The sequence below is a fragment of the Haemorhous mexicanus genome, chromosome 3 (assembly GCF_027477595.1).
Source record: "Haemorhous mexicanus isolate bHaeMex1 chromosome 3, bHaeMex1.pri, whole genome shotgun sequence".
NCBI lineage: Eukaryota > Metazoa > Chordata > Aves > Passeriformes > Fringillidae > Haemorhous > Haemorhous mexicanus.
Genome location: NC_082343.1, coordinates 94295775 through 94583505, shown reverse-complemented (window position 1 = coordinate 94583505; position 287731 = coordinate 94295775). Strand labels below are relative to the sequence as shown.

The 287731-nt window shown below is 39.9% G+C and overlaps 5 protein-coding genes across 12 annotated transcripts; 4 read left to right on the top strand and 1 right to left on the bottom strand.

The window, feature by feature from the left end:
* Positions 1-16611: 16611 nt before the first annotated feature.
* KLHL31 (kelch like family member 31) lies at positions 16612-30925 on the bottom strand. The gene is made up of 3 exons (XM_059842732.1): positions 30746-30925; positions 27123-28326; positions 16612-25377 (listed from the first exon to the last, which is right to left on the bottom strand). Exons 2-3 carry the CDS (start codon positions 28292-28294, stop codon positions 24645-24647), a joined length of 1905 nt encoding a protein of 634 aa, XP_059698715.1. The 5' UTR covers positions 28295-28326; positions 30746-30925; the 3' UTR covers positions 16612-24644.
* A 4627-nt stretch (positions 30926-35552) lies between these two features.
* LOC132325420 (elongin-A-like) lies at positions 35553-52433 on the top strand. Its single transcript, XM_059842731.1, has 11 exons — positions 35553-35633; positions 42201-42257; positions 43926-44038; positions 45102-45804; positions 47178-47277; positions 48073-48246; positions 48788-48885; positions 49630-49810; positions 50117-50240; positions 51953-52071; positions 52211-52433. The coding sequence occupies exons 1-11, from the start codon at positions 35553-35555 to the stop codon at positions 52267-52269; spliced, it is 1809 nt and encodes a 602-aa protein (XP_059698714.1). The 3' UTR covers positions 52270-52433.
* Positions 52434-78657: 26224 nt separating this feature from the next.
* On the top strand, positions 78658-147446 carry LRRC1 (leucine rich repeat containing 1). The gene is made up of 14 exons (XM_059842729.1): positions 78658-78882; positions 94141-94258; positions 107836-107914; positions 111079-111168; positions 124964-125020; positions 126646-126709; positions 127461-127535; positions 129265-129409; positions 132095-132213; positions 133199-133282; positions 141518-141633; positions 142571-142743; positions 144279-144415; positions 146225-147446. Exons 1-14 carry the CDS (start codon positions 78724-78726, stop codon positions 146381-146383), a joined length of 1575 nt encoding a protein of 524 aa, XP_059698712.1. The 5' UTR covers positions 78658-78723; the 3' UTR covers positions 146384-147446.
* Positions 147447-147601: 155 nt separating this feature from the next.
* On the top strand, positions 147602-175248 carry LOC132325419 (protein scribble homolog). Its single transcript, XM_059842730.1, has 6 exons — positions 147602-155822; positions 157986-158228; positions 158772-158861; positions 159542-159619; positions 161359-161454; positions 174495-175248. Exons 1-6 carry the CDS (start codon positions 155601-155603, stop codon positions 174645-174647), a joined length of 882 nt encoding a protein of 293 aa, XP_059698713.1. The 5' UTR covers positions 147602-155600; the 3' UTR covers positions 174648-175248.
* Positions 175249-181672: 6424 nt separating this feature from the next.
* Positions 181673-284451, top strand: MLIP (muscular LMNA interacting protein). 8 transcript variants are annotated; one of them, XM_059842721.1, is made up of 14 exons: positions 181673-181816; positions 222824-222982; positions 224961-225329; positions 231247-232875; positions 238334-238402; positions 247594-247659; positions 247742-247825; positions 247921-247980; positions 249662-249706; positions 252187-252231; positions 258035-258160; positions 274433-274486; positions 281979-282013; positions 284127-284451. In XM_059842721.1, exons 1-13 carry the CDS (start codon positions 181754-181756, stop codon positions 282003-282005), a joined length of 2796 nt encoding a protein of 931 aa, XP_059698704.1. In that variant the 5' UTR covers positions 181673-181753; the 3' UTR covers positions 282006-282013; positions 284127-284451. The 8 variants fall into 8 exon arrangements, with proteins under 8 accessions (XP_059698704.1, XP_059698703.1, XP_059698705.1 ...); XM_059842720.1 differs by having other exon boundaries at positions 238331-238402; XM_059842727.1 differs by lacking the exon at positions 181673-181816 and adding an exon at positions 212804-213002 and having other exon boundaries at positions 238331-238402.
* Positions 284452-287731: the final 3280 nt, after the last annotated feature.

Here is a 287731-nt window from a genome sequence, read left to right as displayed (position 1 = left end):
TCTCTGAACATATAGGCAGTAGTTTGGATGGTGTTACTGGTTTACTCTGTACCCATATCCCCAGCCCCAAGGCTTAACTACTTTTTCTGAATGGTTCAAAGGAAATAGTTGAAGGGAAAGGCTGATGTACCCTTAATTAGTAGGTTGATCGGAGGAGAGTATGTGACTTGCAACTTGCACAGCAAGGAGCTGTTTGACACGTTGCTGTCATTCTCCACAGAGGATAACTCACTTTTTGTTTTGTATAGCTGCAAAGCTATTCAAATCAGCTGCCACTAAATCTAAATAGAGTGGCTTGGCTCTTTGAGAATATACCTGCTGGGAGAGATGAAAGATATGTAGACTTATAGGTGAGGCCACTCCTACAGAATCCTTTCTTTTACTGTCTGTCATTAAAAGTAATAAGTAACAAGGAGACGTCTTGTGATGAGGCTGTTATTAGAAGGAAGAAAGAAAGATTTGTTTTACTTCATGAATCATCTGCAAAAACTTTTAAAGCAGCTTTGTTCAAGGTAATTTTTGAGCTGGCATTGCTGTATATTGGGTTATTCTCTGAGTAAAATGAAAAGTCTTCAAATGAAACAATTGTCTTACAAAGTTTTCAAATGTTATGTTTGGTAGAAAAAATATTTTTTTTTTAACCAAATATTTTTATGCTTCCAGATCTATAATTTATGATATGCACTTGTGTCCAGTACTTACTGATTTAGGTGAACAGCAGATGCAATAACTACTTCCTTTTGAGTGAGGAGAGTGAGGAGGCCTCCAGACATTTCCTGAGGCACTGAAGAGACCTGTGCTCAGTCAATTATTTCTTGAGGCAGAAAGTCTTGCTGACTAGCAACTTGGATTAAATGATCTGTCTGGGGAGAGAAGGAAGTCAGGACACTGAAAAGATTCAAGTGAAGGATCTTCTGATGTATCTTCCAGTTAAAGTCTTCCTGCTCTGCATTGAGGAATATGACTAATGGGGACTTCTTCTGGTCAAACTAATAATGCTTATTCCTCTCCAAGCCAACTTCTCGATTAGTGTGTGAGAGACGCTGGTGTGGCTTGTCAGTATTGCTTAAAAATTTCTTTTTCTTGCTGTTGCCTGATGTAGAAATGACTGTAGTAGCATTAAGTGAGTCTAAGTGGTGTATTTCTAGGATGTTTTCTGGTGAATTTTTATTGACAACCATTGGTTTTGAGGGTTGGAGTTTTTTACTTCAGTAAGGATGAATTGTGCATTTCATTCTATAAAGTTTCATGCATTTATGTAAAAAGTGAATATAATCACATTGTTTCACCACTTTGGTCTTTATTAGCATGTCCTTTTTGCAAGTAACTTGAATTTCTCATTTCTGAGTAGCCCACATATTCTTTTGCTGTGGACAGGACATGATTATGGTGCCTTGACTGACTTGGGCATACCTAATCATGCCATGAATGCTGCTGGCAGTAATAGCAGTTGTAGTGTGTGAACTACTCTGCATGCACATTGCTGAGCTGCTCCCTCTCAGAGTGGTCTAGCATGGTGACTGATGCCCATAGCATCTTGTTCACCTTTTTGTCCTGCCACTACCAGTTCCTTTGGAAGTGCACTCTCCTACCAATTCAGCTGTCACTGTGTCCAAATCTGTCCTAAAGAGGCTCTTTGATGACATGCACAAGATTCAAAGCATTCCAAAGAAAGCAAGAACTTCCAAATTGCTTTCTAGTTTATCTTCTTTCCAGCATCTTCTAAGATGGAGACCCTTTATTATAGGATTATCTTTATATTCTTTTCCATAGGCTGACCTGAGGGGGTTTTTTTCTTAGTAGATACCTGTGTAATATAAAATAAAAGAAGGCCAGGTGCTTGATAGCAAAGCTGAAGGCTACTTCTCATCCTCTCTGCATGTCGAGTTGTTGTCTTTAATGCATCACTTCATTCACTGTGAGTATCAGAAACAGTGAAATTCTTCTTCAGACATATGAAAAACAGTGGCTGAGTGCAAAGTCCTTCCAAAGACTCTGTTGATAATTAAGCTTTACAAAAGCCTGAATTGAGAGTGTGCATCTTAACAAAGCAACTGAGCTCCTTGGTTACTTGAATTCCCACCACAGGCAGGAGTGTAGGTGTGTGCACTTTTTTTGCACACATGTATCCTCTTGAAGGACAACACACCTAAAAGTCCTAATTCCATCATCAACATCTCCACAAACCCACAAGTATTGGTTAAATGTGGGTTGGAGCATTCAAAAGTTATTTGAAAAGCAGAATAAATAAATAATATTTTTCTCTTTAGCAACCATCTCATCTTTCTTGCCACTTTCAAGCTGTAGCATATTTTTTACATAAAGTTTAGCAGCTAAGAATAAAGCACTGATCCTTAGGGAAAAAAATAGTAGAATTCCTAAGATGCATTAGTAGCAGCTTTTATATCTTTTTTAATATCAGTTTTCAGTTTCCAGTTTTTTTACAGTCTGGGAAATAAAAGCAGAGCCAGTGAGCTGCACTGCCAGGTAAGAGTTGGAACCCAAACCATGCTTCCCATTACCAAATTCCCCAAGGCTCCATTGTTCTAGTATTTGAGAGTCATAGAAAATAACTGCCTGGTTTCTCTCCTATGCCTGTAAATCATTATAGGCCTCACATTTCTATCCCCTCCTAATTCTGCCAGTAACAGCAGTACAGCCTCCATGTGGTAACCCAGTTGTTCACATCCATAACTTCTTTAATCTTTGTCCAAATTCCCATTTCTGCCAAGAATGCATTAGGCAGCAAGATAAGACTCAGGAAAATGTAACCCTTGCCCCAGATAACCTGTCATGAACTGTAATGTTTTATCACAAGAACTGTACTTTGCACAGTTGTGTAAAAGAGCAATCATCTGCCTGCCAAACCTGCAGCTCTCCCACGCTCCAAGCACTAACATCAGCATTGCCAGGTTTTGCCTGTGGGATTACTGCTGCCAGCTGGTTCTTTCCAAAGCCATGGCTGTTGGGTAGCAGCACTAAGGCAGCATTGTTGGGTTTGTGCCCTGCATGGATCCATGCTTGGTACAGAGAGGCAGGGGAGGCTGTAAGGTTCCCTCAGTGCAGGCTGTCGGGGGCATACAGCAGCAGAGCAAGAAGGAAGAACAGCAGATACAGCTGAAAGATTCCATGCTTAAAATAATTCAGTCTAACACTGGGTATAACCTCCCTTTTAGTTTACATACATGGGCAGGTTTGGGTCATATGGATCACCCCCTGAGAAACCTTTGTTCTTCTCAAATTTCTCATGACTCCAGTGTGCTTTAATCTTCTTTTTCATAAGAGCTATGTAATTCTATGGCACTCCACCAAGGAAAAGGCTTTAACTATATCATGAAAGAGTTGTTCAAAATCCCAAGTAGAAACCTGTGTATTACTACATGTAACAGAAGAATGAATTTATTAATAAGCCTAAACATGTTCCAGGCATCTCAAGTGAAAAATGCTGTTAGCTAGCTCAGCAAATACTAGTGAGGCTGAACTGCCAATTTGCAAATAAACTGGCTATATCAAGAAAGATGACATTGGCCTTCCATTTAATAGTTGAGGTATTTGAATAATTTTACATTCCATTTTTATCTTTCTTTGGTCGCTTGTATTTCTGGATAAATCTTCAGGTAATGAGAAATGGGTGGAATATAAGCTGAATAGGTCTGCTTTTTCCCAGTGAGAAACTGAGTTATGTGAGGGAACAGCTCCCAGCTGCTGTCTCCCTGCTGCTTCCACGCGGTGCATAAACACCACTATTGGAAGTAGCTGTAGATCATGGGCTGCAGGGTCTTTGGTGGTCTTACCACACTTGTTTCTCAGCCTTTGTTGCTTAAAGATGCAGTCCTAAATGACCCAGGAGGATGTTGAGAGGTAAGGGATAGATTCTAAGAGACAAAGATGCTACAACTAAACAGGCATGTGCAGCTCTCAAGGGCTAGCTAAGTGCTTTGGAAACACCTCAGTAGATACTACTCGACATTTTAGTCTTGTAAACATATTGAAAAGGTAGCTTTCTCTTGGAGTTCTTTTTGTTCACCTTACAATATTATTGCTCAATCCTTTGAGCCAGGCTATATAATTACTGTCAGGTTGCAGATGGCTATTAGGAGAAGCCTGCAGGACACATAACAAGGAATTAAAGTCTCTGCAGCAAAGCTGCAGAGGTAAAGTTACACGTTTGGGCTTGAGATTTTCTAACAACTCATTTCCACTTAAAGAGGTTCTGTGCCCTTCTCCCTGTCCTCCTTCTGCCCTGACCTACCTCCCCTTACATGCACTGGCTTGTGTTTTCTGACCCTGCACCAAGCCAATTCTAATTACTGGAATTGGGAAGAATATTAAACTGGAAAAAAGGTGAATAATTTGTGACAGCATATGGAGTTGACTCAAAGCAAGAATGTACTGATGAGCACAGAGCTAATGCAAAGAATGTGACTGGATCTGGGTCTAGGGAAAAGAAGAGGAAAAAAACTAAATAAGAGTTTTATGGCAATGGAAATGTGGTTAATGTTCTTTGTGGTAAAGTGCCACTACTCCTGAATAACAAATGGCCAAATTCTATTCATGCACAGTCCAGCATCATCCTTGATATATATGTTAGCCTTGTCATTATGGTTTTGCCTTTCCCAGCATGGGTCTCGATGGATAAAGGTGGGACCGCAGTGTGGCAGATCAGTGAGACACCAGCAACAAGGCTTTGCGCTGATGGAGGGTGGTCAATAGTAGTGGATATTTTGTAAGCTTGCCCCTCAGCTCTCTCCAGGTAATAATGTATCTTGCCAGCTCCATGGGAGGAAGGTAGGCTTTCTTTCTCTTTTTTTTCATCATTTTTTAGCTGTTGTTTTTTTTTCCCCTACCATGAATTCTGGAAACAGATCAGCTTTCCATCTTCCTCTCAAAAATCTTTAGAAAAGCAAGACAGCAAATAAGTAAATGGCAATGAAACGTACTGCCCATATGAAAGATTTGGCATAATTCAGTTGGAGGAAAAGGAGGAAAGTTAATGGTTGGCAGCAACTAGTAATCACTCCAGCATTTCAAAGTTTTTTCCAGATTAACTGAAGACATTTTCTGTTTTTGTTGAAGTGAAAGACAATATTTCCATTGGCCGCAGTTGGGGCAGTTTTAATCTCTTAAGTTTTGAACCATCCTGTTTTTCAATCTAAAATAATGAAGTACAATATTTTTTCAAAACTGGGTCAGTCATCTGAGGTGTGGATCATCATTCATTTTGATACTTATCTGATTATATCCTCATTCTTCTACTGAGGTTAGTTTAAAAGAAAAGGCACCTCCCAAGCTATCCTCCCTTGAAATGTTACCTGAGGCTTTCTTGTTCACTTATTAAGCTCTGTGGGAAGTACAGCTTCAGCCCTATTATAAACAAAACACAGCAAGAATCTGTCTTCCTCACGCAACATGTCTTGGGGTGAACATAGCAGTGACTCACTGTTGCCTCTGGCACCCTGCTTTGGCTGGGCAGGTGCAGTGGCAGGAACGTGGGAGCATCAGTTGCATGGCAATTCATGCGCGAGGGCAATTCATTCCAAAACATGGGCAGCCATGCATGCTGGGGAACAAGGCAGTTGCCTGGACATAAACTGCAGAGGGTGGCCAGGACATCCACCCAGAGCTGAAGACACAACACAGGACTTACTGGACCTCCATGCCCTCTGCTTTGTGGCTGGAGGCTCGATGCAGTATGCCAGGCACTCAAGAGGGCATCTACATGTGAAAACCTGCATCTTTCTTGAAAGAAACACACACTAAAGCTGGTGTGAAAAAGTCATGGGTGAAAGAGCTAACCCAAAGAGAGAAGGTACTTGCTGGTTTTCCTTAACCTCTTCTCCTCTGAAACCTTTAAATGGATTATGGTTTCCACTTCTTTTTTAACAAATGGGCTATTTGTGCTGTTTTCTTCCTTTGGTATAGCATATTGGACCTCTTGGCAGCCTGAAAGTCAAGGTTCCCATGTTGCAGTTGCCACTGCCTTACAGGCAGCTCTCAGCCCCGTGCTTCTGGTTGCACAAATTCATCCCTCATGTTTTGTCTCCTGGAAAACTGGAGGAATGGTCCACCTTCAAGTGGACAGATAAACCAAAACTCAAGGAAAATTATGTCCTTCAGGTGGACAGATTTCCTTTGAAGAAAGGAGTTCTTTTCTTCTTTGTCTGTCCATGTAGGCATTGGATACAGTGGTTTGTCCTGGCATAGATCAGAGGGAATTTCAAGCTTTCAGCTTTGTATTTCCCTATGATACCTTCAGGTATTCTTTGTAGTCTGTACTGTGCAAGCACATCCAACAGTCAGTTAGTCAGTTTGAGGACACTGGTGTTACTGTGCCCAGTGAGAGTAAAAAATGTGTATTTTCTAGGGTTGAGCTGAAATATGCTGCTCTCTGAAACGTCAGCTTTTAGGGTTGAGTGGAGAACTTTCAGTGAGGGTAAGAGTACTGCCACAGTAAGTGCAGCTGTACATGGCTGTTTTGCACAGCCGGGAGACACAAGACATGAAAACTAGGTTTTCACAGCTTGCTCAGTCTGCATTTTTTAGTTAACCATTTTGGATTACTGAGTCATAGAACTCGGCTGCAGTTGACTTGAACTTTGAGATTAATTACATAAAATATTACATTTTTAATTTCCCATTCAGAGCTGTACTGGGAGTCAGTTCAGTAAACAAAGAGGGTGTAGAAGATAAGTGCTAATAAAAATCCTGCCTAGAATCTCATTAAAAACTCTCATCTGTTCCTGTGTACTGAATGAAGTAGGGATCTCTTGAAAGAAGCACGATACAGTTGTCTAATTAAAAAAGTGTATCATCATATGTACACAAGAGGATGCGACATTAAAGGCAAGCTTAATTCTGGCATTTCATGATATTAAAGGTATTGACTTTGCAATAACAATTTTCTTTCACTGCAGGGCCATTTTTGCTTGGGTAGTGTGTGTGAATAACCTCATAGTTTCACAAAATTGGGAAGGTGACAATGGAGGCCTCCTATGAATACACCACCCCTCCCATACATAGTTTGCTTTCTGAGCACAGAGGCATTTGTGAGGAGTGTCTCAAAGGAAAGGCTTGGCTGTGGCGTATGGGGGCCTCTGGCCATGGTTGTATACATGGTTGAATACACCACTCATGTTGTCATTTATGTCATTTAACTCAGCAAGTTAGGATGCGTTTGATTCATAACATGTCTTCTGCCCTTTGAACTGCACTCAGAGACAGGCTGCTCCTCCCAGGGAGTCTGTGCCAAAAGGATGCTAAGACGGCTGTATTCCCATTGCCTTTGACACATTATATGCTGATAAATGAACTTGCTTATTCCCAACTCCAGAAGAACCTGACATGAACTGAGCACAGAACTTTCTGGTATTTGCTTTTCATAATTTCTTTGTGATAAGTGTGTATCTTGTGCTGATCCATTGGATCTGTGTGCTGATCCTTGCCTTGGAGCCTTCACAAGAGCATAAGGCTGGCCCAGCAGAGCAGCTGCAGCGTTACTGTGTGGGGATGGCACATCTGTCAGTCCCTGCTTGGTTCATAAACCTCCACAGACTGGAGGAGCAGGGCCCCCTCAGCACTTCCAACCCATATTTGTTGTGTCCTTGGAATTTGAGGAGTTTCTCATATTGTGCAACCCTCACCTTTCCAAGTGGGAAATTCTTCAGCAAATTCATAGTTACCAAAGAGTTTCCCAAGGGACCAGTTGTAGTCTTGTCAGCCTAGGAAAAAGCATGTTTCCCACCTGGTCATGTTCTCAACAGTGACTGAACTCCTCCATAAAGAAGGTGTATTTTATGTCTTTTCTTGTTCTCAGTAATGGCAACTATTTTTGTCAACATTTTCTAATGATGGGCACTCTTAGTGGTACCAAGAGTGAAAATTTTCAGCTGTATGGAAGTCTTGCAAAGTCAAATGAAGAACTTCAGGGGAGAACCACTGGACACTTTTTGCTGTAAACACTGATGCTGCATTTGTATATGGTACCAATCAAAAACCACTAAATTATAAATTTCTGTCTTGATTTCATCATTCCTTAAGAAATAGAACATGATTTTGACAACTGTAAAATAAAGACAATAGCTGCTACTCAGTTGCATATTGTACTCATGAAGGAAGCAAGTTTCTGCATCTCAGATTTCTGCATTTGTTAAGCTGTCCCACTTGCACACCAACTTCTTCAAGACCTGCAAAGCTGCTCGGTAGCAGAATCCAAAACAGAATTAAACCTGAGAGAGGAATCAGAAGATAGAAACTGTCCTAGTTGATGGGCAAATATTTGATTGACTGCACTAAGGACATGGTTTATTTTAAATATTCTCATCCTTTTGAAATACTAAGAGATCTAAAAGTAGATACTGCAACTTTGAAATGGAACATTGCTATTTTTGGGGATGGTACCAAAAGTAAATGTAATTGCAAAAAATAAACAGAAATATTTAGTTGCTTTTCAGCAAACATTGACCAAATAAAGGAGCTCCCCTGGATCAAGCTGTAAGTTAATTAGTGACCCATCACTAGAGTCTTTGCTTCTGAAAGTTTAACACCACTATTTTATAACAAACTCAAAAGATGCTGAATTTTAGAAAATACTGACCACATTCCCTGCTCCCTCTGTCAACCTGAACAATTCCATCTGAGCTAAAAAAATGTTTAGCTGTTCTCACGCTCCCCTAAAATCTCTGCTCTCTGCTTAGATCTTAGGCTGCTTGGAGTTTAAAACAATTAAAATTGGTTCATGTGTTTTTGTATTGTTGTTTGGCCATACTATGGTTATATATAATCAATATGGAGTGTTTTCTATGGTAAGTTACATCAATATGTGGCAGCAGTGCTGTGAAAATCAGGTTTCCAATTCCTTGGTAGTCAGGAATTTCTGACCCAATATGATGCTATTTGAAATTATCTAAAAAGATCAAATATTCTGTAAGAAAATAAATGAACAAATCATTTTTATCAATTCATATTGGTTTTCTGTTGATGTGTCACCAAATGAAGCCAGAAAGATAAGGAATTCTTTTTTTTTTTCAGAGAAAATGAATCCATTTCTTATCTTTGGAAAAATTTCCTTGAGTGATGTCATGTTATTTCTCTGAGCTAATAAAAAGACCAGTGACTCAGCATCTATAACTTAAAATTCAATCTCAGGTGAAAAGTTTGAACAGCATGCCAATATTTCATCCTAATGTTAATGTATTATCTTCAGGAGAGACCAAAGGGAGCCTTCTGGAATGCAAAGATGAATACATTTAGCCATAATTATTTTTAAGTCCTCTGCTTGTTTTCCAGGTGGCACCTGTTATTCCTAAATTACTTTAATTCCTCATTTGAATTGACAAATCAAATTTGCCATCAACTCTGCCACTTCCCAAACTGGTAGGAAACATACTAAAACAGAAAAAAGAATAATTACGGCAAGAAGTATTTTCTCTTCTGTCTGGTGAGTTGGTTTATTTTCATCTTCTGCACTGTCAACTATTTCCAAAACGTTCCAGTGGAAAATGCAGATGTAAACAGAATTATGGGACTCTATAGAGCACAGCTTGCACAGTTTCAGGAGAAAAAGTAGTTTCAGGAATTAAACACAGGTGACTTTTTTTAAAATTGCACTTCAAAGTTGTGGGGAGAAGGGGATGCACAGAGATAGGAGGCAGCCTCAGAGTATTTGTGGGGAGGTCAATGTGCAGCAGCAATGTTTTCCATGAGTTCACCAGCACAGGGCCAGGCTGATTCAGGAGCCCTCTTGGAGCAAGAGCACCTTGTCTGGGTCTCTATTGCCTGTGTCACTGAGTAGCATCACGTGTCATGGTCTGATACAGCTCAAACCTACCAGCTCTTTTTTGCAGAGTGAAGAACAAGAGTTTGTCAAGTTGCTTAGTCACTACTAAATTGAAACATAATTAAAATAATAACACAAAAAGCTCTATACTGTTTCCTGAGGGTTGCCATGAGGCTCCCATGCAATGCAGGCAGCTGATTGCTTTGTTTAGCTTTTCACAGACCTGGTGACTTGCCTGAAGCAAACGCTTTCAGAACCTCCTCTCCTGGCACTTCCAGTTTGCATTCCAGTTCTAACAACAGCTGCTCTTTGAGGGCTGTATGACTTGGGAGGCCCCATTGCAGAAGAAGCTATGCCCTATACATTCTTGGAGAGAAGGCTGAAAAGGATTGCTGTGCTAGGACTGAGAAGTTGGTTCAGTAATGGGAATTGTATTTTTAAGCTAATATTTGCCAGAATTGATACTAAAAGATACAGCGTTACCTCCCTCCTGCTCATTCCTACCCTCTCCCTTGAGTTTGCACAAGGTTGGTCTGAACAGCAGAGGAATTAATCCAGTTGAAGTCTCAGCCAATGGGAACAAAACCACAGCTGTAATCTGGCTCAGGATTGTAATGTGGTTTTCCATCCAGCCACACGGACATGTGTGCCACGTGACAGAAGGCAGAGCTCGAGGGAAGGGAGAGAACTATCTCTCAGGGAATGAGGGAGGAGGATGCAGGGTGGTCTCTGGGAGCTTGTGCTTTCTCACAGGGTGAGGTTACATGGGATGGCTGAGCCTGGGTGTGGCTGTTAACCTGGGGACAGTGACACCAACCTCCAGCAGAGCCCTGTGAGCATTTGTGAAATTTTTCTGATCCTTACTTCCCTGTGCTGGGATGGTGCACACATGAGCACCAAGCCCCATGCCACAGCATGCCACAAGCAGGATGGAAGTGCCGGAGCAGCATGAACAGGAACCCTCAGACAGTATTTCCTCAGCCACAAAAATTGCAGAGATGGGCATGTGGCAACCTAGAATGACTATGCAAAATGGTGTGTCAGATATGCTGGGAGGTGCCCCAAGCCCAGCTGTCCTAGAATTTCACCCACAAGGTAAGTCATGAGCATTTATTGTACAACTGTGTGTTCAGGATGGCTTTTCACAATGAAGTTGCATAAAATTGACTTTGTGCGTTGAGAAACCAAGTCAGAGTTGTGGAGCACCTCTGCATCTACACACTAGCCCATAGTAGGGATTTTTCAGGCTAGCTCCAGGGTTGGGCTGTCCTAAAACGAGGGCATTGCAAGAAAAAGTTTCAAGGTCCTTTACTAGTAAATTGTTGTTTTTTCTGTTTTGCAATACAGGACAACTAAATATTCTGATCTTGTTGAAATCAATATATCTCTTTCATCTTCTTTCTTTCATCACCTTAGTTCTTTATCTCTGACTAGAAAAATATACATTAATTCCTGGAAAAGCTTACAAAAACCAAAAAGGTAAGTGAACTAATTTCATCTTTGTGGAAGAGGGCAGCTTGTTGGTACTTGCTGTCAATGTGCATTGATTTTATCTGGTGGGAAGATGGTGGTGACACCAGCATTGAGATGCCTTGCTCTAACAACTCACACATATACAGGGGCTGTTGAGCAGATGGAGAGAGCTCAAAAAAGTGGTAGAAAATGTAGCATCTTCCTCTGTGAAAAGATGCACAAATATATTTTTGTTTTCTCACTCTTCCCATTGGGAAGATTTTTTGATTTTTCAGCCTAGATGAAGGAAGACTCAGCAATCAGAGTGTCCGTCCATCTGTCCCGCTCTAAAAGCTTTGAAACCAACCATGACTCTTTAACATCATGAAGTGACACAGAGCTCAAAAGAATTACAGTAGGATTCATTTCACCTAAGTTTAGACCTGAGTACTACCAATGTCCTCATCTGAGATAATCCCTTTGGTTGCCCTTACAGTTAGTGGAGACCAGCTGGTGTGCTTAACCATGATTCAAATGACCTGATTTAGATGTCTGTTTTGGGATAGGATGAATCATGGACTAAGAGTGCTTTTCTCTTTTTTCTGCTTTGTTACGATGACCATCTGAGATGAAGAATAATGGGATTTTCTACAAGACTTCTGAAGACTGTCTCTAAATAAGAAAGGAAATTTAATGAGGCAAAGCTGAAGTGTGTGCTCACCAGCAGTGGTTGTGCCACTCACCGTGGGTATCAGGCTGCGAGACAGAACATGTCCCTTGTCAGGTCTTCAACTAGATGGTATTTAGAGGTCATGAGAAGAACTATGCTGAAGAAGTACAGCTTCTTAAAGAGCTTTAGGAGAGGTTATTGTGTTGGGTGGGTAAGAAAATAAAACATGAGTTCAAAATAAACCAGGCTTCACCAGGTTTACTGTTTGCGGAATTAAATGATTATTCCCAGGAACTCACCACAACTCTGTGTGCTGTGACTGCTCAGATAAAACAACTTCTAAAATAACCCTTTCAGTATTTAGAGGTCAAGCCCTACCTCTGATCAGCTTATGATGCAATTTAGTAATTTTCCATTTCCAAACTGATCATTTTCAAACACGTGCTTTTGATGCTTTTTCCAAGAAGCACTTTCTCTTCTATGAAAAAGTAATTGTAAACACCTCATAGCCACCTAATTATTGTCTCTGAAAGTCCTCAGGCCTGCTAAACTCTTGATCATGGTTGCTATACTGAAACTGCTGCCTCAGATTGATTGTTTCTGTTTCCTATAACTTTCTACCTCATGGCTCCCAGTCCGAGTGCTTCTGTTCAGACCTTTTCTTTGTTGAGCACAATGAAAGTCCTAGTCAACACATCTGCCTGTGTCTATATAATTTATGGTAATGCAAGCAAATAAATGTGAATATATTAGTGTACTAGTTCTGTCCTGAATGTGTGAATGTTAGTGGTGTTCCTTCTGTACTGAAGGGTCTGGAAGTTGTTACAACAATGTCTCTAAAACACGGTGAGACCTGTAAAGTTGCCTGGTTAAGCTGGACTCTCAACTGTTTGTGGAAGGAGATTGAGAAGCAGGATTGAGCTGTACCTGCAGAAGGGGCAGCCATGGACAACAACAAAAGGAGGAAACAAAACTGAAGAATTGCCACATCATTTGCTGATCCCTGTGATACCATTGAATGAAAAGAGTCACTTTAATAATCTTGGTAGCAATTTGTGCTTTATCACCATGACTCAGCCATTTGTAAAGCAGGGTGTCATTCAAGACTGGCCTCAGTGAAAAGGCAGTTGTTCCCACAAGCATATTCTTGTCTTAGGATCACTTGTTAATGCATATTTATTTAGTCATTTACTTTCTGGGAACAATTCCATTCCTGTTCACTTTTTCATTATCAGCAAAAACTCGTTACTCTGTTTTTCAGAAGGCACAAATGAGACAGCAAGTGAGCTAGTTGATTGCTTAAAGCCATGGAGTAGGTCAGTGAGTCATCAGCAGAGCAGTTTGAATGTCAGGCAGGTTTTTTTTTGTGTTTCATTCCAGCAAAAACAAAAGAATGCAGGCTGGGAGAAAAATTCAAAACAAATGAACTGCAACGATCACTCCCACGCTGATCTTGACCAGAATTTGGTCCAGAATCCAATGCTGCACGATGATCAGTGAATGCCAGATCCTCATCTCAACCTCAAAAGCTTTGTTCTTCATAAAACTGGCAAGGTTGCTGTCTGTTGTCCACAATACCTCTGTTTGGATATCCTCATCTTCCTCATGGGACAGTGGAAGGAAGCACGGCCCATGTGACATCCTTGTTGCCATCCTCTTGCAGAGGGAGCAGAGACCTTCTGGTCATGATATAAATGAACAACTTGTCCCTCAGCATTTTCCAGTCTGACTGCTTCCATACATGTCCTTGGTTATTAATACTGACCATTCCTTTGAACTCATTTTACTGTTTTTTTCTGATGTTCTTGAACACATTAATTCCCATGTCACCCATACCTTCCCATAAATACAACTTTTGTCCCCATATGCTGAAGGAGGGCCCCAAGGCTGCCTTCCAGGGATTTTCTGGCAAAACACAAGTAAGCCAGAGTTAGAAAAATTTGAATTCAGTCTCTAGAGCTACCTGTGTGCACATGTATTTGTTCTGCACCAGCCTGTTAAGGCTTGAGAATCTGAACTGTTGATGGACATGTTTCAGGTGAGTGAAACAAAGCATGAGAGCTTCTAAAATTAAAAGACACAATAGCCTCAAAATGAAACTTCTAGCCAACAAAATTTTCAAGGGCAGAGAAAATATCAAGATGGAAGCTCTTAAATTAACATGCCTACATGTAGGTAAAGATATCAACATGCTAGCTGTCTATATTTTGACTGTGGAGATCAATGGATCAGTGGAAACCAGTGGTTTAATTCATTTGCCTAAATGTTAGTGCCTTTGGACGAATTTAAGAAGTCTGAGATACGCCTGGCACTTAAAACATAAGGGAAACCCATATCTTTTTGGGATGCCTGGATGCCAGACAGGACACCCAGCTAGCACACAGGCAGTGCTGGACATTTATGTGTGAATCTTGTCTCTAGCCAATACCGTCAGTAAAGCCTAAGGAGCAACTTGGGTTATCCTACAGCAGGATTTGTGGGTGACCAAATAAATCACTTTATGTGCTTGCATTGGCTGACAGTGTACCTTTGACTGTACTGCCTGTAACTGAAGGTTTAATATCTTGTGCATATATAGATGTCTAAATTTATGCTTCCTGACCTCGGGTTGTCCTCAGTGTTTCAAAGGACGAGTGGCAGATATGAAAGCATTCAGCTTACACAGCACTTAATACCTGCAACTCCTCAGCTTCATGACTTGCATGACTGATCTGGCCTTTTTTAGTGGTCTGCCCTTCCAAAGAGATATGATCCTATGGGAATTCTTTGAACACTTCTCATATGAACAGATCCCACTCCTGGGTAGTGACCCAAACTGACATATACTCCTGCTCTACTTTTGCTGTATGAAGCAGTCTCTTTGCTGTGATTCCCTGCAACAATTTCCATCCAGGAGACAGGTGTATCTTTTGTTTCAAAGGATTTTGTGAGAAGAATTCAAGCTGCTGGTAACACCTTAGGGTGTTATTACTCACATTAAGAGAGCTCTGCATTGAGTTTCAACATGTGATTTATGATCTTCACTTTCATTTTTTCAGCTTTGTTAAGATTCCTTTGCAGTCTCAGTGCTGTGCAGTTCACCTGGCCTGCCACATCTGTTCCTTCTTCACAAGAGCTGATCTGTTATTTCTGAGATCGTGGCCAAGGTGTCCTTTTGCCAGAACTTGTTTGACACCAGCAATGAAGCAAAGGGACCCTGAAATGTCACTGAGAGCCATTTTGGTGGCTTCAGTGCATTTGCTGCTGTTCCACTGAGTGTGATCTAATGGAAAGCAAAGTATTCTTATTATAGCAAACTGTAATTCACTGGCTGAACTCTCAAGTGTATGCAGTGACCAGCATAACAGCTTTAGAGCAGCAGCTGGGCCAGGAATCTGTTGGCTGCACCATTCTCCCAGCAACATAGGAAATAACTGTTTTTCCCATCTGTTAAATGTCAGTAATTTAAAAAATGTGTTCATACTGCACTGGGATGAAAGCAAAATATGTTCTTGCAAGAACTTGTCCAGCTTTTCGCAGACTGGCTTGGGAAGCTGAAAAAAAAATGTATTCCATACCCTACAAGGGTGGTAAGTATTAAGTTATGTATTCAAACTGGAACAGCTCTGACAGAGGAGACTGAAGAACTTTCAGATAGGTTGATGATGAGATCATGTATCTGTAACACACAAACCAAGTCCCTGGTGTGAGCCAAAACCATGAAAGATGTATGTCCTCCCCAGTCAAGATTATGTCCTTTTCCCTGTGAAAGCAGGCATGATACTCTCTTGCAGTGACCACAAATTCATTCTGAATCCAATAAACATTTCCCCGATGCTAATGCTGTCAAACCTTATGCCCCGTTGTGCACTTTGATTTTAGCAAATGGGAATTTTTTCACCTCATCCTTGTTGAATTGCACTCTGCTTTTTTAGGATCACGGCACCAGCCTGCTGGGATCGTCCAGAGGTAGGAATCTTTACTCCCAGGATGTTTACGGACAATAGATGGACATGAAAGAAGGGCCAGTGGGCAGACCACAGCTAAAATACACATTTTTACATGACGCAGTAACTCTTGACTTGAATGTTCTTCCCCTCTTTCTCCCGCGTTCCCGGAGCCGCCAGCAGTGCTGGCTGAAGTAAGCACTCGCTGGCTTTCCCTCCGCCTTCCCCCGGTCCTGCCGCCAGCTTCCCCGTGGGACACCCTTGTCCCCGCGGCCGCAGCACGGCCGCTGGGAGCCCGCGCCGGCAGGGACGCGTCCGCTCCGGCTCTGCCGCAGGGCCCGTCCCCAGCTGTCCCCGCTGGGAGCCCGCGGGGAGCCCGGCGCCATCCCCGGCCTCTGGTGCCCTCCAGTGTCTCCTTCCCGGAACAATTCAGGAGAGATCCCCTGCAGAGTGATGATCCTTCGGGATGCGTGAGCATCAGCTGCCGAATTGAGGATTGAAACTAAATTAACTGGGCAAGCCTTGTGCCCTTGACTAAAGGCAAGAAATAGAAGCGCCCAGCTGACGTTAAGCCAGGCTGAGAAAGACAAGCTTTGCCACGTTCAGTAAAGCAACATGGTGTTCCTGGTTATCTGAGTAACAATTTGGAGAGTGGCTTTATCAAAGATATTCCCTGCATAACCATTTGCACCGTAGTTAAAATGCGTCATTACCCAACACAGAAGGAGAAATTTATGATTTGTTCTGTGGCTGCTTTCATTGAAAAGAACACAAGTTGCAGACTGAAAGATCTTTAATCTGAATTTATTATCTTCCTTTAGAGAAGTAACTTCAATAAATTTACTGTTTGACTCAGGATAATCCCATACACAAATAACACAAAACAAAAGCAGTCTCTTTGATTTGGCTGTTTCTAATTAAATTCAGCAGAATTCTGACCCAACTCAGCTATTCTCACATCACTATAGAATCAGAGGGCCACAGGATGGGTCAGGTTGAAAGGGACCACAGAGGGTCATCTGGTCCAGCATCCTGCCTAAGCAGGCTCATCCTAGACTACCTGGCACATGATTGTGTCCAGATGATTTTTGAGTGAGGGATAATCAAGAATGCAGTGGCTTTCTCTGGGCAACCTGTTCCAGTACGCAGTCACCTGCACAGTTAAGTTCTTCCTCATATTCAGGTGGGATTTCTTGTGCTACTTAAGAATTTTACTTATAAAATACATGGTGTCCTTCAAATGAAAAAAGAATACGGTGCCATAGGATTGTGTAGCATTTATCTTATAAGCATTCCATGAAAACAAGCAGCATACCAATATATAGGCCTCTACATACTGGGTTTAAGTTGCTATAATGGATAATATAAATCTATGCAAGACCTAGTGCTAAATTATGGATAATTTACAGAAAACCAGCTTTTGCTAAGTAAATGTTTCACTCATATTATTTAATGTTTTTGAAGGGAAAAGATGACATAATAAGCGCTAAAATATGAGTACAATACAGAAAAATAAGTTTTCTCAAGGCCTTAAGTAACAAGGCAAATAGAAGAAATAAAGGATCCAGATAGTTTCTACTTTAATCCATGTTTACTTTAGCAATGCTGGCAAATAATGCATTTGTCAAGACTTGCTTAAAATATTTTTGCTTTTATATCATAGTCTAATTTAGTCTAATTCTAGCAGTTTTTATGATACAGACTCATGGCTTGACTCTTCAAAACCATCCTTGAATTTTGAACCAAAATCATCCCTTTTGTTTCCTCAAAATCCTCATCATTTTCCAAGGCAGCTAGGACTAGTGGACGTATCAGCATACACACAGGTCAGCCATTCACTCTGGACTGCAGTGTGGAGAGCAGAGGGGCAAATAAATCCCCTTCTCCAGGCTTGACTTAGTGGCCATAGCTGGATACCCAGTGCCATTTGAAATGCTCTGCAGCACCTGGGGCATCTGCACAAGGGATATTTAAACAACTGGGTCCTGCCTTGATGTGCAGGTAAGCACACCCACAGGCATGCAGTGGCTTTCCAGGCGCCCTAAGGAGCCCAGCCAGCAGGCTCACCTAGCAGCCTTGGCTCTCCCAGCTGTGAGCAACCTGGTTAGAAGAGGAAAATTGCTGTACAGAAAAATTTGTTGGTTGAAAATCATGAGCGAGAAAGGTCTGGCAGCCTGGGATTGTGAGGCTGAGGAGAAAAGTGCAGCCAAGGATCTAGAAACCAGAGACATCCCAAAGTACCAGGAATAAGTGCAAACCCAAGAGACTGTAATGACAATTTACTGTCTGAGAAAATGGAAAAAAACATAGAGATATAAAATTGATGTAAAAAAATCAGAAAACAGAATCATCTATTGTCTGTTATAGGTGAAAAATGGAAATTAACATCATGTATTAGATTCTCAAAGCAGAATCTCCTACACACACTTAATGTCTCTCTGTTATAAAACAGACTAAAGTTGTCTCCCTCTGAGAACTCCCAGCTGAATCCCATGTGAACTGTCCATTCTCTTGGACTCAGTGGGAATGCTGGCTGACTCCACACTCTGTATCAGGGATCTGTTTAGAAGGGAAACTCTGTCTGTTGAGTTACTGCTTGGGTCTTTCTTCCACTCTTTTGGGGATGGTTGGGTGTCCCCTCCAGGATCAGTTTGTTGCTCCCTTTTGGGCTGGTTTGGCTTCTTCTTAAGTCTGGCTAATTTGCTGAATATAAATATTATATATATTAAGCATATTTGCTGTTATATTATTGTTGATCATTTTGTTTCAGTGGCAAGCTCCAGTAATTATAGTAGTACACACCTCCTTGGCTGTTGCTGTCACTGGCTGTGCTACCATGCTGTTTGATGCTAGTGTTGATTGACACCATACTATTGACTGATATTATTGATTGCTGATAATAATTGTAATAGCTTGACATTGATAATCATTCATATTCATTCATATTCATTCATATTCATTCATACTCATTCATATTCACTCTATTAATCTTCATATTGGCTGTAATAACTATTGGTATACTTGCTAGCAGTGATCTTTGTGGTCATCTGTAACAAAGTAGAAAATTTTAGAGGATAAAGCCTCTGTGTCCTTTAGTATTATGGAATCTTAGGAACCCACAGTCATGACCTCTGCACAGCCACAGGCCAGGTAACCCTTCAGGTTGTGACCTAGAGAATCACACTTTGAACCAAGTCCTTGGTGTTACAACACAGGGAACAATTCTTGACATCTCAAACCCTCTCATCTGTGGCACAACTTAACTGCTCTTCAGAATTTGGACAATTTTTTTTTCCTTGAAATTTAGATGTTTTTATTTTTGGTACTGTTAGCCAGACAATCCAAATGAAAACCTATTCAGTTGCTAGTCAGACATCTGATTTATCATCACTTCTTTTTAGGCATTTTGATTACAACAAAAGACTGTGAAGTTAATTGTAAAAAAGCAAGTTGTTGTCTTTGTTATAAAATGGAAAAAATAAAAGTGGCTCCAGTGTCACATTGTGCAGCTTATTGTGAAGGTGGTTTGATAGCCTGGGTGTAACAAACATTCCAGTTGGCTGATATGAAAGCAAGGATCAGCCCAGGGCTCAGAAAACAAAGCATATTTCAACTGCAACCAGGCATTTGTCAGAAAGGCAGTCTCGCAGTTTCCAACCTATTTTACAATAATTTGTTTGTGCCATGTGTCAACAGTTTTATTTAAAGCACACAATGAAAAATACCAACATGCTGTTTTCCTCTTAATGACAACTTGCTGCACTACAAATTTTAGTTTTTAAGTAGTAACATTCTCACATTACACTTACAGATTTTTTTCTGTTGTATTATGTTCCCTTGTGTTATCATAGTCCATCTTTAAAGTCTACACTTAGAAAACCCTTCTGTAGAAGCAATCTAACAGTTATAAGCCAGGAAAATGCTTTATACAAATAAGTTATATTTTTAACTTTTCTTGTCAATAAAGGAACTGATAAGACTGCAATTAGAGTAACAACATCTTCCTTTCACAGTGTATCTAAATGTGTGTGTTCCCATTCTTACCAACAGAAATTGCCTATTCCTCATAAGTTTATTAATTGCCTATATTGTTATTGAAAATTTTAATTGAGACAAGTATGTCTTTTGCATGGCAAAACTTATCTGGTATTGACCAAATCTCTCACACCAGCTGCGTAGAATTGCATGCATTTTCCTTTATTCTTCAGGGAACTTCTGGGAACAGAGCTCTGTGCAAGGTTACACTTGCAAACAAGCACCAGCCACTCATTTCTTGACAAGGTTGTGGGTTTGATCCCCATACAGGCCATTCACTCAAAAGTTGGACTCTGTGATCCTTATGGGTCCCTTCCAACTCAGAATATTCTGTGATATTTCACCTTTTTTTATCCAGCAGGCATTTCAGAATGTTTCCTTTTCTTTATTGTGGCCACCAGCAATGAGATTTTTATAGATTCACAGTTGAGCTTTTATGTACTGTTCACATCCTTGAGGACTGGGAACAAAATCTTAGTTTCCTTATGGCTCTAAGTGGCTCCCTTTTGGATTTTCCATGGACTGAGCACCTCTCATCCTGTGTGTTGCACACAAAAACATTTGGAGTATATGTAGGATTTTCATTGAGCAGCCATTCCAAGGAAATATTATCCTTACAGGGTGATTGAGTCTCAAAAAATGGCATGTGCTGGTACGGTAAGTGAATGGTGATGTTGAGGATCAATCTAACATCCTCATGTTGGCTTTAATTAGACATTGATGTTTGCCTGCTCATGGATTTAGTTCTTTTATTTTTCCAAATATAAATCCTCGAGAGTAACTTCTTTAGCAGAGGTCCCACTGAATGCAAGAAGGTATGCATGCTGATACAACTATTTGTGTGACTGCTGGGTTTGCAACTAGAATTACCAAGCCCAGCTGCTAAGGAAAAACTGCTCCTAAACCCAGTATGATTTAGTAAGAGTTAGAGCTGTGAGATAAACTACTCTAGGTTTCAGGATAATATAAATGTTCTTACTCAGTCATTTCATTCATTGCATCCTTTTTTCCTGCAAGAACTGCCATTTAAAATTCTCAACACAAAGCACTTTTTAATACCTCTTTGAGCTTGGTTGATGCTAATTTTGCCTGCTTCCCTCTTTGAAGGATTCAAGTTTACTGGACTCTTGACTGATCCACAGGCTATCTTGCAGGTTAACTTCAAGAAGAGATTAAATGATTGTGATCTCACCTTGATTAAGAACTAAACACAACATCTTCCTTTCAGACACAACTTTCCAACAGTAAGTTCCTCCCTCACAATCTCTAACACACTCTCCCATACAACTAAACAGTCAGGAATAAACAAGAAAACAAACCCTTGCAAACTGCTTCTCTCACAGACTGAAGAAAGGCTCTTTTTCAGATCTGAATTTGAAGCACAGCTATTTGAAGTATAAAATGCATGGGCGTTTTATACAGAATTTTGAGGATAACAGCTTACATTAATTTGTTTCATTTGGGTTTTCTTTTCTTACTACTAATATAGCATTAAAGAAGATCCCTGTAGTGCTTTAACTGTCTGCATTTCATACAGTTGGAAGTCCTCTGCTCTACTTAATATTACCACATAAGGTACTTCCTTGCACTTTATAACTTCTTTTTGGTGTACGCACTATTTCAAGTTCAATTGAGATGTCATTATTAAACATGTAGAGATCGAATATATGGTACCAGACAATGAAAGAACACCATCCCATAAAACAGAATATACAAGTAATTTTCACAGTTCTAACAAAAGAAGGTCATACATAAAATGTCACAAATAGCTCAGTACATAGCATGATTCAACACAATATTAAGTCCAGCTAATAGTGTCACATATTAAGGGCCAAATCCTGGCTCAATGTGCAGTTGAAGCCTAAACAGATGTTTAGAGAAAATAATGTAAAGCCAACCTGTAGTGTTATATTGGTAACAACACAGTTTGTTAATCTACCTAAGATATTTGGCCTGAAGTATGTACCTAATTTGTGCTACAGAAGGAACACATGGCCAGTGGTATTTGGCTCCTGTCCTAAGACATGTCTTCAGGGATCTGTCATGGCCAAGGGCACTGGAGGCAGAGCGGCAGTCTTCCTTCTGGGTATGACACTTTCATCTACTGTTCTGCCAGAATTTGGCCAAGAGTTCAAAATCCTGTACATCTTATTCAGCAGTCCACTGAAGTCAATGGAACCTTTTTTGTGAGTAAGATGAAAAGGATTTGGCCCCCAAAATTTTTAACCCTTTAAGTAGTAAGAGAGAAGTTTCATTGCACTTAGCCCATCATTCATAAATAATTTACTACTCAAAAACAAGATGGTTGTTGATGTACATGAAGTGCTAGCTCATAAACAGGAAAGCATGCAGCCATGTCTGACTATTCATGGCATTTTGGAACTGAATTCTTAAAGGGAAAAAGAGACACTTGCATATGGCAATTCCATCCAATATCTGTTTGAATCCATAATAGTTGTTTTTTAAATTCATAAATACAACCTCATGGATATGTTATAAATACAAAGTAACTACACCATGAATACAGTTATAATTGAATTCATACAGGTGTCTTCATTGGACTGGATGGATTAAAAAAATGACAAAAAATATTGGAATAGATGGTTATTTCTAAAGAACTTCCTAAATGCATTCATATGGAACATGTGGTTATGACTTGGGAAAAGAGAAATATTTTCTCTCTTTCAGTAAAAGCTTTTGGTGTCTGGAATGGGCAAGAACAGAATTTTCATACTTAAAGTAAGAGTACTCTGTTACACTGTTCCACATTTGCTATTATTTGAATTACATAGAGTAGAGAACAACTACATGCCAATTAAATGAGTCAAAATTATATGACAGTGCCACTCTGACCACAAGTCATTGCTGGCAGTATATTCTAATAATATGCAGCACTCAAAAATATAATATGAAACTTAAGATTGTGTAGTCAGGATGCAAAAATGAAATTAGAAGTGGAAAACTGGACCGAGTACCATGGAGATAAATCCCAACCGACAGAGTGAATGACTTCATCTCTAATACCATGTCACGCTCATGCTGATCCTCAATAGGCAGCTTTAACAAAGCTACAAAGAGCTTGGGTTCTGAAAATGCTTGTCTCTACAACATCTGCACTGACAGACAATTTTATAGTGTTCCCTTTTTACAAATGAGATAAAAATTTGTCTGCCTTATAAGCGTTGCTAAGAGCATGGCTTCTCATTGGCACTGAAGCCTGGAGGTGTCAATGATAATCTGAGGAAACTGAATGTGAAGCCTCCGTGAGTAGGTTAAGGTGAGTGCCCTTCTGGTTACAATAAATCATTTTAATTCCTTGTATTCCCTCTTTCCTCCCCAAAAGAAGGATGTAGACATTTCATGCTGATGTAGACATTTTGTGCTGACAGCAGTCCTTTGATATCAAATCTTCACAGGACACGATGGGCTGCATATCTCTTTGGCTATGGGAATAGGATTAGGTTTCATGCTTAATTCCCTCACCTCATGCTGAAATCAGGAAGAAAGTTCTTGGAGGCAAACTAAGTTGAGTGAAGACTCCAGGGAAAACTTCAACACAAAGAGCGTTAGTCTAGCCTTTGGAATAATATGAATGAAATGACCATAAACAGGGCTCTAATGAAGGCCTCAGAAGGAGATGCATTATGGTATGCCCAGGAGAAGGTTACTTTGGGTGTTGTGCCTACATTTAGCAAGAAAGGTGTTAAGGTATCTCTTTATTTCTACTAAGGGAGTTTTCCCTGGATTTCTTGTTTTCCACACAAATTCTAAAGGGCTGATCCTCAAGTCTTTATTCCATCTTTGTCCCTCATTCCACTGGTTATTTGCTGTAGTAATATAAGGGAGTTTGCTCTGTGCATCTTCCCCATGTTCAGATGCCATTAGCCCTTGGTGTCTCCTGGCATGAACTCAGCTTCCAGGTTTTTCCACCTGGAATGAGAGAGGTGTCTCCCTGGCATGAGGAGGAGGATGAGGTGATGCTGCCTGGTGTACACAGAGGTCAGGAGAGCCATCTGGCACCCAAAGTGGTCTCTTGGGGCTGGCCCATAGTGCTTATGGGAGCTAAAGTATTTTGTGGATTCAGATCTTGAAAGCCATGTCACAGCATTTGATACAGGAATTAAAGGGTTTCATGGCAGAAGATGAGGAACTCTTTCTACCTTCTGAAGGAGAAAATGCTTTGAGAAGTTTGTGTGAATACCACTGCGCCAAAAAGAAAGGTATGCACATGCTATGTGTGGTATTTTTGGTTTGCCTTTTTTTCCCTTCTGTTTGTGAAAATAGAAAATGCTTAGAAAAAAACAAAGCTGATCAATGCTATGATGACATGGCACATTTCTGATATATACTGAGATTTATTACTAGTCATATTTGACTTTCATTTTGGATTCTGAAAGTGTTTAAAAATTAGTATTAAAAAGCCTCATAACAATCTTCTGAAGCAAGTTTACCTCAATTTTACAGGTAAGGAAACCATGGCATAAAGAAATTAAATGATTTGCCATAGACAGTATAGTAAGTCAGTGGCAAAGTCAGGAAGAGAATGAAATTCTCTGGTTATGGGTTAACTCTCTTTTCCTGCTAAGAAAATTGATCTTATCCCTAATGTGCTGTTTCATGCCACCTGTACTAAAGTTCATGAAAACTGGCCAGTTTGCACTGTTATAAAGCACATTTGCAAAGCCAATGATTTTTTTTCTATATAAGCACAAAAAATTCTACTTAAAGGGTTAATTATATTGCCGTGCTGGTAAACATTTTTACTTAGTGTTGGTTAAACCTCTCTTTAGATACTGACTGGGACGGAAGAGACTGAGCTGGCCCTGGACTCCCTCGTCTTGGTGTTGGGCATGGATATAGTACAACAAGATACGCCCACAGTGGCCTCAGGCAGCTCATCTTCCTCTGTCCATTCATTGAGATCTGGGTTATAGCACTGAATGCATTTCTTGTACTTTTTCTCTATTTCATTCCAGCCACCCACTAAGTAAATTTTCCCGTTGAGGGTGGAGGCGCCAGCCGTGCTAACTCCGGTTTGAAGTGGCGCCACGTAATTCCACTGGCCCGTGTACGGGCTGTAACGCTCCACAGGGAGAACATCGACCCTTTCTGCTCGCCCCCCCAGCTGAGACCCACCCATGACGTAGACCCTCTCCAGAAGGGACACTGCGCAGTGCCAGCCCCTCGGGGTGCTGAGGCTGGCCTTGTCCTGCCAGCTATCTTTGCTGGGGTCGTACATGCACACCGAGCGAGAGTAAGCGTTATTGATGTAACCTCCCGTGACCAGGATCTGGCCATCCACCACCGCACTGGCATGGCAGCACCGGGGCACCTCCAGCGGGGCCTTCATCTGCCACTGATTAGTTGCAGGCACGTAGCACTCGACAGAGGAGAGGCAGCCCTCGGAGTTGCGGCCTCCCACTGCGAAGAGGAGGCCATTGAACACGTTCAGGCTGAAGTGGGTGCGCCGCTGATTCATGCTCGCCAAGTGAATCCAGCTATTGAAACGAGGGTCATATCTGAAAGGATTCAAAAAAGAAGGTAGCAGCCTTACTTACTGCTCTGCTAAATTATACAGGACTCTTATGCCACTGCTGCAAGAGCAAAGTTGCTAGAATTTTAGTTAGTTATTTAGCCTATTAAAGGTTAGCGTAATGAAACTGGTATTCCTGATTAAATTTCAAAATATATTTAGCTTTTGATTGGAGAAAAAATATTTTTGCATAATTCAAACCTGGTATTATTTTAAAGAAGGAAATCTGATTCTTCTGTAATTTGATTTTGCACAATAATCTCATTAGAATACCGGGAAGAGATAATTTCAAGATACAATAGAAATTTTAGAAGTTCTTTTGCAATTTACACCCACAGCAAAAATGTCTAAATTTACTCAGAGTGTTTTTAAAAACTTTTGGTTGTGATTTATACTTGTATCCTCTTAGTGCTTTCTAAATGGTGAGTATGCTTTCCTCGTGAGTCCCATGGAGTAAGTTTTATGTAGAAAGAGCATCTGTGCTTTCTAACACCATTGCTGTCTGAAATAACATTCTTTGTCCTTGACATTTAAATGACCAACTTTGAAATAGGAAATGGCAAATTATGACTCCTGAAGATGCTACGTGAGGTACATTAGTGGACCCACACACTTCTGTTGCATGCTAAGCAGACCAGAGAACCACATGAGAAAAAGACTATGAGAAAGTAAATACTAATTATCATTCAGCATTCAGCATTGTCATCTGCAAGTCCACAGACATACTGATGTGACTTGACATGCTCAAGGTTAAGGGCACAACGAGGATTCCCCCACCTCCTCCCTGCAACCAAGGTCTACACTGAGGACACAACTCCTTGTGACAATGTGAGGCATAGCTTAAGGGCAGAAGGTCAAGAGAGCAGATATTTTTCTGACAAAGTAGATTACACAATAAAATTGATTTAGAGAATGTTCCTCATTCATTAACTTTGTGTACTGGTTGGTGTCCTCAGGAGAAGCAGATTGTTCCTTCTGGGAGCAGAAAAGGAAGCACTGGTAGGACTGTGGCTGTGTAATGCCATGGCATGTCCATAGTCTGTTAGTAGATAAAAGGCAAATAAAAGTTTTCCCACCCCCAGCCTTTGCTTCAAGCTACTGTGCACTGCCAGCCTTTAGGCTGAACTATTTAAAAACTACTACTGCCCATGTGACATTGCATGTTAGTGTATGCACTCTTCTGACCTTGCTACCACCAGTGCAGTCTTGGAGGACTAGAGATAGGAACTGCAAAATTTTAGAAGCAAGGTATTATTCGGGGTACACTATAAAAGACAATCTTCAAGCAATGGTACCATTGTTTTAAAACTCCTGATTATAATAATAATAATTTAAAAAAAGAGGATATGAAGTTCAATACAAAAGCTGTTGAAAATATGATGAATGGTGAATAGAAAGTGAAAGCTATAATATCTAAAAGGTGTTTTTCCAAATTTTCTGTGAGGCATCAAAAGCTTTCGAAAATTTGAGAAATCTTCTTAGATCACCCCATGACTTTCTATATATTTCCTTCACTTTTCAGAGTGCATGTGTAGCCATGGTGAAATTTTTTGCATAACTTCAGTTGTGTATTTCTGTTCATTCAAAGTTTAATATAGAATAGCATCTATATCTCCCCTACATTGTCCCCTTTCTCTTCATCCAAGTGGTTCATGTTCAAGCCATCTTAGTCTATCTACCTGCCTTCTGTGGAATAGATACCTACATCCCTTTTAAAGAAATAGCAGTTACCTGCAGAAATTGCTGACTGCATGCTTGGCTTGGTTCCTGGCATCATTCTGATCTTCCCCACCAGCCACATAGAGGAATCCATCCATCACTGTGACACACTGATTAAAACTTTTAGCAGGCATTTCACTCAACTTCTTCCATCCGTTTTCAGGATCTCTGTATAAGATGTCTCTGCTAAGAGACTTTTCTGTTAAAGCAGGGCGTCCCCCAACAGTAACTAAGACTCTGAAACCTCCACGGATCCTTGTTCTTCTGGACTGAAGTGTATTCTGGTGATAGGGAAGCAAGTGATAGTTCATGGCATCCACTAGGAGCTTATGGCAGTCTGCATCTTGCATCATTCTTGGCACAGTTTGAACATAATTGACAAGGTCTTGGGCTGAGATGGTACCAAAACGGATGTTACTTAAGAGGCTGGCAGCAAACTTTACTCTTTTTTGGTCAAATTCCAGCCATTTTATTGCAATCTGGAATGCAACAATTTCAGAAGGCAACTGTAAGTCATCATCTGCAAGAAGTTCATTAATCTGATCAAAAGTAAGTTTTAGGAACTGATCAGTTTCTGAAAATTCAATGAAGTTGTCTTTAATAAATTTGTGCGCTGCTTCCTTGGTTGTTTTTAGTCCGTATGTTTCTGCAATATTGGCAATATACATACAGTTCTCAACACTGATTTCTTGCACTAGAAAATCACAGCACATCTTTGTAAGGGTGTGAATCTGTAGATAAATTGCTGTGGAAATAATACTACCTATTGTGTAAAGTGAGAGAGTAAGTTTTCCAGTGTAAGCATAGGTGATAACAGTAGCTAGACCCACTGGGGACACATCATTGAGGTCCACTCTTTGAGTGGATGGATCTTTCTTTAAGATGTTGTGAAAGTATTCACTGCTTGAAGCCATCACTACCTTATGAACACTGAATGATTTGGTTTTGGTGCTGATAGTCAAGTCACAAAGGAAATTTTCTTGTCTCATTTTGCTTAGACCTTCCAAGAGGTTTGGACAGTATGATGGGTCGGAAACCTCAGATGAGATGCAGCTGAAACCATTTCCTCCTTCCAAGAGTCCATTCAAGCCATTTAGTTTACTGAGGGGGCCATCTTCCACAATGATAGTTGTTTCGTTGATATCTGCTTTGTTCTTTTTCACATTCTTCTTCTTAGGGGCCATGACTGCAATGAAATATTACAGCCAAGCACTTGCTAAAAATAAAATTAAACACCACAGTTGTGAAATTTAATAGCTAAGTGATTATGCAACAAATCTAACCCTTGTCAATATGTATAATGCCACAAAACCAAAGACACAGGATTATCTGTCTTCGTAAGTTCTGGGCTGCAGCATGGCTGCTTATTAATAACAATCGATAGTCCAATAGTGAAGAACATACCTACAAGTAATTCAGTAATTCCTTTTTGTTTTAAATAACAAGATCATAAATTAACCTATTATCACCACATTCAGAGAGTTAAATTCTCTAAATGGGTTTGCCAGAGTTTGCCATTAGAGAATGGCAAATCCATTCTCTAAATGGGTTTGCCAAATTCTACACTCTGGCAAACCCATTTAGAGAGTTTAACATTATATAATGAAGTTATATATTTATTTAGAATTTAACTTTATATAACAAATTTATATATTTATTTAAATCAGACAGGTTCTAGACCTGAATTCATTAGCCTGAAGCATAGGAAAGATATGGGCCCCCAACTTTGTTCATCCTTACTCCAGAGCTACAGACTTACAGGTGAGTTCAGAACTTGAGCAGGAAATATTAAGACTGGGAAAAATTCTCAAAAAAACAAAAGCCAGATGAGACATAAAGAGAAAGAGGATTTTAATATGATGTCCTATTGATTTTAGATTTAGGTCCTGCTCGAAACTGCTTCCAGGTTTTTTTAACTTTTGGTTTTGTAGACTGATAGCGTTCTATTTCCTGTGTCATATGTGCAAATATTTTCTGCTCATAGCATACTTTGATCACTTTTCAGTATCAGTAATTTGAAATCTATAATCCCACTTTTAGGATTTTGTGGAGATTTAGGGAGAAGATGTCTAACTTCTATTTGAAAAAATGTCACAAAAACTCTATCAGGATGTGTTATTTTAAACAAGTTCTGCATATGGGAAGGTAAGAATCAGTCCCACAGTTATGTTAGAACACATATTTAAATTATATATTTCAGCTCTAGGCAAGCTCTCAATGAAATAAAGAGCCACTTTTTTGTCAGATGTGATGTGAGACAAAGGAGTTACTTTGAACAAATATATGTATGTGCAAATATACTTGAAGGAAAGCACTGATCTTCAATAACACAATTTAAACAGAATTGTGGAGATCATTCAAATAGATTCAAACATAGCATTTATCTCCAGTATATCCACTGGTTTTAAAACAATTTACACATGCTAATTTTCTTTGTGATCCTTGCAGTCATAAAAACTCGAACGTGAAAAAATGTTAATTAATGATAAACCAAATTACTGGTTTATTGAAGATAATTAAATCAAAAAACTTCAGTAACATTTCAATCTAGAATCTCAGCACATCATTTCTTCCTTAAGCACAGAGCATGTAACGAAATGGTAATTTAATTATAGAAAGGAATGGTTGCTGCCTGTGAGCACCAGCAGTTTTTTGCTGCTGCTGCTGGGTGACGGCCATGTGCAGAGCAGGCGAGGGAGAGGGCCATGTGTGCCCAGAGTGTCAGTGTCAGCCTGTGCTGACGTGAGCTGTGATCCCTGATATGCCAGTGTGCCAGTGCTGGGGTCAGCTGCTGCCCGGCTCCCCCGCTCTGGCTGCATTCCAGGGCTGCATCTGTTGAGACCTATCAGAGTCACCTCCCAGAATAGCAACCTCCCAGCAGCTTGCCATTTTAAGACAGGTTCAGTTGAAGGTATAGCTTGTGTTTTAGTATACTTGGCTGTTTAACACAACTTTCGCTGCAAAAATTCCATGATGTTGCAAGTGTCGCATATATTTGTTGGCATTAAAAAGAAGCAAAACAAAACTCTTGGATAAGTTTGTATGTTACACACATAGTTATAGCTTTGCAGATTAATAGTCACAATTTTAAAATTGGCAAGGGCATATTCTTTCGGCAGCCTTATCTGTTGTTCTAAGTATTTTTAGAGACTTCTAACTTAAAATTTTTAATACATGTAGCACTTAATGTTTACATGTTTATTTTGCTACATGTTTATTGCCTCTTTGCAGAGCTCATTTAAATACAACATTTTAAGCTCTCCGTTCAAAAATGTTCACTATCCAAAGTTTTTTCCTGAGAAATGCTTTTTCATCAGCAGAAATTTCACAAGCTAGCATAGTGTATAAGCTAGTGTAAGTGATGGGACATACAAACCTACTGAAACAAATCAAACAATCCTATAATAAAACCAAGTTACTGAACTTTGAAAACCCTGAGCGATTTGGTTTTCTATGATTGTTTGCTTTCATGTACTTTATTTTAGCTTAAGTACCAGTCATGCCAGAGGACACTTGGGATCTCAAAACAATGCATTATACCAACCAGCCTCCCCCCTGCTTTAAAATGCCACCCTCTAAAAACTATCAAAGTGAGGAGTTAAAACTATCAAAGTGAGAAGTTAAAAACTTCTTACCCTCCTCAGAAAGATCTGTCCCAGAATTGTCCGTGAAAATGCCTCTTCCGTGGAAAATGCAAACACAGAAAGAGAGGAATTGTGGGGAAAAAAGAGTGAGAAAGATCAGAGGCCACTTAAGTCCCAGCTCACTTCTTTCCAGTGAGGCACTTTGCTGTCACAGTGAGCAAGAGAGACCGGAGCCTGTGCTCGGGTGCTCTTTAAAATGACCCCTCCTCTCCATGCCTTGCTCCCTGCCTCTGCCCAGCCACAGGAGCTCAGCTTCCCTGGGCTGCCTGGCCACTGGAAATCAGGAGGACAAGCCTGGATTCTGCAAATGCACAGGTACACGGGAGGAAAGGGAGGGGAAGGTGAAGATAACTACAGCAGGTAATAACTGCCTCAGGTAAAAATAGGGTGAACCACTGGGTTTTCCAGCTCCCAGCTGGGAGCCTGGGTAAAAGCCCTATGATTAGGGAAGGGCACAGGTTTAGACTGGACATAAGGAAGACACTGTATGATGAGGGTGGTGAGGCACTGGAACGGGATGTGCAGAGAAGCTGTGGATGCCCCATTTCTGGAGAAGTGTTCAAGGCCAGGTTGGACAAAACTTTAGTCTAGCAGAAGATGTCCCATGGCGGGGCGGTTGGAACTACATGGTCTTTGAAGGTCCCATCAAAACCCATTCTACGATTATTATTATTCTATGACTTAAAATAACCCACAGAAAACACCATGGAAATTCTGGCACTTTACACTTTCTTAGATTTTCCATGCTTAAATCCAGGCAGAGGAAAGGAGACCAGCTGATGGGGATTCAGTCATGTTCTGTTTTGTGGAGTTAGGTCACTGCTTCCATGAAGACCTGCCTCAGCTTTCAAAGATTATGTCTCACATCCTGATATATTTTCAGAGATGTGAACTTTGATCTTCTGTCTCTCATGCGTGTATCCTGACTTGAGGCTTATACCATACACTGGTATAATTTATCTCCACATCCTTTCCAGGCAACCTCAGGAATAATATAAAGCCAAACCTCCACATCCCAGGAGAATTTCATCCCATGGGAGAGATAAAAAGAGTGCACGTGTCTGCATGGGAGGGGAAGAGTACTGGGGGAAGTGGAAGTCTGAGAATAGGAGGATTTTCTGTTGGCTGTGCTTTGTATAATGCTTAATCATACAGATTTATATGGCTGCCTTCAGGCTCAGATGGGCTTTTACAAACAGCGCTGCAAAGTAACATTTGTCATTTTGAACAAAAGGGCATCACTGTGTGGGTGGAGCTACATCACAAGGTAAGAATGAAAAAACAGAATACGAAATTAGAGTCAGTCAAATGTGTGAAATGAGAGTGGATAGGAGGGACATAAGGCTCAGCCCTCCTAACAGCAACAAGGTAACCAGTTTTCCTTTTGAAAAATAGGGCCACAGCTACAAACAACTAAGGACAAAGCCTCATTTTCATAGAATTGTGGAATATCAGGTTGGAAGGAATACCAAGGATTACCTGGTTCCAACATTCTTGACAAAAGCATTGTCTTGACCACATGGCCCAGAACCATCTTACAAATCTTACAAGTGTCCAACCATGGGGAATCCAGCACTTAGTTCCCCCGGGAGATCATATTCGCATTGTGAAAATTTTTCCTCTTGTGTCAAATCATAATCTCCTCAGGAGTAATTTTTAGCCATCCCCCTTCACCTTTTCCCTGTGATTTCCTGTAAAAAGGGAGTCTCCATCCACTATGTTGTTGTGGTTTGACACAAGCACCCACTCATCCTCCCCGGCTATGGCTGGGCAGAGGAGACAAAAATAACGAAGGTTTCATGAGTGAGATAAGGACTGGGAGAAATATTTCAAGGGCAAACCACGCTCAAATTAAGTTGCAAAGTGAATTTATTACTAACAAAATCAGAGAAGGATAATGAGAAGTAAAATAAGCCCTTAAAACACTCTTCCCACCCCAGCCCCTCCCTCCTTCCCACTGACAGTGTAGGAAGACAGGGTGTGGGGGTTTTGGTCAGTTCATCACCCGAGGTTTTCTTCTGCTGCTCAGGGAAAGGAGTCCTTCCCCTGTGAGGCTGTGGCTTCACATGGGAGACAGTTCTCCATGAACTTCTCTGCCATGGTTCCCTTCTCATTAGCAGCAGTCCTCCCAAAACTGCTGCAATGTGAGTCCCTCCCATAGGCACACAGCCCTCCAAAAACTGCTGTGGCACGGGTCACTCTTCCACAGGGTGCAGTCCTCCAAGGACAGGCTGCTCCAGCCTGGAAGCAAGGGCTCTCCCTCTCCATTTGGCTCTCCCACTGGATCACAGCCTCCTCCAGGCATCCACCCACTCCAGCACAGGCACCTCCCCCACAGGCTGTGGGTGGATCTCTGCATCCCCAGTGGATCCCCACGGGCTGTGGGTGGATTTTCAAAAGCACTAATCTCAATGTATTGGGTAATCACACCAGTAATGCCTTTAGGAATGGTGAAATTCCTTATGCAGACAGGAGGTAACTGTGAAAGCATACTGAATATCAGTGGGAACTACAGTCTTTTTAAAAAAGATGGAAAAGAAATGTGGGGGGGTTTAAGCTGCTGAATTAATGTAAAAACAACATTGTTAGGAACAAATGCACAGGGCTTGGAGAGGTAGCTCCAAGTTACCATGTTCAGCAAAGCACCCAGCCCCAGTGGGTCACTCAGACCTCCCTGGACTTGATCATTTCCTCCTACTTCCTTGCCTAGTTTTGCCAGTCAAGCCTCATTGATCCATCCCCTGAAATTCTACCAGGCTCTTCTACTGAGCTCAAACAAAGTCTATTCCTCTATCTGGTTTCAATCTTTCCTTGAAAACTCACTAAGAACTGGAAGTAGGGCATAGGGAGGTCCTTAAAGGTCAGAAGAGAGTTTGCAAGGCTTCAGCAGAGCTGACGGTACAATACACCCCTTGAGCATGTAGTGTCAGAGCAATTTTTGGAGCAATATTTGTGTGTATGTCAAGCCCACTTCTTCCTAAGACGAGTCATGCATCAATGCTAAACAAACAAATCCTTGTAATAATCAGCACTGGCTGCAGTTTTGAAGGACTGAGTAAAGTTGGAATTCTTTCTTCTTGACAGTTCTGATAAGCAATACCAAAAATGCTTCAGTTAGGTCTGGGCTAAAAATATTTTTCTTGTTCTATTTAGATTTCAAATATTGTCTTCACTGTCCTGAAATCATTATTTTTCAAAATAACTGGGCAGCAAGAAGATCTTCCTCATCCCAGGGAATCCAGTAGTTTGATAATTAAGCTTTCAAACAACACAGGGGAATTCCATACAATTCGTATGACAATCTGACCCTCAACTTCCCTACACAATAACGACTTTAATCATAATGCTGGTGTGGGCTGAATTTTTCTGAAGATTTCTTCTGTGTAAATATCACTTTGTACAAATAATGTCATACTATTTGGGCCAGGAAACTTAAGTGTGACTAGTTGTGAATGGCCTATTTTAAGGTAGGGTAGATCAAGTCTCTATATTCTGTGAAGATGAGTTAATTATTTCTGTAAAATAAAAAAATGAATATGGTAACTGGAGAGAAAAATAAATCCAGGTCTGCATCAGGGACCTGGATTTATTTTTTCCATTTCCAACCAGAGTGCTCTACGTACTGTAATGCCCTATCAGTTATTTTAGTTTCTCTACTGATGTATTTGCTATAAAGTGTGCCAAGCTGTAATAAGATCTATTTTGCAAGAACAGCAATCCTAACGTGCAATTACCAGACTTCTACCTTCTTAAAATTCTGTTGCAGTTGAGACTGGATGCACTTTTTTTTAACACTTCCCTCAAACGCCACTTTAAGGAGTGAAAGGTGTTCCGTGTACCTGCTTTCATTACGTCTGTAGTAACTACACGGGAAATCTGCAAACACACATTTTTTTAGGAGGGACTCCTTCATCTTGGGATTCTTACAAGCACATGCTCAGCCCCGGCAAGCTGCATGGCAGAGATCCCACTTCAGATGCACAGTTCAGGCAGAGCAAAGACTGATTCCTTGTCGCAGGGTTTCTAGGTAATCCATGGGAGAGCCCTGCTCAAAGTTGCGGGGCCCAGAAGTGCTCAGGCCGGAAAAAAAGAAAAAAAAAAAAGAAGAAGAAAAAAATAGCAGGACCTAATGAAAAGGATATCCCCTTCAGCCCCAGTCAGGACAGCCGTGGGCTGCCTGCGGGAGCCAGTCGCGGCTTCACGGCTCGGCCTCGCTAGCCCAACACAAGGCACCGTTCCACAGGGCAGCCTCGCTGCCACGCACAGTCACCAGGGATGCCACGGGCCTCGGGACTGCTGCAGGTAACAGGGCAGATGTGCACCAGCAAGTGACACTCTCCGTGTCCCACCTGCCGCACGCAGCACAGGACCCGCCCGGGGCTGCTCCCGAGGCTGGCACGGGCCCGCCCCGGCAGGGACACAGCGCTGGCCGTTCCCTGGGCAGGCCGCTCCCGGACCCTCTGCACGGGCTGGCCCCAGCTACGCTGTGCTTGCTCACTCCCGCACTGTGCGTTCAAACGGAGCCCGGCGGGGCAGGGGAAAGCACACAGTCCGCGCTGTTACTGGGCAGCGAACAACCAGCCCGGCCGGGATGAACGGCCAATGGCGGAGCGGGCGCAGCTACAAGAACGCCGGGCGGCGACACAGGAGCCCCGGCGGCGGTGCCGAGGCCGAGGCCGAGGCGGAGGAAGGGCGGAGCGGCGGCGGTGCCATGGAGGAGAAGGGGCGGGGTGGCGGCGGCGCCATGGAGGAGAAGGGGCGGGGTGGCGGCGGCGGTCGTGGTGGTGGTGGTGGTGCCATGGCGGAGAAGGGGCGGAGCGCCGCGCGGAGGCTGCTGGGGCTGCAGGAGCGGCTGCGCTGTGCGCGCCGGCCCGAAGAGGTACTCGGTCCGGGGGCCGAGCACGCCAGCAGCTGGGTTGTTATTTCTGTGTTCATCAGAGCTTTTCTGTGCGAAATAAGTGGTTCCGCTTGGTTTTAGCGGGACACACGAAAGAGGAGCGGGACCTGTCACGCCCTGCTTTGTTGTTCTTCCTGGTCCAAGGAGGACTAAGCTGTTCTTCTGAAACAACCCTTGTAGGGTGGCCGGGCTGCTCAGTGGCTGCGGGGCGTAACTAAGGGACGCCTGAAGCGAGCCGAGATGAGTGGGGAGCGCGGTCAGAGCCGGTGCTGAGGCTGCACCGGGCTTTGGAGGGACAGGGGGACCAAGGCGCCCAGGGGACACCGCCAGGCTGTGGGGCAGAGGGGACACCCCCAAGCTGTGGGGCAGAGGGCACAATGGGGCTGAGAGGGCACCCGCAGGCTGTGGGGCAGAAGGGACAAAGGCACGCCCTGCTCTCTGAGCAGCAGCCGGCACTCCCAAGGGAAGTGGAAGCAAAGTAGTGTGTGCCAAATTGGCCTCAACGTTTTATGAAATAATAAATTATATTTGACTGAAGAAGATGTATTCGAAACAGTGATGTGGTTTCTGCTTGGTTTTTTTTTTTTTTAATTCCTTTTTTTTGGAGGGTCACGTTTGCTTTGGAGGGTCACGTTTGGATGCTTTTATCTTTATGGGCTTCAAAGGCATTAGAACTTGATAGAAGTTTGTGGTTGGAGGCAAAGGGCAGCAATAAAAATGGCATAGTATTTGGTAGTTGATGAGAATCTTAGCTATTAATCATGTCCAACAGTGTGTTTTCAAATTATGTGTGTATGCATGTAGAAGAAATACTGGTTTTCATAGCCAATAATGGCTTATGTTCTTGGATGTCTGTGATGTAGACAATATCTGTCTAAAATGCAAATATCTGTGCAGGTGCTCCTTCAGAAGTTTTTATTTGCAGTTCGATGAACCTAGAATCTCTTCCTATGCTACAGGAACAATCAGCTATTACAGTGTCTGAATTTGTTCTTGGGATTAGTGTTGTTACGCTGTTTGAACAAGAGGTAGCAAAGGAAAAGAAAAGAAACAATTCTAGAGGTAATAAGTTTTTAAGTAATCCCAAACTAGTAAGTTTCAAAGCATTCTACTAATGTGAAGAATGAGAACAACTCTGGCAAATTTGGATTCATTAAGGGAGGAGATAGAGTGTTTTTATGTGGCATAGCTGTGAGTAGGAGCTGCATAAAATAGAACTTACGGTGGTGCTGCAGCACTTCTGTCCCTGGTAAAACTGTCTAGTGAAATAGAAGTATTTATGGGTAACACAGCCTGAGGAGTGGCAGGGAAAGTGAGAAACTGATAGCTGTAAGTTGGCAGTCATGAAAGGTACTCCTAAAAGAAGTTGAATCTAATAAGAGAAAGTTTGTGGTTATCTCTAAAGGCCAAAAGGAGAGTTCTAGAAATCTGTGAAAAGAATTGCAAATCAATATTACAGATGTGTATGTAGGCAAGTGTTGATGTCAAATACTTCTGTTACTGAGAGTAATATTTGTCTTTGGACTTTTTAATATTGCTGAAAAGTTTTTGATAACCATGAGAACATCAATTGTCCATTTCAAAAGCTTCTTGATGTGTGAGGTTTGATAGCTACCCACTGAGTTTTCAGAGAATTGACAAAGGAAAGAGCAGTTACTGAATGATGCTTATGGTTCTAGGGTAGGGACGGGAAAAAAGTACTGTGCTAGTGTTAAAGGTCAGTGGAATGGTCTTCATTGGCATTGATCACAGAGGAATGATTCATGATGTTAAGGTGTACCTGATGTAGAATTGAAGGGTGGTGCCATGATCTATACCACTCCATAAGATGTTACATAGGTACCTTCTGCCAAATCTATCTCAAACTGTATTTGGCTGACACTAATTGTTGTGAATTAATGTAGGCAAGCTTCCAGGCATTTGACTTGCTTCTGTATGATGCTGATTAGAGCAGCAGTGGCATGGGCCTCATATAATACATGGAATTGATTTCAGTTGCACTTGCCAAAAATAAGTGCCAGACCCTCATAAGGAAACAATGTTGGGTTGTGGGTTTGTGATGGTTTTTTGGGGAGTAGGAGAATGATTATGCATCTCTTTGTGACATGATGTCACTGAAACTTCCTTAATTTAGAAGACAGCAAACATTGTAGGGAAATTTTACACATACTGAAGTAATTTGGATGAAATGAAGTGAGCCTCTTCTAGAAACTAAATTTGATCACGTGGTAGGCTACATTCATTTGAGCAACACATGTTTTACCATGGCTCAGTGGAAAGTCACAGCTAGGAGCTATGAATATAGGTCATTCAGCATAGGAGACTGTATTTTGGAAAGCATTGACTCAGAAAATGATTTGGAGCTCTGATGTGTTACCAGTTGAGCATGAAATTGCAGTAGAGTGCAGTGGCTCATGGAGTAAATGCTATCTTTGGGTAGCTTAGCAGTGTTATGTTATTATTGCTATATAGCATTAGAGGGACAATTACAGGAATATTATGTCCTGTTCTGAGGACTGTTTTTAAAAACAACACTGGCCTAGCTGGAAAGATAATAAGATAGCCTGAGAATGGCAGTAGCTTTGGCTAGCATAACTTAATGAAACTAAAGAGCCAAGGTGAAGTGTGTGATTAGTATTTGCATTTATTTCTGTGTTGTGTAAGATGATTGGAAGAAAGCTCCTTTAGTGTAATTAACAGATCATTAGATTTGGTAGCTGAAAACAAAACTAGGCAATTGCTTCAGGTGAACATCTGTGCTTGTTTTTTTTTTTTTTATTTTTGAGGGGGTGTGGTTTTTTTGTTTTTTTTTTTTTTTTTTTTTTTTTTTTTGTTAGCTGAGGGCATTGGGATTATCTGCTTTTGACAGAGTTGGGTTTTTCTTAGGTGTTTTCCTCAAAGTCTTGGTGCTCTTTTGAATCAGTTGTCTAGCTCAGCCAGAAGTTATTGGCGTGATGGAATTTCACAGGCTTTGTTATAGAGGAGAATAAGCTAAAGAATCACAGGGATCTCTTTGAAAGGGAAATACAGCTATTGAGTGAAAGGGAGAAAACAGGAGTTACTGTAGAGAAATGGTGTCAGTCCCATGAGGACAGATGGTCAGGGAACCTGTTAATGGGTTCCATCCTTCCTGAGGTTCTAGGCTCAGAGAGGAAAATAAGAGGAGGCTGTACAGTGCTATGTCAAGGATGATGGAGCAACGCTGGTGTAGTGGGAAATGACCAAACCCAGTGTACCTGGCAGCTGTTGTTACCACTTTGCTTTCAGTTTTGGCTCGGGAAAATTTTGTTTGCTTACATGCTTCTTTCCAATGGCATATTACCATTGATCTCTGCTTTCCAAATTCCAGCCTGCTTTCCCTCCTTCCCTGCATCTTTGCTTGCTTTTGTTCCTACTGTCATCTTTGCTTTTGTCTCACACAACTATATAGGTGCCAGCTCTCAGTTTGTCCATAAGGCTTTGCCTGTTTATATTGCATGACAATTTAGGTCTTGGTTTTTCTTGGAATGTATTTTATGGGAAAAAAAAACCTGTCCTGTAGGGTTTTGATTGTTTACTGATAAATCAGTATTTAGAAATTGTGTAGACTAGTCCAGGAATTGTATATGAAGATAAATTTTCTCCAAATTTTTTCTATAAGTTTTCAGTCTCTTTTAAAGTTGAAAGAGTTTTCCCACAAGAATATAGCTGATAGTGGTATGTGAGGTAAAATAGTCTGAAAACCCATGAAGGGTTACATATGTACTGTGTGTATATGGAAGAAATTGCTAGATTCAGTCCAGTGAGATAAGAGCCAGATAGGCCACAAATGCTATGGTGAAAGAAATGGTTGGAGAAGAATCCCTCAGTAGTCAGTCTTTATTTTGTTTTTGAAGACCTGCTCAGAGCAGACTTCATCATTTTGCCTTATTTTATGCAATAATTATAATGGTATACTATATATAGGTATCATGACAACAAAGTTGGTGTTTCTAGCAAGCTCTGGCTTTGGTGACAGACTTTGCTGTATCTTGTGGTTCACAGTATTTCTTTCTCCAAAGCCCAATAGATACTGAAGCTTGGTATTTTTGCTTTGTCTTTGGTAGAGAAATCAGAGATCTCTAGCAAATAGGATAAACACAAAGTTTCTCTGCTGCTACAGATGCTTGCCGCAAATTATATTTGCTTATTTTCTCGTTGTGTCTGTCAGTAAGTTTGGTTCTAAATCCCAGGAACTTGGAGATGTGTGATTCCCACTGCAGGCTGGATGCAGCAATTTACTTTGTCCAGGTACAGAACAGAGTCTTGTACTAGTCCTGTATGTGCAGAGCTGCTGATTGCCCTGCAGCCTGAGCTGTTCCCTGCTTCTAAGTGGTTGGTGTCACTTCTAAAAACCTTATCAGTGTGTCTGATCTTTTTTTTTCTATTTTTTAAAATGAAACAGTGTTATTTATCTTAATTTCCCAAATGTGATACACATTTCAAGTAACCAAAATGAGCAATGTGGTCTGTAGTTTAGAAGACTTTGCAAGTTTTGTTTTTCATTAAAATGTGTTGACTGCTTTTGAACATGCTTGTCATCTAGGTACTTTTGTAATTTAGCCTGTTGGTTTGAAGTTGTATGAATAGTAATTGCCTGCTTCCTGAATTTTTTCTTCTGAAATAAACTTGGCTTTATGAGTTAACTTAGTCCAAAATCCATCAAGAGAAACTATTCAAAACCCCTATTCTCTGTATCTTGATGGAAACATCCCTTAGTATTCTTCCACAAATAGGTTTGTCTCTGGCAAAATAAATGGGATTTATTCCCAGTGGTTGAGTTGCTTGATTATCTAGACATGTTAAATATCACAATATAATGTGTCAGCAGTGGATTACTTCCTTTTTCATTGCAAAATAAATTTAATCAGTGAGGATATAAATTCTTTTAATTAAATGAATGTGAACTAACTTGACACTGATCATCTCAAGCATTAGAAACTATGTTTACATTGTGAGCAATTAGTTTTTCTTGCAGATAAGATAAGGAGAACATTGTACGGCTTTTGTGTTGGTTCTGAAATTTTGGTGAGAAAGCTTTTTTTTAATGAATTAATTCTTTTTTAGGTGTCCTGCCATTTTGTAGCTAGCTGAAATTTTTGGGAGAGATTTGATTTGTTACCTCTGGTCCTAGCTGTATGTTTCCCCTTGTCTCACATTTTCCCTGGCTGTGAAGCATTTCTGCTGTGCTTGTCTAGACTCAGAAGCCCTGTTTCAGGGTGGATGATTTACAGAAGAGCTGCATGCCAGGCATGTAGCTAGAGCCCACTGAACACAATGAAGATCAGTGTCAAGTGTGGGGTTTCACTTCTCTAGTGCATTATAGGAGCAATGAGACTTAGAGCAACAGTAGAGCAATATATCCCTGGAGCGCAACTTGTAAATAGTTTCTTTGAGCTTGCTACTCATTTTTAGTACCTCTTCCACTTCCTGCAATGCCTTTTCAGAAACAGTATCTAATATAATAAATGACAGTTCATCGGTTATTTAAATTAATATAGCTGCTCTTGTTGTCAGAAGATTCTGGGTAGTGTGTTTTGTGTTCCTGCTATTACCCTGAGAAGTGTCAATGAACTGAAACACTTGACTAGTATTTCAGGCTTTTTGAAAGCCCTCTGAAATGCTGCTATTTCAGTTGTACATTAATTCTGTCATCTCTGTAACATAGCTTCATGTGTATGGTTGGCAGCGTTTTAGTGGCAACACTAAATTGGGGAATGCCATTCTTAAGCAATGACAGAAAGATAAGACAAATTTGCTGTGTATGGTTAGCTGCAAGACTCTGTGATGCTATATGCCACCCATTGCCAAATAAATTGGGTTATACTGCTGTTGAAATTTATACTCTGTTTATAAATGTGACTTCTTTGTTATTAAAACACTTCTCATAAAAAGATGAGCCTTTTGTATGTGAAAAAAATCTTTCCTGCTTTTGTGGAAGTGTTGAGTTTGGTAACAGGTGTAAGCTTTGATAGTGCAAAAGAAAACATTTGTTCTAGCTTGAGCTTGTGTTGTTAAAATTCAAATTGCAGTTATGTTTTCAAAACCTTGTTTTGTGCAGTCTGGGCTTGCACCAGCTCTGTTGTCCTTTCTTGGCCTGAATTAATGGAATAGTGCTACTGACTGTGAGGCTTGCTGATTTTTGCTTGGTGGCTTTGCATAATGCAACTTTTGTACTGGCTCTGTGGCAAATGAAGGCTACTGCTACAGGATGAGTAGGCATATATATGTAGCCTCTACTACTGGGTTACTGAGATTTACTGTAATCTCTGTAGCAGTAAATTTAATCTATTTACTGGATTTTCTGTTACTGAAATTGAGGGGTAGGCAGGACTGTACTGGTTCACAGCACTGACTGCAAACACAGCTCTGATGTGCAGTAAAGGAGTGCTTGCGTTTTCCAGGGGTTACTGGATGTTCCTTTTAACACTACTGTGTATATTTGGATTAAATATGTAAATGAGGATGAGAAGAACAGAATAAGATTTCCAAGTATTTGTTTAAAACAATAAATCTGATGTTTCCTTCCAGATTATAGAAACACTTAAGGTACTACAAGGTTTGGATTTATCACTGGATATTTTAGTGGTAAGTGATCAGTAATAATACATTAAACTCTTCTACAGTGAATTACAATGTAAATGTCAAGAGTGTGCATTTGTAGAAGTGGTGAACATGTTGCATTTTATAATTTTAAATTTATATCCTATTTGGTTAGAATAATTTCCCAAAAGCTGGTCATCCAGCTTGATAAATGCATATTATGTCAACAGTGATAGAACTGAGCATATAGAGGGCACTTTTTGCCAATCAGGTTGGCTTCTTTTCAGTGTAAAACTGCCTTCAGTCAATGCTTAAAGGAAATATGGGTGGACCATTCTTTAAGTCAGTTGTCTAACTCTTCCATCTTTCATTAGCAGCTCAAAGGTAGTTTCTTGCATTTAAAGAGGAGGAATCCCCAATAATGATTCCTGTGACTTCTGTCCTCATCCAAGCTGCCTCCTATCAAGTTCTATATTAGATATTCTCACACTGGTCTGTGAAGCTTCTAGCTATTATCAGCAATGTGTCTGTGTTTTGAAAAAAAGAAAATGTGGGTTTTGTGAGAATTTTTTGCAGAGTAAGAGGAAAAATATAGTTGCCAAGATATTTGAATGGCCTGTTCAGGTAAAGGCATTTGTCTGCCTAGACACAGGCAGACTTATACTGAAATGAAGCAACATTTATTTTGTTTTCTAATAAAAATACATAATCTTGTATTGCAATTAGTTGTTTAAAATGACAAAGAGTTTCTGCAGATGATTCATGTTCCCAGAATTTTTGCATGCTTTATAATGGGACAGGTTTTGATGGAAGCCTTCAAGTCAAATAGAGGAAAGTGATGTCTTACAGCAGAGGGCTCCACCTATTTTTAATGCATTTGAAGAACATAAATAGCTTTATGAAGTAGTCCCCCCAGATTTCTTCCATCTGTTTGCAATAACTGACTTACCAAATCAGGTTGCTCAAATTATATACAAGCTAAATATACTTGAAGTGAATTTGAGGAAGCCCTTTTTGGAGGCTGAGCTGTTTATGTGGGAGTAACGTGTATAGCTCTGACTTCACAGGAGTATAGTTGTTAGCAAGAGCATTCACAGGTTGCAGTGAACCTACTGAATTCCATATGTGTGCATCCTAAAAGTCAGGGTTTGTGAATCAGAGATGCTGCTGATAATACATTAGTAAAATCAACTGTGATTCTACAAGCACTCAAAGTCTGCAAGATATTTTTGCTTAAACAAAACATACTCGAATGAGACTTGAAGATACAATGGTATTGTGAAAATAACTCTGCTGGTCTGACCCCTCAACCCTGTACTACTGGTTGAGATGTATTGTATTACACCATGCCCAACATATATGCTCTCTAATAGGCTCAAATGTACTTCATAAGCCTAAAGGAAATTTGAATTTATGCATTTTGTGGGCTTAAGCATTTGAGAGAAGTGAAATTCCTGAAATATGTACATTTAGTGGAGAAAAATTACTTATCTCAGTTTTATGAATTGAGTCTGCATTTTGTTCTCCATATTTGGTTATAAATAACTACTTCCTTCAATTCTGTTTGCAGTATAAAGAGGGCATTTATTCTTTGGCTGCCATAGGGCTGCTTTGAATACTAGGCTAATTCTGTTTGTAGCAGTTTTAGGGGGGGGGTTATTTGGGAGGAGAGTTGTGATTTATTCTGCCCATTTTTTGCACTATCTTCAACAGGAAACTGGCATAGACAAAACAGTTAAAAGTTTTAGGGAGCATGCCACTGCTGGGAATGTAGCTAAGAGTCTGTTAAAACAGTGGAAAAAGCTTATTTCTCCAGAAAGTAAAAGGTAGGTGTGAACTTTTTTCTTTAAAGTTAATTATGCTGTAGTGTAATTTTAAAATACAGATTGGAAACTTAGGAAGGTGTTTGGAATGACACAAGTGCATTGAATTGGAACGTGAATTGAATGCAAGAAATGAGAATGCAGTTGTAAAATGAGGAAAACAATCAAACCATTATTGGTCAACTAGCCAGTTGGCATGCTGACTTCAGCTGCTTTTTGTAACTGGCACAAGTTCTTAGGTCCCAGCTGGTGCAAACAGGATTAAACCATGATGGGCACTGCTCTGCACTTGAGGAAATTGGGAAAATTGCTTTCTTCTCAGAGGTGGTGGTTAAATGAGGCAGCTTTCCAGTGATGTGGTTGTATCAAGGTTTTTCTTGTAATGTTCTTGTGGACTGAGAGGGCCTTCTAACACTGGAGGAGGCACAGTGAAGAGATGCAGTTTCTTCTGAGACTGAAGCAGCCTCCACTGCCATGGCCAGGCCTGCTCTGCTTTAGGTGTTTCATTGAGTTCCAACAGTTCCAAACAGTTGAGCTGAGAAAGCCAAGGGAATAGTTTGACTAAACAGTGCATTTTAAAACTGAAGTTGTTCAAACAATGGGAAAGTAAAATACCAGAACCTGTGATAAGCATATCATAAAGGCTGACCTGTTAATCTGCATCACCTGCAGAGCACGTTGTAAATTTTTCTGGTTCCTAGTTGTTTCAAGCACCATGTCTTTGTTATAAAGCATGCAGGGAAGCTTTGTGAAGAGTGGTATCCAGCATGTTATAAGCAGATAGTACTGCCAGGTTTGTTTTCCTGCTCAGGGTTACGTCCCTTCTTCTCACTTGTTTTGCCATCAATTCTTGTTTCAATATTTAGCAGTGCTGGACCCAAGAGCTCTGTGATTCTGTACAGATAATGGAAGAGTAAGAATACAGTGCAGACCTAAGTTCTGGGGTTTGTGAAACTACGACACATGGTGTGATTTTATGCTCTTAGTTTTACTAATATCAGAAAACCAGATTGTTTAAGAATTTAGCATCAGCTAAAGAATGGGGTGTAATTTTTTATTTTTGCAGTGATCACAGGGGAAGAAAAAATAATGGAAAAGAAAAACATGAGATTAAATCTTCTGTTTCCAAGGAGATTAAGCCTTCAGAGAAGCCTGAAACATCTGTACCGGCCTTTACAAGTTCCAGCAGTGCTCCCATTACTACAAAGCTGAATAAGGAGTATATTTGTAGTGAAAAGACCCATCAAAGTACAAATTCTGAGTCTCCAAAAGAATGTGATAATAAAGTACGTAGCAGCAGTGGTTCTAAGCATGCTTCCCAGGGTACCAATTCTCAGGCTAAAGAAAGTGAGTTCAAAGAGAGCACCTCCACAGAAAGCAAGAAAATTTCCAAAAAGCAGAATTCCTCTGCAGCCAATGAAGGCTTATTGTCCCTGAAAGAAAAACCTAGTAAGGATGCTTCCAAACAGAGAAATCCTAAACGTGTGAAGAAACCAAAACAAAATCTTGTCATGAAAGACCAAGTCAAATCATCTAGTGATGAGGAATTTGAACCCCCTACTATGTCTTTTGAATCTTATCTTACTTATGATGAGGCTACCAACAGAAGAAAGAGAAAAGCTTGTTCTACAGGTGCACGGCCAAAAAAGTGCAGTGAAGAGAAGAACAGCTCATTACTACAAAAGACTTCAAAACTTTCTCAGGCAAAAGAGGGAGTTGAAGATGTAAAAAAATGTGAGAGTGATCAATCAGAAACTCCCAGTAAAAAGGTAAATCACTACAGGGTTTAGATAACAGCAGATAAACAGCAGACAAACAAGTGCTTTGGACTTTCAATTTCACTGAAATTTATCTGTGTTTATTTATGGAACAGATTGCATGACTCTGATGTATCAGCTACATTGCAATTGCCAATAATTACAATAATTCAGGGAAAAGAAATACAGTTTTTAATTTAATTACTTGTACTTTTAGCATTGTTTCCAATATTACTATAGTGTTTGATCCTTACCAATGAATCTGCATGTGACTTGCAAAATGCAAAGGCAGTTACCTTTGGAAAGACATCCACCTTTTTTCTTTCTTGACCATCCTGGTGTGTGGCTGCTGCAGCTCTTTGTGTGTAGAACAGTCCTTTTGTCAGATGCTGTGGTTCTTTAATAGTGAATGTTGACATTTGCAGTGGAACTGAACATTCTTTAAATGCATTATTGCTTATAAAACTAGATTATACATATAATAATCTGAGCTGTCCTAGTCTCTTGAAATGCAAAAACTGAAGTAGCTCCTCTAAGAAAGTGTGTATGCAAAAATATGTATTAATTAGACCTTTCAAATGAAGACCTTTTGTGCACTGAAAATTAGTTCTCTTCAGATTTGTATCTTCACTGTGATGTGAAAGCTTTAGGCTTTTTTTATTATGGAAGATCTGCAATCTGAATGTGGCATCTTCTGTCCCAGATGGGGAAATATTAATATAGAGGCTTATGTATGATACTCTAAATAAACTGTTTGAGGAAAAACCTCAGATATTCAAGCAGTTGTGAAAAGTTAAATGAAGTGCAGGGAATGCAAGTTTTGGGCTGTAAGTGCCTGACTTGAAATTGGAGGACACCTGAGACCCAATGTAGAGGTTGCAGCTGATCCATTTGTAGGGACCCATACTTAACAGGCTGCTGCATCTTTAAATCCCTTTTTAAGGAGTTAGCTGTGAATGTTTTAGGCTGAATGGCTTACTGAGTCTAGGAGACTTGACAGGACTAGGTATAAAGCTGTTTTTTGTCTTTTAGAATTATGCTTTTGTCATCTTGCAGTTTTGCCTCATTCACTGCATGCCTCAATAGAGATTTAGCTGAAAGCCAGTTAGCTCTACATATCTACTCTGTTCTTTAATCTTTCTATGTGCTAATTGCAGTTGTCCCAGTAAGTTCCTTTTGTGATATAGTCTTGCTGAGTGGAGTATGAAAGGATATGCTGCAAAGTAAACCTGTGAGTAAATGGTAGTGTAGAAAAGCAAGAATTGTAGTTATCCTAGTTAATTTTGGGATTTGCATAAAGGTTTGGGGGTTTATTGTAGCTTGTTTTAAGCCTGGTTAACCCCAAATTTATAATATTGAAGCAATCTTTCCTTAACTGTGCACAGGCCAAAGTGGCATCCCTCCAAGAGCTTCTTAATACTCCACTACCTAAAACTCTGCCAGGCATCTCAGAATCCTCTCCCCCCTATGCTGCAGACTTTACAGGTAAGTAATATAGAAGGCTGATAAATGTGAAATAGTGCAGGTGTTTACAGCTCTGCATAGAAATGTTTTATTCCCTTTTCCAATAAGCTGTATTTGCTCATCAGTCCATGGCAAAGAAGGGCCTCACTTCCTCACCTGTAGAAATCACGTTGAAGCTGAAGGGAATTATAAGGCCTTCCTTCTTATTGCTTGCTGAGGAAGGTTGCCACAGACTTAGAGAAGGTGTAAACTAAGTGGCTGTTCTTCAGGCTCCATTTATCTTTACTCATGTCTGTGCCTTAGTGCAGGCAAAGCCTTGGCAGAAATTATCTTAGGTAAAACAAATATATGAGGCACTAGGTCTAGCTTTGGCATAGGAACCACTAGTATCATTATAGGTAGGTGACATAAAGTACCGGTGGTTCCCTAGCAGCTTGTCTCACGTGGTTTCCTACCACTGGGGTCTTGAAACATTGCTGCCATTGCAGCTTCTGGCTTCTCTAAGATAACTCAGGAGAATTAGCAAAGTTCTGTGGATGGGTAACAGAGCAATTGAGATGTGATACAGCTCACGTAGACTGGAGATAAATAATGCAAGACTGGTTTGAGTTGGTGCAGCTCACTTGCAGCATATATCTTGGAGTTAGATGGTGGTGACTGAGCTGCTGCAATTTACAATACATGCAAGGGTCCTGCTCTAATGCAGTAACTTTGTATTAAGAAAATACTTTGTATATGTAAGTAAAAGTAATTTATATTTATCTCAGAGCTGAACATTTAAAGCCTTGTGAAACCTGCCTGATGTTTTGCTTGCAGTGTCCGCAGTACCTGTTGTAGAGGCGCCCCAGCAAGTCAATGAGATAGTTCAATTCACAGGACAGAGACTGAACTCCAAAATGCAGGTTTACTCTGGCTCCAAGGCAGTCTGCCTTTGGAAGATGCTTACACTGTATGAGCAGTGTGTCCGCATGCTTCACAACAATATTGAGTGTGAGTATTTCAGGGGATTTGTAGCACTTGTGACTATTAGCGTATGAGATTTTTTTCTCCATGCCAACCACTGGCCTACTAAAATATATTGTCCCTCCCTACAAATGGTGACTTGGAGCAGGTTGAAAAGTGCTTGCAGAAATGGATTGACTGTACTAAAACGTACCTTTTGTTTTGAAAGCTTGCAATTTTTAAAAGTCCAAGTTTACTTAAAATTATGTCCCATAAATGATAAACTAAAAATTCTGCCCCTCCACCCCCATGTTTGTTGTGATCAAGGCATTCTTCATTGCATAGGCAGAGTAGGAAATTATGCATATCCGTAAAGATGGGGCAATTACTATTCAAAGATGCTTAATCCATCCTCAAGTATAACTGCTAGTCAGTATGGAACTGCTGATTTGTAAATATTTTCATAGCCTGGCATAGGATGTTGTGTTAGAGCTTGCTAAAATTAACTTGTGTTTTTGTTTTTAAACTGAGTGGTGTTACTCATTGAGTAAAATAAGTGATATACTGAAAGTACTGTCTTCTTTTGTAGTGCTACAAGAAGCAGGAGGTGTGCCCTTTGAAATTCTTGAGCCTGTGCTAACACGTTGCACACCAGAGCAGTTGTTTCGAGTAGAGAAATGTAATCTGGTAAATTCTGCCTTGTTAAATTTGGGAAATCACAGAGTTCCATAACTCCATGGGCTGCACTGGTTTTCTATCTTGCATACTAATTTCTTTGAACTCAGCTGTCATTATTAAGTCCCCCTTTCTCAAGTTTAAAGCATTCAGGAGAATTACTGCTGATGACTAAGTGAAAGACAGTGTGTATACAAGAGTATTTCTGTTTCTGGTAGTAAGAAAGAAAAAAGATGACCATAGTATTTACCATTGAAATAGCTGGGAAAGTCAGAACCAGCTGTATTCCAGTTCCAAAATACTAAGCCTGCAAAACATATCAGTCAGGAAATAGCTGCTGTGAGATTGCATGTATGTGGTAGATTTCTTACCTGCACTTTCAGGACTTGAGCTCCATGATGCACTTGGACATTGATGTTCTGAGTGTGCAGGCCTTTGTAGGGCAAATTAGCCTTTCCTCTGTGTGCTTCAGTTTGAGAGCTGGAGTGAGCCTGTGCTGCAGACACAAGTCTGGCCTGTAAGCGTGGCTCACTGACTCCAGCTCTGCTGCTTGAAGCTGTGTGATTTCCAGGCTGCAGTCAGTGTCCCTGCTTGGTATTGCCACATTGAGGGTGCCTGTGTCAGCACCTGTGGTGGGATTTGCTCTGCACCTTCTTCCACCAAAGGTTTGGGTTGTGTCTGTAGGCTCAGAGAATAGGTACTCTTGAAAATGTTATTTATAAATCTCTGATTTAAGATGTCTGTGTTTTAAATTAGATGTTTATAAACGAGACTGACCACTTGTGGAAGAAACACTGCCAAAGAGACTTTAAAAATGAGAGCCTTCTGGAATATGAGTCTTGGCGTGAAATGTACTGGAGACTGTTTAATCAGAGAGAAGAAAAACTGAAAATCCTTACAAAAAATATTCTTTCAGCTCAGTCTGAGAAACCAAAAGGTAAAATCTCTGGTTAGGTCTTCCACTTACAAAACCCAATCTCTGCTGCTGTTCTTGACAATATGTTTGGTTTAGTGATTTCTTAGCATTAAGTACTAATGCTGTACTTCCAGGAGAAATCATCAAGAACAAACACTGTTACTCTTAAATTAAAATTTGCTTAAAAATAAACAGATGCATTAATACAATATGGTGGTGTATCCTGACCTTACTGGTTGGACTAAAGATTCTAAGCAGTAATGCAAAGAATTTTGGATATCAAGGATGTGAAAAGTCATGTATCCTTGCTCCTTGCTTTTATATTAGGCAGGCAAGTAAAAATGGCTTATGTGACTGGGGCAGCAAAACCACCCAGGAACGTTTGCCGACAGCAAGAAATCCATGGGGCAGCAGGACCTGTCATCCAGCTTCATCCCACAGCCAAGTGCAAGTAAGTGCTATGTACTATGCTTTTGAGTTTGTGTCTTACAGTTCAAAATTGTGCTTGTAAAATAAAGTTCTAAATAACTCTATTTACTTTCTTTTTTTAAGTGTCTAGTAGCTAGAAACAAACTTGCCTTTTAAGTCTTGTGTACTCCTTGGCCACGCGTGCATTGTCATTGCACATTTCTCTCAAGTGCCAGTGAATTCACCCTCCCAGCTGGAGTGTAAGTGGATGCTGTTTCTTTTCTCTAAATTGCACTAAAGCTGCTTGGCATTCTAGGGCAATTCCGTTGTTGATGTTTTGGGACTATTAACCTGCCTAGTAGCCTCACATGTTCTCCTGCTTTGATCAAATCCCAGTCAGCTGCCTGGTGTGATACAGCTGACCAGAATGAACCTCAGGAACTTTTAATACTTTTTTTTTCCCCTGTGAATTTCAGAAGCTGAGCCAAACAGACTTGCTGCTCAAGGTAGTTGTAGATATGGGTTAGGAAAGGCAGCCTGGATGTAAGAATTTTCTTAAACTCAGCTTTTATACCAGATGAATTTTCATAAATGTGCTTTCATCTGGTGAGATTTGCAAGGTTCTTTCCATATTGTTGCTATTTCCATTGAAAAGGTAGTCCTTCACCAAGTCAGTAGCTTAAGGCACTTTGAGTTGCACTTTTGCTTTCAGCTGCTCTGTGGGAGGTTGATTCTGTATTGTGACAGACCTGCCTTTCCAGTTTAGGTGCTTCCAGTACAGTAGCATACAAGTACATATGTCCTTTATGCTCCAGTAATCTCTGGACCAGTAGCTGAATGATGTAGACCAAGCCTTGCATGATTTTTTTTCTCAGACATGAAGGAAGCTGTAAGAGAGTCATTGGCTTGCCTTCTTGAGAACCAAAGGGTTTGTTTAGGCACAATGAGTTTAACTTTGCTACTTTGACCTATTGGTTTTTTAAGCTTCAGAATTTGTATGGCTGAAATTCTCACTTGAGAAGCTGGTCTTGCAGGAGCTAAAAAATCCTGCTAAGGATTTATGTGCAGACATGCAGATCCTTAGAAGGCTGCTCTTCTCACTCAGTGTGCAGTGGTACTGAGTGCTGGCAGAATCCTCAGTGACTGGCTCTGGGGAGTACAGGGCTGGTCACGCTTGGTGACATTGTGCCGGCACTTAAATGCTGTGTTGGGTTAGCGGTCTTTAGCAGGAGGCACCAGCTCTATATATGTATCTGCCTCAGTCCTTGTCTTGCTGATTGAGAATTCCAACATGATGTTTAGTTAGTTATTGTGCCTTTTGCTAGTCAGTTACAGAGGTTTTGTTTTTAAACATTTGCCCTCATTTTCTGTCAATGAGTTAGTTAGCAGTTCAGCTGTGTTCAAAGAGGAAAATAAACACAAGGTGAAAACTATAGAGCACAGGGCATTATGAATCACAGTGGTGTTGCTGGCCATTTTGATTTGTCACAAACTCTGATTATTTAGTTTTGAAGACTAATAGGAGACATAAAATCATATAAATGTAATATTTGTTCAACAGTTAAAATGGAAAAGATGGTCATCTGCAATCCCTTCTAACCTGAATTATCCTATGACTTTGAAATGTATAAAGTCTCTTAAATGTATCCAGTCAGGCTGTTGGTTTTGATTTTTTTTTTTTTTCCAAAATGAGCCAGAGCAAATAGTAGCTTGGTATTAAATGCTAACTTATTTCTTACTTATTTGTTTTAAAAGAACAGGGATTCCAGAAATGAGAGACAGAAAGAACACATTATCAAATCTGATACTTGCTGGCAACAGTAGAACTTCTAGCTCAGGTGTCATGATTCAAGGTGGAAAGAAGCCCACCAAAAGTGAGTGGCATTTCCTAAGATGATCAATTTAATTGTTTTTAACCTTCTGCCTAATATATGCTTAATATTATACTAATACCATTTTAAGTTGCTCATAGCTGTAATCCTAACTGGTCTCCTTGTTTTGTTGTTATTGAAGAAATAGCACCAATCATGAAGAAAACATTGAAAGTGCTGCGGAGTAGAGTTGGACAATAATAAAATGAGGCTGTGTATTTGAAGCTGATTTGATGTTACTGTATGTATATTATGCTACAGTGAATGAAAGTAATATCCATGTAAGTACTGTTCAACTTGCTTTAGTTAAAATAGTTCTGAAAAATTGCATGGATGAATAATTAGCAATAAATACTGAAACCTCAGAGTCCTTTCAATCTGCTGCATTCTAACTTGAATTGAAATAAGGTGAGTACACACTAATGACAAATCAGTTTATAGGAGCCTTTATAGGTGATGTGTTTATGAGTTGAAGCTGGTGAAGGGTCTGGGGCACAAGTTTTTGTAAGAATGGCTGAGGGAATGAGGGTGGTTTAGTGTGGAGGAAAGGAGGCTGAGGGGGAAGACCTTATTGTTCTCTACAGGTACCTTAAAGGAGGTTGTACACGGGTGGGGGTTGATCTCTCCTCCCAAGTTACAGGACAAGAGAAAATGGCCTCAAGTTGCACCAGTGAAGGTTTAGATTGGATATTAGAAAAAATTTCACTGAAAGGATTGTCATCATTGGAACAGGCTGCCCAGGGAAGTGGCTGTGTTGTCGTTCCTAGAGATATTTAAAAGATGTGTAAATGTGGCATTTGAGGATCAGAGTGCTGGATTAGCAGTTGTACATTTATAATCTTTAAGGTCTTTTCCAACCCAAACAATTCTGTGATTCTATGATTGTATGTAAGTGTGGAGATGAAAGAAGACATGGACTGTACTCTGATCTGCTGCTCTCAGTCTGTCATGAAGAGGCCTAGCTTACAACCTCACAGCCAGTTGTCTTAAAGTGAAGAAGCTATTTGGTCTTGCCTAGCTGTCCTTTGAAGAGTTAGGGACTGCTGCAATTTGGGGTTGGTCTATGAATGGGTTTTGTTTTAGAAATGAAATATGTCTTTGTAGTTTTTTTTTCTAAACCAGTTCATTTGCCTGAATTGGAAGCCTGACTTTGCCTTGAAGGCATGCCTTAGAAATAGAGGAGCTCTATCAATTGCACTCAGTAGTTGCAAGTAGGCCTTATTTCTTCCTTTGTATTTCCATAGAATTTGGCATTTTAGAACTCCTCATGAAGCACAGGGTAAGGTTGTCATGAAACCTTTGAGTTGATGTCTCTTACTCAAAGCACGTTATGTGTGAATATTCTCGTTCTCTATGTTAGGTACTAAAGGTAGATTACAAAAATACTGCTTCTAAAAATGGCTTTTACAGCCATTAACTTAGTCACCCATACATAACAGCTTGTACCAATGCCCTGTTTATACAGGGGCTTGAAGTCAGAAGGTATGCTGTTGTGTTGTGGTTTTTTTCTCCATGCATTACAGTTGCAGAAAAAAGAATGGAAGTTGAAAACCTGCTTGCTGAACTGGAAATGCTGGGGGAAGCTTTTGCTGTTTCTGGAATCAAAACAAGCATTAACTAGTAGGAGAGGTAATCAGCATCTGTCATACATACCTGAACAGTTCATCCCAGAAACATTCTTTACAAGACTTAATCTGGCTGAATGACCAATATACCACTTTTTCTTGCTAATCAGTTGGTGGCAGAAGCTAAATTCAGTCGAAGGTTTTTATCAAGTGTGGTGTCCTTTTGGGTAGGAAAAGACAAAGTCATTGTTTTGGCTCTGGCATTTGAGAACACAGCTGTAACCATCCAGAACAGATATAGATGATGGGAATATCCACTTTGGAGTCTGAAGGATAAATAGTTGTTTTAACTAAGAGACTTACATTGTTGATTGGCAATAACCTTTTCTGTCCTTGACAATGGTAGCAGAGTTATGTGGAGGGCAAATTTTACTTCAAGATTAGGTGACTTTAATTTTCTCATCTCACTTTCTCTCACTTCAAAGGCGTCTAGATATAGCTCTGGTAAGAGATGTGCAGAGGGTACTCGTGGGATCAGATTGTCATCCTGACAATTTCTAATTTAGAAAATACAGTAGACAAGCAAATCTCTTTACTGTAAATTAGTTGGTGCTACACACACTTTAGGATAGGATTTTTCTTTTGCTTGTGCTGTGGTCTGTTCCTGTGGACTAATGCCTACCTGTGGCTGCAGTATGCTGGCATGCTCTGGGAATGCATCTTTGTGAGGAATCTTCTTTTTGTGGTTTGGCACTGCTTGATGATACAATACAAATCAATCATGGAGGTAAATTCAAAGCCCACTTCAAAGGTATACCCATTTAATCTGAACCAGAACTAATGTAGATGCTTCTGCAGTCTCCTGCTTTTCATCCCTATAGAGTTTCTCCAGTGTAGAGCAATTATTGCTGGATATGTGCTTCTGGCACCTGACATACCTAACAGTACACATGGTATTGGAGTATATTGGCCTGAGGCAGACGACTTTCCTTCTGGTGGATAGGTGAAAGATGTTTGGTTGGTTTTGTTGCATATTCCCCAGGCTGGCTGCCACCTCTCATCAGAGGAGACCTTCTTGGAAAAGGGATTATTTTCACAGAATGACTGAATGTTACAAGTGCACAATAGAGTTCTCTTCCCTAAAAACACATTGCAGCTCCTAGTCCTCCTGCAGTATCTCTGGAGCCTTTTATCCCAGCAGCATAATGTTTTTCCAGGTGATGAGAAACTTCCATATCAATTTCTGGAAAATTAAATAAGTAAGGGAGAAAAATATGGGCACAAAAGGAAAGCCCTGCTGTGGTGGAAAGGACCACAAATGCGTAATGTTTCTTTTCTTCTTGAGCTTTTTTCTTCCTTCAAGCACAGAAACCACTTTCCACTTCCCGACAGTGTTTGCTTCATAGTGTTCAGGAACGTTTTCCAGCCTCTTGGTGGTTGGGCCCACGAAGAAAGCTTGGCCTGACTGCTGTACCACTTAAAAAAGGAGGATGCGTGATGTTGCCATCTAAACAGTTCCTGTGGTGGAAGGAAAACAGTTCTGAGGTGAAGTGTTCGATCTCGTGAGACCCTGCTCAGAAGGCATGTGAATTCCAGGAGCTGAGCTCTTCTTGGGGACCTTGTAGGCATTTAAATGTTAGCTTAAGTCCTGGGCTAAGGCCAGAACGGGGTATAGGGTTTGGCATGATCCTTCTGGAAGAATTTGTAGACATCACTGTAGTGCCCCATGCATGCTGTTGTCAATTGTTGCTGTTCAGGGATCAGTATCTGAGCTGCTGCTAAAGCAAGGCACAGCTGGGATCCCTGTGAGCAGGGAGGTTGTTACAGCTCTGAGCATGATGCCGTTGGCTGTGTGGTACCTGGGGATGTCTGAGGATTTCTGGTAGTCATAGGAGATGACCTCAGCAGAGGGAAAAGAAATCCCTTCGCACAATGCAGATCTCAGACTTGCCATCTGAAAGCTTAGAAAAATGTCTGTGCCAAGGTTTAGTGTGGTGAAAAATCTTGTTGCACTGATGGATAAGAAGACCATCCTCTATATACTGCTGTTGGGGAAAAGAACCAACCAAACAAAACACCACTTGACAAAACCCCAAATCACCCAGTGAGAGTTGCTTTGTTCTTTTATTTTTTTTCCTTTCCCTGCCCTACCTGTAAAGACAGGAGAGGTTTTTGAGTGGGTGATTGAAGGCCTTGGTTAGACAGCTTACTGTCTTCCTTTTCAGCCACTCCTACCATTGAACAGAGGTAAAATTTATCAAGGTTGTTTTTCTGCAGTTGTAACTAGTTACTGCCAGTGGAGGAACAAGTCTCTCCTGGGTCACCACAGTGGCAGAAATTATCTTGGGTTTGTTTATTTATAGGAAAAATGTATTGTGAATTTTTTCTTTTTTTTTACTTTCTCACTAAATACCATATGAGCAATTCTTGCTCTAGCCCTCAAAATATTTCCTTTCCAATCTGCTGAATCAGTTGGAGGGGAAAAAGAATGGTGTTGGGTTCTTCTGGTCAATCATATTTGATCCAGTGTAGGGGCCGGGTTCAGCGTTTCTTGGTGTGATCATTTGTCTTGGGTTTTCAGCAGTCTGTTTTGGGTACGATTGTTCAGCAGTGAAACCTTCCAGGAAAGTGATGGAATCACTCTGAGTTGTGCTGCTTGACATGAGAATGGGAACAGGTTGTTCTTCTTCCTGCTTAATGGAAGTGATGTGCAATGTATCTGCCTCCTCTCTTACAAATTCTGGTAAACATTTTTTAATGTGCTTTATTCAGTTTGCTGTTTTGCACACGTGAGTTGCATCCTTACACAGCTATCCCCTCTTCTCCCTCTCTAAACTTTTTTCCCAGAGCTGAATTATGTTTTTTTCTGTGGTACAGAATTCTTTGTACAAAATTCCTTTGATTACATGTCTTGGCTTGTTTTTAAAACTTCAACCCTAATTGTTAGCAAGAAAGGGGCTCTGTGACTACACACATTATAGAGGCAGAATTGCAGGCTTTTCAAAAGATAAATATAATTTGTAGACAGTTTGGATCTAAAAGAACAAAAAAGCAGATGAAAAACAAGTATTCCCAGATGTCTAAAGGAATGTACTAATCCCAGAAGACTTGAGGAGATTGTTTCCACAGATGGACATACCAAATCCAACTCTCTGATGGCCTGGAGATGAAACATCCTGGAATATGAGGTCTAACAGTCCTGTACCTACCCTACCCAACTTCCTCACCAGTGTGCCCTAGACAAAAATTATACTAGAAATGGAGCTTGGACGTGCTAGGTTTTCTAGAAGAAAATACATTACGAGATTGTCATAGTTTTTCAGAAATGAAACATCAAAACCTCAGAAAATTGCCAACTATTTAAAGGCATAGAAATCTAGTTTCAGAATCCAAGTGTTTCTCCTAATTTCTGATGATAGAACTAATTCAGGTTAGAATAGTGTGGGAGGTTGCCGTTTTGTTATTTTCCCCCTCTCAAATTGCAAAACTTTAAAATTCCTGCTTCAAATGTGAAACTACAAAGTCATGAATGTAATCTTTGTAGCTTAAGGCCTAAATGGTGTGCTTGCTGTGGGAAGTGCTAGAGGAAGCTTTCAGCAGCATATGTTATGTGAACTCTGTTTACGGAGAAGTTCCCTCTTTTTATCCCTGGTGACAGACCTAAAAATGGCACTTGCTGAGGGACAGGGCTGAACAACTCCGGAAAATCTTCTGTAGCTGTCCTCCTACAGAGCTGTAAATAGGTATCCCAGCAGTAGATGAAGCTTTTTACATCTCTAGGCCCTATCCCTTTGTGTTTATGGAATTGCTGAGGCTGCAGAAAGAGATGCTGCTTCAGAAGCAGAAAACTTTACTGCTCAGGAAGAGATAAAGAGGAGCAAACTACTGCTAGCCTCTGGAAGCAGGAAGGAGTCTAACCTGCAAGATGGGAAAAAAACTGCTGAGACAAGATTGGGAAGCAATATTCCCTCTTTTCAAGTTGCTGACCTCTCTGAGGGGCAAACATTGAAGCACTCTTCCTTACGCTGTCTAGCTCTGTGAATTACATGAGTTTCTTTCACCAGACAAGGCGCTTTTGCTGCTTACTGCTCTTCACAATGCTCAGGGTTCTCAGCTTTTCTCTCCCACGGATGTGCTGTGGCCGGCTCTCTGCAAAACTCATTTTCCCACAGTTACCTGTGTTGGTGTGCTTTTTAATGCTTTTCAGACCTTTCAGTCTGAAAGTTAGATAATTAGTCTGTCTCAAATTTTAGATAACCACTAAAGTGGTGTATTAAAATGTGACATTAGTATCATGCTTGAGCTTTGCTGACAGCTGAGTTCTGGGCTTAGGTATTTACAAAAGCATGGAGAGGATGAAATGTTTTAAAGAAGTCCAAAAGGCTTATGCACAAAGCAGCTTCTCCAGGTTTCCAGAAAGCCTGAGACTTGAGTCTGCTTCTGCAGCTGAGGGATGGAAGATCATAGGCCCTGATGAGAGGTAGCAATCTCCTCTATAGGTAAGGAGAAAAATAGTCCATGTGGCTCTGAAAAGGCATAATTTATATACTGGGCACCTCATTATAACAAGGTCTCTGTGCCACAAGGTTTTGTTGTGACCGGATGTTGATAACCAGCTGATGAATTAGCTGGCATCATTTCAAATTCCTTTCTTCAGTAAGGTGCAATTTCCATCACTTTTCCTTGTTAAACATCATATAGATGGTGATTGCCCAGCTAATTTGTCTTTCTTTGCCTTCAAGGGTGTCAACAGCTGCCCTCAATTTAGTGTCTTGTGCAAACTTGCTCAGTATCCCTTCCTGTCCTGCATCCAAGTCATTTATGAAGATGTGGAACATCTTAGGCACAGGGCCTAAGATGGAGCCCTGTGGAACCCCACCAGTGACAGATCACCAGTCTGGTGTCACCCCTGTCAGTGTCAGGCACCCTTTGTGCCTGTTGCTCACCCATCACATGATGTGTTTATTCAGCAGAAGGATCCTGTGAGAGACAGCATCAAAAGCTTTGTTGAAATCCAAGATTACATCAAGTGGCTTCCCTTGATCAACTAGGTGGCTACTTTGTTGTAAAAGGAAATTAGGTTTGACCAGTAGGACTTTCCCTTTATGAAGCCATGTTGGCTGTGAGCGATGTCTGTGTCATCCTTCAGGTGTTTTTCAATAACTTTCAGAACAATATTCTGCATAATTTTGCCAGTTATAGAAGAGACACTGACAGCCTGCTTTTCCTGTGGTTTCCAAGTTCATCCTTCTTGCACTTCTTGAAAATTGGGCCAACATTTGCCAGCTTCCAGCCAGCTGGGGCCTCTCCAGATTCCCAAGACCATTCAAAAGTCATTGAGAAAGATTTTGTGATGATGTCAGCCAGCTCTTTAAATATCCTTGGATGAGTTGTGTCAGGTCCCATAGATTTATAGGGATCCAGGTGGAACAGCAGATCCCATGTATGTTCAGGGTTGACTGGGATCATAAAAGGTTTTAGTGGTCTTAAGAAGTTAAAGGTTTTAGTGGTCTTAAGAAGTTAAAATTTAACATTCTCGGCAAGGTATGGGTCCCTAAGAAGGGAAATGTCTGTGGTCTGTATTGAATGCCTTTTCCAGAAGTTTGCTGATCTGGAGAGCTGTAGTAGGCTGTACCTGTGTTTGCTCTGCTGTTGGTACAGCAACATGCTCTTCATTACTCAGGGCTTGAGTTTCTTTGGCTTGCCTAGTGAGAGAAGCGTAGGAAAGAGTTTCCTCAAGAAAACCTTAGAGTTTGATTTACTATGAAGTTATTTAATCATTCAGTGTTATCAAAACTTTCAACACTCAGTGTATCTTGTTTCTCTGTAATTTGTATCAAGATCTTTGTGGAAGAACTCATGCATAATGTATGAAGTGTTTTTCTAGATTGTTTAAATAAGACTGAGCTATATTTTGCATATAAGTCAGTGTTAAGCATTGAAAACATGGTATAATTTTCTCAAAATTATGGCACAGCACAGAATTTTTCTGAAGATTTAAGGGGAAAACTGAGGATGTAACAGACCATGTTTTTAGTGCTGCCGTGACTAACAGCAGCTGTTTACATTCTTAGTTCTTGGTAGTTAAAACACACTGACATCTTTGAGCTGGTCAGTGAGAAGCCAGTCATTCTTTTTCACCAGTATTTTTCTCATTGCTCTGCAACAGGAAGCTTTATCTCTTATCCCTTGTTTATAATAATCTGCTGAATTATTTTGAGAATGCTTTTCTTCTAGGATTGAATTGATGTAATTCTCAAAAAAAGACAATTTCGTATGGCACTACTGTTTCCCTTGGAGTGAAGACACTTTTACTTGGGTGCTGACTGTCTTCCTGGATGCCCATCTGTTATTTCCTGCTTTCTCTGTCAATATGCTGATGCTGGGGAAGTCAGGGCTCTTACCTGTGGGGAGAGAACAAAGAGCTGCCTTTTCCTTATTATGCTTATTAAACCTAAGTTTAAAGGTTATTCAGTCTTTTTAAGGTAGTTATTAGGTAACAGAATGTGGTAAGAATTTTGACAGCAGAAGGCTAACAGTGTCACCACAAGACCGCAGTCCTGAGGGCAGTAAAGATTTGGGTGGGTGCTATGCATCCCATCACCTGTGCCCTTCTTGGAGCATGGCTCGTGTTCCTACTTGTCCATCCTTCATGGTGGCTGCTTCAAGGCCCAGGAAGGATTGTTACAGAGGGTTTCAAGTGCTGCAAAGAAGCTCTGAGAACCAGGTCCCTGTTTCCTCCTGAAGCTGGGTACAGTTGGACTCTGTAACTCCTCTGGGCAATTATGGAAATTTTTGTTTGGGTCATTTCTGCCTTAACAGCCTCTTTCCGAGAATGTTGATGTGCAGCTTAGAGGGTTTATTTCCTCAAGACAGATGCCAAGCCACAAGCATGGAAAATCTGAAAGATCTGAGAAGCCTCTGAGAGGTCAAGAATAATATCAAATTTTTTCAGTCTGTCATCCAAAATGCTAGTGTAGCACTGTGCCTTGACAGCTCTCCCAGTAACATTGAGTAAGGCGAGTTTTGGTTCTACCTCTTTTTTTACCCAAAGCCTGCTGTGTCCTTACCTGCCCTCCCATTCCCAACCCCCTGTGTTCACCCAGATCCTGCTGTCTTTGTGCCTTCTATTTTTATCACAACCCTTCCTCCTCTAGCTCCTGATTGCCATATAGCAATGCTGCACAAAGAAATGTCTCTGTGAGAAGCCCTAGGGTGTACTCTGCCTTCTCCTGTGTTGCACATGCATGCTTTTCTCTTCTTGTTTTTAGGTATGTCATCACAGTTTAGTTCCAACATCAAAACCATTCTCTGTTCCTCATTACAGTTAATTCCATAAATGTATTTCCAGTGGCATTTTTTATTTTTTGTAACACTCCAACAGGAAATTAAAGCTTCCTAGTTTCAGAGATGCAGCTGTTCATTGCTAATGTATCCCAAAATAATCCTAAAAATGAGGATGTGTTTGCTGTCTTCAAGTGTTTGTTCATACTTTTCAGTCTGCTAAATTTGTTTTCTTTGCACTTTGACTTGCTGATTTGTTGTTAAGTGTGAAATAGGTGCTTGTGTTCCTGAAAGCAGGTGCTTCAAATTCAGCTTTAGAAAGTAATTTCCTGTGCTTAAAAATGGGACTTTACTAAAATATGGTGCTTTCTCTTTGCCCAAAACCTGCCTTGCTCTCAGGTATTGCTTGTCTGCAGCTCTGCTTACAGTAGCCTCAGATAATGAGTGGGCTGTGCCTATTTGGAAGTGAGTAGATAAATTTGCTGTCCTCTGCTCACCTAACCCTGGCTCCCATGCCTTTTGGCAGGTTTAAAAAAAGGCTGGTTTTTTTTTCTTGTTTTCACAGAGGAAGAGCATTGTGCTATTTTATCTGAAACAGGATACTTCAAAGCAGTAGTAACTATGTTGGTCTCCATACAAGGCCACCTATTGCCCTGGTGGCCTCATCGTAGCAGTCTACAAAGACCAGAGAGCAATGTCTGTGGATGCATTTTTTTGCAATTTAATCAGGTGTTACTTGTCCCTGTTAAATAAGAGGAAGACTTGCTAAAGGGAAGACTTCCTCAAATATCTTGCAAAAGCACCATCATTTTCCATCTGGGCTATGTAAAATAAATCCTCTTGTCACACCAGCCCCTGCGGTCCGGCCCGGTGACTGGCAGCATGGCTGTGGCAGGCAGCAAACCTCCAGGTTTCATTCAGGAGGAGCCAGCAATTCACTTGAGTGTGCTGCTAATGGCCTGCCCCTTCCCACTACAGAAAATTAAGCACAAAAGGTTGATGGAGAGTGACATTAGTTTCAAGATATGCCATAACATATCTTTGTACAGACTATGAAGCTCATTGCTTCTCTTCATGGGGAGCTTCATTGGCCCTTTATACTCATCCTCTTTTTACCTGCTCTAAACTGGGCAGGTTGTTAGGTCATCTAAAAATCTCTTGTTTGCATGAGATAAAGCTTACATCAAAATGGGTGTTTCAGAAAGTTAGAGAAACCCAGTGCTGCCAGGACATAGAGGTGGTAATACTTACTTTAGGGGAGTGTTAATAGGAGTCATCCACTGAAGTCCTCCAGACATGGAGAGTAAATCTGAGTGGAGATGTTGACTTCAAACACTGCAGTGGATGGGTGGGGGAGGGCATGCAGATTGAACTTGGGAAAACTAATTTTCCACTGCGTGGATAATCCCTTCAGAATCTTTTTTTTTGAGCATTAGGGCAAGATCCTATCTCTTTATTAATGCCTCTGCGGAATGGCATTAATGGCACAATGTCTGTGTTGGAGTGGAATGGGTGTCAGCAGATGAGTAGCTGTGCAAAGGCTGTTTCCATAACTGGTCAGCAGGTGATAGCTGTGAAGCTGAGCCATTTAAATGTGTGCTAATATGCAGTACTGGTGATTTATTCTAGAAAATTATGCTGGAACTTGAGAAACACAGGAATGGCAATATGTAGTCAAACAGATGAATTGCAATATTCACAGTCCATTAAGTCCAATAAAAAAATTCACTATCATTAAAGTGGAAAAGCAAAGGTCTGTGATATACATCTGTTATTTTTCAATATGTTAAGTGTAACTGGCATCCATTAGGACTTCAGAATTGTAAGCTAATCTGGTGAATGGATGGGTCTCTTCAAACTGAATGTATGGATGAATCTCTTCAAAACACAGTATATGTTGCCTCACTATTTTCAAACCTCAGCAGGAGATACCCAGGAATTCTCTTATATTTTCTGGGTTCTTTTACTGACAATTGGGTTAGATCCAGATCACTGGCTCAGGCTGATACGGACAAAATGATGATGTTGTAGCATCCAGTTTGTATTAAAGGAGAATAGGGATTTATTTATTTATATTTTTACTCTATAGAGGATGAGCCATATGTGCTATGTAACTTTCTGAATGTTTTTAGCTGAAAAGAGCAGCTTTCATACTATATGAAGTGGAAGGGGGAGGGAGTATTTAGTCACTTCCACAGACATCTAAGGTTGATTTTTATATCAATAATGGCTCTATAAACTTTGTACTATTGAAAAAATCAAAATATGCATTTGCTGTTGTTTTTTTACTTACTGTACTTACACATTTCCTTCCTGAAGTAGAAAGGATGAAAAAATTTTTGCCTCTCAGAGGAAAACAGGCACATTAAAAGCAAATTAGACACATGAGCGGGAAGTAATGTGGTTGTTTTGTCATTTCAGCCTGCTACAGTGAGGTTTCTGTCTGATGGGCTAGTGAAAGGAATGCAAGGATGAGTTGCTTGTCACCGTGTAATCTGTCAATATAAAATTTGTCAACATATAATCTAAAGCAGCCTCTGGAGAAATAAGTACATGCTTTGTGGTTGCATTCATAATGAATTCAATGAAATGCAGATGCCTTGTGTAAAGCCCAGATAATCTACCCATAAAACTATGCTAATTGAAAAGATCTTTCTAATTTCAGGATGAAGTTCTTGTGAGCTAGCAGGGCTCTGTATAAAAAACATGTGTCAGTGCTGTTGAAGGAAGAAAAGCACCTTCCAGTATTGGTATTTACTTCTTTTGCCAGTTTCAGCACAGGTTGCAACACCTCCTAAAATTCCAAGCCACTTTTTCCCCACCTGTCCCTGCCTGCTGTCTGTAATTTAGGTGCGCCTCATGAGCTCCTCTGTGAAGTTTATGTAATTAAAATAATCTTTGTGGAGGAACAAAGAGCAATTCAGTGTGACTGGGAACCTTGACTTTGCTTAGTGCCCTGGTTTCCTCAACACAATGTAAAATCAAGTAGCTGAGTATGACACTAATGGTCCAGAAAATAAATGAGATACTAGAGACACAGAACACTAAGAGTAATGGGGAGAAAAATAACCTGAATTTCTCACTCATGCTCTTTGCTTCCACATGGCAAAGTGTGAAAGACAGCAGAAGCTTATGTGTGAAAGACAGCAGGCATGGCCACCCCAAATACCATCTATCATACAGGAACTTTTTAAACAGGGTCCAGAAATCCATGGTGGGATCTCATTCTATTCTTCATAAGCCCCAAGCCAGAGAAGAAAAATATGTTACAATTCTAAAGAGTCAGTCTGTGAACACTACAGCTCTCCTTCAAAGAAAGTAAATTCCTGGTACTTCCCAGCACACTTTTTGCTCACCATTTTATTTTTATGAGCTCTAAATATAGTTCCCAAATGAAAAAGCTGTAAAATTTTCAAGTCTAATATAGAACAATGTGAACTGATCAAAACTGGCATTGATATAGCCTCTCTCTCCTCTTGCTGAATGTTCCTGGCACCTTCTTTGCACCAAGCTGAGTGTTTTTCTGACTAAGCTGTGAGCCAAATTGGTAAAAATAGACTCCCAAACTGCTGACCAAACATTTCCCCTCCTTTCTTCAATCAGATCTAATGCTCATGTACTATATGCTGTGTTGATTCAGCATTCAAAACCAATGAAATAAAAAATTGGTCTGTTTCTTTGTATTTCTCATACTGGTTTGGTTTCCCACAAGGATCATCAAGCTTGCTCTTACCCCGCAGCTGTGACCAATTCACAGGAGAGCTTGAGGAAGGGGAGGCAATGGAGAAGAACTTTTTTGCTGTTGTTAGTAGAAGCCTAACTAGAGAGGTTTAGGCTGAAGAGTGGTTCAGGATAGTCAAAATTGACCTGAAGCCCTCTGAGAAATGGTCCAGCCTGTGCTTAGCTGCAAGAGCACTGGCAAAGTGTTGAGAGAGAGTTGTCTTGCTGGGGAGTTTCAAGGCTAAGCCCTCTCTTTTGCTGATCACAAGGGCACTGGGTTCAGTTTCTGCCATAGTGGTATAAGCCTAGAGCAACTCACTGTCTAAGTGGTTTAAGCTTAGACTGAAAGTGTGGCCTTAGAGTCTAAAAATGTGCAACTGATGAAAAGTATATTGAATTGGTACTTGTCCCATGGAATTGGGAGCTGAAGCAGTTGGGAGAGCAGGTTCAGCTGCTAGTGGTGGCTGGATTGGATTCCAGTTGAATCAGTTTGCATGAACTGTCTATAATGTGCCTGCATGAGCATTAGTGCTGCCTGGCACAGGAGAGAGAGGAGAGGAGGACAAGCCTGTAGTTTCATAGGCTTAAATTGCAATGACATTTTGTGCTGGAGTGAGCTAAGCAGCAGGTTACATCTGTCCAGGTGGGGAGACTTAATCAGTGAAACTACAATCAGCCTAGACCAGAAAAAAACAGTGGGAGCAGAAAGTGGAGACTGCACCATGCACTCCATGTTGAAATGGATTGATGGAGGATGGGAGGAAGTCTAGGGTGCTCTTTTCCTCTCTGTTTTTAAGCACTTGGCTTTGCTGGTTCAGAGGTATGAATTGTATGAAGCATTGCCTGAAAAATCTTCAAGAGCTTACTCTGGGGCATGTAGATACAGTCCAGAATGACATTTGTTCAAATCAGCTTCTGAGGAAGGTAAGGTAAGGGTTTTTCTTCTTGCTGGCCTTACCCAGCTCATCCTGGAAACTCAGCACAGTTTTGCAATTCTGAGCTGCAGCATTCAATTCCAAACGGAATTGTGCCTAATGTTGGGTGAGATGTTTCTTATAGCAGACAGAGATGTTATACATGTTATACAGGCCATTCCCCAGGGGAGTTCATGGCCTGCAAATGTGGAAAAGCTCTAGTAGCCCATTTTCTTTAGATGTTACTTTATTTTTTTCATATTTTCATTCTACTTCTCCTATGTTCTATACAAGGCACAATATTCTCATCCTAGAATTTGAGTCATGTGTTACTGCACTTTCATGGCAGGAAAGCATGAATTTGATCTATTATTATTTTAGTTCTTCTCCTACACTGTGTATTTAGAATTTAGATTAATTACTGCAGTTGGTCTTTAAATATTATTGTAATGCAGGAACTAGGTGTAAATATTCAAATTGGTACTTCTAAGGCTAAATTACTAAAACCATGGTGTACAACACTTGCTGTACAGATTGGTTCCAAAGGGACTTGCTAGGTGCTGAGGGTTTCTAAAACTCACAGCCATGTTTACTCTCTGTTGCTAAATAAGAGACCTAGAGATAAAACTAGAAACATGATGGGATTTGGAAACTTGCATTTTATTAAATTGTTTTTACATTTTTTTTAAAGTAAATATTAGTATGAGCCTATGATGACAGGGAAGCAGAGAAAGAAAGGTGAAACAATCTATTCTAGGTATTGCTGAGTTATTGGAGCTTGCCTCAGTTTTTCACAAGCATGAGCCCTGTAATTAAATAGAATTCACTCCAGCACAGAGGATTTCTGTGAAAGCCTTTGCTCCTCACAAACCTACTTCAGCTCTCTGTGAAGGCAGAGATTTGGCAGAACTGGTGAAGTTCTACCCCAGACAAAAATCCTTGATGAAAATCCCAGTTATGCCATTCAGCCACTGGATGTCCTCATTTTCAAAGGTCTGCAAAGGTTGATCAGCTGGAAAGCCTCGTGTTGTTGACAGTTTGCAGAGCATTGCATAAAAATATTCTGTGTTTATTGGGTGTTGCTAAACTCCAAGCTTACCACCCATGTAGCAATGGAATCAGTTTCACTTACCAAGATAATTGAACTACTAGTACTGGATACAGAACATGTATTCTTAAATCTCTTTTTCTTTTCTTTTTTTGTTATTTTGTTGTTTTTGAGGGGCTTTTTAATGACTTTTCAGTAATTTATGTAACACTTTGCTTTGCAGGACTTGCGTTCCTAAAAACTGAGAAGTACACTACATTTCTTCCTTTTTCCAGTGCTACCTTTGCTGGAATTTACTGCAGTTTTTACTGTGGCTTTGGACAACAGCTTTGTTTTTTAAAGTTCTTATGAATTCTCTAGGGCACATCCCTCTGCATGCAGGAGTCCTGATTGTCTGATCCCACAAAGACTTTGCAAGGGTTAGGTAATCACATTGTGCGTGTAGCTACACCTGCCCAGAGAGCTTAACTTTGCTTCCTCTCAGAATCATAGAATTGTTTGGATTTGAAACAGCCTCAAAGATCATCTAGTTCCAATGCCCCTGCCATAGACAGGGACACCTTTCACTCAACCACGTTGCTCAGAGCCCCATCCAACCTGGCCTGCTTTCTCCTGCAGCTCATGAGCCATCACCACCCACCTTTCCTTGGCTGCAGGCTCCCCTGCCTGCACCATCACAGAAGGCATTTCTCAGCCCAAGCTTCCCCTGCAGCTAAAGCTCTCATCCAGCCTCCTCATTCTTGCAGCTCTAATGGCATAATCCTCATTGCCAAACATTCCTTCCTTCTGATTATGATTTTACATTGCATGTCAGACACCCTCCAACAACTTATAAAAATCTGAGCTGGCAGAAGGATTGACAATGGCCTGTCTGTAGTGCATGTGGGCTTCATGTTTGTTCATGAAATATGGAAAATGCATTCATGAAAATCTGTATTGCTGATGTTTTTCAGTTTGAAATTTCAAGGAAAAAAGGTCTACTTCTCTTAGCTTTCTGCCTTTTATTTCTTTAATTAAAGCTGCTCTTAAACCACATTCTACCAAGGCAGCAGCTTGTACTTGCTAAATATTTGTTTGAAATTGTGAAAGCAGGTTTTACTGTGAGTGGAAGACAAACTCGTAAAAAAAAAGGCTTCTTTCCTTCATTAGCGAAACTCACCTTCTGGTATTAATGGATACACTTACACTAGATACCTCCCCTTCATGTACCAGTTTTGTTCTTACCAGGCTGATGCCTAAGGCACATCTCCAGCAGGAGTCAGCCTCTGTAGCTGCTGAAGTCTCCTAAGATGACTGATGCCAGGTATGCATTTATTTATCTCCTCACTCAGTAGTTCAGCACTGGGTGAGTGCTTAAGAAAAAGAGATGACCGTGTTATGTTTCCACACACTGCTCTGCAGGACTGGTAGATGCTCATGGAAAGTTGCTCACCCCCTTTGTGTTCTTTCATGCAGACTGTGGAAAGGGAGTCATGCCCAGAGCTGCTCAAGTGGGCAGAAACCTGGGGTGCTCCTGATAAGATTCTCAGTCCTGGAATTTGCTTCAGCTAAGTAATGGTGGTGATTTCTGGACTCTGGAACAAGAGTTCATGAATTTCTTTCAAAATTCATGTGAAAGATTCGGAAGATGGAAGACAGAGAAAAAACCACCATGGGCAGATCTGGATGACACAATTCTAGTCACAATTCTGTTACCTTAATCCCAAGTATGTGCTTATGTTTCCATAATGGGGAGAAGAGCCAAGGGTGGTAGGAGCAGATGGCTCTGCAGACACAGTGAGGAGCAAAGAGCAGCTTCTGAAGAAGACGGGTGTTGCAGGACTTCTCTCATCCCAGAACTGCCAGCAGCTGAGGAGACAGGAAATGGTTGACTGGAAATGAGCTCTCCACTCTTGGAGACGAACTTGGCTGTGGGAGTGAATCAGAAGTCATTTCCCTGCCCTAGAAACTGTGATAGTGCTCTGAAATTTGCTCACCTTAGGCTAAATGATTGTCTCTCAGAAAACACAGCTTCTAAACTGCTTAGGAACTGGTGACAGCCTGCAGACTACTTAGCCTTCTCCCTCTAGGTGAGGACTTACTGATCCCTTTCTGTCATTCTGAAGGGCATTGTGGGCCATGCAAGCAGTGGTGGCAAAAACAAGTGAAGAAGAAATAGGATTGGAGTCCAGCATCTATGTACTGAGGTGGGACACTTCCACTTTTGCCTCTGTTACTCATGGTCATTCTTGGAGAGCTGAAGCCTGCTGGTATTTTGCAGGGATCTACCTACTCTTTCCTCTTGTGGCTTTTGAAGAACTCTTTGGAAAATGTTGGGTGCTGCTTTTCTGGATTGTAAAACTGGAGATTTAACTTGGAGTGATGAAAAGAGATTAAAGGTTTTGAAAGCAGCAAACCCTAGATTTATATTAAACCCAGAGGATTTTGCTTCCTCAGTACAAAAGCCCTGATGCAGCTCAAAATCAATAATTGATCTATTTCCATTTACAGATACATCTGCATTCATTCAGGCTAGGAAAACTTATTCCTGGGTGCAAATTTTCCTTTTAAGCAGCTTGTACTCAGGCTGCCTACATATGTATCTGTTCATCAAGTGGGCAACACTTAGTCCCTTCTAGAAATGAGCCAGGGACATTTTTTTCTACAGGAAGCCAAGAGTAGGACTAACAAGACAGATGGAAGCTGCTGAACTGGTACACAGCTTGTTAGGGAAGTGCAGAGCCCTTTAAAGCTGAGGCTGCAGCCAGGATTTACCTCTTGAGAAATGGCAGCAATCCCCAAAGTAAGTAGTTTGCATGGGCTACAAATCTGCTTCAAAATAAGCAGCATGGATGCAGCCAGTGAGGCTGAACTCCAAATAAACCCTTTTTATTTCAGCTATAATATGGGGTGATGCTGAGCACAAACATATTGTGACTCTCCCTGTTTGGTGCTCTGTATCCCAGATTGCTGACTGTGCAGCCACACCGAGCTGTGGGTCACACATCTATAGCCCTTACATAGATAAAAATTCCTGCTATGTTAACAACAGATCTGTGAGGAATTTTGGTTTTGCTTCAGGTGGTTAATGAACCAGTGTTTTGCTACAGCTGGATGCTTAATGCAGCACCTGCACAGCCTGAGCAGCACGACACAGTCCATGGAGGATTTGTGGGATTTTTAGCTGCTAAATACTAGGCTTGTTACATGCATGTGCTGCTGGGCCTTTGTGAACTGATTTTTATTTTTATTTTTTTTTCTCAAAGGAATCTTGGACAAGTTTCATGATTGTGGCACCAAAAGCCCCATTGGTGGCAGGAGGCTGAGCCTGCTGCTTTCTTGTAAAAAGGCTCTTTTTTTGTCCAAAGCAAATGGTCACAGCAGCAAAACCACTGTGCATCTTTGCAAGATACACATAGTGTATTGTCTGCTAAGTGTATTCTTAAAACCAGATGATAATTTCAGCTGAAACTTTCTTAAAATACCTGAATCTGAGCCAGACATGTAAGGCAGAAGACATTGTCCTGCCAGTTGGAGTCTGGGGAGGTTGCAAGCAAGTAGAAACTAGATCTTACAGAGGGAAGTACTGGGCTAGCTATAGATGGAGATTATAATCTCTTTGCATTGCTCCTGATGACAGAAGGACAAAAGGTGCCCTTCTGCTTCCTAGGGAGGTTTCCAGATTAAAGAAAGGGCCTTTGTTTTTGATGAGGGGGATTTTGGCTGAGGAAAGTTAGCAGGGAAGCCAAGATAGGAAACCTGCAGCAGCTTGGCATTGTGTGTGAGGTAGAAGCTGCCCATTTGGTGCTAAGTGTATCTCCAGGAGCTAGAACGGGCAAGATGCTTTTGGTTTTGGCTTTATTTATAGCTGTTGTGTACTCTCAACTTCTCTCTTTTCAGCTTGCAGCCCTGAGTTCAATTAAAAATACGGCATAAAGCTTCCCACCTTCCAAAAAATAAATGATGTGATCTCATGGTGGTCCTGTAGGAGATGCACAGGGTTGAAGTGGGAGATTGAAAAGAATCAAGGAAAAACTGCATCACACAGCTATATCTGTATAAGGCCCAATATCTTTATCTGAGGATCAGATTCCTGCTGAGATTTTGCTTGAGGGGAGCTTGTCCTTCCTGCTGGGAAGAGGCACAGGGTGAGCCACAATCTTTCCCACACCATGGCTGTGTTGGGAAAGTTGGAGGAAAAGTGACATAGGGGAAAGGGGGCCCTGGGTGGGCTCTGTTTCTTTGGGGTAGCCCACGTCCCAGCAGCACTTCTGCCTGGAGACAACCCCATCTGTACAGCTCCTAAACCTGAAAGCACTGATGTATCTGGACAGCCTCAACCAAGGAATCCCATGGCAGGGAGTGGGAGATGAGAAGTCAAGTCCCTGCCACAAGCAAAGAGCTTGGCGCCATGCATGGCAAAGTGGTATGGACAGCTAGGCTGCAAAATTACAGCCAAAATTACAAGCTGCTGCTTGCCAACTGTGTGGCTGGAAGGAGCTGCCAGAGCAGACTGGGTTTCCTTCTCACCCCTGTCTGGCCTCCTGTCAGCCTACGCCTCTGCACACTGCCTGGACAAACTAAAAACTGGAAATAGAAATACAGAATTAAAAACTTGAATAAAATGTCCAGGCTCAGGGTCTGTGTTTCTGTGATGGCTGGAAAACTAGTGGGCATTTCACAATTAAAACTGAGCAGTATCCACAGTGGGCGGAGGTTCTTCCATGCCAGAATTCCCACAATGGGCAAGACAGGATGGATATTGCACCTCTGGTGTCAGCTGGAAGAAGCCTATTTCGTGAAGCACCAGGCCCTTTTCTGGTCCACATGTTTTCACATTTGCAGTCATCTCAGATCTTCTCACAATCAAATTAACTTCAATATTTTCTTCCAACAGAAAACAGTCTTAACTGAGCACATGGTACCTTGGAAAACCTCTTCTCCCATAAAATCACCAAGGATAGGTAGAGTAGCTCTGTGTGATGGGACCTACAGTGATCATCTAGCTGAGCTTCTGGGCTGGTGGAAGTTCCTTGCAGTTAGGAGTTTGCTGAAGGGTCACACTCCAGCCCACTTTGCTTTCCCTTTACTCCTTCTGTTTGCCTGCAGAGCTTTGGAGGTGTGTGCATGGACTTCCTAGTTCACCACTGTATCTCTGCTTGCCAAGTGTTTACTTGACCTAAATTCTTTTGAAAACCATCATTTGTGACAACTTAGCTCAGGCTTTACAGAACTGGGTAGCTGATTAATAAGTACTGTGAACTGGACTCACAAGCTCTGACATTTTATTAACAGTACAAGCAGGTTTTTTTTTTAATTTTATTTTTTTTTTAATGCTACTGATTTCTTGAAATATATTTTTTCTCTAACTGTAAGATTGAGCTGTTGTATATATGTCCTAAATTGTTAGTTTACCTTTCAGTCCTCAGCATAACATCTCTTCAGGAAGGGATTTAATTCTGAAGACAGTTTGGATTCTTTCTGAGTAGCTACATTGTAGCAGGTAACTCACTGGATTCAGATGTCTGCTTTTAATGCCAGTTGTTATTGTGACATGATTAAAGGCAGAAAAATATTTTACCTGGTGCAGTGGCTTACTATAATTTTTCCTTTTGGTATTCCAAATAATTACTGTTATATTTTATTTTCCTTGGTCTAATTCCTTAAATAAGCAACATTCACAGTTCAGTTCCTCTTTCTCTAAGGAGAAATATCAGAAATTTCTTCATTCATTTTCCTGAAGATCAGTAACACTTTTATAACATGGTATTTTATAATTTAATTTTTAAAAAAATCTTCTGTGGTAAAATTCATTGAAGTACAGCTTTCCAATTAACATGCATTTATATGAGCTAATATAGGAAATTAGTGAAGGATAGACTTAATGTTAAACTTGCATTTCTGAATGCTAAATGTGGAATTGTGTGTGTGCAATTGTTGATAATACCCCATTTAACTATTGTAAGGGCATTGAATTCCATTCCAGCTGAGAGGAAGAAAATAAGAAACCACATATAAAAAACATTACGAGCCAGTCAAAATACTCTTCATTGCTATAAAATTTACATTAGCTGTGGTACTAGCTGCTTCTTCCTACTTTCCATAAAACATGCTCCAGGTCCATCAGTGAGTCCATGAAATGATGGGCTGTAAGAGTGCTGCTGATACGGGTTCTTGACATGCCAAGTGGTGTTCCTTGTCACCACCCTTGCACTGGTGGGAACCACCAGCTCAGCTTCCCCAAGAGAGATGTGACCCCCTGACCCTTGCAATGCTGAAAGCCCACGGGAAGCCAGGGGTGGGGAAAGGAAAAAGCCCATCCCGGCTGCCAGACTGTCTTTTTTCCTTATTTGCATAAACATATTATTTGTTCTCCTGGCCAAAGAAGATGAGGGGTGTCAGCCCTTGAAAGTTGGTGTGAAATACGAAACTACTGGATACAATGCAACCACGTATGACTGGCCACTCCTTACAAACGAAACTGAAGCAAGAAGGATTAAATCAAAGTAATACCTCATGTGATTACAGCTCATTGTGTTCAAATAAAAGCTGACGTTAACATGAGGGATTTGTTTGGCAGTGGGGGTGGAGAGGATAGGAGATGCTACAACTTCTGCTCACAGTGATTGCTATTTATAACACTGTAAAACCACAGTGAATGTGTTAAATGCGCTGCCACGAGCGCGTGCCACTTCAGCTTGGTATTATGGGTATAATAATTTATTGTGGCTCTTAGCTGTGCCTTTGTACTAGTAATGCATTATGTGATCCTCTATCAGTTATTCTAGGCATACAAAAACCTTGTAGATGTGGTGGTACCTGTGATGATTAAACTATAATTTGTAACTGTAGCTGTGTAATCGGTATGGGAACGCTTTACAGTCACATCTACCTGCTGATTTTACTGCCCTCATCTAAACAATTTACATAGAAACGAAGAACAAATGAGACCAGAGTCCTCAGCCAGCAAAACTGAGCAAAGCGAAGTATGTCAGTGCTAATTACCTCCAGCACCCTGCTGGGGCTGCCTCTCAGCAGCTCTGCAGGCTGTGGTACAGTGGATTCGGTAGTATTCCTGTTTAATTTGCTCAGAGATGCTGGGGAACTAATCTTCCAGCAGAAATCCAGTGCTAGTTAAATTATTTTTCCCCAAAACTAGTCCTGTTAGCTGTAGTACTTGGGTCTTTCTGTCTTCATATTCTTCTTGTTTTGCCCTGGATTCTCTGTGCCATGTAACCGTATCTCTTCATAGCAAGGCTTAGAAATCTGGGGAAGGAAGAAGTCCTGAATGCAGAAAGAGACTTCAGGAACTTGGTCTGCTTTGTTTTAATTTTATCTGTGTGGGGGTTTTGTTTGGTTTTAGGTTTTTTTTCCATTTTTTTAGTTATTCATTGTAATTTTCCTAGTGCTAAGTGGATTTTGAGCTATGAACTTTATGAATTACTTAAACTATGCTGATGCAAAATCTATTTCTATCCATTCTTTATGTTTTCTTTATATCCTACTATGTACATTACTATTAAATTCTGATTATTCTGAGTATTACTGCTTTCCTTGTAGCAGCGCTAGCCTCCTCTGCACTCACTCAAGCCTATGGATATCCTTGCTCTAGGCCTTTTTATAAGAATCTCAACTTGAAACTTGGCGTTCTTTGCTTGAATTGCCTTTTGACAAGCCACAAAGCAATTCTGTCTGAGCTGTGCTGAGGAGGGAGAGCTACAGCATGACCTTGCTCTTGCTTCTTTCAAACCATAACTTCCAGGAACACTCCTGAGATCAGTCCAGCCTTATCTGTATTTCACATTTCATTGTCTGAGTTCTTTGTAAGTCACAGAAACCTAATTTTTTGTTTGGGATCACAAGCGATGATGGTATCTAGTAAGAGAAATTGAGATTTTCAGCACTGAAGCTCTTGGCTAAATGCCCAGACCAGGCTGGAGTGACTCTTTATTTGATGGACTTAGGACATTAATTTTTTTGGTCATGACCAGTCTCCCAGGTTTCAACTATGAAGTGAGTGTGTGTATAACTGGTACCCCTGGTGTCATTCTCAACAGAGAGCCCTGGAAGCACCGAACTGTTCAGCAGGGTGATCTCTTGCACTCAACACAGCTCTGCTGGCAATGCCATGCAGGAGAGTTTGCTCACCTCCTGCTGTGTATGTCCTGCAAATACCCGGCTACAACCTTTGTTAATGAGCACCTTAACACCATTTAACAGGGGCAGCAGGGACTGTCACAAACCCTGGTGTGGGCTGCCCGATCACAGTGCGAATAGCAGGAAGATATGTGACCTGTGATCTCACAGTGAGAGCAGACTGAATCTGTTCCCCTCTGAATCAGAGCTGGTGGAAGTCTGACCTTGTCTGCACAAGACTGAAGAAAGTGGTCGGCCGAGAAAGAAGCACAAAGCTGCTCCCCACACTCACTCCTCCTGCAGAAGAGGTAGTGGCTCTACCTCTCTTATCAAATGGCAGATGGAACCAGGTAATCCTCCTGCAGGACTGCGAGACCAGCACACCTTAATTCCTTCTGCATGTGAGCCACACCTTTGCTTGCTGGGGAAATGTGCAATGCAGCAGGACTGCTTCTATCAGAGAGGGCAACACTGCTCTGACCCCTGGGGGCACAGTGCCCCAAGTAATAAGGTTGTCAGGTATGTGTTAGTATGAATCCTGGCAACTTGCTGTCCTCCTTTCTCACAACTTGCATGCCTGGCTATAGCTTCTAGTTACTGCATTGTATCACAATTCTCTTTTCTCACACATTTTTTAAGACCTCTGCCACCAAAACTTGTCCCAATATGAGATGTCTTCATTTAGGGAAGGCTTTTTTTTTGCTGCTATTTTTTAAGTGTAGAAGAACCACAGATACCAGTAACTTATTACACTGACCAAAGCTGAACAAATTTGCTTGCTTGGGAGGTTGCTTTCTGCAGTGAGAGTACTATTTTCTCAAGAATGGCACTGGTTTGCCTTTTGACCTCAGTGCCTTTATCCACACCATAGCTTCAGGCTATACCTTCACCTCTGCAGTGGGCCAGGGGCTCTAGCTCTGATTTAATGTCCTAAGCTTCCAAGGATTTTATCAAAATCCTATGACAGTAGCTGTCCACCTTAGAGAAGGGAAAGATCTTTATCCTTGTATTGAGTGTCAGCTGGTGAAGGCAGATCTCATAAATAAGTATTAAGCTTTCTTGCCATCACTCTGTCCCCTGGACTCCCTGAGACTCATGAGAAGCGTGCAAATAGTTTGACTCATTTTTCATTAAAGTACACAGACTCACCCGATTGTCAGTCACCCTCCTGTTACTGCCTAGACTTGTCACAGCAAAGCCTAGTCATGAGACACATGACAGCATCTGCAGAAGTGACATCTCATGTCAGATTTTGTGTCCATGTCATGGAAGAAAGGTTTAAGCTGTTTACAAGCATCTGAGACAATCAGTGTAGTGCTGGGATCTGAAGTCCTCTTTGTCTGGAAGGCATGCTGGGCATTTCTCCCAAATGGCACAGAGGATGGTGGGACAGAGAGCAGCATAAGATGGTGAGAGAACCTTTCCACTGAGGCCACTGCTAGAGCTCTTGCCTGTTGTTAGATTCAGCTGTGGAACAATGTGGATGCTTCCAGACAAGCAGAAGATGGACACAAGGTCCTGAGGTGCCACTGACCAGTCTGTTTTTTAGAGCTGGAGTTCAGGAGGCTATGTGTTCATCCTTCTGTTTGGCAATTAAGCAAGTCACGTTGTTCTCCAGTTTCAAATACTTTGGTTTATCCCATCCCCATGATGTAGTCTTTGTAGTATTCCGTGTCCTAGGTAAACTGGGGGTAGTCAGCAGTAGCCCTCCCTTGTTCATGTGCCCTGCTGCATGGCTCCTCTGTAGTCTCACTTCTTCAGAGGGTTCCCTAGGAACAGAGGCACTAAGGTCACAGCAAATCTGCTGTTGGTCACAGAGGCTTGTGAACAGTTCGAGCCTTGTATCTGCCTCAATATTTGTTCATTTGATCTCTGCTGAGCCTCCACGTTCCCTGCATCTGGTTCAATACCTTCAGTGTCAAATCTTGGGTTGGAGCTGCCATGAGAAGATTGATTTTCTGAACCTAGCTCCTCTGCCTGGCATCAGGGAGGACCAGCAGCTGCAAGAAGTGCATCTGAAGTGCCTGGCTGGCCCTGGCTGGAACCCACTAATTGTGACAGAGATGGTTCTCCTCATCTCCACCTCTGAAATCTGGGCAGCTTCCTGCATCCCTGTCTTTGCCAAGCTCTGCCAGCACACAACAGGTTGGTTTGATTTTCTCCTGTCGAAGTTATCTAACCTCCTGCTGCGGGGCTGGGAAGGCTTGGGAGTGCTGGTGCGTGCCTGCCCTGTTTCTGACCACATGTGAACACATTTATGAATGCTCTTTTGAAATTACTGAATATATTGATGGAAGGAAGAAACTATTGGTACTGACAGATCTTTTAAAAATATATTTATAAGAAAAAGTTAACATTTTTAAAGTTTCTTGTTTGGTAGGTCTGCAAAGAGTAACAGCATGCAAGTACCTAAAATGTTGTTTTTAAAACCAAAAAATAGGCAGATCACTCCAATTCCCACAGAAATTTAACAAGTGCAGCTTGTAAGATTCATCAGCTGGTTTAAGAAGAACCCAACAATAAATACATTGCAACTTTGTAAGATTAAGTATTGTTGGTACCATGCAGGGATTGAAGAACAGAGACAAGTACAATGAACTCCACCTCTCCCATATTCCTATATCTGCACCCAATTATAATTATGCAAGAAATTAGCAATATTTCAAGAACAGCGCTGATGTTAACTGCCTGTTTTCCAAAGTATTTTGTATTGCTGTGTAGATTACAAAATTGCTATTATGCAACCAGAAAGACGAGATCTTTTAAGGCTGTTTTGCCATCAGAACTCAGGAGCACATCGCCCCACTCACAAGGGTGTGGAGTGGGAATGCCGGAGCCCAGAGCCGGTGGACACGGGCAGAGGACTGCCGGAGTATTTGTCTTTGTTAACCCTTGTGACCTAACGATTGCCCCTTTCAAAGTGGATTAAACCCCCCCATATTTCAGAAGCCTTGAGGATAGAATATATTTCTCTCTTTTCTTTTCTTTAAACTTTTTTTTAAACTTTTTTTTTTAATGTTAGACCAATGCAATTTGAGAGGGAAAATATTATTCACGGCCATGTACCTATAGTGCGTTCCATGCATTTTACTGCGTTACTTTCCAGACAGTGTTCTAACAATTGAAAAGAAACTGTGAGCGTGGTCTGCGCACACTCCCGCTCGGTGTTCCCGGGCGCTTCAGGTAGGGATCGGCATGTCCCAGAGTCGGTAAAATGAGCGTCCCAAACCGCTCCCCGGCACTCCCGGTGATTGCGGACGCCACCGCTCCGACAGCAGCTGCCGCCCGCCGCGCTGGGCGCTGGCCGAGCCCGCCCGGGGCGGCTGCGGGCCCGGCCGCTGCTGGGGGAGCCGCGCCCCGCCAGTCCCCCGGGCGGAGGGGTGCGGTGCGAACCCCGCAGCCCGGGCAGCACGCTACGCTTCCAGCTGGGGGAAGCTCCTTGCCGGCGCCGCTTTTTTTTCCCCTTGGCAGAAAGTTGTACGGCCGCCCGCCCCCGGCAGCCCGGGGCGAGGCGGCGCCGGGGCGGGAGCGGGGAGCTGTGAGAGCGGCGGGCCGGGTCCGGGCCCGGGCCCGGGCCCGGGGCGGGGCAGGGCGGCAGGGCCCGGCCCCGCTGATGTCAGCCGGGACGGGGGAGGAGAGGAGGGGGAGCGGGAGCGGCCGCCCGTGTTCCGGGTCAGGCGCGGGAATGCGCGGCGACGGCCGGCAGCGCTGCGCTCGGGGCCCCGCGATGCCCCTGCGGAGAGGACAGCGGCCCGCCGAGAGGCACTAGGGGGACGCCCCCGGTTCCGCCCCGCTCCGGCTCCCGCCCATTGTTCTCCCGGGGCCGCCGCGCTCGCCCGGGGCTGCTTCCCGCCGGTGGCGGCGGCGCGCTGGATGCGGCTTGCGGCCGCTGGCTCGCCGGGACCCGCGCTGCGCGGCGGCGGAGCGGGCAGCAGCTCCCGCGGCCGGCGGCGAGGAGGGGGCGGCGGTGAGCGGCGGCGCCCGCCCCGCGGCCCCCGGCGGCGGGGCGATGTTCCACTGCATCCCCCTGTGGCGGTGCAACCGCCATGTGGAGTCCATCGACAAGCGGCACTGCTCGCTGGCCGCCGTGCCCGAGGAAATCTACCGCTACAGCCGCAGCCTGGAGGAGCTCCTGCTGGACGCCAACCAGCTCCGCGAGCTGCCCAAGGTGAGCGGGAATGGCAGCGGGGGCCAGGTGAGCTGAGCTGCCCCGGCAGGTGCCGGCCGCACTCCCCGGTCCAGCGCCCGCACCGAGGTGGCGGTGAGGGGCTCCTGGGGCCGTGGGTCTGTGGTAGCAGCCCCTTGCAGTTGTCGGAAGAGCCGGAGTTTCAGGTTAGCGTTTCCCCGGAGTTTCATGGGAAATGAGCTTTCAGGAGCAAAACCTGGAGATCCGCATCCTGGGGCAGGACAGGTCCTGTTGGAGGGCAGGGGGGTTGGTGCCGGAGTCGCAGGACATGAGTGTATATTGTGATTAACATGCACGTCATCGGAATTACGAGACCTTGGAGGGTATTCAGCCCTCCCCTTTTTTCCCCTTTCGGAAGATACTATCTGCTCCGTACATGGGAAAACCAAAACCCTCCAGCAGATAACCGCGTTCCCGTTTCTGCCTTCTACTCCTGGAAACTTCACTGTGCAAAACACGAGAGACGAATAAGCCTTTCCTGTGTCTCAGTCTAAGTCCCGCGCAGTTGTCAGTGTTTTGCTTCTCACTTGAAACATGTACTCCGAGTTTTATGCATACTGTATTTTTGGTATTATTGTCAAAGGTGAATTCACTTTAAATTCAACATGGTTTTGAGACCTTGAAGTATTACCTACCAGTGTGCCTCTCCAGGTGGCACTTGCAGATTTTGCCAAAGGACTCCATGCGAGTGATTCCAGCCAGGCACTGCGGCTCCACAGATGCAGAGGGGCTGGGAGGCATGCTCCTCTTCTGACTTGAGGACCCACGGACTTTTTCCCCCGTGTTTGTTCTTTAAACTTTGGACAACTCAGAAGCCTTTGTGAGTTGTGGTTGGTAGAGTTTGACACGGGAAGTGTTACCTGGAAGCTACATCTTAAAGCTATGTGGACTCTTACTAACTTGGAATCCTGAAGAAGAAGCTGAACTCATTAGCCAGAAAATTTTTCAAAAGCACCTTTGTTTGCACCTGAATCAAAGTTGCTCTGTTCATACCCAGACTTAAACAGCCTTACTTTTTCCTTTTTGAAATTCAGTGCACTCACATACACTCTCTTTTTTCCACTCTACATAGTGTAAAGAGTAATCGGGGTGGCTAGGTTTTCCTTCAGACAGTAGTAAAAATACTCAGTTGGACTGATGTGTTAAATTTGGCTTTTTCTTTTGAAAAACCTGGGCGCAAGTTTGCATCTTGTTGTGACTGAACTCTTTATCCTTCTGAAGTAGGGCAAAACTGGTTTGCATAGCCTGTGTGTGGGTGCTATTTTTACTTCCAGCAGTTTTTGCTGGCTTTGTGCACAGACCAAACTTAGGAGTCCCTTTGTAATAGACCTTTCTTATTAGTGTTGGCTTTCAGGCTTGTACACATCATGTTACAGGGGTATTTAATGTGTGTGACTAAAATCCCATTGACACCAATGGCTCTCAGATTTAAAAAAAAAGTAAAAAATTCACCACTGACTTGTTGCTGTGTACAAATGTAAAGGATGCTGTCTGTTCATGGTGTTATATGGTATTAGTTTCTGTAAATAGAATGTAGCTATTTACTGTTTCTCTTCTATTCCTTGAACCATAATATATGAAACAGCCTTTTTTTGCCCTGTGATGCTTAGAGACCACTTTTTTCCCATTAGTTGCATGTGACTAAGCTTTACATCCCATACCTGTAAGAAATAGCTGTGAGGGGGTTAAAAAACTCCAAAAATCAGCCTAGGCTCCTTGGCATTGTGGTGGAATCAAGCAGAAGTTGAAGTTGGAAAGAAAGTTCTTTTTGTCTTTTTTTTTTTTTTTTTTTTTTTTTTATGTGCATGGATCGTGTTACAGGAGTGCCTAAATATACTGTAGGAATATGTTTGTGGGTTTTTAGCTGGACTGGGAGGAATCTGAAGAAATAGAACCACATGAACATACTTGTATCTGTCCTAAGTACTTTGTGCCTTGTCAGCAGTGCAGGGAGGCATTTTTATTGGGGCTTCCTGCACAAACCTATGAACTTTCCTTGTCAGTTTTTTATTAATGATTTCTGATAAATGGAATAGAGCGCCATCACCTCATTTAAGTGTTGACTCTGCAGAATATTGAGGTACAAAAACAGAGCTGCAGTCCTGAATATGAAACTAATGTATTGAAGGTGAAACTGATGGGAAGAGCCCTGTTCAACTTTTCTACCAGCAGATACTTCTGAAAGTTCTCCTCTAGGAATCTGGTTGAGGAGACTCATGGGAGATCTCTCAGTGGAAGGTAGCTACAGCATACATTGCTCATTGCTGTTACATTTAAAGGGTAGTGTCAATGCAAAGGACAGATTCAGAATTGGTAATCAGTGCAAAAAGCTGGGGTAGACCATACCTCTGGTAGAGGAAGAATGGGGGAAATCATCAGAGTGTGTAATTAACAAACTGTTGGGTCAGCATAGATAAAAGTGGTTGTTACATCCTTAATTTAGTGTAATTAATTATATTACCTTCATTAAGTTTCTTCTCTATGCACATAAAGGCAGTAATACAAAATCAAGCTAGATTTGGGCTGAGCTGAGGCCTAAACAAGTCAGGAGAATTATGTAATTCTCAGTGGCTGGTTAGTTAGGTGTTTTTCAGTGCTTGTTGAAGTCCTAAGTTCACAGTGATCTGTGCCAGTTCCTGGTGAATCACCTGTGGGCTGTGCTGATGCCATAATATAATCCTTCAACGCTGATAAGGTGTTTGTGTTGCTGAGATGGCTGTGATGCTCCTTAGGAAATTGCTGCTGTAAAGCCTCACTTGGCACAGTGAAGAAGAATCGCCCTGTAAACTCTATCACTTGCAGCAGAAGTTGCCATGGATGGAGGAGGAAACCCCAGCTCTGCTGCTCAGCTCTTCATTGTGCACACAGGTAGTTCAGACTCATTTCCCCAGTGTGGGCAGCTATGGTCTTTTAAAGCAGGCAGGAGGTCTTGTAAAGCTTCTCTGAAATCGAGTAGATATTGGTGAGTTCTTTTACCAACTTTGCCATGGCTACCAGACAGACAGTGATGATGGCTTTATTTCTAGACATGCACTTTCCATCCACTTGTATTTTTTTTTCATCCCTTCAAATGTAAAGCTTTCTGAGGGAGATAAATATCAGCAAGTGGAATGATGAAATATGTGGACCTGCTGCATTTCTCTCAAGCTGATGAGGCAATTTGTGTTGGATGCACACGCTTTTCCCCTCCCCTCCCGGTTCTCTCTGCCCCCATTTCTATCAAGTAGAAATAAAAGGTGTTCTTTGGTTGGTTTGATCCAATACACCAGTAAAAGAATATACTCTAATACATCCTAAAATCTCCATTTTGAGAAACAGAAGCAGTCCTAGGCTTTGTTTAATTTGTAGTCCTTCCTAGCATACTTAAAACCTCTCATATTCTAGAATAAGCTAGTAGAATGTGGTGTGTGTTAGGGTGTTAATGAAAAAACCCAAAAGAAGAAACACACATAAAAATCCTATCAAAATAGGAAGAAAACTTAGAGAATTGCTGTAGCATCTTGAAGGAAAATGACAAGCAGGACTCAGCACTATTGCTGAATTGTTATGAGAGTCATGTGAAATATCCTCAGGAGAAGCAAGGAGTACTTGAATCATGTTGAGGGAATTACTTTGCTAGTTTTACTTCTGTTCTGTAAGCTGACCAAAGTGCATGGTAGAATTCTTCACCTTTTTCTGAGGGGAGAGGGTATGAAGGGTTCATCAGGAAAGCACCTGAAAAGAAATGTCTGAGAAGCAGAGAGAGGTGCCCCTGTTATTTCTACTCTTTCCACCTGTTTGCTTCCTTGTGCATTAACATGTGGACCAGAAAAAGAACTGTTTCTCTGATCCCCTATTCCCTACAAATACTTTTTTTTTTACCAAGTTGTATCTGTCAGCATTTTAAGAATATAAGGTAATAATTTTTGTTTGTAGAGTAACTTAATGGTTTTTTATATAATTTTGCTGCTGCACATTTGGTTTCCCATGTCAGTAAGTGAATCTTTGTCGAGGTTTCCTTAGCTGCTCTGCTGGATCCCTGGGCCTCTTCTTCACTCCATTCCCCAGTTACATGATGCAGAACTTGTTCTTATGTTGACAGCGACCTTTTTCTGTCTTTACCCCTGATGTCTCAGACTCCTCACCCTGCATGTTCATACTTTCCCATCCTCCCCCATCCTTCATGTTCCAGGATCTTTCTTATTTCCTCCAACCTAAAGAGCTCTGTCTGCCGTCTGTTGCTGATGCTTTGCTTCCTCTCCTGTCCATTCTGTGCTGGGTTCTTGACTGCCCTTGCAAACATCCCTTTCCTTTTTACTCTGCTCTTTCCCCTTCCTTTCTGCTGCCTCCCAGGTTCCCTCGTCTGCTCTTGCCCTTCTTGCAGGATAAGCCAGCCTGGTGGGATGTGCTGGAGGAGCAAGCTGTATACTATTAAGCTGCTGGTGGTTTTCCACAATAATGAAGTCTCTCTGAAGCCTTTCTCAGCAGATGTGGCTGTTTTCCCACAGAACAGCAATTTCTAGCTGTCAGCATGCTTCTTGCCACTTCTGTTTTACAAGACAAATTAAAGAGCTGCACCCTTTGGTCTGAAAAGGATGGGCTATGTATTGAGCTGGTGGTAAAGTGTAGCTCTTAACTTGCTTAAATAATTCCTTCTCCTATGTTGGATCCCATGTGCCTTCTGTTGATTATTTTGTGTATCTGATTTTATTGGGAGAAAAAAAAAGTGGTTGCCAGTGTGCATAGAGTGACTTAAAAATGTAGGTTTTGTGTTTTTTTTCTAAACCCATAGCATTTTTATTTTCCTTGGGAGTGAAAACTTGAGGAATTTTTCAACTCATGCTGTAATGTGCAGTATATAATTTGCTGCATGTCAAAAACTATTCTTCACTGAAGAGTAGGCTTTCTGGCAAATTGCTTTGATGGAAGAAAATAACACATTCTGCATGATGCGTTTCAATAGCTTTTCTAATGAAAAGCATCAGATAAAAGTAAAATGCTTTCAATTCTATAGATCAGTCTGTAGTTGATGAAATGGTGTTTTCTACTCCCGTACATTAGAATTTAAGGGCAAATACATCCCGTCAGTTTAATTTCTCTGTGATTCAAATTTGCAGTACAAAACTGAATCCCAGCATATTTCTTTCTCCAGTGATAGAAAAAAAAATAATCTTAGTAAATCACAGCATTCTTTGCATTGGTGGGTGGTGGAAAGAGCTTATAACACTTGTTTTGCTGCTGTTTTGTCTTGCTGCTGCTCAGTTCTTTAACTCAAAGAATAAAGACCACTTTCCCATGATACTTCTAGCACATGTTGTTTATGGAAAAACTCCAGTGGCAAAAACAATTTCAGAATTTTTTCTATGCACTTAGTTTAGCCTAAGAGTCTGAGGAAGTTTTTTTTTTCCTTTGGGGAATGATTTTTATGTAGCGTTTGTAAACCTAATGTAGTGCAGCACTGAATCATTTTGCATCTCTGAGCTTACAAATTATATCTGTCATCTGTAATTTTTTTTCTTGGTGTTATATACCAAAGCTTCTCTGTAGAGTTACTAGATAGATGTGAGACCCTTTTCCCAAGAGACCTGTTTAAACCCTGGCCTCTTCTTGTGCCCCAGTTTCTTTGTGAGACATGCTGCTGGTCTGCTGCTGCTTGGCATTCAGCACTGTTGGTATCTCTGTTATTTGTGGTATTGAAAGCCAGGGTGCTGTTATCTTAACAAATCATGTGAAAACTCCTTAAGAAATAGTCCCACTGTTCTTCCCATACCATACCTTTGTCTCAGGAAAAAGCCTCTTCTGGACTGAGTTTCACTGTTCTGTCATTGTTTCTATCATTATGCAACCATAAGCCTGAAAGGCACTTGTTTGGTCAGTGGCCAGTAATCTGTGGAAAGACATGATTATCGTACTATACCTCTCTTTAAATTTGTGTTTATGGCTGCTTAAGTTGTACATATGTAGGAACTTGATTTGCTTTTATTGAATGCATAGATCTCCTTGGGTTTGGAGAGGTGTGGTGGGATGTCTCACGTGGCTGGAGTGCTGCAGTGGACAAACACAGGCTCTTTAAGGACAGGTCAGGATGGCAAGGATGGGGGGTTGCCCTTTGGATGAGAGAATAGCAGGGATCTGTGAAGTTTTTCTTTGGCATGGATGATGGGCCAGCTGAGAGCAGGTTGGGATTAGTGGATGACATTGGTTTGGGTGTCTGCTGTAGACTGCTTGATGAGGATGAAGTAGTAGATAATGGTTTCTTCATGTAACTGGAAGAAGTCTCATGTTTACAAGCTCAGGTGAGGTTTCATACATGGGTTTTGAATGACATGACAGCTGGAAGGACACCACATAAGCAATCCAGGAGTTTTCTGAAGTGCTTTGATGGCTTCCAAACACAGCTGCTCAAGGATTTAATGGACAGAGGTGATCTGTTGGACCTCATACTTAAAAGCAAGAAAAAGCAGGTTGAGATGTGAAGATCAGGGTTGCAGTAGCTGTACTGACCTTGGTCACCTTGGCTGTAGTGCCCATGAGGTGGTGGAGTTCTGGGTTCTGAGGGGAATGAACAGGACAATAAACAGCATCTTGAGAAAACAAACTGGTATGTTCAGGATTCTCCTTGGAAGAGGCTGGTAAAAAAGATGTTTATGCTGCCATTCAGCAGGACAGGGAGAGGCTGGAGAAACGGACAGAGAGGAATCTCATGAAGTTCAGTGAAGAGAAATACAGCTGCACTTGGAGAGAAATAATCCAGTTCTTCAGTACAGGCTGAGGGCCGACCATCTGGAAAACAGTTTTCCAGTAAAAGGCCATGGGTGACCTGGTGGACAAGTTGTCTGTCAGGCAGCAATGCTACTTCATGACAGAGCCAACAATATCCTGGGTTGTGCAACACAAAGCATTGTCAGCAGGTGATCCTTGTTCTCTAGCTAGCACTGGGGAAACAGATCTGGAGTGCTTTGTCTAGTGCTGGGTATCCCAAAAGAAGAGACATAGACATACTGAACATACACTGTAGGGGTCACAAAGACTGTTAAGGGCTTGGAGCATCCCTCAGGAGACAGGGCTAAAGGAGCCAGAATAGTTAAGCCTTGAGAAGAAAAAGGCTGATGGTTGTATATAAATATGTGTTGATCAGCATGAAACCTTGCTTGGGGTGCTCCGTGACCTTACAAGAGGCAGTGGGCAAAGGCTGAAACACAGGGAACTCTGAAATATGAAAATACTTTTTTGCTATGAGGATGGTCAAACACTGGCATGGATTGTCCAGAGAGGTTGTGCAGTCTCTATTCATGAAGGTGCTGTAAACCTGACTGAACATGGTCCTAGGTGACCTTCTCTAGGTGATCCGTGCTTTGAGCAGGGAGTGCACTAGGTGATTTCTAGAGCCCCTTCCAACCTCACCTGTTTTATGATTCTCTAGAGAGCATATCAAAGATTTTGCCTGTCCTTAACTTGGGTGTTTTTAATGATAGAATTGTTGTGGTTTTCAAGATTTATTCACCCTCAAGTGTTTACTTGTTTTACTTTCTGCATTGATAATGTCATGGTGTTTTTGCACATCTTGCTGTAAATCCTTAAAGAAATACCACTGTGTGATTTGAACAAGCATGTATTTAGAGTTAGTATCAGAGAGAGAACTGTGCCACTGGGTGAAGCTGAGGCAGACTGTACACACAGAGTAAAAGTAGTTTTATTGAAAGTTTGAGATTTTTTTCAGTATGACAAATGCTATTTAAAATACTTGCTAAGAGCACTGGTATCTGGAGACTATGTTACCTTTTGTAACCTGTTATGATTTTTGTCAATTAGTACTATCATTCAGTATATATGCTTGAATTATTAAAATCCATAATAGTTTGTAGAGAAGCAACATTGGATCCTTATATTAACATACTTCTAAACATATAGCTCTGTGTTGAAGGCTACAGAGAAGCTTATTACCAGTTAAGTATGTCTAGGTTTGCTCCTCCTAGTTTCCAAATTTTTCTGTTTTATTGCTTTGGACTTGAAGAAATACTTTACCTTCGGACATCAAATGAAAGACCACAGTCTGATGGAAGCAGAGGAAGAACTTTCTCTGCTGTTTCCTAAACAAAGGAAAGTCATTGTCTTCCCTGTTAGTGTCCCTGTGATTGTTCAGAAGATTTTTGAAGTGTGCTTGGTTTGAAATATTTTCTAATGGCAGTTTTGAAATATTTTCTAATGGCAGTTTTTTGTAGTAACAGCTCAGCTCTACTGATTTTTGACCTGAGTTGAAAGTAATTAGGTACTTTAAATACATTTCAATACCTTTAAATACATTTCAATACCTTTAACTTTGTTTTTGTACTGTTGTAGTAAACTGGTAGCATTCCCTTCTCTTTGTGATGTACATAGGTGAGACAAGGTTTGTGGGCAGAGATTATACATCTGTACCTCTAAAATAAATTTTATGATTACACATAGAGTTATTTTTCTAATTATATCAGTTGGTCAAAAATAAAGACATTACCTCCTGCCAACAGTCTTGTATACTGGAAAAATACATGCTAGAACTTCATTAGAGAGATTAATGTGGGCTTTGGTTGTTTTTTTTTCCTCCAAATGGCAAATGCATTTAACTGCAATGAATCTGTATTTCATTGTTGTAGATGTTTTCTGGCCTCTCTTAAAGGCAGAGGTAGTTCCTTTCACCACTGTGCTCTAACAAACAGTTCTAGGATGGAGTGCTTTTTAACCTTTGTTGCTTCTGCTTAATTGACATAAAAGAGAAAGTAAATCCCTGTCTGCCAGGAACAGTGGGAGACAACCTGGTCAATGCATTGCTTGGTAGGGCAGCATTTTGATTCAGTGCTAGAGTGTATTGGTTTTTGAGAGTGGATTGTCCCCTATTGGTCTTTTAAAAGGAATGGTAACAACTGAGAGTAGGACCTGCAATTGGTCCATCATTGTCAGTGGTTTAGGAAATGGCAGATGCTTTGAAAATAGGGTGTCAGAAGTGTAGCAGATTGATGCTGAATACCAGCTTCAGTGAGGCATTGGTACCATTTTTGCTCTGTCTTCCGTAAGCCTTCCCCTGCAGCCTGGCTGATCTTTTGGGCTTTCATTTCAAGTACCCATTGGAGGGAGAGACAGCAGTTGCAGCATCTGGTTCTCTTTAGGATGTGTGCCCATGAACTGTACTGTTTCATTAATATTTTTATCCTTGTTGTGAAATCTAGTTATTTTATTAATGTTTTGTATGGACTCCTGCTTAAATTTCTACCTCCATGATGTCTTTTATTAATATTCATGATTACAAAGTTGGTAGTAGAATGTTGCAAGACCAAAGGATAGCTTGAATATATTCTGCATACAGGGTTGGGTGTGTGAAGCAGTCTTTCATCATGCCAAGTATATATAACAGTTCTAGCTTTGGTCATGGCATATGTGAAGACAGAAATAGAGACCTCAGCTGCATGGAGTGGTTGTCCATTTGCCAGCCTGCCGCAGAACAGGCAGGCAAGGTCTGTGTCCTGCTGTCCATCACCAGCTGCTGCTGCATCTCTTCCTGGCTCCAGAGGAAGTCCATCAGCTGCTTCTTTGATGCAGTCATCAATTGCGTGATGACCCTGCTTGCTGCACTGTGAGTTCTTCCCTGCCCTCAGAAATTGTTTCAGTATCTCAGGGAGTATTTTATTTGAAAATTAAAAGGGTGTTATGCCCAGAGGATCACATGGGATCCATATTTGTGAAGCCCTGTTGCCTTTTTCAGCTGTCCTTGCTCTCAGGTGAAAGCAGACAGAGTGACTTGAGGAGTCCTGATGTTGCTAGCAGGCTTTGTGGGAGATGCTGAACTAATGATACCCATGCTAGGCTTTACTGGAGTCTGCTGAGATCTCTTTTCACACTTTATGAATCCATAGTAAGATTCTGCTTCCTCAGCATTTTATTGTGCAGCTAGTTTGGATGTGCTTCTGCAGGAAAGATGTCTGTTTTCTATGCTCTTGCTGGTTTCTCTTGGCGCTCCCACCCGTGCTACTAGCAGAAGTCTCTGGGTTGGATTTTAAGACAGGATGTACAGGACTGCATCCTAGAAAGAGTTTTTTTGCTCACAAGTTAGTTGTGGATTTTGACTGAGGGTGATATCTTGAGGCTGGAGTGGAGTGCAGGGTGCATTGCAGCTTGCCGAGAACTCCAGACTGGGATGTCCACAGGCTGACTGGAGTAGAAGTAATAACTGAAATCCCACCAGTTATTGGAATCCCACCAGTTGGTGGAGATAGGGCACTGAGTGTCCTATCTCCTTGGAATCCTTAGTACTGAGTGACCCCTGTTGATAGTTTGTCAAAGGCCTTTCTGTTGATGCCTTGGACAGGAGTGGAGTGGAGAGGAATGAGGAAAAGCTCACCCTTCCCTCTTTGCCTTTGCCTTTAGGCTGATGGGGAATATGTGTGTATGCTTGTGCCAGAGCCTGGTTATTGAACCCATTCCGAGGAAGCTGAATGCTCGGATTCAGTGGTGCTGCTTCACTACAGGATTTAATCCTTGCTTTCCTCATGGTGTCCTGACCAGCAAGGACAGGATGCTTTTAATTACTATGTGTTCACCCAAAGTGGGTTGGGCTTCTGTTGTATTGCACTAAATAGCATGATGCTCTTACAGGCTTCCTCCGCTGTCACTGAAGCCAAGCAACAGAATGGTAACTGCTAGGGGCCAGGAGCAAGGGGCTAAGGGACCTTTTTGGGCAGCAGCTATGTTGCAAGGTTATTTCATGGATCTGATGCCTTGTCTCTTGTTCACTGCTTTGCTTACCAAAATTACCTCTGCTGCTTGTGTTTGCCTGAAGAAAGACCTCAGAAAAAGATCTTTCTGAAGCAGTATAAAAAGTGTGGGGAAGGATTGGCTGTAATTTCTCTTATCCAATGACCAGAGGAGGACATATAGCTGGAGATTGGAAGTAAACAAATGAAATGGTGTCCCCATTGATTTTTGTTTACAATGTAGGAGAAGAAAATGGAGCCTGAAGTAAGATTTAAAACAAGAATGCATTTAGGAATTAAACTGTGTTTAAATTACTATGTACCACTTCTTAATTCTAAAGCACAGATAGCCTTTAGTTGGTCATTTTTAAGTTTGGAAAATGGGTGAAATAAATACAGATGTACTTAAGAAACAGAACCTAATAACAGACTCTGTCTTATATCTTACTTAATTCATTTTAATATAATAATGTAATTGCCTGAAGAAGCCTTAAAAGCTGAGGCAGCATGTGTATGTGGGAAATCCATACTGGCATCTGAGGGAAATTTGACATAAGAGCAAATGCTTACAAATTCCTAATCTTGTCAGGAACAGATTAAGTGCTTGCAAAAAATAAGTCCTGAAGCAAAAAACCATCAGACCCTCATCCTATATGGTGTGTATGTGTAACTGTGAAGCAAGTCAATTTGCAATTTTCTTTCTCCTTTACATCTCATTCTAATTTCTACTGCTTATGCTAGCCAATTGTGAGAATTAGGCAGTGGATTCTGCCTATAGAGAATTTTTAATTCTCTCTGCTGCTAGTTGTGGTTGCAATAGCTAGTAGTAGCCTTTTTATGGAAATGTTTTGCTTAACAGAGTAAAACTTTAGTTATGCTACCTGTACCAGATGGGTTTGGAGTGTGACATGTCTCTAGCAGTGCAAAGGCTCTAGCAGCTCAGATGATGCTGAAATGTTGCTCTTCCCCTTAAACAGCATTAACTGCAAATATGTCTTTGTTCCCTCCTATGTGTTTTACTTCAACTGTTCATTGTTTTCATGTATTTCCATTATTTTTTTTTTTTATTCCCATCAGCTAAGGTGCTGAATTTTCAGGGAAAATTCTCAGGCGTGAGTATTTTTTATTTTGTGAGAGAACCATTGAAAGTAACCCAGAGATATGTTGTCATGGCCACTTGCACAGAAGGAAATATCCTACTAGTTTAGGTTAATTTTCTTAACTTATTTTTTTCTAGAATTGAGTGTCAGTTGTAGTGGTATTCTTAAAAAAAAAGGTATAAAAAATGAGGGCTGTTGGATCACACTGTCTGTTTATACTTTTCAGTGAGTCATGCACTTATCTGTTACTTTTTTTTTTCTTCTGTTGGCTGACATCGACCCAATTTTGTCAGAATGAAGTTTTTTTTAAAATATGTGTCTCGTGAGAGAGTCTTGGTTAGTTTTCCAGTGAGAGAAGGGATCTGTTCAAGATGTATATTCTTAGAAAATCCATATAATAGAAACCTCTATAAATTCTTTGATAACAGGAAAAGCTTCAGTTGAGTGTTAGAAACTGGTACTAAATAGCAAGTTGTAGGCTACTTCAGTGCTTATGCTCATGGCATTATTTTTCTCATCGAGGCACTATTAATTAGGCTGGTTAAACTAAACAGCATTACAAGTGTTGCCAAGATACTCATAGAGGCATTGGGTCTGCAATCAAAACCAGCTATTAGAGCGTGCTGGATGGATATGCTGCTCTGGCCAACAGCCCCATTGCACTTTGGATCATGTTAGAGCTTATCAAATAGAGGCAGAACTGTGTTAGAAACATCAAATTAGGAACATGTTTCTTGTTGGCATATATTTGAAAAATCTCAGCTATTTATACAAATATATATCTATACATATATACATATATATATATACATATATATACATATATATATATGTTTATGTTTGTTGAACTTTATTGAGTAAGCTTTTAGTTCTCTTTGTTCCCTGTTTTCCCTTCGTTCTCTTTGTTGCTTTTTTGAAAGGCAAAACATATATGGGCAAAAGGAGTTGTTTGCCTCTCCAGCAGTGCTTTAGAGCACTAATGATGTGTCTTAGAGAAAGGAAGAACACTTAACAAAATGGGAGTAGGATGCACTAAACATGCACGAGTGATTGAGTCCTGGAGTTTAAAGGAAAAAAACCAAAACAAACCAGAAGTTCAAAGAAATGCCATTCGTGTAACTGCAGTTTGATTTTATCTAGGAAATGGTGCCATTCATTAAAAATTGTTATGCAGATGGAAAATAAACCTTCCAGTTAATTTTCTTTTGAGTGGTAGTCAGCTGAAGAAACAGGAATGTCTTTAAATACTGTGTAATATTGCAGAGCACATTTAATTAATATTAACTGCATTGACACGTGGTAGTGGGAGCGCCCTCAAACCTTCCTGAGGATATCCAGCTCTTTGGATGACTGCTCTGTCTTTTAACCATGTTCCTGCAGTTTTTGCTCACTTGTCATTGAGTATCTGTCTGGGACAACTGTTGCTCAGATAAGATTTGTAGGAGAACATCAATATTTATAACTTTCATATAGTTTAGCAGCTACACACTGCTTTGAGGAACACATTTTGGCAAGTATTTACTTTTGAGTGTTGGGCAGATTGGGATCTCACTCTGTGGAGTGTTCTCCTGCTGTGTTTTCACAAAAGTGTCTTTAAGTGCTTTTCTAAGCTTCTGATGGATTCTTGGTTTAGTCATATTAATAAATATTTAGAGAAAAGGCTACATTTGTTTTAAGGTAAGAGTGGTAATGATATGAAAATGCAGTTATGGATCTTTTGAGGACAGTAAAGGATTAGAAAGCATCTGTAGCTATTATAATTGGAATATAAGAAATAGAAATATGGAATTGCAGAGAATTTTACCTTCCTCTTAAAACTTCAGCTATGTTATAAAACCCTTTTAATATGGGGTAAGGTGGAGGAGTGCCATTCTGACTCAAAAATGCCTTTGAAATTCCACATTCAAGTCTGGTGTATCTTTACTGTCGAGTGTTTATAAACTTTTTAAAGCTTTATCCTTCTTATCCCCTGAAAGGAACCCATGTTTTTGAGGGAAAACACATTTGTTTCAGATGTGGTTTATTTTTCTGTGACACAGTGTATACTGAAAGATTGATGCGGAAGTGCAAAACTTTGCACTTAACCTCATTTATAATCTTGACCACTCAAAATAAGATTGAAAACCTGTATTGTAATACAGACTGATGAAACTGCTTTTGCCTTGTGTCCTAGTCAGATGCCTTACTGCCCCTTTTAGTGTCAATCTAAGTCATATCTGAGTGACTTTTAGAGTACATACTCCATCACCTAAATAAAATAAAAACTCAGGAAGAGGTGTTAATTTCCTAGAAGAGATTGCAGATGATTAAATGTAAGTGGGTATCCCAAATTTACAATATCTTCCAGTTAGCCTAAGGTGGCAAAACCATGGGGGTGCAGGCATGCACACATGCTGAGTGGGTGAGATGCACGTGTTTGACTGCTGGGTCAAACTCCCTGTGCACTCCAGGGGCACAAAACTCACTCAGAATTGGAGGAGTCTATTCAGTTTTGATCAAGATGATTTGAGTGTAGTCATTTCATTCTGCACTAATCCTCACCCCTTGCAGTCACTCTCCTTGAAAGGCCTGCCTGGAAGAAAGGAAAGTTGCAATAAGAGCTCCACAACTTTCTTAACAATGCCTACATCTCAATATGTTTTAAATGATACTTTTTCAGGCACCAGCTGCTCCCAATGCCTGGGGCTGACCTGACTTTCAGCTTGGCCTGTTTGATTGTTTTTTTGTCCTAGGGGCTGCCAGACCCCCTGAGCCCATAGCTGGGGTCAGGGAATGTTTGCACGCTGCACTGTGTGCCGTGTTCTCATGTGGATGGAGCTGGGCTGGCTTTTCCTCAAGCAAGGAAGACCTGAAATGCTGCCCAACTTTCATTAGTCCTTCTGAAACTGGGCCGTAGAACAGAGGGTGTTTGAGGCTGGAAAGAAAGCCTGCATGGGGGAGGCTGGTTCTGTAACCTAGTTGGTTTTGGTGTTCACTGCTGAAGAAGACCTTGTCAGCCCCTCTTCATCACTTTTCTGGATCTTGTTCTTTAGCAGTCTCCCTCTGCATTAACTTCCTAATGAGCCCTGGTGTGTAATTAGGATGCTTTTAATTACTCTGCTTGGTAGCCTTGCCCCATTAATGACTTAAAGCAGGCACTCTGGATTTTGCTAGTGTCTGTCTGCAATGATCTTTAACAGCAAGCTTTGGGGATTATTTTTTTTTTACATACATTTTCATTTTAGGTAAAATGCAGGTTATAGTTTGTCTGCATGTGAAAATGTGAACAAGATGTTTGTTCTGGTACAGGTGTGAAGGAGATCTGCATAACTCATGCCATGCAATAGCTTTAATTAGCTCACATTTTAGAAGTGATTCCAGTTATTCCTCATCATTTATCATGCCTATATGTGAGTTATGTGAATATTTTCTGAAATGTAATTTTTTCTTTCTTTCAGCCTTTCTTCCAGCTTGTGAAGTTACGGAAGCTTGGACTTAGTGATAATGAAATTCAACGGCTCCCTCCAGAAATAGCAAATTTCATGCAGCTGGTGGAACTTGATTTGTCTCGAAATGGTAAGCTCCAAGGTTAATTTGTTTGATTCTATACTGTCCTATGACATGGTCTAGAAAGCTGTGTGTAGGTTTTTCTGTCTCAGAAGTTGCTATCTATGTCCTACAGAACACTTTCTTGTCTAATTCGTGGATTTACCTCTAGTTCTAGAGGGAAAGAGGGAAAGAGCAGAAGGGAGCTCTGTGGTATAAATACAGTAATATTGTGGTATAAATACAGTAATGAAATAGTGCTTGACTGTAGTACTGTGCTTCTTAGAGCCTGCTTTATTTTCCGATTTAAAAAATGCTTCATGTGGTAGTTTCATATGTGTGTCTCTCACAATGTTGACTTCTTTTCCCAAGCTCTCTGAAATGCCTGACATTTAGAGATGGAAAAAAACAGAAAAAAAGAAAAAAAAAGTTGAGAAAAAGTGCTTTCTGTCTTAAAAAAAGAACTGCCTGTGGGTTAGAAGTCCAGTTCTTTATCTATGCTTTGCTCTTTACCTGGGATTAGCAAGAGGCAGAGTGCTGGTATTTCTAGTTGTGCTTTTGGAAGAAAAATCAGTCTGTTTGTCAACTGCAAAGTTAAATTCTGAAAAGAATGCTGGGAGAAACTACCTTCTAAAATGTGTTGTTGGAAACAACATGGGTTTATTGTTTGCTTGCAATGCTTGCTGTGTATATTGGCCTGCATTGTGATGGAGTGAAAACATCTTTTTTTTCCTGTGGCCTGGTGAACTTACTGGTTCTACAAGAAGTTCAGGGGCTGGTGGGTCACCTTTAAGCAGTCTTTTGACCCAGTGATCTAAAAACAGTGAATCTGTGTTACCAAATTAGAGCAACCATCAGCTATTTTTGCTTCCTTACATGCAGAGGATGTTCACAAAATGCTCTCTCAGCTGTGATGGAAGGGGTGGGAGCGATCAAGGTTGTGTAACCTTGTAAATAAATGAGGGTTGTAATTCTTGAATATTTAAGAAAATGAGGAGTGTAACAGGGAGTCTTTTTTTTCCTTGATGGCTTAACTTCACATCAACTCTTTGTGACTGAAGAATATTGTTGGTACTTCACCTTTCTATAGCATATTTCCTTTATTTGTTTGGTGCTTTAAATTCTGTCTTTATCTGATAATATAATTGATGAAGCGTGATGAGTCTCCAGGCAATTGCTGAAAAATTTCTGTGAACCGTATAATTTTATGCACATTTGGAAAACCTTTTAAGAGAAGAAAACTGGAAAAAAACCCAGAGACTGAAAAGACATATTAGTTAAAACATTTTAGAAATACGTGAACATTAGTTGATGTGGTATTTGGCTACTGAATTTGGCTGAGTTGGGTGCTGTCAGTGACAGACCTCATATGAAAGGAAACCCTCTGTTGGCTTAGTAATTCTCTTTGCAAATGAATAACTAGTTGGAAAAGAGCTGGTGGATCAGAGCCATGTGAACTCGTGTCAGCCTGGCCTGGAAGTTGGCTTGAGAACTCAGCTGTAACAAGAGCAGATGGTGTGAATGTTTATGGCTGGCTAGATGTGTGTGTCATTAGAAGTTACTGCACAGGGAAGTATTTTTTCCAGTAATGGATTGAACTAATGCAGGTGGCAGGGAGCAGTTCCTTTCCTATATCCAAGGTTCAGTGTTAATTACCCATTTTATTGCCTTGCTTTCTTTTCTCTGTGGTTCATTGCAGAAGGTGACTGATACCATTTCCCTCTGCTTAATTATGTCACAGTTACTGCATGACTTGACTCTTCAAATTAAAAATGCGCCGTGCAATGTGGTGCAGGGGGGCCGTGGTGGAAAATAACTAGTCTTACTTTCCACTGTTTGGCCATTTTTATGATTGTCTCAGGGTTCTCCAAATCAAAAGGCATAACACACCATCTGGGATGCTGCAGGGGGAATTCTCACAAAAGGTTTTTGAGATTTACAGTACTTTAATTTATTAGCTTTGTATTTTGAATCCACCTCTCAGTATGTCTCATTCTAAACCTGCCACAGGTTTGTCCTGTTCAGTTTTTTGCACTCCAAAAGGTTGTTTTCTGACTGCCCAAAATTACTTAGAAAAAAAAAAATAGAAATTCTTCATATCCCTTTCAGGCAGAGAAAAACAGCCCTGCTTTTCAAAATGCAGTATGCTGCATGAATAGCCAAGTGTGATGGTTTGGGACATCTGAGCTTGGGAAATAAGAGATCATTGTTCCGTGTTTTTTGTTGTTCTAGTTGTCTGGTTTGGTGCACTAATTGCCTTCAGTTCTGGCCATTCTGTTTCCTCAAGAGCTTAAAAATGGAGATATAAAATAATTTAATGTTCTCTGCATGGGAATAGCTTTTTCTATTTTAACTTCTCATCACAGAATGAGGAAGGGGTTTTGAATAAACCGGGTACTTCCATTTCTGCCATAATGAAACGGTAACATGTCTTTCTTTCTCCTACTTAATAACCCTTTGGCCAACATATGGTCTTTGAAGCCATCTGAGATGGTGGGTGTGTCTTGGTGGACTTGGGGGCTCTTCTGAGCTGCAGTGGCCAGCTGTGCTTGGAGGTGCTGAATCTAGAGGAGTGATCAGTCTCTGCTGATTTCTGGAGGTAGCTCTGTATACCTGTGTCATACAGCATTGTGTGCCATGTAAGTAGCCTTGCTTTGTAGACACTTGGGAAGGGTCCATAGGGAAACTCTGAAATGTATCTCTTTTAAATTCTCAGGTGTTCTAAAATGCCCCAGACATGCTAGTATATATGTTAAAAATGGGCTACAATAATAAATTCTTTAAGCAGTTTCTTGGTTAATGAGTGAATCTAGAACTACAAAAATCCTTCAAAGAAATAAAACTAAAAAGTCTTGAGCAGATGTAAATATGATGCTCCTTGTGTATGTGAGAGAAGTCTGGGTAAGGTAAGGATAGCCTCAGTTGTGCAGAAGGAAAAGGATTTGGGAAGGCTGGCAGCCATATATTCTTAAACTTTTCCTGGAGTATTTGCATGTTGATGCTATTTCTCATGCCCTGCAAGGCCCATGTGTTCATGCAGATTTTCCTAGGAAGCATCCCTACTGTTTTCTAGTCTGGCTGAGGCTGTTATTTGTGCTAAGGTTGAAAGGATGAATCAAGGACTGGAATATAAGAGGGCAGAGAAGCTGTGCTAAGAAAACAGCATAGTGATGGTGAGCACTTTAAAGGTTATTTGGCAATCCAGTTTATTTCTGCTTCTTGGTATCAAGTTGTTCAAAAAGCTCATGTACTCATTCTAAGGCTAAAGAAAACAGACTCAGTAGTGATTTCAAATGTACATGCCTGAGCTTTTGACTTGCTGGCAAAGCGTGTCTGAAACTCAGGAGTGTTCCCTGAAGAATCTTCTGAGACAGATACTCACCTGCTGTATGTCTGAAGCTGCTGCTGGTTCCCTCAGACTCACCAGGGTTGATTAAATCTTTCCCTGGATTCTCATACCACAGGTGAATTTTGTGAAGATACTGCGTCACTGAAGCATTCTTGCTTGATGACCCTAAAGTTTGGGAAGGGCTCAGGGGCTTTGCATTGACGTCCAGTGCAGGTCTCTGCTCTGTATGAGGGAGGGGGAGATTCTGCTCTAAGCACAGTCAGAAGTGCCTGTGTGCTACTTTTTTTCCCCATAGCACTCGAACATTTCTCTCGGGTAAGTCCTGAAAGACCCTGTGTTTTATAAAGTGCAGTCTGCAAAGATAGGAAGATGTGCTCGAATGTCTGCAGATCTTTCCTGGTGCCTCGACTGGCACTTCTTTTAGCTTCCCTTTCTTCCAAAGGCATGCTCCGTGTTTCAGATCCCTGTGAGCTGTAGCAGGTTGCTACCTTTGCTTCTCATCCCCCAGAGATTGCCTTCAGTGACTCCATCCCCCCTTTTCTTCTTGCACAACCCCTGGAGGCCAAATTCTTAAAGCTTAGGGCCCTGCTATCCCAGGTTCATTAAAATGTTAATGGCTTTTCTTGTTCCGTAGCTTCTTCTAGACAGGAGGGGCAATGCATACAGTTTCTGTAGTTAATTTAATGCATGCTGATATTCAGGATTATGTATACTATGCATATATGCTGTGTTCTGGAAGAGGTGGTGCAATCCTTTTTAGTATCCCTCTTCTCCAAGAAGAGAAGTATTGTTTGCCTTTGACAAATACTAAATCCTCCTCGCTCCACTGATGTGTTTTTTTCACAATACTGCATGTTCCTTAAAATGCCCTGAAGGTGTTAATTTAACTGTTGTATTCTTATTTGAAAGAAATTTCTATCCTGTACACGCTTTTCTTAACAGGTGTGCTGTGGAAGCCAGGTTTTTTGTTTCTAATGTCATAGACCTTTCACAGCCATTGACAGATTGTCAGCAGCTTGTTTCATTCAGCTCTTTCAGCATAAGAAGAGAATCACTGGGAGCTAGGATAGTAGGAATTAGGCACTGGAGTGGCTTTCCTACTCTTCCCAGAACCGTCCTGCTGTCCATCCCTTTCTCTGATGCAAGCTGACCCCGGTGCTTTTGTAGGAGAGGAGCTTCTTGCACTGCAGTGTCTTCCTGTGAGTTGCTGTCTGTTTGTGATCAAAGCATGGCAGGCTTTTCTGCTGCTCCTCTTGCTTCCATTGAAAGTGTATACCATGGGCTTGGTCGTGCTAGCCCATAGCATTGGTAGCTGCTCTGTGCTGGCAGTTCTGCACTGACTGTCTGTAGTGACTTTGCAGCTGGCAGCAGGTAAGGGGACTTAGTGTGATCTTCTGTGGAAGTGGTCTGTAACCTTGCAGTTTGGTGTTATGTCCAAGCCCCAAGACTCAAAACTGTGGAAAAGATGCAAGTGTGAGTGCAGTGGGAGAATGAAATTGTTTTTTACCTTATTGGTAGATAGATTATTCCTGTTCTGTTTGCTGATTCAGCTCTCAGTGGAGCTGAGATCCATTACTTTGTGAACTGAGGAGTGATGGGTTTTGCTGTGGCACCTACTGAGGAAATCTGTGTGTGGGCACATCTTGTTAAGCTATATTTGGCTCTGCATGATGCTTGATATCAGACTCTCAACATGGTTCTTTACTATGATAACCAATAAGAATAATCCTGTTTGTTTAATGTGTGCAGTTCATGTTTTACACCTACCATAGAGATGAATTCTGGCTACATGGTGCATTAGTTGCTACCCATTTGTGTAGTTTCTGGTTAAACTGAGCTTATGACTGTATTGATAGCGTGCTTGTTCTGGACACAAGTCTTGTGACATGAGAATTTTCTAATTTCAAAACTTTTTCAGACTTTTTCTGATGGAGGAAAGGCTTGAACACTTGTTTTGGTTCAGCCTGGGCTGGTGATCCAGCTATTTTACAGTGAAGAGATAAGCTAAGTAGGGAGAAGCACTTTCGAGTCTTCTGATCTTGTCCTACAGCCTCACATGGACTCTGCTCCCTTGCCTGGCAGCTGCTGCTGTTGCTTTGTGCCCTTGCCTGGAGTCTGGCTGTCCACCTCTGCTGCATTTCCACAGCATCTGAGCAGAAACTTCCTCTGTGAAGTCCTATTCTTCTTAGCCTGCCACCAGCTGCCTTAAAATGAATGTGCTAATACAGGTCTGGTGGCGAATAGCAAAATCTAGGATGCTAAGAAATAGATGGGAATTGATGCTTTCTTGCTCAGTGGACAAGGAAAAAAACCCTAAGCCAGCAACCCGTGCTGGAAGGCAGTATAGTTGACATATGCATCTATTTTGTTAACATATGCAACTCCTGGATGTTGCTTGTTTGCCTTCTGAAATGATTTGTGTCCAAGTGAGTGCTTACAGACAAACAAGATTTGCTCTCCTACTCCTGCATGGACATGTCTTATCTGATGCAAGAAAGCATCCTGTGAATGCAGTTGCTGCAACCCTGGTGTGTACACCTGAAAGTGATGGAACACCCCACCAGAGACTGTTGTGTTTTGTATGGTGGTAGAGTAACTTAAGTGTCAGTCTGCAAATAGGAACTGAATAGTAACTGCATATAGTTGGAATAGTAACTGGTTTTTGGTTTTGTGGGGATTTTGGGGATTTTTTTTTTTTTTGTGCTGATGAAAGCAAGGCAGTCTTGGAGATAAGAGAATTCTTTGCTCTTTTAGATGGTTGCTTGCTAACAGTTGCATGTTTGAGTTTTGATGTTGGGGTTTTTTTGACATATCTAGTTTCTTGTGATGTACCTTTTCTTTGTATTATCTCCTGTTTATCTCTTGAGTTTAGTTTAAAATTTGTGCTTTAAAACATCATCACTTTAATATCTTACACATGAGGTTTAGGGATCGATGTAGAAAGGAGCATATTAGGGAAGAAAGAAACACCTACTGCAAATTTCTTTTGGACTCTGGAGCTCTGCAGAGTGCCTCAGACGTGTAGAAATTCTTACTTACTTTGAAGAAATGATGTAAAAGTGAATCTGATTTATGAATCTGTGTTACTAAAATTAATTTGATGTCAGTAGGTTGGAGGAAGAGGAGAGCTTTATATGCAGCAGGAGAAGTAAGGTGAGGAGAGAAATTACTGGACCATGTCCTTGCACAGGGCTTCTCATCAAGGAGAGGGAAGAAGCAGCAAGTGATGGTTGTGATTGAGAAAGAGATGATAAATGAAATCTCATGATAGAGTAATTTAATTAGAGAAGTCTAGAAGATGTTATTTTTAAATGGATTACAGAAAAGTGGATTTTTCCATCATGGCATGTTCTGCCAGATTTAACTGTTCTTTCTGATGAGACTTTGCTAATGCACTTATGTGTGCATTTAGCAATAGTGCTTTCATACAAAGTCAAAGGAAAGCTGTGGAGAGGAGCAGGCCAAGTTGAAGCAGAAACCTTAGGCCTGTCTCAATTGTCAGCTGGAGTGTTAAACATCAGACAGTGCATATAGGAGAGATGTAAAATAAAGACTTCATTTTCTCGATAATCTGGATTGGAGAGCATAAAAAGGCAATCTGCAGACAGAAGTTGTTAGTTCTGGTATTCACAGATTTCCTTGCGTTTCAGTTTCTATTTTATTGAGAATGTAAGATGACATGACAATGAAGTTAATGAAGAATTAGTCTGGAATAAATCAGGAGTTTGCTGTTAAAACACTTAAAACCTTTTCTCTCATCCACAGGTTTGTAGGTAGAATACTAGTTTTCACATTTTTTACTTTTATTTCTCAGACTAAAAGTATTTAATTCCTGTTATCCTTGAGGTCCAAGGTGGAAATTCTTATAAAAATATCTCCATTAACTGTTCTGATTAACTCTTGACTGGCATGTATAAGTGAAAAGGTAGAATACATAAATTTGTTGTCAAACATGGACACTTCCACTCAGTTCACCTGGAACTATTGTTTCCTTGTGATCTGGTCTTACAGCTCTTCCCTCTCTCTCCCCCCTTCTTTTTTCCTCCTGTTTCAAATTTATAGCTCCTGATCTCTGTTCCTGCTGCTTGCTGCAGCTGAGAAGGATAGTCTGTTGAGTTACAGCATGCTGTCTGTTCAAAACCCCAGCTTGTTCTTATGTCCCTGCACAGTTTTCTTTCAAGTAACATGTCTAACATAAATGTATGCATGAAATGCTGTTTTGTGAGGACTTTGTCCCTGGTGCTTCTGGTGTTTTAAAAAGGGATATTTCCAGAAGCAGTGAGGAGGAGAAATGAGACATGTCTCTTCAGTTTCTTGTTAATTATTCAGTAAGGAATTTACTTGAGCAAATGCAACCTGAACCTGTTGGTGAATTTTCCTTAAAGCTTTAAAGACAGGTCTTGAAAGAGCTTTATCTCTTGTGTGTTATATATTCTCAGCTTCAGAGCCTGAAGAAGAAAATGTTACAACCTGTTAAAGAACCACTTAATCTCAATAGACCTTGCAAGAGCCACATGACTCCTGTCACATTGTGCCCCAAAACTTGTAGCACTTCGTTGAAAGATGTTGATTTCTTCTGACTTCAGGGCTAGTAGCAGAGCCTTCTGGTTTTAAAAAAAGGGAAACCTGTCTGATCAATGTCAGTGTCATGATCTCAGTATGGAAATGGAAGGAGAGGATGAGTAACCTTCCTCCATCCCTTCCCTCTGCAGGATCAGATGCTTGGAAGCTGCATTTGGCTGCTTTTGGAAGGGTGGAGAGGTGTGGTGGGGACATTTGTGTCACAGCAGCCTGCTCAGCTGGGCTTTCCAGCTGGAGTGCCCTTCAAAAAGACAAACAAATGCTTGCAGCACAAATTCCCACTTGAAAGGTATTTGACAAAGTGGGCAGTTTCCTTCCGTGTTTAGTAGAGGGAGGAGAGGTGGAGAGCAGGACTGGAAAACTGAGCTTTTCCAAGAGCAGGCTTCTCAGGGATCCCTCTGAGAAGGTGGGTGGCACAGAGGAGCCCCCCTGGAAGTGACAAGAGAACCTTCAGCTCCTAAATCAGGCTCCTTTGAATTGAGTAGTGTGGCACTTATTGCTTCAATGGACCTTTGGTGTGTGTGGGTGTATGTGTAAATACCATAGTTGATAATGTATATTATATATGGGAAAAGAGGGGGATGGGAAATAATCTGTGTATTGAATTGGATGGATGAGCCCTGGTTTGCTGCTGGTTCTCTTTCCTGAGGGATAATAGTGCATGGATTCATGTCTTTGAGTCTATAATGGGCTTCCTTGGGTGTAAACTAATCAGCTGTTAAATCGCATTTATGAATTACTAGTAGTTGCTAAGCAGTTAAAGGTGTTTTGTCTTATGTAGAAGTGTCTATATACCTCTTGGTGGACTTTCCACTACCACCAGGTAAATCAGGTCTGTTCAGCTCATTCTGGCTGGGGTGTATGCAGTGTGCCAGCTCCAGTGCTCCTAACACACGGTGCTCTGTGTTGCCTTTATAGCTGGAAAATATGACTGCATCCAGTAATTGCTCCCTGAAGGACTCTTGAGCGTGGTAAACTCTCCCTGAGGAATGTGGTGCATCTCTCATATCTGAGAATTCAGCAAAGTTCTTCAAAAATACTTTTTTTACTTTTAGTCTTTTACTTGAGAGTCACTGTTTGAGTAGCTCTGGTCTGGCAGCCCTGTCGCAGCCTAGAACTTTCCTGGCCATTGCTGTTGTGATATTGATTAGGTGTTGGAAATTATGTTCAGTATTGCAGGATGTATAAAGGATGCTGTCTGTACTGTAGACTTTGTGTAGATGGAATATTATCAGTTCTTGAAATTTAATATAGAATGCTGGAAAAAAGTGCCATACAAAAATTTTATCAGTTTAAAAATAACCCTCCCAGCCATTAGAGGAAGAAATGTGGGGGAATGTGGATTGAGTGATGTAACTGTTATAAAAATCTTAAAAAAAAAAAAAGGGATGGGGGGATGGGGGAGGAGGAAAGGATTATCATCAGTCAGAAGGATTTTTAGAAGTAATTTCCTTATCTAGGCAGTACAGAATTCCCTAGTGTCAAACTTACTTCTAAAGTTACTTGTACAGGGCTTGCTAAATTGTTAGCAAAATCTTGTGCAAACTGTAACAACAAACATATAAACATCTGAAGAGGTCTTTTGAATGGAGGAGGGGACACATGCCCTCTTGTAGATATGACTGCTGAGCTTGATTTTGATCCACTGCTGCTGCCACAACTTCATTTCTGCTGTCAGTGTATCTGTACTGTCACACGTCACAGGGCTTATGTTTGGTTTATGGCTTTATTATTAGCAGTGCTGCACAATCTGCATGCCAGAACATCTGGGGCATCATGTAAATGCAAAGCATTCATCAGAGTGTAGCATTAGAAGAATCCTAGATATTTAAGTAGGATTTGAGCTGGTTATCCAGCGGTGGCAAGAAAAGTATTCAACCTTACTGTTGCTGATATTGGCAGGTATGTACATGTTAACGTCTGTAACAAAGTCTGTAACTCCACACTAATGGTGAAAGATTCTTAATCCATAAAGTGACACAAGGACTTCTTTATATATTTTAATATCCTCTGTTGCATTCCAGTTGATTATGTCACTGGTTTTATTATGTACTTTTATCTTCTTTGCTACAATGATCACTCAATTTTTTTGTCATATAGTAAAATGTGCCTCTTCTTTTCTCTTCTGAATTCATTTATTCAATGCAGTGTTACACTAGTCTTCACACATAGTGATACAGTATCTTAACTTGTGTTTTGCTTGAGAAATCTTTTTAAGACACTTGGCAATGAAAATGAGTTACATTTCAACCTTTTTGAATTCAGTAAATGCATAATGATCCTCGCTTCAGAGAGCTGCGCTGAATTTTTGTCCATCCTTTTGTCCAGAAAGGCAGAGGAGAGAAACGAATAGTGAAAAAGAATCAAATGAGGAGGAGGAAAATGCCCTTTACAAAATCAGAGAGTGGGTAATATTGGAAAGGATCACAGTGGGCCATCGATCCAACCTCCCTGCTCAAGCAAGATTGTCCTAGACCACATTGCACAGGATTGTGTCCAGTTCATTCTTGAATATCTCCAGGGAGAGTGCTCCACAACCTCTCTGAGCAACCTGTTTCAGTGCTTGGTCACCTGCACAGTAAAAATCTTTTTCCTTGTAGTCAGGTGGAACTTCCTGTGCATCAGTTTTCATCTGTTGCCTTTTGTCCTATTGCTTGACAGCACCAAGAAGAGCCTGGAAACCTCCTCTTGCCACCCTCCCTTCACAAACTGATAGACATTGATAAGTTCCCCTCTCAGTTGTCTCTTCTTGAGGTGAACAGGCCCAGCTCCTTCAGCCTTTCTTTGTAAGAGAGGTGCTCCTATCCCTTAATCGTCTTTTGGAGCTGTTTCAGGAGCTCCCTGTGTCACACTGGGGAGCCCAGAATGCGACACAGCTCTCCAGGTGTGGACTCACAGCTCAGTGAGTTCTCTGTGCACCTGTCTCTGTCCTCTGTCCCTTATTCAGTCCGCACCTACTGAGTTTGACTACAAGGTTATTGTGGAAGATAGTGTCAAAAGCCTTGCTAAAGTCCAGAGAGACAATATCCATTGGTCTCCCCTCATCCATCCAGATAGTTGTTTCATTATGGAGGGCAATAAATTTAATCAGGTGTGAATCCATGCTGACTATTCCTGCTCACCTTCTTGTCATCCATTTGGAGGGGTTGAGGTGAAACTGGCAGGCCAGCAGTTGCTTGGATCCTCCTTCTTGCTTTTTTTATAGACTGGGCTGACATTTGCTTTTGTCCAGTCCTCAGACACTTCTCTTCATCCCCATGACCTTTCAGAGATGATCATGAGTGGCCTGGCCGTGGTGTCCACCAGCTCCCTCAGCATGCATGAGCATGCACCAACAGGGCTCTTGGACTTGTGGAAGTTGAGTCTGCCTAGGTGTTCTCTAACCCCATGCCTCTTGTCCATGGAAGAGTCTTCCTTCCAACATCACTTTACCCACATCTCCTGGGTCAGAGATTATGTGAGAGAAACCCACAAAAAAGAAATTTCTCTTGTTTTTGCTGTGTCTGTTTGCATTTTTTATTGAAAAATTTTGCTCATGTAGTGACTTCATAGTCTGGGAAAGCACATTCTATTTCCAGAACAGATTCAATAATTTTCAAATGCATCCAAATTATAAGCAGTGCCTATACTGTGTTATTACAAATGGTATCTCATATTTATATTAGAATAATTTTTTCCTTAGCTTGGATGATTGTTGGCTTTTACAGATAGTATCCAAGACTGTTATAACAGGAAAAGCATGTCAAAATAGTTTTGGTAAGAAGGCATATTTTTTGTGTTTTGTAGTCCATCATACAGAAGTACAAAAGAAACTATTTGCAGAATGGCAGTGAAACTATATTTTGGTGGAGGAAATCAGTAGTGTGATTAGTTTTAGAAACTTCTGCATTGAGGATTTATCTTCTGCTTTATATGTTGCATTTTTATGTGTATCTATTTTTTTCCCCAAACAAATTAGGATAGTTATTTTTAGTTCAGCTTTACTTTTTGTCATTTGCTTGTTGGTTTGTTTTTAATCAGTGTGTATGATTGTCATGCTAAAACTTGGATCTCTGTGTGAAAGGGTTGTGTGTGTACATAAATGCATTGTAAAGTTTGTGGATGCTGGCTTGGTTGCAAAGAAATAAATAATTCTCCATCCTCAGAAGCTTTGAAATAGAGATGTCCCTTACAGAACATTTCCAGCTACTTCCCAGGGAAGAATAGCATGAAGACTAGATAGTGGATGACATTTTTTACTTGCTGTTGGTTAGCCAAGTTCAGTGTCCGTATTTGTTGTTGCTGTAATGCAAGATAAAAGTTCCAGTGTCTATTTGACTAGATTTAGATGAGATTTTTGAAGAAACTAACTGCTGTGAGGGTAATGAGGGACTGGAACAGGTTGCCCAGAGAGGCTGTGGATGTCCCATTACTGGAAGTCTTCAAGGCCAGGTTTGATGGGGTTTGAGCAGCTGGGTCTAGTGGAAGCTGTTCCTGCCCATGGCAGGGGGGTGGGACTAGGTGATGCTTTCCTACTCAGACCTTTCTGTGATTTTGTTCTGAGTTGGGAAGAATTCAAACTAGATGCTTTTGGTGAGATTACCTGGCAAGAGATGAACCTGGTGAGCAGGTTCTTTCTTCTTTTCTACACTTCTTTCTCCATCACATCTCTTTTGGGGAGAAAATCTGAACAAAATACGTAGGTAGTCAATTCTGAGTTAGTCAGCTAGGTAGGAAAAGAACTAATTTCCATTTTTTTTTTTCAATGTATTTAGATCAGGCATGGCTGGTGAGGTCAGTGGAAATAGCCAAAAACTTTGAAACAGAAGTCCAACCTTTACTTAAAATTTTACTTTTTTAAAACTAATTTCAAAATCAATCATAAAGATTAATTTTGACATTCGAGGAAACAAAAATATTTGTTTAATTTTTGCTGGATCTCAGTAACTGTAAACAGGTACTTAATCAGAAGACTCACAGCCTGTTTGTGGATATTCAGTTTGCTGTGAGAGTGCCAGAAGACAATTTTATTTCTAAGATGTACTTGACTTGAGTAGATATATGTGCTGTATTGAAGTTCCTTGAAAAAAATCCACCTGTTTTCTTCTACAAATATCTCTGCTTAGTTTCTGGCAATCTGAAATGGTGTAGTTATGGTAGCACTTATTTGTGACTTGTTGGTGTAAGTATAATTTTCAGATTACTTGGCTTTGGTGTAAAGGAGGATGTTTCTGCTCCATGAGTGTAAGTTACTCATGGAGAGAATTGCACATTCTCTTCCTCTTTCCACTGTTTTCCTTTCCCGTGTTCCTTCTTCCACTAGAGAATGTGGGCATGTATTGATCAATTCACCAGAGGCTCAGATTATGACTGGTTCTTTAGGGTAGCCCTAGCATATTGGTTGTCTGATTCTTTTGATGGGCAGAGTCTGATAAAGACCAGTCCAAGGACAGGTCTGAGTAGCAGGAAGATGAACATGGAGCAGGAGCATGGGGAAAATGGGGTGTGAAAAAGCACAAAATGGGTCTGCGTCTGTAGTTCTGTACTTGGACAGGGAGCAGTCTTGCATGTTGAAATGTCTTGAAAGATAGCAAGATAACACCTTGCAGTAGTGAGTTACTTACTGACATTAAGCAATAATTTCAATGCAGATGCAGTACAGTTGCTGACAATTTTTTCCTTTTTTTTTTTTCTGCAGATATTCCTGAAATACCGGAAAGCATCTCATTCTGCAGAGCACTGCAGGTAGCAGATTTCAGTGGCAATCCACTGACTAGGTAACTTCACCTGCTTCTTAGTATATGACATACCAGAAACATATTATTTCTGTAACAAGTTTGATTTTACATAATCCCTTAGAAATTGTGACCTAGAGTGTTTGCCTCTTGCAGGGACTGTAGCAAAAGTTCAGATTTAAAAAGTGATGTGCATCTTTCTGTGGGTGGGGATGAAATTTGTTAGACAACCGGAAAAATCTGACTTGGTAAATCTGATTGTCTATAAAATGATTTTCATTCCTTTTCTAAAGTGCGTAAGAAAACCATGTTCATATGTGGGAAAGATAGAGCAATGGTTAGAGCCCATGAATTGGCACAAACCCAGGTGCCTGACGATTTGGAATAGACTTTAGATCAGCTGCTGCAGATAATGGCTTTTACTAATGATTAAAGCTTGGACTAGCATTTCATCACCCTCCTGTCAATTGGGACACAGTGACATGCAGTAACATGAGGCAGAAATGCGCTGTGTTTGTCAGTGGCTGCTGAGTCTGCTGCCAGCCTCTGTTCTGAGCAGCTGAGGTTTGGAGGTTATGCACGCTTCTAGTATGGAAGAGGAGTTTTGTTTACATTTCTCTGTTCAATTTGCTAAAGAATTTGGAATTTATCTAGTAAAAATAGGAACTGGCAGGGTGGAACTGGCAAAGAAGAGGTGATTTGCCAGTTAAAGCCTTGGAATACTATTTGGAGAACTATTTCTTGAAGCAGCCGTTGCCACAGAGCTCCTTTGTGATGCTGAGCAAGTCACGTAAGCCAGAGTGTTCACAGTGGGTGCTCACTGACCTGCTTTGCTTTGTACTGAGATGGCCAGATACTTGCAGGGTTGGCTGCCTGGCTGGACTGCTGCAGTGCTAACAAACAGGAGTCTGTAAGAGCTTAAGCTGCTCTGGTGGTTTTGCAAGATTGCTTCTCCCACGTGTACAGCTCAGATTCTTCAGAAGTGTGCTTTGAATATTGCCCATAGTGCCTCCTAAGTTCTCTGAAAGTCACATCACTGAGCATTAAAGAGACACTTGTGATCTTAATCCCCGTGGCTCTGTAGCCTATTTATATAGTGAGGGTAATAATACCACAAAAATCCAGCAAAGCAAACTGAGGCTGAACTGATGTTTAGATACACAAGTGGTGAGGGTCACTGAGCAGCTTTTTTCCAGGCATCAGTTGCAGTGTATAAAGCTCAGATCGGTGTCCCGTGGTATTGAAATCAAAAGTGTCAGTAATAGTGTTCTAGTTACCCTTCTTCATTCATTCTGTGTGCTCAGTAAGGCCTGAGGCCTGAGTAATGTGTTTCCTTAAACAATACATGTAATGCACAGCTACATCTTTGTGGAATTCACAAAAAAGTTTTTCAGTGATGTTGAAATAGATCTCATAGCTCCCTGTTGATAATTTAATGGAATTCTAAAAATTCTTGATAAAGTGGCTCCGAAGCATGTGCATGTCCTGGAAAACATCACTCCAAGCAGTCCAAGTTAAAAAGCACAGATTCCAGGAACTGTTTACATATGGTTGCCAGGTATTTCTGTGATGAGATCCAGAATTTCAGTTTTACCTATGTAAGAGCATGTTCGTTTTTGCACTGATTTGCCCAGTCAAAGTGGGAAAGTCAAATAGTTATTTTTGTGTAATATTCTAGAACATTTTTTTAGCCATTGATTCTTGTCCTTATTTCCTCTAAGCTTAAGAGCCAGTTGGAGATCTTTGCAGTCAATGTCCTACCTCTAACAGTATGCTGCCTCGTTGTCAAACTTAAATTACTGATGAAACTGAGCATTAAAGATGGCAGACCATTTTTCCAGCTGTTTTCAGATTATTTCAGGTTTATATATTATTTATATCAGTAAGAAGCAGATGCATTTATTTATATTTATGCATATGTATAGATTTATTTTAGATATGAAGTCCACGGCCTGCTGTAGAGAGAATAGAATAGTTCTAGTTGGAAAGGACCTACAGTAATTATTGAGTCCAACTACCTGTTAACATCAGGGTGAGCAAAAGACAATCAAACTATTTAACTCCAGTCTTAAACCTCTTAAGAGTCTAAATGGTAATGACTGGTCCCAGTGGAGCTTTTGAAGCTCCATTTTGATGATATTGAGCATCTTCTGTTAATAAGGTCCAGAATATGAAGCAGTGCAGTACAGAACTGATCACATGAAAACTCCCTTTCACCCCACACTGTAATTTGCCTTTTTCCTTCTCCCCATCCCCCCTGTGCAGAGTTGCATTTGTTTGTTAATGTGTCTCCATTTGACGAGTTGCCTGCAGGTCATACCATGTGCCTTGAGCTGGGTGATGGGGAGAGCAGGAACCAAACCAAATGCTACAGCTTGATCTTAGGTTGCATGCTCTGGGGGTTGAGCAGAAGTTGAGTGGCTGGGCCAGAGGCTTCTGCTTCTTTACCTAATTGCCCCCCTTAGCTCATCCTGTCTCTTGTGCAACTGCAAACTGAGCTTCTTGGTATGGCCAGCGAGCAGCAAGTGGCACAGGAGCCCCTCAGTGTGAGGGAATGGAGAGCCATGCCTTGCAGAAGGCCAGCTGGGTGATGGACCTAAAGGTTTTGGGAACTTTGGAAGTATTCTGCATGTGACTGCATTTTATAGTATAAGAAGGGGGCGTTAACATGCTGTTGTGCTGTGAACCAGTAAATGTGAAATGCTGTAACAGCAGAACATTGTCTTCATAGTGAACAGCATGTTTCTTCAAAAAAGCAGCAATTGAAGAGCAGCCCAGCAGCTAATACAAAATGGCAATGCTGTAAGTGTGTATGTTTCTGGAGCCAGAATAAGAATAAAATTTAATCACTTTACCATTTGTTTATACAGGAAAATTACAGTAAAAAAGTTTGTGTTTTTTTTTTTTAATGTGTTTGATTTTATTTTTCAATTTTGTTAAAATGCTAAAAATGTTTTCAAGCCCTATAGCATTTTGAAATTGTAAATTGGATGCAGGGAAGAGAGTGGTATGTCACCTGTTCTTTGACAGAGAATAAACTTTAAAGTCCCTAAATCATGGGTAATTTTAATGATCCTTGGAATTTTCCTGAGAGTCATGCTAGAATCTGGGCTTTGCTCCCTCTGTGTGTATTTGCTAAATAAAGTCTTACTCCCATGAAAGAGAGTACTTTTGGAAGTCCTTTATTTGAATTAATATCTCCACAGGTTGCCTGAAAGCTTTCCTGAATTGCAGAATCTGACGTGTCTTTCAGTAAATGACATCTCTCTGCAAGCACTACCTGAAAACATTGGGAAGTAAGTTCTTTGCACTTTATTACTTCTTAATTTTTTTTTCTTTATTGTTGCACTTCTTGTATAAATGACTCACATAATTGTGTTTAATACACCTATAAAATTATTTACAGGTCTACCTTTATTTTTTCTCTTCTTTCAAGTTGGAGGGATCTGTTTAAAAAAACCCTAAAAAATGGCATTTTCACTTGACATCAGCTGGTTAATGCAGAACTTGTAGTGTGTATGTGTACAGTTCAACTCTGTTCTTTAGGATTTAAAATAAATTGGAATTTTAGGTGCAAAATTAATTCGGTGTTTTGTCATGCTGATCTGACCTTTTGCTTTCCTAAGCAGACCATTGATCCATTATTGTGAACATGTCAGATGGCTTGCAGCTTAGCTCAAAACAGGCAATTGCTGGCACAAGAACAGATGGGTAAAAGCTGGCTGTGATCAGGATGGAAATTTAGAAGCTTCCTAACTAGCAATGGGAGCAGTCTGGTTTTGAAAAAAACTTCAGTGGGAGCTGTGGAGATGAAAACTCATAGAACAGCTTTTAAGATGAAATTTTATATGTTTTTAAGATGTTTGTTCACTTTGGAAGGTAGATCAGCATTGCAAGGAGAGACTTTCACAGTGGATACATGTGGAAAGTGAAGTGAGCAGTGTTTACATGCCTCCTTTTGACTGAAATAAGCATCCACACTGGCAGATGGGAAATTTCTTTCCCCTTAGTGGAAGAAGGGTGTCTCTTCCAATTTGAGGGAGTAGTCGTAGTTCCATGTCTCCTCACTTAAACATATGAGAATGATTGATTGTGCTGATTCAGCTCAAAGGCTCATCTAGCCCAGCTTCCTTCTGCCGTGTCCCTAAGTAGATGCCTGGTGAGATCAATGTGTGTGTGTGTGTGATGACTCTTTTTTCCATCCCCTGACTGTTTCTGGTTCAGAGGATTTCCTGAGCTTTGGATTTTGGTTTGTCTAATTGATAGTCCATAATGAATCTGTTTTGTGTACTTGTCCAGTTTCTCCTTGAGCATATGTAGACATCTTTAGTATTCTCTCCGGCACACAACTATTACCCATTTTACTGGTTTGGTGTTAGTTCAGTAAAATCCAGATGTTTCTAAAGAGAGGAGTCCTGCAGAAAGGATCTTAATCATAAGAGCTCCTGCAATGTAGTCAAGTTCAGACTGGCATTACTTTAGCCACTTCCCATGGGTATGAAAGCTCTCAACTGGCAGCACACCAGCTGCAACAGAAGTGGAAAATCTCTTTTGAAACCTCCCGCAAGCACTAACAGGTACAGATAGTGTGTGCCCAGTGACTAGGGCAGAGTCTTGCCTAAAAATTGCATGGGCCATGTTGTGATATTCATACTGTGATATATTGTGGTATTCTTCCTTCACTGTAAAAGTTCACATAATTTTTCATGCAGCTTTTTCAGCACTGGCAGCTAAGAAAAGGCCTGTTCAGGTTTTGCTTTTACTGAAAATCAAGGCAAAAAAATTGGGATCCTGCCTGATTCTGAAAATAAATAGAAGAAAACATGACAAGCACAATTCCCAAAAGCATGCTGTGGACTGCTGCTTTGCAGACAGTAGCTGCAGGAAGGCTGTTGGCTTCCCTGAGAGCCCCCTGGCTATGGTGGCTCTGGCTTCTTGGTTGTTCTGCCTCTCACTTGGTAGTATGGCTGGTGATAGTCTCTCTTTTGGAGCAAATGACTGGAACCAGTCATTTTTGTGATGTTGATATGTGGAACTGTGCAAGAAAGGTGAAAATTTGCCTCATACTGATCCTAAGCAGTTTCAGTATGAGTTCTCACAGAACAGAGCAGTGCAACCCATCCTCTTTTAAAATCAGTATCTGATCCTTGATATTGAAACTAAAAATATGGCATCCTCACTTGTGCCAGGAAGAGCCACAAACTGGTCCTGGTGGTCTTGGTGAATTCTTATGGAGGGATAGGCTTTATTGAAGTCTGACAGGTCTACTTGGATCTGGGAAGTGTTCCCACATTAGCTGTTTAGAATATGAATATTGTATTTTTACAAAACCACTTTAATCTCATTAGTAGAAACTTTTATTATCAGGTTTATTTTTTAAAAAGCAGAAACAGATGTGTGGGGCTCTTGTTTTTGCCTTATCAGGTATTCAAAATAGGTGGGAATATGTTGGGAAGTCAACAGGAAGCTTGGGCTGAAAATGCATGGTTTTGAACTCAGGAGAATGATAATTTTGCATGAGGGAAACTCATGGGATGTCCACCCAAAATGTAACTGTTCCTGAAGTCTGTTGAGCAATGTGCAACAGAGAGATCCTATCTTGATTCCAGCTTGAAATTATTGGGAGGTCTTGTAGTGAGCTGGAACTGCAACCTGAAGTCGTTATGGATCACTTCTGGGAGTGAATTTTACTGACTTTTTAGCATTAGATCTATAAGTAAGAAATTTTCTTTTTCAGTCTGGCTACCAACACGTGCAACTGTCCTATTTTAGTTGCCAAAAATTTAATCATTTACTGAAAGTGAATTTGATGGTGCTGTCGATCGCCTTGTATTTGGTAAAAGCAGTGGAATGCTCTGTGGCTTTTCCAAAGGTAAAACCCACAAACTTGTACTTGTTCCTTCCTTTGTTCTTCTTCATCTGCTGGACCCCATTCCCCCAGTGCTGGGAATTGAAAGGTAGTGCTAATTTTATTTTTCTGGCTGAGCAGACTGAGTAAGTCTGTAAAAGGTGTTTGGATATGTTTGCAAATGCCTTATTGGAGTTTCAGTATGCTTTGGATAATAATGCATATTGTTATTTGATGGAATAGGCTGGACCAATGGGCTCTATATGAGATCTGCCAAATAGCGAGCCAATATATACTGGTATTTTTTCTACTAGAGTTGGACTCGTTTGGGGAAAGATTTGAAGTCCCTGTGCTTGCTGCAGGTCTTCTGGCCACTAAAGTATGGGGAAACTTGGAGAAAAGCATCCTGATTGCTTACAGTCTTATGGTGCTGTCTAGGAAACTGCCTAGAACAGCCAGTGAAATCTCTAACTCATCTTCATGTTGTACCGAGATCAGTATGTACTTAGTGTCTCTCCACTTTTTTTTTTTTTTTTTTTTTTTTAAGCTACCTACTTATAATCTTGTGGTGATGGAAATTTGCCCTTAAAGCAGCAAAAGCAATGGCAAATCTTTTACAAACAGCAATACTTTAATGTTAGTAAGTTCTTACTAATGGCAGATAATAGACCTGAATTGCCTTGTGGCAAACCCTTACTGGAAGTGTGTCTTCCTTGTGCATTCAGATCTCCAGTCTGTTTTTCCCATGGTCTGATGTATGAGTGCCAGAGTTCTTCTTCACTGTCCCAGGCCAGTCTCTGAACTTGTTCAAACTGCTGATATGTAGAGTTCCATCAGTACTTTCACTGTGCTGTTAAGTATTCTTCTGCACAGATCTTTTATGTTTTTATTTTCCTTTGTATTGCCAAAAGGAGTATTTTTAAGTAGTTACAACTGGATGTTTAAAGAACATAGGCAAGTCTTTCCTTGAACCTTTTGTCTTTCCTCTTGCTTGTGCATAGCCATGCTCTGAGTATGTCAGCTTTTCTTACTCTATGTGACCACTTCAGTCTGCTTTCCTGGCGCTGTTACGTGTGCTGTTTTCTCTTGCTGGATTAAACCTACTTCTTTTAAGCTCATGTATTGTTTCAGGGCTTTCTAGAAAGATGTATGATGAACACAGGACTGGATAACAGCCTAGATCCTAATATTACCAGTGCTACTTTTTCTGTTTCTCTGTGATTTGTTCTCTTAACTCGTGGTTTGGCTCCAATTTGGAGTAAAGCAGTGAATGCTGCTGCATGGGAGATACTTAAGCTGATAATTAGGTGGGTGCAGATTGGAGCAGGACTTGTCCTGTTGGCTAGTTGAACCATTTGGAGAAACAAGTTACACCATTTAAGCTGTGAGTAGGAGGAGTGTCTTTTACAGCCTTTCTCAGACTAATGAGAGCAAGTCTAATTTCCTTGCCTATTCTGCAGGGCCGTCTGTGTCTAGAGCTGCCCAACAAGCAGGCATAACCTGTTCCTCCCAGCGTGGGTAACATTTAGGAATTTCCCCTTGCTTCTAGGATTATTTTTCTTCAATACTTCCTTATTCACATAGCAGCCAAAACCCAGGGCATGACTTTTTCCTGAAATTGAAAATCAGAGTATTTGTACATAAGGATATTTGAATAAATTGAGATGTTTGTGAGGCTTCCTAGGGCATGTCTTATAATAATAGTATGAATATTCCAGCACCTTTCTTGTGCATATGTGTTCATTCTGTAGTGTTGGCTGCAGGCCACGGTAATATTGGCTTTTTCCTAGTAAAGACTGATGATTTTAGTGATCTGCATAGTGGTCTTCCGGCTTAATGTCTAGAAAGAGAAGAGAGATTGTGTCAGCTTTGTGTGTTTGTTATTTGTTTGTGGTTCTTAGGCTTGAATAAGATCCAGGTACCTTCTTTGGAAAGCCTTTTATGTGTCTGTAATATTTGATCTAGCACTGGACTCTGAAAACAGTACTTCATGAGGAATTGGCCTTAGCTGAAAAAACAGTCATTTCAGCATGAAATGCATATCTGAAAAAGACAGTTATCTGTCACATTCTCTAAGGGTGGCAAAATCAACTCAGTTCTTAAACGGCTGAAGCAAAGGGCAGGGCTTACTAGTGTATTTTAAATTATGATTGAAGACCTGCTGCCCATTGGCACACCAGACACCTAACTCATATCCAGTTTTTAGCTTTCACCATTTTTTCAGCAGTCTTGTCTGTGCCTGGGAAAGATAAAGATTACCAGATTACTTTTTTTTTTTTTTTTTTTATGTTAAGTTTAAAAGTAAAAGATTATTCATGACTGGCAGGTAGGTTATTTTGAAAGTTCCCTACATGGCAGATGAAAAAAGCTTTCCTCTGCTATACACAATCTTTATTCTTCCCCTAAAAATATACAGATGGTCTCCTACTTGGACATGATTTCAAAATCCTGAGGATTCAACAAAAGATCACAGAAATATAATGATTTGTAGTATCCCCGTCATTCACAGTTTCCCCCTCCCCCTCCACTCCCTTTTTTAAAGACAGTTGCACAATCTGTGATGCAAGAAAGTAGTGTAGCTTTATTTTAGCTTCAGAAACTTTTGATGCGGGGAGGGGTGAACTTCTTTAGATGTGAAGGATATTCTGATGCTGATGACTGATGAGTCTGGTTTACCCCCAAGCTGCAAGCAGGCTGAATGGATCTGTGGAACGTTACTACTGAGAGGGAATTACCAGGTAAGCAGAGATATTTTCCTCTTAACATTTGCAGCTAGCAGGTAGAATGCTGAAATAGGCATTTCATTATGAAAGTGAACATAATGAAAAGAATAGAACAAATGTTACTGTGCTTTAGGAGCATTGTTTTGCAGAAAGATTTGTTACAGGCATGCTTTTCAACAGTCATGGAACCACAAGTACCCAGAGATTTCGTGTTAGTCACTGAGGGTGATGGTTTTGCATATATATGTTTAGTTCTAGAGGTTTCAAAGTTTTCATCAGCTCCTGAAACAGAATCTCTAATGTTGATCATGGAAGAAGTAGCTGGAGAATAAAAGATCTTCAAAGGCAAGGGTGAGCTGCTCAATACAGATGGTCCAGAAGCAGATCAGAATGGCATACTAATCCTTAGAATGGGTTCTCGGGCCAGTCCGTGCCTGTGTTTTTCTTAGTGTATGCCTGGATGTTTCAAGTGTAGATTATGCATCTGTAGCATCACACACAATGGAAAATGTTCTTAAAATTGTGTGGAACAAGACAATTTAATTATCTTTTCGGGTTTATCATAATAATGTCTCATTAACATGGAGTCTTACATGACAAGACGGAAGTGATGGGGAAGCTTATCTCACAAATAGGAGGAGGACTATATGTAGGTGGTCTGGCTAGGCTGATATAAATAGTATTAAAAACTCCTACTGTGGCTTAACTGAATTTAGCATGGCAAGAAATATTTACAGTTTTTGTACAGAATTTGAGTAGGTAGAGCATTCAGTGTTAATCACAGCTGGTTGGTAAATGACAAAACTGAATGTTAAGGACTCGGAAGTTTATTTCAGGAGCACTAGCAATGTAATAGTGAATGCAGTGCCATCTGGCCTTCAAATAAGAGATGTTGCATCCTTTATGTTGCACAAGAAAAAGATTTTTAACATATATGTAGCAGTATTTTTAAAAAGTGAAATAATTCCATTTTTATTGAAGTAATTGAAAATAGATGTTGCATTAGTGGACAATATTTTAAAAACAAAAATTTTGTTGTAATAATGGGCTGACTTAGCCTTTTCATTCCATTTCAGTAGTCTTGATAAGCAAGTAAGACCAATTTAGACTATCACTCTAACACATTTAGGGAATTCTTTGGCCATAAACTGTGGAACTTAATTTTAAAATTTGAATGTGACTTGCACTATTGGCCATCTATTGAGGCTTTCCCTCCCTTAGTAGCTGATAACAATGCCTTTTTATCCTGTTTTTACTTGTGGAAGATCTGTAGCTTTTTATGAGCCAATTAATGGTATTGACAATTCAATTCAAGTAACTGACTATGCAAATGCACTTTTCTCTGACTTTCAGTCAGAGAGTCCTTTCTGTTAAGATCCAGGATGACAAAATCATCAACTTCACTTCTTTGGTTCCTATTTAAAATCAGTCTTTGGAAGGAGTATTTCCCCACCTAATTTGTGTCCAATTCTCCCTGCTCTGTAGAAATTACAAATGTTAATAATATAATCCTTAATTTCAGATACTGTTACAAGAATTACTTCTAGGCTGCTGTTCCACTTGCCAAACTCTAAGTGGACTGCTACAGAAAGCCTCATGCCTTTCCCCTGGATGTTATACATGTCAACTTGAGAGGAAAGAATAGTGTTTAATTTAGATACAAGTTACATGAAGTTACTTTGCCTTCAATAAGGAGGAGAAGGAAGAGGAAAGCTTTCAAAGATATTTCTGGAAGAATGGTCTTTAACCATACTGGAGAGACAAAATAGCAATTTCATCAAAACCAAATCTAGTTACTTTGTTTTCTGGTTACTTTTCCAGTTTCTTTTGTATTCCGAGGTAGAACCACAGGACTTCATGTGTGTGAAGATCAGTTTGTTTCGAAGTAAGGAAGTGCCCTGAATTAGGAAATTAATGCTTCCTGTAATTTCTAACTCATCTAAGAATTTCTGGCATTCACTACCTAAGGATTTGCATAGATCACTCTCCCCTATTGCATGGTTTGGGCAGAAGGTCTCTTTTTCAGTTGTGTCAGATTAGTTTTACAAAAGTTCATCAGTGCTCTTTTTTATCATTCACATTGTAAAACAAGTTTCAATGAGCAAAAAGTAACCAAGGCAAGACTATTCTACTATTTGTAGGTTGCCATTTAATGGATGTGAATTCTTATGTGGCCAATACTGCTTCTGTTGCATTGGAAATGCAATTTCCAAAAATGATTCAAAAAATCCACGTGGAGCTGGTTGTTCAGACACAGGGAACAGTGGCAGGTACAGTAACTGGGTGAAGTAAGGCAGACTCAGGGAAGAACTGAAGTGGAAGTGGTAATTAACTCTGAAAATGGGTACATGCTACAGGAGCTCTTAGAACAATCCAACTTTAAGCACCTAATTTGATAGAGTGGTTTGGTTTGGGGTGGTTGGAAGAGACCTTCAGAGATCATCTAATCCAACCCTTCTGTTGTGGGCAGGAATGCCTTTCATTAGATATGGTTGCTCAAAGCCCTGTTCTATCTGACTTTGGCTTCTAGGGAGGAGGCATCTGCAGCTTCTCAGAGTGTCCTGTTACAGTGTCTCACTGCCCTCATTGTAAAAAATTTCTTCTCGTGACTGAAAAATGCCAACTCTGCAAGCCTGTCCTCACAGGATAGGTGCTCCAGTCCTCTCATCATTTTTGTGGCCCTCCTCTGGATCTGCTCCAGCAAGACTGTGCCTTTCCTGGGCTGGGGCCCCTGGAGCTGGATGCAGTGCTCCAGGTGGGGTCTCAGCAGTGCAGAATAGAATCAGTTCGACCTGCTGGCCACACTGTTTTTTATGCAGACCAGGATGATGCAGTTGATGTAGCCGTGGGAGTTTGGACATTTGGTCTTTTCAGGGTCTGTGTGCAGTTGAGGAAACAGTCAAGAGAGAAGAGAAAGAAGTTGTTTTTGGGAGTGACTTGGAACAGGAGCCTATCCCAAAGGTATATCCTGTACCTTCAAATACTTAGAGTCTGAGTAAGTGGTGTTTTGAGAGCTAGCTAGTTGTTGATTAACTCTGTCATTTTCTTGGAGAATAAAAGCTGCTAAACACCAGGCTCTCAGTGCATTGTTGATCTGCAGCTAGAAGCCTTGTGGGATGGGAATGGCTTACTAGGATCCTGTCACATGAGTCTGTAGTCATCTAACTGGTGTGTCTTGGGGCAGGGTCATACATGTTTCTGATAGTTTTATTTGGCCAGTGGGTATGGGCTGGAATATATTTAAATATGGCTAGTTTAATCCATTTTTTGCCATTGTCAGAGTACCACAATTACCTTCTGTCTTGGAATACCCTTAAATAGACAGAGAAACCATATTCCTTTTCTGCACAAAAAAAAAAAAAAAAAAAAAAAAAAAAAAAAAAAAAAAAAAAAAGACAGTAAATTGCCTAGTTTAGATTCCTTTCCTTCCCAGTTTACTGTCATGATGGATGTTTCAGTATACCCAGGCAGGGTATCTAAGTACCAGTAATCTTCAGATGCTGGCCCAGTGAACTGAAGTCATTTGGAACTGGTGCACTGGTCAAAATGTGGACTAAATCTCCCATTTCTGTGTGCTGCATCCTTGGGCTGTATTCTGTAGTCATTGCTGCTGCACAAAGAGTGTAATATTCAGAATCAATACTGTGTTCTCACCTTACATATCCTTACTGTGCAGGACCTTATCTTATTCCTTATAAATATGGGGGCTATGCCCACTCTCCTGTCTTCCCCTTCTTTCTGCAGTTTTACAAATGGGAGGAAAAATTGCATTTGGGATTTTATATTCCCCCAACCAGCTGAAACTTGCTGGAAGGGGTGTGTATTGGGCCATGGATTTCTGCAGGTGCTTTAGATCTTCATCTCTTCCAACTTTGCTTCCTTATTTCCCAAAGCCTGTACTCTCATCGTGCTGGCTCAGCTGTGTGCTGCTTTTGACATAAGGTGAAAAAATATAGCTTTTATTAATCAAGAGAAGGGCATTGTTCAGGTTTTATTGACTGAGCATCTTCAGCTTTTATATCAATTATTTTTTGTCATCTTATCTTTGATTTCTCCTAGCTTTTCCCACATTTCTTTCCACTTCCATAATTAAAGCATTTTCTTTCCTCCCACAAGGAAATAGTATATGTCTTATCATGCTTCCCAGTGCCTCTCTCAGAAACCTTTGCTGGTCTCTGCCAAGGGCTTGGAGCTCCTAGTCTTTTTGCAGGGACTGTGATAGAAATGGAGTGTGTGTATTGTGCTGTCTATTGTTACTCTTAAGGCTGACTTTCTGTCCCCATGGATAGAGGAATATGCTGCAACTGTCCCTCAAGGTTAAAGTTCTAGGATAAATTCATAGCAGTTTTGTATTTTATAACTTTAAAAATTAATACATTTAATGTCTGCTGTACACTGAAAGTGTAGTTTCATCCAGAGTAATTGCAGAACAGCTGTCTTTTTTTTCCTCCTGTTTTTTGTTTTTTTTTTTAACTTCAGTTATGTTTTTAAACCTATTGCAGTAAATCTCTGTTGTTTAGAGAGTCTTCTGTCTGTGAAAAGGTTGTTTTGTGGAGCATGGTGGTGCTGATAATCCCGTTGTAATCAATCCAAACGGACTTGCTTTGGAAGAAAAAGAACAACAGGCTTTGTTTCTGGTTTTAGTGGATGATTCTAGTCTACTTTTTGTTTTAGAGTAGACTGCTGCAGTTGATGAAGGAATATTTGTAGTATTCCCTCTGTAGATTGTGTTGAATTGCATGTTTCTCTTTCAAAACTTGACAGGAATGATCAGGAAAGACACTTCGAGCATTTTCATCTACTTTCTTGCTATTAGTTTTGTTCTCAGTTACTGATTTCACATCCTCTTTGTTGCTCTAGCTCACACAATGAATACAATATCTGCAGTTACTGTAGTTAGATTGCTGAACAATTATCTCTGGTTTATACTGAAACTGACATTTTTATCCATGTTGTACCTTTGAATTCAACTTGGTTCCAGCCTTACACCAGAAGTCCTCTGGAATGCTGAGATGGAAAACTTGTAATTATTTCAGTTACCTTTATCCTCTGCTTGGTTTGCCTGTTTCCTTGTGCTCAGTAATTTCACACATGTGCTCAGTGTTTGAGGTCTGTGTGGTAGCTTTTGTAGTGAGAATTATTACAATATTACTGCTTTTTTTAACCATGGTGAAATAGTATCTTCTGATAGCGTTTCTGGGGTTTTTTTTTGTATGTTTGTTTTTTGTTGGTTTTTCCCTCTTTTTGCTGTTGTTTTGGGGTTTTTTTCTCCTTTAGAATATAAATTACATTTGCTTGTGCATTTTCTGTTGGATTTTTTTTTGGGGGGAGTGAGGACTGTTCATTGGAAAGCAGCCTGCAATGCTCTGTGGTGCGTTTGCATTTCTAAATGCAGTTTGTGAACAGCTGCTGATGGATCTTTCTTTAGTCTGAGTAAATTAGATTGCTGTTGCCTTTGTGTTTATGGTAACTTCCCATGACTGATTTTTCTCTACAAGATGGAGATTAGAATTTGGGGAAGATTCTGAAATCAATAAGGTATGGCTTGCTTTAGTTCATTTCAGGGACTTCAGAAATACTGGACTGACAGTGTGCCTGTAAAATTAAGGGTGTAGGAAAAAAAGAAATTATTTCCTTTAGTATATTGTGAGAAATAGCTATTTGTAGCTGAGAAGAGGAAGGAATGCACTTTCTGGAGAGAGTGTTACTAAATCAGAAAAGATATTTGAAAAATAACAAGAATTTTCAAGAATTCATGTAGAATTTTTCTTGCAAAAGACTTAAAATTGTGTTTCTTAACAGAACGTAAAATGAAAAAAATGTTAGTACATGCACAATTTGTTAAGACCCCATTGGTAAATGTAAGGACAAGCTATACATGTGCTTTTTAATGTACTGGAGATTAGTGCTTCAGTATGTCAGCCTGTCTTTTATATGGTCCTGTTTTATATGGTAGCTGGCACATTTTAGGTTGCAGCACATAGGTTTGCTGGGAGCCGTTTCTGTAACTTGTCAAGATTTAAGAATAATAAGTGGCAAATTTCCTTTCATTTTCTGGCCTCTTTATGAAATGGATCCATCTTAAACATAGTATTTCACTCTAATGATGCAGCTTTGCTGGTTTAAACTTCATAGAATTAGGTCTCTATATTGGTGGGAAGCCTAATTTTGCTTCTTGGGGTCTGCTTATATTGGATTTGGACTCAAGACCTTGGAAGAAGTAGAAAGGATAAAGGAGAGTGGGGCAGTATCTTTTCTTTTGTTCCAGGCTGAGTTAGGGTTGTGAGCATGCTCTGGGTGAGAAGAGGTGTAGAATAAATAAAGCATTTCTCCCTCAGAAAGATCTGTCCTTAGAGCTGAAAACATAATCTGGCAGGTTGCTGACTCCCACAAGAAGAGAAGCTAGGCTGGGACTGTGATGGGCCACAGTCTCTCTGCAGAGATGCTCACAAGGTACTCACAAGGGCACAGCTGCCAGTGAGTGCTCACAGTGCTGCAGCACAGCTGACTTCCTTGCACCTTCTTGGCAGCTGTACTGGCCCAGGTGTTTAAGGGGATTTAGTCTATTTTGGATTGGGGATCTGTGCTACTCTCCTTGCGGGGTTATTTTTAAGCAGGATCAGTTTCTTGAGCTGATTCACTGGCCTGCCCCAGTCTAATGATATGATGCAGCTGGTTAAGATGGTGGTTCCCAAGTTCTTGCTGTTGAATATGCTTTTCTGACAAAGATTTCTGTTCAGCCACAGCCAAAGTGGTGTCTGAGGTAAGAAAAGAAATTAAGAGATTGCACCATTTTACTCATCAAGGCTTCAGCGTGATGGGGAGGGAGATAAGCAGATGCAGGGTGATGTGTAAACACAAGATTACAAGGCAGCTTGGAGGTGTGCACGTCTCTTTTGTATTCTCTTGATAAAAATGAATCATGGACCTCACCTAATATAAGCTTGAAGAGAAAGTGGAACATTCAAAGGAAGGTGGAAAGAGGTTTCTAGAAAATCTGTAAACACGAATGTAATGGCAGTCTGTGGGTGGCAATGGCAGCAAGACCAGACCCACATTCTGTTTGGAGAGAAGTGGTTCGCATCACCCCTTGCCTCTCCCACTTGTTTGGCTTCCTTGAGGATGTTGGATACCCTGTCCCGTCTTGACTTGTGTTTTTTATAGTGTTAAAATTTTTATGTGTGAATATTCTCTTGTGTTGTTGGAGTGGTGGCTTGCTTATTTCTGTCAATGATTTTGAGTGTCAGTAGCAGAGTTATTCTCGCTTATCTTTTAATTGAATTTGCAATAGACTTGTACTTAAGTGTCTTTGCTTGTATGGTATATTTAAACTATACTTCTGGAGGGATACAGAACCCAGTGAGTAAATTGTGCTTATTTTAAAAGCTGGAAAGGGCTGCTGAGACTGTAATCAAAGCTCCCATGAGATTCCATTCACTGTTTTTTTGAATGCAGTATGAAACAGGTGCATGAGATAAGGATTTATTTTTCAGACACCATCAAAAGTCAATACATGAAAAGTCTTCTTTCCTTTTTAACTAGTCATTACATCAGTTCTGCTGCTTTTCTCTGCTTAGATAACTGTACTGAAGTTGCAATGTGAAGATTTCTCTTCTTTTTTTTTTTTTTTTTTGGAGGCTTAAGTTTTATTATCAGCTGTTTTTTTACTGGAGCTAACTAATTATTCTGTAATTTGGTAAGCTGGTATTGTTTAAGATGAGAAAATATTTCAGTTTTATGTAGTCTGAATGCATGGACTTGTTTGGGTTTTTTTTTCCCTAAAGTGTACAATTTAGAATTAACATCTATGTCAAATTTAGTGGAATTCTTGTTTTTTATCTCAATTTTATTCAAGGCCTAGCCCACTGTCCCCCTTCCCTGCACACCAGGACAGAACACAATTCTGTCGTCGAAAACTTATTTGCAGTCACCATATCTGATTTTCATTTTTCCCTGGGATGGCGGAGGATTAGAGCAGATTATAGTGTTGGGATAATGTCTGACTCCTTGTGTTCCATTTAGTCATAAATAAACCCCTGAGAAATCTGAATGTTGCTATGGTGATGCTAGTAAAAGCCTGGGATCTGGAGTATGCGAGCCGCTTAGCAGCATAATGTCACTTAGAGTAATGAGCCCGCTGTCATTAGGACAGTGATGGGTTTACCTGGTGCTCTCTAACTTTGGTAGCCCCTGCCAGATTCTGAAAGCCAGTAAGTAAAAGCAGTTCAGATATGATATAGTACTCTGTTTAGTAGCTTGCTACTACAAACCTTTTAACAAATAGAAATCTGTGTTTTGTCTGTTTACTTTCTTGCTTTAATCTGTTGAAGTATCACAGAGAAACAAGCAAAAACTTTCTATTCTGCTTTTCACAAGATGATCTGGTGTAATTAAAACAACAAAAAATCAGTTTATAGCAACTTGTTTTAAACTGTGTGAATGCACACTTTTCTTCACAGAATGTGGAATATAAAAAGTAAGATGGTATTAAAATGTGGTTTTTTGGGTTTTTTTTTTTAGTCTTTATAACCTGGCTTCACTGGAACTGAGAGAAAATTTGCTGACATATTTACCTGAGTAAGTCACATTGCTTGTGTTTCAGTATATTAACATAAAATGTTCTTATTCTTAAAATCTGCTAATGTATGAAACCGAATGACAGCTAGAAAAAAATACTCAAAGGCAATTGACAACATGAGATGCAGCCTTCTTTTAGCAACATCTGCTTACATCCATTAATTCTAGTTGTACTTGGTTAGTAGCAGGAACCTGCAGTCTGCATGGATTGTCTCTGTTCTATAAAAAAGTATTGTGTATGACCTACAGCATCACCAAACATGTCCTACATCCATTGGACAAGCCCATCTGCAGTGGGATGGTGGTTTGAGTTGTTCTCATGGTGAAATTTTGTAACTGTGAAAGTAGAGCAGTAAGAGCCCCAAGATTTTCGCTCTAGACCTTCATAGCATTTGAGTAATTGTTTGTATTCAGGGCTGAGTAGCCAAAAGCTTCTAAAACCTGGAGGTGAAACCCTTGGTTGCAAACTAGGCCTACTGATATCTGAAGTCTGACTTCAGAACCACTGTGATTTGTGGAGAGAAAAATTATCTAGATGCCTCTGTACTGTCTGTATTGTGGCAGAGGAATTGGTGGTCTTCTGTTAGACTAATATGGTATCTTATACTTTGGGGATCCTTTTTGTCTGCCTGGGAGCAGCCTCATCTTTCTCTAGTGAAGAAGTTTCCTTCCTTCCTTCACTATCTGGTTGCTTCTTGCGAGAGTTTTAGTGACTCCTGTTCTGCTTGTTTAGGTAGTGTAATAGATACTGTAAAAGATTTAACTTTTTTAAATCAGAATTTCCTCCCCAGTTGCTTTTGGGGAAATTTTTTCCTGTTAATCTACCCAAATTTTCCTGTCAATCTACCCAAGTGCCTTGGTTGTGGCTGTTCATAGCAGTGAGCCACAAGACACTTTATGTCAGTGGTCAGAAGATAGGAATTGCTAGGTAAGTTTGGCCATGCAGTGTCAGTATGAAGCTATCAAAAATGTTGACAGTTTTATTGCTCCATGAAAATTCTGACTGTCAGTAATGTAGCTGACAGTTCTCTATGGTTTTTGTGCTACTGCAGCTTTGGGGGAAGTAAGCAAGAGCTCTATGAGCCTGATTTGAAGCTTGGCCCTCTCTTGTCTGTTGCTTGAACTTTTTTTACATCCTTTTGTGCTTCCCTCTGTTTGCAGTCTCAAAACCAGAAGTATTTCAGAAACTGATGGATCATGTTGAGAAGATAAATGATGGATATTGAGTCTTGAGTCACATAGTTATGGGATCACTATGGGTTCACTAATTTTTATCCAGTTGCTTAACTGTAAATTTCTCCTAAAAGTAAATCTAACTAACTGTGCTAAAGTATGTGGCATTTGCTACCCCCAGGGACTTATTGTTGAAATAAAAAAACAAGGTAATGATTTGATTGCCTATACTAAGTTTTTAAGTTTCGAGGTCATACAGTTACACTGACAAACCAAATTATTTTTTCAGTAAGATACTACTGCAAACAGTCTGTGCCTGGTAAAATAACTGTCTGCCTACAGTACATTGTAATTTGAAATGCAAGTTTCAGTAAAATGAGCTTATTCAAATACATGGGGTTTCTGTTGCTTTAGTCTGATGTGGTTTTGTTTTGATTTATCTCATCTCACAGATCACTTGCCCAGCTGCAGCGACTAGAAGAACTTGATTTAGGAAACAATGAACTTTATCATTTGGTAAGAGAACATACCACTGAAACTGCACATTGGTCTTGTTTTATGCATAATTTAGATTAAATAGGTTGTAGGATGTCCAAAACTGAAGAAACAAAAATGCATGGAAGGAGAGTCTTCTTATAGGTACAGATGAATTTTGACAGTGAGCTGGTGCTTTCATATCTGTTTAGTCTTGTTCAGTACCGTATCACTTTACTCAAAAAACTGCAGCTGATCTCTAGAAAATGAGAGTGCAGCACAGCTTTTTTTATGGAAATAAGAAGGAGAGGGGGGACACAAAATCTTGTCTGTGCTTGCAGTTACAGTGACCACATGGACTTGTGTCAGGAGCTGGATGGGCTAAGCACAGAGGAAAGTTAAATTTCCAGGGTGAGAGTGGGAATCTTTGGGAAGGGGCTGAGGCACAGCTGAGGGTCAAGAGGTCCTACATTGTCGCAGATCGATCTTCCAAAAATATATCTGTCATCTCCTTAAGGTGATTCAGGTGAACGTTGGATGGATTTTCAGTAGGGCAGGGGTGTGCAGGCAATTTGTTAGTGCATGCCAGGAAAGAAAGGTATATTATTAATCTATAGCAATGAATTTGTATGATGGAGTTCCCAAATACTTACAGACACCCTTGCTACTTCTCACCAAGGCACCTCTAAATGGTGCAGTAAGAATTGGTTTGCTTAGACTGTAATTGTGGGGTAGCAATTTTTTTTACTTGAAGCTACTATGCTACTTAACTTTACTGCTTTTTATGTTATAGCCAGAAACAATTGGTGCACTTTTCAATCTTAAAGACCTTTGGTTGGATGGAAACCAATTAGCTGAAATACCTCAGGTAAAAATGAGCTCTGCTGCTACTGTTTTGAAGATGTTTTTGAAAGAAAGCATGTTCATTCATTCCTACAGGGAAGTGCTTTAAAATGGAATATTTTCTCAGTCTACTTTGCCTGGGTTTGGTTTTGGGTGTGTGTTTTCTCTTGAAAAATTCCTCTGCAAGGGATTGGCCATGATACTGTATGTTGTCAGAAATTTTCTTTTAAGCATTTTGACAAAGGAATTGTTTCCTAATAGGCACATTGTTCAGTTTGTAGGATGACGCATCCTCTGTTTATAGTTCTTTCCCTAAGATCAGGGAGCCATAAGTTGTCTGAGCTAACCCACACCTTGTGTATCTATCTGAATTGCAGTTTTAAAAGTTTTGAGTATGAATTTTTGGTTTTTTTTGTAGTCATCTTCATCCATTTAAACATGGTGTTTAGAAGAAGTACAATAATGGAACCATTGCCATAAATATAAATTTTGATTTATGGAGGCAAATTCCCCATCTGACATCAGTCACAAGATGAGGGATCTTAGCATTTAAAGCGTATAGCACTCTAAATTCCCTTTCTTAAGAACTTCTGTAACATGTGAGATGGTTCCTCTTTCCTCTTTTTCCCTTACAGCCAAGTCAAAACCTGTTTTCTTCTATTCCTCCTGCAGTTTGGTGTTACTTGCTGTGTGGATCTCATTGTCAACTGTGTGTCTTGTAAATCAGTTAGAGTTTAATGGATTTAGTTGACTTTGTTTTTGTTGGCTTGGCCTAGTAAGTAGAGATGATCATTCATAAAAAGTCAAGTGTGACTTCAGCAGCCATTTTTATTGAAACTGGCCATTATTGTGTATTTTTTCCAAAGTTGAAAGGATGAACTTGTACGATAAAGGGTCCATTTTTAATGAAAGATCTTCTTGAGGGGCAGACAGTTCAAAAGTAAAAGAACTGATCTAGTGAGTTAGAATCAAGGCCATTGCTGTGTGAAAATTTCATTTATGTAAAAGTAAAAGGCTTCATCAGCTGTTCTGTTCTCTGAAAGGTAATTTGGATGACTAAAATGAGATCTGTCTGCAAGTGTGTATAGGGATGTCTATGTGCATGGGGAATGGGGGTTGCTCTGATAGCTAACAGAGACAAAGGTATTTCTCTGTCTAATGGTTGGATTGCCATGATAAATACTTAAGTAGTCATGAATAGTAGTAGGTGATGGCAGTATAACTTGGCAGTTCAAATATGCCTGCTAGAGCAACACCCCCAATTCTTATTTCTACATTTGTTGTAGTTGGGAGATGTGAAGATATGAAATCCCAAGATGTCGTGGCATGTTGCTGTAGCAGCCAAGAAAGACTAATTCTAATTTGCCTAGGGTTGATTGGGAGGAGTAGACTTTAATTATGTAGTGGTTGATAATCTGCCATTCTGAAAAAACCAACTCTGCAATCTTTACTTGAGGAAGACTCCAGGTTTAGCTGGTGCTTGCCTGGGTGTGCTCAGTGTAGCTTGCCTGACAACTGAAGGCAGTTTAATATTTAAAATCAGAAAGTGTGGCTGGATCACTTGGTTAGTTTATCATACGTAAAGTGTAAATATTTACTTTTTTCCTGCTTTTAGAGGTCATACAAAGAATGCCCAATTAAGAGGTCATACAGATAATTATTTTTCTTTGTGGAATTTCATTGTGATGGTACATTTTTCAAAGTGCTTTCTTACGTGTTTGGGCATGACTTAAATTTTTTTCCTTGTATCGCAGGAAGTAGGAAACCTGAAAAACCTGCTTTGTCTGGATGTTTCTGAAAATAAATTGGAATGCCTTCCTGAAGAAATTAGTGGTCTGACTTCTCTAACAGACTTGCTTGTTTCTCAGAATTTACTTCAGGTCTTACCTGATGGCATTGGTGAGTCCAAAGTGAATGCTATCACACAGAACCATTTAACCCACTGCAACTGGAAGTCATTTCGGTTTTTCGAGTCTTTTTGTGCAAGAGATGAGCTTGTCTCGTGTTGGTTTTTATTCCTTTTGCTGAGTAACAAATGCATAGCTCTATTAATGCTGCATTTTAATTGTCTGCGTAATGACTCCCCCATAATCCTCTTTCAGTTTTCACTTGATATCTCTAAAACATCATAAATGTTAATATGTCCCTTCAGTTCCCATTGTATCTATATCACCATCAGAACTCTTTAACACTGTAAAATTTTAGCTTGTAACATGATGTGGGTCAAGTGATAAGGCTGAAAGGATCACTACAAAAAATACAGAATTTGGAATGGTGTTGTGTATTTATCTTCAATGGACAATGTGATTAATCCTCTACTGAACCTAGTGGAAGACTCTTGCCTTTCAGCACATTAATCCTTGCCTTGAGGATTCAAACTACAACCATTCTATGTCTGACCCCTTAGATTGGTTTCAGTAACTGAAGAATGTTTCCTGAAGCATTACCAGTGCCTTTTTTAAGGTGTGTGTTTTTTACCATGCAGTAGTTGTGACAAGTAGATGAACAAGCATTTTTTTTTTTCCCCCTACTCATCAGCCGTTTTTCTGGAAAGTTCCACATTGTAGGAGTATGCCTTCTACTTGAGTACTTTTTTTAAAACAAACAAACAAATGAAATAAAGGTGTAGTGGAAGGAGGACTTGTGAACATGGTTTAACTATATTTAACATCCAGAAAAGAGTGGTCAGACCTTCCTCCTTCCTATATATTCTATATAAGACTAAGAAAAGTTGCTGTAGAAGTTAGACTTGGGGGAGTGGGCTGACAGCTGTGGGTCCTACAGCTGCCTAATATGTGTTTGACAGGGAGTTGTAGCAGCCCTCTCTGAAGTGTGCTGGCCAGTAGAATTGTTGTACATCAGAAATGGAGCTGTAGCTTCTGAAAGTCAGCAGCCCATGCACCTGTCTGGACCGAGCTTGTTGGCAGAAGAGAACCTTGCTGGTCTCTGTGGAAGCTCCTGGGCATTGCCCAGCTGATCACTGAATCCTTGGTGGGATTGGTGGATCTGCAGAGCTCCTGTAGCAGGGCTCCCACCAGCACCAGGCTCAGATCAGCTGTGGCTGTGTCTCCTCAGTCCCCAGAGCTCTGATGGAGCTCCAGCACCCCCAGGCAGCCTGTGCCAGTGCTGCACCATCTCCCACTGAGGAAGCTGCTCCTGATGTCCAGATGGGATCACCCACACTGCTGTGATTTGCAGCCATTGCTGCCTCACCTGCCCCTGCAGAGGAAAGTTTGGCTCTGTTGTGTCCATAACTGCCCTGCCAGCAGTTCTGGGCAGTTCACAGTTGCCTTCTTGGCTGTCTCTTGGTGGGAGTCAACAAAGCCAGCTCCTTCAGCCTCAGCTCACATGTGCTCTGGCCATCCTGATGGCTTCCTTCAACTCCCCTGTCACTTGAACAGGGGAGTTGAAGGGGAAGACAGGACATCACATGAAACTGAGAATGATTTTACAGGTGTGGTTTCACTAATTGCAGGTTGATAGGATACAGCAACTTCCATTGATCTGTTGGCTATAATTCTAATGTAGTCTAGTTGGTGTTTGTTTCTGATGAGACCTCACTGCTGTTTACTATTCAACCTGGTGCTCACCATGGTATCCATGTCCTTTCAGCCTGGTGCTCACCATGGTATCCATGTTTACTATTCAGCCTGGTGCTCACCATGGTATCCATGTCCTTTCCAGCAGGGCTCTTGTATAGCTGTATATTTCACTTCCCAGCCTGTGCTGGTGCACAGGTTTATTCTGTCTGGGTGCAGAGCTCTGCACGTCTCTCTGCTAAACCTCGGGTTTCTGTTTAGGTTGCTATCTTTCTGTGTCAGACATCTCTGCATGCTTTAGCGGCATCAGCGAATTTGATACTCCGGATTATTACATCTGTTTTGGACCACAGAGGGATGGTGGTGTGGTATCAGCACCTAGTATTGTCTCCTGAATTCTCTGTCATGGGTTCTGCCTGAGTCAGCTTTTGCACCAAAGACCATTCTGATACAAAGGAGTAGAACAAATTGAGTTTTCTGGCCTGAAACAGTATTTTGTTCTTCGTGAGAGAATCACCTTCAGAGATGTTTGATTTCTCATCTAAAGAATAAACTTGGGTTTCCTGTCTGACTAAATAGGTTCTCTATTAGGAAAGAGACCTTGATCCTGTTTGGGTTTGGTCTGTCACTTCAGTGCAAGATGGTCTCACTGTGGCTGATTAGGTGTAGGTGATCTTCTGAACATTCCTTTATTAATAAACATTGTAAAATTGAGGAACAAACAGATAATTTTCTTATAGGGATTTGGGTAGACACATCCTTGATGTTTACATGAGATATCCTTTAGATTGTAGCTTAATTACAATTTATTATGCTTAAATGTTGGCTATGAATATTTATATTGAGTATGAATTCAGTGATATTAAAAATTGCAGAAATAGTGCAAGCACTAAGTGAAGCAGTGCTTGGGTTATTTTATTTTGCCTAAAAAAAAAAAAATCATTGTTTTAGAAGATTTCTGGAAGTTTTGCAGCAGTAAAAATGTACGTATTTAAAAGTATTGGAGGATACTAGACTAAAAATCCATGTTGTTTTTTCTGTCCAGGAAAATTGCGGAGGCTGTCCATTTTGAAGGTTGATCAGAACAAACTGATCCAACTAACTGATTCCATTGGAGACTGTGAAAGCCTTACTGAGCTAGTTCTCACAGAAAACCAACTGCAGGTATGCATGGTCATGGCTGCTCAAATGGCAGGTGGTAATAAGAGCTGCTGTTAAGTGCTGAATCAGTTAGTTCATTAGGTTACTCACCCTTGCTACTGCTAAGCAGTGCATTTTCTTTAAATGCATCTTATTTCTTACCTGTTAAATGAATGTGGAGAACACATTGTGTGTAGTAACAATCCACCCATCAAATGCTTAAGCAATTACATATTCACTCTTGAGTCTTTCATGACCAGTGAAAGAGTTGGAGCATGTGGAGTGCAGGTATCGCTTACTTAGTTGTAGTTTTGATGTGGGGGTTTGTGCTGTATTGCATTATTGCCAGTTTTTGCTCTGCCTTATCTGGATCAGTCTTGCTGGAACTGAATAGAAGCCCTGAGCACTGCAGAACTTGTACTGCTCCTTGTTCTGCTGATCTGCTCTAGACAGGTGTTGAATATGATACGTGGCCAATAAAATAAAATGTCAGAATTCCTTCTGTTAGGTGTTTCCTTCCATTATTTTAAAACTTCATGTGACACTGACACTTGGAGAGTAGCTGTCTTTAAAGAAACTAGGTTTGAGCATTTCTTAAGTTCAGTTGGTACTTGGTTGACTTACAAGCTTAAGACTGTTAAGAAGATGCCTCTCCAACAGTCAGTTCATAGCACCTGAGTTGGGAGACAGCTAATTGAGAAGGAAATTTGGGAGTGTAAGGTTTGATAATACATCCTACATACATGCATTCTATACACAGCTGTTGTGTGTCTATTATTGTAGTGCAGAGATAATGAGTGAATTTGTGTTAGAAACTGGTATTCCTAGACACTTGGTCTGCAGTATAAACCTTTGGCTCTTCTTTGGGAAGTCTGGCAGTAATGAGGATTAACTCCATTTCAGTTTTGAAAGTTGATTGACAGTTAATTAATTTTAAAAGGGAGTTAAAAATTCCTGACTCTGTTTATTTATGACTTGCTTGTATATTATTTTGTTTTTGTTGGCACAGTCATTGCCGAAGAGCATTGGAAAACTAAAGAAGCTGAACAATTTGAACGCTGATAGAAACAAATTAACATCTTTGCCCAAAGAGGTAAGTTTTGTGCAGATGACATTGTAGCGACAGAAAACTCTTGATTTCAAATGCCTATGAGAAGTAGCAGGCAACTTTGGTCCAGTGAGTATTCTTTCCAAACTGATAACAGCCAGGACCTTGTCCATTAGATCTGAACTGTAGTGATTTGATGGCTTGAAAGTGCAAAATGTCTTTGCAGTTGAACAGAAAGGCTTGGATCTAATTAGCTGGTAACTAACTTGGGTCTAATTTAGCTTTTAACTGGTAGTTCCCAGTGTTGATGTCAAGTCCTGCACTATTTGAAGACTTGGAGTTCTGGTAAGGTGAATGCAACAACATGTCTGTTCTGCATGTAGTATGAAACTACTGCCACACTCTTCCTCACTTCACACCTGTGACCAATATCAAAGGGAAGGTTTCATACTCTGAAAAGTGGCTCAATGACTGTCTTGACAGTCTTTTTGGTGTTGAACATTTCTGGACTACTTCTGCCCTTAAATATAGGGACCTGATGTGGCCAAGATACCTCAAATTTTACAGCTATGAGCACTAGGACTTCTTGTCTGTTGTAACAGGATGTGGAATGAAATGAGGCTAGAGTTTGTGTTGTGAAACTAAATATAATGAAGGCTTTACAAGTTTAGTTCAGCAGTTAATTGTGGAAAGAAGTTGGGAAAGCAGCATCCTGTGATTGGAGCATGGAGCTGTGAGTTGGTTCTGTTTGTACTATTTTTTCTCTGTAATTTTTATCCAAGTAATTCTCCCTCTTAATTTTCATATCTAACATGTGGCTCTGAGCTTTTGTTCTCCACTTTCAGTCACTTAAGGAGAAGGAGGGTTATGTACTCAGGTGGCAGCCAGTGGATGGAAATTGAGAGGAGGAGTATCAGCTCTGGCTCACTTCCTTGTGGAGCTTGGACAGCTCAGGAAGGAGGTGTGAGAAGGAAGTGAAGTGGCAAGGAGATGGGTGAGAGCTGATTGAAGAAAAGGGATCAAGCAGAGGCAGATGATGCAGTGCTGTGGCACTGGCAGCAACAATTCTGGTGTCCTGGGTCTGAGCTGCCACAGGCCAGTCACTTAACTGGGGGAAGGTGAGGGGTGAGACATGTGAGTACTGCAGCTTTTCTAGCAGAACAGTGTCTTCCCTGCTGTGCTGCTTCTGGTTCTGAACAAAGAGTTGTGACAGGGCTTACCCAGACAGGTTGCATGATGGCTAGCAAGAGACAGGACCCTGGGAAGACTACTAGGATTGGTATGTGATAGCAGTTTTCATCATAAGGTATGCTGAGGTGGAAGGAACCCATCAGGAGTCCACCTCCTGGCCCTGCACAGGACACCCCAAGAGTCACCCCATGTACCTGAGAACACTGTCCAAACACTTCCTGAACTCTGTCAGGCTGTGCTGTGACCACTGCCCTGGGGAGCTGTTCCAGTGCTCAACAACCCTGGGTGAAGAACTCTTCTCTAATATCCAGCCTACACCTCCCTTGGCACAACTTCAGGGCATTCCCTCAGTTCCTGTCACTGTTCACCACAGACAATAGATCAGTGGCTGCCCCTCCTCTTCCTCCATGAGGAAGCTGTAACTGCAGTGAGGTCTCCCCTCAGTCTTCTCCTCTCCAGGCTGAACAGACCAAGTCCCCTCGGTCGCTCCTTATGCAGCTTCCCCTCAAGGCTCTTCACCATCTTTGTTGCCCTCTTTTGGATGCTCTCTAATAGCTTAATATTGTTCTGATCTTGTGTTCATTCAGTAGAAGACTTCCTTTGCTAAAATACCTGTACTTGAGACTTGTGCAATTTTATGTCCACTCCACCTTTGAGTAGAATTGTTCTGAGTTTTGCATGGAAAGTTTTACCAGTACAGTTTATTTCCAGACTGACCATTAATAGCTTGTATAGTGTCTAAGCAGTTTTCTCAGTTAATGGAATATATGGTATTGGAGGTGGTGCATAAGGGCAATCAGTGTGGCTTGTAAGAAGCAGGGACAGGAGCAGGCAAGAGGAGAAGGCTCAGCTGCAGAAGCAGGTAAAGCAGGGTGAATATGGAGTGGGTCTGCTTGGGGGTATAGTGGGGTCAGGAGCTCAGTGCAGGGCAATAGAGGCATTGATACTGAAGGCTTGGAACCAGCAATGTTTTCCAGAGGTGGAATGTGTGGAATGTGTTGCTCGGTTGGTGAAGGAGTTGGGGGATATCCAAGGATGAAGTGAAGAACGAGAATGTGTCTAGAGAACATCAGTGCACCTGAGAGAGGAGGGGGGGGACACCTGCACAGAAGTGGAATGAAGATAGGGATGAGGCTGTGTTTGGAGAAGGTGAATAATGAGAAAATGGAAGGTAGTGTCTGGAATGAGGTGAGCTTTGGGGCGTTGTGGAAGTCTAGGAAATAAAAATGAGAGAGGGTGGTTCCCTAGGGAGCTTGGCAGGGAAACAGAGGAAGCAGAGCTCTTTGGCTCCCTATCAACGATTTTGAAATATAATTTTTATATTTGCTTTAAAGGTGTCCACATAAATGGGTCTGTCTCATTAGAACAAATGCCTTGAAATTACATGTAAAGATTTTATGCTTTGCTCTGCCAGTATTTAATTTTTTATTATTGAATTTTAAAGGAAGTCAGCCCTTCTCTAACTGTGGGGTCATCTCACTCTTTATCAGTGCGTTTGAATTCCAAGCTGGTAATGTTTCAAATAGAAAGAATAAACAACTCAAGCACAAGCTTCTGACAGAAGTAATTTTAAACACCCCTGCCTGCTTTGTGTTGCTTAAGATGTTTCCTGAGACAGTATGGCCAAGACTGGGGTCTCAGACCTCTGCACTTCAAAATTAGTACTTGTATTGTACAAAATTAATACTTGTGAGTACCAACTCACAGAAGCAGAGTTGGATGCAGAAGTAGAGTATACACTGGAGATATTTTTCCTCAGTATCTTTTCCTTTATGTGTATTTCCTACCTCTTCCATTCCTTCTCTGCCTTACAGAGTGCTAGAGCAGCTGTTCATGTCTGGTCTTCATCCTGATAAAAAATGGATGTGGGAGAAGCTGTTACTGGTTTCTGTTGGAGAGGGATAGAGACATAGTCTTGTAGTGTGTGTAGAAAAAAGTGGAATTCAGCTGGAGAGCACCCAGTACTGTATCTGCTTGGTGTTGCCAGAATTAGTCCTGTAGCAAAGACCACTTTTATAGGTAGGATGGTGGAAATTATGTGCCTGGTGAGATAATCTCTGATTTTTAGTTTTTCTGTGGTAGTGTGTGGTTTTTTTTTTGGGGAAGGGGGAAGAAGGATGTTGATTTGGTTTTGTTTTGTTTTGTTAACAGTTCAAGAGAATTTGATTTTGAGTCATTGTGTTAAGCCATTACATTGCAAGATGGCTTCAAGGCACGCTTGTAAAACCATTCTTTTTCTTTTCGTGTAAAATATCTTGACTTGGGATTATTGAGGAGTTTGTATGCAAATACACCTTCAAAGTTTCCTGGTTCAAAGGTTCTTCTGTATTGTGTGGTGATAAAGGTAAAACCTGGAAGAACTGAATGTACGACCGAGGCTTGAGTCACTGAGAGATTTCATCTACAGCATCTCATTCTGCAGCTTAGTGCCTCTCTGTGACTGAAGTGGTAAAACAGACTTCAGCAAGAACTGAGAATGTCTAAACCTGTACATAGTTAGAAATGTTTTTCCCCTTAAACTTGAAAGACCTGCCTGGTGACTCCTTGGTATTGAAATCCCACCCTGGCGCAGGAACGCTGATGAAACTGGTGTGTTGACTTTGGCACTTGCATAAATAACCTCCTTGGAATGTTTTCCAGTTTATATGCTTTTGTTAACGAGTCTTTACACCCAGCAGAGATCTGGTAATGTGTCCTTCCTGGCTCTGAGGTATATTGTGAGAATTATTACTCAATTAGGTAAAAACTACAGGGTTTTTTTTGGCAATAACTGTGCTTTTTAATTTTTTTTTTTTTTTAAACTAGTGGGGACCGCTTTGTTTTTTCTGATTTTAAGTTTTGATGTCCTGTCTCGTTATTTGTATAGAAGTATGTGTGTCTCAGAGGTAGGAAAAAAAGGGCACTAAGGAAAAGTGCAGGAAAACTTGACTTGAGTCAGAGGGCTGAGAAGCTCCTCTCCTACTATTCACCAGTGGTGCACAAGGTGTTGAAGTGAGTTTGCTGAAGATTTTCCTAGCCAATTTAAAGTTAATTGCAACAACGGAATAATAGTTAATAATAATGAATTGGGCAGTTTTTTCCACCCCTAAATGTATTCAGTGTTTGCAGTTAAAGAATTAGTATACTTTATGCGGAGCCAAGGAAAATTCTGACTTTATTTACGTTGAACCCAAACAAAATTTTGGATATGACATGCTGGAAAAGATTTTGCAACACAAGAGGGACTGTGTTTAAATTACCACTATATTTATCAGACTTGTGTAAGTCTGTGAGAGTTTTTGGTGCTGACAGCTGTTTTGAGAGTTGAATAAAAGAGATGTGTCACTGGACTTTTAGCTATTCGCATGACAACTGAAGACTGATCATTACAGTGTTTGTCATAATGTATTTTTTTTTGCATTGCTTATAGCTGTGTGGAAGATGCTAACTGGTAAAGGACAGCAGAATTGATTCACAGCTTTTGAGTAGTAAAAAGATGTACTTTAGAGTCATTAGAAACACCAGGAGAGAAGCATTCTGTTCAGACTTGCAGTTTGTGAAGGACTGTTTAAGATAGACTAGTAGTGGGTGTATGAATGGCAAGAAAGCAGGAGGGTGAAGTGCTAAATGCTGGTCATGATGAGAACATGGGGGGAATTTTAGCAACTGAGCTGACTTCCTGTCTGTGTCCAAGCCTTACTGTTTCTCCAGAATGAGGAAGCTGTTAGAAAGATGAGCCTCAGACTGAGATAGAAGAAAAGAGCAAGAAGATCATCCATTAAAGGGTTTAAAGGGTTGAAGTTTCGTGTGGAATCCAGAGGTCTCCTAGTGATAATCATCCTCTCAATCAAGCCCACCTGAATGCAAATATGCAGTTTTGTTCCTTCTTCATAGTACCAATGATCTTAAAATGAGCACTTCGTAGTAATGACCATTTACTGCCTGACTGACCTGTGGGCTTTGTTTTTGTGGTTTTCCTTTATCTAGGCTCACTATTCTTTGGAGTTGGCGTGATGTGACAAGTCAATAACATTTAAACTAAAGTTGCTAAAATGAACTAAGTCTCAGGAGCGTGACTTAGGCATGCACAACTCATGTGAGATCTTTTCTTGATGTCCTGCTCACTACAGAAGAGTGTGAGGACTTCTTTAAGCCTCCAGTCCTTGGAACAGTTACTGATGTGCCTAGAACTAAGCACACGCTTGTCCCCATTAAGTGAAGTCTGTGCTGGAAATGCAGCGTATGCTTAACTGGTGAATGGGCTTGTGGCCTCAGCTGTGTCCTTGGTGCACATGTGGTGGTCTGGCACAGTTTGTTGTGAGCATGTCACCCTTGGAAAGCATGGCTCTTCCTCAGTTAGCCACTCTGAGCCAAACCAGTGATGTTCCGATACCGTGTAACTTCGGTGTTTTCCTTTCTGCTTGCCATGTAGTGTGTGCACTTTTGCCTCTGTGGTACGGCTTCATGTTTAGGTTTTCAGACATTGGACCTGATGTCTTTCTGTACTGCTGGATGGGTGCCATCTTTGTTTGAAATGACAAAGATTTTAGTTGATTTTTAACTGTCAGCTTGTCTTTTTTTCCCTATGTGGTGTCTCACTCAATGCTGCTCGTTAAATGCTGTCTGCATTTTCTAAAAACATTTTCAGTAAAAAAATTCAGTGTCTCTTTTTTATCTACCTACTACCCTATTAAAAGGTCTTCACTACCTTTGAATGAAACAAAACTTTTGAACAGCAGCCTGTTGACTGATAGAGAGCAAAGTTAAATTAACTGAAGTTTAAATGATTTAGGAGTTACAACCCTCTTTGGCAGTAGAAGAATGTATGTTCTGTCTCCATTTGTTGGCATGCTCTTGTCCGGTATGGATAAAGAAAAATAAATTGAACATGTCTTGTATTTTCTTAATTGTTAGCCGCTTGGAAAATTATGGGTCAGGTAAATTGATAACCCTGTAAGTATTCTTCAGTCCATGGCTCTCCTATTACCTTTCATTAAGCTGCTTTAAATGCATGATGGCTCAGGCTGTCCCAATTCCACTGCTGCATTTTTCCATTGTCAAAAGTATAGAAATTTTGGTCTCATCAGGGCTGCATGGCTTTACTTTGTTTGGCTAACCTGTTTGGATCTCCATGCTCCAAGACTGAGTAACACAAACTTCATTCATGAAAAGGGAACACTTTGTGTACACTGAGGGCATCACTTGCCAGCTCATTAACATTCCCTAATTGTATTTCTTGCTTTTCACGGCTCCTCATGTTAGTAGCACCAATTAGACACTTAGTGTGTATGTATTGTTTTTAGTATCACACTGTGTTCTGTGAACGTGTGAAGGCACATTATTTAAGAATTTATACAGGCTTTAAAGCGAATAGCAGAATTCTTGAACCAAGAAATGTTTGCTTACTATTTGAGTGCTGATTTCTAAGGGCTTTGATTCACAAGCTAAAATGGCTTGCAAGGTTCATGCTTCTGTTGTACACACAGGGCTGGGAAAACTGATAATCTTGTGAAATAGCTGCATCTTAAGAGTGCAGTGATTTAAGGGAAATAGCACAGATTTTGTTTTGTCAAAAATGTAGCACTTTACCTTTCTGCCGTAAATAGCTTGTGAATCAGAAGCCTTGAGCAGCTGATTGCTGTTTTCTTCTATTAAAAAGCATTTATGATACAAAGGAAGGTGAGTGGAATGTAAATGCTCCATTTTTTTTATTTTGTGAGTCACAGTTTCATCCTTTAAAAGCGGCTTTTTCCTTTGTAAATAGTTTACATCAAATCAACACTATTTTTCCTTTGACTAGTTAAAGTGTTTTGTGCTGTTTGTCCATAATCTCAGTCTTGGGTTTGGACTGAATTGTGGGTTTTGCAAAGACACAACTGACAGTTAACAAGAACACAGTAATTTCAGCTTAGTTCAGGGAACTCCTGGCCAAGGTGTAGTTACATATTGGCTATAGGGTGAGAGGAAAACCTTCTTAGATGTATGTCACTATAGATGTCCTCTAATTTTTGAACTGAGATTTTCCACTGTGATTCGTTTGGACTCTATAATTAGATTCTAAGTCCACTTAACTTGAAAGCTTCAAATGGCATTGGGATATTTTGCCTCTATTATTTGGAGTAAGAAAAGAAAAATCTTTTTTCCTCTTCTTATGGTGAGTTTTGGAACTGGCAAACAAAGAACAGTGCTTTTTGAAACTCTGTACGATAAGCAAACAAAGGTAAGTTTCCTTTGTTAGTAGGAACAAAGAGTTACTTGAAGCAGCTCCTGAGTTTCTAGAGCTAATAATCTTCCTGTTTATGTTCCAGAGGGAACTTCTTTAAAGTTGGAATGAGGTTTTTTTTAATCAGCTGTGGGGGATTTGTCTTTCTGAAAGCACCTACTTTTGGTGCAAGATGCAGATTTTTAAAGGTAAAACTGAAAAATCCCATCTTTAAACCCAAAGAATGCAAATGCTTATATTTGGATAAATTGATAGAGACAGAGGATATTAGGTTAAAATAGATTAAAGAAGGCCAGTTCATGTGGGAATTGTGTTGAAATGAGGTGCATTTCTAATGAATCGGGGCATCAAAGATTTTACTGAGTGTTCTGCTTCTAGTGAGCTCTTCATTGATCTTTGTGGACACAAGAAATTTTGGGAGTTGGTTGGTATGTTTAGCGTTTTGCCTTGCTTCAAGGCCCATTGCACTTGCTTGGATATAAAGTTGCCATGAGGAAAGAATGAATTGATATGTAAAACGTAGAGCTAGAAAATGTTAAATGTAGGGGTTTTTGTGAATGTTGGGCATAGAGTAGTTTCTGTGTGGTTACTGGTTTCTAGATGTGGAAGGCTCTGAAAGGTAGCTAGAATGTGACCTATATGTGAAGTTATCCATTATTTGCAGATACAGATGTTCAAGACAGTGCTCCTACAGATTTGCTTCAGGTCAGACTTCTTCGAAGCTGACACTTGTTGGCAGTCTGTACCTCTGGGGGAAGTGTCTGGCAGGCATTGTAACTTGAATGAGCTGTGACACACTCAGTGACCCACGCTGCATGCCTTTGTTACACTGTGGTACTGCAACAAAACCAGACTTGCTTTTTTTCCCCCCCTCTTCTCAAATGTAGGTTGGGGGCTGCTGCAGTCTTAACGTCTTTTCTGTACGTGACAACAGATTATCTCGAATTCCCTCTGAAATTTCACAGGCCACTGAACTTCATGTCCTGGATGTTGCTGGAAACAGGCAAGAGATTTTTGTATTTTCATGTTCTTTTGCTGTATTTACTTAATTCTTTCTGATAGCAAAAGATATTATGTCTAAGAAGAGAGTTGTAAAAAACCAGTTATGACATTCATGTTAGTGTTACTGTTGAAATTGTCAAAGTAGTCTTCCCCCTGGGCCAAAAGTAGCAAAAATTGTGTGTTGTCATGAGTGTGATTTTTGGATTACTTTGACCCTGAGGAAGAAATTGGATTTAAAAAAAAACCCTCTGGATTCATATATTTCTATATTAAAACTGAGAATCTAGGCAATGGCTAGAGCTTCAGGTGAAGCTACCAAGCTGTAATGTCAAGTGACACCAATATTTAGTGTTGTATCTTCATGATACACTGTGAATAACAAGGAAAGCCACTTTGACTTTGCAGCTTCTCACAAATCCTAGTGCTTCAAACACCAACATGCAAAAATGAGTGGATTAAAGCATAAACCAGCAAATTAGTTCAGCTTCTTAGGAGGAGGTTAAATTAAAAAAACAACCCCAAAACAGAAGAAAAGTGAATGGCATCTCATCTATGCAATATGATTGTCTCACAAGCCCTTACGCATTTCTGTTCTAGCCAGTGTTCACACGTAAAGCTCTGATGGGAAGCAGCTGTCTGCCTTCCAGGGCACTTTACTGCAGTAGAGAAAGCTCAGCATACTTTTACCTGGTTTTCTGCTTCAGAGGATTATTAAGTTATAATAAAGTTAAGCTGCATGTTTGTTGTTTTTTTGGTTGTTTTTGTTTTTTTTTTTATTTAAATGGAGTAGTTGATGACTTGCAATGCCTTCTGTTAGAGGTATTAATTTCAATCCTGTTTGTTCCAACTAAATGATGTATACTTGAGTTCACTTCATGACCATCTATTAAGACTTCCAGGGATTGCCCTGACTTTTTTGCTTTCCTTTTTTGAGCTAGGCTGACGTATCTTCCCATTTCACTGACTACGTTAAGGCTGAAGGCTTTGTGGTTGTCTGATAACCAGTCCCAACCTCTGCTGACATTTCAGACTGACACAGACCCTGAAACAGGAGAAAAGATTTTAACCTGTGTATTACTTCCTCAAATGCCTTCTGAGTCTGGTTGCCAAGGTAAGTGCCTAGAGTCAGCTTTTCATTATGTACAGAATTATTACTTCCTTGTTTACTGAGTTGTCCCATAAAGGTTTGTAAAATGTGCATAAGCTCTAGTGAGCAAAGTAGCAAAATTCTAGTTGAATTTTCAATATTAAACCTTTTTTTTCTATTATCCTGTTAGTCATCAGAAGACTTCAAAACTTGGCACTGAGTGTTATTGAAAATACAGTGACAGCTACAATAAATACAGATCTGGAGGAAAAAGACTATTTTGAGGCTTGCCAGTGGGCCCAGTAGTGGTGTCCATATTTGTGTACATTATAAATATATATATATATATGTGTGTGTGTGTGTGTGTGTGTATATATATATATGTATGGAAAAATGGTGGCTTTCCATCTTCAATCTCTTTACCAGCAAAATAAATTGCATAGCAAATAGTAAACAGTTGACTTTTTACTTTTTAGCAAGCTAATTTTCTTTCAGGCAGAGGTGTCATACAATAACTTTATTATATTCATTACAAGTGTAGTTATTGCAGCATAAGTTGCTTCTACCTTTTGTGATGAAACTTACCTCTGGGCTAGGTGGAACCATAAACTCTTTTGTTGGCTGTGTTGCTGCTCCAGTAACTTCTGAATGTTTTTTGTCTTTAGCTTTTAGAGCTGTATGTGAGCATTCAAAGGGATTCATCTGAGCTAATATTTAAATTTCTGCTGTAGTGACTGGAGAGTGATTTATCCTCTCCAAGAATGGACTTTTGAAAGAAAATCATGTGTATTCTTCTCCACTGAGTACAAAGGGGCCTGAGGAGAAAAATTCAGCTCTGGGTATCTGTATTGTAGGTACCCAGGCTTAATTCCAATGTTTCAATCATATATGGCTGGAGCAAATAGAAAGCATTAAAACAGTAGGAGTGTAGAAATGTCTCTGTTTTCAGCTCCTGGATTTTAAGAATAGTTAAGAATTAAAATAAATGTATGAATTAACTCCTTTGGAATTAGAGAGGATTAAGCTAGTTCAAGAAGAGTAACAGAGGTTGACTTGACTTTCTCTAAAGGCCCACTACTAGAAAATTAGATTTCCTCCTCTCCAGATGAATCTCGTGGCTTCAGGGGTAGAAGGCGTGGAATTTAGATTGCTGGATGTGTATGCCTAGCAATACTGAAAGGATGAGGTTAGTAAAAGCAATGATCCTGTGTTGTGGAATGCCATTTAGGGAACTGGCTAATGTCAGCTGGCAGCCATGTTCCACAAGAAAAGCATGCATAGTGACAAGTATATTAAATATATAACCATCACTCTAAAACTCTGAAACGGACCAAGTACAGAAATACCTAATTTATACAGAAACCATTTAGTGTATGTACTTGATAACAGAAAACTAATGCAAGCTCTGTTTTCTTCCAAAAACAGTAGAAATAGCCACTTGTAAGTATTGGATGACTGATTGTTCAGATGTTGCAATTATGAACAATAAATCATGTTGATTGTGTGACTTCGCATGCATGTTGCTGTGAATCTTGAGTTACATTTTCCTGTTCTCACAGATAACCTGCCACGATGTGGTGCATTGGAGAGTTTGGTAAATGAGATGTCAGATGAAACATGGAATGAGCGGGCAGTGAACAGAGTCAGTGCAATTCGCTTCTTAGAAGATGAGAAAGATGAAGAGGAGAATGAAATGGTATGTTTTCCAAGCCTTTGGATACCTCCAGACACTGTGGCATTAATGCAGAAGTATAAAAAGTCTCTGAGCATTCTTGCTATAAATATTTCAGCTTGGACTGCATGCTTTGTGTGTACGTTTGGAGAAGAAACTGTTCATGTTGGCTGCTGAAACTTTTTATATTGACTTTGAATGCCTCTGTTTTTTCTGCTTTGAATATAACTTTTATATTCTGATGCAGGACAGTCTTCTGTTTTGCTTTGTTTTCATCTGTCTCCTTAGGATGTTTTCTTTCCAGAAAGAAGATAGGATCTTTCTCTGCATCTGGGAAGCTTTACTGCCTGAAAGTATATAGGGTCTGATTTAGGATTCCAGCACTCTGGCATGTGTCTCCATTAAGTTTGCTGTTGTTTGTCTCTCTAATTTCTATTTCCAATCTCTTTTGTGCTCTCTCATTCTTTTTTTTTTTTTTTTTTAACTCCACCATTTGCATTGAACCAACCATAGTGTCCATAAACAGCAGGAATGTTGCTCATTAGTTTCCCACTTAAACAAAGGATGTGGGAACATCTGTCACTGTACTTATAAGACCTCTCCATTAAGTTGGGCTCTGCATATCCTGAAGATCAAAACACAACACGATCTGTAGTTTTACTAGCTTTTATTAACAATTAAAACTCCATGTAAAGATTAACACTGCTTCAGTCACATTTTCATTGTGCTCTGATGCTCTGAAACGTTGCTGGTGGTCCTCATTAGATCTCAGCTTGAGATACTTCAGGGCACTGTCTGGATTGTGTTAGTTTAAAAAGTGACTACAAAAACTCTTACTTTAATTTGGAAATGAGCAAAGTAAGGTAGTTGCTTGCTCCAAAGCAGCAGAAACAAAGTGTCTCTTAACAGGTATGGTTCACTGACTGATAGGGGGTTCAGGCTGCTTAACAGCCCTGCCAACCTGAGAATGTCCATAGTGTAGTGAGGGCTCAGGTGCTGAAGATGAGTGCTTGATTTGCCTGATTTGAAGCAAGAACCTTCCTATGAGAAAAAAGTTTATGATCTTACTGAGGAGAAGGAAGGGCAGATTTCTGAAGCAGTCTTTACCAAAGCACTCACGTGTGGGTCATCAGTTCTGCTGTTCTCTGCACAGGTTACATGCATGCCACTAAAAAGTAATTGCATGTATACATGTATTATACTTAAATTGTATTTGTGGTGTTCTGTTGTCTCCAGCCTGGATGCTAACTGGAGTTTTTGTGAATCTTGTTTTCCTTGTAAAGGTTTCAGCACAATGATATGCATTCTTCTGTCTAAGGTGGGAGAGAAATGGTCCCTCTCAAGGTGCTTGTTCTAGCTAGAGAACCATACTGTGTGGTGGGGCTGAAAGGCAAATGGAGCTCCAAACAAACACTATTTAAAACCATAAAGAGATCTTGTGGGATTCTTTCAAAATCAGATGAAATGTTTTAAGTGTGATCTTAAATCACTTGTATGGTTTTGGGGAGAAAAAAATCCCCAAGTATAGTTATGAAAGAATCTTCACTTCATAACTTGTAATTGTACTTCACATGAGTGGCTTTCAGATTAGTAGTCCAAAAGAGGACCAAATTTGCTCTTAGACAGTTCTTAAAACCTCTTTCCCTGTCTTCAGAAACAAATAGCTTTTAAAGTGATGCTCAGCACAGAGCATTATGGTTTGAAAAGGAAAAGGGGGGAAAAGGAAAGAAATTGATACTTAGTATTTGGTATGTGGATGCTGAAGCCTTGTAAGTGTATGTTGTTTTGCAGAGAGACAAAGGCAAAACCACTTATTGCACTGTTTATTTTTAGAGAACACTTCTAAGGCGAGCCACTCCACACCCTGGAGAATTAAAGAACATGAAAAAGACAGTGGAGAATTTACGGAATGATATGAATGCTGCTAAAGGACTGGATTCAAACAAAAACGAGGTCAATAATGCCATTGACAGAGTGACCACTTCTGTGTAGAGTTCCATCTCCAGATTTTACCTCCTGTGTCTCCCCTGCTGTTGAAATGTTCCTGTCGTCTCCTGGGACCTCACTGAGCCCCTTTTTGTTTTTAACCAGAACCTGATTCATCGTCTCCATACACACGAAAAGTGCAGCCCGCTGGAAGAAAGTGCCTTATTTCATCCAGGCAGTGAACCAATAATTTCCAAATCAATATTGTAATTTTAATAGTCCTAGGCTTTTTTAAGTTTAATACACTACTGTATGCAGAATACAATATTTTTGTCTTAAACACAGGGGAAATAATGCTTTTCTTTTCCAGAGTGCTGGGATATCTTCTTCCCAGTGGCTGGATGTGCTGGTGAGAAATATAGTTTTGTGGGAAATCGATACACTTTTTTTATTTTTTTTTGGCAGCTCAGATGGTGTAAATTTTAAATTTTTGTATAGGACTTTCATAACAAGATGATGTATTTCATTTTTAAGAGAAAATTTATCTTGAGCGGTACATATTTTAGTATTTGTGGAAGAGACCAAGTTTCATGGACAACTGTATTCATTTGTTTGTACCACCCATTGTGCCTTATTGTGATTGGTATGTCATAGTAGTCTTAAATATAGCAATTCTTGAGGAAAGTGAGTAGATTTGGTCTCCTGCTTTAGATATGTTTTTCTTTCTGGACAGTAATTTGTTGGGAATTTTACAGCAGAGAACCTATGTTTATATTATGGGATCTTAGGTTGTGAAGCACAAATGTTAGTTTTGTTGTAAACAGAATTAAGATGAAATGACCAAACTGCTATTGTTTATTACATAATGCACTCACACTTTAACTTAGTTGTAATGAAACATCTTGGTTTGGATGCCTTGTTGCATTGCAGTCACTAGAAATTCATGCTTCCATTATTTTTTTTAAATGTGCCATCTGTAAAATAACTTGAAAAACAGCACGATAGACTTTGAGAAGCACAGTATGAAATTAGTTTTATGTATTACACAAGAAAGCATGGTTCTTTAAAGTGCTTTGGTGGTTTTATAAAAGTTTATAAAACCATAATAAAAACATCTTTAAAAGCTTCAGTAGATGTGATGTATCATTAAAACAGCAATTAAAGTATCTTTGCATTAATGCTGTCATTGTAGCTGTGTTGCACTTCAATTGTCCAAGGCTGATTTCAAGGTCTCACTTAATCTGTGGGTTCTGAGTTGTTTATAAAGGTAAGTATTAACTGAGTTTAATTCAGTAAATAACAATTTTGCAAAAGCCTGATAAAGCCTGATGTTGATGACTCTGGGTTCTGTTCATTTCTCTTCCCCAAGATTCCTCATTTAAGCTTCAAGACATGGTTTTGCAGGAGGATCCTGGAGGTTTGTAGGTGTTAGGTCAGTTCAGTGGTAGTGCAGTTTTATTCTTCTCAAGGGAGAATTCTCCTGGTTATTCTTGGTAAGCTGCTATTAAAATAAAACCAGAAATAAAATCAGGTTTTGGTACAGCTGACTCCAGCCTTGGGTAGAAGGTTCTTTTTAAAGTACTTACTGGAATTGACACAACAGAAGTTTAAAAATATAGTAAACCCTGTACCCAAGAAAGCAGCAACAAACCCATTTGAGATGAAAGGAAGTTCCTAAAAAAGACAGTTCCTAAAAAAAGCCAGAGGCAGCAAGACTCTGTGATGCCAGTTTCTCATTTGGAGGCTGTGGCTTGTTTTGTTTTTAGTGTCTGCTGCATCAGCAAGATGAATGGGTAAAGCCTGGATTTGGGCCTTGCCTGACCTGCCACCAGATGAAAATAATGAGTTGCCCTCGTGCACCTACTGCAGTCAGAACAAGATGTGAATCCTGTTGCAGCTCTGTGATATGTGCTTTGTCATTTGCTCTTGGTACATTCCAGCAGGCTCGTGGAGGCTGTTGCAGCCCACAAACTCACCACAAGGCAAGCACTACTTGCTGCATCCACTTTGGCACAAAGTGACTGGTCAGCAGTCAGTATTTTTTACTTTGGTGATTTTTTTTTTTTTTTAATAGTGGAAGGAATATTTGTTGTGGTTTCTCTGGCTTCAGATAAATGAGTGAGTGATCCAGTCTGGTTGCCTTCATTTGGAAGTTTCACACTCCTGCACCCAAGGATGGCTGATACTGTGTCCTTGTGGTCATCTCAGCCAAAGATGGGTGGTATGATGGGTGTACTGCATATTGAAGGTGTTTGCTTAAAGAGACATTAGAGGAGCTGAAGTCCATCATCAGACCAGCCAGCTGCTATCCCCAGAGGAGTGTTGGCATTCCTTGCTTTTCACTGCCATCCTTCTTCACTTTGTTAACCTGTGTAGTGGAAATCTGGATTTTTGTTATGCATTTTTCAGTCAGTGTCTGGGGAGAGATAAAGGAGGAGGTGTATTTTTCAGGCTTCTACAGTAATACTGTGTGGCACTGTATCTCATTAATGTTTTTTGTTTGTGCTTTTTGGTGAGGCAGTTTGAGATTCTGCTCTGCTGCAGGTAGTTCAGCAGTGTGTCCAAGGCAGTGCAGTGTTTGAGTCTGGCAGTAATTTCCAGGGTATACCTTGAGGTATGGCAACAGCCAGCGGTGGCATGGAATAAGAGCAGATGAAGTGTTGTTTTTCAGGGCTGACAAGGTGCTTGGATTCTTGCTGTGCAAACAGAGAAAAGTGGCTACCCTCTCTCTCCTCCTAATGCTGGTTCAGAGTGACTTGCATGTCATTCTATTTGATCAAACCCCCATCAGTCTAGACCTCAGGAGTCCCTCTCATCTCTTGAGTGATCCATGTGTGTGCCATTTTATAGAGTGGCTGAAGTACCTTCTCCACCCAACAGCGCTGATAACATTCCAGGCAGTTTCAACTCTGTTTTATAGCCAGAAAAAGTCTTTGACACGTGTTCTGATGAAGAAATGTCTGTCCTTGAAAACATAAGCCCTCTCTTCCCAGTCTCTTGTTTTTTTTCTCTTGCTGATGCTGTGAGGAGCCTGAGTAGTGAATATAACTTCTTTCTCTATAAACTTTTCCTTCTTTACTTTGTCTTTTGAGAGGTGGGTTTAATGGAAAAAGGCTACAAAATTTGCATGCTGTTTTATTAGCTATGAACAGGTAACCAGGGTAAATCAACTGACCACAGTGGTGGAGTGGATTTAATATTAACCTGCCAGTTACTGCATGCAAGTTCTCTTTATTCAAAGTCACAATTCCTAGTCTTAAAAGAATAAGAAGCAAAAAGGCACTCTTGTGCTACCATAGTTAGTGTAGCAATGGATTTTTCCATCCCCTGTGTGTTGCTCCAGGCTTTTCCCACAACTTCCCACAAATTTATGTGTTGAGATTATTTTTTCTGGTTTAAGTTCCATATTTTTGATAATCAGTGTATTGTAGGAAAGTGTGTACTTGAAACTTGTATAACACTGTTCTTTCCAGCAAGTGACCTGTTTGTGTCCTGCTTGGCCTGCTTCTGGTCTAGCTCTGATGCTTTACCAGTGCTGGCTGAGCAGCTTTTTTGCTGATCAGCTGCTTAACAGGTTTCACTACTTAGAGCTCGTAATTTCATTTTTTAAGGGAGAGTAGTGATGCCAGTGCATTTTTTAGTATATTGGTTGATACTATCCAGGTTTGCTGTAAATGTCTGCCTCCCACTGAGACAGAAGCACACTGTTTATCAGAAATGTCTAGACCTTTTGTTAATGGACAATTCACCACCATTCTTTGCCTTGACTCCAGAAATTAAAATTACTTTAGTTTTCAATTGTCTTGATAGGTGTGTTTCCCATCTTCAGTTTCTGACAAACACACAAATCTGTTTCTGTGCTTGGATTGCTGTCAGGGAATATGACAAAAACTGGTCTTGAGTATCAGTAATTGTTTTGGGTGTTCCCTTTCTCCTGGAGCAATTGTGAAATTTTCAGTGGGACAGTGCCTCCATCTTTTGTTGTAAAGTCAGGACTATAATCATTGTTCCACCAGCTGAATGAAGAATGTGATGATTTTTTTTTTTTTTTAAAGTGGGTAGCACGTGCCTGATTTGAACTGCCTCTATGAGCTGCTTAGCAGGAGCCATCCTGTCTCCTCGTCTGGTTGGTGTTGGAGACACTCTTTGTTTCATTCTGTTGTGCAGTTCTTGTGGCAGTGGGCTGGTCAGCCCTTCCTTGGAGGAGGGAGCTCCATGAATGTCGCTGGACTGTGAGCTAACTTCAGGTTCAAGGGTTCATGGCAGTCTGGTTTTGAATTTGTAACCTCCTCAGGGTGTTTGCCTCTAAACACTCTTGTTACTAGTCCATTAAACTCTGAGATCTTAACAAGCAGTTCATCTTTTCCTAGAAGACCTCTCCTGAAAATACAGTGTCACTGCTGTCCATGGACAGAACTGTGTGGCTCCTCAGTGATGTTTCAGAGAAGGGTTTTAGCAAACCTTCCTCGGCATTAAAACCAGGAAATGGACACCTGATGTACAGTAACCTTTGACACTGTTTCTCTGAGGTGCTCATCTGTTGCTGGGAATGTTGTCTTGGCTGAAATCTGATATGCAGCTGGTGCTAACAGCCAAACACAAAATGTTAGCAACACGCACTGTGGAAGACCAGTGCAGTAACTTTCCTCAAGATCCACAGATGCACACAGAGCTTGGAAATACCACTAAAGCATCAGCAGCTTGGATTTCAGTTTGTTAGCATCCCCAGAATAATGCAGAGAAAGTTTCAGTTGGACACAAAACTTATTAAATGCTTCAAAGTCCTGTCTTCTTTTTCTCCTGAAGCAGACTCGGGCAAGTTGTGGCGATGTGCTTGTGATGGAAACAGTCTGGTGCTATGAGCACACTCAGTAACTTGCCAGTTTCACTCAGTTCCAAAATAAATGCTGCTTTAAATCATTCTGAAGTTGCTCATAGGAGATAGGATTGTCCCATACTTCTGGGACATTAAACATTATAACCATGTCTACATGATTATAAACATGAGTGAATTTCTTTATAGCTTGTTAATGGCATCCTGGAGTTTCACCAAGCAACTTAAAACCAAATCCAAATGAACTAACAGAAAGGTTTGTTTGAATATTACTGATGACTTTTCTTCATTCATAAGGGTAGAAAACTTCAAGTCAGAAGAGCATTTGCATAGTGGATGTTTTTAGGATAACCTACAACAATTTTTAAAATTGTATTTTCAGAAAATATAAAAAATCTTATCTTGATAGTTAATACTTAAGTATCTGAGTTTGAAATTAAATTGAGTATTTACTGCTAGCAAAGTGTATAAGGCTTGCTTCCATAATCATTTCAGGCAGCTGTTATACTGCCTCTCCTCCAGTGGAAGCATATTCAAGGATGCCTTTGTTTCAGCAGCATTTTGTTTAGCTTTGTTTTCATGTGAGTTACACAAAGCTTTCTTAGAAACAGCCTTTTGTACTTTAAAAAGGGAATGAGTCTGAAATAGTTTTTGATTATTAGAATTTGTTGTGTGTAGTTGTACTTTGAAGCTGGAAAGTGTTTATGTTCTAGGAAATGCATCCTTAAAACCATTTTCTCTCCCATAATTGTGCTATTTAAGCAAATAATCTTTTAAATAGAAAAATAGGTGAGAATGTGTTTGGGGTTTTGAGTTGAATTGTAGTAGCAGGTGTATGAGCATTGAAATGTTCCAGGTAACTGGATTCTACTTGCCAGTGGAGACCAGGCTGTGGCTGTGAGCAGGGTGTTTCACTGTCAGTGTGATTTCAGAGACAAGGGAGGCTTTCATATTTTGGCTTTTATTGTTAGGCTGTTTTGGATTCTCTTTCATTTACCAGAATGTTTTAGGGTGATACATAGCACTTGCACACCTTTGTTTTCTGGAGGAAATTTATTCTCTCGGGCATCTCTTAGTGAGATCTTATCAGAATAGACACCTTGTGCTTTGTGAGAACAATTTGTCCTTTTAAGTACAGGGGTATGATACAGAGCAGTAGTTATGTTATGGAGAGACTGCCTTTGAAAAGATGAAAAACATGTTGAAAGGAGGTAAAAACGTCACTTGACTTGCTGGTGAAATACTGAAGCATAATGGTCTGTTACCAATCAGTTAGACTCATTAACAGTGAAAGGAGAAGAAAAATGTGTTTCCATGGAACATAATAACTGCTAGGCTGATAAATATTTTCTCCCTCCAAACACTTCTGGTTTTACAAAACAAGCAGTGTTACACCGCCCACACACCCATGGAGCTTAAAGTCCTAAATACAGAATTTGCCTTCTTTGTTTCATTCCAGTTACTGTTGAGAAAATGTAAATCTGTGTGCATCTCACTTTGTGTTTGCTGCTAATGGCTGAAACCAATCACATTTAAAATTTTTTTTGGTCTTAGCTTCCCCACATTCAAAACAGAAGAAAGAACTTCCAAACTCTACCTGTATAGTAAGAAAACCAATTATAATCTGTAAAATTCTGTAAGGAGAGCTGACTTTTCTTTCTTCATATTAGGGTATTTGTAGCCTCCTGTCTCAAAGCATGGTCTTGTAGTATTTAATAAAATGAGAATGAGCTAATAAATTACTGGAAGTTTTTAAAGAGAGCTCCATTTTTGGAGTACAAATCTGCTGTCACCTGAACAACATTGAGGGGTAATGGAAGCTTGTTGCCTATCTAAATCAGTTTTCATTAATACATCAGAGTAAGGAATTGGTTTTATTTTTGGCAGGGAGGAGAAAATCCAGTAAAAAAATCAGACTGAGAGGTTGAATTCACTAACTTACTTCCAGCCCTCTCCCTTTTCTTTCATCAAAAAGGATCAAGTTGTAAAAAACAATTTGGGATTAAGATTTGTTTGCAAAATAATAATAGCCTGCACTCACAGCAGTAGTATTCATTGGCTTGGCTACTCCATTTTACTTTGTGGAAGTGTAATTCATGTGTTTTGCATATAGCAGGTAGGTGCAAGCGTAGGCTAAAGGGCATTTCTAATTGTTCCATTCCATCTTTTGCCATTGATACAACCAAATCATGAAACTGCTTTCATAAAGACAATGCTATTCACAGTACTATGCAGATCTGGTGAAAATTCTTTGCCAAAATTCTTCTGTTGTTTCTATTTTACTTTCTAGTACTGGAGATCAATAATATTAAAGACTGAAATTTCTTGGGTTACAGGTGTTAAACAGGTACTGAATTTTCCTTACAGCTGTATGTCAGCATGAGGAAAAGCTTCCTGCCACAGGAGAAGGCAGACAGGGAGCAGGAGTGCCCTGTAGCTCTGTGTTCCCAGCTGAACTACAGGGGGCATAGGGATGTAAAATCTACTGGAAGCTGCCACTGCAGCTGAGGGTATGCCTGAAATGATGAAGGGTTTTCAGCATAAGCTGACAATTTGAAATCTGTCTGTTACTTTGAGAGAATAGTCTTTTACTGGTTTTACAGAATTTTGCAGGCTGAGTTTGAGAAGCTGTTGTTTAGGATTAGGTATCAGGGTCAAACAAGGATGAGATGTTTTCTTGGAAGAAGTTAAATGCTTCACTGTACCCATGTTTATTTTTAGAGTGAAATTGCTTTATGACTTCCTAATGAGCTTAAAAGTTGACAAGGATTTGAGCTGTGTCTTGAAATACCCCGAACATTGAGAGATGGCACATTAGCTAGTCTGAAATACAACTGTCCAAGCCACTGGCAAACAATTTCACTGAGTGTACTGTTTGTCTGATTAGAATTGCTATCCCCCTGGTTAATATTCACAGAAAGCAAAGTTTCTGTTTAAGGGTGCCCGATGTTTTCTTATTCGAGACGAGTGTGAAGAAATACCAGGAGATATCCTGCCTTGCATTTTGAATTGTCAGGAGGAAAGGGAGCCACTGATGTGTTGTGATTGTTTGTGCTGCTTTCCCATTGATCAGCTAAATTGACAATCAGCTCCACTGTCCTGAGCAATGTGGTTTAGAATAACTAGAAATATGGGCTATTTACCAGCAAATAGCAATATCACTGAGTGTCAGTGCAGTTCAAAATGTGGTTTAACAGCAAATTTCCTGCAGGAAAAGGTCAATCATGCCTTCCTTGTACAATACAAATAATCCTGTGATGGGGTTATCATCTCTTCAAGACTCACAGGAAGACTCACTTGTTTTCCAATGAGATGCTGGGGTACTGTCCATTTCCATTTCTCAGTGTTTTCAGCCATCTAAAACTGAAAGCAAATGAAGAATCCCAAGGGGACAACCTTCTTTGGCAGCTGAAGATGAATCAGTGTGTCCAGCATGAACAGTCTTGTCCTATTTCCTTGTCTTTTTCCACCTTAGATCTAATAGAGATGGTGACATCTGGGTTGCTGGTAGCAGCAGCGTATCTCTGTGTGTGTGTGAACCTAACCATTCTGCATTTAAAAAGGAAAACAGAAACTTAAAGAACTGTTAAATCTGAATCAAATACCTGTTAAAGCATGTGAAAGTCCCCATGTGCTTCTGATTGTCCCATCACAAGCTTGCTGAAAGTTTGTTTTTGTTAGTTTGTTTTCTCCATTGATGTATCTTATTTGTTTGGTATCAGGCTGCTTTTTGCCATTGGATTTGTATTACTGTAAGAAAATACAGAAGTGAGATTTAAAGAAAGCGTCAAAGAAAGACAAATGTTACTTTGAAAAATTCTAAAATTCTGTGAAATTTAGGTATGTAAGCAAATTTGACACAACTTGTCATGTATAAACTTCTGAGCAGGAAAGGTGGAGTATTTTGGATGCAAATAAGTAATGGACATTTTGGGATAACTGGACTATGATCACTTTGTACATCAGCAATCCTTAAAAGATCAATTAAGTGTTGTGCTTTCTATTGGTACCATTCAACAAATGAAACATTTTATTTAATGAATAAATGAAGAGGGAAGTGACTTAATAGTTTTTTTTAACTCAGGTCATGAGATGAGGTGGTCACTGAAGGTCTGAGTACTCTTGTTTGTTTTCTCAGTAGTACACTTTATTGAAGACTGTTGTCCATCATTAATTCTTCTTTAAGTTGCTGAAGGTAGGCTTGGTCCCATGCTCTTGTAAGTCCTTAAAGGCTTCCACTATTTTCAGCAGCCTCTGCTTGCTCTTTGTATCACCAGTAACACCCATTAACTGGCAAAGGGTCTCTGTGGGACTGAAGGTACTTCTAAAGGTAAAAAGGGAAATGCAGTATTTGCAAGGATCTAAAATACCTTGCAGAACTTGCCAGGAGTTTCTGCACTTACATACCTCAACTGCTTTCTTAAAATCTATTCATTGCCTTTTTTTTTAATGTCCTCTTTCCGTCAGGACTCTATTAAGTGGCTTCCCAAGTCTCCTAAACTGTACAGTGGCCACAACTGGAGCTCCCAGGGCTCTCGCTGGGCCTCATTGAAAGGGAAGGAAGGTTTTCCTGGTGGTAACCTGTACAAATTCAGCTCTGCTAATGGAAAATGGAGAGAAGGAAGGATCAGTCCCGAGCAAGAAGCAGAGGAACTCGAGGATCCTGATGATGTAAGTAGTCTTGAAATTGAGAGACAATGTGTATCTGTGAAGAGGCTGTAGCTGCTCACACTGCTGTGCAGCAGAGCACTTTGGGTTTGTGGGACCTGCACTGCTTCTACTCTCATGTCCTTGCTTGTGCAGAGGGTACAGAGCTGTGTTCAATGTCCTATTCCTTCACTTTGCTTGCAATTAATTCATCCAATCCTCAAGAGTACAGTTTGACCTGGAGGTTAAGATGAGTAACCTGAGCAGTGATGAGACCCATTTTTTACTTTACTCCTGCTTACATCCCCAGTTACCAAGCTCCCTCCATCTCTTTCAGGTAAGTAGGTTGCTGGCAGCTCTTGGGGCTCAGCATCTCCCTAGGCCTGGCTGGTAGAAAAGTGAGGTTGCAGTGCTCCTGCACTGCATGTTGATTTGGGGTGCTGCTCTTCCAGGGTGCTGGTATCTGTGAGCCCCTGCCTGCTGTAATTTCTCCAGCCCGTGCCTGCTGGGTGCCTGTCACCTGTGCTGCAGCCTGGCTGTCCTCTTGGTCCTGGCCTGGGAAAAGGAGGTGGTGATTGCACTCTTGCAGCCTTTCCCTTTCAGGGCATTGCTCGCCATTCTTCCTGATGTTACCTGGGAGATGAGGCAGGAATGGGGGCTCCTGCTCCTCTTCCAGGACCTCTGCTTTCTTCCTAGCCCCTGTGAGTGCTGCTGGTGTGCCCCCTCCTCCAGCCCACACTTCTGGCTCTTGCTCATGGCCTTCTTCCCTGGCACTCACAGCCCTGCAGATGTGTCCAGGTTAGTCAGCCTGGCACTGTAAAGAGAAATCTCTCTCAAGAGAAGAAAGATAATTAATGTTTTATGTGAGTCAAAGCTAAGCAAATTCCCTTTTAAGTGAAAGTGGGAAGCAATCATGCCTTGTATGCTTTCCCTGGGCTTGGCAAGGCTTTTTTCCATCCTAACCAAAAAGAGATTGTGGGAAAGTGCCAATATAGATTGAAAAATAAACTGTCCAGTGGGGTTCTGCACAGCTGTTCAAGGTAATTCCACTACTTTTTATTTTAGTATTAAACTTCCAAGCTTAGAAAAACACTTGTGGAGTTTATTTTCAGAAGTGTTGATGTGTGTTAGCTGCATCATTTTACTGCCAGCAGAAGATAGAAAGATTTGTGCAGTAAGAAGATCTGATTTGACATGAACCCATCAAATTAAGGAGCAAAAATCAGCTAAATATAAGTAAAGCGTTCCTAAAATGTGAACAGAATTTAAACATTGTGTCTGAATTTAATTTAACCCTTTGCCAGGAATAACTGATAGCTGGAAAACATCACTACATTTTACAGTCAAACTTGTCTGAAGCTTTAATTATTTGGTGGATGTATTTTAATTGTGTATTTCTCTTTTTGAGCCCTTGTGGTTTAGGTAAGCACAGGGTGACATTGTGAGCTCCTCACTGCATCTCAGAGTAGGTTAACCCTAGGGCCAGGCTTCAGAGTAGGCTTTAGTATGCATCACCTTTGAGGTTCCATTTCCAGGGGACTCCTAAATCATTTAAGTGTGCAGGTCTCCACTCACTGCCATTTGGAACTGAAGTCAATCCAATGACTGAAACAAAGTCTTAGATGCCAAGATGTAGATGCAAGGGAGGGGCTTGCCTTCCCTTTCACACCTAGGCTCCCAAGAATGGAATGAGACTTTTGAGGAACTGTAAGAAACATTTTATTTTCTGTATGGAAATATCTTTCCTTTGCCTTATGTGTGTGATTCCTTCCCCCAGAACAGTGGATTCAGTGCTACAGAGCTGCCAGAGGCTGCCCAAATTAGTATTGTTCTCATGCTCTGCTCTTTTCACAGGGCATTGCAGGACTTGTGCACATATGGATATGTATGTGTTACCTGTGCTTGTGTGTGCCAGGGAATCTAGTGAAAGGATATACAAAATCCCAGTCCTCTCTCTGTTCCTACAATTTCAACCCCAGCATTGAAGGCAGAACATGCCCAGAGAAATAATGGTAAAAGAAACCTTTGTGTGTTTGCTGTAAAGTTCCAGTTTTGTCTTCAGTGAAATAAATTCTATCATACAGCAATGTGAGGGTGAGGAACAAGTTCATGTTAGCACGGGTTAGGTGTGTGTTTCAGATTCTCCTTGCTGTTGCTGTGTTTACCTTTTTTATATTTAACCCTCAGGAACCCATTTCCAAGTTTTCCGGCAGCCTTTTTGATAGCAAGGAAAGCCTGCGAGATCAAAGAAATACCAGAGCAACGCTTCAAGAAAAGCACAAGCTGGCCATGAAAGGGAAGGCTCCTCCAGGATCTACCAGCTCTTCCAGGGTGCAGCCACCCGTGTCAGCAGCAGGCAGCTTCCCCAGCCAGAGCGGCCGGGCTGCTGAGGAGCTGCGGGTGCTGGATGTGCCGCAGCCCCCGCTGAAGGTCTGGGGCTGCTGCAGGGGCTGGGCTTGCTGCTCCTGGGGGCTCTGCATGTCTGGGGCACTCCCTGTGCCTGTGGGGCACTCCTCTTGGGTGAGGCAGTGTATGAAAGATGCAAAGAAGGGGGGGATGTTGCATGGCAGATGTCATGAAGCCTGCCTTAAAGAGAGTAAGCTGAGGGTTGTCATTGCTCCCCATGGCTGGCATGGGAAAAGAATTTCCCATTAAGAAACCACAACAAAGCCCACTTTCCTTGCAGCTATGCATCTCACTTCATATATCCAGTTTTGGTGTTTTGAGGCCAAGTCAAAGGTATGTGCAGGTGGGCACTAAGCTGAGTCTTCATTCAGTCCATGGTTTCAAAGCAGTGCTGATAAGTCTTGCATGTGCCAGTGTTGAAGTGTAGCACCATTTTTCACAGGGCTGGGCTCTCCAGGGGCATGTCTGTTGGTGTTCAGAGTGGGAGGCAGATTTTCAATGCTCACATAATTATTAGGCAATATTTTTGATTAATCAGGTCACTTATCCATTATAATTCTTTTGCAGGTAACCATTACTGTGTGCAGTCAAATGGGGAGCCTTGGTATTAGCATTGCTGGTGGAAAGGGCTCATCTTCATGTAAAGAAAGCGATGAGGTACATTTCATTATTAAAAATTTGTCTAGTGATTGTTAGGAATAGACTGAGAGTAGTTCCTTGAGTTATTGTGTGTGAGATTGTCCTTCATGTAACATTTCCGTTTTTCTAAAGCTAACGAGGGTATACACAGGCAGCTTATTTCCCAGAGTAGGATCTGGCATTAGATTTTGATGGAGGGGTGCTCCAGAAGGGATGACTTGGGAGAGATACCCAAATGTAAACCAATGATTTTGCAAAGACAACCTGATGGCTGAAGCACTGTTGTCTAATTCTCACTTTCTGCCTCAATTTGGGGTCACTCCCTTGGCAATCTACATGCCTCTCCCATCTCATTTGCTCATTCCCAGGAGCTAACTTGATTTGAGAGAAATATTTCACACATCTTCTCACTGATTTATCTTTAAAATAAATCTTTGTTTTCCAGTCTGTTCCCCATGGCACAGTGTAAACAATTACTGACTTTTGTCTTTTGTTCATTGTTGTATGTGTCAGCTTTGGAGGCTTTTTTTTTTTTTTTTTTTTTGTCTTGCTAATGTGCTAAGGCATCTAGTTTTTAATTGTATGGAGGCAACAAAACAATAAGTCTTGAAAATTAATTACTTCCCATTTGCTTTTTATATCAATGGGAGAACAATGGGGAAGCTGTCACTTCTGAAACCTGTGTTTTGTGTTACCAGGGGATCCTGATTGCACGGCTGCCAAAAGATGGTCCACCAGACTTGGCTGGTGTACAAGCAGGAGACAGAGTGGCTGAGGTAGATGGGTTGTTTGCCACTGTGGAGTGTGTTCTCTTGTTGTTGTCTTTAAATCAAACCACTTAGAGTCTGGGAACTTGGCATCCAGATCTAGGCTGGCCTTAGCTTTTTAGATGCTTGCCATTATGAAGAAATTATAATAACATTAAATTGTTGTATTCCTTCTTATTGTGTTCTAGTTGTCAGATCTTTATGTTCAAAGTGCTTAACAAAATATTATTCACTTAAATGAATGATTTACAAAGGAAAATAATGGTCTTAAGTGGTTATGTAAGTACAAATGAAGTATTTGATCCAAGAAGCTTTCTTGTGACATGGTATTGGATTTACTAGATGAGTTCATTACAGTTGTAACAAAGTAATAAAGACTAGATGAGCTTGTTTCCCCAAGGTAATGTTTGGTGGGAAGAGAACAGCTCAGAATAACTCTCCCGATGGAGGCTTGCACTGCCAAGTGCCAAGGGATAAATGTGCCCCTCGGGCTGCTCCACCTCAAGCCTCATCTTTCCTAGCAGAAGCCACATTCTTGAGCTTCAGAATTTCCCATGAACAACAGGGAAAAAATGATCACATATAATTTTATATTACATACTTTTGATGTACTGTTTGGTTTCTACCTGCTGAGAATGGTGGAGAAGGAAGAGAACCTCTACAAAATTACTTTTAGGTGAAACTGGGCCATATTTCTTTCAGTTCTTGTTCTCCTAAACTGTCATTTATACTTGGTTAGATTAATAGTTTTTACTCCAGCATAGTTCATATTGAATTAAGGTGGGAAAGATATGCAAGAAATATTGCATATCTGTTAAATTGTTAGGAGTAATGATACAATCTCTATCAGCCAAAGACTTTAATGATAAATTAATCTACTAATTTTGTAAAATTATGCAATGGAGTTATTAATGGAGTGTGGTGTTCCATAATAAGTAAATATTGTGTTAGTTTGACAGTTCTTAAAAGGTCAATTGTAGATAAAAATCTGTATAATTTTGCATTTTTTCTTTTATGAAAGGTATTGTAACAAATGGGAGAGACTGCAAATAATTCTCTACATATTTCACATTATCAGATGATTGGGAAAAAACCACAGGATTTTTAGTTGCTGTACCTTTACCTTCTGAGCAGAGTTTCTGATCAATGTAGTATCTTAAAAATCAACCCCATTGCTCAGCTTCCTCCATGAGGCTATAATTAATTTTTTTTTTTTTTTTGGAGACTATTTGAAATATACTTGGTGGTAAGGTCTGTTCACTTAATCAATAGTGAAATAAGTGAAAAAGAAGAAATTTTGGTTCCATCCTGTTCTGCCCTGCTGTTATTGTACAAATAGTTAGAATTTCTCCATCTCCCACAAGATGGCAGAATCATTCATCTGTTTAAAGAATATAGAAAACAACTCTCTGCTTTTTTTGTGTGTGTGTGTGATGAGAAGGAATTAATGAGGTGTACTATAGAAATACTGCTGGTTTTACCACAGGACTAATCTGTGTACAAATAACAAGCATTTTTCTCTTGACACTATGTGTTACAACTTCTTATTCTTGAACTGGTAATTTCAACAGTTCAAATATAAAATTCACCAAAAATGGGAAACAGCAGGAATTGCAATTTTGTTTGCTTTTGTTGTACAACCACATGTAGCAATAAGGCCAGTTTGTATACTAACTTGAGAGGGAGGGAACTCCTCTTCTTAAACAGCATTCAGAATAAAAATGTGTTTCTGGTGTTTTCTTTTGAAGGCAACCTTTGTTTCAGAGCCTGCTGCCCTTAATGCTGGTCCTACTGAAGCTTCCCCCAAGGGCAGCCCCTCCCCGACAGTCAACCATGTCATAACAGTAAGTAGGATGCCCCCAGTAAATAACAAGCCTCTCTTACCCAAAAAAAATTGTGTTGTCTTAATGTTTGTGTTGTCTTTATATTAATGGTAATAAAAATTGGTACAGAACTCAATGCATGTCAAAGATCAGAGACCTACCAAGCATTTAGGTGGCTGTCACTGCAGCTGGGACATGGCTTCTGGAGGAGCTCAGCTCCTGGGAGAGCACCCCATAGCAGAGCAGAGCTTTTGAAGCACTCTGGTTTGGGGACTTTTGGGTGGTGTCCATTCCCCCCAGTTTGAGTCATCATTCTGCTGTCTGGACTCTAGCTAGTGCAAGGAGCAGCATTTCCAGGGTCCCTCTTTTAGGAGGGAGAGGGTGAACTGCTACCTGGAGGTGACCATTTTCATCTTCTGACGGGAGGGGGAACTTGTGTCACAGGCTAAGACACGCCTGTGTTTTGGGTGACTGGTGAGAGAAAGCTTACTGCACATGTCACAGAAGGCAACAGCTGAGCCTGCAGGGTGGCCTTTAGAAATGCACTTTTTTGAGCTTCTCTAGCAAGTTCAACTTTCTGAAGACCAACCCTCATCTTGGTCATCTATGGGCACCACTGAAACTATGGCTTCACTAGGAAGATACAATAAGATCAAGGTATCTGAATAACTAAGGTCAAAAAGCATCTTACTTGTATGGAGCTTGAAGTACCAGGAAGCAACAACTGTTTTTCCTACAGCAAATGCCAGAGGAATGCTTTGATTCCTCTTCTTTCAGTCTTTGTTTAAATCTTTTTCCGTGAATAGCATTCACAACATTTTTTGCTAATGGCAAAAAAGGAAAGTATGTGTATTATATAAAAGACTGTAATCAATGACCATATCAGTTTTTATTAACCATTCAGATAACTAACGTGATTTGCTAGTCGACTGAAAAAGTGAGCAAATAGTGTTTTTCTCTGGTTTCCTGGGTTAGTCACTATTTGACATGTTGAACTACAGCTTTTGTCCATAAGATAGACTAAGAAAGGTTTTCTCTTCTATTAGTTGCTTAAAGAAACTTATTTTGAGGCCTCTGGCCTCCAACACCATCTTGTAGATCATAATTTAGACCAGTTTTATTTTTCAGCTTAAAACACTCTCATCAATTGGGGTTTTTTTTGTCCAGTTGTACCCGGTAGCTGTTTCTTAGTCTTTATCAGCATTGCATGAAGCATGAGCCTTCCTGTTAGAGGGGCCACTGTTGGGAGGGTTTATTCATACATTGGTGGTGGCCTGGATCTGTTGCAGCAGTGTCAGAATTTTAGTGTTTTCATCCAAAAAGGAGAAATTACTGTTTTTTTATGTTGCATGCCTCCCTTTAAATTTCTTCAGGTGTAGTGGGGGGAGGAGGCAGATTAGACTGAGATACTTAGAGCAGAGTACTCACAGGGAGTCAAGTGGCTGAATATGTCCCAAGTGTCAAAAGTGCAAGTTCTTTTGTGAAGAAACATTTGTATTTCTGGTTTTGTTTCTTTTTTGAAATCAAAATCTTGGTGCTGTAGCAAATGGTACATGTTATTGCCTGTAACCTGGAGCAGCATTCCTCAATTTTAGGGATTATGGGCTTGTGGGGAGTATCCTGCTGACTTGGAACTGTTCAATTTCTCATCTGTTCTCACTTTGAAGTCCCTCTTATTTCTCAGTAACTGAAGGAAATCCTATTATCTGAAAAATGTTTAGAGCCTGGCTTCTCATGGAGGACTTGCTTTGCATGTTCAGACAGGCAGGTGGTGGTAGGACCTTAATGCAGAATCTTCTGCTGTGCTAGGAATATGGGAAGGTTCATTTCCTTTGTGTTTCTGATCAGGTTTCAATAGAAGATGGTTGTGTCTACATCAAGGGAGGGAAGGATTGAGGCATAATGGCAGAGAAACCAGAGACTCCTATTACCATTCTGCAAAAACTGAGTATGTGCCAGATGGTGTCATCTTTCTTCTCCCTCTCTTCCATGTCATCATCCTGCCTTCCAGCAGATAATGTCTTCATCTGTTTATTTTTATTGAATTTTAATAAACATCCTCTTTGCATATGCTCTCTGTGATAATATTTATCTCATTCTTGCTTGCCACAGCCCCCCCCATCTCTGAGCCAGCTGCTCTGGCATTACAGCAGGCAATGCTGCTGCCAGGTTCAGGTTTCCTCTCTGCTTTCCACAGGCTTGGTTGCTCTAACTGCTTCTAAAAGGCTCATGTAATTGTTAACTCATCCAGCCAAACTCAATTTCAAACCTTTTGTGTCAGCTTTAAGATTTCATGACAGTGTGAATGACCAGTAATTAATTGGACAAACTAAATGTTCTTTCACAGTGAGTCATTGTTTTGCAAAGGAAAAATGAGAATCTTCCTTGGTTTTAATTATAATTGAGTATTTTGCTGACATGTAGATAGAGGGCTCAGAACTTTAATTAAAAGTAGATAGTTTTTACATACTGTATATTATAGACTTGCCTCAGTTATGGAACACCTCAAAATTATAAAAATATAATTTATTTAATATATATATAAAATTACAAACATTTGAATTGAACCTAAACAAAAAAAAAAAAAAATCAGGGATATAAACAAATGCCCATACTGACTTTAACAGAAGGAACTTTTATGTGGATTATGGTCTTCATTTCCAGTTTTGTTATTGTTTCCTATCTATTCTCTCAAACATAGAGCCAACTCTTCGCAACTTTTCTCCATCATAAATATTTTCATTCAACCTCTGACTGAAATTCCCAGAGGATTTTGTCTGACTGAATGGAGAGTGTTCACAGGTTTCAGCATTTTTTCTAATTTCATAACATGCATCATCATGCCATCTTCTTTGACTCATTTTTGAGGCTATTAACATAATAAGGATATTAGGTAGTTTGTAATTAATATCAAGTCTTCAAGATATTTCAGTCTAGTATTTAACTTAAATTCTTAGCATATTATTTGATTTAATTGTATGCCTTTGTCCTGGGAATTTCCTCAATTATATTTTTTCATTTAGTTCACCTGGGTGCAAGTGTCACTGATACTGGGATTTTCAAGGAAGGGTAAAGTAAGGATTACCAATTAAAAGTGATTGTGTGGATAAATAAATAAAAAGTGAAGCTTACAATACTGAAAAAAAATCTGAAGAACTTCTTTAGAAGGCTAAAAAAGCCAAATTTTTTGGCTGCTCTGTTAAAAATACAGAGATACCAAATGTTCCTAAATCTGCTGAGAAAACAGACAAGTGTACTAGAACCTGTAACATGTATCAAAATGAAATCCTCTTGTGCCTGCAGAAGGTGCATAAGCAGGTACACCACCTCTCACAGGATGCAGTTGCAGGTCTTCTGCCTTTGTCTCATATTGTTCATGTGCAAGTTGTGAGAAGTCTTACATGGGTGAGAATCCCAGCAGATCTACCTTCTTCATTTCCAGCTGATAAAGACTTTCCAAGAAAAAACCTTGATCCATTTAAATTAGTTAAAAATCTTCAAAAATCTAATTATCAAGCCCTTTCTTAATTCATCTGAGCATGTCTAAACATATCAGGAAACTGAAATCATCCAGCATAAAATAAAACTTGTATTTCTTTAATCATTGTCTTTCTTTGTTGAATTTTAAAAGCAAAGCCAGTGGAGTACTCAGGTCAGAGGAGCAGAATAAAAGGAGACAACTAAAGTCAGATTCAGAACGTCCTTATCATGAACAAAGCCAGGTTTCTTCTTAAGCTTGTTCCAAACAGGAAAGACCTTGCTCACATCACATGCAGTGTTTGACTGACCTATAGCACTATAACATCTACTGCTTCAAGTTTCTTATGAGGAACTGCTTTATCCCTTCTCCAAAACATTTTCCTAACTCTTTTAATCTTGTCAGGTAAGGGTGTTGGTGTTTTTATGTTTTTCTTTTCTATTTCTATTCTGACAAGCTGAGTTTGTTTAAGAAGTCAGGAATCTAACTCTCCCCTGCCTTGCATCTTGTGCAGGTTTCCATATGTTTCTAAAGAAGCCTGTGAGCCTTGTTGGGTGAGGTAACCTCAGTCATCCTGTGAGCTCCAGTGGAGTGTGAGCACCCATGTGCCATGGGATTGCCTCCTCCATTTCATCTCCTGGTTTGCTTCTGCTTTTATCTAAGCAACTGAGTGCTTCTGAGTCGTGATGAAAGATGGAACATAAAAGGTCTGTGTTGTAGACATTGTGTTGGCCTCCATAGTGTAGTGGGTAGGGAACTTATTTACTGAATTTGAATTTAAGTTCCTGCTCCCAACAAATGCTTCTGTTTGCACAGTGTATCTTTTTCCTCTCTTCCTTTTAAGTAGTTTTCTCACACACTCAGTCGAAACTGACTCATTTCAAACTTTAAGTTCTTCAATTTTGCAAAGCTTGTAATTAACAATGCTAAATAGGAAAAACCTTTAAAAAGACAGAACATTAATTATCTTTTCAAGTTACCATATTAAAATACGTCCAAGTTAGAGAAAAATCTACAAAGTGAGCCCATCATATGGTAGACAATATAAGCACTGCAGACAATATAAGCAAAAAGATACAAAAGACAAACAGGCTCAAGCAAGGCACCTTGAACTGTGCTATAGGATAGCATATTATTTGAGAATAAAAGAGGATAAGTATTTAAAGAACTACACAAATAATAAACAATGTCCTCCCTGGTGAAAGGCATCCTCATGGACTCTGGGAGTACTGCAGGGGAAGAGACTGCACTGAGTTCCAGCAGGCTTCCAGACAGCCCCTGCCTTCCACAGGGGTGATGAGTTTTCTTCAAAAAATCAAAGGGTTGGCAGCTTGGACCACAGGTAGCACTGTTTATGGGGGCAATGCCTTTTAAGTCTCTTGATGTGGTCAGAGCAATGCATTTTCTTTCATGTTTTCATAGCATCAGGCCATAAGTGATCCCACACTTATATGAAAATCTACAAGTCAGGTTCCATTGTCAGGGAAGTCACTATCCAGTGGTACATTAGAAGATGAAAGAAATGGACCAAGGACAATTTTTCATACACAATTTGAATCCTATAAAAGCCTTTTGTGCTTGACAGCATTGCAGATATGACATGATGAGAATTGATCTTCCATATTTGTGTTGAGTTTGACAGAGCTCCATCTCTCTTGCCTTGTGCATTGCCCTTGGGAGGCACTTGGCAGAGAGCAAGAACAGAAAGGAGCTTTGCTCTAAATGTGACATGACCAAATGTCATATATACTGCATGCTGGAAGACAGATGAAACATGCAAGATGTTCTCTTGCTATTCCAAGAAGTAGAGAAAATACTCAGTTTTAAAACTGGGCTATAAAATATATCAATACCTAGAAAATTCACACAGAGGAAATTTCCATAGAGTGGAAATTTTCATAGAGTGGCTTGGGTCAGAATGTACCTTTAAAGGCCATCTTGTACCCCACTTGTAGTGACCAGGGACATCTTCCACTAGAACAGGTTGCTCAGAGCCCTATCCCACCTGTCCTTGAATATTTCCAGGAATGGGGAATCCACATCTCTCTGAGCAACCTGTTCCATTGTTTTACTGCTTGTCTGGTTCATTGACTTGCAGGAAATCATACTGAGCTGAATTAGATTTTGGAGTTGATCACTGTGCCCAGTGTGGGAACAGCAACAATGCAGAGGGATGGGCTGGTGGGGTAGCTGCTGCTCAGGCCCCTCACCAGGCTGCTGCACACAAAACTGAGGCAGCACTTCCAAAAGCATGGTGCCAGAACTCCTCTGTCAGTGCTTGAGAGTGGTGTGGCTGCTCCAAGGGCAAGGATGAATGAATTATGTGCTGCCCTCTCCCAGCCCCAAGCAACAAAAGGTGTTGTCATGAGCCAGTTGCTCCCTGAGGGCAGCAGCACAGGTCACACACATTTCCTTGTGCAGAGGTCTTCTGCAGCCAAATGTATTGAGGTGCTTCATCCATGCCTCACCGAAAACTTATCTTCCCCAGAGTGTAGGAGAGGTTTATACTTCTCTCTCCATCTGACTTTACAATTCCTGGGCTTTGGCCCGAGGTCAAACACAGCAGTAAAACAGCAGTAAAATGGCATTGTAAAGTGCTGGGGAAAGGGATGCAGCCAGGGATTTCTACGACCAGGAGAGTTGAGGGTGCACCATATAAAACACATGCTTAGTGAAACGTCCCTGATATGCTGTGAAAGGGGAGCTGTGTTGAACGCCTGGACAGGGTTTCCAGGTTCCTGTGTTGTCATACCCACAGCTGGGCATCAGCTGGTTTCTGTCCCCTTGGCCCTGCCCCAGCTGTGCCCTGGCTGCTGTGCCCGCTCCCGCCTGGAGCTGGGGTTGCTTGTGAGTGATGAACTCACAGGGAACTGACTGGATCTTGTTCTCTCTCTTTGACTTGTATTTCCTTGTTCCATTTTGGGGAGAAGGTTGGTTTTTTTCTATTGCTGCTGATATCAGTTAAGAACAGCATCAGATGCTGGTTTGTTGTGAACAGTGCAGCTCAGATCTTCCCTTTCTCTGCTGTTCTGTTGGATGCATTTTTTACATCCTCTTTTAAAAATTTTTATTTAAAAGTCCAGCTGTGTAATATTTTTTAGGGATGAGTAAATGCCCTACTTTACTAAATTAGATTTAGACAGTTTCTTCTGTGAATACAGTCATTATCAAATGTCATCTTTTGCATCTAGCAAAGGACTGTTTTCATTATTTAGTGAGAAGTCTAAATTTCCTGTTCAGGTTTAAAAACCTATTTCCATCCCCAGCGATGGCAAAACAGGTAAGACTAAGTAAGAAATCATAACATTGTTCATGAGGTTTACATAAACCCCTGCACAAGCTCTCAACTGTTGATAATTTTGTTTTCCCCAGTTAAGGGTACCATCCTTAGCACTGGAGTCACTGCAGATCAGCTGTAAAGTCAAATTTTAAAAAGATGCATGATTTAAATACAAATTTCAATATGAGCAGGGCTAGGCAGGCATCCCTATTACAGGTATTTTCTAGCTGGGGAATATTTTCTTTTAAATTTACCTGTTGGAACTAGAGTTAAAAGTATGTCTGGTTTTCTTGCTAAAAAAGGTCAATCCAAGTTCTTTCTTCCTGCCCTTATTCCATCAAACTTTGGCCTTTCATGTGTCATTTCACCTTCTGATTTGTAGCCTCTGTCCCCAGCAGCTGTGATTTGCCCTGTCGCTGCTGGCAATGCCTTTGATGAGAATCTTGGCTTGTAGCTGTGGCTGTTGCCTTGAGAACTCCCCTCTCTGGCTGATATTGGAGTATGGATCTGTGGGCTGGCAGAGGCCAGGGGAAGGGAAAGGCTCATCATAGAAAAACAAGATGATGGGTTTGTTCTGTTCAGTTTTAGTTTTGAAAAAATGATAAAAAGACATAATGAACTGTCTTTTGTGGACTGTTCTGTAACGTTTTGGACAGACATTTTGACTAGAAGTAGGCAAGGAAAGCTTCTGGAAATTAAAAATAACTGGATGTTAACCTGTTGGCAAGACATCTCATTTATCACGTTTTATTTTAAAAACTGCTTTCAAGCATCATAGCTAGTTGTGGGATTGTTCCTATCCTGTTTCAGTATGAAAGAATTTTTGCAGCCAACACTGCAGCTGAATTGCCCCAAGTTGTTCAGATGGCTTTATTTTACTTCTTCCTGCAGAGGCCCAGGAGTGCATGGGCAGCCCCCTGTCTGTGCTCCAGCTGAAGGACTCTGAGTTTCAATGCAGGCTGTTAATCCCATTAAATGAGAGTGCCTGAAATAATTTGATTTTCAGTTATGTGTGATTCAAACAAAACTGAATTTAAGTGTAGAAAGTCTTAGTGGTTATGTTAAGAAAAGTGACACAAACAAGGTAATGGCAGAAGTTTCCACAGAGAGCCCACTGGTTTTGCTACAGGACATGTAGCACTTTTTAAGCTCTGAAAATGTAATTTTGGGGGAAAATTAAAAAATAGTAACTTGTTTCAAGTAATGATGCATTTTTCTGAAAAAGTATTCTATGTATTTTGACAATTTGAGATTGAATAGTGGTTCCAATATTATTTAAATAATGATATTTAAAGCATGATGATAGAAAGTGAGTAGGAGGACTTTGCAATTTCAGCAGAAGAATTTTAAACAACTTCAAACACTGCTGAGTAACCACCAGTGGAGAAAACAATGGAATAATAGAAAATCTAGATAATTTGTCCTCCTACACTGGCATCAATTTTTTTTTGCAGAATTATCTTCAGAAGATGGAAGTTTCACACCTTCCCACCTGCCTTAGACAAGCAGCTCAGGTGCCTGTACTGGAAGGGTTTTCCATTGCCATCCTGAATGTCTCTGTGTTGCCCTGTCTGTAATGGGCAGTGGAAATAGTTTGCTTCCTCTTTGCTGTGCCATTTTTTCACATTGGAAATCTGTTCTATCTTCCCTCAATCATGCTGCCCCAGGAAATGTACATTCAAATACAAATAGTAAAGAAAAGCTCCAAGAGCAAAGCTTGCCTATTTACTAGGGTAATGCTGAGGTCAGTGAAGATAAACAGGGAAATAAGAAAGCGAAGATAAAATCCCTCTGGGATTCTGGGAAGAGAAGCACTGGGTTTGAGAAAAGGATAGAACAAAATATAATGCAACTTTAGAGTTGTTGAGTTTTGTTACTTTCATTTGTTTGTGGTTTGTTTTGTTGTTGTTATTTTGTTTTGTTTTAACAAAACTGAAAGAGTAAAGGAAGCTGATAAAGCTCATATTGTGATGCTCCTGGAGCTTGAATGTGAAGGGAGTGATAAAGAGTGCTGGGTTCTTAGGGGAGGGTTAGGTGAAGGTGGTTAGGCCACTGTGGATAGAAATGTGATGTGTGTTGCTTTCATCCATTTTGTGTTGGTTTTGCTTTATAGAGGAGCTTGATTGATAACTTTTGCTGCAAGGAGAGAGGGACTAGAGGCCTGAGCCTCTTTTCATTGAATTAGACCTTGTACAAATGCATGCTCTGTTACTTAGTTGTATTTGCAATTGCAAAGTTGGCACCATCCTCAGCTGGGAGTTGTTTTTCTCATTGGTGCCCATGATTCAGATTTGAGGAAGTGGGCTCCTCAGCAAACCATCAGGGAGAGAGGCTCACAGGAGGATGACTGGCTGCAGGGGAAGGAGCACCATGGTGTAGGGACAGTAGTGGCACGTGCTCCCATGGGGTTTCAGAGGGAGAGTGGGCAGGGAGATGTGCAGAAAGCAGAGGGGCAGAGATCCAGCTGCACTTGGACCGGGACATTTGATTTGTTAGAAAGACTCAACAGAATGTCTCCAAATCCGTGAGAATCAGTCTGTGTGAGCTTTCACCTGCCTGGAGAGGGCACAGAGGGGCTGCTGTAAATCACACCTCAACCCACTCTTCTCTTGGGAGTGCAGGTTTCCAGCCTCTGCAGCACCTCTGGGCTGAGACACTGTTCAGCCTCTGCTGTAGAAAATTGGTTGTTCATTTAGTGCTGGTTCCTCTTCACCTGCAGCAACATGAAACACTAGATGTAAGACTTCCCCAACAGCATGTGTTTTCTGGAGCAGTTAACACAATCACCTCAGAAATGTGTAAGGAGCACTTTTCATCAATTAAATTTATTTTATAATTTTCAGACCTAGTTCCATCATAATATTTGAAAGATAGTATGCAAGCAGTCACGAAATGTTTGAAGAAAATCTCTTTTAGAGATTTAGTTTTAGTTCTTTGGAAACTGGGCAGCAGGAACCATGCTGGAAAAGAGTACTTAAAAGACTAACATTCAGAATGGCTAAGGTCTGTTCTTCAAAATGACAAAAAGGTACAGGTGACTCAGCATTGCTAATGAGATACATGTCAGCCAGGGGGAGGTGTGCACATATCTATTTTTGAGCAGCACAGTACACAAAGAAAGGTCTTCCCTGAGCTTTAAACTGACAGCTCAATGAAATGCAAAGCCTGGTCCTGGATATGACCCCAGGTAACTTAGAGCACAGACCTCTGCAGTAGTTCTTGAGCTGTCAGAACTTCGTTATGTGACCCAGTAAAGCACCTGTATGTGTAGATGTGCGTTTGCTGCACTGCAAAGCAGCTGGCTGTTTTTAAGCAAGAAGCATATTTCAGCAGAGAACAGAACTATCCAGTGCAAGGAAAGCTTATAAATTATGGCATGTGTGCACGACAAAAACACATCTTCCCAGGACTTGTAGCTTTGCCAGTGCTTAGGATCTATATAGGTTATTTAAAGCTTCCAGAAATGTGCCCTTCTTAGTTTAAACAGAAGAAGGAGGAAAAAAGGTATATAATTGGGTGCCAGTGCACCAGGGTATGCACTAAATTTATACATGGTTTTAAAATTAGTTTGCATCTATCAGGGGTGAGATTCAGCTCTGCACTGACACCTGCACTGTGGTGTCTGTGTGTAGTGGGCTGTGAGCCGAGGGGAGTCAGACCTAGTGTCAGGGGAGCCTGGGGAATAATTCATTTTACTTCAATGCAGAAACCCCCTGGCTGAAAGTGCAACACCACAAAGCATCTATATGCTTGTGTCATTTCCTAAATCAAATAATGTACAGCGAGGAAATAATAGATAGACAATCGAATTGTGTGATGTCAACATGAAATGTTCTCATGAAGTAGAGGTAGCTGATAAATAAGAAATTCTAACTTTCCTGAAATTTTCATGCTGCTAGTAATTTGGCCACTTTATTTATTACACATCATCATCTTACCTGTTTGTTAGATACATTGGCTCACCCTTATATGTTTTCATTAAATGTTAAACCTTTTTTGGAAAGCAGTAAAAAGGAGGATGATTTTGTGCATCAGAGTGAAATGTGTAATAATCTATTCACTGATGAAAACAATTACTGATACATTATATGACTATACATCAAGAGCCTGACACTGGGGTTTTTCCCTCAGTTGCAGCATTTAAATGAATTTTAAAACATTGCAATACAATTCTCAAAGAACACAAAGTTCTTGTCAAAAAAAAAAACTGGAATCAAATCCATGTATGCATATTTTACTGACAAATTTAAACATTTATATTTTCTCTTAATGTTTCCCTTAAATATGTTTTGTCAGTAAAGAAGCTGAAATATGCAATTTTTCAAAGATCAATAATTGATATGATTTATGGTTCTTAATTAATCCTTTATTGCTTTCAGAGGGATGAATTGAATGAATTATGAAGTTAAATTAACTTTTCATATTTACTTGTCTTTATTTCTAAAAAGTATCTTAATATTTTTTTCACCTAGAGGAGTTTTTTTTAAAAGATTAGCTAATAAGAGGAAAAGGCAATTTATCCTAATTTGGCTTAATCAATGGCTTTTTGGCATAAACCAAAAAATGAAAGGAGGACTAAGGGGAATCATCCTTTATTGGAAGTGGTAAGAAACAGAGACAAAGGATAAGGAAAAGTCTGAGGTGCTTAATGCCTTCTTTGCCTCAGTCTTTAATAGCAAGACCAGTTGTTCTCTGGGTGCCAGTCCCCTAACCTGTAACACAAGGATAGGGAGTAGCATGAAAGCCCCCTAATCCAAGGGGAAGTATCCAACACCTGCTGCACAAGTTAGACACACACAGGTCCATGGGGAATCCAGCCAGGGGTGCTGAGTGTGCTGGTGAAGTGCTCCCGAGCCTCTTTCATCCTCTCTTGGCACTCCTGGCTAACTGGGCAGCTCCCCGCTGACTGGAAGTTGGCAAATGTGATTCCCATCTAGAAGAGGGGCTGGAAGGAGGATCCAGGAAACTTCAACTTGACTGACCTAATCTTCTATGACAAAGGGACCCCCTTAGATGTTGTCTACCTAGAATTTAGTAAAGCCTTTGACTTAATTTCCCAGAGCATTCTCCTGGAGAACCTGGCTGCTGATGGTTTGGAGAGGGACACTGTTGCTGGGTGAAAAGCTGGCTGGATGGCCAGGCCCAGAGGATGCTGATGAATGGTGCTACATTCAGCTGCTGGCTGGTCACTGGTGGTGTTTCCCAGGACTCAGTACTGGGGCCAGTCCTCTTTAATATCTTTATCCATGATCTGGATGAGGGGACTGAGTGCCCCCTCAGTAGGTTTGCTGGTGACACCAGGCTGGGTGGGAGTGTTGATCTGCTGGAGGGCAGGAAGGCTCTGCAGAAGGATTTGGACAGGCTAGATTGATGGTCCAAGGCCAGCTGTGTGAGGTTCAGTGAGGCCAAGTGTCAGGTTCTGTCCTTCAGTCACCACAGCCCCATGCAGAGCTACAGGCTGGAGGCAGAGTGGAAAAGGAGCTGGAGGTGCTGGGCTTCAGCTGGCTGAGCATGAGCCACTGTGTGCCCAGGTGCCCAGGAAGGCCATTGGCATCCTGGCCTGTACCAGCAATAGTGTGGCCAGCAGGAGCAGGCAGGGATTGTCCCCCTGCACTCAGCACTGCTGAGGCCCCAGTACCAGTGCTGGGTCCAGTTCTGGGCCCCTCGCTGTGAGAAAGACACTGAGGGGCTGGAGCCAGTCCAGGGAAGGGCAGTGGAGCTGGTGAAGGGTCTGGAGCCCAAGTGCTGTGAGGAGCAGCTGAGGGAGCTGGGGGCGTTTATCCAGGAGAAAAGGAAGCTCAGGAGAGACATTATCACTGTCTACAGCTACCTGAAAGGAGATTGTGAAAAGCTGGGGTTTGGTCTCTTCTGCCATGTAACAAGTGACAGGGCAAGAGGAAATGCTCTGAAGTTGTGCCAGGGTAGGTTCCTAGTGGATATTAGAAAAAAGTCTTTTAGGGTAGGTTTATATTGGATATTAGAAAAAAGTCTTTACAGAATGGGTGTTCAAACATCAGAACACATTGCCCAAGGAGGTGGCTGAGTCACCATCCCTGGAGGTATTTAAAAGACATGTAGCTGTGGCACTTAAGGACATAGTTTAGTGGTGGGCTTGGCAGTGCTGGGTTAGTAGTTTGACTCGATGATGTTAAATGTCTTTTCTATGATTCTCTATGGTGTTACACCTCTCACATATTTTTTTCTCATCACCTGTTTCCCCTGTCCCTTTAAAATATTCCTATTCAACACTTCCCTGCTCTTGATGTGATTCTTTTCTCTGAAATCTTTCCCATCTTGCTGAAGATACCTCGGATAATCCTCACGCGCCCGTCCACTTCCGATGAAGATGCCGACCAGTTGCCCCCAGACCCTGAGGACTTTGAGCCCGAGGAGCCTGACAGCACAGAAGGCCATGCCTATTCAGACTGTCTGAGCAGTGCTTTCTATCCTCCCTAATAAAGAAAGTACTTTTCTGGCAGGAGTCCATGGGTGGTTTTCTTTCCCACTGTTTGCTTACATTTAATGTAGTACTTGAACCGCTATGCCTTATTTATAGTGAAAACCATGACGCGGAGGATGGATTTGTGGGGAGAGCCCTGCTTGTATTTCTTTGCCTTGAACTTCCTTCAGCAAGAACTTGTGAACCTGAAATGAAATGCACTGGGTCAAGTTTTGGGAATATCACCACATGTTTCAGCAGCCACTTGTAAAGGTACCCTGCAGCACCTAAATGTAATGGAGAAAAAAGCAGGTGATTTTTATTCAGAAGGTACTTTACCCATTTGGAAACTCACTGAAAACAATTGTATAGTTGGGTGGGATTTTTAAAATCTTGTGTCCATGATTTGTCTATACAGCTCATCCTTCTCTCTCCCCCCAGGTTCCTTTGATTTGTCCCTTTTAATGTCATTTTCTATGAGAATTTAAAAAACAAAAAATCTCTCTTTAAATAGTCCTGTTTTGTTTTGTTTTTTTTTACCCACTGAGTAATGTTATCTGTGTTGGAATTCTGTATCTCATTTTATTGTAATAAAGAACAGTTTCTCCAGTTATATCAGTAATGTGAATGTATGTCAGATTTGTACAGGACCTGTAAGTTGTATTTTATTTATTTTATTAGGATCCAAATGCACGAGGCACCTTACGCAGCCATGTACTTGAGAGTGAAGTGAGAAGCAATTTCTTATGCATGAGGAACTGTCTGAAACTTCTTTTTTTCCCCTGACTTGCATGTAAGCAGAACACTTAATCTGCCTTACTGCAGGACGCCTGTATTTCATGTGTGTATATATATATATATATATATATATATATATGTGTGTGTGTGTGTGTGTGTGTGTGTGTGTGTGTGTGTGTGTGTGTGTGTGAGGTAAGCATTTAAGAGCAAATTGTCCTGTACAACACTTTTCAATCCTTTAATTCTCTTCACTGCTATTCAGTGCATTGGTTTCTAATGCATTTTAAGCTGTTTAAGAGGAACTGTTTGGGGCTGTTCTTTCTTTGGGGTTCCACGGTCCTGCCTTAACTCAGATGTGGGGTCTGGCCCTGCTAGACTTGAATGCCATGACTTTTTTTCATGTATATTAAGTGTGCATTGATGGCTTTTATGATGTTTATACAGTTTATTTTCCTGTAAATGTAATATAACACGACCCAGTGACCTGGTAAATGCTCATATTTTATTCACATTCTTGAGAAAGATTTCTCAGGTGATCATCCATAACTTCAATGCTGGTAGCTGGCTTTTACAGAATTAGAAAGTTCCCAGAAGGGTATGGCTGTCACAAAGAGAACAATATCTCCTACTAACAAAAGGGATATTTTATTTTGAAAAGATGGATTTGTGCTAACAGTATGATATCAAGTCAATGGCATCCACTTGGTTTTTATTATCTTGTACATCTGCATTTTAATTGATAATAGCAATAGGAATATGAAGTTAAATTAATTCATTTGCAAAATGAACATTATCTTAGAATCTCCTATGACTGTGATATTAAAGACTGTATAATGTGTGTAAGCATAGGCTTGAATGATATTGATAAATGAAATTTTATTTAAAATATTTGTTTTCCATCTCTTCTCTTCCTCCAAAATATACAGGGTTCTTCCACTATGACTTAATTTTGATCAATGCATGTTGCAAAAATATCAATCTCAGAACCCACAAATGCTTTGGCCCTCTAGCTATTAATGCACCATTTACTACTACTTTATTTCATTCTTACAATAGACACAATAAAGACTGCAAAAAAACCCACAAACCCTCAGCTGTTATAAAACAGCCTTAGACTGCAGAACGAGCTAGTAAAAATAAGAGTTCTGTTGAGAACTTGGTATTTTCTTCCTTTTTACTTTCCATGCACAAGAGTTTGTTTTAGATTTTCCATTAGATCTTGGAATTCAAAACAGTTGCTATCAAAATGACAAGCGTTTTACCAAATGCTGTCGCCATTCAGGTAAGTTTTAAACACTGAGATTTTTATCTGTCCTTCTTCACTGATTTTCAAGGCAAATTTCATATTGCAGTGTTGAAAATTTTGCTGTGAGTATAAACTTACAGTGGTAACACTCTCTGTGGACGTGCAGCTCTACAAAATATATCAATCAAAGCCTATGCTTATTCAAGCTTTCATTAAAGAAAACAAACCCAGTGGCTGTTGATTATGTTTTGCTTTCGCTCTGTGAAAGAGGAGCAGAGGTAAAGGTCAGAAGGTGGTGTCCTTATCAGCACTGAGTAAAGTCTCTTGAGGTTTGGCTGTTTGAGAAGAATGGGCAGAGACAGATGGTGGAGAGGCTCAATGGGAGTTGGTCTGCTAATGACAGCTCATGTCCTGTGTCCTCATTTCCTGCTGACCTGGGAGGTGACTAGAAAAAGCTACTGCCTGGCTATGGACTACTTGTTTTCTGTGGGGAATGGGCTTCTCCTCATTCTCAGCTGCCACATCATTTAAAAGATAGCTATGAAGGTATATAACAATTTAATGGTGTATTTCATTAGCCCAATCTCATTATTGTTGCATCCATCGTTGTGGAGGAAGGCATGGCAAACAGTACCAATCAATATGGGAGGGAAGATTTTTCTTTGTGCAGCATGATTGATGTGTATTGATGTATATTTTACAGCCCTGCATAATTTGGTTTGCTGGGATGGAGCAGGATTATTCAGGGACATGTGTATATAGCTGAAATAATGGATATCTGACAGAAAAGAAGTCTGTTGTTCCATTCCTGTCTGTACTCCTGGAAGACAGTAGATGTAGGACCTTTCCAGCACAAGGATAGTCCACTTTAAAAGACCTGCAAAGAGAAGAATGCATGTACAGCTTCCCAGGATTGCCATGTCAGAAAAGGAATTCCAAAGGCTCTTGAAATCAATTTACTGTAATGTTGAAATAACCTTCCTTGTTTTCATCCTCAAGCATAAGCAAACTTCTCTCTTTGGTGAATATTTGTCAAGGAGCCTTCTGCTCCCTGTTCATGACATGTAGGACTCTGCTTCCTCAGCCACAAGGCACAGACCTGTGGTGCCTGTGCTGTTTTCCTTTCTCCACACCTGCTATCTCCTGCTCTGGGAGTGTTTGCAGAGCCAGCGGGGCGGACCAGGGAGTGACAGCAGCAGCTGTCAGGTGCTGTGGCAGGAATGTGGACCCATCTCTCCTAAGGATCAGCTTCCCACCCTTGGCTCCTGGCTGCCTGGAAGGTAAGCATGCTTTGTATGCTGTCTCTGTAGCTCTGTCATGCTCTTCGTTTCTGCAGGGATCCTGCTGGAACAGCAGCTCGAAATGCTGCTGGGGTCCTGTCGTTTCCAGGCGTGTGCATGTGACCTTGGGTGCATGTGACCTGGGGTAGCACAGGGAATGCTTGCTGGCAGGGCACGGTGGGGCTGAGAGAAGGGTGAGCACCAGAAATAACCTGGGAAGCTCAGCTTCTGCTGGCTGCTGGACTGGCTGTTACAGAGGCACTCTGCTGACTTTGGTGCTTGTTCCTTTCAGCTTTTTGATTGAAGTGCGGCACAGAAATGCTCTCCACATTTAGAGGTTTAAAAATCACTGTGAGAAGAATTTCTGTATTAGTTTTAGGGTTTTTAACTGGTAAATGTGACTTAAGTAGATGGTTTTCAACTGAGTATGGTCTCATTGACCACATCAGTATCAGTATAATCAGAATTAGTGCTTCTGTTGAATTCTTATGATGTGTCTGATGCTGAGCAAATAAAAACTACAGCCTTAGGAGAGCAGAAGTGCAGATGTGTGATGTGTGGTGCAGCCACTGGCTGGCAGCCCTGGGCAACTGCTGAGCCAGGCTGAAAATGAAAATGTGCAAATTTAAAGAATTGCAGGAGCCACAAGAGTGAAAACACAGCTGAGAGTGACACACAAACTTCACGAATGCATCACAAGCATTCACTTGCTTCCTTCTCCAGGAACAGCAGATCAAATGAGCACAGAAAACACATCTGTTTAAGTGCCTTATTTACACAATGCTGTTATTTGGGATATTCAGCACTAGCATCTTACAAGAAAGCCCACAGCCCTCTCCTCCATCAGCTTCTTCTCTTGGCCTCTTGTTGTTTCTCTTCTCCTGCTCTGAGAAGAGAAACAGGTGTCAAGAGATGAGTGACTGTAATAAAAAGAAGCAATTGGAAATAGCACAGTAATTTAGGCAATGTCTAGAACATGCTTTTTACTTAGCACCTGTTTGCTCTGTTTCCCCTTGTGAAATAAAACAGGAAATATACAGTTACTAACAGTGTCTCAGAAAGTTCTTGGAGTAGCATAACGATTATTTCTCTGTAGGAAAAAGAAATTTACTCTCATAATTATATGAAACCATGGTCTTTCCTCAGGTTTGGTGATGAAATGCCATGCTGAGCAAGGTGTGGTAGATAATAAGGTGATGTCCGTTTTTCTATGCTGTCTCCAGGGTCCTTATATAAAATAGCATTCAGGCTACAGAAGAGCTCTCCATCCAGTGTTTCCTGGGCTCCTTGATTTTAGTGTGATGGGATGAAGGTTGGTGTCATAGTCCCTTGAATTCATAGCCTTTTTTCCATGTTGCCATCTCCAATGCAGTTTGCTCCACGTGCCTTGCAGTTGCACGGGCAGCAGCATGCTGCATCCAGAATATGAATTTCCATTCATGAGAAGTGGAGATGCTCAAGTGAATGCTTTAGATGCTGTTTCAAGAATGCTAATGGGAAACCCACTTGTGAAATCACATACTCTCATCACTATCTTGTGTTAAAATTATTGAGTACAGTTCGCACCATAATAAATTCCTTGTGTCTTTCTGTAGTGATTGTTTTCTATATCAAAGGGTGAGCTGACACATGAAAACAGTATTAGACCCTGCAAGTAAAGACCATAAACATATTTGAATATGAAGTTCTAGGGTAATTAGGATGAGTGCTAAGTTACATGCAACATAAACACCAGATAAAAATCTGCCATTGCTTGCTTGTATACATCTCGAGTCCTGCATTGCTGGTTTCTTGCACCACTGAGAGCCTGCTCTCTTACCAACGTGGGTGTCTGTTCCCCGTCCCAAGGAGGAAGTGACTCCCCTGGGAGCCACTGTTTGGAAGCCTGCTGACATCCAGGGTCTCCCAGCTACCAGAGGGACAGGGCTGGCAGGGCACCGAGCCCCGCAGCTGAGTGTGCCCCCCTGAGGTGCTCCTGTCCTTGTCTGTCAATTAAAACCATTGCAAATGAACTTCATTGCAAATGAAGATCAAGGGAATTGGAGGGGCTTTAGCTTCTTCACCTGCCCTGCAGGAATGGTCAGTAATGTGAGCAGCAGCATAGTGCAAGCTGCTGTTTGGAGCCCACTGAAGGCTTCCTTTGAGGTCTTTAAGTGGTGCAAAGCCATTATGAAGTCCCTTGCCACAGGGATAAGTCTCAGCCTCACAAAAAGATTATGGAGCTATGAACTTCTTATTCCTGTTTGCCTTCCCGCTGAAGAGTGGAGAACTGCAGCTTTCCTCTGGCTATTATGTCACTTACTGTCACTCCTTTTGTCCCAGCATTTCCAGGAGACACAGTGGGGTGTGTTTTTACTTCATGACATCAAGCTCATATTTATTCCCTCTGCTGCAGCAGCCCTTGCAGATTTGACTGGTTCTTTGCATTTGCTTGCCATATTTACTCTTCTGATGGCTGTCTTACACTTCTAAAAACAGGTAAAATAAAGGCTGAAGAAAACAATTGTCACTGAAGTAACTTTTTGTTTGTTCTAAAGAATGTTTCAGAACAGGAGCAGTCTAAGGTTTTATCAGCTTTTCATATATAAGGTATAAAGACTGTTGGGAGATGACTGGCTACCTATTCTTCCTATTCAAGGCTCTAAAGATCACGTGAGTATAACATCTCTAAAGAAACATGCAGAAAGGATTGTGCCTAGTTAGGGCTCTTGAAAAGTTATAGATGAAAAATGGTTCAATATTCATTTATTCATTTATCCTATCTGCTTATTTGTCTATTTTATGAGAGTCTTCTTTTGCCAATGTGTTGACAGGAAGAGGTGGAAAGGATGTGTGTTTCCTGGGGATTTAGTGAGATGCCTCAACAGCCAGTTTTAGAGGATGTCTAATGAACCTCACATTACCAGAGAGCACATTCCTGTTTAACAATAACAAACATTTTCTGTGCTAGTCTGTGTCTTCATGCTTCCCCTTCCCTTGCAGGTACATGCAGAGCCAGGCTTGTGTGTGAATCACACCTTAGACAAGGTGTGATGAGCCCAGTTGATGAGGCAACAGAAGGGTGTTGTAAACCTTGGCATCCTCAGCAGAGCTGCTGAGAGGTTCCTCCAGCCCTGCACTTTCCAATATTGGCCTCCTGACTTTGTCACTGTGAACCAGAGCCAGGTTATTCTCCAACACTCAGCTAAAACTCCACAGCCACCCTCGCGTGGCTGTCGGCTCCACTTTAGTTGTTCACTGGTCATTTCTTCATGGTGCCTGCTGGAAGTTTAGCAATTCCTCCTGCATTTCAAAAGTGCAAGATGTCATTCTCATATTAGGATAGGAGAGTACTCTCTGCTTGAGGGAATGTGGGGATAGCTCAGTCCCAGACACTCAACAGGGAAATATCAATAGTTATGGTAAAACACTGTGCTTTAAAGTGCTTTTCTGTACACCTTTGGCATAGCACATGTGAATTATATTCATTATTTTGCTTGCTTAATAGTCTCTGTGAACTCAAGTTAGTGCTGCTGAGACATATAGCTATTAATTTTCATGGGCTTTTTTGGTATGAGCTTTTGGGATAGAGGGGAAAATGGAGAGAGTGAATGGGGCTGGTAACCAAAATCCCTCCTGAACAATCTGCTGTGATACCAACTCAATGTTTATTGTTATCAGAGGCAGCTGTCTGCCCTCTCTCCACACTTCTATTTGTGGATTTTCAATGGCTATAAATGGAAACACACGCTGACCAGAAATCACCACAGTGCTCCTGATACTTTTCTGTCCCGACTCCAAAAGTGCAGGGATATCTAACATGCAGTCAGGTTCAATCACTTCTGCTCAGGATATTAGGTGATTTTTATTCCTCCGGGAAATGGAGTTAGGAAACCATGAAAGCAAAGCCTCAGGAAGAGAAGCTTTAGAGGAAAAGCAAATGGTAAGATATGTTGAGAAATGCTGATATTTTAAATTTTTTAAAATGTAATTATAAGCAGGAAAAGAAATAATTCATTGTACTTTACAGGCAGGGGTATTTCCTGGCTTCCTTTAACCACTGACCTTGAAGACTAAAACTTCATTCATGTATATTAAATTAATTATGACAGTGCATTTCTGTGGAAATTATGGAAATTTGTGAATTCATTTTGTGTGCATGTGAAATGCCAAAACTGAAATCTGGTTAGACTTTGTTATCATAACCCAAACTGATAGCTAATATGGGTGATTTTCTTGTATTTTTCTTAAGGGATTATATCTTTGCACATTATGTTCCATAACTTTAGATCAGTAACTGGCAGAAGAAATTGTTTGTGTCTGGGATGAATCTGAAACTTAGTGAAAAGAGGTTTGACAAAAACAAATTATCAAGAGAAAGTGAAAAGAGTCAAAACTCAGCTTATTCCTAATTAGCTGAGGCTTGCAATGCAATTTGTAATTTGCCTTGCATTAATGAGTTTTTTTTCTTGATATCACAAAAAGGGCAGTTTATTCTTGGCTTTGCAAAGCTGTGAAGAAAAGTGGTCATCACTCTTGCTAAGAAACAAATTAGCACTGAATTTTTTAGCACCTGAATGGTGGTATTGCATTGATTTGGTTTCGTAGTGGGTCATCATTTACTCCTGTTTGATCACAATGTTGGCCTCTACCAGCCTCAGTTAGATTAGTTTTGGCAAGCTTGTGTGTTGGTTCACAGTTTTCAATACCCCTTCACCAAGGCAAGGTGCATTGGGCAGGAAATAAGGAAAGCACTGAAACTGAAAGTAATGACCTGGTGTTATAGTACCTTTTCTTTAAAAAAACCCAGTATTTATCTAAAGAGTAATATCTGAAAGAGCATTGCTAAAGCTTCATTGCTCAAGTTCGAATGGGAATATTATTTATTGTTTTAATTGTATAGTTTCTCATTAATAATTAATTAATTCTTTAGACGGTGACCTTATTTTCAATTTGTGATTGATACATAAAATATAAGGAAAACTTCAAAATTAAAAACAAGTATAAAATCCACTTGATCTTTAAGGAAGGTTTCGAAGGAAACCTTTGACATTTTGTTCTAGCTCATGCAAAGGGAAAATGCATAGCAATTTAATCAGCCTGTATGGTTATCTAATTGCAGACCATATCCTCATGCACAAAGAATTGAGCAGCCAACCTTAAGTAAGGCTTTTCCAGAATGCAGAGTGCTTCATTTGGAACACTAATGATCTGCTGTTGACCTTCTTTGTGTGCATCATTTACTAATTTTAAGAAGAGCAAACTGGAGCAAACAGGGACTGCACTGCTGGGAGCCATGCTAACACCCAAGTCAGGTCACACACACTGGTCAGTAGCTTCAAAACTAAATCCTGCCAACACGTCGGGCTGAGAGTGTCCCTGAGCAGTGGCAGGTCACGTTCCTGTGGGTGCTCAGCGAGGGGGTTGAGACGCCTTGGCTGAGGGGGCTTCACAGCACTCTGCTGACAGTGGAGGAATGCCTCTGCTCTGTCCTCCCAGCCCCTTCCCTGTCCCCTTCCAGCTGAGCCCCAGCTTCCTCTGCACCCCACCTCAGCTGTCTCTGCCTGTTTAGTCTTAATGCCTTTCTTTCTGTTTGCTAGATTGATTTCCCTTTGCCCCCACATTTTTTCCCTAGTTTCACATCTCCTGGATTTTTATTGATTCTGCCTTTTACTCTTTGTTACATGCTGGTCAGGTCAACTGACTGCATGGGAGCAGTGTCAATCTGAGTTACAGATACTGTTTGTACATGCTGTTGTGGATGTCTGTTCACATATTTAACTTCAGTACAGCAAATGTATACACTGTTTCATACTCTGTTTCCCCCTCCTGTGCTGCCTTTTTGCACTTCACCTCAGTCACAAACTCGCTGTTTTGCCACCCTGGTGTTCTGGCAAGTCTGCTGGTATTCCTGAATCATGAACAGCCTTGCATGTGTAAGAGGTTGTTTTCAAGGATATGACAGCTTTCCCAAATTCCCTGTTTCCAAGCTGCCTTCTACAGTATCCCACTTACCAGCTCCTGGATAGGCTGAAGTCAGTTTTCCTAAAGCCCAGGGTGTGTGTTTTGGTACTTGTCTTCCTCAGTTCCCCACAAGGTCTTAGGCCTCACTATTTCACAGTCACTACAGCCAAGCCTGCCACTGAGTGTACACATGCACAGCCACTTCTTCCTTGTTTATGAATAACAGATCCAGCTGGGTATGACACTGCTGGCCCATGCTGTGCCCACATCAAGAAGCAGTCCTCGGCACCCTGCAGAAATTGTCTGCGTTGCTTGTGCTGTGCCATTTTGTTCTCTGCAGGTGTCACAAAAGCTTAAGTCTCATGTGAAAAAACCCAAACAAACAGGGTGTGCAGTCCAGATACTTCCTTGAGTTGTTGAAAGAAATTGTTGTGAGGAGCACTCTCCGCTTCCTCACCCCTTCCATGCTGTCTGTAGCCCAGTCCCACTGCAATGTCATCCTCACTGAACTCTCCTCTGATCCTGACCCACATCCTCACCCAGCCCTGCTCTTCAACCTGTACAAATGTTCTCCACATTTTATCTGCTGCTTTACACAGACACTGTTCTTTTCCCTGCCTTTCTGAAGAGCCTGTGTCCCTTGCAGCACTGTAGCCATGTGAGCTATCCCACCACATCTGGTATTCCTGTAATGTTGCTGTTCTATGAGCGATATGTATTTGTGTGTGTAAGACCAATCTTGGATTTGTAGGCCTTGTCACTAATATTTTCTAGCTATTTTCAAAAGAACAAGGTCTATGTCATCCAGAAAATACTCCGATTGTAGCATGTCAATCAGAGACCAGCTCATGCTCAGAGTTTAACACAGAAGACAGCATCACAGACAGTTTTAAGAAGTGGTATTGTACCTTTACATTCACTGCTTACTGGGCATGAGATAAATACTATAAAATTCTCTACCACTTCAGGCTATTTCACGTAATATTTCACATAATAAGAATTCTTATCCTTGCTTCCTGGAGGAAGACTCGGCAGCCAGGATCCTGAAGAGAGTCTTTGTGTGGAGCTGACTGTGAGAATGGAAGATAATGGAGGGCCCATTTTGTGAAGGGAAAAGAGAATGACTCACAATAAAATGGATTGGACTAAGTAGATGAACATACTTGCCCTTTTCAGAGCTTTAATAGCTCAGAAGGACCCAGTAATTCCAAAGTTTCCCTACTGAAACAATAGCTCAACTCTAAATAGTCTGTTTTCATTCTGAACTTCTCATCCCTTAATGCATATTGCCTTGTTTGAATTTATTTTAATTCTATTTCACGCTTGTCTCTTTCTTATTTGATGTCTTCTCTCCTCATGAAAAACAGCACTACTGCATTTAAAATAATGTTTACATTGGTATGTTTAATGGGGAACATTTTGTACTTTAGTTTGCATTATAAGGCTTTTTCTTTACTTTCTTCTTACATGGAGTAGCAATAAAGAACAGTTCTATAGTGAAAATAGATCAACCAAATGGATGTATGAATCAGAAAGGATGCCATGCACTCCTTAAAAGGTTAGGTTTTGAATGACAGAGTTGCAGGACTTCATTCAGAGAATTAGCATTTGCTTTTCACAAACAGGATGTGTGCATACAGCTTTACTGAGCAAGGCAATTTGGATCAATGAAACAATGGTTAATCTCCCTACTCTGGTAGCAACATCAGGAGTCCTGACAATATCAGGCCTTCTCCATGGCAAGTGTGGGAAGTAAAGATTCCTTGAAGAAGGCAGCCTGTTTCCTGAAGTTTGCCACCTAAGGGAGCCCAGACAGAATGAGGATGGTGACTAAGGAGGTGATGGCAGGTCCTGCTTGCAGGTTTTGTTGTTGATTTAACGATGTGTAAACCAGGTGAGAAGCGAGTATGAGATGGGAAGGGCTGTTTGAAAAGCAGCAGATAAGGGAGCTGGGTGGAGGCTGGTGGGAGTGGGCAGGGCAGGAAGCGCTGGGTACAGCCGTGCTCCATGGAAACCCTTCTGCCAGGTCAGCCTCGCTCTTGTGCCATGGGGTCAGGGATGGCAGCGCTCCTCCTGGGCTGCTGGGGTCAGGGATGGCAGCACAGCACTCCTCCTGGGATCAGGGATGGCAGCACTCCTCCTGGGCTGCTGGGCTCTCTTCCTTGCCATGGCCAGTCTCTGCCAGGCTCCCTGGGTGTGCAGCAGGCAGGTGGGCTGTGGCTCAAGGTGTGCTGTGGCCTCAGTGGGTGGCCACAAGGAGGGAGGAGGAGCCGAGGGAAGAGCCAGTGTTTGTGCAGAGACAGGGGATCAAACACCTGGACAACGGGATCTGCTTTGGCACGGCAGAAATCTCCGTGGCTGAGGAGCAAGGGATAGTTTGATAATTCGGTGCTGAAGTTTGAGTATCGTGCTCATTTCTTGACATAAAAATAAACACAAGAGTCAGAGAAGGATTTATATTTGGTTATATTTAAATTATTCCTATTAATCTAAGAGGAAGGTTTTAGTTCTTGCTGTGGAAGGTGTTTGTGACCTCCTCTGGGAGATTTTGTCTTGTAGCTGAATTCAGGGGGGTGAGTTGACACACCTAAGGCGTCTTGTGCTGCTTTGTCCCAAATTACAGCAGCTTTGGCAAAAAGGGTTGCTTCAGGAGAGCAACTTACAAATGACCCAGAGCTTTGTAGATCAGGACTGAGGCTTTGCAGTTGCTACAGCAATAAGATCCTAACATGGTGACAATTGCATCTTGCTGTACAGGTGTAGGACCAAGGCAGAGCTCCAGGCAGAGGACCAGCATTTCCTCCTGCATTCCTAGAGCTGCATTCCTGCCTGTGTGGAGGCATGGATTACTTCAGCAAGCAATCACCCAGAAGGAGGAGGAGGAGAGAATAAATTGGAGCCTGCATGTAGCAGCATATTTTTAGCACTGTTGATGTGACATTAAACAGGACAAAAGAAAGTGGGAAGCACTGAATCTTGGTCTGCCCTTCTTTCTAATCCTGTCACGGAACACAAATGCCATGAGGCAAGAGCTGCCTTTTCTTTGGGCTGACACCAGTCTTACAGAGGCACTGCTGGAACATTTGAGGCAGGCTTTGCTTGTATCAGTGGGAAAAGAGCTGTCTTGGAGAGGTGTCATCAGTGCATTTTTGGTTGGAGGTTATTTGAAATGATACCATGCAATATGACACAGGGGTTCAGAAGAGGAGTGCAGCAGATTCCTGTGGAGTCTTGAATGTTGTGGTAAAAGAGCCTTTTCGTGAACAAGTAGCAACTGCCTGCTTTAATGTTTTGGGGTGAGGAAAGACAAGAACCCCTGTGTCCCTATAGCAGTTGCATCAATTGCATCACAAAGCCACGCAGGGCAGTTCAAGTGATTGGATTTTGGGTGAGGCATCAAGAAAAAGAGTGTTAGTATGGAGAGACAGCCCGTGTTGAATAATTAAAGCAGTTCTGGGAGATAGTTCTAGGCATGAAACTCTCTAGAAATTAGTTAAATGGAAATTTTTTTCTGTGGTATTGGTTTGAGACTTCCTTGAGTGATACTCAGGTATAACCTGAGAGTTATAAATGAGTGAGAGACCATTTCCAGAAATATGTTTGGCTATGGAGACTGTTATTTAGAAAAAACCAGTTTTTTCCAAAGTTGTTCCTCAGGAATCTCTGAGTTATGGGTGATACTTGTGAAGATGTTCACAGCTGCTGCTCACACTGAAATTCAGAATGAATTCTAGGAAAAGCTCCTTCATTAGAAGCAAAGTGCAGCACTGGAACAACCAGGGAATTTGTGGATTAACCACTCTGGGAAGTTTTCAGGACTTAACCATATGAAATCATGGCCTTGCTTTGGCAGCAGTCTGAATCCATATGCTGGAGTGGATGATTTTTGGAGGTCCCTTTCAAGCATTTCTTTGATTTAATTTTGAAGCTACACTACAGCATTTGTCATGAAACATGCTTATAACTTTTCCCATCTGCAAATCTCTTTTAACACATTTAGTATGGATACACAATGAGACTGTACTTATCATTAAGGCATCCTCATTCCAACATTTTAAACCTAATCTTTTCAATTCACTGTACTTTGAATTCTGAAAATACTCAATAATAGAGTGGCAGCATTAAATCTTTTGCTTTTGTATGAATTCCTGAAAATAGAGATCTTTGTGGTTTAACTCCAGACAGCAATTAAGTGCCACACAGTTGCACCCTCCTTCCCCTTTTCCAGGAAGGAGGAGAGGTGTAGAGGAGAATAAAAAAACCAAAAAACTCATGGGTTGAGATAAAACCAATTTTTATCTGTTTAATAAGTTTATCTGTTTAACAAGTTTAGTAATTGAAAAAAACAGTAATGGTAATTATAATGACAATAATGAAACAGACAAATAGAGAGGAATAAAAGCTAACAAAGACACGTGATGCACAATACAATTGCTCATCACCTGCTGACCAATGCCCAGCCTGCACCTGAACAGCAATCAGCTCCTCCTGACCAGCTCCTCCCAGTTCATATACTGGGCATGGTGTTCCATGATATGGCTCATAGCTTTGGCTGGTTCAGGTCAGCTCTCGTGACCATGCTCCCTCCCGCTCTTGTGTGCCTGCTCCCTGGCGAGCAAGGGAAACTGGAAAGTCCTTGATTTAGAGTAAACATTAGTTAGGAAAAACTGAAACATTCAGTGTCTTACTAAGACCTGTATCCCAGCTGAAACCAGGGCAAACTACTTGACAATGTACAGAATAAAGGGAGGAGTGGTAAATGAAAGGGATAAAGAAGGCAGATGTTAATGAAGCTGGGCTTGGAGGACAACGTGCATGTGGTGTCCCACATTCCTCCATATGGGGAGGAGGCACCCAAGATTCACAGATGCCTGTAGTCAAAAAGGAAAGACAAAAGTCAGAGGGTCTACAAAAATTTGCAAAGTTTTATTATGGCAGGGCAACCAGAGTGTTAGTCCCTTATGATATAAACACACTGCAGTGGATTTTGAGTAAGGAGTGGGGTGAAAGAGGAGGGAGAGAATAAAGAGAGGGAGAAGGAAGGAAAAAAAAAGACCACCAGTCCTGGCTCCAGAATCAATCCTGCTGATGGGGTGCCCAGGGTCCTGGATCATATGTGTGCCCAGGTTTTGTGGGGTTACATTTTTATTGATAATTTTTGCCTGTTCTGGAGCTAAGTGTCTCACTTTCTGTACAAATTAGTTGTCATGTGCAGTTTATTCTTCTGGATCCTTCTGGAAACAGGTTGGAGGGTGTTGGGGGTCTTGATCCCCCTCTGCTGGGTTGGCCTTTTGTTGGCAGCCCATTCCTGCTTCTAGACCTGATTCTGGCACTTGTGCTGTGTTTGCTTTTCCTCAGAAACCAGAACAAGGATGTTTATCCCAGAAAAGTGCTGCCCTATCTCAGTATGGCCTCTTCTCCAGTCACATTAAGTGAGGCATCGAGCCTCCCTCAAGTGATGGTTGCTTTTCTCTCCTTGAGAAGAAGATTCCACTGGATGAGGAGAAGCTGCAGTAGGGCAGCCTATATTTCACTTTGTAAGCTCGTGGTCTGCTGCATTGAGGTGAGCAAAGGCAGGCTGAAGAAACACAAACTGTGTGGAATGAGTTTGTGCCCCAGACTGATGATGAGGCACTGGTGGGTACCTGCCACTTCCTAACAGGATGGAAAATGGAGCAGTGCCTGGTGGTCCTTAGTTTCTAGGATCACCCAAAATCTGTCCTTGCTGTTGCTTCTCCTTTAGAGGGAAGCACTATCCTAACCCCTAAGTTCTCTGTGTCAAGGGAGCAGAGCTTCAAGTCTTGATTGAACATGAAGGTCATGCAGGAAACCTTTCTGCCTTCATTTTTGAGAGTTAACTGCTACCTTTTTTGAAAGAACTGATGGTGACCTGTAGTACATATTGCAAAATAATTTCTGATGGAAATTTTACTATATCGGTGCCTTCCTGGAAACAAAGATCCATTCTTGAGGAAAAAAACAAAAGCAAATTTGCTGAACGTTGGTGAAAAATTAATTTTGCTCAACCACTTTTAATTTGTTTGGGATTCTCAAAAGTAGAAGGTAACTGGTTGAAGCTTTTCCTATCTTGAATCGTACACAAATGAATGTATTCATACCCCAGAACTGACAGAAATCCCCAAAGCAATTTCACATTTTTCTCTATGAGACAGAAAGTGAATCACTGCCATTCTCTCTTTGCTGTATCGTGTTTCTTGTTCTTGAAGAACATTTGGAAATCAAACATAGGAAACTTAGAGTGTTTTATAAATGTTATGTTTTTAAATGATGTGAAATGAGCCAACGGGTTTGTTTTAAACATTTAAAACTGAAGATTCAGGGAACAGCCATCAAAAATTTTCCCCTGTTGAATAGATTTAAAATTGTTTTTATAGAAACTCCATGCATCTCATAAAATGTTACTGACAGTACATTTATCACCATTTTACTCCTTCTTGAAAATACACCTGTTGGTGATGATGAAAGGAATGTTTGAAAAACATCATTAGATTTTCAGCCTCAAGCAAGATTCAAATGGCTTAATATACTTTTTTAGTAAATACACTTTAAAATACATCCAGATCAAACCCGAAATATCAACTGAGTTAAATGATAATCAGACAAGGAGTAACTCTTAGCAAAGCTCCTGAGCCAAACTCAGTTCTTTCAGTCTGAACAACAAAAGCAAAATGCAAAGTATCTGTATTTGAAGTTCCAGCAAAGGAAAGGACATGATTTGTCTTTCTCTCTGTTTTTCTTTAATAGATCATGTTTTCACTAATGTGATGGAACAGAACTCAGTTAAAAATACATCAGCTTTCCTTATAGCAATCTTATTAACCTTTTAGGTGAATTGACACTGATATATGCATATTAAAAAAAGTCCAAAGAAAATGTCAGTGTTTTTTATTGGGAGAGAAGTAGCTAAGTCTAACAGTAAAGATTTTCTTTTTTTAAAATTTCATTTTATTCTTAATAGCAATATATTCTAGTTTACTGTGTCTTTTTCTGAGAAATAAAGTGTATGTGCTGAAGGATTATAATGATAAATGATTCATGTAATGATTTTCAGCTCCTTCCCAGTTTCTAAGTCTTAGAAGTCAGGGCTGTGCACCTCCAACCTTGCCAATGACTTGTGGTGACACAGAGCTGCAACGTGTGATGGATTGCCTGGGGTTTTCAGAGGCTCCAGTGCACTTCAAAGTTTGGGAAATAGGATTATCAGAGCAAATTTAATTTTCACTTTGTTTTATTTGCTTTGTTTTATTCATAAGTGTTATGATAAAAGTGTCAGTAATGGGATCACAGGCTGTTCTTTGTTCTCCAATGGTGATTGTGCTTAGGAATCACCATGACCAGCTACATCAGGATACAATGGGATCTGAAGGAGAGTAGTTACCCACAGTGGTATTGTAAGTAAAATGCAGTAAAATAAAACCTAATATTTCATTCTTCTGTTTCCAATTGAATATTTTTTACATTTTTTCAGAATGTGCTTTTGACAGATGTAGAAAATCTAAGTCAAATGATTGAGATGTCCAAAGAAAGGGAAAGTTGTAATTTTCACCCTTCCACATAATGACAATCAAAGGGATGTGTCCAGAAAATGATTCTGCAAAGTGCTCTCAGAAATTACCCCCTGGCAGCAAGTGTGTGGGTAACACTCTCCAAATTACTAGGGACAAGTTAAACCAGTTTCTTAAAATCAGCTAAATTTGAAGATATTAGTCATTTTTAAGAAGAGTAAATGGTCAGAGTGCATGACTTCTAGGAGCACTGCCTCTATGAAGTGTTCAAGTACTGCAGATATGAGTGTCATGTAAAAGTATGGAAGTAATTTTCATGACCCTCTGGGCAGTGTATGTCTTGGGAGGGGTGTGAGATTGGGCTTTGCAGAAATAGGATATGTTTTGACACATGCTGATTTTCAGACTATCCTCTGGTGTAGCAATATTACATATTCCTAAAAATTCAGGTCTTGTTTGAAATATTGACCCCAGTATTCTGAGGGAATCTCTTTGCTGTTCCTATGTTGGAGCTTCTTGATAGGAAACTCTATTAAGAACAGAAATACTTATATTCTGTGCATTTACTGTGTGTTGTAGACTTCCTGTAAAAAATTATTTGTCTGTGAAATGATATATTAGAATTTTCTAATTAATGTTCTTTTGTTCTGTTTTTATTACTATTTCACATGCAAGACCTTACAGGTTTAGATGTTCCTTCATTAATGCAGGAGATAGTTGCCTTCTTTCATATTTCTTAAACAAGAACAATTTGTTCTAAGAATAGAATTATATTTGAAATAATGGCTTTTGTATAAAACATAATAGTTTACAGTAGTTATCTCACTGAGCTGTCTCAGGGTGGCAGTGATTTGGTTTGATAGTTGTTTGTCTTCCTTTGTAAGTGCAGAGATTGTCTTATATTGTAGCTACCCTCTTTTTGATGTCTGTGAGAGGGTACAATTCTAAATGGATATCCAGCAGCTAACATGTGTAGTCCAAGAATTTCTCAAATTTTCATCATGTATAAATGGTTTAGAGGGCTAGTCATGGATATAAAATTTATTATATATAAAATAAATTTATTTATATAAATGCAGATGGCCACTTTCAGTCAACGTGTGAGTGAGCAGATGATGATTTTCCAGTAAATCTGTTGTCACTTACATGTGTATGTCTTGCAAATAGACTATATTTTATGTAAAATGATGGTCTGTGTGGCATGTCTGAAGCACTGCCCTACAGTAGAACAGATGCCAACAATGAAGAGCACTGGTTTTGTATTTGCAGGTGTGGGACAGAATTTGCAGCATAAAGTGTGAAGGGAGTTGATAAGCTGCTTTGTAAAACCAGCTTTCACTTTTCAAGCAGAATGCAAAGGTATTTTTAGCATTATTGGCTGTTTCTGAGTTCAGTGCACCAGCTTTTCCTCTCAAAAGAAGGGACCAGAGCTTTTTCAGAGTGTGACTGTGCCTGCTTCTGAGAGAATCAGGCCATTCTGGGAAGTATCCTGGCCAAATATTCTTTTATTTATCTGGGAAATGGAGGAAATTGTGAGAGGGACTTTATTGCTCCAGCTTAGTGAACATAAAAGGAATCAGATAATATTTGAATTCCAAATTATTGTTTTGGAAACCAGCAGAGAATCGAAATCATTGCATAAATATTAATAATATTTGCATCATCAGTAGCATTACTAACATTGTGATTTTCTGATGTATGTTGCAATTTCAGCCATGAATCATCTACATCAGGACCTTTTAGCTCAAGGACAGGAGTTGCCAATGACTACTTATCTGCAGAACCCACTGCACATGCTATTGTATACCAAATTCTTCATATGAGTTCTCTCTAAATGTCTTTCAAGTGAAGATGTTTGCTATTGAGTATGTAGAAAGGGCATGAATTCAAGTGATCTTGAAGCAATCTTCAGAAGACTATGACCAGCTTATTTTTTTCCCATCTGATGCATGAATAAACATCCCAAACTGTTTTATTCTTGAATTCAACAAATAGTTCTCTAATTAAATGTGTGTAATTAAAAATATGTAGATTTCATGAACAGAAAGTTATTTCCATAATTTACAATGTTTTTGTGCTAGAAAATGAGGCACGTTTTAAAGCAGTTTTAATGAAGGTTTAAAACCATAATTATATAATTAGTTTAAAATGTTTTCTCTGCTGTTACTTTCATTTCAGAGGAATGAACATATCTGACAGAAAAATAATCAGAAAGTACATTTATGTGTATTAGCTGTGTGCTGAAATCTGTTATTTAGAATTTCACTGAAGTGACTGGCTAGGTATTATGTGGAATGGCAAGTACTCGAGCTGTTTGGGACTGTTAACCCACAAAGAAATTGAGAGACACTTTTTAACTTTTAAAATAGACACAGGTCAATGAACTATATCTCAGTGAAGTTTATTTGCACCAACCAGTTACTTTTCAAATTTGTTTTATTGTGTTATCACCTCCTAATTTCACTTTTTTGGCCTGTTGTTGTGGTGTGTCATCCCTGCCTGTCCTCCTCCAGCTGAGCAGCAACATTCCCCTGCCAGAAATGCCTCTGGTTTTACAATGTGGCTTTTCCTGAGCATGGCTGCTGCCTGCCAGGAGATGTGGTCTGTGGTACCTGAGTGATAAACCCCAGTCTGGCTTTGGGTGTGAGATGAACACCCAGGTAGGTGAGCTGAGCCAAGGCAGTGACAGCTTTGGATAAGCAGCAGTGGTGGCCTGGGTACCTAAGGATGTTTTGTCCCCATATTTAGGCACAAGTGAGTTTACAGGTGTGGAAGAGGGATGAACACTGAACGGAGGAGGAGTTGAAAAGTTGAGCCTGGGAGAAGCCTAAGTGCTATTTTGAGTTGCTAAATTGGTTTTGGTGGGGAGCTTCAGCACTTCATTGTTTCCTGAAGCAATGGGACTTAACAAAAGCATTTTACTCTTTGCTGCATATGTCAGTAAAATCAGTGCTGCAGGGAAAAGTACTGGTGATGCAAGAAGTGGGGTGAATCTGGGGGGCTCTTTGCACTCACTGGTGCTGTGGCAAAATGTGGCATGCACCACAAACCCTTTTAGTACTGCACACCATAGGCATGGTTGTAATACACACATTAGACAAGACTTGAGAAGAAAGCTGATAATAAGATGGGAGAGGCAGGAAGTCCTAAAAATTATTAAAAGAAGGTGGAAAAAGAGTAATAAATGTAATTCTCCTTGAAATTGGAAAAATTAAACAAAAGGGGAAAAAGGTAATTACTTTTGAAAAATGAAGTAAAAAAAGACTACAAGATGGTGGGAGTGAGAATTAAATAGATATCTGTGAATTAAAGAAGTTCAAGAAACATGGGAATAGAGATGGAGAATTAAAAACAGGGGATATGTTGGGCTGAATTTGCAGCAAGCTTATCTTTTAATAATTGATGTTTGACTAGCTGTATTTTATTTGTCAATGTAACAATTCCATCATTTGTGCCTACTATTAAGTTTCCTCACACTTTTGGTGAATGACTATGTAGAATTCACAGATTACTTGGGATAACACCTGTAATTATCTTCTAGTTATGGCTCAACAGCAGAAACTCCCTCTGCTAATGTGTTTATAGCAACCCTTTGCATTGGTAAGTGATTCTCCCAACATCTGTTAATTCCCCACTAGACACTTAGAAGCCTTTTCCATGAAAAAGTTTAGTTGTGTTTTTTCAACTATTACAGGATAAAAGATTTCAGGAAGGAGACTAAAACCTTGTTGCATTTTTCTTGCTGGCTTCATCAGCACAGTTTTCCACATGGGTTGATGCTGATAGTAGGGAAAAAAAACCCTTTTCCTTCTGTACAAACATGTTTTGCCATTGATTTCCATACCTGAGCCTTGCTCAACTGTAAACAAGATTTCCCTCCTTTCCCTGCAGCACTTTATATAAAGCACTCAGCTGCACTTGTAACTCAGTCGTAACCAATTGTTTTTCTGCTGATCTACAGAAATAGATGTAGATAGGTAAAGATTTTATAAGATTTTATATTTATAAGAAAATTTTATTTTATAAGAAGATTTTATATCCTGCAACTGCTATATGACTAGAAGATCTATTTCTACTCAGAAAGCTGGGAGTGATACTTTGCATCATATCTTACAGTGAGAATGCTTCAGCTCTTTTCTTGATTTATTTTGCTATTATTATTTCTATGGTTAATATCCCTCCAGCATTGCAGACAATCCTCCTTTGCTGCTACTCTTTCAGTGACATGGTTGCCTTCTCACTCGACAGCACTAGGCAATGTGTCACATTTTTGATTGACCTCTTGTTCTCCTGTATTTTCTGAAGTGTTTACAGGATTTGTGGTGCTCCTGCTCGCTGCACTCCAGGCAGCTGCTGTGCTCCAGCCTGGCAGGAGCTTTGGGCATGATAACAAGAATTGTCCTTTCACAACTTTGCAGTGCTCTGCAGTCCCATGGTTGGTTCTTTATGGGAGTCCAGAGATAACCTTGTATTTTTTCAGCATTAGGAAGCCTGAAGTAATATCAGATAACATAAATTAGATTGTGCGGTTGCCCTTGTTGTTTGTGGGCTCTTACAAGATTGTATTTTGGTTCCTTTATTTTCATTTTGGTTGTCTTCTGTCACTTGCAGGAGCAACAGACTGACTGCTATTAATTTCTGACATATTATTTATTTTTTTGGCATCTGGTTGGCACCTGTTTTTCTCTGATAAATACTTAGGGCCACGACTTTGTGTGGATCTGTGCACACACTTCATTAGCAGCACTCCTCCACTGATTTTGTTTGGATTGCTTCTGTGATTTACTATCCATAGGGACTGGAGTTTGCAGTTGAAAGATTTGATAACTCCATGAAAATTATTGTTGTAAGCACTGTGTGTCTGGCTGCTAATACTGAGATGAATGTAAGCACTGACTGTGTGTCCCTTTAGGAAAAGCACTTGCACTGTTAATTGCTAGTGCTCAGCTTCATGTGGCTCCTTTTCTACAAATGTAGGCAGTTTTGATTTTATGCCATTTTGTTTTGATTGAAGGAAAACAGCATCAAGGCCCCAAACACTACAGATATTTTTTTAAAGCTTACCACCACAGAATGCAGGTTTATCCAGACAGCTGGCTTGCATCCTGATATACTCCCTGTTCCTGCCTGTTATTATGGGCTCTCTGTACAGGCTTGGCTGCAATAAACATAGGTAAAATCTGGGGGGAACCCCTCAAATTCACACAAACCTTTTTTTAAAAGGATTTTCTTAGAAACACTTGTAACTATTTCCTGGTCTTAGCAGTATTTTAATATTCCTGTTAGGCTGTGTGTGTGTGTATCTATTTCTACACAGTTTTGAAATAACTAATGTACATTGATTGTACTGGAAAATAACAGTAATTAATTTTTCTCTGAACAGAATGGGATGAAGGGAATGGTAGATGGTGCAAAAAAAAAAAAAATATTCCTGTGTTTATGGATTTTTCACTTTTTTCCTCTAGAGTGGATTTAAAAGTGCTCAGAAGAAATTGAATTAGCACAATATGACAGTTTTATTCCCTAACATAATTATTTCAGTCACAAAGATGTATCTAATATAAGGGATATATGTCTCCTTCAGCTTGGCATAAGAGTTCATATTTGGTAATGCATAGCAGCAGTGACTGCTGAAATACAGTAGTTAGCCTGATGGCTAATTTAAAAGTAGAAGGAAAATGAAATGTTTGGACAGAAGGAAAAAGAATGTCATATGTAAAATACTTTTTATCATAAACAGGTCAGAGCTTCTTTTGTCTTGCAATGATAGTTCACTACTGAGCTCCAAAATATTATTGGGAAATCCCCATGTGTCTGATTCTTCAGAAAACAGGGTTTAAGAAGAGGGTTTTGAGCCATAGTTTGGTGTTTCACTGCCATAAGAAATAAAAGGGAAAAGAGACAATGTAATAAATAAAAAAAAATTAGAAAAAGAAACCTTTCTCTTACTGTTTGTATTCTCCCCTATAAAGATGGAGGTAAAAATTCAATTAGCAGCATTAGTCACTGGGTAAGATTTGAGTTCCCCAGAAAAAAACTCTGCAGTCAAGCTCTGCTGCTATTTTTAGCAATTTTTCTACTTTGCTCGAAAGGATGGAAGATGAGACCACTGCTGGTGACTCACATTGATGACAGAATGGATAATATCAAGTAGGTGTTTGGCTCCAACTCTAACTCTCCTCACCAGTAAATATCTCTCCTGAAATAATGTGTCAGGAATGGAGGATTGGACCAAACACAAATGTTTTGAAGTAATATTGTGAAAGTAGGTAAGGTGATGGCTTGCATTTTTTGTTTGTGCTTTGGGTGCTTCCTGGTGTAAAACTGAGGCTTGACCTGCGTTTGGTAATCCTGGAATAAAATGGTATGAGTGAGGTAGGACTAAAATATTCCTTGATTGGCTCACTGCTGTAAGAACAGTGTTGGCAATATGATGTCAGAAAACAAGAATGGATTTCTGAATTGGAGATCCAGTCTATCTAGCTCAGAGTCCTGTCCTCAGCTGTTACTTGAGCTTCATGTTTATGATTTAAAAAAAAAGGCATAGTGAAATGGACAGATATTCCTGTGTCTTCCCGTCCCCCTGAGCTTAGTGTAAGTAAGTGGATCTGTATGCTGTGGATGTATTTTTTTGGGTTTTGATCTGTTTTTCTTTTTGGCATCTGGAACTTCCTGATGCAGCAAGTTTCATAATAATTATGTGTTATGTGAGCTGACACTTTTGTTTGTATGATAAATTCATGTGGTGCCTCATAGCAATTTTGTTCTTATCCCAAGAATCCATGGCACTGTAGTAGAAACTTAGCTTTATACAGGTCTGTTTTTCTATATGATATTATAGTAGTCATAGTCTTGTTCTAGGTATCCACTGGCTCATATTTACAGGGAATCTTGTGCATGAATAGTCCAAGTAATGTTGCTTAGACAGGAATCAAATCCCCTCTTTGAGATGTCTCTAATGTACATCTGAGTGAGAAAATAATCTGATTTTTTTAATATCAGTTAAAAAAGAAACTATTATTAAACTGACCCATATTAAACATTTACCTTTGGGTAGGATGGACTGCATCTCAGAAGTGCCAGTTCCTCTCTTTTGTATGTAGAGACAACATGGCTTAGATGTAGATTTCTGTTCTGGACACCTCTGCATTTGGTCAGATGAATATTGCTTTTGGGGATGTCATTCACTGCAGAAGGAGAAATATACATTATCCTGGGAAAAAAACAGCTTTATGAATCATTCTCCATATAATAAGATGGTAAAATGCATTTTACTTTCTGTCCTACCTCAGACACTCTTTGGGCAAGGGGTAACCAGACCCTTCGGGCACTAGCTACGGTGCTTTTGCAGTACAGAAGGAAATGGCAAAGGAGATTTTATACAATGAATACTCTTAAGCAGGGTTTTTTTTCCTTAATGCCTGGCATCATGATGTGCCCAAATTTTTTTTTTTTTGGTGGAATTGTCTGTAACCTCAAGAGAGCCCATTCCTTGGATGATGTGTTTCATATAGATTGTGAAGAGAGCTCCCAGCACAGTGTCTCTTCAAAGGTCACCCAGAACATTTTGATTAATGCTATCTTGTGTCTGTTTGGCAGCTAGCAAAAGGGAGGGAAAGAAAACAGACAAAAAAAGCAAGGCAAGGTGAAAAAACCACTTTGCTCCTTTAACTAAGGCAAGGTGGCAGATAAATGTTATCGTCACAAGCACACGGTGTGCAGTGTGCTGAGGAATAAGAGATGATCCCAGGGCCAAAGGAAGAGGAGAGCTGGTCTCTGCACCTGGGAGATAGTGAGCCTCAGCTTGCAGGTGCTTGGTGGTGTGCCTTCAATTGAGAGCTTGCCATCTTAGATCAATTCCAAGCACTTGATCTCCCTGATGGCTGAGGAATATGTTGCTGCTGCACTGAACACTGGCACAAACACGCTGCCTGCCGATTGATGGTGCCCTCCTGATCTCAAGTCTTTCCTGCTCCTGATGCCAAATCCCTAGAGTTTGATTCCACTAGGTCATTGGAAGCTGTATTTTGATTTTAACCATTTTCTAATAGGAAAATACAAGAGAAAAATTTATTCAAAGACATAAACAGCCCTAGATTGAGCCACCTAAGTAAGTTTCAAGAACCTCTAGCATTTGACTTACCTTGGTTGTGCAGTTTCTGTAACTAACAGCAAATGATATTTAGTTCCTAGTTGTGCTTTCTGGCATTCTAGCACTAAGCTTTCTTCAAAAAAACCAGAAAAGAACTTTGGACCTATTTATTGGTATTTCTGGCATTCCAGCATTCATTCCCACTACAATTTCAGGTGCCAGCATGATATTTCAATGCAGATATTGTAAAGAAAGTATCGAGTACTGTTTAAATTTTATTCAAGTTCAAGTTATGCTATGAACTTTAGATGTGGAAGGCAGGCTCTAAGTGTTTGAGACCTACAGAAGATTTCAATATTTTACTTGCTAGTCTTCAGAAATACTTGAAGAGGAGAGAGTGGGTACACCCCAGGTTAGAGTCATTTTTCTCCTACTAATTCAGAGTCTGACCTTGCCTCAATTACCTGATTTTCATTCCCTAAAATCAGTAATTTAGAAATCCTTATTTTAGCTAACAGGTCTAATCACTAGGCTGTGATTCATCTCTCCTGAATTTAGACAGCTGCATTTCCATCTGAAGAGGTTGTCCAGGCTCCTGTTGCACTCAGTGGAAGGAAGTAGGGTTTTCTTGGGCATTATTTTCTGGTGTAGTTTAGATGCCTATCTTTACTCTAAGTGTCTAATCTCTCTCCTTTGGCCCTAATGGAGCCTTGAACAAGCTCACATGTAGATTAGGTAAATACCTATGTTTCCTTAACTGTCTGTATAGGAAACACCCCTTTAAGTTTGCAGAAACTTTGGCTTTTCATATTATTGCAATACTACTTTTTGTCTGTCAATTCATTTAATTCATTGCTCAAAGTTATATTTGATGTGGAACAGAGGCAGGCACACCAAAACTTTAGGTGTGAATTTCAAGATATACACAAGTGAAAATGCAGGGGAAAATGTAGACTGATGTCTGGGCACAGTCCCAAGAAACAGCCTTTGACATTCCTACTCCTGTGGAAAGTGTTAGGCTATATTAAGAACCACTGTTTTTGATTGATAGCAGAGGGGATTCCAGTCTGGAAAAGTATTTTCAGCATGTTAAGTATGTCAGGCATTTATTATCTTAGACATTCTTGTCTTTTTTCATGTTTTCTGAAGCTGTTTTTTCCCACAACCTCTTTTAATATCCTACTACATCCTATATATTCTTTCTGGTACATTGGGCAAGGCTCAATGTTCCTCTCTTGAACACTAAAGGATGAAATGGTCAGAAGAGCATTCAATTTGTACTCTTAATTATGTGAATTTAAGTACTGCAGTTTCCAGGTTGTAATAATCACAACTCCTTCCTCTTAGAGAATGTTGCCATTTAGACATCACCACTGCAGTGGGGTTGATCCACAAGGCTTGTAGATTCCTTTATTGAATTGTCAAACAAAATAGTCCTGGGAGGTTGCTCTTCTTGCTGTGTTGTGAATTCAGGACAGTCTCTGATTTAGTAGTTACTAGTCAGGAAAGAAAAACTTGTGAAGGGACATCACATGTCCTGAGAGAGGGCAATCACACCCGCAGAAAATAATGGCTGTAGGATAAATGCAATTATCTGTATTTTCCTTGGCAACTCTATAGTGTTTTGGGAAAATAGAATTAAGAAATGTGGAGGAAAAAAAATCTGCTAATGGGATGATTTACATGTACTTAATAAATGATTTTCACCCAGTATTCATTTGTTAGGAGGAGATGGAAATAATTTAACTACTGTGTATTCACTGATCATCACAGATGCAGAAAAAGAACAAAGAGCAGCAGTTCTTTTCCAGCTCTCCTCCAGCCCGACTCCTTGTCTGCAAGAGATGTTTGTCTCCTTAGTTCAACTGTCCAGATTTTTGGTTTACCTTAGGCAATGTAGAATTTTTCCTTTGAAAAATAAGTTTTCTCTGGACAAAACAGCCTAAGAAAAAAGAATTTAAAAAACTACTGGCAATGGCTTCTGATTTCAGTCCAATAAGTGCAAGCACAAGGGAAATTAGGTTAATCTGACACCAGGGGCAATGAGTCAGAGTATCTGGTTCAGTCATACAGGTACTGAGTGGGTTTACCTGCTATGGGTACCATGGTCAGTACCTTTGATAAGTATCATGGATTTAATTTCTGTCACTACGTGTCTGTAGGTACAAATGTATCACTCCAATAATAACCCTCTCTCTTCCTACAAATGTCCTTTATCTGTAGACAGAGTGTCCTTTGTAAAGTTACCCTTGTTTAAATGAGAAAACCTGTTTTGTCTGTAAGGTTTTATATTGCAAGGCATTTTTCCCTAGAACAGAATTTTTCTGCATTATGATTTTCTAACAGAAATAGAAAGCTAGATGAGAACAATCAAGTGGTTCATCTGTTGCTATATCAGTTAATTCTTGCAAGAATTTTTGCAGAGTTCCTGCATAATTTTACTGCTTTAATTCATACTCAATAGAGTATTTACATTCTGAAATTAAGCAAAATTCAAGCAATGAAAGTGGGATATTTCCACATATTTCTGTCTTGCACTCTCATGACAAAGGCATAGAAAAGTTCTCAGTAGTCTAAGTGAAGTTTTCATTGATTATTTGAAGGCAGATACACTGACTGCATCTGTGATGATCAGTGAATGCACAGTAGTTAAATAAATCTCACCCTCTATTAATAATGTCCCTTTATTATTGTTGGGAAATAAGCAATCATAAATTCTGAATATTTTCTGAATATGAAGCAGTGTAATAGAAGAGGGAATGAGCATTTCCTGTTGCAAGAGTGGCCTCTTGCCTGGTGGTTGGGGAATACATGGGTTTAAGCTTCTTTGGGCAGACTTTATTGAGAAAGCTGGTTTGAAAAGGAAAAACAACTGCCTATATTACACACCCTACTTGTTTGGTAGTGCAACCATCTCTGTATTGCCAGCCTCTTCCTAATGTAATAGAAAGAATATTTGAAATTGAAACAAACAATTTATAAAATCAAACAACTTATAAATAGCTTATGGACAGTACAAATTAGATGCTAAACAATACTTAGGAAGGTATTTAGAAATGGGTTATACGCTAATGGAAAACATTGTAACAAATAAATTATAGTCCTTACTATAGATTCATGATAATATTACATACTGTTTAAGTAAAAAATTCTTTTTGAGACTTGCCTGTTTTCCTGTGCTGCTAAAAGCCCGATCGCTGAAGTTTGGCCCAGAATTTGCATTACTGTCCTGAGGGGTTGTTTCAGAGTGCTAGATGGCACTGGAAAATGTTCCCTGATCCCCAGCTGAATATAACTTCCTGCTCTGATTTTTTTCCCCACTGGCTCTGTGATATGGACCAGTGAAGCCACAGGGAGATACAAGGAGTGCTGGCAGTTCACATCAGCTGAAGAAGAACCCCACAGTCCCTTAATACACCTTCAGATGAGTTTTACCTCTTTAATGAACTCCTCCTCAGATACTTCAGGCTTTTTATGCTTTCCTGAAGCTTCAGGATTCATTCTTTACTATTGCACAATTTTAGCCCTATATAAACTTTGCTCCATCATTATTATAATGCTTTCTCACAGGCACAGCAGTGTCAGATTTTTTTCTGTTTTTCTTACTATTGCCAACATATCTAGACAGCTTTAAAGAAAAAGAAGAGATCTGTAATGGTTTCTGTGATGTTGAAGAGCTGCTCTGCAGCAGAGTGTTCCACAGGAAAGGTGCAATATGATAGGTAGTGCTTTGTATGGAATTATGCATCCATAGATATTACAGGCGATAGCAAGTCTGAAGCTGGTTTCTAGGTGATCTCTGGTTTAACCAAGACCTGTGTTAATGAGCCAAGCTTTGTATATCTTAAGAGATTCTCCACCCCAAAGGAACAAATATCATGGTGATTTTGTGGTTAAAAGCTATTTGCTACTTTGTCACATTTGAGGTATAGTTTAGGATTTGCCTACAAGTTGTGGGGACTGTATTGAAGAATACGGGTCACTAGCTTTCCCTTTCCTCAGCATCATGTCCTTGTCAATTTTTAGGCTATTTGGTTTAATTTGAAATTGTCTTTCATTGCAGTCCTTACTCTTACTGCATGGATCAAATATGTTTTTGGGAATGCCTTTAGAGAATTAGGGTTTGACAAGGTGCAGTGATATTTATGCACATTTATGTACATTGAGGCATGCAATTGATTCTTTTTGGAGACCACAGATAGATCCTGAGACTATTGCCTTTATACTGGTTTTCTTTATCACTAGAAAACTTGTCTGGCTATCATAAAAAATCTTTACTTCTATAATAGGCAAAGAAATGTAGTTGCTTTTGTAGATTTGCACACCATAAGCTCAAGAGCTCTAGTGTATTTTATCACAGTTGGAGTTGACTGATGGAGATTAACCTCATGCTAATCACTGTAAATGTAAAACCTTCTGTCTCAGTGCTTACTACCAAGATCACTGATGTAATTTGTCCATATAAACAATAAGGTTTTTTAGTTGTTTATTAGCCTCTGTAAAATCTGACAAACGAATACAAGACTTCTGACCATCTATAATATTTATGGTGCACTTTCAGTCATACAATAGATACTGCTCCTCAATTGGACAGAAAAGAGGAAATATCTTCCAAGTTGACAGCATTTAAACACTTTAAAACATCAAATTTGTGAATAATATTGTTAGCATTTTTGTAAGTGATTCTTCAAATATTTTAGTCCTTGTCATGTGTATTGCTTAATGAGATGGATATTTAAGCCAAAAAGAATAATAACAAGAAAGATTTTTATTGTGGAGACCCATATAAGGAGTAAGATATAATGTATATTTTACATTTAGTTCTGAATTTAGCACAGTAATATCTAGCCTTGTAAATGGTGTGTTCTTGTGTCTCATGTTTTGGGAGGATCTAGTGCAGGATCAGACAAGGTTTCCATGACAGCATATAACCCAAGTCCACCCTGTGCTTTCTTTTCTCTTTAGAGAAAGTAAGAGCAGCACAGCTGACTTCACATAAACATTTCCCTTAAGTACTCTGGAAAAAATTTCACGACATTTCTTCACTGAGATCAATGAAAATATCAGAGTGAAAATCTCAGAGGCCACTCTGGTCCCAGAATTTCCACCCCACTTCTGGTCTCCTCAGCACTCGTAATTGGTTTGGGCAGATGCAGCCCCACATTGTCCCCCTTTGGTCTCAGAGAGCCATGGACACGCTGGTCAGTGGCTGTGACCTGAGCACCTGCTGCCACCACGGCAGGCAGTGCTCGCCAGAGCCCGTGCAAGTGGGAACGAGCTACCAAGAACTAGTGCCAAGTTGCTAGAGATTTAGGGACTAGTCTTTCCTGAAGGTGATACTTGGGCCCAGAAAAGCTGCTGTCATGCATATGAGAGTTTCTAAGGGGTGCTTTTGTTTTATGAAGGCTGGAAAACAGTAGTTATGCTAAAATGATGCCTAGAAAGCTTTTTTGTCTCCTTTATTGACAGTGGAAAATGCACTGTATCTCTTGCATATGTTTTTGCCGTGGACCTTAATAAAATCTTCACTGGGATAAAACCTGTAAAATGATTTCAAGGTCTTCTATAGGTAATCAGACATTTCTGTTATACTGCCATTATTGTATTACTAGATGGTATATGTGGTACTAAAGAAATGAGGCATTTTCATAATATAAAAGCTATTAGAATATTCAACTGCAGTCACTGCCAGCCTTTTATAGTATCTACATTGGCAGAACCTTAGTTTGCTTGTAATGCTTGAAAGTTTATTACTTATTCATCAGCATCTTAAATTAGACAGCCTCAGTATCTCAGCTCTCTGTAGCAGGGCATGTTGATTAGTGTTTCTAGAAAGATTTGGCATAAGTTAGGTTGATGCTGGCAGAGAGAGGTGGGTAGCATATGTAGTGCATTATCACTATACGTTTTCAGTGTTGACAGGAACAGAAGGAAGCTGACATAACACATCTTGATAAGTAATACTGCTATTACCACTGTCACTTTTATCACCAGCTACGCAAAACATTGACCTAGGACTCTGATTTGATGTTAAAATAACATTGGTGTGTATTGACATATATATCATATTGATTTTGTCATGACATTCCTTGGCAGGAATATTATTGTATATTGCTTCAGTTTACTTGTTAGTGTTGCCCTTAATATCTCCTTCAGAAGGCAGTAGTTATTTTTTGTGCCTTTTTTCCTCCCCTAGTGACAAAGATAGTACTTATTGGTTTGGATATGAAATGCTTATAGGTAACTTTTTCATATGAGAGGCTGTCATGCAATTAATTTCATTGCCAGCAATTCAAGTAATGAACAGATTCAATGTCATTCAAAGTTTGGTTTTTTTTTTTCAGAACAAAAATCCATTTTTGATAATTCCACCAAAATTTGATGTCTGGAACAACATAGTTTTTCTGTTAAAAATGGAATTTTACTATTACTTATGTAAAGATTGATGCATCTTTAAGATGTGCCAATCATTTGATTGCAATTTAAAGCTGATTAGAATGTTGCTAACTTCTGAATGTGAATGACTGGTATCAAAACTCTAGGCTGATCTAGTAGAGTTACTCTGGAAAACAACGTGTTGCAAATTGCATAATGTCACCCTAGGACACTCTCCAAAGTACAGGAATTTTGGGGTGGTATAACTGGCATGGACTCTGAATGGGTGGTGGGAACCTGAGCTGTGAGGCATTTGCTTGCACAGGTTCATGATGACTTAGCACTCTAGATCTCACTGGAGTTGATTTGGCCGTGGACTTTTATTTTCACCACGTAGGTACTATGGGTTCATACAGAAAGTGTGGGGATCTGTCCAGGGCACAAACAGCTCAGCAGTGCACATTTGGACAAAAAACATCTTTTGTCAGAACTGAGAGTTGCTTGCTGGAACCTCTGAGACCTGAGAGATGGGACCACAATGGCTCTTAGTCCCGTGTTGCCTTTGCAGGACTCGTGTGCAGGTGCTGTGCAGTGTTTTGTCCATGCACACAGGCACATCCCCTCTAAAGCCTGGAGGGCCACGTTTAAAGGAGAGGAGACACCACCATGTTCCATCTGGATGGGAGCCACTTTGGTGTGGAGGATGAGTCATTTGGCTAGCACAGAGCTGTGCTCTGCTTATTAAATTAGGTGACGTGTTACACAATTAGCCCGTATTTGCGCGGCTGGTGACCCAGACTGGCTCAGGTCTCCCGAGCTCTGGAGCTTAGGAAGGGATAATTTGGATCTATCTGTAGTAATCACCCAAGAAAGTTGTGACCCTGGAGTGGTGAGCTGCCTCGGGGAGCCATCAGGAAAAGCTGGCTGTAGAAAAGCGCCCGAGCCCCGGCCCTTGGAAGCGGTAAGGAGCTGACACGGAGCCCCGGGGAGCAGCTCGCCCTCTCGGCATTCTCAGCTGTGACTCCTTCCAAATTTAGGCCTCTAAACTAGGTATCAGTTTCTTACGAGAATGAGAGTGTGGAAACTGCCCCGCAGGATCAGGCGGAGCGCAGCTGTGCAGTGTCCTGTCTCAGGCTGTGCGAGCGCTGGCACCAGAGAGCAGCGGCGCAGAGGGGCCAGAGCAGAGCTGAGCTCACATCTCTCCTTTTGCCGGGCAATTACAGTACTTCATCATTAGGCACAGAGTATGTCAGTGAGTTTCTCCTAATGAAAGTCTTTCATGCTGTTTAACTAATTGAATATTCACTGGGCCAGAGCAGGGGACCTAAATTGTCCTTTCCATTCCCGTGTCCTGATCAACAGCTAATCCTTAGCTGCTTCTACATTGCTCTAAATATTAATGATTTATTTGGATTTTTTTGGTGGAATTTCTATGTATTTTTTAAATGAATCTCTCTTTGTTGCCCTTTATTAACATAATATTTTAACTTTTTTCCCCTTAAATATTCTGATTATTGTCTTCCCCCCCTCCAATGATTCAATTTTCCTCAGAAAATTTTGAGAAGATTTAAATGTTTCTCTGCATTCTGAACAGAATTTGTGTGTTTAAAAATCTCTTACATTTGATGTGAAAATCTAACACCAAACCAATTCTTGGTGACTTTTTTGTGCACCTTCCTTTGCTGCTACATGAGTAAATGACATTCTTCACATATTCTTCGAAGATGTCATGCCTTTATTTTATTTTAGTTTAGATTTCATTTTTCATTGTCATTTTATAATATTAATAATAATGAAAAAGCTTTTGCATTGAGCTAGCTCTCATTAGGCTCTCAGAAGTTGTGTTTGATAACTTAGTGAGTTCATTTTTACAGTTCCTGGGAAAGTGTGCAGTCAGTGTGAGCAGAGAAGAAACATGGAGCTTTACCAGAGGGTTTATCTAACTAAACAGTTGCAATGATGGATGCAGGGTATAAGAATTCTTTCCCAGAATATACTTTCTAAGTGTATATCTGTGTAATAGATGTTAAAAAAAACCCCAAAAAAACCCCCCAAAAAAGAAGATAAATGTCTTAGAAGTGATGTAGATTTCACTGTTGCTAAGAAGTACTGCAAAAGAGTTTTTCAGGATGTTTCAGGCTTGTTTTAGCAGGTATGAAAGGCCACATGACTGCAAATGCTTGACTAACACAATCAAATAAGTCATCCCCTGTTAGCAGAGAGACATTCTCATGCTACCCAGGGGAGAAGTAATGGTAGGCTATTTAAATAAATCCATTTGCACCACAGTATTTTTTTTATTTTGCAGTTGTGGATGTCCAGCAATCCCTAGATGATTGATTCACTATCTGTACCTCCACTGATGGATAATAACCTTTAAAAATAGTCTTGCAATCAGATGCTCATGTTCCAAGAGAGAAAAACTAAGTTTGGATGAGAAAACAACTTCTGAAGTGTGCCACATTGGTAATTAGGGTTGAAACAAGCTGATAGAGTTTAGAATTTGGTCTTCTGAAGTGATACAGCATAATTCTTATGGAACTGTTCCTTTCATTAGTCTTCATGGAATGAAGTGTATTTTTAAGTAGCAGGTGCAAATGTATGAAAACCTATTTTATTTTTATTTTGATGCAATCTCAAAAACATCACAAAACCTTGCTCAAGGCTAATTTTTTTCATTTAAAAAAATCCATTAAACTGGGGAGCTCCATGTGAGCAAGGCCAAGTGTATTGTTATAGGACAAGTATATAGTCTGCTGATCTAGCTGTTTGCAAAAGCAAATCCCAAATTCTTGACACTTCACCTCCACCCACAGAACATTCTCCTGTCTTTAGTTTGAGCACACACACGCACAAAGACACGCACTTGCTCCAGAAACCATGCCAAAGCCTCTTAATCCTGAATGCTGTATTGAATGTTTGAGGTTCTAGTAAATTTGGAGTGAAAATGCAATGACTAAGAAATAGTTTGTGTCCTGTGCAGCAGACAAGGAGTTCTTAAGCAGACCTGATTTTGTTTTCATTTCACAAATCACTCTCTATAAATCTTTTTGGCTGTTGAATTTTGCCAAGAACAGCTGTGGGTCACTACAACCCTAAATCTTGTCTTTATTTAGCATTAGTGAGGAGCCAAACAAAAATGTCTGCCAATTTCTTCAAATCTGTGACTATGTCAAATGCACTGTTTTGGAAGAAGAATAAAAGGTGATGGCAGGTCACATGTGCAAATCCTTCACATGCAGCTTTCTGGCTTATTTGTGACCACAGTACAATCTCAAATGCACTGTTTTGGAAGAAGAATAAAAGCTGATGGCAGGTCAGATGTGCAGATCCTTCACCTGCAGCTTTCTGGCTTGTTTGTGACCATCAGGTGCTGCAGTGGCTCTTGGCTGCTTGCAGGCAAAAGGCAGGTTCCAGTGGGTGCTGCAAAACAAAATCTGTCACCTCAGAATTACCTAAATCTCATTTCATGCTCCGCACATCCTTCTTCCAAGGCCTTAGTGTCAGGATTTTTGAGTCAAATGCTTCCCCGACTCTGGAAGGTTGTAACACCATTATAACATGCAATAATTGTGTCTGACAATTCTGACTAGGAAAAGACTTCAGCAGAAGGAAGGTTTCAACCTTTGGTAATCTGTTTTCTGATGCTAATGGTGGAGACCTCTTTCAGATCTTATGCTGAAAAACACATCTGAGAGAGAGACATCTGAAAACAATCTGGTAGCTGGGTCATTCATCAGCACTGTAGGAAACGTGGGGTGAGTTTATTCTTGTCATTCAGAGAGACATTTTCAAAAGCAGTTCTGTCTCTCCATTCTGGTGCTTCCACCAATTATTCCCTCCTGGATTCAAGGCACCATCCAGATAAAATGAATGAAGCCAAATATGTTCTGTTAAAAGGTTTTGCTCAAGCAAACTGACTTTTTTAGTGTGGGAGAAAATACTTAAATGAAAAATTCCTGGTCCACTGCAGAACTCCAAAAGAGATGGGACCTCCTATGTACAATGGCAATATAGAGTCTGTTAAGGCAACATGCAACAAAACACAGCATCTGACTTCTACTGAAGTTAAAGGCAACCTTTTCAATTAGTGGAATTTCATAATCTACTAGTATATTTGGTAATTTTCTAAAAGAATCTTTCTTGGAAAGCAGAGTAAAAGTAATTTTTTGGTACAAGAGGTCTTTTAAAGTTACTTCAAAAAACAACTTCATTGATTTCTTAACTTTTAAATTCTTTTCTTCATGCCAGTTTCTGGTTAGTTAACAAACAAGACCTTATAGACAGGGCAGATGCAAAGTCAGAGACTGGAGCTGGGAGACAAATACTGCATGAGGGTACAGTTTTTTGGGAGAACACATGTCAGTGATTACACTTGCTTTAAGTGTCAGAAAATGGGTGTTTTAGGGAAGAGGGCTGAGCTTCTTGGGTATATCGGCCCTTTGCTCACCTTGGGTGCCTGAGTTCCCCCCTTGACCTGTGTTCTCTGCTCTAATCAAAACCTCACCTGGATAGCTGTGGCAGAACTCAGCTCCTCATCACTTTTTTCCTGAAGAAAGAGCTGTAGTCAATAGGAGCATAAAGTCCAACACTATGAAAAAGAATTTGACATAAATAGTACAACAGTGCCTTTTTTTTGTAAAAACTGCATTTAGAATATTTTAAAATAATCCAAAGATTTAGTGAAAAGTGTGAATAATTAAAATTTTATTGGATTGCCAATACATTGCTGTTAGGATGGTCTTGATACATGACCTAGAGTTTTAGGGGTTTTATTTATTTATTTATTTTTAATTTGAGACTAGCTATGCTTCTGTGTTATGTAAACTAATTAAGCTGTTCAGAAGACATTGATTATGAACCTTTCACAGATTGTGCCTTGTGCAGGCAGATAGGAGAACTTTATTAAAAATGCTTCTCATTTCTTAATATTGTTCACAGGACATATAATCTCTGGGATAAAGAATACTTGCAAGAGTCATTTGCTGATGCAGAACAAGGACTTTTATTAAGTCCAAATCTGTTTATTATCTGTAAATCTTCTAACTTGTCAAAACATTGGATGAAAAAGTAATGCATGAGTTATAGGGTCTTTGCTGTTGAATTTAAATGAAGGATATATATTTGATGTCTGGTTTAATGATCCCTGCTCTTGAAAATTAAAACTATGACTGATATCTCAAACTTACAAACTGATAACTGAATTGCTTTCACTTTTTAAAATTTAATATTACCCTCCTATTTTACTTAATTTGAATTTCAGTTTCAATTTTCACCCAAGATATATTTCTTCCCTTTTCAAAGCAAAGGCCAAGTTCAGAAACTCAGAATCATACTTGTTTTCACTCAGTTCTTGGGTGAAATTTGACTTATTTCAAGTAACTTTAAGAAAGAATGGTCCAAAGTTATTAAAAAAAAATAAATCACCATTTCTTCTGAAATCTTGTAAGATTCTCTTCAATCCAGGCATTTTAGAGCACTGCAGTAAGCAAGGGATGTACTCCCTGAACCTGTCACCTTTGCTTTTTGAGAGATTGCAGATTCATCTCCCACTAAGGCAAAAGGAGCAAAGGTCTCTTTGAATAGCTACAAAATTTTGGGCTCTAAAGCCTAGAGTTTGAAGAAGAGGGCATGTGTCTTTAGCTAATAGAAAACACAGCACAAGAGAACCTTGACTTATGAATGTTCCTAATGTCATCAAAATGCTCAATGTCCTTTTCAGGAGGAGGGACAGAATCCATCCTATGTAATGTATGTCAGGAATGTCACTTAATGCACAGCTTGAGGGTAATAAGTCCTCCTTGGTGATAAGGGTGGTTTAAGAATCTTATGAAATATACTGGAATTACTGCCAGGGCCAATCTTGATTGTACTGAGTTTATTTTGTAGTATTATGGGAAATACAGGCTTTGAACTATTTTAAGGTAACAAAAATATTTATAAAATCTATGATATTGTAGTTCTGTCAGTAAATTAATTCAATTGCTTCTTTAATCTAGAGCTGTGATTATTACATTCATGCCTTCCTCCAATTTCCTAGAATGAAGATACAACATGACAGTACAAATACATAGGAATTAAGTACTGAACCTACATTGTTTCTTACTACCTGCCAAAGTGGTTTCCATTGCATTGTCACCCGAATTCTAATATTGGGAACTCCTGAAGAAAGTATCTGTAGACAGCACATAGATTTTTGTTAATTTCAATTAGGTCCCCTCCCCTTTTTTATAATCCTTTGAGCCTCTGATCCTTTCAGTTAGTTTGCAGCATCTATGCAAAGAGTGCTATTTACACATTTTCAACTGAAACACCAAATTATTCTTTTTAACACTGACAGGGTTTTGCTTAAATTTGGGAGACTCTTCTTTAGAACCCTGACATTAGTAGCAGACTTTGTCATGAAATGTTTTCTCACTCCCCAGATTTGTTGTCTAAAGAAATTATGCTTGTTCTTGGTGCAAAATGTACAGTCTGCTGTTCTCCTACAGTTCTTCTATTCTTTCTCCTACACTCTAAAATATCTGAGGAATGGTACATGACTGTGTTTAGTGAATTATTATGCCAAAGAAGAAAAGTAACAACTTTTTTTTGGATGAGACAAAGTCAAGTTTGTATATATATAACTTAAAATTATTTAATAAGTAAAGGTATTTAATTGGAACAAGTGTAACTATTCTTCCCAATAGATAAAGTCACAGGAAAATGACCCTAGCACTGTCAAACACGTAGTATTCTTGATATCTGGGAAAGCTCAAGTTAAATGTTTGAAGACAGCTGCTTTTAAATGATTACCACAGAGAAGAAAACAAGATTCTAAGTTTGTTATCGTGCCCTCCTGTGAACGTGCAGAAGAAGCCAACAGCCATTCAGCTTTACCTTATTGTTTGCTAGTAGCTGAGTGCCAGAATAATTACTCTTTGTAGCCAGCATTCTTCTGGGCCCACACAGACCTACTCAGAAAATAGCTCATTAAAAGGACCTCTGAAAGTCCTTGCTGAGAAGGGGAAAATATGACCTCTTCTTCCGCTTTATCATAGACATTTTGTTGCTGATTTTTTAATGTTCATTTTTTATTTATCTTCCAACTGTGCTCTACATACTACAGGCAGCAGTCTGCAGGAGGAGGCATCTGAATTATCAACCCTCTGAGTTTTATTAGTAGGGGACAGGTAAGAATGCTTGTAGATGAGCTTGTATTGATTGTTCATTAAATGCCTGGCACAGATGACTGTAAAGGGTGCAGCTTCTGATGAGAAGCCTATTGCTGATAATACAAGAGGAAATAATCCATTTCTTAGAGATTGAAATATTAACTGCCTTCCCTTATGTGTGCTTTGTTTGAAAGCTGAAAATTTAGCAGCAATTTCCAAAGTACTCTGTGTATCCCTAATGTACCATCAATGAGAACTCTGTTCTCTTCTTTATGGAAGGGAGCTGAGGAATATGGGCTAGCTGGTATTACAAGACTTTCACTGCTGTCTGCTGAAATGACAGTAGAAAAAAAATGATGTCAGATTAACTAGAAGCTCTCAGTCTGGTCATGTATGGAGTAGATAAAGACTAAGGTTTTAATTTGCCTCTGTTGAAATCTCTGACAGCATTGCTTTTCTCTTTTCAAAATGCCCTTTTCTGACTGTTAAAAAACTTGTAAAATCCAGATGGCATTTTGAATCTTGGAAAACATATTTGAGAGTATGTCATGGTCATTTAGTGAGGTAACACCAAAACATGAAAGATGTGCTATTATCTGTCATTGGCATGTGGGTGGCAGCTGTACGGCCTTTTGAAAATTTAACACAACTCTTTATTAATATTCTTTGGATCCCAGCTCCAAAAATATAGTTCCTCAGCAGTACCAGTGCCCAGACACAAGTTGTAGCAGTTTGGGAAAGGAGGTACCTATTGAAGATGTGATTCTTATTTTAAAATAATAGTAATAGCAGAGTCCAAACACAGGAAAGAATATGTGCTGCCAGAAGCAAATCACATCAGCCTTTACTTTCCTTCTGCCAGATCAACTATTTTAAAATGAATACTTACTTTCTAATTAAATAAAACTTGTCCAAAACTTGTCTCAAAATCTCTTATTTTCTACAGTTTTTAAAAAATGTAAATATTTTAATAAACTAAACTGAAAAAGCCATCAAAAACTTAAACATACTTTTAACAAATTTTGTTCAGCTGAAAACAGACAGCCTTTATAAATGAGGAATATTAGAGGAAAAGGAAACTTTTAGGAAATCAGAAAATCAAAATGAGGAGACAGCTGTCAGTGGAGACATGCATGTAGTAGCTGCAGGTTGTGTATGAGTATATCACTGCATTTTGGTGTCTGGATGAGAGCAGCTGGAGCTGGTTGGTTGTATCAGGGCAGGAGGTAATGACAGGATCTGTTAACCTGGGGCATGGGAATGGGCACATTAAATCTTACAGAGGCAGCTGCAACCTCTGAGGGGGGAGTGTTGGAAACTGTCTTGTATCCTCTCTTGGAAAGAATTTTCTTTGCTGAAAGTGCTGGCAGTGGGAATGAATTTGAACCTGAAGTTGTAGTTCTTTGGGTTAGAGGACAATTTTTCTCAGAGTAAATGCTACAATTAATGGGTGACCATGGTACAAAGGGCCATTTTTGTTCATTTCTTCCTGTCAGCCTTGGATGACTGGGGTGTTCACACTGTGTTGGAGTGTTTTGGATGGAGTTATACCTGGGGAAACACAGAAAAAATGCTGTTGTGAAATAAATAATGTTGTGCTTGCCAAAATGCTGAAGTGCTCTTGCTTAGAGCAGGTTTGCCTCAAAGTACTGAGCCCTACATCCAGCATGTCCTCATAAAGGTCCATGAGGGATTTCACATACAGCTGCTAACCTGGAGAAGTTTGAAGTGTAACTCATCTGCTGAAGTGGGGCTGTACCAGTCCTCCTCCAGGTGCATCTAAGCAAGCCAGCCAAGCAGTGCTTCAAAACTGAGCAGAAACCTTGCACAGGTGGGAAATGCTCAGTCTCATTTCCTGCATCCAAATCACTACTAAACCTCAAAGGAGGTAAGACCAGGCACCTTGTGCAACTCATGCAAGCTAGAGAAGCACATACAGACATGCAAAAATTTCTAGTTACTCTAACTGGAAAATTACCAGTCTAATCACAGAATTACAATGTTGTTAATTCCCTTTTCCCTGACAGGAACAAGTTGAAGGAAACCCTTCTCAAAAACAATATTTATAAGAACCCTTTTGCTAGTCAAGGTATTAAGAGAATGAGGCTGTTGTTATCAATGCAGATAATTTTTCACTGGGTGTGTTTGGTTACTCAAGCAGCTTTCTCAAACCCTCATGCACTAACTCATACCCAGCTGGAGCCACAGCTCTTTGTGCAGAAGTAGAAAGCTTTACTGTGCCTTTGGCTTCCTAGGGAATGAGCTGTATGTGTAATCCTGTGGTCTTTGGGTACGGCAGATACAGGGGGGGGTTCGACTTGTTCATTGCTGATTCCAGTGTGTCCTGGTGGTCTTGGGCTGATGCTTGGTATTCTGAATTTATCATTTATTTTGTATTCAACCTGACCACTAATCCCCTGACTTTATCCATTTGGGAAAGACTTTTGTGCACTACCTCTCACACTGACCCTCTCTTCAATCTGTTTTCTCTCAGCACCTCCTCATTGTACTGCTCGCCCAAGTGCACACAAACTCTCACATACATGAGACTTATGGTGTAGTCTAGGTACAGACATATACTTAAAGTCCAAACAGCCCTATTATTGCAGCTCATTCCCAAAGATCTCACAGCTGAAAGCAACCTAGACAACTTTCTCATTTCTACCTCTTTTATTTTCCATGTATCGTTATGGAAGCTGCCAGCATCTCCAGTTGTTTGCAGGAAGGTGGATGATGGTGGGATGGGGCTTACCCAGGATTTTGGGCCCACTTGAAGCTACTTTACTGTCTTTGTTAACAGTTTACTTGTTCCTCCTTCATCAGCCAGAACATCCTAAATCTAAATTTAATGGTGTTTGATAAGTTTTGGGTATGCCACATACTGGTTTTTTGCTTGCTCTGTTATCCTTAATACCAGCACACAAGGTTACATTCCTGTAGTGAGTAATAACTTATTATTAACGATTTGTGCTTGTAACCCTAAGGCTCCTATTCCACACTTGCACTTTCAAGGCTTCTGCTATTATCTTGTCCTTGTACTTTTGGAAGCATCTTTTAAAATCCCTTGTTTTTCTTCAGCAGCCTTCAAGCTATGAGAGCATGACATGTAGTATTAGCACATATATATCCTTTTTCTGGAGTCACTCTCTAGTTAATCCAGTGTACAAAATTAATGGTGTAATGGTCTGCTTGGAGATGAGCTCAATTGATTAAAACCTATGCTAAGAATGCCAAGGTTGTAGGTTCAATCCCTGGCCACTCACAACAAAAAAAATGAGTTGGACTCATTGATCCTTATGGGTTCCTTCCAACTCAGACTATTCTGTCATTCTATCAATAAGAGGGTGTAGTTTTCAACACGTGCAGGGGTATGTGCAGGCATAGCTGTGATGCTGGGCACCACCTGCTTCCAAACTGCATTGCTTGCAGCAATGTCACTGGTGTGCTCCCTAACTTGCTCTGCAATATGTTTTTGGAAGGAGGACAGCAGAGATGCTCACCTGTGGTGGCTGCACCACTGGGCTTGGTTCTCCTCAGGTGTGGCAGGCAGGACTGGCAGTGCTCAGGGTGTGGTGGCAGAATGTCATGGGAATTGGTGGCACGTGAGCCTCAGCTCTGCGGGGAGGGAGCTGCTCTGGCTGAAACCCCTCTGCCCCTCAACCTCTCAGACATTTTGTGACACCAAAAGGCAAATGGCTGATGTGGGATACTATAAAATTGAAGTTCCTTGCTAGCATCACCCCACAAGACTGATGTCTTAGTTCTGACAGAGGTAAGGAGGGATTTATTTATCCTCCCAGTGCTTGTTTTGAAAAAACACCCTCTTATTGATGGGCACAGCCTTTGGGAAAACACAATGAGGGGAATTATGTCATATAGATTAATGAGAATGTGCTTTAAGGTTGCTGTGAGGGTAACAGCAGCATTTTGGGATTCTCTTACAGGGCTGAAATTGCAAGAAACTTACAGGAAAAAGGAATAAATTCTAATTTTCAATTTCTCACTGAGTAATCAAGTCGGAACTGTTCAAAAATGGACTGGAAAATGGGGATCTGTTTTGCCTCTCTGCTATACTAATGTGACTCACCAGTGTGCAGCCTTTTTTGTTTGGCAGAGGTATCATGACATTGCATAAGAATATATTATGGATATCAGTTTTTAAATGTATCTGCTAATGTGCTAGTATGAATGCTTTACATATGAAGGCAGAAGTCCTATGACCTTGTAGTTTCTAGGCAGATATTTTTCTTAATCTGCAGGCACTGGATTTGATCTGAAGTCTCACATTTCCCAAGAGGTCTTCTGACAATGATCAATCTAAAAAATTTGATAAACAATCCATGTGCATGTGAGACAACACCATTTTTTTGTTTTGTTTTGATTTTTAAATAGTTTTCTTTTGCCTTCAAACTTTTTCAGTCTACTTTTGTCAGTCCTTGACTGCCTCATGTGGAAGGCCAGATGGCAAGCCTGGCCATACTAGTGCAAAATCAGCAACAAGATTTCAGCTTAATTTCTGGTTGATCCACACAGCAAAACGAGCACAGGACAGCCAGAAGGAAGTGGTGATTGCCTGCTGAAGGAGGAGCTAGGGGCAGTCTGGGTGTGGCACAACCTAGCTGTGGTTTTGTACATGGGTGATGGATAGAGCAGCTTGGAAGTTACAACACAGTGTTTTAACTTGGAGGATGCTGCTTCTTAGGAAGTTTAGGAAACTGAAAGCAAATAAGCAGTTTAAGGGTGTCAGGGACACTAGAAATATAATTTAAAGACCCAGATCATCTTAGGGTCTAATATTTTATGACCATTTAGTCACACTACATTTAATTAAGTCAAGTAAGCATGACAGGCAAGGTATTTTACTTGCCTTTAGCAAAAGGAGGAAATTAAATGTTATTTTTACTTACTTTTCATCAAACTTAGCTGCATATGTGTAGAGCAGTATCAAAGAGCAATTACAGTTGTACAAAGTCTGCTGGGCTGAAGAGCTAATTAAACTGATGTTTGAAAAAACCCACTTAATCTGAATGAGCTCTTGCATTTTGAATAATAGATTAATTTTTTTTTACTCTTATTCATTTGCTCTTTCTAGTGCTTTCCACACATCACACATTAATTTTCAAGAGATACTTGTCTGCATTTGAGTGTGTGTTGATGTAATGAAAGAAGCACAAACGATTTGCTGAAGGTGATAAAATGGGCACATCACAAAGCTTGGGGAAGCTTCTGGACCACAGTTATCCTTGGGAACTTTGGCACAAACTTCATCTTGAGTGTAATTTCATTCTGGACTTTTGGAGTGGGTTTAGCTTTTTCCTCTGAAGTTTCACAGTGAGAAAGTTGGTGTTCAGATGATCATCTGCTGCTGTTTGTAAAAGGTTTTAGAAAAGCCAGAGCTCATTACACAATAAGCAGCTAATCCATATTAGGTTACTGTGATAGCTATAATGAGTCAGGATATGAAGATAGGCTAAAGATTCTTACATCTCATTCACTGATAGTTCCATCTGACTGGATTTTTCTCTGTCTCTAGGAGGAGGCAATGTCTCTTTGTGGTTTGACTTTAGTCTGGACATAGAAAAGGAGTTTAAGGAGAGATTGCAGAACTCAGGCTGTGTTTTTGGATGGCCCCTCTCCCTAGTTGGGTGAATGAGAGCTGTGCTCTTTCTGAGTGTCAGAGCTATATTTATCACTCAGGAATTGTGGGCATGTGAATTTGTGCTCTGACCAAAACAGTACTTCAGTCAACGTGTTTCTATGTCATGATGTACACACTTGTTATTTGGCTATTATTTACTCATAATTTCCTTTTCTGTCCTTTAAACAAATAAATATCTTCAAAGGAAGAACTAGATGTTTCAAGAATGAGGTTTTCTCAGGGTGTTGTTTTATTAATAGAATGACTTACATTAACAAATCAGTGGAAGAAGTGGTAACGTGAACCAGCATATTGAATTTCACTTTAGCAATCTGTATTCCAGAAGGAAGTCCTGAGAAGCAATCATTGACAATAGAACCTCTATTTAAATTACAAAATAGGCAGCATGCTGAATGCATATGGAGCATATGAGAGATTAAATAGAAGTGTTTGTTTGTGTTCATAAGGTAACCGAGACAATAAATATGGGCTCTACAACTAAGGACTACAGAAGCTGTGGTAATGAAAACAATAATTAATATGATTTAAGTTACTATCCCCAGGGCAATTGTAAATTGATGGTATTAATTATGCAACAAACCTGTTTGTAAATTGATGACATAGGAGCTCATGGAAGTCATCTAGAATAAATTTTTCATTTTGAAGCTTTTTGGCCATATATTATGAAGCTGCCAATAGACACCAATGGATTTTCGAAGGTTATTTATATTAAACTCTATAATTTGTATTATTCAAAAAACTAATTATTATGATGGCTGCAATTATAAACAATCAGTTATTTCATGTGCATAAGATTGATTATATAATATAAACCAGAATTCCTTAGTATTGAATTCAATAGATGTCACATTTGGTATTTTTCTGCCACTGTAACTGTATTGATTCAAGTGAATTCCAGCAGCAGGGAATGTATGATATTGAATTACCTCTGCTGTTACTACTGATTACAGAGAAAAGATGATAAGAAGTTTAATATATTTTTTAATATATATTTGAATTTTAAGCTTTTTTCTTTATTGTTTACCTCCATATATCAGAGTGGCTGTTAACAGGTGTAATGAAGCACTGGAGGTCCAGCCTCTTCATTTCTTCTCAGTTCTTCAAGGCTAGAAATATCAGCCAGAGAGAGAGATGGTAAATGAAATGAGTATATAAAAAAAGGTGCAAAACTCTTTTTTCTACCTTAAAGAAGGAAGTAGTATGTAACAGTTCCTTCTGCTTGGTATTGTTAAATGAAAACTTAAATTTTAAAATGTCAAAGTATTTTTGTTTATTTAAAAAAAATAAAATGAAAGTAAGCGTTTAAAAATAATTTAAAGCCACAAATATTTCTCATTTGTTTTCCCTCAGTGGCAATGCTTGTGTTTTCTGGCTAGTCATGTGATATTTGCTTGTCTAGGTTTCTGTGAAGCAGCTTAGATTGCATGACCAGTTTTACCTGCTGGAAGTACCTGTTTCTCAATTGCTATGAGTGAAACTAAGAGGAGCACAGTCCTGTCACTGCCTAGTGCAGTATCTAGCAGCTTGAAACTGTCTGAAATGCAGTAATTGTATTTGCTTGTGTATGCTTTCTAAACTTTAGGAAAATAATATACACTAGGGGAATATAAATAATGTCATGATTTAATGGCATCTCCCACCTGAAAAAAAAAAATCTTATTTGTCTATTTTTATGTATTTTCCAATCATAGTTTTAGCTTGCAAGCAATTTTGGTGATTATTGTCTTTAGGCCAAAGACAGCAAGGTTTACTTTGTGAGTTCTGTAATTTTTCCACCAAAGCAATAAAATTGGAAGTGCAGGGTAAGACACATACAAAATAAGGTGATATCAAGATATCTCCATTACTGTGCAACAGCCTGGAGCCTCTAGTCTAATTTCTTGTTTGTATTTTCTCGTTACAAATATGCAGATAAAATAGTGGGAGTTTAGCAGTTCTGACACATTATATTGGAATTTGCCATAAATCTGTTTGTGTTTGGGCTTGCTCTTTGTACACTTATTCCCTCTCTTCCTTTTTCTTTTATAAGGAATGTTTTGCACTCTGGCTCAAAAATGTCCAGTGATACAGAACAGCTGCTGTCAAGTGTCAAAACAAGAGCCTGACTAAAGGGTGAGGTAGGGGGGGAAAATGTTTTTAAAGGCAACCAAGGTAGTCAAAGTCATCAGCTGCACTTCCCAATTAGAGAGAGAAGATGAAAGCAAAACTACAGGTCTCCAGGAAAGCAAAGGCCATCTCTAGCTGATTTTAGTGTAGACCCAGGTAGGGTGTAAGACTGCAGTGAATTGTGTTAGCTGTACAGAAACCACTGGTGCTGATGTGATGCTCCTGCCTGTGTGCAGGTAATCCTGCCCCTTGAAGGCACCTTTGGGTGCAGCAGGTGCTGGGCTGGAGGTGGCATCCCTGGCTGTGCCGTGGGGAGTGGCAGCCGCTCGCCAGCGAGTGTCCTTGAGTACTGATGGTACTCGGCTGGCTTGGATCAGGTGCAAGGACTAGGTGTTCATTGTGCTGGCTAATAATATCTAAAAGCTATGTTGGTCTGTTATGAAAAGCAATGATCAGACTCAAGTACCTTAGCTCCTGAGAGAAGGACAGAGCTGTTGTTTCTCCTTCACATAAAATAACATCCTGAGCTCCTGGCATGGTGCAGCATTTAGCTGCTATTCTTTCACTGTTGATTCAGGCCATACATTATTTATTCCAGTGCTTGGTCACTTGTGGGAAATGGAGGGGGAAGTAAAAGTAGGAGAGCACCTTGTACCTGCACACCTGGATGTGTCTGAGAGAGCACAGTTGTTCCAAACTGCAGAGGAAAGAGCAGTTGACAGCATTTCTACATATAACCTGCCTCTGTTTTGCCCAAGCAATCCAGGAGACAGCTGTTAGTAGAAGTAACTTATATTTGCCTAGAGTTTTTTGAAACTGGAAATCTGTGTCCATCATTTTAATGTTCCAGCCACAAGGTGATCAAGTAATGTAAACCATAATTCTGCTCTGTTCCATAATTGCTATTTACTTATGGATGCAAATTACGAAGAAGCATAATGAGAGTCATAGCTCTTCAATTTGTTTCACTTCAAACAAGCAAGCAAGCAAAAAAAAAAAGCTGAGTCAATAATCATGTTTTCCTGTATGAGTCAATACTGTTCAACCTTCTGCATATTAGAGTTCATTGAAAAGATAATTACCAGCCATAAGATTTACATAAGATATAACAAAGGAATATCAATGTACTTCATCGTTTTGAATTAGAAAAAAGAATTTTTTACACCAACAAGTAGTGGGAAAGTCAGTGTGTCAGGTTCAGTAGTTTGGGGTGTGGCTCCCTCTATTTACCTGGGGAAGGCATGTGCAGTTCCTCTTCCTGATACCTGGCAAAGCAACTGAGAGTTGTATGATGATGTGGACTTCCTCTGCCTGGTCCATCTCCTGTGAAGGGGATTCAAGTGATCAGAGAGCACTGTGATAAAATCAAACATTTAGGTGAAATTGCCTTCATTGTCTTTGGTGCATTCAGCCCTATACACACAGTCCTACTGAGAGGGCAACAGGGGGAAGGAGAAACAAGCAGACAGACAAACAACGAGTTGGTGTATGTGGCTGGGAAGCCCAAAGAAAATGGAGAAGATACTTAAATTGCAATTTATTTCTGATATTGCTCAGAATTAGCTGCATTTGCATTAGAAAATGTGAACATATTTTGCTTTTTTTTTTTTTCCAGAGCAAAAGGTTTTCCAATTTGGTTTTTGTTATGCAAATACTCTAGGGGCTGTAATTTGCCCAGATACACTGGTAAAATTGAATTTTTGTTCTACTAAAGTGGAGTTAAACAAAGATGAAAACAGCCCTGAAATGGATTAAATATGGTTTCCTGATTTTGTTATGGAAAATTGAAAGAATAGCAAGCTATCAAACAGAAGTTCTCCTGTCTGCTGAGCCAAACCACTAGAATATAGAGAATGTTGATGAGTATAACCAAGACAGTCTTTTGTCTGTTAAATAAGGCTTTAATACTCAATTAGCCAGTTAAAAACCCCCACCAAAACAATGACAGGTAGAGTTAAAAACAGACGTGTAAGTTATATAAATTCATTATTTCATGTTACTCATATTATCTCAATTCTGATAAAAAATTGTCTTTATTTGGATAAAGAAGATGAATTAATTTTGTGTTTTGCAGGTCTCTTCTCAAGAATCTGGGACCAAACCATTGACCTTCACATTCGTACCATCCATTGGACAGCTTCCAACTCATTTTGAGGTTGTGGATATCTCTAAGTTCCTTGTGACAATTCCAGAGGAACCAAAGGACCTGAGCAATCAAAACATTGTAAATAAGGTAGATTTTTGTTTGCATCACTTTTTGCACTTCTTCAAATGATAAAGAAAATTTTATTCTGAGCATTGCTGAAATGAAGCCCTTTCCCTTGAATGGTTTCTTGGCTTGTGCTTGGTTTAATTACCAAGATGTGGAATCATTGTTCAAGAGAAGGTGAGTGTCTGCTCAGTAGCTTGCTTTGCCTTTGGCAGACTTTATATTGGAAGGAAACCCTTGATCATCTCAATTCTGCACTCTGTCAGTCATGCAATGGCAGAGGGGCATTCCTTCTAGATCTTCATGACAGCAAGGTTGTGTGCAAGGAGTGTTATCACATGGGAATTGACCAGGAGTTGTTCACTGGATCCTGGTTTCAGCAAATGCCAGTGCTGTGGCTTCCAGAAAGGTGCCAATTCCTTTCATAGCTGCATAGTAATGCATCAAAGTGGAAGTGAGCTTTTGATTTTTGGAAACTTGTCCCTATGATTTCCTGCAACAGTGAAGCCAGCTGCACAACATTCCTGGCTCTCCCTCCTTTAGTCAAGCCTTTGTTTGTTCCTTTCCTGCCTCACGACACTTAATGTTTATTTTATTCCATGCTGCTTGAAAGGCTACCACAATCCTCAGGTTAATATTAGTGCTTCTGGCAATTCTGGTTTTGTGTAACAGCTCTTTCCCTGGGACATTGCTGGGGCTGCAGTTCTGGGTGCTTTGCCATGTAATAAAATTTCCAGAGGAGTTCACTGCCCTCTGACCTGAACATGTTCCAACATTTCAGTGACCTATCTGTCGAAAAAGGGGTTAGGTCCAGCCAAAGGATGGATGTATTTGAAGAGACATTCACTGGAATATTATTTGCAGGTGGTTTAACTAATTAGTTACACTTACAGCTGCTCAGTATTGGTTTTGTTATAAGTAATGCCCAGGCTAAAGCAGAATCAGGTCTTCCTGTGTTTCTCTTCCCCATGTGTCTCTCTGTAGACAGAGGAAACTCTTCTGGCAGTTGATGCAGTTGTGAGGCCTTCATAGCACAGATTAGTCCCTCTTCTGAAATGTCTAGAACTTGAACAATGTTTCGACAGCCAACATCAAATAATCCAAATAACATTGTCAAACTCATAGGGGTGATATCCCCCTTTGTGTTCCAATATTTTTTCTAAGAACTGAGCTCCAGGACTCATGGAGCTGCCAGTGAAGTGGAAATTTGTAATTACCATGTTCTTCAAGCAGCATTCAAATATGAGCCCCATCTGGAGGCTTCCTCTTGCAGTACACAATATGTCTATTCATTTACCTGATTCCTCCTCTGAGGGAAACATGATTCACCATAGCAGTTTCGATATCGAACACTTTAATGATACGTGTGTCGTGTGCAGTCTGCACTATTCCTGCTTTCATCCAAAGCATGCTTGAGAAGTGACATACTGGATGTGGAAATTGCGGAAAATACGAGGAACAATTGTGGTCTGTGCTGTGAAGCTTGAACACACAGCAAAGCTCTCTGACCTCTGAGTCTTTTGCTCTCTTCGAAGAATGCCTTGTCTTAAGGGCCTTTGTTTCTTCATTAATATGTATAGGTTTTGTCCCAGATTTGTCTGTCAGATTCCTCTGAGGAGCATTGTCTGCTCCGTGGATCCCGCGGCCGGGGTGCCTTCCCACCGTGTCTGGCGTGGCGCAGTGTGACAGTTCACTCGGCTCGGCTGCACCCTCCTTCCCAGCCCCTGTGCCAGCCCTGTCTGGGGCCATCGCTGTCTCAGAGCCCCCTGCTGCTCTGTGAGCTGCTGGGAAGGCAGCCCCCACAGCACTGGCTGGGGGCTGGAAGCTGGGACTCCCTGGGGAAGTGGCTTCTGCTGTGTACTCACGTCTAAATTCTTCATTTGCCCACTGCACTTTTGGTGGTGCAGAGACAGCCACTACCTAAAGCCAAAATTGCTTCACAATTTGGGGAACACAAATAAAATGCAGTTAATTGGGATCTTTTTCCTTGTGTCTTTTGCAGTCTGACGCAGTCTCTGATGAGCTGGTCTTAAAGAGTGGGGCCAAACGTGGCAGTGTGTCCACTGTCTGTGCAGGCAGCACCCAAACGGCTTTCCCGTCCCTGGGGTGGAATTCAAGCAAAGGAGAAATGCAGGAGAATGACCTTTTTAAGGCTGAGTTTATCCTGATTACGGACTCCGGTGATGAAGATGAAGTAGCTGCTGCCTCAAGCAATGTTCATCAGCCTTCCAATGGCTACAGTCCCATCAGTGCTCAGCTGCTGACCACTTCCCACGTTTCCCCTGGCACCGAGGCAGGGAAACCTCCTGGCGATGGGCACCTTCCAGGTCTTGCTCTTTCCCACAGTACTACTGATCCACAAAAACATCAGGTAACGAGCTCTTTAGACTCTAGAGATAACCTTTGCTTTCTAAACCTTTCAGGATGTGGAGCCAGTTTGTGCAGCAGCTGGGTCAATTTGTTCTTTAATTAACATTTTCATTGGCCATTTCTGTAATGTTTGAACCTTAAGGAGGTGGCCCAACCCTTTTGGCTTGCATCCTCTCCATATGATTCTGTGTGTGTGTGTGGAGCAGATAAGGCAGATCTATTCTTTCCTTTAAGAGCAGCTCATCATGACAGCAAGTTAATCAGGAGATGTTAGATTCCTAGCTAGTCTAAATTGGGTAAGGTCATTGAAATCAGTGGAGCCTCGAGATCATTTGAATTATTAGCATCAGACTTCCCTGACCTAGATTCTTTTTTGTCCTAAGCAGCTCTTGCAGTTCTTTATGCAATAGAAGGAAGCTTTAACAATCCTATTATTCTGGTTGTTGGTTGGTACACCTGACTTTGCACAGGTGTAGAGAACTAATGAAGATGACATTTCTATTTTATGTGGATCTTTATAGGTGCATTTATCAACTTATTAAATTTTCAATTCTCCCTGGGGCATTTCCAAAGAGAGTCTTTGAAACATATAATTTACAAAATGCATCAATCCAAACTACTGCATGAAAAGTTAATGTCTCCCCTCTTGGGAAAAATACTGATTTATATTGATGGGAGTATATGCAGTGGAAAATTCCACCTTTAAAAAAATAACAATATCCATGTCACATGAAATAAATTCAGGCATTTCCTTTGACCTTGACTGGGTTACCATCACTTGAAAATGCAATTCTTCATTGATAGTTTAAAAACAAATGTTAAGCATGACTACTTTGTTTCTGAAAATGATTTCCAGATTTCCTATCTTGTGTTGAAATACTTTTGCCACTCATTTTTTTCATAAAAATTCAGAGTCAATTTATGATAGAAGACATTGTGGATAAGAAATCCACTCTGGTTTGGGATTCACAGCAATATGAAATGTTCATTTCTTCTGAGAAACTCCCAGTAAAGTCAGTGAGAATTTTCCATGAGGAAGGGTAAAGTCATAGGTAAGCATATATAGAGGAAGCAGCCTGTAAAAAAATACTTGTTCTGAGGAAATACAAATTTACTTTAGCAATGTTCAGGCTTACTTGGGTATTTTTTAAAAAAGCTTTTACAGAAATTGGGTGAATTTTGGAACACTACACAGAAGAGTTCCTATGTTGGATCTTTCTTAAGCTTCAGGTGACTTGAGAAGTAAAGAGAGGTTTGGCAGGTGAGGTAACAGAAGATAAAGATTGCACAGAACAAGAAATTAAATCCAACTTTGATAACTGTTCACCTGAACAGGAAGAGAGGCAGCGTGTAATATGGGTAATTGCATATCTCATAATTATTCTTTAGTCACAAGTTTTCAAGACTGTACTTCCTCAGTCTTCATTATCTCAGTATCTTTAGCCATCTCTATTGCTTCATAAAAAATATGTTTTTACTAAAAAGCTGCCTTTCACTGTTCTGGTTCTAAGGTGTTTCCTTAGGCATCACTCTTTCAACTTGTTATCTAATGAAGGATCATCAGTTCTGAAATGAGGGAAAAACTACAAAAAGATTTAAGAGATGCATTGTTTATCTGTTGGTACATTTCCTTTTTACGAAGGACTCCATCTATGGGCTACCTTTTCAGTTCTTGGATTATAAGGGCAGTATCATGTCCCTTTTAAGAGTTATTGCATATAACATTACGTTAACTTAAAAACATAATTAGACAATGAGTTTCCTGCCAGAAGTGAAAAGAGCAAGGACCAGTATTGGGGACCATTGTGTTGCAGAAGGGATCACTCTAACTGACCCAGAGGGCTCATTCAGCTTCATTCATTTCTGACTTTGTTTAAACAAAAGGAAAAAAGGAAAGCATTAAAAATTTGGAAATTTCTGTTCTGTGAGACATAGAGGTCCTGACTGATGTTGGAAAATGCCACGCTATATTCAAAGTCTGAAAAAAAAATAACCTGTTATTCTAGTCACATTTGGAACTTTTTGGTAAGAGTTTAGTGTTTATATTAGTGTTTATATATTGTGTTGGGGTTCTTTTGCCCACTCCTTTTTTTTTTTTTTTTTTTTTTTTTTTTTTTTTATGTTAGAGAGAGTCTAGCCATCCAAGAGAGCCAGACTGTATCCTGCCTTTGGGAGTTTACCCTTTGGCTTGAGCGGGACATCTGCTTCCCTGAATGTCAGGGCATGAGCTCAACTTGGAGAAATTTCTTGACTCACTGTAGGGATCAGTAACCAGAAGGATTTTTAGTTACTTGAAGTCACTTGACATTACTCAATCCATTGACGGACATCTAGTTTGGTTTTTCCAGACAAATGAGTCAGGGGTTCCTGCAAACTCATGCCATTGCTTGGACAATGCACCTTCCTTGTTGGGAGAAACTGGACTGAATAGCATTTATGTTAATTGAGTCTCAGCTCACAGTCTGATTTACTGTGCTGTCTCTAGGAATTTTTTTCAAGTTTTCTAGAGTTTCTGGTGTTTCCTTATGACTTTCTGGTTCTCAGGTTGCAGTCTTTGTAGGTAATTTGTTTTTATTTTTTCCTGTCTATAAAAAGATTCTAATGAGGTCAAAGCATGGTAAATTTGGCCCAGGATCACATCTAGATTGAAGACATGAATCACTCAGACATGATTTGCACACTCAGTTTGCACACTCTTTCCCTTTTCCCATTTGACCAGCATATCTTTCAGGGTCTTGCTGGTATAACTAACCACATCTTTTGTGCCCTTCCAGAACAGTGTGACCTCACCAGAATGACCATTTGCCTTATCTCCAGATCAGATCTGCCATTTCAAATGTGCTGAAGGTCTTCTGGGCAAGGCTCAAGTCTAGTATTATGTCCACTTTGAAAATTCTGGAATGATTAACTACAAGGCATCAAGATCTTTTTCAAGTGCCTTTATCCCTTTGGGCTAACTTAACCTTGCCACCTATTTCAACTTTCTTCATGCATTTTTGAGACATGTATAGGTACTCAAGAGGAGAGAAAAAGGCTTGCAGTTTAATCACAGACCAAAGAAGCACAAATCTACTTTGGTCACTCACTTCTTCTGCACGAATCCAATTCACCTACAGGAGGATTTAATCCAGTAGAGAACAGAAAAAAATTCTACTAATTGAGGGAAGATTTTCTATCTTGCCTGGCACTGTTGAGGCTGCAATGTAAACTTATGCTCAGTGTGGTGGCCAGCAACCCTCAAATTCAAGAGAGATGTGAGGAAGGGAATGGGGTCCAGCCCAAAAGTGTAAATATATCTGGGGCACATGTGAGCTGAGGCTGAAGGAGCTGGCTTTGTTGACTCCCACAAAGAGTCAAAGTGGCAGCTGGGAGCTGCCCAGAACTGCTGGCAGGGCAGTTATGGACACAACAGAGCCAAACTCTCCTCTGCAGGGGCAGGTGAGGCAGCAACGGCTGCAAATCACAGCAGTGTGGGTGATCCCATCTGGACATTAGGAGCAGCTTCCTCAGTGGGAGGTGGTGCAGCACTGGCACAGGCTGCCTGGGGGTGCTGGAGCTCCATCAGAGCTCTGGGGACTGAGGAGACACAGCCACAGCTGACCTGAGCCACTGGTGCTGGTGGGAGCCCTGCTTTGAGTAGGAGGCTGGACCAGATGACCTCTGGAAGTCACTTCCAAGCCACTTTGATTATGATTCCCTGATCCTGTAAATAAGAGGCTGATCATCTATGGATGTGGTTATTAATACTGTGTTGCAATAGCAAAATAATTTCTGAAGACTTGATTAATGGCTCAATTAGCTCAGCATGTAAATGTTCAGTGGTATTTAAACTGGAAGAATACTGCAAAATGTCTTTATCTTACTTGCAGGAACATATTTGTCATCTGCTACCATGACCATTTTTGTAGCTGCTTATAAATCTTATTAAGTTTTGACTAATTAGAAGTCAGTGCACATCATATGCTTTTATTATGAAGTTTCATATTTGTTCCTCACTTTCTTTTAATCTGTTGTCTTTGTAAGGGAAATTTATCTATTCTAGTTTGAAATACAGAGATTAAATACCCTAGCTCTGTTTTGGTAGTTGATTAACTTCCAGTATTCATTATTAAATTCAGGAGGCTGCTCCAAATTATCAGATTTATTACCACACTGCTTTTCAATTTGTTAAATAATTTTATCTTTCATGACATATTTAATAATCATTTTTCATAATGATTAAATGCTGGTAAATTATTTTCAATTTCCAGTATTTTTGCTTCTTCTTCATTAGCAGCATTTTCAACAAGACTCCTAATTTCTCAGTTGAATAGAATATATATACAGTGGTATAAACATTAATTTTTCATATCCAATATTTGCCCTGTATACATCCATTGACTTTCCACTTTGAAATGGGACACCTTAACACATGTATAAAACGGGGGAAGTTAGTGTTGTTGCAAAGGCATTCAGAGGTTTTGTGTTTATTCCTATAAATCAGAACATTGACCTGGGTTTTCTGAAGTTACCTTATGCAGAAAGTGTCTTTGGTTTAAAAGGCTTGCTATTTGTATGGCATCATTTAGCAGGAAGAGCTCACTGGTTTTAAGGGCTAATAGGGTTTTGAAGTGTGTGTTTAGCCCATATTTAGGCATATTTCTGCCTTTGAAAGCTTTTAAATCCTCCTCTTCTGTCACAGCTTCTTCCAGCATGTGCTCTTACTTGAACAGTAGTTGTTTTGTTCTTATTTTTGTTTTCTAATATATCAGTACTACAATACATAATCATAATCATCACTATTCATCTCTATTATTGGTAGGACATATGTATTAAAAATATAATTCATAGGCTGAGCCACAGCCATGAACAAGCTGTGTTGAAACTGAATCATATAATAGTCTTTCATAGAGCTGCATAATATTTTCAGGGTATCTAACAGCAGTTAAATAGGTGTTCTTATATTTATATCAAGTTTTATGAAATTGGAGTCAATTTCCCTGCTTTCAAGTTGCTCAGTGAAATGTTAGGTGACAATTTGTATCTTTTTGGGTTTACAGTAGACTTTTATAATGATTTCATACTGATAGGTTTTATTCATATTGTGTATACCTCAGTTTTTAATTTCAACATTATAATAACTTGGAAGATTTTGAGAGAATTTCTTTCTTTAGAAGCATGAAACTGTATAACAGGTTGATAATAAACTTGTATGCTCTAATTAGTTTTGACAAATCCTAATTAGAATAGACCCAAGAAAAAAGACACTCATGAAAGAGCTCATTACTGTTTTATTAGTGTATCGAAAGACTGTGGAGAAGGGGATAAGGACTCTCACATGCCTGCAAACTGTCAAATGCTCTGCTCTGTGAATGACAGGAGAAGTGAAAAGCAGACTGGATGTCTGATTTAAGTAGTTCCAAGCAAATTTCTCATTCTGATATCACAGTGCTGCAGAAGGGCAGTTCAGCTGTTTACTGAATGAGAAAAAGAACCCTTGACTTGAATCCTGTTTTCAAAAAGGCTGCTTTCCAATGAACTGGCAAAGGGAGATTGGACACTATTGCAATTTTCTTACCTTCCATTGTGTTTACATAATGTGGATGGCATCACATGATTCCGGACACTCATGGCACTACTGTCTTGGGTTTTACCTAAAAGGAAAAATAATGTAGCCTTGAACCTTGTTTACATCAACAAAACTGAAGTGTCATAAACCCAAAGTACCACATAGCTTGTCTGCCTCAGTCACCTCCCCAGAAGGACCTTATCCATCAGGCTCTGTGACCAAGCTTAAAACAGCCCTATGCTTTTAACCCACACAGCAGTACTAATGGAAACCCTATACGCATGGCCCAGGACTGAAATGTGGGGTGTTTACCAGTTCCACAAGTTCCACCTATTTTAACAATTCTGTTCTTTTTTTTTTTTCTCTCCAGTTAATTTCTACTCTTTCCACCTCTGATCATCTTTCCTCTAAACCACCTGCTGTCCACTTAATTTCTCCAATTAATCAGAAAGTAGCGTGCGGTGCCATGGTTAACATGAATCAAGCCTCTTCGCTGGAAGATTCCTGTAACAACTGGCAGTCAGCAACCAGGTTTTCTAAGCAAGACTCTTCTCTCTACTTTCAGTCTGCTTCCCATAGTTCACTTCCCTCAATGTCTAAAATATCCTCTTCTGCATCAAAGAGTTGGTACTCCACTCCTCGATTGTCTGATAACCTACAAACACCAAGTCTCTATAACCCTGACTGTGTTTGCAAAGTGGGAGGCTTCACCACATCCTCTGTTCCAGCAAGGAGTCCAAATCTTTCCTCCAAACCTCCATGTTCAGCTGAAATTCAAGGATCTTTAGCTCAGTCTATATCCCCCAGTTCTTCCAAAAAACGGAATGCTCTGTCTCCTCTCCCTGTACATATAATAACACATTCATTATCTCCTATCCCTAAACCTTTGTCTCCACCCTCTCTTTATGGGTCCTCTTCGACCATATGTAGTATAAATGAGCCTTGCACACAGACTTTATCCAGAGGAAATTTGGCCAAGTCAGGAGTCAAATCCACTCTGCCAACCAGACTGACTCTCTTGACTGCTATTCTTAGATCAGGCTCCTCTCAGCGGAGGCCACTTTCTCCTGCTTCTTGTCCCACATTTTCCCCTAGCTCCCTTAGTTCCTCAACACTTGCAATAGATCAAAAGTTCAAAACAACTCCCCCATCCCCCAAGAAATCTCTTTCAAGCCCTCCTATAAGGCCAGATTCTCCCAGCAAAGAGGATTATTGGCTTTCAGGATGGGCTCAGCATCTGTCTTTACCTTCCAAGTCTCATCCCACCCCTCAAGCGAGGTCCCTTTCTCCTAAAAAGCACCCTCCCGTTCAATCACTTTCTCCAGACTGCCAAAATTCTTTGTCATCCCCTCTCTCCTCCCATAGAAGATCAGCTGCCTCTCCAGATTTGCAATCTTCACTGTATCCTCCTTGTGCCCCAGCTCCCTCTTCCTTTGCATGCCCCACCTCTCCTTCTCCAGAAGGGCTGGGCTATTCTGCCTCCCGGTCCCGGGCACCTCAGAAGTCTCAGAGAGTGCACACTTACTCCCCCATCTTTACTTGCCGGTCATATCCTTTGCTTGCTTCTTCCAGTCCTAGAGGTGCATTGTCTCCCCCCCCAGAAAAACACTCATCTCCTTCCCCAAGTTTTTTGCACTCACCTTCTAGATCTAGATCAGATTCATCCCAAACATCTGTTCAGGAGATCAGTGCCTCCTCTCCTACCTCTTCTAGAATCTCAAAGCAGTGGTCTCTCCCACGGCCTCATTCTACCCCACTGGTTCCACAAACTGGTAATATTAATTCCCACCCACTACAATTGAATTCTTCATTGGTGCAAGAAAATTTTAGGTCTAACTCCTCCTCTCCGAGATCTGAGCATTCTGCCACCTCCTCAGTGATAAAGTGCAGATCTCCCATCTCAGACAAGTCACCAGGCACACTGCCATCAAGACCCAGAGAGCCGACTTCACCACAGTCTTTTTCCCTGCCTCCTGATCATGAAAACATCAAACCCAAGGTACTCTTGGTGCATGCTTATTTTATAATATTTCTTTGTCTCTGTAGGAAAAAATCACACCCACGTTGCAGAATACTAGTAAAATAAATGGGATGTAGAAAAAATATGGAAAAGGTTTTGTATCAAGAGTGAAGATGGTAAAAATGAAATCCTACCCTTGAAATTGCTAGCACTGTGTTCTGTATTATGGAGAAGATGTTGTAGGAATCCTTTAGCATAAAAAAGAAGATACTTTATTCTTGAGTATGATGATTTACTACTAAAGATGGATTTGTGTGCAGTGGCTCTGATGTACATTTGGTACACATATTTGTGAAGCTCATCTAAAATCCTGGTGTATCAAAAATCAACCATGAATAATGTTCTCTTCACCCCATTCTAAAATAAATCCTTATGCGTTCCCAGGGAAAGTAATAGAAGTGTGGTGATCTGAGGTGCAGGGCTGAGCAAGAAGCAGTCTAATCTAATTGATGTGAACTAGCAGTTCTACTGACAAGTGATTCCCAAGCATCCCATCCTGCCTGTCCTCTTCACTTCCCTGGAGGCTTTCCTCACCCCAGCCACCCTGGGACTGCCCAGAGGCAATAATGAGCTAAGCCTGAGAAAAGTATTTGTGGCCAAGGGCCAGCAAGGGAAGATGAGGACAGTCTCCTGCTTCTTCCCTTCCTTTTGCACTCCTCTGATTTTGTTGTGCTAGACAGAAGATGAGGGGGAAGAAAAGCCAAGCTTCCTACAACTCGAGCTACTGCAAATACCAAAGTCTCACACCTGGCAGATCAGCCAAGCTCCTGCTGTTTGTCATCTAACCAAAGGTGGGAGAACCATTGCAGAGTGAGAATGAGCAACAATGGCAATTTCAGCAGGAGGGCTTGGGAACCAGTCACACTGTGGATTTAAAGGTGTATCTCAAGAAAGAAAAGAGAAGGGAAGGGAAGGGTATCCAAAAGCATGCAACAGGTAGGTGAAAACAAGAGGAGCTGCTATGCAAAAAGGAGGAGTTTGTTGCAGAAGGCACCAGAGCTGCAAGAGGCTTCCCAACATTTTTTATCTTGTCTTTGCACTCTGTGCTTTCCTTGTGCTGTGTTCCCTTCCTCCAGCTATCTGAGCTCTGTCCATCACACAAAGTCTATCATAGTTTATTGATTTATTTCCTCACAGCACAAAATTACAGCCTGGTCTGCCAGATCAAGTTGTGTCAAACTCCTAACAGTTTGGCCATGGCAGGGGTGACTTAAAAAATGTTAATTGGAAATGAGAGGTTAAAATCAGCACAAAGTAGCAATTGTCATGAATGGTTCTTTTAAAATCTAAACAAGCCAAGAGGAACCATTGTGCTGAGCAAAGCTGTAGAGTGTTGTTACACCCTGTCAGTATTAGTTAATGAAACAAAAAGAGATGTGAAATTGTAGAAATTCCAAGGAAAAAGACTCTGTGACCAAACTGTAACCCATGACCAAGCCTGCAGATTACAAAACAGATTTGCTGTTCCTGCTAGCTGGTGCATTGAGCACTGTGAGGTCTCTGGCAGTAAGGAGATTCTCTGCTTGTGACACAGAGCTATTGCCTGGGTTTATATTTGCAGAGGTTGTTATACCTCTGTCTTTCCTACTGTCCCTTTTCCTACTAATTCTGCTTTATCGTGCAATATGGTGGAAATTTTGAAACTGCCCCACCATCCCATGGAGACTGGTATCCACCAGTATAACAGACTTGGACCATTAGTCTGGTCTAATTTTTAATCGTGTAGACAAAGCTGACTCACTGAAGGTGTGGAAGACCTAAAACATCTACATCTAATGCAGCTGGGTGTTCAGTGCAAGAAAGGTCTCTCATGGCTTCAAAATGTGAGTTGGAGACTTCATCTACCGTTAATAATACTGCCCATTCAACCCCACTTCTGCTCATTTATTTCCACCCCTAGATTATGGCCTGGCTCCATGAACTTTGCTGATGCGTTAATGGTAGCAGGCTGTCCAGTGATACTCCAGCCTCAAATCTCAGTATATTTCCAGAGTAAAAAAGATAAGTTTTGAGGAAAAACAACTTTATTATCCTAAGCAGCATTTAGGTATCTTTAGTACTAATCAGCTCAACTTTATAACTAGACAAAAAGTAGATTGCTTTATCTGACGACTGTTGACGCATGACAGAATATTTTCATGTATGAAAGTGCTAAGTGAGCATCAAGGGAAAAATGCAGCATCTAGAAGAGCTTGCCTTTGGTGTGTATAATTTGGCATGTGTAATTTTTCAACCTTAATGTTGCTTCAACAGTCATTGCAGCAACATTAAGACACACATTAAACCAACATCTATTAAACTAGAATTTGGATGTGCACCAAATAACACGAATCAAAGGATAATCTATTCATTTGTTTAACTGTCTGTATATGCATATATAAGCATGTGCTCTCTTGGTTTATATTTGTTAATGATTTAAAAATGGGAATGTTTGTAAAGTAAATATAAACATAAATCCACAGATCAGTGCGAAGTGTCACCTTTGGGTGACTACAGGAAATAAAAGCCCTCCCCCTAGACTTTGTAGATACTGTGATAATGTCCTCATGGATCTAATATAGCAAAATGGACAGTGAAATGGAGTAGGAACAGATAAATTCTGCAGGAACAGTTGTTAGAATAACAACTTCTAGCTTTCTGTTTTGAAAAAACTTTGTAATGGTTTCATGGGGTACCATTCTTCTATAGTCTTTGATATTTCCTATTTGAATGTAGCTCAGGAATGCATATAGATTTACCCAAAACAGTTGGGGAACAAGCTGACTTTAGCAACATGGAACTCAATACAGCTGCAAAGCCTGCCATAGAGCAGAAAAGATTATTCCTGAGGAGCTCTAAGCTACCAAGGTTGGTAGCACTGATTTTAAGCCTTTACAGCACATGTCTAGCAGATTTTGCAGTACCCTGTGGTGCCCTAGGTGATCATTTGAACAAAAAAGCTAGGACATTTTCCCCCAAACTCCCCAGACTGACATTAACCCAAGCTCTGATGTTGGAATTGGTTTGGTTTCGGCTGTACTGTGGTGCAGGCCAGCAGACCTAACTGTCCATGGTTGTGTAAAATTACTGCTAGATTCATACAAAGCAGATTATTAAATATATTTAGGTATTGAAAAAATAATTTTAAAAACCGTGAAATAATATGTAAAGAAACATTTTCATATAGGTGAGAAACTGAATTAAAGACTTTCCTCTCATCAAGACCTGCAAAAATAGCACATTGCTCGCTAGAGGTTCTAGAGTATATGGAAGTCATGAAGCACATGAAAGCAGGAGAGAAACTTACATTTTAACAGTCTGCTATGTCTTTGTTTAGTTAATAAAATAGTACAATTAACCTCAAAGTGATCATAGTTCTCTTTTCATATATGATGCACATTTCATTCCATGTCTTCACCAGCCTAGGAGCTAGTGAAGACATTGTATTTCACGTGTTCATTGTCACAATCTTAGTTGGATTTCAATTATAATCAAACAAGAATACATTTTGTGACTATGCCTATTTAAATATTTGGAATTTGATCTTCCATCTCAGTGATCAGTATTTTATTTTAGTTTAAAATCACTAAACATAAGTTTTGTTATGCATACCTAAACTTTTGCATATAGTTTTTGTATATGCATAAGTACATCTCTGGAGTATGCAGTGTTGCTGTCTTCATGTTCAAAGGGCAGGATTCACCTCACATGACTTATGACATTTGAAAGTTACATATCCAAGCACAATTTAGGTGATTCTGTTATGACTAGTGGAGAGAATATGGTGTATTTAGAAGATGATTTTATTTTACCTTTCCATTTGCCTACTTTGGGATTAGATTAATTCTGTAGAAATGCCTATGATTATAAAAAGCATTAGTGTTGACTGGATAAACTGAATGGTAGACATCTAAGTTAGAATCACTAAATCTCAAATGAATTCTATCCCATTCTCTAAAGCCCATTACTATCCCATGCTCTAAATCCTCTCCCACCAAAAAATAGAAAAAAGTTCAGTTCCAGCATTTGCATTCATCTGCTTTGTCAAGCTGTTTGTTCAATATGATTGCTGTGATTACTGACTTCTTGAATGACTCATTCTCCAGTTTCTGACTGAGTGAAGCCAAAAGCAAACAATATGATCTATAGAAAGAATTAAAATTTTGCCCCCTACACTATTTCAAGACAGTTGTGTGGATAAATTTCTTACCTGAGTTAAAATTTTGCCCACTCTGCTCTCATTGAGACTTTTATTGATATAAAGAAAATAAAAAGTAAACAAAAGAATGACCCAAAGTGCAACATGCTGTTTCAGACTGTTATCTAATAATCACCAGTATTTACTGTTGCAGATAATGGTACATTAAAAAACCTGACCTGATTAACAAATAACCTTATTTCTGGCTGACTGTCACAGAAATAATCAATCACTAACTTAAAAGTCTATTTTTGTGTGAATTTATGACTTTTTTGTCAGATTGCTGCTGAAAAGGGAACAATGTAGCAAATATATATTTAAAATAATAATAATAATAATAATAATAATAATAATAATAATAATAATAATAATAATTCTAGCAGTCATGTGATTAAGACTCCTAGCTCTTGAACTCCTATAAATATAGAAGAGACTCATCAATCTTCTAAAAATTTCTGAATTCAGCCTCTATATTTGTAAAGAAAATGTAAAAAATATTGTTTGTAAAGATTTAAAAATAGCTGGGCAAACAAATATAGTCTAAAATATAAATTATTTGAAAATAATAAATTTTAAGGTTCATCTTTGAATTTTTGTACCCAAACCCATACATTTTGTATGGTTTAGATTGCCATTTTTTTTAGTTTTGTTAGTGTGAAAATTCCTATACTTATTTTGTTTGGGTGATAGAGTTATTTATTCAGGAGATGTAAAGCTGCATGAAGATGTAAATGATCTACCAACTACTCAAACAAGCAATTCAGCATTTAAGGATCATAATCAGTCTCATGAGAGCCAATCACGGAAATCTTTCTGATTTCATGGTTCAGGATCACACCACTCAGCAACAGTTGTTGAGGTCGATGTACTGACAGAAGTAGCTGTGCATTTTCATATCAATTCACAAGAAAACTTGGGGAAAGACCTTACAGCCTCCCCTGATATTCATTTAAGGGTGGTAGTCAGGAGAAAGTGGTTAAACTTACTTTGGAAGCTATAAGGGTAGAGGAAATTTGCTTTGTCCTACTTCATTACTAAGAACAAACCATGTGCATTACCAGACTTTAAAGCCTTAACAGAAACACTAGATTTTTAAAAAGAAATAGTTTTTCTAGGAAATACGTAAGCATTGTTTTGTTGCAACATGTCTGCAAGATGATTGTAATTGTCTTTCATTCTGTCGTACCTTTCCCCCCTCTCCCCTCTCTCTTCTACCCTGTTTTACTTCTCTTCCTGCTCTCTGGTTTACCCTTTTAGCAGTACAAGATCAAGACAAGCTACAAGGCATTTGCAGCAATCCCTACAAACACATTGCTTATGGAACAGAAGGTTAGTGTTTGCTCAAAGACATGGGCACTGCATTGTACATTTGAGACCATTCAACTTTGTGTACAAATTCTGACATGTCTCTTGGGGGATACTGCAGAATGTGAATTCTGGGAACTAACTACTCAGGATTGTAATTCCAGCCATTTTACAGGGTCAACCCCTTTCACTGAAGATCAACGGTCCACTAATCTGAATTTCTGAAAATCAATTTACTATAAAAAAGGAAAAAAATCCCAGTGTCCTGAAGGAATAGCCTTTTATCGCAACGTGTCAAAATCTGTTTTGTTATTGGAAAGTGTCTGAAGCACTGCTGTTCTGGGACCTGACAATCAGTAGATCTTGGTCAGTTAATGATTATTGGACAGTTGTGCTTATACCCATAAATTTAACAACGAAAAATATGATATTTTTATCTGCTGTCTTGTTAAAGTGAGAACCATCCTGGCCATTGTTCTGACCTCTGTTAACTTCCATTCTTCCTCAACACTGTGAGAGCTAGCCAGTGGGCCATTCCCAGTTTGTAGTTTGTGCTAACAATCACTTTCTGTAGGGCAGAAAATGATAGATTCAAGCCCCAGACTTTAGTGCATTGTTTTACTACCGAAGTCACAGTCAACAAAGGCAGGGCTGTATAGTCTTGTTCGGACAATTCAACTTGGAAAGTCAATTGAAAATTTAAGCTTTGCAATATTGTTCAAAATACCCACGGACATTTATTTTTAAAATATTTTTCCCAAATTATTTTTGCTCAAAAGAATAGCTAAGTTTAATAAAAATTTTCTCTGATGATCAATGAGCTAAGTATCTTGCCTGTTTAAAGCCATGCTTAATCATGCTGACATTCAGTTTGTAGCTTTATCAGAAAAAGCTTTCTGTTCAGGACCTAGTTGAGGAATTTAGCCTCTGATTAATTTTTTAAGCATTCCTGATGACACATCTAAATATTTATTCATATATACAGCTCAGTTGATTTCACTAGTAGTTTACAAAGCCTGAAGTTATTGGTTAGGGTGAACTTAACTGTGTACAGTATTTGAAGATGATAATTTTTTCCTTGAAATGCTACTGATTATGATCTAGTAATGATCAGTTAAAGGCTATAAATCAGATTCTTCTTCAGAAAAAAAGAGACATTCCTTTCTTTTCCAATGTTCTTTTAATCTTGAATGATTTTCATAATCTTTTGCATAAAACCTGATCCTTCCCTTACTTAAATCTTGAATGCACTAATGAAGATTATTTTAGCTTTAGTTTGCAATGAGGTGCAATAGAAACAGCTCTGTAAAGGAAAAGAACTGATGCAGGAGATTCTACACCCCTACAGAATGTATTTTGGGAGGGTTTTGTTTGAGCAGAAAGCCTGTTAGCGGGTGGAAGAATTTGGTGGACTCTTGAAGTCCCACTTCATAGTTGACTTCACCTGAAAGGGTTTGTGCACTTTGAGACTGCACCACCCTGCAACCCAAGCCAGGTAGGTGACTCTGAGCAGGGCACTCACTCTAAGATCACACTCCTGATGTGAACTAATGGGTTTATGTCAGCTGTCTGATTGCACTTTTTTCATAAGAAAATGGATTTCCTTTTGATGGTCTTGCTGGTGCTGTTTTGGGCACTGACTCACAACCTGTATGTTCCTTATCCCCAATACATGAAACTGGTTTGTGCAATCTAGTGCCAGCACCTGTGGAAAAAGTAACAACTCAAAAGATATCTGTGTTTAGACAGACTTTTAGTTATCCACGGACTTACTGAAAATCGTAGCCTTGGTGTATCCTTCAGTAGTGAGAGCTGTCATGTAGTACTAATAAGAAATCAATTCTCTGTTATAGGATTTGCCTTCAGGAGAGACTCTTGACTAAGTAACTTTGTAAGTGTATGTTTCAGCATTGCCTGAGAACATGCTCTCTCCCATCTGGGGAGTTATGGATAACAGTCTCCTATTGATCTGCAGCAGCAGTTAATTGCAGTGTTCCTAAACTGGTCCTGTTGTGTCAGCTGATAAGAGTTTAGAGTATGATTCCTATGAGAAAGCACGAAGAAGTAGTCACATGGCACACTCAGGCCCCATTCTACCAAGTCTTAATTTCCAAATATTCTCCTCAAAATACCTCATGATACATTCTAGCTCAATGAGAGGAGTTATGATATTCCCATTTAATGCAAAGCATTTTATACACAGCATTAACAAGAATGAGATTTAGGACAGTAAGATTTTAACTGCATAAGCGATGTTTTCTTAACAGTCAAACAATTATTATATGATTAGAAAAACAACATAATTTTAGACATATTTTTTAGCCTAAGGTGCTAAAAAAGTGTTTTGCTACATGGTTAAATTAGAAACGCGTGTTATCAGAAGTCAACTTTTTCCCACTGTGTGAGTAATTATGTTATTTAATTTAAGTGGTCTGGAAAAATAAAATTAGTAAGAATTGTGTTGTGGGTGATCTTAGTAACAATTCACCTGCAGTATTAATTGGGTCCCATGACAGAAAACTGCTCCTCATGTGCCATGTAAGGTGCAATGACTTGACTGCCTCTAAATTTTCTGTTGGTGTCTAACTTTGTTTCTCAAGTTTCTTTTACGTTTGTGTAGATGCTTTAATTTAAACTGGCATTTTTCAACTTCTGCTTATGAAACCATTAGTCTGTCATCTTAATGTTTTTTCTAGAACATGCTCTTCTTATCCTCCAGTACTCTTACTCAAAGAGAGTTCGAGTACATGCCCATTAGTTGAGAAGAAAAGGCTGATTGGTTATATATGTGTATACTTTGAGAAACCCAGAAGTGGCTTAACCTCATCAAATCTCCTCACTGCCAAACTTCCCAGCTGTTTGAGTTTGTATGAACCTGATGTTTCTCACATAATTTTTGTTTTCTGCTCAGAAAAAGTGCTATTCAGGGTATCTCTTGGAAGACTGGGCTGTAACTTCCTTCACAGCCAGAAGAACAATACTTGTTTTTAAGGGACTATTGTATTTGTGGGGTGCCCAGATGAAGGAAGGAATGATGAATCTGACTCCATGTTCTTAGAAGGCTAATTTATTATTTTATGATGCTATATTATATAAAAGAATGCTGTACTAAAACTATACTAAAGAATACAGAAAGGATACTTACAGAAGGCTAAAAAGATAACAATAAAAACTCTTGACTCTTTCCTGAGCCTCGACACAGCTTGACCCTGATTGGCCAATTAGTCAAAACAATTCACATGAACCAATGAAACAATCACCAGTAGGTAAACAATCTCCAAACACATTCCACATGTGAGCACAACACAGGAGAAGCAAATGAGATAAGAATTTGTTTTCCTTTTTCTCTGAGGCTTCTCAGCTTCCTAGGAGAAAATCCTGGGCAAAGGGATTTTTCAGAAAATATGACTGTAACAAGGGACTTACCCTCAGCATGGTCAGGCTCTGTCAGGGAGCAGCAAGAGGGGGCTGCTCCACAGAGAGCTGAGCTGGCAGGAAGGATGTCAGGACAATGTCCACACCAGCATGGGCACAGTTCCACAGTGCCTGAGCAGGGATGGCAGAAATGTTGATAATGAGTTGGTGATACCCAGGGTCACTCAGCAGTGCCATCGCAGCCACACAAATCCAGAACTTTGAGTCAGGACCACAGACTGTGATACTGAGCTCTTCAGCCCAGAGGATCATAGGTTCTTCTGGCCAGAAGAGGAAGCTGAACAAGTTTAATATAGGCATAAGGCAAAAATTTGACAGAAAGAATTAATTAACCATTAGAAAAAATTGCTGGAGACTGAAATAGGCTTTTTATCACAAAAATTGAAAAATCAAGACAGGGCAATTTCTGGCTTCTCATATTCCAGATAGTCCTGTGGTTTAAAGACGTCGTACTAGGTGAGCACTGCCATTCCTTCTGGCCTTATTAACACTGAGACAGTGAGTCACATTTCTACAGACACTCTCTCTTGTGTAAGTTCTACAATTATATGGATGTGGACACAGTCAAATTCAAAGTTCCCTTCTGAACTGGGTATTATTTAAAAAGTACTGTGTCTGTTATTCAGAGGTTTTATTTATCAAGTATCAACTACAATGTCTTTCAGTCAAAATGGATAGATGAAGAGTTTATTTCCAGGCGCCACAGCAAAATTCATAACTTTAAATACCTTGTGTTAAGAAAGAAAGGCAATAATTTGTGCAGTTGTAGAGTGATAAAGGGCCTTATTTGTCTGTAATAATAACCAAATGTGCTAATATAGGAGCAGCCTATGAACTCCTTTCTTTCTTTCAAGGGCCTTGAAAATGGTGTCTTAAAACAAGTACAACTTCATCTTAAGGATTATGTAAAATTTTGTATGTAAACCCAAAAACTGTTGTAGGCTTTGGATTTACAAACCAAACAAGTACTCTCTTAACAGTTCAGTCTTTTGTCTACAGCATGCTCTATGCAGGTGAATATGGGCTTGCTGTACCTAGCCAGCTACACATCCCCTCTACATACTGATTGTTCCGAATTCCCCTTGTCTGAACATCATTTTGGTGGAAAGGAAACATGGGCATACAGACTTGGTGCTGTAAAAATTCTGCTCAGACTTCTCTTAGCCTGAACTGAGGATGAAGTGTGGCACATGTGTTACAACCCAGGATGATGGAATGTGTCATGAAACAAACCTGCTTCACAGCGGAGGCTTGTCCCACACTTACCAAGTCTTCCGAAAAACACTAGGTAGGACTGGCTGTGGATGGAAGGGATAACAGTGTTGTCTCAATTGGATTGCATTTATCAACTGATTGCAAGCAGACAGCAATAATTTCAATTATAAATAAATGTAGAAAAAGTAAAAGAGTCTTTCCATATTTTGTTACGCTTCTTGGAAAGCTTCAAAGATCTGGTAATTGCAACCCATCACCTGCAAAAACAGACTAAAGGCAGTGCAGCACAATCTCCTTGTGGAAGAAAAAAGTAGAAAAAGGTATTTTCCTTGGCATGCAGAAGGAAAAAAAGAGGGTATGTTGGTTTTGGGTTTTTTGGGGTTTTTTTTGGTTTTTGTTGTTTTTTTTTTTTTTTTTTAAATGAAAAGGAAGAAATGCAACTGAGGAAGTGTGGCAGCATTCACCTACATTGAAGCTTTAGGTTCTTGCCTTTAGGTAACTCTTTGTTATTGTATAATCAAAAATCCATTGCTTAGGAACTGATCATGGCAAATGCAGATACTGGTTGCTCCTTGAAATCATACAACAGGAGCCTGGAAGCCAATTATTGTTGCTCTCAGATGACCTACCTAGCTGCTGCACAATTGGCTATTCAGAGGCATGTCAGAGCTTTCTGGACCTGGAAAACATTTCTGACAAGACTTTGTTGGGAATATTTTGATAAAAATAGATTTTCCCCAAATACTACTGGTGTGCACGTACTAGGTGAATTTCTTGCACCCAGATTATGTGTTCACATCAAAGTGTTTCTCAAGGCTAGAGACTAATACCTCATGGTAAGAAAGGCAATAATTAGTGCTGTTGTAGGAGTAAATAAAAGACCTAGTTTGTCTGTAATAATAATCAAATATGCCAATGTAGGAGCAGCCTTTGAGCTCAATAATTTTTCATGGGCCTTGCAATTTTCAATATTAATTATTTTATCAGACAGAAAATAGTAGGTATAATTTCAGTAAAGTTTTCAGTATAATCCCCCAGAATTTTCAAGAGAGAAGTTAAAGGAAATAATGGTATGTGAAGTTCCATTGTAGGGTGGGATTTTTTCGCACGTGCTGAGGGCTTAGGAAAAGATAGAGATGGGGAAAATACGCTCAGTCCAGGGTTTTCAGAATACAGTAGTGTAGTAATTACATGTCCTCTGAACAGAGAGAGACATGATTTTCCCAGGAAAATCCTGGGAAGCTGTGTAGAAGCTGTGGGAAACTTAGAGGAAAGAATTCCAACAATTATTATCTCTCTTTCTGTAACTATTGTTTATAGATATGGTTCTCCAGAGTGTGCTATTCTTAGTTCACCAATAGTGTGAGGTGTTTCTACTTTGAGACCAATCAGGTATCAGCTTAGTGAGTCAGACTATAAAATGTCACAACTTCTTCCTAATAAACGAATTCTATTTTGCCTTCTGATGACTGGAGTCTTCTTTCCATCCCTGACTCAACAGCATCACAGTAAGAAGAAAGCTATGTCAGATCTAGGTCACAAAATTAATTTTTTCTCTTTCTATTGATGTGATCCATTGGTGGATAAAATTATATTCTATATTTCCTATATATTGCCTGGACTTTTCAGTCTTCTAATGAAATACTGGGGGTTGTGTTTGGATCATTTACCAGTATCCTTTCAGCTCTGATACAGTTTTAGCAATCAAAAAGGAAGAAAGAGGAGGGAAGGGTTGTAGCCATCAGTGATGTCAATGGCACAAATGCATCACACCCCCAAAATTGCCCCTTTTAAGAAAAAAAAAAAAAAGTTCAGCAACTGGTTATTTCATTTAAATTGCTTTACAGTTTCATTATCTAAATTACGATGTTCTTTCAAATTGTGGTACCACTGTTTTTTCATATATAATCAAAAATTTGAATGTCTAAATAAGAATGTTCCACTGCTAATATTGTTAGACCATCAGCATAGGAAGTGAATCTTGAGTACTGTTGATAGTGCTAATCAGCAGCATGTAGATAGAAATTAATCATAACATTTTTGCATGATGACACAGTAATTTTGAAATTGTAGTCGTACATTTTTATCTCTTTATTTTTTTCTATGTGGAAATGTGAAAGAAGGCATGCTGGGAAAAAAATGAAATATGTTTTGAAAAGCTAGCAACAGATTAAGCAGAACCATTTATCTTCATCGGGGTGATAGGGATAGTTATAGAGAGTATTGTTTCCTATTTCTGCTCTTTGGAAAACTCAGCTGTTCAAATAAGAAAACATTAAAAATAGGAAAAAGAAAAAAGAAAGAAAAAAAGAAGAATTAAGGAGGTGAAAGAGTGAATGAAATTAGATTAATTTGTTTTGAAGATTAAAATTTTCTTTTCCCAAAAGTAAAGTAAGGAAGAGCACTGCAGCTTTTTCTAGCATGGCTCCTGCATGATGGCTGTATCTCAGAGGGACTGTGGAGAGCACAGATCTTGGTGCTGTGCTCACCTGCATTCCTTAGTCACTGAAGGCTCCAAAATTGAAAGATATTTGGGAACTCAGCTTCTGAAATGAATTGATTCTTAAATTAGCCAGTCTTGGTTCAGAGCAGAGACTCCTGGATGTAGCTGTAATTCCCCTGGAAAGATTCCCCCAAATCTTCAGGTAGTTGTTTCTTGCCTTTGATTCTGTTCACCTGCTATTCTGGTGAAGTGAATATGATGCAGAAACTGTAGCTTTTTCTTAACAATCCCTTTATTATGTTTATTATCTTGCTGGTTTATTGGGGGCTTTGAGAAGCTTACATTATTCCCCATTCCAAATCCATGGTTGATTAAATGTTTTTCTTTTTTGTAACTCACATTCGAACTCATCATCCCTCTACATCAGGCTGTTTTGTCAATCCTGACCCTAACAGGTACTGAAATGAATCTTCTACTTAATTTTATTGCTTATTGAACCAGGGGCACTGTGTTTGAGTGCAGTGCTGAGCTCTCTTTGGCTGAGTCCTCCTCTTCAACAGGACTGTCTGTCTATTTGAAACTCTAACTGGGTGACAATAAGAAAGGCTATTTATCTTTTCGCGGTCTGTCTTGGGATAAGATTACATTCATTTCTGTATATCAAAGTGAATAACTTTTCACCTTTTGAGCTACAACTATTCTAAGGCCAACACATTTGTCATTTGTCAAGACATAGAGAGAAAGGAAGAAATGTTTGGAAAGCAATCACTTTTAATTTTAGTAGAAGACATAATGCGCTTTTGTGCAAGATCATTTGTGGGTGGTATTATAATAATATTAAAAGTAAATTGTCACTAACTTTTCCCTTAGGTGTACACAGATGTGTGTTGCCAGTAGCTGGACAAGGAAAGAAATCAAATGTAGTCAGCAAAGTAAAACTCAGAAAGAAGTATGCTTCTTTTCTTTTTTAATTTTTAAATATTCTGACATTTCCATCACAGGTCCACATGCATCTCCTGTGTTTGGCAGCCCTCATACCCACCTCAGTGGCACCAGTCCATTCACACAGAATCCCACATTCATGAAAAAGGGCTTTACTGGAATACTCTTTTTTCTCTTATACTTAAAAAAAAAATTAACAAAAGGAAACCTTATAAAACCATAATGTGTTAAACAAAAAAACTCCACAAACCCTGCAGTCCCCTTCCCTGTAGTCCAGCTTCAGCAGACACATCAGCAGGCTTCCAGAGTAATTTTTGGTCTCAGCACGGTGTCTATTTGAAAATCACTTCAAAGCAAAAATGGGTGATGGCAGGGAGAATGTGCTTCACAGATGCTGGATGAAGATGAAAAGGGAACTGAGCAGTGGATTTTGGCTTTTGAGGGTGTTTTGTGACCCTTATAAAGTGAAGGGATTGGCAAACTGATTTCCACTGTTCCCAAACCTGCTCCAGGTACCGGTATAGGAAAGTGAGCGGTATAGCCAAACACAAGAAGCTTGTGTTTTGTTTTGGAGAGATTGCATATGTGCTTAGTGTGAGATCACAAATAGAGTATGGAACATATTTTGCTCCATACATTTCTGATTTCAGGCTAAAACCCAAGAATGGCAAACACTATTTTTGTTGCAAAGTGAAACCACCATCCTCTTTAAACAGGAGACACTTTTCACAGAAAGCATCTACTAAAGGAAAAAAAGGGCCTCCTGTGTGTTTGGGTCCCTGCCTTGTCCACCTTCTCACAGGTGGTGGCTCTCTGCGGCACACAGCAGGCAGCCCCCAACACCTCTGTGGCACAAAGTGTACACTCACCATGTCACATTTACTGTGAAAGAGGTGGCATTATTGAAGGAGAAGACAGTTGGAACTGGTAGTTTCTGATTTTCCAAAAGTGGAGATGATTCATCCTGCTTGAATACTCTCTTCTCTGTAAACCCATACACTCTGATTCAGGTTTTGGGAACCTAAAGAACATCACTAGGTCCGTAGTTTCTTTCTTTTCTGTCTTTCCATGGTGAAAGAGAAAGTGCCACTTTTGGAAAGAGAGTATTGGAAAAAGTGTTTGTTTGTTTGGTTTTCAAAATTTTCAACTCAGTATCACACCACTGTCTCTTGAATTGCAGGCATTAGAAGAGCCGACCAAGCCTGCTAGTGCGACTGAAGGCACTGCTTTGGACACTCATTCAGAGGTAGTGGTGTTATTTATCTCTCAGATCTATATTTGAAATCAAAAAGCAAAGTTTAACCGAGTGATCCATCCTCCCTTTTCAGATGTGCTCCCCTGCCCAGCTCAGACAACAAACAGAAGAGTTGTGTGCTGTCATTGATCAAGTCCTGCAGGACCCCTTGACTATGGTAACCCATCAGTGTGTGGAATGGACTTGTTCTCTTCCTTCCCTTTTGCTTTCTGTCATTAACATATCCATTCTCTGTTGAAAATAATTTTCCAGCGCCGGTGTGAGTCTTCTCCAAGTTTTCTGCAGATGAGCACAGAGTCAGATGTTGGCAAGGTAGGTGAATGAGCCCATATCCACAGGAAGGGCTCCTTTTAAGTAATTATAAAGGCAAGCAAAATCAGTAGGCAGTAGGGACTTCTGCGACAGTAAAACCAATGGCAACTCAGAGCTGCAGCTGAGAAATGCAAAATCAAAAGTGTTTGGTCGCTAAAAAAGTATGGAAAGACGGAACTGTAGCCCTGGAGTCAGGGCAGTCTTTGCTGCAGGATGCTTTCCTGAAGTCAGAAGGACATTATGAAAGAGAAAGAGTGTTTTAAGGCTTCAGAGGCTAAAAATCTCTCATACCTTGCCTGCCATAGGCCAGGGGCTCTGGCCTTCTCCCAGACTTTGTCCCATCCATATGTGCTTACTACAAAGCAACCAATGTTTCTAGCTTTGGTGGCTGGAAGCATCTTTCAGAACAAAGGGGTTTTTTCAACTTCATTATTTATTTTAAAATAATGGGAGTATTAAATTAATGGTTGGACTTGTTCTGAAGTTCTGATTTCATTTTAAGTCTCACCATTCCAAGAAGGAGGATGTCTGCAATATCTCTTTCTCCTGGTTGACTAAGAAATAGGAAGTGAGAGGCAGGGTTAATTTTCTATTTCTAAACTTCTGGTTTTATTAAGTTATGCTGATGTGCCTTCTGGGTTCAGAAGGATGGCTAACTAAGAGAAGAAGATCTTGTATTCAGTTTGCTCCAGGTAAATTGAAGTTACTCGTCACAGCTATAGGAAAGTGAAAATGGCAGAAATACAACTAAAAATGGCAGGAAAGAAATTTCTGGCAGATGAACACATCAAAAAGTAATCCATTCAAAATATCCTGCTGAATGTCCAGTCCACCATGCAAGAATAGGGCACAGGTCCAGCATTTCTCAGTGGCTATATTGAATATACAATCCAAATTTAAGTTCTGTTTTTTAATGTACTTCTGTCAATCAGCATGCAGTGGTGAATTGGACTCCAAGAGGCTGAAAGGCAGAAATGTGATAGCAGGAGAAGGATGGGCAGACAGTGTAATTGAGTGTGTTTTCCAATGCCTGAAGAATCTGGAGTGGTTAAAATGCTGCTACCAAGCTGAGTTAAAATATTCAAAAAACACTTCCTTGGGCAATTGAGAAGGGAAGGCATCTTTTAGCAGTCATGAAATCAAATAAAGGGGGTGAAAGCTGAGCTTAACAGGATGCAGCACAGGGACCAAGCTACAAGTGTTGAGGATCTCAGAATGAGGTCAAAAAGTGCTTAACAGGGGGTAAAAGAAGATCATAGACATGCCTTAGAGTTGTCATAGATTAGTCAAATTAAAGCAAATTCTTGCAAATGAAAGCATGGAGGTGTAATATTTTGTATTCCGTGAGCAAATGTAACTTCAGTTTCATGGGGCAATGATACATGATACCTATGGCTATCTAATAATAAGCATTTTGTTATGAGAATTCTCATATGAAATGCCATCCTCAATAGAGCAGGATCAATGTTTTTGAGCAGTAAAATTAAGTAGTATTTTCTATAAACGTACAAGTAAAGCTTAAATATGCCTTAGTCTCATGTATGGTGTGAATATTTCTGGAAAACTGAAGCTTTCCTGAATTTGAGCCATTAATAAATTCTCTGAATGTTGAAAATCTCTTGGAGTTACTGTTCAGAGTAACTCAATATATTGATTATATATCTATTTGTTTTTTTACAAGATGTCAACAACACTGCAGAGAGCAGCTGGGCGTGAAACCAGATATGTAAGTACTTTTACAATTGCTCTATGTTTTGCATGCAAAAATGCTTACTTTGTGTGCTCCTAAGCAATCCTGGGTGAGTCTGAACAAGCATCTGCTTGTGATATCAGATGTTGACTAGCATAGACAAGCACATATATTACAGTGCTGGTGTTTGAGACTTGAGGTGTCTTCCCACTGTAGTAAATCCATCCCAGCTGGAGTCTCCTCATTGCTGTGTCTGTTGATAATTTTACCTGTGTAAATATGATGTTAAAATTAACTTCCTCACATGCTTCTTTATTGTTTCCTTTAAGCCTGGGGCAAGAGTTCAGCTGTTTGGTAAACAGACTGTTTGTTATGGGTACTGAACAGTGCATTTCTTTGGACTCAGCCTGCACTGTAGGGGACTTGCTTTGGTAGAAGTCCTGTAGCTCTTGCTTATCCTTCAGAATCTGGGATTGATCCAAACTTTTCTTTTCAAGATACAGAGCTGGCCAAAACCCCACAGTTTAGATGAATTGAAGCTGTTTTGTCACATACACACACATTCCAACATATGTTGAAGATATCTATATTGAGTCATTTGTTCAATTATTGAAACATTAAAGCCAATTAAGGTATTAATTCTCTCTAGCATACACACTTACTGCAGGTTCCACATTTTACTTGCAACTCATTTAGTCATGTGGTGAGAAATCTCAGCTTCCTATTCATCATTCAGCATTTCCATTGAATCTCAAATCAAAGCAGTACTGGCAAAGCAACAGAGGTCTCCCAGTTTTATGCCAGCACAATGCTTGACTGATCAATTCAATTTTGCTTCCTGAATGTGGCAGTATGCATATTTTATTGCATACTGTGATTTTTGCTTGACAGATTGTGCTGGCTCATACTAATTCGGAAGAATATCAGAGGAGAGCTTTTTAATGAAATAAAAGAGTGTACTTCAGAGGTAGTCTTTGAGAACAGAGTGTATTTAATAACACTCCAGTGCAAATCTCCAGTTCCCAAAACTCAAATATGGACATACACCATAATTTCAGGCATCCAGCTTAGGGAAGCCTAGGGATGGCATGGAAAATCACCTTTACAAACACTTGTATTTTCTGTTTCCACCAGAACTTTCTAGAAGAATGAAAAAAATCAATGTTTTAAAATGTGCTTTGGAATAACACAGAGGTTTATTGGAAAGGCAATCTTTCCTATAAATTGTACAGGGGTGTTGAATTTTTGTGTGTCAGGAGACAGACTGTGGTCCCCAGGCTGGGCTGTGGTGCCTGAACTTGATGGGTCCTGGCTCTCCTGTGCTCTGCCACTGCTGTGCTCTGCAGTAGAGTCTCTTGAGGAATATATCAGGTGTCTTTAATAGCATGGGTGCATCACAGCTCTTTCTTCCTCCCTCATTCTGCTTCCTTAGCAGGATATAAAAAGGCTATTTCTGCCCCAGTTAATAATCCAGGTGGTGGTTTGTCCTCTGGCCATTAGAGAAAGGACACACAGAAATGGTTTTCCATAGACCTATCTTATTTTTGTATTTATGAGATCTAATACTGAGATGCTGGTCAAAATGTTGCTTTGAAGACATTTTTGGTTAAAAGAGGAGCTTAAACTTTTTATGAGTAATGCTAAAATATTATTTATAACCACCACATGTAAAAGTATATGTATGTATACATGGTAATATTGCTAATTACTTCAATATGTTATACAAAGTAGTAGATAATGAAAGGATGTTGAAATAGCCTGCCATTTAACAATTAAAATGTCATAGATTTGCCTTGGCCTCAGCTACCTTTTATATTCTCATGAACTTCAGAACCTTTTAAGGATGTAAATGATTGTACAAACAGCAAGTGAGTGTATAAAAAGTATGAAAACTAGCTTCAGTTTATACCAGCTGAAAACTGACTACTACATTTGTAATTTAAAAACATTTAAAACTGTATGGCGTTTGAGATGATTCTATTCACCATTTAATAATAATGCATCTCACCCCTAGGCTTTAGGGGTGATACTCCTGATTTTTACTATTAATAAATGATTCTCTAGATAGGAATTTCTCATGATTAACTGGAAAAATGAATGTCCATATTACTGACATGTATGCTCAGGTAGGATTGTTCTGGTTCTCCTACTATAAAGTGAGAAAAGGTTGAGAAGGTACTCAACCCAGTACTATTTATAATGTTAATAACATTGATGCTGCAAATTAACAGACAATGGCAGGCTCAGAAAAATCAGATTTAAATTTCAAGATTAGATCAAGATGAAAAACAGAAATTTTGTTGCACTTGGAAAAAAGAATTCCTAAAATCTTAACAGGCATTTGACTATATCTAGAAATAAACTGGAAATGAGAATGTTTTCTTTCATACCACTGTGTCAGTGGGAAAACCTTCTCTAGCTAAGTTAAGCCTAGTGCTGTTCCTGATTTTTTTCTGTCATCATTATAATCACGAAGATATCGCATGTAATACTGTATATATTCATCTTTTTTGCAGGCCAACCTTTACAAATCGGTGCCTATAGTAACTGAGAGTCAGCTGGTATGTAGAGCACAGCTGTGATACATTGTTTTTCAAAAGTTGCACAAGCACAAAATTTTATTAATTATTTGCTTTCTTTGTCCTTTGAAAAAAAATCCAGTCAATATCTTTTTACAAGGCTGCATTGCTTCTACAGAGCTGTATTGGTTTTTTTTTTCTGCGCTGAATTACACACCTGTTTCAAGTAGCTCTAAATCCTGACACTACTTGTAAACCCATGGGCCAAATGCCAAACTACAGAGTCCTGCTGAATCTTGAGGTGTATGACAACAGCAGAGTCAGCTGCTGGTTCTTGGACTCTTTTAATATCCCACTTGTACAGTTTTGTTTAAATGTGAAATGATTCTACCATCTATTTTCTTCTTACACTCTATTTTACATCAAAGCTGCTTTAATGAGTGAAAAGCAAGGGTAAGATCAAGTAAGAAAGGGAGATTATGTATCAGATGTTCATTTTAGCTCTGATCACAATTTCATCTTGTTGGAGCCAAAATTTCTGAAGAGTAAGAAGAGAAATCATGGAGCCTGCCCAAATGATAGTGCTCACTAATAGATACTTAGGGAAAAAAGGAGATATGGATGAGAAATTTTTCCCTTGTATTTCAACTAATGGAATCTTAGGGATTTCCTGAATCAATTTCTTCTCCTAGCAATCTTTGACTAAATCTTCTTTCATGATTTTTCCAGTTACTTTTTGAATTTTGCTATATTTTGATCTTTATAACATTCTCTAGCAATACACTTTTAAATTATGCATGGTGCAAAATAGTACTTTAGTCCTTTGTTTTAAACCTATGACTTGACCTCAGTTCTTGTACTGAAACAGCAAATAATTTTTTTTTCTTTGCTTTTGAAATAACATCAATTTTTTCTAGGTATTGCAGTAATATCTAGACCTAGCACTACCAGTCATGTCTGTTTCATGTAGAAAATTAAAAGTCGCTTGGTCACTCTTTGAAAAGTATGGATCCCATATCATTGATGAGCCTTCTTGCCCTTTTCTATATCTTTTTCAGATAATGTTTTTGAGATTGGGAGGCTAAAACCATAAACTGTTCTTGAATAGCTCTGAATACAGAATTTTCTATATACATGAGGGTATGATAAAGCCCTTTATTGCTATTTCCATTCCTTTCTTAACAATTTATAGTACTTTATTTAGTTCTTCCTACTTGCATTGAGCAGCAAGCCAATGTTTGCACAGAACTATACACAATAAAGTCAAGATATATTTTCTGAGTAGTGAGAGCTGGTTTCTCAGCTAATTAGCTGATTGGTGCATGAACATGAGCAAATTTGGGATGTAGTTGAGTTTTTTGCTGTGAAATGTGTCAATGCTGAATTCAGTTATGTTTCACCTGCCTTTTATTATTCATTTACTCAGTATTTTAGGATCTCTCTGTAACTCTTTGCACCAATATTTTTAGTCCCCTAATTAGTATTACCAGCAAACTTTGTCACCTTACCAGACAATCTTGTCTGTCTGATCTGCGTCCATAATTCAAAGCTCAGATTCCCAAGCGGATTTCTCAGGAACTCTGTTTGTGACTTGTTCCAAGCCTGGTGCTGTGGACAGGGACACCTTTGACTAGACCACATTGCTCAGAGCTCCATCCAACCTGACAAGGGCTGGGGCATCCACAACTTCTCTGGGGAACCTGTTCCAGTGCCTCACTACTCTCACAGTAAATAATTTCTCCCTAATACATAATCTAAACCTGCTCTCTTTCTGCTTCAAGTAAATCTCCCTTGTTCTGTCACTGATGGAATGGGGTTGCAACTGGGACCTGACCCACCAGTTTCAGCAAGATATCAGGGGCAGGCAGGGTCATAATAACGAGGGAGACGTTAATAATAATATTAATAATAATATTAATAATAATAATTAGAGGTGAACGTGCCCATACCTCTGCAAAAATTCAGTCTTCTGACTTTTCAGACAGATATTATGCAAGGCTCATTTTCATGCAAAATACCTTCTGTTCCAGAGGGAGGGTGGCCCTGCCCATGCTGCCCATAGAGAGGCACCCCAACCCAGCCTGTAGATTATTTCTAATTGTGCACTTGCTGACCTGGCCCAAACTCATGCCAGAGAATGCCCTGGCAGTGGGTCAGTGTCACTGATTATGGGTCAGCTCTGGAATTTCTGCCTTGGCCCTGTGTATTTTGCTGAAAGTTTTGTGCACATATGATGGCAGCCCAGTGCTACCGTAACAGCCTTTACCATTTTTTGATGTTGCTGTAGGAAGACCAATAGTTTCCTTGGCAAAACTTAGTTTTAGATTGTTTCTCAGCATGTCAGCTGTGACATTTGTCATCAAAGAAAGAGTTCAAGTTCTTAGTTTTGGATCAAAGATTTTATGTAGTTTGTCAGGGTGCTAATAAAGTGTTTAGAATTCTGGTTGCTGGCTGATATCTGTCATTCTGTTAGCAGAGTCAGACATAAACATATGACTCAGGCAGCATTTGAGTACATGATGTTGTTTAGAAAATGCTTCCTTAAAAGCATTTCTACAGCGTGCATTTGGAAGAGAGTTCTTACAAAAGGAGAGTAGCTTATCCTTGATGATTTAGGTACCACAATGGGCTTTTGATTGCATGGTTACATGGTGTGGAGGAGTGCCAGAAGACCACATGTCCTTTGCATAATAATGACTTGATAACTTGTACCTTTCTTTTTAAATTTATATTTGCCTTTATGTTGAAATCCAGACATTTTATGGGTGCTTTTTGGAAATATTGATAGAAAAATAAGTATCTTTTGGTGAATCCTACAAAGATACAGTCATGAAATATGGACTAGAAATTCATTAAATAAGCACTGCATCTTTGAAAAAGTTGATCTTTGTAGTGAAAACGTTTTTGATCCAGCTTGACAGTTACTACTCTTTAAAAAAATTAGTATCACTGCATAGCTGATTTTTTGCTTTCAGTTGAATATTTTTCTTACTTGATGAGACAAATGAAGAGGCCACAATCTGTGGAGAGGAGGGAGAGTAGAAAATACAAATCTAAGGAAAGATATTTTGCTCCCTGGGCCTTGATGTTCCCAGGAGTGTTATGCTCGTGCCTGCCTCTGCTGCCTTCACCTCAGACCCCGGGCTGTGCTCTGTCCTTTCCCAGGGCAGAAGCAGAGCACAAAACACCCTCTGGAGCCTCCCCTCCAATGGACATCCCACTTGCCTTGTCCTTGCTGGATGCCTGCAGATCTTGTTTTAAGGTGATCCATGACTCAGTTTACACGCTACGTCCAGCAATCTGAGCTGCATCATTTTAAGCTTACTTTCATAGTAAACTTCTCTTTTTCCAGACTGACTGATGAAGTGTATTGCTCTTAGAAATAGACAGCAGGGTGTTGTTGAGTATACATATTTATTTATGAATAAATCTAATAGGGAATCAAGTTTTCTCTCTGCATTGTTATACCCAGCTGGATACTGCGAATGGGGAGCTGTGACAACACTTATTTCTCAGTCCCAGCTGGGCAAGCTGCCTCTGTATGCTGCAGCCACAGAAGGAACTCAGCAGCAATCCTATTGATACCTTCATCAGTTGTGACAGGGACCACTTATTTTCTATGAGTTAGTCATAACAGAAGAGGATACAACTGACTCATTTAAAAGTTTAAATTCAATCACAGATCTTGGAAGACTTGACTACTTTTAAAAATTCCAGTGAGAAAGTGTAGTTTTTCTTCCTTTTTTTGGCTCACTGAGCACATCTATTTTAAAATTATCCCTTAGTCTCTATTTAGAATTTATGCCACTATCCATCTTGTCAGATTTTACAGTAAGAATTAAAAAAAACCACCAAAAATGCAGATATACTAAATTGAGAAGGTAATAGTCAATTTTTTTGGTTGACTGGTTGACAACTAAGGCATTTTTTCTTGGTGAAATAATTCAATTTGTCTGAAATGATGGGTATCATGTATCCATGCTGATCAGATCCTCTAAAATTGTACTTTTCCACCTGAACTCTTAAAAATACTGTCACTCTGTCACTGAGGTGAGTGGCTTTAGTGCTGGCATGATTGGCAGTAGAGCACTGAAGTGGGGTGCACAGAGGGGCTTCCTGAGCCAGGGAAACCTCAGAGGGAGCTGGAGAGAAGAACTGGCTGGATGGATGGCAAGGCTCAGAGCATGGTGGGGAATGGAGTTAAATCTGGCTGGTGGCTGCTCACAAGGGGTATTCCCCAAGGCTCGGTATTGCTCTGTAAGAGAGGATTTAATGCACCCTCAGCCAGTTTGCAAGTTGGGTGTTGATCTTGTGGGTAGGAGGGTTGTTCTGTGCAGAGGGATCTGGACAGGCTGGGTAGATGGGCTCAGGCCAGTTGTATGAGGTTCAACAAGGCCGAGTGCTGGGTCCTGCCCTTGGGTCACAACCACCCCATACAGAGCTACAGGCTGGGGGCAGAGTGGCTGGAATGGGGCCCAGTGGGAAAGGACCTGGGGGTGCTGGTCAGCAGCAGCTGAACATGAGCCAGTGTGTGCCCAGGTGCCCAGGAAGGCCAGTGGCATCCTGGCCTGTACCAGCAATAGTGTGGCCAGCAGGAGCAGGCAGGGATTGTCCCCCTGCACTCAGCACTGCTGAGGCCGCAGCTCCAGTGCTGGGTCCAGTTCTGGGCCCCTCGCTGTGAGAAAGACACTGAGGGGCTGGAGCCAGTCCAGGGAAGGGCAGTGGAGCTGGTGAAGGGTCTGGAGCCCAAGTGCTGTGAGGAGCAGCTGAGGGAGCTGGGGGTGTTTAGCCTGGGGAGGAGGAGGCTCAGGGGAGACCTTATCACTGTCTACAGCTACCTGAAAGGAGATTGTAGCAAGGTAGTGGTAAGACAAGAGGAAATGGCCTCATGTCATGTCAGGGAAGGTTTATACTGAACACTAAGAAAAGTTTCTTCAGGCTGCACGGGGAAGTGGTTGAATTATCATCCCTGGATGAATTTAAAAGATGTGTAGATGTGGCTTTTAGTGTTATAGTTTACTGGTGGACTTGGCAGTGGCAGGTCATTGGTGGGACTCTTATCTTAGAGCCCTTTTCCAATAAAAAAAAATTCTATTCTACATGTGTATAATTTACAGTACCTGAAATCAATAGTATTTCTTCACTTTTGGTACTCTGTCTTAAAATTTCCACTCCTTGGACATAATGTTCTGCAGGTATTTAAAAGATGTGTAGATGGAATGCTCAGGTACACGGTTTAGTTGTGAACTTGGCAGTAGTAGGTTTATGGGTGGACTCAATGATTGTAAGGGTCTTTTCCATTCTGTGTGATTCAGTGACTCTATGACTCTATAAAATCCAGCACACAATCACTGGTATTATTCCCCAGTAAGACTTTTCCTAACATGCTTCTGCCTTGGTATAAGCTAACAGCATCACAGGTTGTCCTTCCTTCCTTCCCAGTTACTGTTTAGAGGAGCCCAGTGTGAAAGCAGATATGTGGCTGTGCATAAAGTGTGACTTGAACTTAACAAACTGCAGCTGAACAGCCAGAAAAAAAAACCAGCCAGCAAAACCCACAAACCATGGTCTGACAGCTCTGTAGCTTTTTTGTCAGTAATAAACACATGCCAGTGCCTAAAAGCAGCTCTTGGCACTTTTCCCCACTATCTGTATTAGAAGTAGTCCAGGCAGCATGACACCTGAATAGTTTTGGTGGTGAAACACGTCATTAAGAAAATTTTTTAAAATATAGTCAGTACAGCCTCACCAGAATTGACTTGTCTAACAAATATTCTGTAAATGGTAAGGTGTTTTGTGTGATTCTTCTTCCATCTCTTTTCTCCTGGGTGTGCTATGGGTCAAGACAAAACCTGGTGTTATTCGTCCTGTGCTGGTGAAAGGAAAGAGTGCACAGCAAAAGGAGGAGCCCTATCAACCCAATCCTTTTAAAAAGTACCTTGAAGAAATCAGTGATCAAAATATTGAGCAGGTGAGTAGCTCTCATTCTGAAGGATTTTGTAGCCTCAGCTAATTTCCCTAAAGATGTAAGAATAAACATAGATCCTTGTTCTGCTCCCGTCTCTTCGTTTTTGTTTTTGCAAAGTGAGATGATTCCCCAAGGGGCACCTGGCTTCTAAAGGAAATCTTCAAGCTGAGATGGGCAGCTGGGCTTTCTACAGGGCCATTTTTTCTGGTGATGTAAAAACCTGTATGTTGAGGAGAGGAGCTTTTCGTGATGTCTGTAAGAAACACTGTAAAAAAGAGGGTTCTGTGCTTCCCCGTCAAACAGATCATACCATACTTAGTAGAAAGCGCTTCCTTCATCTGAGGCCCAGACCTGAATCCTCTCTGAAGAGAAATGACAGCTAGGACTGGGCAAGGGGCACAACTTCCACTCCAAGGCAGACTGCAGAGGAGCCCCAGCGTGTTTCTGTTTCACTTCCAGTGCATATCTCCCCCAGGTCCATATCTCCCCAGGGCCATGTCCATGTCCCTCCACAGACTGAGGGTACAATTGTACCACATGTGATGGTGGTGTACCACAAAGATGCTGTCTTCTCCCACAGCCCTCTGCACAAAGCCGTAGGATCACTTTGTAAAAACACGTCTTGGACTGTGCTGACCCGGATGAGGCATTATCTCAGAGAAACTCCAGATAAATGGCTGTGACAGCCTTGCCTCATGCATTTGTGTTTGTGTGCATTATTGGGAAAAAAACCTTAAATATGATACACAATTTGAATCTCCCCGTAAGAGTTTGTTATTAACCTATCCAGTATGTTTCAAATCTTCCATCTGGAGGGAAGTAAAATGAAGCCAATAGTCCTCTTGTCAGACGCAATGTGAATAAAATACCTTACTAATTGGATTTCTCTTACTCCTGTGCCTCTCTACTCACATTAGACATTTTTGCAATGGCAGCCGTCTCTTCTTACTTTTAAAACAGAATTTAATTAAGAATTTAATTTTAGCTCTTTCCATTCCTCTCCATAGCTCTGATTTGATGTAGAAAAATCTAAGAACTCCACAAGAGTACTGCAGCAGTACAAAGGAAAATAATTGTGGTATGAGTGGGTTCCAGCAACACATATGGGTGGCATCAGAATAGAATGTAGAGTTTATATAAAATATAAGAAAAATGAGTAAAAATAGTGGTTTTCAATTTGACTTTGAACTTTTGAGGTTGACAGTGAATATTTGACTTCAGTGACTACAGGTGAGTTGATAGTGAGTAATTCATGCTTTAACTTACGGAAGCTTTCAGATTCCAAGGTGCTGTGCTGTCATTTTCCTGGGATGAAAGAGCAGGAGAGTTATCTGGACATTTTACTATAGAGCTTTTGTCCCAGGCCACCTCAGCAGAGACTTCCTGTAAAGGCAGAGACAGTTGAGACTTCCCTTTCATCAGGGCTGGACACTGATTATGCTGGCTATAGCTTTACTGATGAAAGTTTACCAAACTTCCTCTTTTCAGACAAATACAAACCTGGGGTTATTTCCAGGGCTTGAAGCACTATGACGTTTGAATCTAACTGTGGAAAGCAATCAACTTACGCTTTATAAATTACTTGTGGCACATATTACTGAAATACTGACAGCATAATAAGTCTAATGTTGTTATTACAATAGAAGGCACAGTTATTTATATGAAAGCTGTGCATTAAAATGACCAAAAAAAATACTCCATTGTCTTTAATAGGTGGAAAAGTTGATTTCACAATAAATAGGATCAGTTTTGCTTTCTTTATATAAATGAATTATGTTGTACTCTATAGTACTGATAAATTGGTATCTTTGTTCTAAGCTAAGTAATATTACAATTTTCTGTAAAATACGTGTTATTTTAGAAGACCTTTATAAAGACATCATTGTTCTGAAAAAAGAAGTAATGATTTCTATTCAAATGGATTAACTTAACAAAAAATGGTATTGTTTGTGTGAGAAATGGCTATATGATTCTCATTGTGGCCTCATAGAACAATTAATAGTATAATAATATGGAGATCTAGGGAAAACACTGAAGTGCCAAACAAGACAGCATATGCTCTTAATTTCAGCTCCTGCCTCCCAGAGCAGGTTCATGGTACTGATACTATATCCCTTGCGAGTGGAGGGGACTTGGATGCCCAAGTGAGGATGTTCACAATCTTTCAACACCTGTGAAACTTTCCTGAGGGATTTTAGTGCCTGTAGGAGGGCTGCAGCACTAACTGTGGAACTGGGCTTGGTGCCAAGACAACAGCTTGAAAATTGTCTCTAACTGTGGGTTTTTTAGCCTGTAAAGACTAATGACTCATTCTCCCCCTTCACCTGCTCTCAGTAAAAGCATTTTTTGGCTGTATGCTGGCTGACTTCTAAAGAGGGGGAGTTCTTCCTACCAATATTCCCCCCTAAATTTACTGCTTGCATGGGATATAAGAGCTGAGAAATAAAACTAGGAGACTGAAGTTAGGCATTCTGTTCTCTGTGGAAGAGCTGGTGTTAATCTGTCCTCAGATAAGAACTTAGGAGTCATTGATTTTGGCTGTGGGCCAAAGTGCTCATACTGTTACAGATTTTCCCTGTTTTTCTTTGCAGATTTTCCCAGTCGTGCTGGGAGGTTCAGCTCTTACATTTCTATTCTCTCTCTCTCTCTCTCTGAGTTTTCTTTTCCTTTCTTTCTAATACCGTTGCCAACAACAAGCTCTCTAGGTAATGTTGCTGCCTCTCCTTCACATAGCCCATCTTGAAAGGACAGACCCTTTCAGACTGCATCTTTGAGGAGGGTAGAGAGTAGATGTGATTCCAGATGGCATCAGCTTTATTAATTTATCTCTTTTGATTTTTCTTAGACCTCTGCAGTACCTCCCTGCCCTGCTGAACCTCTTTTAGTGTGACACTGGGCACTGGTGACTATGTGGGTGACATTCAGTTTGAGACATAATGATGCAGCCAGTTGTAACTGCTGACCTTCAGCTTCACATCCCTCTGTTGAACACACCGTGTGTTCTGCACAACAGAGAGTAGCTTGTTTGTTTTTCATTTCATTGAGAAATGTCGCTATGTGGAAAAGTCAATTTCCTTTAGAAAGGAATAGTTTTTCCTTTAACAGGTAGATGATCTTGTGCAGATAATTCAAAGTAATTAACAGAGAAAAAACTATCTAAATTAGCAAAAATCATCTGGAAAGGAAGTAGTTCAGCTCACAGATATCTTTCATCATCTGAGTTCTGGGCACAGTGTATATAGATTTAGACTCATGTGCCAATAAAATTTATAAACCAAGGAAAATCCCCAGTTTGTTTTGGCTTTTTTTCTTCATGTTAGCATATGCTACCAGCTTTTCTTTTTTTCTTTTTCCCCTGAGGGCCTATACAACTGGTATTACTGTTATCAGGTGGATATCCATCCCTCAAACACTTTTTACAGACAGAGTGTAATGTTTTTGAGGTTCCAATCCAACAGTATTAAGCTTCCCTCATTTTTAGATGCCTTTACTGGAGATTGTATTTTTCCCATCAAGAGAAAGAATTTTTCCTTTTAGTACATATCAGTAGCATTCCAGGTATTTTCTAAGTATATTCCTCTTAGTTCATAAAAGAACCATGAAATACACTGGAACTGGAAAAAAGTCTGTAACAGTGCTGATTTGACAGCTTTATGAAGATTTTAATTTGAAATTAAAATTGGGGTACAATTTATTTGGAGGAAAGTTAAGCATTTTGCTACATAATAATATAAAATGACTAATAAGCAATGTTAGACAATTCATGTGCTTGCAAAATTTATTAGCAAGAATGTTTACAGACCCCTTTGTCATTTGAAAAATAAATTACTTTGGGCAATGGAAAAAGAATGATAAAGATGAACTAAAGAGATACTAGCTCCATTTGGTGTGAACCTGTGTGACCAGTTTGCAAAGGTTTAGCATTAATAGGAGCAGGCCTTTGAGGAGGCAAGGCAGGAGGCAAGGCTGGTGTGAAGTGGCTGGGCTGGTGTGAAGGGGCTGGGCTGCTGCGAGCTCTGATCCTCTGTTTGCTCATGCTCACTCTTTTGGTGGGCGATGCATTAGTTTCTGCTGGAACTAATCACAGCTCTTGTCACAAATTTTCTGGTTCTTTGGCTCAAAGGCACAGCACAGTGGAGTTGTTGGTCTAGACAGCCAGCCAACTTAGCAAGAATCCAGGATGTATTATGTCAACAGCCTTGACAAAATCTAAGTGCAAGATGTGTGCCAAAACCTGGGAATGCCTCCTTGACTCTATCCCAATTCTTTTGAAAATCTCTTTTTAGAAAGGGTTTTATCCTTAGGTGCAAAAAGAGCATACATATTGGGTTTTCTTAACCAGGAACACTATTAACTACTGACAACATAGAGCAGCAAAAAATATTGCCTATGCACCTTCACTGCTTTAACACTTAAATGTGTCAAAAGTCTTGTTGGAGTCTTGCTAAAAACCCTGGAGTGCTCCTGCTCATATACAGATACAGCTGTCTTTTGTACCTTTCAAACACCTTTTTTACATTGGTTTTGTTCCTGTTTTATTAAACCCCCCAAACATGGTGCTTTTATCCTAGCACAGGATCCTTTAGGGATTTTCTTTTCTGTAGCTTGAGCACCAGTTTAGCTGCAGGAGGGAGATGCACTGGACCTCAGTCAAAGTATAACTGGTTTAATGGGACACCTGCTGCAGGTTTTTGTGTTTGCACTTTCATGCCAATGAAAATGTTTAGTATAGATCACTTATATTGGTATGAAAGCTCAGTACCTTTCCTGGTTAATCATCAAGATCTGTGAGACATAAAACCATGCAAGAAAAGCACTTTGCTTTCTGCCCAACTTCTTTTTTTGCACCCACTTATTTGTTTCTGTTTACTTTTCTTTTTTTCATAGAAGTTTGCCTCCTACACCCTCAGTATCCCACTAAACTGATCTCTCCAACTAAGTCCCCTTTGTGTCCTCCATCCATGTCCCTTACTGACTGTTCAAACCCTGGACTTTCAGCCACTTCTCTTCCATTGTGTGTGATGTTCATGAGAATCCTTATGGCCCTTACAGACACAGCTCTTTGTACAATAAGGTGAGCATCAAGTATAGTGTGATTCAAGATCTGTGTGGGCTGTTATCCTTTTAATTCTAGGCAGAATTCAGCTGAGTCATTAGGATTCAGTGCTGGCAAGAGCTATGGGAGATGTATCTCACATAACCACTGTGTGTCCAACTTCCCTGGAGATATGACAGATTTTCCTTTCCTTGACACAGCTCGTCTGGCTGGGTCTGGCTGGGTCTGGCTGGGTCTGGCTTTCTCTAGACCAGCTAGGACAGGCTCCCACCACTTTTCATTCAAACTATTTCTTCTCTAAAGCAGTAGTAATCAATTTCATCCCTCATGCTCAGATTAGTTTTAACATTTACCCTCACTAAAGTAATGGGGTATTTATTTTTTCCTTGGTGATTGAGTGAAGGGAGACTAATCTGAGAGAAATACAGACTTTTCCAGTGGCTCTATCTGTCATCCTGACAAGCAGTTTTCTCTTGCCAATAAAAAGTGAATGATATTATTGCTGACATTTTTATCTTTGAAACAGCAGTGGAGAGGTTGGACAAAAATCTCTGTAGTCCAAAGTGTGTGGGTAACAGGGCTGGTTAATGAGCTTTGTAAGGTGAAAATTGTGTCTAAATTGAAGCCTTTTTGATAAGCAGCTGACACAAGATATTTACAGTACCTCAAGAGAGCCCCTGCCCTAGAAAAGCATCAGTTGTGGAAGTTCATAAAAGATGCTGTTTGAAACCTCTCAGATGCATCTCTTCTACTTCCTCTTTTTCTAACACAGAATCTGGCTGCAAATGAGCAAGCCTTGTTTCCAGGAGAGACTGTCCCACTCAGAGATGTACAGAGTACTTTGTTTGGGACACAAGAGGTTAAAATGCTGGCATTGGGTGCTATTTCTTTAGGCTATGTCCTGGTTTCCTCTTCAGGGGAAGTACCAGGATGAAATATGTGTCACTAGTTTCAGGCACGCTTGACAGGGAGTCAAGACTGCTTTGGAAAAATGTGTGATCTCTGTAGAGGATACATGTTGATCAGCTGTCAGACTCTAAAGAAGTACCTGGAAATGCCTTTCTCTCTCCATACTAGGAGCATAGTTTAGGTTAATAGGCAATGTCAATAGTGTTTGATATTGGCCCCTTCATCCTGTGGGATTTACAGAATTTACCATTTTACCCACTAATGAGGATGAACCAGAAATAAAACTAGAACTAAAATCAAGCTTCCACTCTGTCTTTGAGACAATCTGAACAAAAGCACCTTTTCCCATCTGAGAGACTGGTTTAAACAGAACAAAAGTTCTGTTTAAATTTTTACTGAACTGAGCTGGCATATTTACTTAGGCAGAAAAGATTTTACAATGAAATATTTTGGATGAGTTTCCTGGTTCATTGTAGGCATTCACATGAACAAACAGTTCATATGACCAATAAAACCATTTCTTTATAAGGAAAATGGGTATTTATTGTTGCTAATGAAAACAATGCTAAAAACTCAGAAATTTGAATAGAAAACTGAATAAATCAGGAAAAAGGTGTCTGAAGGTATCTAAGATAGTGTAAGTTTTTGGTATATCATGTCAGCTGTTCTTTGGCAAACAGAATAATCAGATGTCAATACTGGGCTATTTTATTACAGAGTTGTTTTTACCCCAAAAGCAAATATTCATCAGTTACAATTTTTTTATGCTTCTGTTTTGGTCTATAATATTAACATTCATTGACAAACAAAGGAAGATTAATTTTGATTTTGTTCTCATAATCAATATTTAACATTTGAGTCAGTATATGCTGATAAAATTCCTAAGGATATTTGCCTATTATTTGCTGTACCACCCAACTGAAGTCTAAGGTAATAATGTTTTTAAAAAGAAATTATTAAATTTATTGTCATAAATACTTGCAGTGGCAGAAAACATAGCACAGCAGACACAGGATAAAGTGTTGACATTTCAAACAGTTAGACCCATTCTGTAAACAACATTCTGACAGCATGGGAATTCCTTTCTGTTCTCTACTAACCCTGGACTGATTTCTCTGTTAGTTCCCTGGATTTTCCCCTTTCCACTTCCTATCCTTTAGGATAAGGAATAACATGCAGTGACTCACTTGCTGTCTCTCCAGTCACCCAGTAAACACGTGGTCAGTGTCCACAGGGTCAATCTGTGAATGATAAATTTCTAATTACATGTTGTGTTTTGCTTCACCTTCCACTAGAGGGCAAAACCTGCTGGCATAAATTCTTATAACCATTCTAAATATGTTAAAAATGCAGTATTGAAAAGGGACAGGAGGTCACATTGAATTAAGTTATTCTCCGCCTGCACTATTGTTAAAAATTTACCTTAAACCAGTGTTCCCTCAGAAATGGGAAATGGAAACAGCCAAAATGATTACCTATGTCTTATATTAGGGAGACTGGATATGGTGAGGACCTAAAGCCAGGATCATGTCGTTTGTTGGCTCAGGGTATAAGAAAATATCAGCTGTATTGATCTGAAATGCTTGTTGAGGTGTTGTTTAGGCAGGCTTGACTTGGTGCCAGATTTTTTTAAAGTACCTGAATCTCCATAGGTGATGAAATTACAGAGATCAAGCTGAAAGGTAGACCGGGCAGTTTTTGTGGATTATAACTGTTTGAAGTGATGAAATACATAATCTGTGTCCCAGATAATTTCACAATGTGGTTTTAAGATTTGATAGAAGGAGGCTGTGGAACCAAGGTATTGTGTCTCTCTCCACACATCTGTGCACAGGCTACTTCTGAAATAAAAATGTTGTCCACTTCATTGAGCTGATTCTGTTCTTACTTGCCTTGTTATCCCTCTTGTCCTCTCCTTCCCCATTCTATTGCCCAGCCACCAGGTGCTGCTGCTCCTATTTAAACTCCCCAGACTTGAATAATTACATGATTTAAGAGTTTTATTATTAAGAAAGATCCTTTTCCTTTTGATTGCAACAAAACAACTCAGGAAAAAGGAGTGACAAACAAGTCTTGCAGTGATGGAGAGCTCTGTGGTTTACTCCAAAGCATGGTTCTGATGGGAATCCTTTGAGTCTTTAAGGGAGAAATGTGTAGGGTGGAGGAGCACAACCCTGCACCTGGGATACTGCGTCCAATTCTGGTCCCTGCAATTCAAAAACGATGCAGACAGGCTGGTAAGAGTCTAAAGAAGGGCCACAGATGACATCAGAGGACTGAGAAGGGGAATCTGCCCAATGAGGAAAGACTGAAGAAGTTAGGTCTTTTCTTCCTGGAGAAGGGACGGCTCAGGGAGGACCTCCTCACAAGATTCCAGTACTTAAAAAATAGGGAGAGGACAGAGGCTTTCTCTTACAGAGCCACATGGAGAAGACAAGCTACAATTGGTTCAACTAGCAGTAGGAGAGAATTAGTCATGTTATAGAAAAGATTTTTTTTTTTTTTGTGAGAGGGACCTATCACTGGAACAACCTCTGCAGGGATGTTTAGAATCCCCACCACAGGTGGTTTTCAAGATGTCTTTGGACAGGGTGCTAGGTAACCTTACCTGGGCTCTATTTCCCTCAAAAGGCTGAGCCCTTCCAATCAGTGCTGCTCTAAGATTCTGTGTTTTATAGAAGGCACAATAGAAGCAAATACCTCTCAGGGCAGAGACCACTAGCTTTTAAAAAATTAGCTATTTTTTGAAGGAGAAAGGAATGACCTGCTCAAGCAAAGAGGCAAGAAATAAATGACTGTAGTTCCTTCAGTCTTAAGTCCCCAGTACCTTTCAAACTGTTCTTTCTGTCAACAAGGGCTGAATACAGGATTTATGAACACCCCTGTGAAAATCTCCCTTTTTGTTAAATATTTAGCAGCACAGCCTTTGAAAATGGACTGGAGGGAACTGCCTTTTTGCAAGCAGTGTGAGAAATGTTTAAAAAAATTACCATTTCTGCCTGGTCAGGCATTACTTATAACAGTAGCAGAGGAAAAGTTCTCTTTAATGTCCAACTTTGTGCTCAAGCCAATTTAATTATTTTCCTAAATGGTCTAAATGGAATTTTCTTGAAACCACTAAATGCAGTCATGCCAAAAGGGTCAACTTTTCATAATCACTTGCTGGTCTCCAGGCTCATAGGTAAGCAGAATATTTAAAGGGAGTCTTTACTATTTTTTAAATGAAATCTGTGGTGTTTACTTTATCATCTAATCTCCTACTCACTGGAGTTTGTATTTGATTAATAGTAGCATAGTGGGAAGTGACATTTTATGAATACAGCAGCCTTTCAAGGTTACCATGGAAAAAGCACTTTTCTCCCAGACATCATCCCAACAGCTTTTATTTTCTAGAAGACAGTTTCTTTCTCTCTTTTGAAATTTGGTATTTAAATGTTGAACTTGTGTAGGTGTATTGTGGTTAATCATTCTACTATCTGTGACCCAGAAAAATTGCTTTGGTGTAAAAATAGAGAGGTAAACAAGTCAGTTTATTAGTGCTGAGCTACAAATTGGGAAAATATTAATGATTAATTTTCTCATTGAGAAAATATTAATGATTAATATTTCTGTGTCTTTGTATATTGTTTTTATAGCATTTCTTGGGCTTAATGATTTATTGTAATGATTTCATATTTAGATGACATTTCTATCTCTTTTGACTTGGTTTGATAATGCCTTCAGAAAATGTGTCTAGAGCCCCTGCTCAGCTCATCTTTAAAGAAAGTTGTTTCTCTTGAAAGACTTTTTAGAAAGATCATAACTTTCTAAACATAATCAATTGCTTTCTTTCAAAAGCCTTTGAATTAGCAACAGAACTTGAAGGTATCTCAGGCTCAACAGAAGACACAGGAACATGCCCTTAATATGGAGGTGTCCTAAGTCTGGCACCACCTGGAATGACCTCAGCTGCCCATTTCTCTGGAGACAGCTCTTCCAATGAAGGAGAAAGGAATTGATTACTGTGTCACCACTTTTGGCCTGGGCAGTTGGACAAGTTTGAGAGCCTTTCTGTTCTATTTCCAGTAGGAGAAGCTGCTGGTAGTAGCACCCTGGCATTTCTGTGGTGTGCTTCTGTTCATTTAGAAAACACGTGCACAACACAATGGGATCAAGCCCCAGCAGGCGCTTTCTATGCTTAGACACCAAAGTGTGCTTCCCAGTGAACACACCCAGGAGTGTTCAAGTTTCCTCTTGAAACATAATTACAGCCACTTCTGTTTCTTTCTGCCTTTTCCTTTATACTGGCTGTCTCTGCTAGGACGGATTAAACCAGTGTTAAGCACCAAATAGCACTTCAAGATGTGTTGTCTTCATTCTTAGAAGTCTCTATACAATAAAAATTTGAGTGAGTTCTTCTTTATATCTGGCTTTCTAGGGTAATGGCCTTTAGTCTTCTGCATAGTGGATTTCAGACAGACACTTTTTATACAATAAACATTCCCAAATATAATAGAAATTCTGGCCCTGGCTAACAACTCGCTTCTGAAACAGAAGCAACCTGGAGATAAAGGCTCTTATTACCAACATTAGCAGAAATATGTAATTAAGTGAAGAATACCAAATCAGATTTGGTATGTGAGAAACATATGAGAAACATATGAGAAACAAAACTTATACTTGTGCACTTTTAATTGAAGATAGTGAACAAGAAAGACCAGAAGGAAAAAGAAAATCATAATTAATGGAAAAGCACCCAAAGCTATATCCCAAAGCACCCAGAGCTATACAGACATTTTTATTGCAAGTATTTCTATAATGTATACTCTGAAATACAGTCTTAATTCACTCCAATTTCAGTCATGTTAGATAAAAGCATAAAATATAACTAGTTCTGGTAAAATTGCAAAGACGTACTCAGATCTTGAATTCAAGAAGTCAGTATTTACTGACTTGCAGAGATGTTGTGAACTAGCTTTTTCTGTATCTCAGTTAAAACTAGATATAATTTTACTAGTTATTCTATGGGCAGAATATGATCCTAATGCAAATTTTTATATAATAGGTGATAATTACAGGTGTGCACTCTTGAAGATTCATGAAAAGTTTCTGGTGTGAACATAAAGTAGCTAAGCTTGCATCAGAAGCTTGCTCAGAAAACAGGGATTTTTCAGTTTAGCAGGTAATCTGCTAATAAAATATGTGGGGGAAAGTCAGCTCTGAAAATTAAATCCGATTTGTTTCACAGTGTCACCTGGAAAGCAGTTAGATTTCTTTGGATGTTTTAATTTAATTAGAAATGAGCCCCTTTCCTTGGGCAGGAAGCCTCTAAGCAATGACTATTTTGATGGGTCCATAAATAGTTCACAGTCAATATGCTGAGGGAAATTTCAAACACTTGTGTTGGAAATTCTGACATTTTCTCTCCAATACAGATTGAATTTTGAAAACATTTGAATATTCCAGAAACCAATATGCATTCTTTGGGTTACATGAACTAACTCAAAGCACATAGCTCTAATCCATGTGATTAGGAGAGGTTTGTCTCTGCTGCCTTACCCTATGGATGCGTGGGTTGTGCTTCTCATGCCTGGAGTCTTCATCATGGGTCTGGAATCCTTGTAGCTCCCATAATCACCAACAGTGAAATCAGCCCTGCAAGAAACTGCAGCGCTTCATTAGCCCACAGCAGAAAATAGAAGCTCTTAACATGATTGCCACAAAGAGGATAGTGAAATGCATCTTAGTATTTTATGCAAGTGATCCAAAATGAAACATCCAAGACAGAAAACACAATATTGTTGTTTCAGACAGGTTTTTTTGCAATTGAATGCTTCATTTTAATTTTCTAAATTACTAGCAAGAATTTACAAGAGAAATCAAAATAGTTTGCAGAAAGCTTATTTTTTTGTTATTGCTAGTATATTTTATTTCAATAATTTTGGTAGAAAATCCTCAGTCAAATCCATCTTGGACTGGCCCTGCATGTGAAGTTAAACTCAATCTGGGAAAAAGCAGCCCAAGGAAAATTTGTGCACTGCTGGGCTTGCATGAATCTCTCTCCCACTCCACTTGTAGATAAGGAATCCTTACTGCAAAGCCCTGTAACTCTTCCAGCCTCTGGTATTCTCAGTTGTTAGGCTGCTCAGAGAAGCTGCGGATGCGCCCTCCCTGGAAGTGTTCAAGGCCAGGTAGGATGGGGATTTTAGCAAGCTGGTCTAGTAGAAGGTGCTTCTGCCCAAGGCAAAAGAGTTGGAACTAGGTGATTTTTAAGGTCCCTTCCAAACCAAACCTTTCTATGGTTTTATGATTCATTCTATTTAGATTCAAATCTCTCAGTCTCACTGCACTCTGGTGAACTCTGGGCCTGTGTCTGGTAAGAACCTGTCAGTAAGCCGTGCCTGTGTGAGAATTGTTTCTTTTTTTCAGGTTCTTTCAGTACCTGGAAAGAGTTTTGAAATCTTCAAAATAAAAGCACACAGCTATAATAGTGTAAAATAAGGATTTGCAAGTCTGTCAGAATGGTTTACTGCATAAGTCTGGAGGCACATACTTAATCTGTATTGTGATCACTATTTCTACTTTACTTTTCCTTTTTGTAGAGGTACAAGATGCAAAAGAATTTGTTGCTTAAGAACTGAGTCTTTGAAATAGATTTTATACTGTGTCATTTCAAAGAGACAAGAGACATTATAATCATAAATTGATCCTTTACATTATATTATTTTCTTTGTTGAAATTATTCCTTTCTTTGCTTCTGTGGGTGGTTTACCATTTATTGGTACTGACTATTTAATGTTCATTGTCACTCAGATAAAGCAGAGAGACATAAAACTATTTTATGAAAATATTTGCTTGTTGTACATGTTTAAATTAATGTTTTTAGTCTTTGAGAAATCAGCTGATTTTCCTATTGTGAAGGAATGTATCTATGTTTAATAACGGTCTAGAGGACCTAATTTATTTTCAAAGGGGATTAAAGACTTGACAGAGTAGTGTAAATGTGAATGTTCTCTGGTTACTATAGTTGAAATATTCTTACTTCCTATGTATGTTATCTCTCACTGGTTCCAGTTTTAAGCTGGTGCCTCAATTAGCAAATGTTGCAGACCCTCCAGAGAGCGACTTAGATTTATGAAAAACTTCTTACACTGAGAACAATTCAGAAAGCTTTATATTAGCTCAGAGGCAGCTGTGATTCATAGCACAATAAAGATCAACTGACCTTTTAGAGGCAAGTATGTCTTGCTGATTACAAAACTAAATGAGCAAAGGTCTAATGAAGATATTATATAACCACCTCTTTCTAAGCCTTGTCTTAGTCTGTAAGAGGTTATTTTGAGCAGGTGTGTAATTTCTCTTTTTAATTACATGCTGCAAGTACTTATATATTGTAAAGATACTCTGTTCTCCTCAGTACAATGTTGCAGCCACAAATGCAGATTTGTCTAGTTTGCTTTTTCACTGTTCTTAGCAATAATAAAGAAAAAATGCCACATTAAGAGAAACCTGAGTAACATCTGAAAAAGTTAAAAATTTGTTGATTAACCTTGTAAGAGTAATGCAGAATTTTGTAAATGTCGCAGGAAAAAAGAGTAGTAGTTATAAAAGCAATATTCATCTCCCACCATCAACACACACAATATTTTCACAATTGCATAGGAGATAGGGCTTCTTGCCAGCTGCTTTGACCTGAAGATGGAAGAATGCCAATAACAGAGCTTGATGAGGTCTCACTGATACAACACACCCATAAAAAGTACAAAGTCCTACTTGCATTCACCTGTCAGATCTGGTGGACACAAGCACATTCCTGTGTGACTCTAAGGGGTGACAATCACACAATGTCTAGTAAGAAAGGGCTAATCTAGCTTCATTCTGCCTGCTTCATATTCTGGTACTTTTAAGTGGACTATGTTGTGTGCAGTCAAGACCACAAAATTAAAAAAAAAAAAAAAAATCATATTTTAAGGAAAAATCAGGAAGAACAAGATTTTGTTGCCTTTTGGTTAAACTCAGGACAGGTATGGGACATTTTCTACAGCAAGGCAGACACATTTTGGTTTACACTGACACTTGATAGAAATAACACATGTAATCAACCTCTGGGTCTTTGGGCTGATGTCACCCAGGCCAAGGCATTTGTTTCCTTTGCAGCTGGCAGAGGCAGAACTGTATGATTTCTGGCAATTTCTGAATACCTTCCTTTCAGGCACCTGCAAGACTAAGTGTTATTTCAGCAGAAACAGGGTGCAGCCCTTGGCTTATGTGTTCTGTATTCACTAAAGTACTACTTAAATTTCTTTATAAATGAGCTATATGTTACTTCCTTAAGACTAGACCCACCTGGCTAGTAGAATGCACAGACTCTTCTATGATAACTTCAAGGGGTTTTGGTCAGAGAAGCCTTGTGGAAACAGAGAGGACACAATATTGTTGACTAACTATTTTTCTTCATTATTATTTGCCTTCTTTTAATTAAACATCTCCAAATAAATTAATATTAAGAGTACCTCTCCAGAAAATATAAATAATTTTCCTCCCTATGGAGACTGTCACACAGTTTGGCTCTTTAGTTTGAAAAGAGGATGCTATCAAAATAAGGGAAGAAATCTATTTCTTGGACAAAAAAGGTAATTACTTTTGTCAGGTCTAAGGATGGACTTGAGACCTCATATTCAAGAAAAAAAGTAAGGCAGAATCATGACTCAGAGGGGCATTTCAGGTTAAGAGGGCAGGCACTGAGTACCAGCAAGGAAGGCCAGGATGAGATAACACAATAGAAGTGCATTTTTCATTGATTTTTCTCTGTGCAATTTGAGAAAAAGGTGTTCCTTTCTCAGGTCACTGCCTGACTAGGGAGCTTTTCTTTCTTGTGAGCAGTGGAGAATTCCTTTCAGAGGGCTTAGCTGTACATCAGAAAGTGAACAGAATATGAAAAAATAATTTCCTTCTTCTCTTTGTAGTTGACCCTTCTTACTTAGCCTGGGATACAGACGTGCCATATTCTGATGAGACAATGAATATCTCAACTCTAGGGTTTCTCTCCATGGAATACATTTGCCAAGATGCCAGAGATGTTGCTAGAACTTTGTACCTGTGTGTCATCAAGGATTGCCTAGGCTTGGCAATCAAATCATGGGATGCTGGGTTTGGAGGCAGAACTTCTCTTCCACGCAGACCATCAAACACTTCCTGTGTGTGCAGCAGCAGGAGGTGGTGTAAGGTCTGGGGGAAGCCTTGGCCTGATTGACATTGGGAGCCACAGGAGTGTCAGAGGGAGGGATGTTGCCACTGAGAGGATCTAGACACCTTACCCCTTCCTAACCCTTCTTTTGCCTAAATTTATTCCTTTATAAAAATCTATTGAGTAAATAAACTTGTTGCCTAAAAACATTCCCTTCCCTTTTCATTTTTGGGAACAGTAATCACAAAAAAAGTAGTTAAATGGTTCAAAGCTTCTGTTGTCACTAAAGTAGATTCCTTCTTCTCTGGAAATAAATCAGGGCAAATTTACAAAGGAAGAGAGAAATATATGACACATCCATAAAGTAATTGCAGAAAATTAGAGTATATTCCACTTCAGTACATTTCTTTGTGTACACGGCCAGTTTAGCAGATCAGTTTTGCATCTCAAAACGCACAGTGTAAAAATCAATTTTCTTAGAAGAGCAATATTTTTTTGCAACATATAATTCACTGATTTACTATTTGATCTAAATGCCAAAATAAATTAATGCCTTTGATACACTGAAAATAGCAGGCTTCTTCCAATCTTTTGGAGAATTCTCAAGCACCCACATCTCAGAACTTTCAGCAACCTTTTCCTTAAACATGATGTCTCTGTGTCACTCTATAAGAAAATGTCACAAGCTTATGATCTTAACACTGCCTTTATAAACTTAGGCTGATTTACCTGCATTCTAATTAAATTCTCATTGAAGTTAGTATGCTTCTAGTTTTAAATAACTTTAAGTGCATTATCTCATACTAAATGTATCATAAAGTAAGCCCTTTTGCTGTGATTTTTACTTCAGATGCCTCTTTGAAATTCAAAAGTGATTTATCCTTTCCCCAGACTTTTAATTATGGGAATATAGTATAACAGAAAACAGGCCATGCCTTGAAATAGATTTTAATACAGACAAGGAGTAGTGAGAGTCTGCTGAGCACAGATCTCCAATGCCTTGTTATCCTCAGTATGTCTGAAGGTATTGGCTTTAATTTTAAATTTTAGTGATATTTTATTTAGAAATTGAACTGATAAAAGATTTCTTTTTCCTGTGTTTAACCTCATGCTCTCTCCAACCTGTGGCATCTTGGCTTGGCAGCCCAGTCTTTCCATGGTGCCTATTCCAGAAAATGAGATGCTCATCTCCAAGGAGGTAATCAGTTTACATTTAATGGATTTTAGCATTTGCATGCTAGCTTTATCTTCTATTTGCATGGCCCATATAAAGTTGATCAGTAAAAATGTGCTGAACTTCCAAACCTGCTTTTTTTTCCAGTGCAGAGACTACATAAACATTAATTGTTCTTAATGATCAATGAAGAAAAAACCCAGAGATATTTTACCAACTGTTGCTTATGTGAATTTGAAATAACAGTAACATTTATGCTTCAGGTTCCTGATATGTGCTGTTGGTATGTTAGCAAGTGGGAATGGTTAAATTATGCTGTTTGTTAAATTATGCAGCCATATTTAAATAACACATTCCACAATTTTCAGTCACTAATATGGCTTCTGTTTTAAATACCAGGTACTACAGCTACCAGAAGACCTTAGGATAGTTATTAAGAATTTCATAAAAGACAGTCAAGAAAACATAAAATGTAATTCAAGTTTGCCCAGTATCAAAATTCAGTGCCAGTTTTTTGGTTTTTTTTGCTTTGAAGAAGGATAAAAAATTTGAAGTCTAAATTCAGTTGCCAATTCCCTACTATATTTATGTGTCTAAACTGTAGGACCATGGTGGTTACCACCACAGACAACTCGTTCAGTGAGAGAAGATGCAATCTATTAGCCATTATCAATTTTCTCTTGAGACAGAGCAATCAATTAGCCATTATCAATTTTCTCTTGAGACAGAGCATATAGAAAATAAAAAAAAGTTCAGCTGGCACTGGCAAGTCCTTTTTCCCAACATGATCATGAGCATGAAGATGAATGATAACCTCATTGTTGGAATAGACATATGTAATTCATATAACTATCACACTCTTTCCTCTGGCTTTGGAATATAATAGGACACCACTCATAATGGGACATTTTCAATACTATCTTAGAAATTCACCTATGAAAGCATAATTTAGTATCAATAATAGCAGTATGAAAATGTTTATGACACAAGAATGAATTTTTTACCACCAAGACCTCTTTTACCAGGTGCATTCTCACAATTATTTCACTTGTTTTTAAATGAATGCAAAAATACAGATAGGAATGATAATTACATATTTGTAAACAGTTTAATTTTAATTTATTATTTTAAAATTAGATTCTAGTTTGTCTGAAAACAGCCATATGATAATTTAAATATATTAAATGGATGTTTGCCAGTCATTTCTACCAAATAGGTAACTTCCTTTCAGTTTTGAAAAATATTGTGGGAGTTTTGAGGTCAAGCTCTTCACATTTTGGAAGTGGAGGACTGGCCTGAATTCTGAATTTGTTGAGAACATATCAATATGTCCTCACAGTTTATCTCAATTTCCACTGGGAAAAAAAAAAAGGGGGGGGGAAAAAGACAAAAATGAAAAGAGTTTGATATCTTAGTGGTTGGGTGGATAAACAGACTGCAGTTCTGCACCAGGAGTACATAGGCATGACCGTAGCCTCTTAATTCTCTAGTGCATCCCTGGCCTCTCTGCACAGGGTGTCAGGAACTTGGAGCTATTTCATATCTCTTTTTGTTTGAATCTCCATCACAGTCCTCCAAATCTCCTCCTTTGTTCCTTGCCTTTGACATTTCTGCTTGTTTCTACACCATCAATCCCCTTTCCTCTGCCTCCCAGGACCCACTTCTTGATTCTCTCAAAAGCAGGTGTTACAGTGTCTGCTATTCAAAGAAAAACCCAAAATGCCCTCACTTCTCAAGTGAAGTTAGACCAAGAGTACTTCAGATCTTCTCAGCTGAGTTGTTTTTTGTCCCTCTCAGCTGTAAAGTTTCAGAAATATTATTGAAGCAATGGTATATCATTAGAAGGCAGTGAGAGGGACTACATAGTTCTGAGGATAAAATTGTTTTTGAGATTAAGTGGATTGCAGTACAACAGGAACTGTAAAATGGGAATATATACACATACATGTATACCTGTGTATGACTGTGTGTATATATTTGCAACCTCTGATGATGCAGATGATTTTCCTGAGTTTGAAAATAGAGGGAAGCAAACAGCTAGATCCTTGTGTCTCATCCTTCTACTTTACAATTTGCACGTTGAGGAAGAATTTTGCAAATCTAATGGAAAGACAGATATTTTCAAAGAGAAATCTCTAAGAGACAAGACACATAATTTAACTAATGCATTATTAAGATCAGTTCAGAAAGTGAAGGATCTTGTACTGACACAGTAAAGTCGGACACAAAAAAAGTGCAAAATTGCTTTGGTTAGAGGCAAGCTTGGTCCATTATCTTGGTAAAATATATTAAAACTGTCTTCTAAAAGTTCCCTTGTATTTTAAACAACCGCTTTGAACAGAATTTCTATCCACATTTTTTAAAAAAGCTTAAATGTAGTACAACAATGGGAGAATTTGCACCATGACCTGTAGAACAACTATATCTGATGAAACTGTGGTTGCATTCATAAGGACCAAAGATAACTGATGGGAAAGAAGAAGATTTATAAGTGCTGTTATCAGTACACTTTATATTTCCTTTGATTAATGTCTTATTGGATGACTTATAATAACGTTAGCTAGAGACAAATAATTAGCTTTAAGGTTGAAAAAAACCGCCAGATACCATTTTGTACAGTGGAGCAAGATGACTGCTGGTTCCCTGGGGCCTGTCACTAATGAGTATTTTGCCACTATGACTATGCAAGTGGACTCCAGTCCACGTAGAAGTATCAGGAAGAATTGTGTCAGGCTCACCACAAGCTGCTCGAGAAGTAACATCAAGAGAGTTCATATTAACTGTTTTCTCTATTACAAAACAAAGAAAGCATTTTTCACGGAACTGCTCAACTCACTTGTACAGAGCAAATGATCCAGTATTTTCCCAAATTTTTAATCTCATTTTTAGCAGGAGGAGGTGACCATGGCATATCATGCTGGCCTCGTGAAGGCTGAGCAATCTCTTTGTCTCTTTAATGGGTGTCAGAGAAGACAAAAATGCATCTAGAGATGACCCTCTTTTTTCATTCTCAGTCAAGAAGGAATGAACAAAGGCATCTGTTTCCCTTGAGATCTATTGCTGGAAATGGAAGTATTCAGCACTGATACCCAGAAGGAGACCAACATTTATGCTGTCTTGGAGACAGACAGGAGAGCAACACAGAACTAGGAGCAGCTCAAGTTATTTGGGACAGCCTTCTTAGCTGACCTGAGGGTAGTGGCTTCTTAGGACATAAGTTGTTGTCAAGCTGTGTCTGAAAAACTAACACATTTTCACCATTTTCTCTTTTATGTGGTTGGGTTTTCAGAATTGTATTTTATAATGCTTTCCCTTTCTAGTGCATTAAAAAAAGCAAGGAAGGTCTTGGTTGACAATTTTTAAAATCATAACATCTTTCAGGCACCTGAGTTGTTCCTTTTTATTTGGGAACCTATCTTGACTCTAAAAACATTTGGGAACCTATCTTGACTCTAAGAACATTTTATACCAAATTTCCACCTTATGAGTTTCATAACCCACAAATCCTCAGCTAATTTAAAACGTCTTTTTTTTTTTTTATCAGTGAATTCTGTTTGGATGATGAACTGATTAGGAAAAAAGTCTGCGAAGTCATAAGTCAAATATTACTCTTACTGCTATCATAAGACCCTTAGATTATTCTCTTATATTATCTAAATTATTATCTGCTCTCTTTATCTAAAATTATATATAGGCTCATACTTAACTTTTCCTGCAATGTTCCCCCCTCAGAATGAGAAAGTAAGTGTGATTTGTGCAGTTCCAAAAAAACCAAAATGGATGGGCAGATGCGCTGTGAAATGTGAACACCTCTAGGAAGGAGTGAGAGAGGAAATGAGGGGAATGTGCTGCTAGTTTCTCCTTAGTAATTTGTATTGTTTTCTCAAAGCAAAGTATTAACTGGAAATAATAATAAAAAAACCCAAAAACCAACCAACCAAACAAAAAAGAGGTACCTTTGTATTCAGAAGAATAGCATTCGTGTAATTTTAGCATCATTCTGTTATGGCATGTACCAAGTAAGACCTGTGACTTCTCTGGGAAAGTAAGAAAATAAATAAGTGATATTCTCCTCCTTGTGAAACCTTCCTCTACAACCGTGCATTTTAAATGAAGGAGGTCTGAAGGATACTCTTTGAAACATAACCAAGCAATATGCCAATAATTTCTGACACTTACTGTCTTCCTTTGAAGCAAAGCTAGTGTTTGCCCAGGCTATGATGTGTGAATGGTGTTATAATCACTCTCAAAGTTTAACTGAGTCAGAACCTTTAAAGAGAACGTTGGGCATATGTACCTGTATAATCTGAAAAAAAACCATTGTGTTAAAAGTATGTCCTCATTACCCTTATTCATCTATGATTTACAAAATCCCAAGTCTACAATTACAATTACTAATAAATGACTAATTACAGTTACCAATACAATTACTTCAGGTCCATGTAATCTTTATCTGCAGTTGAGTAAGTAATTACTCAGTTTTATCTGTTTGTTTGTTCATGAAAGATCTGCAATACTTACTTGGGAAATCAATAGCATTTCTAAAGTCAACATTCATAAAAAAGACCCCATGAGAGAAAGCTGATTTTATTGACTTCAGTGGCAACAGGATTTTACCAACTGTCTTCTGTGCAAAGCAACACAAGTTCTTGAAATTTGAAATTCTATGAAAATGTCAATATGGTCCAAAGTTCTGTTCTTCATTGCTCCTAGTCTTTATTTACTTAAGTAGTGTTCCTGCTCAGAAGTCAACAATAGTATTAATCATTGATAGATTCTACCTAAAAGAGGAAAATGCACTCATTTTATGAAAGTGCCCTTGTATTACAGAATTTATGTAAAGGGCTTTACTGTAAACAAAAGCTCCAACCTAAATGACATTATCATGGCAAAGCGATGTTCTTCCAGTTAAACACCCGCCTCACTGGACCCTGAATTATTCTGTAATGATTCAGCTCTTGCATACTGCTCAATACTTTTTCAACTTGTAAAGAAGATTCTGGCTTGTCAAAGCAAGGACCTAACAGAAGTAGAGGGAGCTCCACTGGAAACACTCCCACTCAAAGGTCAACTTTATGCAAGCACCTACTTTTTCCCATTTGGCACTGAGATAGATCTTTCCAGACGTGTTGAGGAAAAAGACAGGGTTGCTCCTTGTGCCTTCCTAGGAGACAAAATCATGGGCTCTTCATGTGTCACATCACAGATGTACTATTCACTTATTGCTTTCCATCTTGCACACGTTAGCAACCTTGCTGCCCAGACACTAGAGCTGGTGTAGACTGGTATGGCAGAACATTGTTGCCCCTTCCTCTCTGGAGTAGGGGTCTCACTGCCCTTGGTTATTTTGACTAAGCCAAGGAGTGCAACCCTAAGCTCTCTCCATAGACTTATAGCAGTTCATTTGGCTGAAAATTTAATGACCCTGAAAATTAACATTAAATGTATGAATAACTACTGTTTTTACTAAACGAGTAGGATTTTCAGGTTTTAGTGGTGACAAATTCTTTAACCTCTAAATTGGACGGGGCATTGAAACAGTAAACTGTTGCCTTCTGATAATTATAAATAGAAAGGCAGGTCACAACAATGCACACTTCTAAAATCTAAAATAAAAACTTTAAATATCAGCAGACAAAATTTCTTGTTAATTTATACTTGAACAGTTCTTTATTTTTTTTTAAGATTTTGTATGTTCAACAGGAAATTTATATTGCAACAGGTATTTGGGCAATACTTTAGTCAGCTTCAACTATATCTTCTTGTTTTAAGTAAAAACTTTCAGTTATAGCCTACTGACTTGAAAGGGCATATTAGATCACCATGCTGTAACAAGGACAAAGCGTTATATGCATTTATAGAATTTTATTTGTACAGGGATTGCATAAAAATAATTACTGTAAATATATTAGTTTTATAAGTTTACATTTAAAAGTCTGAAAGGGTAGTAATATAAGAACGATAAAGAGAAAGTTTGAAATATCAGTATGTGATTCAAACTGCAATTTGAATCTAATTCCACCTGGCATTAAGAAACAGCTGTTGTTATTGGTCCCCTTCAAAAAATGGCAGGAGTTCTGAAAAATAGTTTTAGAGGAAAAGAACTTGCCTTGAACAGCTAGACAGAACATAACCGTAGGCTGAAAAAGTTTTTTTTTAAATTATTCAATACTTAAGTAATGCATAAGTAATTAGAATCACGGAATCAGATTAAAATTAGCTATAGTGTTTGACCACTCTTATGATATAAAGTATGTTTCTTTATGGCTAATTAAAATTTCTCCACTTGCTGCCTTCTTTTCTTTCACCATGCCAATCTGGGCTGTGATTAAACCTTTCTTAAATGGCTGGAAAGGGAAAATAAGTATCCCATAGTCTACTCTTTAGGTTAACAAGTGCTGCCTGTAGCCACCCCTCATCTGTCACACATCTTTCCCAGAAATCAACAAACACTTGTAACCATCCTGATAGTTGTCCATTGCTTCCTCTGCTTGCTTGACAAAGCAAAATCTATTTTTATTGGGAGGGCTTAATAATGGAAACTACATTCCACATGCAGCCTCGCTAGTGCCCAGCAGAGGGGAATAACTTCCTTCAACCTGCTGGCTGTGCTCCAATTAATGCAACTGTGTATGAGGTTATCCTTCATCACAACGAGGTGTCGGACCTCACATCCCATTCGGCAGAGCTGATTCCCAGTCAGTCAGTCAGTCAGTCAGTCAGTCAGTCAGTCAGTCACTGTCCTGTGCCATTTCATGAGTCATTCACTTCCTCCATCCCTCCTTGTCTTCTGCCCCATGCGGGATTTTGTATTTGCCTTTGTTCATGGATCTTCTGCTAGCCCATTCCGCCAGTTTGGCAATGTCCCCCAGAAAGGGAGTCATACCCTTGGCATATCAATCTCTCTCATGCTTCAAATTAGGAATATCCACAGACTTCCGGGACATGTAGGCTCTTCAGATCTCTGATGGAGACATCACCCTAGCATCCTCTGAAATACCACCTGGAGCAGACATTTTGGACTGTTGAATGCCAGCTTTGTGGACCCGTGTCCCAGATAGGGCCAGGCTGCATTGGTCCACCCTGTAGCCTATCCTACTCCTTGGTTTGGGTGCCAGGCTGTTATAGAAGACTGGCAAAATCCATGCTAAGGGGGAGGCAAGTGACACCTGTGTCATGTGAATGCAAGGGTGGCCACATGCTCTGTCCTCCAAGCAGGAGGTTCAAAAAAGAAGTGGAAGGTGGAAAACCAATGTGAATCTGGTGTATGATTAGTCAAGGTGATGTTTGTCTGTGGGCAGAAGAATTCCTCAAGAATGTCAATGCATGAAAAATCATTCCTGGTTCAGTAAGCAGAGCTGTAAATTAAGAGTGGAGCAAATCAGTGATTTAAAAAAACCAGAGAAGTGCTGTATGGAGTTTTCCACCAGTATTTACAACTGTTCCTGCATAACATTTACAGTTTTTATTTTCCTCTTCACTTTTTTTTTCTCTTTTTATTTTCATTTTTCTATAGGTTTCCAATGAAAGAGGCTCTGTTTAGATATGATGGTGAGTATTACTATTTTTAAAAAATATGATTACAGTCAAAATTAGACTATGTAACTACTTTGGTGTCAGTTTATCAAATTTTTATAATTTTATTTGAAAATATGTTAGGATGCTTTAGGTACACAATTCAGTGTTTGGACAATAAGATGGCTATATTTGGTGAGTGATTTTCTATGAATAATTACCAATGCAGAGTAATTCCAATTCTTAGCATGACAGAATAAAGTCACAATAGAATTAATTTTAAGTGGAATTCAATCAAATGTTTGGAAGAAATTGAGATATATTCTGCACTTAGATTGTGAAAGGATGTCAGGGAAATAAGAATAATTTTTTAATATTTGAGCACATAACCACATACTGCCATTAAATGAATGGTTTGCTTGAGTTAAACAATATCACATTGCAAATAATGTACTATGCCTGAGAGCTGACTTGATGTACTACTTAGCAAGAGAGGTCTGCAAATAGGTGATACTGAAAAGGCTGAAAAGTTCAGTGCCTTTTTTTCCTCTTTCCTTGTTTCAGTTTTCACAAAAAAAAAAAAAGATAATAATTATGATTAAAAGTTTATTTCAATTATTATTAAGAATTTGAGAGTAGGATCATGGAGAGAAATGGAAAATGACACCTGAAGGAGTACTGAGGTAAATTGGAGTATTCATGATGGAACAGCCTAATGAAATTTATCCTTAAAATACTTAACCTAAGCAATTTCTCAAACACTAGTGATTAGCAGGATGAGTAAGTTCCCAGAAAACTGGAGAAAGGTAAACACAATGTTCTATCTAAGCAGAAGAGGAAAGGAAAATTTGAGGAATCACAGAAAAGTCAGTCCTAATAGCATTTCCAAGACACTGGAACAAAGTATTAAACAACACATTTGTGGGCATCTAGAGAATGGCAAGAAGATAAGATTATTTGCAAATGGACACGTCAGAAACAAATCCTATCTAGTTGATCTCATTTCCTTCTGTGACAGCAAGGCAGATACAAGGATGTGTTTTATACAATGTATCTTCAATGTAGTCTCATATGCCATCCCTAAGCAAGCAAAGCAGATATGGACTAAATTAAATTCACATAAGGGAGATAGGTACTTGATTGGAAAGCAGGACTCTGAGAAGAGTTATTTACTGCCTGAGTGGGAAAACATCTCAGTGACTGCCAGAATGCTGTCTTCTAGCCCTAGCACTATAAAACTTTGCTATTAATTACTTTCTCAATGACATGGACAATTGGCTTACCCAATTTACAGATGATGCCCACTTGAGAGGATTTGCAAGCAGCATGGAAGCCAGGGTTTTAATTCAGAAAAATTCACTTACATTAAAAGAATGGCTTGAAATAAATATGATGCAATTAATTGAAGAAAAATACAAAGAAATATGATGGGTACAGACAGAAAAAGAATGACAATAATACTGCAGGTGAGAATCTGAGGATTATAGGGGAGGCAAAACTGAGTCTGAGTAGAAGTGATGCTTTCAGGGAGATGTTAAAAGGAATTCTTATAATATGATGAAGATAACTACTCTTTTTTTCACTATTAGTGCAAAATCAGTGGCATAGGATGTGGGAAACAAATGAGAGATTTAGAAAAGATGTAAAGGCTACAGCATCTTCAGACAGAAGTTAAGGTCATAAGAAATAAGGACAGAGTAGAGGCACAGCAGTTTCTCTCTTCATAATGGACTATTATAAAGGGATATTAGTCACTTTTTCATCTTTCCTATGAATTGGAGAAAAAGAGATGGGTCTAAATTTCAGGGAGAGAAATTTAGTTTGAATTTCAACAGTTACAGCTCTGTGAAAATTTAAGTCCTAAAAGCAGTTTGCCTCAGGCTGCTGCAAAGACAGGCAAGCTTCTCACAAGACAAATCTGATCTGCCAGCTCTCATCTTCTCCCATAACTATAGGACAAAGGAGGTTGCTGAATATATCTTCTAGGTTGTTGGTTTTTTTTTTTTTTCTGTGAAACTATGAACAATATTTGTTAGGCAGATCATCAGGTTGTAGAAATTAGGAAAACTAATCAACCTCAGTGTGTGATGCATCTTACTAATCTGCATTTTTGACAAATTGTGTTTATGCAAAAATCCTTCTTTTGCAGCCCCAAATCAGGATCTAAAGAGCTAAAACTGAATTTTGAAGCCTGTTTCTATATTAAGAAGGACTCCACAGCACCAGTCTTATTTAAAGCACCATTTCAAAAAATATTGCTTACGGTATGCTAGTTGCAAGGCAGTAATAACAATGAAATATTCTTTCAAGAAATAATCTTATGTACTAGCATAATTAACCCTAGACATACACACATGAATATGCCATTTCTTGAAGTGCTTGCTGATATGAGATGCCCAATATAACACAGCATATTTTCTTTAGAAATAATATAAATATTGAAATTAAATAAAGCTGTATTTTTGTTGCAAAAAGTTTTTTGTGATTGTTGTTTTTACTCCTGTAAATCTGGCTCCATGGGTTTCAAATAGCTGAGAACAAATGCCAGCATTGCTGGGAAAGGAATGTTCCTGTGTGCTTTAACTTGGTCACATTTTGCCACCACACAGGCACTTGTATTTGGTGAAATAGTCCAGGGATTATTCACGTTGATATCAGCACCCACAGCAGTCAGCAGTGAACATGCACAGTGATTTTCCCCTGCCATGCAATATTCATAGCCCCTTTGACCCTGCCAGGTGCAGAGTGCAGGAAGAATTACCATCTGCACTGCTGGCACACCAGGAAGAAAGGCCACTTTCTGCTTTATGCTGCTGGGTTTTTGATCTTGTGCTGCTTCCACATGATGTTGTATAGGCCTGGATCTTACAGATTTTGCTTTCAAAATGCATTATGAAAGAGTAAGGAAGCTGGTTGTCTATGCTTGCATGAGCTACTTGAGTTCTCCCCAGTGTCTTGGTCCTTTGAACCACAAGTCACCCCTCGGGTAACTCTGACAACACGCTCAGGGCCTTTGCATCACAGCCCTGTCCCAGAGTGCAGGACCATTTTATCTCATGACAAATTGTGACAAGGACTGATAATTTAATGAGAATCCCTGCTGTTTTTATTAAAATTAATGGGATGAGCTATTTTATGAATAACTACCATAAGGAAAACCATTAAAATTAAAATTAAAACCAGATTAAGTGGAATAGTCCATAGGCTACTCAGCCTTTTGCCCTGTTGGAACTGGTGTTACTTCAATCCAGTGTGCTTTTAAGCTGTTGGACTCTGTAGCTGTGAAAACAGAAGAAAAGGTCAGCAATCAGTGAGTCTTTCTCTCTATAGGTAGTATATAAATTTTTAAGCATATTGTGGAAACATTGCTACACATTTAAGGGTGATGTTTTTTGTATTGGTTGCTTTCTCAATGGAAAAATAACAGAAGTTAACTGCATAGATCTTGTGAATGACATACCTATTAACCAGGTGGTGGAAAAAAACTGAAATAACATTTCAGTGAGTTTAAAAGTTTGTGGGGACAGAAATCCACACATACAAATAGAACAAAAAAGTATAGAAAAATTAAAAAAAATAGATAAAAATTCATACATATAAAACCATCTATCACTCTAAATGTGTTAAAAATAGGAGGAGCTGTAATAGATCTACCCACTAAGGACCTAATAGTATTTCTTGGTTTCAGTAAAGCACTGAAGTGGGAAAAATTGTTGTTTAGAGCCATGTGATCTATGTGATTTTCAAAAACCTTAGTCTGCTTTCCTGCTCATTTTTTTCCAAGGCATTTGTTTTATTCTGAATTTGTTCCAACCCCAGATTTCTTTTCCTCTTTAATTTCATTTTTGCAGAGCCCAAATCCATTCTAGCATGTCTAGCTGAGACAATTGTTCACAGGGCTTATGTTTAAGTTTAAATTAACCCATGAGATAGACTGAAGCCCATAGGTGAAAGGAACAAAAGCAAGAGAAGGAACTACTGGGATTAGAGGAAGAACAAAGGTGAAATCCATTTGCTACCTCTGGGTTTGTGATTTTGTTCATCTGTGTGTACTTTAAGAAAGAGTTTCCCTTTCTGTTCAAAAAGCTTCCATCTATGAATGAAAAATGAGATTATATTGGCAATCAGTTTCTAGAAATTGTGTCCTGGGAAAACAATGGAAAAAGTATTAAGAAAAAAAAATCTTTAAGGAGAGATTATAAAGAGCAAAACAACATGAAAAGTGTTTGCTTTTTCTGTAGTACTAAAAGATTAATGGATGCTGCTTTTTCAATAGTGTAATTTATTTAGTCAGGTTCTGATGCCTTTACCCTGATTTTACTAATGATTTTCTGGTAAAATACACGTTCCCAACAGGATCACAATGGCTGCATATCTTTACTGAGGGTTTATGATCTCCTTTTTGCCTCAATTTCTCTTGCAGTCTGGCATGCCATGTTCACCTCCGTGCATTATTGTGGTGTATTTTTTGTTGCTCTGTGCTACAACTCAAGTTATCAAGAAAATGACTTATTAAAGTTCGCCCAAGTGGTCAGAAGGGAAATGTGTCCAGCACAGTAGGTGTTTTTGGACAGTGATATTCTTGAGAAAATCTGGATGCTGCATCAGAATAAGGACAGCCCTTGGTCCTAGGGTTCAACTGGCTGGCATCCAAAGCCTGGTTTGATATGGCACAGGTCTGTGGTCTGGACTCAGTTTTAATGAGAAAATTGCTTAAATCCCAGGGAGTTCACAAGCTAAAGCTATGCAAAATGAAACAAGTAAAAGCACAGAGAGAAGGATTTTGTTAGGATGGTAAGAACAGCAACTCAGGGACAGAAAATGAAAAAAAAATCTGTACCTTAAAGTATAAAAAAATCATTGAAAGCAGAGAATCAGAAAGTGGCAACTAGGCAACACTGAGGATCAGCCTGTTGAAAGGATTAAAGTACAGTCTTACTAGAAGCAGCTGAGGGAGCTGGGGGTGTTTAGCCTGGAGAAAAGGAAGTTCAGGGGAGACCTTACCAGTCTCTATGAATACCTAAAAGGAATTTGTGGCCAGGTGGGCGATCAGTCTCTTCTTCCAAGTAGCAAGTGATTGGATAAGAACGGCCTCAGTTTGTACCAGAGTAGGTTTAGATTGGGTGTTAGAAAAAATTTCTTCACTCAAAGGCTGGTCAAGCATTGAAATAGGCTGCTGAGGTTAGTGGTGGATTCACCATGCCAGGTACTGTTCAGTAGGTGTTTGGTTGTAGCACTTGGGGACATGCTTTAGGGGAGAACACAGTGATAGACTCTGATTTTAATATCTTTTCCACAATGAATGATCCTATGATTCTAAGATTCACTGGTGGGATCAGACAGGAGCACACAATTGAGATGAACACCAACATGTAAATTACTTCCTAGCAACACCAGCACAATACTTTCTGACAGCTCAATGAAATACAGCACAATGCTTGTCTCCTTCATCTCTGTCTGGTTGATGAGGTTTGGGATTGGCAAATTCACAGTAAACATCACATCTCTGAAGCTAAATGCAGCCATGCACAGGTTAATATGTTCACAATAGTCTGTGATGATGGCATAACAAAGGTGGCGTGTGGTCCATCCTATATTGGGATGCCAAAATTTCTGCATCTGATTGTGTTTCTTGAGAGGTTCCTATTCAGGTATGAGCCACAGTGACTGCTGCTACCTCTTCTGTAAGTCCTATTGAAACACCATTTAGGAGAGCCCCTGCAATTGTATGACTACATGGACACTGTGCTGGTT

What these genes read in the sequence shown, in the direction of transcription:
- KLHL31 (XM_059842732.1), bottom strand. Translation starts at nt 28,294, where the DNA reads ATGGCCCCTAAGAAGAAGAATGTGAAAAAGAACAAAGCAGATATCAAC. An exon ending in GCAGTCAGCAATTTCTGCAG is followed by an intron (nt 25,378 to 27,122) that starts GTAACTGCTATT and finishes GAATCCTTTCAG; the next exon opens with ATATGACCCTCGTTTCAATA.
- LOC132325420 (XM_059842731.1), top strand. Translation starts at nt 35,553, where the DNA reads ATGGCGGAGAAGGGGCGGAGCGCCGCGCGGAGGCTGCTGGGGCTGCAG. An exon ending in CAGAAACTCCCAGTAAAAAG is followed by an intron (nt 45,805 to 47,177) that starts GTAAATCACTAC and finishes AACTGTGCACAG; the next exon opens with GCCAAAGTGGCATCCCTCCA. An exon ending in TGGAAAGAAGCCCACCAAAA is followed by an intron (nt 52,072 to 52,210) that starts GTGAGTGGCATT and finishes TTGTTATTGAAG; the next exon opens with AAATAGCACCAATCATGAAG.
- LRRC1 (XM_059842729.1), top strand. Translation starts at nt 78,724, where the DNA reads ATGTTCCACTGCATCCCCCTGTGGCGGTGCAACCGCCATGTGGAGTCC. An exon ending in AGTGGCAATCCACTGACTAG is followed by an intron (nt 107,915 to 111,078) that starts GTAACTTCACCT and finishes ATATCTCCACAG; the next exon opens with GTTGCCTGAAAGCTTTCCTG. An exon ending in CTGGATGTTGCTGGAAACAG is followed by an intron (nt 141,634 to 142,570) that starts GCAAGAGATTTT and finishes TTTTTGAGCTAG; the next exon opens with GCTGACGTATCTTCCCATTT.
- LOC132325419 (XM_059842730.1), top strand. Translation starts at nt 155,601, where the DNA reads ATGTCCTCTTTCCGTCAGGACTCTATTAAGTGGCTTCCCAAGTCTCCT. An exon ending in TGCCGCAGCCCCCGCTGAAG is followed by an intron (nt 158,229 to 158,771) that starts GTCTGGGGCTGC and finishes ATTCTTTTGCAG; the next exon opens with GTAACCATTACTGTGTGCAG. An exon ending in CATGTAAAGAAAGCGATGAG is followed by an intron (nt 158,862 to 159,541) that starts GTACATTTCATT and finishes TTGTGTTACCAG; the next exon opens with GGGATCCTGATTGCACGGCT.
- MLIP (XM_059842720.1), top strand. Translation starts at nt 181,754, where the DNA reads ATGGAGTTAGGAAACCATGAAAGCAAAGCCTCAGGAAGAGAAGCTTTA. An exon ending in ATGAAAACATCAAACCCAAG is followed by an intron (nt 232,876 to 238,330) that starts GTACTCTTGGTG and finishes TTACCCTTTTAG; the next exon opens with CAGTACAAGATCAAGACAAG. An exon ending in CTTTGGACACTCATTCAGAG is followed by an intron (nt 247,660 to 247,741) that starts GTAGTGGTGTTA and finishes CTCCCTTTTCAG; the next exon opens with ATGTGCTCCCCTGCCCAGCT.